The sequence below is a fragment of the Ctenopharyngodon idella genome, chromosome 19, assembly GCF_019924925.1.
Source record: "Ctenopharyngodon idella isolate HZGC_01 chromosome 19, HZGC01, whole genome shotgun sequence".
Taxonomy (NCBI): domain Eukaryota; kingdom Metazoa; phylum Chordata; class Actinopteri; order Cypriniformes; family Xenocyprididae; genus Ctenopharyngodon; species Ctenopharyngodon idella.
This window is the reverse complement of record NC_067238.1, coordinates 14583624-14868590: the sequence shown is the minus strand read 5'-3', so window position 1 is coordinate 14868590 and position 284967 is coordinate 14583624. Positions and strand designations below refer to the sequence as shown.

Below are 284967 nucleotides of genomic sequence, written 5' to 3'. Positions count from 1 at the left end.
ATGAATCCATATGACTCCAGGGGGTTAACAGAGGCCTTCTGAAGCGAATCAGTGCGTTTGTGTAAGACAACGTGTAGTACGTCATGGCATTGTGTACTACGTTGCGGATGTTAGCGCTTTTTGGACATACGTTGAATGCGTATGGCTGTTGCGCCGGAAGCTCCTTATTTTACTATATAAAGTTTTAAATAAGGATACTTGTCTTACACAAATGCATCGATTCACTTCAGAAGGCCTTTATTAACCCCCTGGAGTTGTATGGATTCATTTTTTTATGGATGGATGCATTTTTTTTGTCTTCAGAATTTGGGCTGCCATTCACAACCACCTTGGAGGACTAAGGATATTTTTAAATATATATCTGATTGTGTTCGTATGAAAGAAGATAGTCATATACACCTAGGATGGCTTGAGGGTGAGTAAATCATGGGATAATTTTCATTTTTGGGTGAACTATCCTTTTAAGACACACACACAGACATCAAGAATCAGCATATTAATCTCAAAAATTGGTGATATGCTTCTTGTCGCAATGCATGCTGGCTCACATAAGAGCGACCAATAGCAAAACTATCCAACTGTCCAATCAATTCCTGCCCTACATTTTTCTTGTCCGTTTCACTTGAATATACATCACAATAGGGAAAATCTCGCAGCTTCCATATCATTGCAACTTTTAAGTTTCTTTGAGATGCTGTCAAATAAGTGACACGAGTAACCCCAACTCAGAAATCTCCATAATGTATGTTCCCATCATCTTATCTCAAGAAGAGTGTGAACACCTGCATCCAAACAACAAGACAGAAAACAGATAAAGAGTGCAATTTACATAGCAATTAAATACAGCAGTTGGACATTATGGATGAGAGTGTATATTAACGCTGAATCAAAAAGCATGCATTTTCACTTTGCATTTACATGTGAGACAAAGACAACAGCTGTTGTTTTATGTCATCTTTGTTAAGTGAAGTCTAATATCACATTTTAAAAAAAGCCTTAGTCTAATTTATTCTCCTGTGTTTATTCCTCTAGACAACTCAAATTTTAGTTGGAGATGTCAAGCCGATACTGACTGTTTTTGCAAAACTATTGCCCACTACGGCGGTCTGTCAGTCAGAATGACAGAGAAATGACAGTAGAAAAAATATTACACAACCACCATGAATACAATACGTTTGCTTTGCATTTGCTGAGGAAAAGTTTCAGTTAAGAAAAAGTTCCAGTGAATAAGGTGAAATGCTCCACGGACTGATGCTGCTCTCTATAGACACTGAATGGTATTTTTCCACCTACACCATCCCATGAGCAAACCTCTGATGATATTAATGTTAATCATCTGTTGGCCTGAACTTCTATCGCTCGCTCAGGAACTAGATGCTGCATAAATTTAGGAGAAGCGGGGCTCAGAGTACTACATTTAATATGCAAATATAAATTCTTAAACGATGTCTTACCCAAGAAGTGCCTTACCAAGAACAGAATTTGTACTTTGACCGGTCTAAACGTTTTCGAATGAACACGCTGTGCTTTGGTGTCTTGCTGTTCTTAAAAAGGAGAACGCGGCTGCTGCCATCTAGTGGATTTACAATGGCATTGTTCTCTGTTAGATAGTACTGGGATCATCAGAGAGAGGCAGAGAAACCATTTAAAAATGATTAATCAGAAAAAGATTAATCAGAAATAAGGAACAACTTTCATATATATACACACATTACAAAAATATGATAAATAAACAAGACCAAGAAGACTATTAAGTCAAGAAGACCACATTTTTTTTGAGGAACAAATCAGCATATTAGAATGATTTAATAATGCTAAAAATTCAGCTTTGCCATCACATGAATAAATTACATTTTAAACATTAAAAAACAGTTCATTTAAATTAATATTTCACAATATTACAGATTTACTGTATTTTAATTAAAAAATTCCAGCCTTTTTAAAAATCTTGCAACCTCAACATTTTGAACAGTAGTTTGTTACATTTTGATAGCCTATAGTTTTTTTTTTTTTTTTTTTTTTAATTCAGTTCTCAATTATTTGAAAAACATTCATGAAATAATAATAAGCCTATTACTAACCAGGAAGTGTAAGAAACACCCATCTTCATTCTTAACACATTTTATAATTAGAGTGAGAAAGTACCAGCAAATCACACACTGTTGACCTGATGAAGAGCTCCTGTCGTCTCTGCTGTGATTAGGGGGCGTTCCCACAACCAGTAGGCGGGACTTTGACGGTGATATCTGCACTGTCCCAAATGGCACACTTCATAGTCTTGTGGACTTTATTGGCCATGTCCGTTAAGTCCACAAGACCGTCGGCTGTCCCATTGTCATTTTAGATTTAGAAATATGCTCGCGTGCGCCTCCTTTGCGGCCGATATATGCGCCCTCGATCGCACTTTTGTCAAACACGACCGTCAAAGCGGCACGAAAGTGTGTACACTGAGGAAGATCGCGAGGGCTTAGGGTAGCAATTGAGACGGAGCCATTATTGTCAGTGAGGAGTAACTAAAGTTGAAGTGGACATGCAGAGAGAGAAGGAGTTGAAACAAACTAAACAGACAATGATATGCCTTCAGGTTCACAGATGTACCTGCCAAGAGCATAGAAATAACATGTGTAATGCAGGTGTGTAGGCCTATTATTAGATTTATTTAAAAAAAAAAAAAAAAGGCGTTTAAACATATCTGTTCTGTAATGTTTGATAATGCACAAGCAAACATTCTGATGCATGATGGGGATTTGTGCTAAAAAATCATTCATTGTCTTATTAGTATTACATTTTGTCCTTTTTAATAAACAAATCAACAGTATATCTTAGAATTAGCATTCTCCTATTCATTGTACACATCTGTGTTGAAAATAATAAACAGATAAATGCATTCATATATTAATTATAAAAGTCTGAAGGGAGGTTTATAATTTTACTTTACAGCGCTTCCGGGTTCGACGTCAGAACGCCGACTCATTATTGGCCAGCTCCTGCATCAACGTTTGCAACTATGTATTTAAATCTAAAAAATGTGCTGCTAATTTGGGGGGGATATGTCCTATCTGCCAGACCAGATAGGGAGAGAGAGACTGGAGGCTTATACATAACTTCTTTGTGACACAACAACAGTTCTGGTGACCCTTATGACCCCTGAAGCCCCTCTGCAGGACAAAGGTTGTCGGAAACGGACACTTTCAGCATTTGGACGGCTTAGGTAATGAGTTTTCTCAATGAAACCATCAGCCCTATAGTATTCTAAAAGTAATGAAGTATTGTGATACCTTTAAGTGTGGTAATGTAGTAATTAAATTGGTCCTACTTATGATTACAATGGTGTTTGTATTGGTCCCTGCTTGGATGGGTTTTTAACATCTTATTTATCTAATTTAATTACATGTAACCATCTAAAAACTCATCAGTACTCAGTGTTATAATTTGTACAATAGTAGATCTTGCCCACCGCTGTGTAATGAATCTGTATCCATCAAATGTGGTTTTTAGAAACATCATTTCAAGTTTGACATCAAAGATGATTGAGCACATCTTAATGATATCAGCCTGATGCAACAAGCGTAAAAGTGCCATATTTAAATAGACACATATACAGTATGTAAGAGCTAGAGACACTAATTTCAGTCTTTTCCTCATACACATCTATTGCATTACTTCAGAACACTTGAGGTGCATTCCGGGTGATGCACTTAAAGGTGCAGTAAGTGATTTTTGAGAAATGCTGTTGATATTTGAAATCTCCAAAATGTACACGCCCTACCCTTAACCTTTAATAGAGCGGAGCACCGAGTTCTGACAGTTTGTCACCCGACTATATATTAATATTCCTCCTGTTACCCTATTTGGCTACTGTAACCCAGATTAACTGTGTTTATACACTTATAGTAATATTCCTATACAGCATAGAAAATAAACCAACAGCCCCTGCCCCTTTGATCGCGAAATTGAAAGTGCACCCGCGTTCCCATTTCTCCTCCCCTGGAACGCGATTTCTACCGAGGGAGACCCACAACCTTCACCCCCCATTAGGCTACCCCTAATATGGTCGTTCTTAAGACACAGTCTTAACATAATGGCTGTTTATACAACTGGCACCAGGTTAAAGATAAATCAAAGCAGATAAAGAAATGCAAATAAATTCAGGTAAATATATTTATACAGTTTATATTCACTTTCTGGCTGATGTGATTTCATTTCTGGAATCTGGATCATGTTTGATGATGTAATAAGAGATTGGCTTGTCATAGTGTTTCACAGACAGACACTAGGAGGCGCTATTTGCTTTTGCTTGAAAGTATTTTACTGTTTATAAATGTTTTAAACCTTGACTTTGTTTTATGTTCTAACAGCATGTAATTCATGAATTTTTGTTGACAATTTTATTCTTACCAAGAAATAAAACAAAATGTTCAAATGTTTTGATGGATTTCGAGTACCTAATTTATGGTGATGGGGAGGGGAAGGGCAATAAAAAGGGTGCAAGGGTTACAAAGGGTATTTTTTACTGAAGCTTTGTAGTTTTATTGTGGACAGTACTTTAATGAAAATGCATTTGTGTGCTGGTATGGGTCACTTAATCTTAAAAATAGAAATCCATTACGGGGTATTGTTAAAGTGTGTGGTAAGATTGTTGGCACCACTTTGAATGATTTGAATACTTTGTATAGCTAAAGCCAGGACTTTGAAGAAGGCAAAGTTAATTATGCAAGATCCCAGCCATCCCTTGCAGAATATTTTTAAAGGATTTGTTCACTTTCAAATGAAAATTACTCCATGCTTTACTCTCCTTCAAGCCATCCTAGGTGTATAGGACTTTCTTCTTTCTGATGAACACAATCAGAGATATATTAATGAATATCCTGACGCATCCAAGCTTTATAATGGCAGTGAGCGGGATCAAGGAGTATGAAGCTCAAGAAAGTGCATCCATCTATCCATCATAAACATACTCCACACAGCTCCCTTCTGAAGAGAAGCGATGCGTTTGTGAAAAAAAAAAAAAAGTCATATTTAACAAGTTAAAACAAGCCTTTATTAACCCCCCTGAGCCATGTGGAGTACACGCTTATGATGGATGGATGTGGATGGAAGAACTTACTTCAGCTCATACTCATTGGTCCAATTCACTGCCATTATAAAGCTCGGATGCGTCAGGATCACTCTTAGAAGAGATTGAACCTTTGCAGTTCAAAACAGAACTTTAAAGTGCAAATATGAACTTCTAACTATAATAAAGGTTCAAAGTTGAACCTATAGGTTCTATAATGATCCATTGATTATTTGGCACATGTTGTGCAGTTCATTTTAGAACCTTTGTTGTGGCAGAAGGGTTCAGATAAGATCCTGGTCTGTTGTCAAGGTTCCTTTATGAACCTTATAAGATGGACTGTAAAAATTTAACTATTTTGTTATTAGCTGGGGCCCTTGCTTTGCTTTTAGCCCCTGAACATGGACAAGAATGGAACTTTTTCATTTTTACAGATTCAAAAAATTGCCTTGAAGCACTTGAATAATTGAAGACACTCCATAATTGTTCACCTGTTAGTTTAAAAAGACGTACAATTATAAGCAAAACTACAGCCCTGAAATACCCCCTGCTTTCAGGTTGATAAATACATCTTTTTTTTTTTTTTTTATAGAGAAGTCAATAAATTATAAATCAGTAAACCTTCAAAAACTACAAACCTTATCTCTAATTAATTAGTTTTAATTTTACATTATTTTCATTTCTTTCTTTTGTTTTATGAAGATATAGGCTAGTCTATTGAAACATCAGTGTTACGTTTTACCCCTTATAACACTCTATAACAATCAGGCTATTAATTAATTCCTCTTGGATTCTTATAGTAAAAATGCCATCCAAGAAGTAGTATTATTAATAATAATAATTATATTAATTATTATTATTTTATTATGCATAGCAACAGTACTGTTCTGATTATTTGTGGAAACAAAACCAAAATGAGCCAATATTTGGCATGACATTTCAAAATGTCTCACTTTTAACATTTGATATGTTATCTATATTCTATTATGAATAAAATATAAGTTTATGAGATTTGTAAACTATTGCATTCCTTTTTTATTCACAATTTGTATGGTGTCCCAACTTTTTTGGAATCGGGTTTGTATATATATATATATATATATATATATCCTAAATAAATGTTATTGAGGATTATGTGTTCTGATTATTTGTGGAAACAAAAATACATTGTTAATAATAATAATAATAATAATAATAATAATAGGTATACACATTACTATTATTACTATGAAAAAAAAAGAAAAAGAAAAATATAACTGTATATTTCATGAGAGCTACACATTCCAAAAAAGTTGGGACAGGTAGCAATAAGAGGCCGGAAAAGTTAAATGTACATATAAGAAACAGCTGATGGACCAATTTGCAACTTATTAGGTCAATTGGCAACATGATTGGGTATAAAAAAGAGCCTCTCAGAGTGGCAGTGTCTCTCAGAAGTCAAGATGGGCAGAGGATCACCAATTCCCCCAATGCTGCGGCGAAAAATAGTGGAGCAATATCAGAAAGGAGTTTCTCAGAGAAAAATTGTCATCTACAGTGCATAATATCATCCAAAGATTCAGAGAATCTGGAAAAATCTCTGTGCGTAAGGGTCAAGGCCGGAAAACCATACTGGATGCCCGTGATCTTCGGGCCCTTAGATGGCACTGCATCACATACAGGAATGCTACTGTAATGGAAATCACAACATGGGCTCAGGAATACTTCCAGAAAACATTGTCGTTGAACACAATCCACTGTGCCATTCGCCGTTGCCGGCTAAATCTATAGGTCAAAAAAGAAGCCATATCTAAACATGATCCAGAAGCGCAGGCGTTTTCTCTGGGCCAAGGCTCATTTAAAATGGACTATGGCAAAGTGGAAAACTGTTCTGTGGTCAGACGAATCAAAATTTGAAGTTCTTTTTGGAAAACTGGGACGCCATGTCATCCGGACTAAAGTGGACAAGGACAACCCAAGTTGTTATCAGCGCTCAGTTCAGAAGCCTGCATCTCTGATGGTATGGTTTTGCATGAGTGCGTGTGGCATGGGCAGCTTACACATCTGGAAAGGCACCATCAATGCTGAAAGGTATATCCAAGTTCTAGAACAACATATGCTCTCATCCAGACGTCGTCTCTTTCAGGAAAGACCTTGCATTTTCCAACATGACAATGCCAGACCACATACTGCATCAATTACAACATCATGGCTGCGTAGAAGAAGGATCCGGGTACTGAAATGGCCAGCCTGCAGTCCAGATCTTTCACCCATAGAAAACATTTGGCACATCATAAAGAGGAAGATGCGACAAAGAAGACCTAAGACAGTTGAGCAACTAGAAGCCTGTATTAGACAAGAATGGGACAACATTCCTATTCCTAAACTTGAGCAACTTGTCTCCTCAGTCCCCAGACATTTGCAGACTGTTATAAAAAGAAGAGGGGATGCCACACAGTGGTAAACATGGCCTTGTCCCAACTTTTTTGAGATGTGTTGATGCCATGAAATTTAAAATCAACTTATTTTTCCCTTAAAATGATACATTTTCTCAGTTTAAACATTTGATATGTCATCTATGTTGTATTCTGAATAAAATATTGAAATTTGAAACTTCCACATCATTGCATTCCTTTTTTATTCACAATCTGTACAGTGTCCCAACTTTTTTGGAATCGGGTTTGTATATATATATATAAAATTTATTTTTTTAGCCACTTTAATTCTGCCAACAGGCCTACTGTCTTATTAACAATTCATTAGCAATTTTATTTCACTTAAGTGGTGTAAATGTGTAAATAATCCATATTAAATTCATGTTATTTTCATTTTGTGAATTAAATTGTGAAATTTTTATTCTGTCTACAACGTAAATAACTGAATCTTCAATGGTCTGTCTCGCGTTTAAACCGTTACTTTGTTGCGCGAGACGTCAGCAGATCGACTAGACTAGAGGATCGACGGGAATATTTTAGGTAAGACAAAATAAAATGTCAAAATAGTTATAAACCTTCTTGATATCTGTGATAATATAATGAGTGTAGTGTCATAAGGTTGGAGCTCATTGTGCGACTCTTTTTATAGGCAGTAAGATCGCAAATTTGATTGGATTCAGAACTTTTAAAAAAGGTAAGCAAATTTGTTATTTGTTATAACTTGTGTTATTTGTTATATTTGTTTGTTTGTTTTATCTCTTTTTTAATGTTAGTAACAAGATAGTAATAAGAGTGTTTATGATTCGTTGGCTATATGGATATAACTGTATGCAGGCCTAAGATACAATCTTTTTAATTATCTACATCAGTGGTTTTCAACTAAAATTCATTACTAATTCTTGCTAATTTACTTTATTCAGTTTCCTTTTAATTTTTAGTTAAAATAAAGAAATGTATAAAACCAAAAAGATTTAAAACTCCCTAGGGTTATTTTCGCGCAATTGCGCGGGGAAAACTAACCCATAGCGCCATCTAACGTCCAACCAGTAAACCAGTATAACCGCTTTGAACACAGAAAACTTAACAGCATTGACATTTATCGTGGCAAGTTTACTGACGACTTCAGAGACTGAACATTGAAATTTTTATGTTTACAAAGGTAAACATGTTAATATAAGCAGCTGTTGTTTTTATGAACGTCAAAGTAACTGAAAATATAAAAATTTGGTTAATGAGAAAGTAAAATCCTATGACTTAACACCATTCCTGAATTCTCTCAAAACAGCATTTTATACTGTGGCACATATATATATATATATATATATATATATAAATTGGTTGTATTCCTAAATGTTTTACTCTTAAAGGGATAGCTCAACCCAAAAATTAAAATTCTGTTTAAAATTGTTCCAAACCTGTATGAATTTCTTTATTCTGCTGAACACAAAGAATATTTTGAAGAAAGTTTGTAACCAAGCAGATCTGGGGCACCATTGACTTCCGTAGGAAAAAAATAATACTATGGTAGTCAATGGTGCCCCAGAGCTCTTATTAACATTCTTCAAAATATCTTTCTTTGTGTTCAGCAGAATAAAGAAATTCGTACAGGTTTGGAACAACTCGAGGTCGAGTAAATGATGACAGAATTTTCATTTTTGGGTTAACTGTCCATTTTAACCCTCATGCACTGTTCGATTTCAGGTCACAGTCTATATGGTCCGGGTCAAATTGACCCTATTTGGATTCAATACAATTCCCCAAAAATCACATGATGAAAAAAAAAAAAAAAAAAAAAAAAAAACAAGCAATACTTTTCACACGTTACAAAGAATAAATATCTGAATTTATGATTTATAAAAAAAAATTTAACTATTATTTTTAAGACTGCCCCTCCCCCCACTCATGGGACATTTACCATGATACATTTCTAACAATAATATCTTAGTCTAAACCTAAAGTAATCTTGACAAACAAGATTGAAATTAAAAAGAAAAAAAAAAAAAAGAAATTACAGCAATAGATACATAACAATAGATTCTTCATTTGTGAAGCAGTGCCAAACTTGAGTCTGTGCTCTGAAGTTGAAAAAGTCATTTTCAAGTCTATGCTCAAAAAGTGGGACAGACAGTTTTGTATTTTGGGTCTGTAGTTGCTTTTGAATGGCTGTCTGTATGGGTGAAATTGACCTACGAACAGCAAGATTGTATAAAATTTCTGTATGCACATTTCACAACACATCAGTGTGTTGAAACTTTGCATGCATGTTCATCACCCTAAATGAGAAAAGTCACAAAATTTTAAGGAAAAAAAAATATATATATATTTAATTGTATTTCAGATAGATTTAAAAAAAGAAATGATAGCTCATTTTTACCATATGTGGCTGACAAAATATTTTTCTATATTGAAATGTCACTAAATTTCAAGAAAAAAAAAAAAAAAAAAACATAGGTTAACTGATATTTCCGAAAACTCAAAAATCAAAATGGGTCAAATTGACCCACAACAGTTATAAGGGTTAAAAAATAAAATGTAAATACTATATTATAAGCTCAAAAGAGTGCACAGCTTTGAGAATTTACAGTCTCGTCACAAAAATCAGTACAAACATAATAGGCTTCCAGCACCTTCAAGTGCTTGGACCCCTAACTAAAGCTTGAGAACCACTGCTATATACCTCATTAACATTTTTTCTATCCATAGATTCTGATCATGATTAATTGTTTATCCCCATATCAAAGAAATCTTATATGATATCAACACATTGTTCTCTAAATTTTAACACTTTTCTGTATACAGACTGAAATAAAGATGGGCACAGAGGTGATTCAGTGGACAATCCAAGATGTGGCTAATTGGTTGACTGCAAACAGTTTCCAGGAATTTATCCCTACATTTCAAGGTTAATCTGACAGAAATGCCCACTCTCTTTAACTGTCCACTATGCAGCAAACAAACATTCTCCCTAATTAAACAGATTCGACATATTGGCCTTTATCATCAAAATGAACCAAAATTTGAATTCACATGTGGATTGAACGGTTGTGGCAAAGTCAACAAATCCTTTAGTTCCTATAGATCACATACTTATCGCAAACATAGAGACCTTCTTTCATTGGTCAGTGAAGAAGGGGAAGTTTGTGATGATGAGCATTGTAACTCAGCGGAATATACGGAGGACTTTCATGGTCTTGAAGAGGAGTTGCCTAACACTAATGTGGAGGACATTGCTAACTGCAGAGAGTTTAGAACAGAAGATTTACTTGCAAACCTCAAGCGCAATCTTTGTCTTTTCATTTTGAAATTAAGAGAGAAGCATTGTATTGCTGCCACAGTTCAGTTCAGCTCAGTATTGTGGAGAACCTGCGAGTCATCTTTCAGGAGTTCACCACTCATTATGCTGAGATTATAAGATTTCATCTTCAACAACAACATCAAATTGACACTGATGCTGATGACGATTTATCTGAACTACTTAATAAGCAAAATGTGTTTGATGAATGCCTTCGACAGATCAGTAGTGAATGGATGCTTGAGCACTATTGTGAAGATGAACTTGAATACATTGCACCTGTACAAATTCCGCTGGATCAAACAGAACATGGTGCACATTTCCAGTACATACCTCTCAAGGCTCTGCTAAGAAAGGTTGCTCAGAATGAGGATGTGTGGGCAATGCTTAACCAAGAGAAAACACCCAAACATCAGGATGTTATGGAGGACTACACTGATGGAGACCAGTTCAAAAGTTGTGAGCTTTCTTCCTTTCCAAACGTACGTCTACATTTCTACATCGATGAATTTGAGATTGTTAACCCTTTAGGCTCTAAAAAGGGAAAACATAAACTGACAGCTGTGTATTTTAAACTCGGAAACATTGATAAGAAATATGCAGCAAAACTTGAGAATATTTACCTTTCATCATTAATCAGACATCGGTATATTGAAGAAGATCTTACCAACTATAACAATCTGTTTCAGCCTTTGATTGAAGAAGTGATATGTCTTGAGACCGAGGGAGTGACTCTGTCATGTAATGGGGAAAGCAGAAGATTCTATGGCACAGTACTGAGTTTTAATCCCAGTATATATGCATTACTACCAATTCAAATCTTAACAATATCAAAAAAAAAAAAAAACTATTTTGGTGTTTGTAACATGCACCTCGCTGTAACATTGTCACAGATTCACCCAACACACCCTCAGCACCAGGTCCTCCAGCTCTTCCCACTCATTCCCAATCACCGAGTACTGAACTGCCACACCTGTTACACCCTCATGAAGCACCACATATAAGCACACTGTTGTGAAACATCGCAAACACATAATATTTTACAACTGAAGAAATCTCTTATTTGTACATTTAATAGCGTACCAGATAATGCTGGTTAGACTGAATAATTAAACACTTAAACGGTGGAATTCACCATACAATCTCAACGTGCTCCAATCACACAACATTGTCCGACCATACAGTCTCAATCTGAACAATATGAGCAATCTATGCCGAGGATACAGTTGGTTGACGGTAACCCACTTTGACTCAATTATTTACAATAATACGCACCACATTTCTACCTTCTTTACGTTGCCATATCAAATCTTGTGTTAGTTTCCCCAAACAAGACTTCAGAGATTGAACCACGCCTACTCGGTAGACACAACACTTGAACAGAATGCTGCACAACTATTATAATGTAATAAATCAGCTTGAACATGACCTTTTGCATACCAACGCTTTAATAAAGAACTGTTACTTTTACCTTTGTGTCTCCTCTCCTGTGTTGTGATAAACATACAAACATAACACTTCTCTGAAATCTTTTTCTGTAGGACTTCAGTTGGTATTTCACATGGCCCAATCTCAAAACAGAACAGTGTGGCCAGCAAATTATCAGCTGCCCAAATTTCCATTGGCAATACAAAAAAAAACTTGATGAGGAGAGCAGAGATTTTTTTTCTTCAACAGGACGGAACAAATGGAGATTGAAAGTAATTCAAACTCTGTTTGATCAGATGTGCACATATACATGGTAATTGTATAGCATAATTAATAGCATAAGCATAATAGCTTGATTTTAGAGCATGATTGAGGCCTATTTTTTTTTCTCTCTTTTTTTTTCCCAGGTATCCAACAAGTGAACAGTACAACAAGGTGTGTTCAGCCCTTGTTACTAAATACCAATTCTTGAGAGACAGGACAGGAAGGGGATATGTAAGAACATGACAAGACATTTTCAATTTCAGGAGTCATGGCATGAGATTCTTAAGAACAAATTTAAGAAAGAAAGATCACCCTTGGTTGACATTGAAGAGATAAACAGTATTCGCAGCAGATTTAGCAGAGTAAAGAACAATTCTCCAAGCATCCAACAGACATCTGACACCAAGAAGGCAACTAATAAAGAAGTAAGCCAAATGATATGACACCTTAATGGATATTTACAGTAATGGATGTCTTTATTTTTTATTTTTATTGTTTTTTTATTTTTAGACTGAGGATCTATCTGTAATCCAAGACATGTACCAAAAGAGACAAAGGTCTGAAGAGGTAAATAGAATAATCTTCAGGATTTAAGAATAGGTCAAAGTATACTGTTATTAAATAAGTGCATGTGTTTTTGTGGATAGAGTGAATCAGGAGAAGATGACTACAGCATAGGGATCCACTTGGAGAAAATGAGAACAGAATGCTTGAAGAAGACACCAAATGTCCGCCTTTTACAAGACTGCATGGCATGGACAAGGAATGAGAGAGCAGACTACATGAAACATCACTCCAACACTCCAAAACTTGTCAACAAGGCAACTGCAACTGTGACATGCGCAAAAGCTGAGCACGCGGTATGAACGTCGAGCTCTGACAATTTGCTACATTGTGGTGCTTAATTGAATAAATAGCGCCTTAAATGTTAGTAGACTGAATGTAAGAGATTACAAGTGGTGTTATGCCTCCTAAAAAGTCTAAAGCACAGTCTAAACAAGGCGACGAGGTGATTCAACAGGTTGGAACGAGTGACATGGCAGGTGGGGAAGACAACACGCATGAACTGCCAGCCTTGATACGCGCTGTGATAAGAGAAGAAATAAGCGTGGTGTTGGACAAACTTAACGATCTCACAGAGGACATTTCTGTGTGCACACGGAAGCTTGGAGAAGTTGATGAGACTTTGTCGAATATGGATAGTCGTATTACAAAGTTGGAGTCGGTGTGTGAGGGGCTCCGTAAAGCCAACGAGGACTTAAAGGACAAGGCTGAGCGGCTCGAGATACACAGTCGGAAATATAACCTGCGTGTATATGGCCTGACGAGTGACATCGAAAAGGGCAATCCGACCAGCTATATGTCCGCGTTGTTTAAGGAATTATTTCAGGATAAAGTGCAGTCGGAGCCAGAGGTGGAAAATGCACACAGGATTGGGCCAGCGGGGAAAACAACAGGTAGAGCGATGATTGTGCGCCTACAAAAGTTTACAACGAGAGAGCAGATACTAAGAATCTCAAAGAAAGAAGGTGTGCTACATGTTCGAGGTATGAAATTGAGGATTTTCCCGGATCTGACGACGGAGATGGCAAAAAAAACGAGCAAGCTTCCACGATATCAGGAGCAAACTGAGGAGCGCGGGGGTGAGGCATGGTATCATTCATCCAGCCACGCTAATTATAACTTTTAAAGGTGAGACAAAAAAGTTCACGGAGTGCAGTGTGGCAGAAGTGTATGTCAAAACTATGATCGAACCTGGATTGCATAACAGTGGACAGAGTTGATAAACTGTAACGACAAGCTGCAAAGGCATGATAAAACTGATAAACTGAATTCACTGGATTAGTGATCCACACCCCTACGAAATAAACTCTGAGTAAAGGTTAGGCTTTTGTTAGATTAAGTGGAAGAAAGCTACTTTAATTTAGTATACATGAATGTAATGAATGTATGTGGTATGTGTATGTGTATATGTGTATATAGGTAGGTATATATATATATATATATGTGTGTATGTGTGTGTATGTATGTATGTATATGTGTATATATATATATATATATTATATAATTTGTTTAGAATAATAACTTAGTCTTGTATAATATAAGCCCACATGATGTTTAGTTTAGAAGAATAATATGTCATGAGCAGGCGTGGCTCAGTTGACGCAGTAGCCTATGTATTTCATTACAATGTTGAAGAGGTTTGTGTGTATGAGTGTGTGGATGAATTTGTTTGGTGAGTGTTTACATGTTGTGTGTGTTCTAGTAAAAGCTCAAGGTGATATTAAAAGTATAAAAAGAGTGATGATAGGAAAGGACCAGGTGTCAGATGGTTGAAAACAATATTATGTTGGAAAAAGGTGGTTTGAAAATTGCTCATTTGAATATTTGTAGTTTATGGAATAAAGTAAGTGACATTTCAGAAATTATACAGGATTATAATTTACAGATATTAGTCATATCAGAAACACATTTAGATTCAGCAATAAATAGCACTGTGTTGAACATAGATGGATATAATATTTACAGGCAAGATAGAAATTTATATGGAGGGGTAGCTTGTTATGTTCAAAGCCAAATTCCAGTTATAGTTCAAAGGGACCTAACTAGGAGTGGAAGTAATCTGGTTACAACTACAAATTCCACACTTAAGACCGGTCCTCATTGCATGCTGTTACAGACCACCAAATGCTACAATAATGTACCTAGATCAAATATGTGAAATGTTGGATAGAGCATGTGATACAGGAAATGAAATATTTTTCTTAGGAGATTTAAATATAGACTGGAAATCTGAAAGTTGTACATTAAGGAGTAAGTTACTTTCATTTGCTAATACTTGTAATTTGTCACAGGTGGTTACTGAGTATACAAGAGTAAGTTTGAAAGCTGATGGGGCATATTCAGCAACTCTTATTGATTTGATTTTTACAAATGTAATTGAGTTGTGTTCTGCGGCTGTCTCTATTGCAGTCGGCTGCAGTGACCATCATTTAACTGTGGTTAAAAGAATAACAAAGGTACCAAAATCAGGTCAGAAATTTATTTGTAAAAGGACTTTTAAAAACTTTAAAGAAAATGATTTTATAGCAGAAGTAAGGAGTATGGATTGGACCGAGGTAACACAAGCGCAGGATCCAGATAGGGCTGTGGCCGTCTTTAACAACTTGATAGTACAGGTGATGGATAAATACGCTCCTATCAGAAAACGAACTGTGAGAAATGTCTCGGCTCCATGGCTGGATCAAGAGCTCAAGGAATATATGAAGCAAAGGAATCAAGCTAAGATAGAAGCAGTCAAATCTGATGATGTTGTACAGTGGAATACATATCGTAAATTAAGAAATTATGTCACAAAATTAAATAAATCTAAAAAACGTTTATACTATCAAAGAAAGATTAAAGATGCTAAGAGAGATAATGCAAAAGTATGGAGTACATTAAATGAACTAATGGGAAGGAAGTCTAAATTGCTTACAACATGTTTAGAGGCTGATGGGATTTGTTTAACTAAACCATATGATATTGCTAATTACTTGGGCCAATTTTTTAAAAACAAAATAAAAAAATTGAGACAGGCCATGGAGTTTGGACAAGATAGGAATATTTCATATAGACTAATAAGAAATATTATAATGAAGTCTAAAATATGTAATTTCAGATTTAAGACAGTAACAGAAGAAAACGTTATAAAATTACTACGGGCAAGTAAAGATAAACCCTCAGGTTTTGATAACCTTGAGGTTAAGTTGTTAAAGTTGGTGGCAGATTTAATTGTTTTGCCTGTTACTCATATAATCAATTAAAGTTTATTGAAATGTGTATTCCCATCACAGTGGAAGACAGCAAAAATTATACCTTTAATAAAAAATAATAAAGAACCATTTTCAGGTCAAAATAGCCGACCAATTAGTTTGTTACCTGCAATAAGTAAAATTATGGAAAAAGTAGTATATGATCAAATACAGGAGTATTTTGCAGTAAATGGGTTAAATACAATTTATCAGCATGCATATAAAATGGGTCACTCCACGACTACAGCATTGACTCAGATTACTGATCATTGGTTGCAGGAAATTGATAACAAAAATTTGGTTGGTACAGTTTTGTTGGATTTAAGTGCGACGTTTGATGTTTTAGATCATAGTATATTACTTAAAAAATTATGTTGTTATGGATTTGAACCAGCAGCTATTAAATGGATAGAGAGTTATCTCAGTAACCGAGAGTACACTGTGTATTTTAATGGCAGTTATTCTGAGGTTGAAGAGATGAGTTGCCCCAAGGTAGTTGCTTAGGGCCCCTTTTATTTTCTATCTTTATTAATGATTTTCCCCTGGTGATGGAACATGCCACCATGGCAATATATGCAGATGACATTACACTATATGCATCTGCAAGAACAGTAGATCAACTTAATAACATCTTAAATAAAGAGCTGACCTTAGTTACACAATGGATTAGTGCTAATAGATTAGTCATCAATATAAAAAAGACAAAATGTATGGCAGTTGGGTCAAAATATTTTCTAAAAATGACACCCACATTACATTTGTTATCTGGAGATATTTTGATTGAACAAGTAGAAGAAATTAAATTATTAGGTGTAATTGTTGATAGTAAGCTGTCTTGGAACAGTCAAATAAACCAAATTTTACAAAAAATGGGTAGAAGTATGGCCATTATTAGACACTACGGAAGTTCATTCCTTGTTGGACAACAAAACAACTGGTTCAGTCGTTAGTGCTTTCTCATTTGGATTATGCCTCAGTTGTTTGGTCAAATACAAGTGAAAATAATTTACACAGACTTCAGGTTGCTCAAAATAAAGCAGCCCGAATTGTTTTGGGCTGTCCATATAGAACCAGTGTGACTGCTATGCATGATAGTTTGGCTTGGTTAACTGTAAAATTTAGACTTAAGTATTTCTTAGTAACATTTATGAGAAACATTATCGTATCAAAAACTCCAGAAATAATTTATAGTGGGTTATCCTTTTTTTCAGATACACATAATTATTGCACTAGACAAACAGGTGAGATGCGATGTGTGCTGCCTTTATGCAGAACTCACCAAATACAGCGGTCAGTGTTTTATCGTGCTGTGGTGGCATGGAACTCATTACCAGGATTTTTGTTGCTGGAAAATAATAAAAAATGCTTTCAAAAGAAGTTAAAACTTTTCTTGTTCACACAGTGATTACTGATAATTGTGTATTTTGATTTTTAGGAAGATTGATGTTGAACCTAATGATTTAGTTTTGTTTGTAATTATAGAATATGTATTGTAGTGTATAATGATACCAGAAAATGAGCTGTTTTTGAGTTTTTCTTTTCTTTGACATTGAGCTGCTATGAACTCTTGTATGTCTTGTATACTGTTATGATGTGTGCAGTTGTGTGAATGGTGTAAAAAATATAAGTAAAACATGTAATGAATATTGAGGAGACCCCAGGAAGAATAGCTACTGTTGTTTCAGTGGCTAATGGGGATCTTAATAAACAAAACAAAACAAAAAACAAAAGAAATACTATCACGATATCCAGCCCTTAAAATCCCCTCAATTGTGAGTAGAATTGTATTCCAAATTATGACTTCAAAGCAATGAACATTTGAACGTTTTTTTTTTAAATATATATATATATATATATATATATATTTTTTTTTTTTTTTTTTTAATAGCTTGTATTATAGTTTGAAAGCATACTTGATGCAAACATTGAAAAAAACATCCTGAAAAATCTGGACCTGGTGGCACAGAAAGTCATTAATGAGTGCCACAGAAGAGACGTTGGGGTGGAAATTTGTGCTGAGTTGGCTGAAGCGAAAAAAACTAATGTTGATTTGGCACACAGAGGTAATGCATATGAATGAAAATGTAATTAATCTCTGTTTTTATGGATAATAAATATACAATTCACAATTAACACTAACATATAGTATAATATCCATGGATATTTTCACAATTTTACATTTAAGGTCTCTCAATGGCTGCTGCTATCCTGCTGCTTCCACTTTATTCAAGGAGAGTCCGAGATCTCTATATCTTATCAATGAGGTATAGTAAGCTTATAAAATTTGTTTTTTTATGCTCCTTCTTTTTAAATGTGTGCAGGTTTCACTATAGAGTGGTGCAGGTATGACATCAAAATCCCACACCCTGGTTCCCAAGATTTTCCTATGGGATTATTTTTTTTTATTATTATTATTTATTACTAAAATAGAGCCTGTGGTAAACATAACTTGATGACACTGACATTTTGTCACCCATACCGAAAACGTTTCTAATAAGTTACTATATGAAACAGTGTGCATGTGCAATTTACAATGTAGAACAAAACGTCAAAGTATCTTCAAGTTTGAGTCACCATGTTTAACACAGGCTTTATTTTACTCATATGTGACCCTGGACCACAAAACCAGTCATAAGGGTCCATTTTTTGAAATTGAAATTTATCTGAAAGCTGAATAAATAATCTGTCCATTGATGTATGGTTTGTTAGGATAGGACAAAATTTGGCCGAGATACAACTATTTGAAAATCTGGAATCTGAAGGTGCAAAAAAATCCAAATATTGAGAAAATCACCTTTAAAGTTGTCCAAATGAAGTCTAGCAATGTATATCCACTCACAAAAATAAATTTTTGATATATTTACAGTAGGAAATTTACAAAATATCTTCATGGAACATGATCTTTACTTAAAATCCTAATGATTTTTGGCATAAAAGAAAAATCGACAATTTTGAACCATACAATGTATTGTTGGCTATTGCTACAAACATACCCCTGTGACTTATGACTGGTTTTGTGGTCCAGGGTCACATATTTTGAAAACCCTCATTATAAAATTACTATTCTGGGTTCTGATGTCATACCTGCACCACTCTATATCAGCAGCAACAACATGGAGGGAGTAAATGATGGCAGAATTTAAATTAATGGCAAATTTCTTTATAATTTAAATTTATAATTATATTTTTCTCACTGAGATCCACTTATAATAGGATTCTTGCCACCAAAACATTCATTATTGGTTTTATGACTATATTTTGACAAAAACATCCTAACATTTGGCAAATTTTACCAGTTATGATTTTTTTTTTTAAATGTTTGGAAAAAAATGAATGGTATTTTAACTGCTATATATCATTATACCTTACATTATCTGTTAAATACATGATGTAAATACCTGGAAAATACCTGGAATGTTGTGAACATTCATTTTTTCCGAAATATTCCAAATATATATATAAATATATAACCAAAATACCACCCACTGTGATTAAAATGGCCAGTTTTTTGTTTGACTGAATGTATTGTAGGGGGAAGTGGGTAAATAACATTTTTTCCCATAAATATTGTGAATAATCAGATTTTTTTTCATGAAAGAGAATATTCTATATTAGTTTCAATAAGTCTTTATTTGTACTTTGTGTCCTGTGCTCAAATTTGTATATGCCTATATGAAATAAATAATTCATGAAGAATAATAGGTTGTGGCTGTGTTGTGAATTGGGATTAAAGTAGTAATGTATAATATTCATAATAATAATAATAATAATAAATAACTTACATACATACATGCATACCAAAAGGGTGTCTAAAAAGGTTCAAAATGGAACCAATGCTGTTCATTAATGCACCTTTAAGGGAAGGTTCCAATTAGAACCTTTTCAAACCTTTAAGGTTCCCCCACAGTTGCAATTTCCAGGAACCTCAAAAGGTTCATTTTTGAACCTTTCCTTCTTAGAGTGATTTATTAATATATTTTTGATTGTGTTCATCGGAAAGAAGAAAGTCATATACACCTAGGATGGCTTGAGGGTGAGTAAAGCTTGGGCTAATTTTTATTTGAAAGTGAACTAATCCTTTAAGACAGGAATATTATATACCTGTTTGACTTGCAAGTTTATTTAACAGTATTGTAGCAGTAATTAAATCAATTGCAACCGCTGCATTCCTGTATTGCTGCACCAAAGATCTATCCAGGGGCTCCACACCTCATTCCATTGCATGCAAAGAAAATCATCAGGAAACTTTGGCACACTATGATGAGACACTCCCACCATGTTTGTCTTGGCACAATACTACAGCATACGTGACACTTGCTGCAGTCTATTGATGATCCTCCAAAAACTCAAACAATGTGGAAAGACCTGAATGGTGAAGCCATTGACATGTTATCTTTTTTTCTTTTAAGATGTATTGTGTAACGATGAATGATGAAATTGTGCAATTTTAAATAAGGGAATAAAGTGTATGTCAACTATGTGACTAAACCATTGTCATTACACTTGTCAGTTTTTCTTCCTTAATCACACATGATCATTGTCATCAGAACGCTGGATTCTCAAGCTTTGTATAAATACGTTTTTATCTTTCTACATTTGGTCTTGAAACTCAGTATTGCTGTACTGTATGATAAATTGCTTGCACTAGTCGCTTTGGATAAAAATGCCTGCTGAAATGATTAAATGCATTTCACAAAAAAAGCTTTTTGATTCTCTTGTTCTTTAGGAAAACATATAGGCTTACTTACACTACCATTTAAAAGTTTGGAGTAAGACTTTAAATAGCGTTAAAAGAACAGCGTTTATTTGAAATAGGAATCCTCCCACTTTTGGTCAATGATTAAAAGTTTTAATTTATTTTCTGACCCCAAACCAGTGTTATTTTAGTATCTTTTTTTTTTTTTAATTAAAAGGATTTTTATATTTTATCCACTCAATATTCTACAATATAATAACCATATAAACGTAGCGTAATTATAATAATAAAACATAGTGGGATATTCAGTGATATTGGCTGTGCAATATCGACTTTTGTGATTGGCCAATACCGGCAGACTGGAGCCAATGGAAATGCTTCTCCTTCGGTGCGCGTCTTATTCAAAGAGGCATTGACAGAGAGTCAAGAAATGATGATGAGAAGAATTATTATTAATATTTCAGTAAAGTTCATTAAATCTATTCTGTTGTTAGTGTGGTCTTTAAACTTATGAACTGTGTATGGACTGACAAAGGTGGTACATGAGGAAGCAATTTGACAACAATGCAGTAAATATTTTAGGTGCATCAAAAAGCGTGCTCGTTAAGATACCAGCAGACAAGCTAATCCAGCACAAATTAGTGCATAAAAGGTCACCAAAATGAAGTATTTGAACCTCATAATTAAATACAAAAGGAGGAGAAAAACTGCAAAAAGGTCCACTTTTTGAAAAATAGTGTCATTTACACTATTATATATTTCAAAATATTACAATCAACACAAACGCAAATTGAAACCCTCTACATTTATTGACAAACCATCTCTAAAACAAATACACAAAAACCTTTTTGTTGATGCACAATAAAAACCCAAGAAACACTATACACACTCACAAACAATTACAACACTTTAACTCTCATTTAGAAAGAGTCTGGAGGACAGTGAGGCTTACACGCACTATCATTTTCTCCCTTACATACAAAGGTACCTAAACCTAAACCTACCCATCACAATACTTTCTGCATTTTTACATTTTCAGAAAAAAAATCATTCTGTATGATCTATAAGATGATAAATAAGATAACACCCATGACTTAATACAAACAAAATGTAAAGAAAAGATTCAAAACTTTGGGTAACACTTTACAATAACTTTTTATTAGTTAACTACTGTAGTTAACATGAACTATGAATGAAAAATACTTTAAAGCATTTATAAATCCTAGTTAATATTAATTTTAACATTTACTTATGCATTATTAAAATCAAAAGTTGCATATGTTAATAGATAATGCACTGTAAACTAACATGAACAATGACTATACATTTTAACTAACTTGAAAAACTATATTTTTATTACCTAATGTTAACAAAGATTAATAAATACTGTAAAAAAGTTAAGACAACATGATCTAACTATGTGCATTAATATATTAATTGATGTTAACAAATGAGACCTTATTGTAAAGTGTTACCGAACCTTGTTACTTATAAGCTCTGAAACCTTTACTATAGCACAAACATTAAACAGGACCAAAAGGTTTCTTTTAAAATCTTACTCCAGTATTACAGTGAATGTAATTTTGAAAAGAAAAAACAAAGCTATAGAGAGGAGCATTCTGATAAATATATGCACCACGTTACATATTCATTATAATTTTATTTTAAATATTTATTTTATTTATAATTCATTTATGTATTTAATGCATGTTTGAATAAATCATTTATGACAGCCACGATTTAAATGTTTATATTTCAAAAAATATTATTCTTCTTTTTCACAAGGGTCGTTTAGGGGTAAAACGAAGTTCGAAATACATGAGCAGTGATATAATGTAATCGAACATCTGACGCCGCTCACACTGCTTTTAGATGAATATGTAAATATGTGCTGTACATTTTCTTCTCAGTAACAAAATAAACACAACAAAAATGAGAAAACAGCAAGCATTTTTTATAGAAAGCATAAGAAAAGCGTCTGATCATAATAACAACATTGGTATTAGCACGAGCTCTGCAAATTAGCACTCCAGTCACGTCACGTTTATTTATATAGCACTTTATTTAATAGACTGCTTAAAAGCAAGCAGCTTTACAGTATCTAACATGAAAAACAGTGTCAGTGTCTCATTTCATCAGAAGCACAACTTCATTTTATACCATAAAGCGGCTATCCAGTGTGTTCATGTTTTCACCCGTGGAGATATTATGCTGGGTACACACTAAAAGATTTTTGAAAACTTTTAAGATTTTCAAAATGTGAGAGATCACAAACATGAGGACAAAAAAAATCCTAGATTTAACCGTTTTGCTCCTATAGTGTGTGGTGTGCCGTGATGTGACAAAGACAGCACAACACACACGAACAGATTTTCAACCAGAGTCCTGACTGTGAACAAGGAAAATCTTTCAAAATCTCTCGAAACTTCAGAGTAAACATAACGGACGATAGGCAGGAAGAAATTGTGTTGATAGTGTTCGGAATGATTTTGGTATGTTTTACAGGACACGTTGTATAAACACTCGTGCTTTTGCCACAAATCGGCAAGCTGATCCTCCATCTCTGCTGTCCAAATCCATTTAAATTTGTGCTGCGTTTGTTATGCTTCTGTCTTCTGTCAGCTCGCTTTCAACATGTTGACTATTTATGATTCACGATTGGGGCGCCTCCGACGTTCTTCCGAGCAGATTCAGTCACTTATAACACACCTCACACAACAGGAAAATCTGATAAGACAATCTGTAGAACCATCAAGATAATAGGGACATTACCTAGGAATGTCGAAAGGGGAGAAATCGGCCCACAATCAGCCGGATTACCTTGTGGTGTGTACCCAGCATTACCTCAACGAACTCAGCAGACGAAATGACAAACATTATAAGAGCACCCCAGGAAACATTATAAAACAGTAAAACAATGCAGTTCATGACCCCTTTGAGGTTGAGGTTTGGAACGACATGAGGGTGAGTAATTAATGACAGAATTTTCATTTTTGCGTGAACTAACCCTTAAATTACTCATCATTGTGTCGTTCCACATCTGTATAAGACCTTCGTTCATCTTCAGAACACAAATTAAGATCTTTTTGGTGAAATCCGAGAGGTTTCTGTCCCTCCTAACCCAGTTTTTAGCTTACTGGTGGTAGTTGCGATGGATCTCTATGGAGGGACAGAAACCTCTCAGACTTCATCAAAAATATTTTCATTTGTGTTCCGAAGATGAACGAAGGTCTTACAGATGTGGAACGACACGAGGGTGAGTAATTAATGACAGAATTTTTATTTTTTGGTGAACTAACCCTTTAAGTCTTGCACAGATGTTGTCTAACAGCTCAGCTTCAGAGTTTAACATTTCTGCATTCAGTGTCTTCAGTGTCACATGATCATTCAGAAATCATTCTAATAGGCCTTTCTTATTATTATCAATGCTGAACACAGTTGTGCTTCTTAATATTTTTGTGGGAACTGTATTTTTTTTCAGGATTATTTGATGAATAGAAAAGGAAATAGAAAATGTATGTCTTTACTGTCAATTTTGATAATTACAGAGCACCCTATTAGAAGTATTAATTTCTTTAAAAAAAAAAAAAAAAAAAAAACTAACAAAAAAAATCTTACTGAGCCAACATTTTTGAACGGTATACAATATATGTATATATGATTAAATAATCATGCAACTCAATCTCCTCATCCTTCTCACCACCCTCTGTATACACTGATCAGCTGCCTTTCCTGAAGTTCTAAGATGGTCTGGTGCTCAATCCCTCCACTGTGTTTACCAGTGCGCTTGAAAAACTTGGGAGTTTTTTCGAAATAGTGGTGCCAAGTGCCTTTACTGTTTGCGCCAAAGCCAAACACATTGACCTAAGCAGAGAAAAACACATCAGCAAAATTACCATTAGTGCACGGCACATAAACCGCAGACAGAAAGCCACACATGCTCTGTGATTGCTAAAAGCTTTACCTCATCACAGATGTGCAGGGCGAACATCAGCACAAGGAAACCCGTGGATGGATAAGAACTTCGAGACTTAATGTGCAGCCACATGGTGTGCACATAATGCATGAAGGCAGGGTGAATAACCATCACCTGGAAGAATGGAGGACAATTAGCAAAGAACAAAAAAAAAGAACTTTGATGTGAGTTTATTGCAGCTTTTATAAGCCACTTCACAATCTACAATGGGGTCCAAAGGTCTGATAAGATCTGGGACTCAAAACCTGATAATAAACAAATATTTTATGATATATGATATCCTCTGTGTGTGTGACTGCAGTCACATCGTGGCTGTTCCCTGTGTGCTTCAGCACAAAAGAACAGAGCTGAATTTCCCCCTTTCTAAAAGAGCTTCACAGACGAACTCTGCGTCTTTTTCAAGATGTCGTTCCCTGGTCCCCGCTGATGGTCACAATCGCTGTGTCACATGCCTGCGCGTTCAGCATGCTGAGGCAGCTTTTGTGGATAGTTTATGTTCTCACTGCGGGAACATGACTATCTCAGTGTTAAGGTCTAGACTCTCGTTCCTTGGTTCTCAGGGGGCGGGGGTCCCCTCCCCTATGCCCCGTACGGCCGTTTTCTCTGGCTCCGGCCAGGGGAGCGGCATGGCGGCGTGTAGGCAGGGTGACCTGAGGATCACGGTTAGGGCTTCCCCGCCGAGCTCTGCGGGCCCCTTTCCCCTCTGCAACACTGCAGCCTGTGGTGTTGCCGCAGGAGCGTGCTGGTCCCTCCACAGAGCGACCATCCGTTTCCTTCTGTGCACCTGCGGACGAGCAGATGTCGATCGCGGCATCGGAAGGTGAGCTAGAGTCCTCGGGAGATGAAGACTCGGCTGCACTGCCTCCCTCCAGGACCGTAGCGTTGCCCGAGCCTGATCCCGAGTTGACGGCTATGCTTTCCCGGGCCGCCGAGAAGGTCGGACTCCTCCACCGCATCCTGAACCTTCTCGGTTGGATGATTGGTTTCTCATGCACCTCCGGGAAGAATGGTACCGGGGCGGGGCGCTGAGGACCAGCGCGGGCCGCCCCGGTACCATTCTTCCCAGAGGTGCATGAGGAGGTGACCAGGTCTTGGAGAACGCTGTATAGCATTTGTGCCAGGCCTGGCCCGTCCTCCGCCTTCACCACCCTGGATGGCGGGGAGGCCAAGGGGTACGCTGGGATCCCCCCAATTGAGCGGTCCGTTGCGATGCAACTGTGTCCAACGGCCGCCGGCTGGCGCGGGATCCGCGCCTCCCATTCCGGGCCTGTAAATTCACATCAAGCTTGACAGAGAAAGCTTACAGAGCCTGCTGACAGGCCGCCTCCGCCCTGCATGCCATGGCCCTTTTACAGGTCTACCAGGCCAAAGCGCTCATGGACATGCCCCAGGGTGGTCTTGACCAGCAGCTTCTGGGGGAGCTGCGTGCCGCCACTGACCTCACCCTCCGGGCGACTAAGGTGACGGCGTGTTCAGTTGGTCAGGCGATGGCTACACTTGTAGTCCAGCAGCACCACCTGTGGCTGACCTTGGTGGATATGAGGGAGACCGATAAATATCGGTTCCTGGACTCCTCCGTATCTCAGGTCGGCCTATTCAGCGACGCGGTTGAGAGCTTTGCCCAGCAGTTCTCGGCCGCACAGAAGCAGGCTGAGGCTATCAAACACGTCCTGCCCCGGCGGTCCGCTGCTGCCTCCACCCCACCGCCAGCCGCACAGCCTCAGTCCGCTCGTCGTCCTCTGCCCGTCGTCCTCTGCCCCTGCTAAGTCGGCCAAGCAGCAGCCTACACCAGCTAGACAGCAGGGAGCCGGTCGCGGACGCAACACCCAGCCCGCTCAGAACCCAGCCAAGCCAGGTGGCAAGAGAACGAGGTAGCGGTCCTGAGATGGGCGACCTGAAGGAGAGGAATTCAGCTCTTCGGGAGATGATGCCCGCATCTCTCCCTCCCCCGGAGGAGGGCCGGGGGGAATTTGTGTCTTGTCTCGTCCCGCTGCTGAGTCCAGCGGTACCCACTTTCTCACAAAAAGAGCTGTTTCCCAATCCTCCAGGTCCCAAGAGCGCGCGGCTGGCAGTGTGCGAGGCCCCGCCTCACCACTCTCAGCCCCCTCTCACTTCGTCAGCAGGTCCTAGTGCGTATGTCGAGGCCGCCTCCCATGTGCCGTCTCCCATACACACTGCCACCTCGCAGAGTCCGACCCCACTTCGGGCCGCTATGCCGTCCGAGTTGGGTCCCAGCACTCTGCATCGCTGCCCCACGTTGGGTACGTCTGTGGTGCCTTTGGTCCCGCTGGCTCGGAGTCTGGGAGCATGGTTAGCGCTTCCCAGCCCGTCCCACTGGCTCATTCGTACCATCAGACTCGGCTATGTGATTCAGTTCGCCCGGCGTCCCCCGGTGTTCAGGGGTGTCCATTACACTCGCATGTCCCTGGACAATGCACCTGTTCTCCGTGCGGAGATTGCTGTCCTCCTGGCGAAGGATGCAATCGAGCCGGTCCCTCCAGCTGATATGAAGTCAGGGTTTTACAGCCCATACTTCATTGTACCCAAGAAAGGCGGTGGGTTACGGCCAATCCTGGATCTGCGTGTTCTGAATCGGTCCCTTCACAGGCTGCCGTTCAAGATGCTTACGCAGAAACGCATTTTGGAATGCATCCGTCCCCAGGATTGGTTTGCAGCGATCGACCTGAAGGACGCGTACTTTCATGTCTCGATTCTGGGGTCTACGATCCCGTCGCATGTCGCAACTCACCCGCCATCTCAGACTTTCCCTTAGCAGAGCCAGCTCTGCTGTCACCTGTCAGATGAGTCTCCCCCTATCTCTAGACTGGAGCCATCCCAGGGACTCCAAATGCGTACTGCCCACAGCCAGTCCATATGTGTATTTCACGTAAATTCCTCCCCTGCGGGTAGGTTGTGGCCTCCGCAGCGTCCCCTACGGGTTTGCTTCCCCAGTGTTGTCTAAGTCTTACTGTAGTGGGTCTTGCGGAACGGCAGTAGACTCTCTCAGTGTAAGCTCGCCCCCTTCTCCGCCCCCCAGGTGCGCTGGGTGGCTGGAGCTTACGCTGGGCGCTGGAAGGGGTCAGTAACTGTGGCGCTTTATTTGAGATCCCAATTCGTCGGTCACTACTGACGTACGTCGAACGTGACCGACTGAAAGGGAATGTCTCGGTTACGTATGTAACCCTCGTTCCCTGAAGGATGGAACGGAGACGTACGTCCCGTCGCCACAGTTCCTGTGCCCTCGCTGTAGTGCAGACTTAAGGTTGTCTCCTCAGCGAAAAACAGAGTGCGATTGCATCCGCTTTCGTATTTATACCCACCTGGCGGGGACGGTGCGCATTATGCAAATTTTTTACAGCGTATGTTTTCATCCAATGTCAAAAATTTAACCTGGAATATCGCATAAAACATTTGCGAATAAAACTTTTGTGGTGACACTAAAAGGTTCCCATGGCATGCATTGTACAATAAGTAGTCTGTCATAATAGTCTCCGCAGCTCTTATGTCTCTCAGGCAGAGTTTGTATAGAGACAAAGTGTACAACTTCCTACGGGCCAATTATGTCAATTCAAAGTTCTTTAAATGAACTCTTTTCTGTTGAATGGTTTATCGTTGGCTTATTACTAACATAAAATTAAGAAACTATATGATCTTACTTTGTCCTTGTTGGCTTGTAGCTTGTCTATAACCTTAAACCGTGTTCTGTTGAGTAATACAGAAAGAGAAAAAAGGGTCAAAACATCCCAAGAAATAACTGATGACAAAATAAATGTGCCATTTTAGATATAAAGACTCACAAAACCAATGCCCTGGTCGTATTTCACCTCCAAATCAAACGACAGACATGAAATTACATTTTGCTTATAGAAAATGAAGCTTATTTTAGGACAATAATGATTTTTTTGTGTGTGTGTGTGTGTGTGTGTGTTAAGCGTATGTTCTCAAAAAATATTATAACCATAGTACAAAAAAATTGATTGCCATACTATTGAAATTGTAAATTATTTACAAAGCATGGTATAATAGGATTTGTTGTACTGCATTGAATTATATATATATATATATATATATATATATTTATTTAAATTTATATGTATGTGTGTGTGTCTGTGTTTAAAAGTAATGCATTACAATATTGCATTACTTAGTTACTTTTTATGAAAAGTAATGTTAGGTTTGCATTACTTTTTCTCACCTGGTCTTGCTTGTTTGTTTTTTAATAACACAAAAAGTTCTATTTTTGGCAAATGTTAAGGCCCTTTCACACCAAAAGTGAAATGAATACGCCTCAGGCTGAAGGAAATGCATATTTACAGCTGCATTTACACGCCGCTTAAACAAACCATTGGTAAATAAAGTGAGATTAAATATATAAAGTATATTTGTGTAATTTAATATAGGTAATTACTACAAGTTTGTGTATATTCTGAGATTGCATTTCAGTGTTTTTATTTATTTTGAGGAATACTGAATGGATCATGCAAGTGAGATGAGTAAATGGATGTTCACATTTAGTCTAGAACTACAGTAACCATCATGTTCACACAGCGCACACAACACCTCTGCACTTTATTTCTCTCAACATGGGCACAGGAGAGCTATCAGTCAATAAATGTGAAAAAGTAACTTGCGTTACTTATTTGAAAAAGTAGCTTAGATATTTTGTTGTAAATTAAAAAAGTAATGCGTTACTTTACTAGTAACTTGAAAAAAGTAATCTGATTATGTAAATCATGTTACTTGTAATGCGTTACCCCCAACACTGCATATTACACACGTGTTCAAATAACTAGCTTCTGGCAGATGACCGTACGCATACTGCGCACGTCAATTTGGGCAGAAGAGCAACCTTTGACCTGACGCGATGACGCAATGACGAATGCAGAGACGCAGAGAAGAGAGCAAAACAAAACACTGGTCATGAATTAGAATTAGAAATTTTAAAGAGAAATGTTGGAGGATTTCGATATAAGAGAAGAGCTTGAGTTTGTTGCCCAGCCCTATTTGTTTGAACTGCGAGAGGCGTCTAAGCTTATGATACTCCTACATCCTGCGTCATACATCGTGTCAGAGGATTACTCACTTGGCACAAGTCGACTTGCGCATTCTGCGTGCGGTCGTTCGCCGGAAGCTAGTTGTTCAAATATATAAAGTTTTAAATATGGATATTTTTCTTACAAAAACATATCCCTTCGCTTCAAAAGGCCTTATTTAACCCTCTGGAGTTGTATGGATTCATTTTTTTATGGATGGATGCATTTTTTCTGTCTTCAGAATTTGGTCTACCATTCACAACCATTACAAACCTGGGAGGACTAAGGATATTTTTAAATATATCTCGGATTGTGTTCGTCTGAAAGAAGATAGTCATATATACCTAGGATGGCTTGAAGGTGAGTAAATCATGGAATAATTTTCATTTTTGGGTGAACTATCCCTTTAAACTGTGATGAAAATAATGTCAATTATTGTAGTTATTGTAATTATAGTTACAAACATAATGGTCAGCTTCATTTTCTTTATGCAAAATAATGCATTTTGCAATTAAATGTGACCTTGTTTTCATGATATTTAATCATTATCTCACCGTTTAACAGTTCCGTCAGTTAGAGCACTGGTGACCCACTGGATATCCAATATTTTGAAGGGCAACAGCACCAGGTGGGTGGTGTTGTCCAGATGGGTGGCACTTTCTGGGTACATGATGCGGTGGGTCGTCCTGGATCCCACATCTCTCTCATAACCTTCAACTGGTCCCTTATTCATTCTGAGGGAGGCAGAAATATAACATTAAAGTGTCTATCGTAATTACAAATCATTAAAGGGGACCCACTTCCTTTTTTAAAGTCTTGATTTTGTTTTTTGGGTCTACGTATGATTCCAAATTTGACGTTGTTGCACCACCTCTCTTCATAGTCTGTCAGTAACACTCTGTTTAGTTCCTGTCTTTATGAATCCCCTCCTTTCGAAAAGTGCAATGTGCACTTTTCAACACACGACTAATGAAACAATCAAGCCTCATCCCATTTTTTTTTTTTTTTTTGGCAAATGACTTGGGTGGGAATTATTTAAATGAGTGATACTGTGACGTGTAGAAAAATTCAAGACTACAATGGAGGTGTTTCAGGGAGTTCAGAAACAGTGCTGGTATAGAGAATAACTCCCTTTGGAGTGACTTTGCGTTTTGTAACTTTGCAGGCCTTTTTTATGCTCAAACAGCAACATCACACACTAAAGAAAGTTGAACATGTAAGGACCCCTTTATGATAGGACCCCTTAAAAAAAAAAGTTTACCTCATTACAAAATCATGACTGTCTATAAGAGGACCATAGAATGATCCTACAAGGTTCCCAGAGTTCCCCACCACAGCACAGGTTCGGCAGCGAGACGGACCAGCGTCTCTGTAGTGTCCCTCTCCAGGAATGACAGAGAACAGCTCCTGAATCACTTGAGAATAATTAGCTTTGCTCTTAGACTGTAGAGACTGTGGATAGATTAAAAACAAATCTAATATCACAGTGATGCAGGAAGTACACTTCTACAATCAGCATGAAAAAATAATCAAATAAAAATCCACATAAAGAAGATTGGATTTGAAAATCACCATGAACAATTTATATAACTAGCACTAATGACATTAAAAATTCTCATTAGTTAAAAGACATTAAACTGTAATATTATTTCACAATATTACTGTTTTTATTGTATTTTTTTGATTAAATTAAACACACACACATTAGATCTTATCTATATATTATATTTGAAAAAACACATTCTTCATTGATCTCCTTTAACAGTAAAGAATTTAAAGAATTGACTCCCATTCAAGTTATCAGTGTGACTATGAATAGAATTTTCCACACCCCAGAAAGTTAGATTAAAACGTCAAAAAAAGGATCATGCAAAAGAAGAATTTCTTTAGACCAACACAGCAACAAAATGAACCAGAACCGGCATTTCACGTTGTTGATTTAAACCATTTTGAAGACGTTGGAGTGCTATAACATTGTCAACTTGTCAATCAGATTCAAGCATTCAACATCCCCATAGTATAACTATATATGGTCCATGAAATAAAGGTGTCTTAAATATAATTTCAAAGCATTTGCAGTTCAATTCTGAATGGTACACAGTCCAGCTTATTGTACATTTTAATTCATGAGAGGTGTTGCCTTCACGTAAAAAAGAATCAGGACAGGACTAGGGCAGAAATCATGTTCATGGATGAGATTATTTACGTTACTGTAGTATGAAGCAGCAGAGGGCCGAGTGCTGGGGGAGCAGAAACGAGGCCGCTGGAGCGATTGCTAATGAGAGACGAGCGCGACACATGTCTCGAGAGCAGCAGAACTTTTATTATGCCACAGTCGCCGTTTCCGCTTCTTCCGGTCAAGCGGATGTGTAAAGCAGCGCTTTTTTATCATATTAGATACATTTGTGTGTTGAAAGTGCTACTCTGCGATTGCTCGACGGCTACTATGAGACACTTAATGTGGTTATGATGTCATTGATAGGCGACACACGGACACAGTCCATGTCCTGGTTAAAATTGCTTATTCCTCTGGATTTAAACATTCTTGGAAACATTTGGAATAACGTAAGTAGCTACACAAGTCAACAAAATATATAACATTGTTCTAGTGGTTTCTTACATATCTTACATATTGTGCCTTAAATAAAAGCGAATTACTTGTATTGCTAAATGGCATGCAATTGATAATAAAATGAATTGTATGGTGGAGAAAATTTATTACCGTTAGGCCTACTACAAATAAAGCTCTTTCTGGTTGTGCTATGTTAGCCACTTCACAAAATAGCATTGTCTCTGAGGCATGTTATTGCTTTAAATCAAGAAAACAAGAGATTCAAAAAAATAAGACTGTTGGTAAATAATACGTTTTCAGTTTAGTTGCTCACCTGTCTAATAAAACGCATAATATTTTAAAGCATCGTTTGTGTTTTCGTGGTTTCTACGCAAGCAAAACCGGAAATCAAGAATATATGGCGTCATTTAAAGGCGGCGCAGGAGGAGAGACGTTACATTGTTTAAAATTGCGAATTTATCTGAATTTAAACATTGGCAGAAACATCTGGGATAACGTAAGTACACAAGTCAACAAAATATGTAACGCTGTTCTAGTGGTTTGGGAATATTTTAATCCAAAATTCTTACATATTGTGCCTTTAAGTGGGCTGAAGTGTTTTGATGAGAGACACGCTTTTAACACTATAAGGACAGAACCGAATAGCATACCTGCCACCATGTATAGATGTTGTCAGGAAGCACGCTGTTATTGAGAGAGAGCAGTGGTGGGACATCTTGTCTGAAGCGTTCGGTAAACCACTCGTCGTCACTTGCAGCCAAACACCGCTCCATACAGGCACAGGGTTCTTCATGAAACAACCGCTCCGCTATGCTATTGTTCATTAAATGTTTGAACTGATCATAAGGAACTTTACGTATGGTCACAGAACTGATGACAGCACTCAAAAGAACCACGAAGACGATCTTCATGTGTTTACAAGACCGCATTTTGAATGCTGAAGGGGTTCTATTCTCTGATGTTGGGTTGGTTTAGATCGAGGTTTAGGTGATTCCTCTGGCACCCTTCTGCACTCTAACATGAGACCAGCTGCAATAAATGACAATGAAAAGAAATGATTAATGTAAACCATTAATTAGGGGAATAAAGGGTTAGAGGAACAGTAAAGGCGAAAAAACGCGTTTTTTTTTTCATTGCACTGCGCTCCTTTTCCCATTGCTTTTCAAAGTAATAATGATGTCTGATTCTACTTGTAATTGTTTGGCAGACAGTTAAAATTAAACAGTTAAAAACACCGGCCATAAGAGCAGTTCTACGAGATTTGTTAGAAAGCAGACATTCAAGCAGTAGAACTGGTTTTCGTGTTTGATATGCTGATAAAGCATCTGATTCGAACAATTGAACACAAAAAGCTTCTGTTATCTTTATGTTTTCATTAACCTAATGTTCTGCAGTTTTCTAAATTCTACTACTATAAAAAAAAAAAAATGCGTTTGTCCATGTGTGGGTCAAATATAGACAACCCCAACCGTTGGTTAAAAATAAAACATTTTAAACATATTTTACGCTAAAGGTTGGGTTTGTCCATATTTGACCCAAACATTGATTGAAACAACCCAGAATTTTTTAGAGCGATGTTTCGTTCCCTTATTTTATTTTATTTATTTAGCCTATTATTTATCTGTATAACAGTGCTCGAATATATTAGGCTATGTAACGTTGTATTATAGCCTATACAATAATATTAATACTTCTAATTCAACAAATGTAAATAATAAAGATGAATTCTTATGACATACCATTTTTAGCAGAGGCTGAATTAAGGTTTTATGTTCACTGAGGTAGGCTAACCGCTTATCTAATTACAACCCCGAACTTCGTACGCAAAAGAGGGACTAAAAATCTTTAATTACTGCATTTAAGAAATGAATAGGAAAATGTAATTAAAATAAAACATTTACTCACTTTCTTGCCTTTAAATAAAACTGTCCATCTGTGAATCCAGCGTTGTTTGCCTCTCTGTGTACCGAGATCTGATTGTCAGGATTGTGTAAGAGGGTGTACAAATGTGAACTGGTAGAGCAACGACTGGTCATCCTTGTCAAACTGACTTTTCGTGAGAACTGATAGGCCTAAGTGAGTGACACTTATCAGTTTTATCGAAAAAATAATGACATCCACGGTGTGGGACAACCTTATTTTTATTCCCATCATCATCATTACATAATTCTTATCCATGGACTGTTTTTTTTTTTTTTTTTTTTTTTTTTTTTTTTACAGTAGGCCTTTCCTAGTAGCTACTATAAATAAGTACTTTAATTTAAATTAAAACCTAATGTCACTGTCTGCAGTTTTACCAAAAAAAAAAAAAAAAAAAGCAAATGTGTGTGCAACACGTTCTCACTCCCAACAGTCACATATTGACGCTTGGCTTGCCTTTATGACATGTTGGGTGTGGGTATATAAAGAGTTAGTTGTTCCAGCATATGAAGGTATCAATATTCATAAAATCATTTCTACTTTTACAGATGCAAACAATTAAATGCGTCTTGATCTGACGTATAAGGCAAACAACTGAAAGCAATGGAGTGGTTAAAAAATGTGGGTTAAAAAGTGATTCCGAGGGTTCCTGACCAAGCGTCAATATTTGGGTTTCCATCCAGACATGAAGCGATCTTTTCAAAGTTCGCAAAAAAAAAAAGAAAAAAAAAAAAGAAAGAAAGAAAGAAATGCGAATTAGGTGCTTGTCCATCAAATTGTTCGAGAGGATGACGGTGGTATTGGAAACCTAACACCATCAGTGGAAGTCACGTGGGTTTAATGTTCGCTATGTCAAAATTTGTTAGGCAATTGCGTTTCCATCTCCCATTATTCGCATTAGCTCTTTTCTGCACAAGTCAAAAACCACCTCAAGCAAGCGTAAAAACTTTTTTTGCGAATTTAGGGATTTTTATTCGAAATTAGTAATAATAGTGGGAGTGAGACCGTGTTGGCATTAGGGCTATCAAGCGATTTAAAAGTTTTAATCTAATTGACTTACACGATGTGGCGATTAATTAAATTAATCGCACATCAAATTTGGCTGAGAAATTAATTAAAGTCATTATTGTGTTAAATGAGAAAAGCATCAAATAGACATTGCTCGTTGTTCGTGTGATGCTTATATCATATTGTATAAATATGGGACAAAAACTCACACAAGGGCATGTCAGATAGGTCTGGGGCGGGTGCGTTAAATGCTTTAATAATTTTAACGCATTGTTTGTTTTTGTTTTTATCGTAATTAATTAATTAGCCTAAATTAACGCATTAAATCAAAAGCCATAGTTTGCGTGTTTATTATCTGTGTGCAAATGGTTTCTGTTCTAGCAATTCACCTTTCGGCATACCTCCTTTTGGCACGCCCATTACCCCGACCTCCCTTCCCCCTGTTGTGTAACACTGTGCATAACTTATGCAGAAGTTTGATAACAGGAAAATTTCACCTCAAATCAGTTTCAAAGCAATTCTCGTCAGCACAGTTTCTTTGGGTTACATTTTTCAAAATGCGTTATACCAAGAAACAGAAGCATGCATTGGCTTTTTTTATTTCGGAGATCTAATACTTCTAATAGTCTTGGTAACGGTGCATTTTTGGCAGCATCAATCGGGTGTGATCAGGTAAAACCAGTCCCACTAGTTGAGGGACAAACATGAAGTCCTCATAGGTTTGGGGAGGCTTCGAGCACTCATGCTTTAAAGATTCAGATGACAAGAAATAAAACATATTTCTGAGTATATTTATACAGACTTCACTAAATATTTATAAGATATACGAGAAACCTGTCAACCTGACCTTCTTATCAATTTGGTAAGTTTCACCTTTTATACTGCGGTAATTTATTTTTGTCTTATGTACCAGTCAATTTGCAGTTAAATTCGATCAGTATAATCAAGTTAAAGTTTTTGCCTCTGAAATGTAACATTTCTAAAATATTGTGATAGTGTATTAAACAATGTCAAACAGTCCCGTATTGGACACTTCTGTTATTGAAAACACTGTTTTAAATCTTTTTTTTTTTTTTTAAATATTGTTTTATGTTTTCAATGTTTAACTGAAATGAAATCAGTGATAGGCTATCTGAAACAAATTAATTAATCAACCCTCTGATGTAGCCTATTATTAAATAATGAAGTAAAATAAAATAAAAGTCTTACTCACGTCAAAACTATATAGGCTACTCAATTTTCCCACCAAAAGACGCATTTTTAAATTAATGATGCGTTTTTTGTTGTTGTTTGTTTTTTTGTTTTTTTGTTTTTTGTTTTTTTGTTTTAGTGCAACCAAAGCGGTGTCGAAGTTACATTGCACTTTTACTATTACTTTGAATTGAATGGAATTGAATTACTAATCGAAAATCTAATTTAAGTGTGAGAATTCATGCAGAAAGGACAGAAATTACCGTGACGACAAGTTATACATGATTATGATGATGACATTTTTACAGTGCGGTGAAATTTGAACTTTAGCTACACAAAGACTAGTCATTTGAAGCTATGCTGATTTAATGTAAATCATGTATCATAAAAATGATAATGGAAACACTAACGCGTTGTTCTGTATTTTTAGTAACACAACTTTATTTGTCCAGGGAAAATACGCACGCAAAAGATGAGAGTCTTCAGCAGACTGACGTCTCGCTTCATCATGTTGCCTTTAAGTTTCATGACCATCTTTCTTCTGTATACTCAAAACGCCCCGATGGACGATGCCATTTACGCATTTGATGATTTAATCTTCGAACCTTCATGCTCCTGTAAAACTTGCATCATGGGTTTTATGGACGATGACTGGTTCGTTTATCGTTACAATCCAACCATTCCAGCCCTGCTCAACAGAAGAAACAGCTTGCTACATAGAGACGCATACAAATGGTGGAGGGTAAGACTTTAAAATATTAAAGGCGGGGTCCTATAATTCACTGTACGCCGAATAAACTAAATAAATAAATCCTATTTTCATATATATATATATATATATATATATATATATATATATATATATAACTCAAGTTAATAAGTTTTTAAAAATTAAACTTACTCGATATCTCCATGTCTTGACTATTTGTGAGTTGAAACAAAGGTTATCTTCAGTTTTTATGGCAGCAGGTTTCTAAGTTCAACCAACAGGAAATATTTTACAATGGCAGTTATCGATTTATGAGTAGTTCTTTTCATTTTACATTTTCTGTGTCAAAATAATTACTGTAGTCATGCAGCCAACTGAGGAATGTCTTTGCATGACAAGATTGTTGTCTTGATGCTAATTTGTATCTCTTAATATTTGTACAGGGTCTACAACCGTCAACGCTCAGAGTCAACTACACAGAGGTGGTGGACCAGTTGTTTTCTCTCTTTCCCGATGAAGAACACTACTCAGATGCTGGTCCAGATCGCTGCAGAACTTGTGCTGTGGTGGGAAACTCTGGGAACCTCCTGGGATCCCACTATGGTCAACTAATAGACAGCCATGACTTAGTCATTAGGTATTAGAAGAACAGATTATTACACAGAATAAATTTGATAAATGTTCTCTACAGCAGTGGATCTCAACCCTGTTTGTGGTATAGGAATAATCTTCTTTTTCTCTCAGGATAAATAAAGGCCCGACAAAAGGTTACGAGAAGGATGTTGGGTCCAAGACCACTCACCGGATTCTGTATCCCGAGAGCGCTGTGGACTTGGAGAACAACACCCATCTGGTGCTTTTTCCCTTTAAGATTCGTGACATGCAGTGGCTCATAAGCACCTTCACCACTAGACACATCACACGGTGAGAACTGTTTATTAAAACAATTAAATAATTATGAAAGCAAGCAAATGATTATCTATATCTTCAAGCCATCATTTTGTTCCTCAGCACCTACACACGAGTCAAACCTTCAATCAAGGCAAATGAGAATAAGGTATCCATGTCATTAAATCAATGTCAATGAGACTCATTGTTGATTGATTGTTAAGCCCTATAATAAGCAGATATGCATGTCTCATAAATGTTTTGGTTTCTGTCTAGGTGATGATCCTCCACCCTGCTTTTATAAAATACGTCTACGAGAAATGGCTGCAGAAAAATGGCAAATATCCTTCTACTGGCTTCATTACAGTAGTATTTGCCCTGCATATCTGTGATCAGGTAAACTGTCTTGTTCACATGATGCTTGAGTTTATGATTGCTGATGTTATCAACAGAGTTTCCGTATTTTAAAAGATAAAAAAAATAACTAGCTCATTAAATGCTATTTACACTACAAAATAGTATGCAATAATAACATAGTCAGTGAATATGTAACATAGTGAATGTTGATCCCGGAACAACATTCCAAACAACCAGTCAGATTTGAGGGATAAGTTTACAGGGTTAGGTGCTTCTGCAGCATTCTTATTCACCTATTGTTTCCCTCTGGGAGTATGGTAGAGTTAGTTTAGGGCTAGGGATAGGGTTAGAATACTACATTTTCAGAGAGGAATGTTGTTCCAGTCTGTCTTTGCAAAATCACGGTGACCCTAACACCACCCATCTTACTCTCCACACCGCTGATCCTGTTATCAGCTGGATTTCTTTCGTAATTTTCGTAAAACTGGGTGCAGTTAGTGTAAATAGCACCTACCAACAAGGCGGGCTATTATACTTGGTGTAAATAGACACTCCTTAACCTTAATGATCATTTCCTTTTTAAATAACAATATTTTGTGTTTACGTATATGCTTTTTAATCCCAACCTTCATATTCAATAATGTAAAAAGATGCGCTTTTTTTGCGTTAAGCTATTTATCTTATATATTTATCTCAAAAGATTTACCAATTTATTTAGTGGTAAAACTTTTTAGTGAGAAAAAAATACTGAATGCACCATTAAGAAATGTATGTATAATTGTACCGTTATGGAATGATATTTGAATAGCTTTTAACACAGTTTAAATCCCAGTGTCATATTGCTGCCAGCTAGAACACCCTGAAATGGCAAAACTCCTGACAGCTCTGTCTTTTACGCAGGTGGATGTCTTTGGGTTTGGAGCTAAAAGTGATGGAACCTGGCATCATTACTTTGACAAAACTCACACTAACTTTAAAGGCGGACCTCATAAAGGAGACATTGAAAATACAACAATGCATCAACTTGTACACAGAAACAAGATTTCAATATATAAAGGGTATTGATAAAGAAAACAGTTCTTACATTTAATGAAGGATTTCAAGATGGATTCAGGTCTGAGAGGAATGTAAAAATTAATAGTAAATGTTAATGTATTTAATATAAATGTTGGCGATGTTTTGAGAGCTGTAGCAAATGCTGTAGAATTTCCTATTCTTTTCTCTATTTATAATGCCTTACTGTATTGTAAACATATTGTATGTTGTTCATGTACTACTAAAATACTAATATATAAGACATCTGGAATGTTAGTTTATATGGATCACAATCTTGTATTGTAAAAATAAATAAATAAAATTAAAAGGTTGAGCGCATCAAAATGAGAAAAAAGAAAAAAAAAATTATAGGAATGTTCTTTCATTCAAAGTTCTTTCAAGAAAGCAATGTAACATGAAAATCAAGTTTTTAAAGTCGTTTATATGCCTATGTGCTTTTTTAAATATGCTTTAAGACAAACTATGTGTAAATTCATAAGTCAACGCCATTGCTGAGTATTTTCTCCTTAAAACTGCAGTGAACCAAACACAGTCTCAAAAATGCAGTTTTGAAATCGCCCTTGTTCTCTAAACATGTTGTAACCAATCTCGTCATCGTACGGGGTGGGCTTTAGGAGTCTGAGAAGCCAGTTATTCCAGTCTATTTTCTGTTGATATGAATAATCGTGTATATTTGACAATATAGCGGATGAATTAGGTGTATTAGGCTATATTACGATGTTGTGATGAACTATCGACCTTATGCGTCAGAGAAACGCGCCGCCATCTTTATAATATTGTCTCTGAACTTCCGTTTTTGCGGTTGCTCTGTACATTTCTCTGTACATCGCTGTCAAAGAATAATTAGCTGGTGCAGTGGATTTACTTGTTGTAGAGTTAATAAAAGTTATCGTGAGCATTGTAATGTTTAAAGCAGATGTCAGTAGACCGGGAAGATTTTAAAACGAGCAGTTCATTCATAAATACGTAGCCTAAGATCGCTGTGGAAATACAAACCGGAAGTCAAAAGACAACGAGCGCAGCGCTGAAAAGGGGCGGGGCTGCATAAGGCCTATGCCTTTCTCCATTGACGTCCTATGATGTTCAAAGCGTTAAAGGGTTAGTTCACCCAAAAATGAAAATAATTGTAATTTATTACTCACCCTCATGCCGTTCCACACCCGTAAGACCTTTGTTAATCTAGTAGTGCATAAGTACGCGAATTGGGACGCACCTATGGTTTGTGTAACATTAGCTGTTTGATAACAAGAAAAAGGCTAATCATATTATATGTCTGATGTCGTAGAGAGTGATAGCGCATTACCATTCTAATGCATCGACTTGTAGACGAGCCTGTATAACTCTTCCACTTCTTCTGAATCAGTTTCTGCTTTAAACATATATGGCTGATTTAAACCAGTATTTCCACTTGCCATTGTGCAGCATTTACTATAACTAGAATACAGGTGAGCGAGTGGATCAGGTATTTTGAATTTAAGCTAAACGAATTTGCATAGCCCTACCAAATAAAGGAATGGTGTAGAGTTTTTTCCACATGAAAAATATTTAAATGTAATTTTGGTGATCAAAGATGAGTTTTAAGGGATAAAGTAATTAATTATCATAAATAATTGTTGATTCTCGTTTAATTACCAGCTCTGTCCTGTTCTCTTTTTGCCAGAAGACTCTCCTCTGACAGCTTGTAAACAATAAGAAAAGCCATTCAGTGACCATAGCATGTTAGTTGGCTAGAATAAGGAGCATTTTGCATTATAGAACATATTCATTATATTTTACTCTTTAAACAGTTTACAATGTCATTAAGTGAGGAAAAGGATTAGTTAAAGGATTTAGTTCATTTCAGAATTAAAAAAAAATCCTGATAATTAACTCACTCCCATGTCATCCGAGATGTTTATGTCTTTCTTTCTTCAGTCAAAAAGAAATTAAGGTTTCTGAGGAAAACATTCCAGGATTTTTCTCCATTCACCAGGCTGAAGGTCCAAATTGCAGTTTCAGTGCGGCTTCAAAGGGCTCTACATGATCCCATATGAGAAAATTGCATTTCCCAGATAAGGATTGCCTGATAGGACAGCGAGGCAACAAGTCAGATGCCTAAAGTTTTCGGACACAGCTGTTCTTGATGTCTGATGAAGGCAGAATTAACAATGGCCGAAATGTTACTTGTTGTTAACCTTTACTTCAATTAAGACTCTTTAAAAAGTTATTATTATGACATCATGATTATAAAAACTGCCTTATATGCAATTGTATACAAATCAGTTCATTTTAATCTAATAATGATGACAGGAATTGTTCCCTGTGTAGAATTTAGTTGAGAGAGATTTTTGAGAAAAATTAACATGTATCTGATGTGCATCCAAAATTAATCCATATTGAACTGCATCATTGAATCATGAAAACTGACATTACCCAGCCTTAATAAAAACACTGTAGTCATTGTACTATGTAAACAATGTGTAACATGTCAGTAAACCTGATGTAATTCTGTTCTGATAGGCTACCAAATCTTTTGCCAATCTCAGTAGGCCCTACACTTCTTGTGATTAAGGTTTTTTTTTTTTTTTTTTTGCAAATTACCCAACCCCTACCCCTGGGGATAATTCTCACTTAATGCTGAACTCAAAAGTTGACAGCCCTGCCTTAAATAACCACAGTTATCAGGATCCACTTTTTTTGTTAAACAATAGGTTTGTCTTCAGACCTCATAAAACGTGTAAATATAGCTGGTTTATCTATGAAACAGCAATGCAAGTTAAATAACTCAGGAGCAAGGGTCAATTCAGAGGAACTAAAGGTGGGGTTCTCTCCAGACATCCTGGACTTGGGAACAGCAGATGCGACAACTCAACAGGTCTCTCCGGTCAGCAGGTATGTTCGAATCGCGTTTGTGTTTCTTTCAAACAAATAAAGCCACCGAATCGCGCCAAACGTTAATTTAACAATACAAATTTGTTCCGTTATTGTTGTGGTAAAAGCAGATGGATGAGATGAAGTTTAATCTGTCTCCACCCAACTTTGATTTAGCTACATCTGGTGCGGTACTAGGCCTACTTGACGAGCCGCCGCGTTATTTTGCACGCAACTCCTTTATGGACAAATTCTAGCCTATAACAATATCATCCCCAATATCATCCCCAATATCATCCCAGCCATAATATATTATCTCATAATACAACTATTTCAGACCCCGAAGGATGCTTTATTATCATAAACATAACAATTAACAATAACCCAGTAACAATTGCCAACATTTACGGCCCAAATTCAGATAACCCTGCCTTTTTCCACACTTTTTTTTCTTCCATTTCAAATTTTTCCAACGGCCCGGTAATTATAGGAGGCGATTTTAACACCGTAATTGACCCATCACTTGACAGATCCGCAAGTAATAAAAGACACTGGCAATCCACTGACACAATAATACAGTTCATGAGAGATTTTGGCCTTGGCGATGGTTGGAGGCTACAGCATCCAACTGACGGAGAATATACATTTTACTCGCCAGTCCATCATAGCTACTTTCACATCGACTTTTTCCTAACTAGCAATTCAATCATACCAAATATCTCTGAGCACAAAATCCACTCCATCAGCATCAGTGACCACGCTCCAGTAACACTCATATGGAATCCAGCTAATTTACATAAACACATCAGTAGATGGCGCTTTAACATATCACTCCTTAAAGACCCAGAATTTGACAGTTATCTTAAAAGAGAGTGGACATCCTTCCTAGAAATAAACGACTCACCAAAGTTATCAGCTTCATTGCTTTGGGAAACAGGCAAAGCAGTACTACGAGGTAAAATCATTTCATTCTCCGTCCATAAAAAGAAAATAGAAAAACAAGAAGAAATCAGACTAGAAAATAAAATAAAAAAGGGTTTCCTCCAGGCTGTCAGAGCTGACTGGACTCAACTTCACTCCTTTACTGAAAACATTAGAAGACGACCTTCACCGCTGGCACAACTTACCACTTTCCATCCAGGGCAGAATAGCTATAATCAAAATGACAGTACTTCCAAAAATAAACTACTTATTCTCAATGATCTCAACCCAACCTACTCTCACTTGGTTCAAATCTTTAGACTCCATCATTACCCGATTCTACTGGAAAAATAAACCACCACGGATAAAATTAAGCACTTTACAAAAACCCAAATCTTTAGGAGGATTAGAAGCCCCACATTTTTACCATTACTCACTAGCAAACCAACTTCAATACATATATAAATGGATTCACCCCACTCAGTCAGACATAATATGGCTAGACATAGAACAGTCACTCTGCGAAAACTTGCACATATCAGACATCCCATTTCTCAGTCAGTCCATTAAACATCACCCATGCTTTAAAGCATTGACAATAGCTTCTGCTCTGACAGCCTGGTGGAAATATCATCAAATCACAAACTCCAATCAGGCCCCATCTAAACTCCCCCCACTCTGGAACAACCCTGATTTCACAAGCAACAAAAAAACACTCAATTTCCATAAATGAGCAGAAAAGAGCATCACACATATTAATCAAATTTTTCAGTCCAACGACTTTGTTTCATTTTCCTACTTAGTCCAGGAGTACGGTATCGGGAACAATCAATTCTTGAAATATTTGCAACTCAAATCAGCTGTTTTATCCAAAATCAACAATAGAACTATCAACCTTCACCTTCCTTCCGCATTAGCAGATTTAATTAATATATCCTCCCCGAAAAAATTACTGTCCAAATTATACAAAATTATAACCAACTCAAATAAAACCATAACTTTGCCAACAATCATATGGGAAGAAGACCTTTCGATTGCTCCTGATACCGACTTCTGGACTCAAATTTGTAAAAATATTTATTCCATGACTAAAAACGCCAACCTTCAGCTCATACAATATAAGACTCTTCATAGAACACACTACACTGGGGAAAGGCTGTCTAAAATGGGATTCACATCAGAAACTTGCTCGCACTGCTCACAAAATTGTCCGGACACATATATCCACGCCACATGGCACTGCCCACCCATTAAACACTTTTGGAAAGACGTCACTGAATCCCTATCCCTCCTCCTGGGCTGCCGCATCCCATTATCCCCCTTACTCTGTCTACTGGGCGATCTATAAACTCTCAATCAGGAAATAACAAACAAAAGGATGCTCCTCGTAGCCTTAGCCATCGCCAAGAAAACTATCTTCTTGACCTGGAAATCCCGAAACACTATTCACATAACGCATTGGAAAAATTTGCTCACAGACTACATCTCCCTAGAATATTTTTCACCTCATTTACAACTGTATATCGGAACCACAATACTCCAGATCAGACCTCATTAAACTCTTACAAATCTGACACACTCATCCTAATTAATCATGTATTCACTTATTATTATACATATTTATACAAGGTTTTAGTAATATTATGAGTATTCTCATTATTATTATTGACAATATTGTTATTAATAATGTTATTAATATCATAGAAGCATAGAGCAGTAATAGGATAATGTTGATGGGATGATATTTTGCTTAATATAAGGACGGTAACGGTTTAATGAATATCTTTAATAATTTAAATAATTTAATATACAGTCAGGTCCATAAATATTGGGACATCGACACAATTCTAATCTTTTTGGCTCTATACACCACCACAATGTTTTGAAATGAAACAAACAAGATGTGCTTTAACTGCAGACTTTCAGCTTTAATTTGAGGGTATTTACATCCAAATCAGGTGAACAGTGTAGGAATTACAATAGTTTGTATATGTGCCTCCCACTTTTTAAGGGACCAAAAGTAATGGAACAATTGGCTGCTCAGCTGTTCCATGGCCAGGTGTGTGTTATTCCGTCATTATCCCATTTACAAGGAGCAGATAAAAGGTTCAGAGTTCATTTCAAGTGTGCTTTTTGCATTTGGAAACTGTTGCTGTCAACTCTCAATATGAGATCCAAAGAGCTGTCACTATCAGTGAAACAAGCCATCATTAGGCTGAAAAAACAAAACAAACCCATCAGAGAGATAGCAAAAACTTTAGGTGTGGCCAAATCAACTGTTTGGAACATCCTTAAAAAGAAAGAACGCACCGGCGAGCTCAGCAACACCAAAAGACCCGGAAGACCATGGAAAACAACTGTGGTGGATGACCGAAGAATTCTTTCCCTGGTGAAGAAAACACCCTTCACAACAGTTGGCCAGATCAAGAACACTCTCCAGGAGGTAGGTGTATGTGTGCTTTAACTGCAGAACTTTAAACTTTTTAATACTTGGTTGCAAATCCTTTGCAGTCAATTACAGCCTGAAGTCTGGAACGCATAGACATCACCAGACGCTGGGTTTCATCCCTGGTGATGCTCTGCCGGGCCTCTACTGCAACTGTCTTCAGTTCCTGCTTGTTCTTGGGGCATTTTCCCTTCAGTTTTGTCTTCAGCAAGTGAAATGCATGCTCAATTGGATTCAGGTCAGGTGATTGACTTGGCCATTGCATAACATTCCACTTCTTTCCCTTAAAAAACTCTCTGGTTGCTTTCGCAGTATGCTTCGGGTCATTGTCCATCTGCACTGTGAAGCGCCGTCCAATGAGTTCTGAAGCACCTTTTATACTGCGGTAATTTATTTTTGTCTTATGTACCAGTCAATTTGCAGTTAAATTCGATCAGTATAATCAAGTTAAAGTTTTTGCCTCTGAAATGTAACATTTCTAAAATATTGTGATAGTGTATTAAACAATGTCAAACAGTCCCGTATTGGACACTTCTGTTATTGAAACACTGTTTTAAATCTTTTTTTTTTTTTTTTTTTTTTTAAATATTGTTTTATGTTTTCAATGTTTAACTGAAATGAAATCAGTGATAGGCTATCTGAAACTAATTAATTAATCAACCCTCTGATGTAGCCTATTATTAAATAATGAAGTAAAATAAAATAAAAGTCTTACTCACGTCAAAACTATATAGGCTACTCAATTTTCCCACCAAAAGACGCATTTTTAAATTAATGATGCGTTTTTTGTTGTTGTTTGTTTTTTTGTTTTTTTGTTTTTTGTTTTTTTGTTTTAGTGCAACCAAAGCGGTGTCGAAGTTACATTGCACTTTTACTATTACTTTGAATTGAATGGAATTGAATTACTAATCGAAAATCTAATTTAAGTGTGAGAATTCATGCAGAAAGGACAGAAATTACCGTGACGACAAGTTATACATGATTATGATGATGACATTTTTACAGTGCGGTGAAATTTGAACTTTAGCTACACAAAGACTAGTCATTTGAAGCTATGCTGATTTAATGTAAATCATGTATCATAAAAATGATAATGGAAACACTAACGCGTTGTTCTGTATTTTTAGTAACACAACTTTATTTGTCCAGGGAAAATACGCACGCAAAAGATGAGAGTCTTCAGCAGACTGACGTCTCGCTTCATCATGTTGCCTTTAAGTTTCATGACCATCTTTCTTCTGTATACTCAAAACGCCCCGATGGACGATGCCATTTACGCATTTGATGATTTAATCTTCGAACCTTCATGCTCCTGTAAAACTTGCATCATGGGTTTTATGGACGATGACTGGTTCGTTTATCGTTACAATCCAACCATTCCAGCCCTGCTCAACAGAAGAAACAGCTTGCTACATAGAGACGCATACAAATGGTGGAGGGTAAGACTTTAAAATATTAAAGGCGGGGTCCTATGATTCACTGTACGCCGAATAAACTAAATAAATAAATCCTATTTTCATATTATATATATATATATAACTCAAGTTAATAAGTTTTTAAAAATTAAACTTACTCGATATCTCCATGTCTTGACTATTTGTGAGTTGAAACAAAGGTTATCTTCAGTTTTTATGGCAGCAGGTTTCTAAGTTCAACCAACAGGAAATATTTTACAATGGCAGTTATCGATTTATGAGTAGTTCTTTTCATTTTACATTTTCTGTGTCAAAATAATTACTGTAGTCATGCAGCCAACTGAGGAATGTCTTTGCATGACAAGATTGTTGTCTTGATGCTAATTTGTATCTCTTAATATTTGTACAGGGTCTACAACCGTCAACGCTCAGAGTCAACTACACAGAGGTGGTGGACCAGTTGTTTTCTCTCTTTCCCGATGAAGAACACTATTCAGATGCTGGTCCAGATCGCTGCAGAACTTGTGCTGTGGTGGGAAACTCTGGGAACCTCCTGGGATCCCACTATGGTCAACTAATAGACAGCCATGACTTAGTCATTAGGTATTAGAAGAACAGATTATTACACAGAATAAATTTGATAAATGTTTTCTACAGCAGTGGATCTCAACCCTGTTTGTGGTTTAGGAATAATCTTCTTTTCCTCTCAGGATAAATAAAGGCCCGACAAAAGGTTACGAGAAGGATGTGGGGTCCAAGACCACTCACCGGATTCTGTATCCCGAGAGCGCTGTGGACTTGGAGGACAACACCCATCTGGTGCTTTTTCCCTTTAAGATTCGTGACATGCAGTGGCTCATAAGCACCTTCACCACTAGACACATCACACGGTGAGCACTGTTTATTAAAACAATTAAATAATTATGAAAGCAAGCAAATGATTATCTATATCTTCAAGCCATCATTTTGTTCCTCAGCACCTACACACGAGTCAAACCTTCAATCAAGGCAAATGAGAATAAGGTATCCATGTCATTAAATCAATGTCAATGAGACTCATTATTGAGAGATTGATTGTTAAGCCCTATAATAAGCAGATATGCATGTCTCATAAATGTTTTGGTTTCTGTCTAGGTGATGATCCTCAACCCTGCTTTTATAAAATACGTCTACGAGAAATGGCTGCAGAAAAATGGCAAATATCCTTCTACTGGCTTCATTACAGTAGTATTTGCCCTGCATATCTGTGATCAGGTAAACTGTCTTGTTCACATGATGCTTGAGTTTATGATTGCTGATGTTATCAACAGAGTTTCCGTATTTTAAAAGATAAAAAAATAACTAGCTCATTAAATGCTATTTACACTACAAAATAGTATGCAATAATAACATAGTCAGTGAATATGATTATATTTATTAAAATCATAAATGGATGCTGCTTTTTTTTTTTTTTTACATTACCTGTACTTGACATTACCTCCCCTACACTTTATTTCCACTAATTAATAAATACCAGCTAGGCATCTTATTTACACTTTTCAAATATTTTCTTAATTTTTATTTAAAATAAACGCTACTCCTAGGCCTAGCTGATAGGCGATAAGAAAAGGGAGAAGAACGAGTTCAGTAAAATGCAGAGACCAACTCAAGTGCAACATGTTCCTAAAACAATATCTTTGTTGATCCCGGAACAACATTTCAAACAACCAGTCAGATTTGAGGGATAAGTTTACAGGGTTAGGTGCTTCTGCAGCATTCTTATTCACCTATTGTTTCCCTCTGGGGGTATGGTAGAGTTAGTTTAGGGCTAGGGATAGGGTTAGAATACTACATTTTCAGAGAGGAATGTTGTTCCAGTCTGTCTTTGCAAAATCACGGTGACCCTAACACCACCCATCTTACTCTCCACACCGCTGATCCTGTTATCAGCTGGATTTCTTTCGTAATTTTCGTAAAACTGGGTGCAGTTAGTGTAAATAGCACCTACCAACAAGGCGGGCTATTATACTTGGTGTAAATAGACACTCCTTAACCTTAATGATCATTTCCTTTTTAAATAACAGTATTTTGTGTTTACGTATATGCTTTTTAATCCCAACCTTCATATTCAATAATGTAAAAAGATGCGCTTTTTTTGCGTTAAGCTATTTATCTTATATATTTATCTCAAAAGATTTACCAATTTATTTAGTGGTAAAACTTTTTAGTGAGAAAAAAATACTGAATGCACCATTAAGAAATGTATGTATAATTGTACCGTTATGGAATGATATTTGAATAGCTTTTAACACAGTTTAAATCCCAGTGTCATATTGCTGCCAGCTAGAACACCCTGAAATGGCAAAACTCCTGACAGCTCTGTCTTTTACGCAGGTGGATGTCTTTGGGTTTGGAGCTAAAAGTGATGGAACCTGGCATCATTACTTTGACAAAACTCACACTAACTTTAAAGGCGGACCTCATAAAGGAGACATTGAAAATACAACAATGCATCAACTTGTACACAGAAACAAGATTTCAATATATAAAGGGTATTGATAAAGAAAACAGTTCTTACATTTAATGAAGGATTTCAAGATGGATTCAGGTCTGAGAGGAATGTAAAAATTAATAGTAAATGTTAATGTATTTAATATAAATGTTGGCGATGTTTTGAGAGCTGTAGCAAATGCTGTAGAATTTCCTATTCTTTTCTCTATTTATAATGCCTTACTGTATTGTAAACATATTGTATGTTGTTCATGTACTACTAAAATACTAATATATAAGACATCTGGAATGTTAGTTTATATGGATCACAATCTTGTATTGTAAAAATAAATAAATAAAATTAAAAGGTTGAGCGCATCAAAATGAGAAAAAAGAAAAAAAAAATTATAGGAATGTTCTTTCATTCAAAGTTCTTTCAAGAAAGCAATGTAACATGAAAATCAAGTTTTTAAAGTCGTTTATATGCCTATGTGCTTTTTTAAATATGCTTTAAGACAAACTATGTGTAAATTCATAAGTCAACGCCATTGCTGAGTATTTTCTCCTTAAAACTGCAGTGAACCAAACACAGTCTCAAAAATGCAGTTTTGAAATCGCCCTTGTTCTCTAAACATGTTGTAACCAATCTCGTCATCGTACGGGGTGGGCTTTAGGAGTCTGAGAAGCCAGTTATTCCAGTCTATTTTCTGTTGATATGAATAATCGTGTATATTTGACAATATAGCGGATGAATTAGGTGTATTAGGCTATATTACGATGTTGTGATGAACTATCGACCTTATGCGTCAGAGAAACGCGCCGCCATCTTTATAATATTGTCTCTGAACTTCCGTTTTTGCGGTTGCTCTGTACATTTCTCTGTACATCGCTGTCAAAGAATAATTAGCTGGTGCAGTGGATTTACTTGTTGTAGAGTTAATAAAAGTTATCGTGAGCATTGTAATGTTTAAAGCAGATGTCAGTAGACCGGGAAGATTTTAAAACGAGCAGTTCATTCATAAATACGTAGCCTAAGATCGCTGTGGAAATACAAACCGGAAGTCAAAAGACAACGAGCGCAGCGCTGAAAAGGGGCGGGGCTGCATAAGGCCTATGCCTTTCTCCATTGACGTCCTATGATGTTCAAAGCGTTAAAGGGTTAGTTCACCCAAAAATGAAAATAATTGTAATTTATTACTCACCCTCATGCCGTTCCACACCCGTAAGACCTTTGTTAATCTAGTAGTGCATAAGTACGCGAATTGGGACGCACCTATGGTTTGTGTAACATTAGCTGTTTGATAACAAGAAAAAGGCTAATCATATTATATGTCTGATGTCGTAGAGAGTGATAGCGCATTACCATTCTAATGCATCGACTTGTAGACGAGCCTGTATAACTCTTCCACTTCTTCTGAATCAGTTTCTGCTTTAAACATATATGGCTGATTTAAACCAGTATTTCCACTTGCCATTGTGCAGCATTTACTATAACTAGAATACAGGTGAGCGAGTGGATCAGGTATTTTGAATTTAAGCTAAACGAATTTGCATAGCCCTACCAAATAAAGGAATGGTGTAGAGTTTTTTCCACATGAAAAATATTTAAATGTAATTTTGGTGATCAAAGATGAGTTTTAAGGGATAAAGTAATTAATTATCATAAATAATTGTTGATTCTCGTTTAATTACCAGCTCTGTCCTGTTCTCTTTTTGCCAGAAGACTCTCCTCTGACAGCTTGTAAACAATAAGAAAAGCCATTCAGTGACCATAGCATGTTAGTTGGCTAGAATAAGGAGCATTTTGCATTATAGAACATATTCATTATATTTTACTCTTTAAACAGTTTACAATGTCATTAAGTGAGGAAAAGGATTAGTTAAAGGATTTAGTTCATTTCAGAATTAAAAAAAAATCCTGATAATTAACTCACTCCCATGTCATCCGAGATGTTTGTCTTTCTTTCTTCAGTCAAAAAGAAATTAAGGTTTCTGAGGAAAACATTCCAGGATTTTTCTCCATTCACCAGGCTGAAGGTCCAAATTGCAGTTTCAGTGCGGCTTCAAAGGGCTCTACATGATCCCATATGAGAAAATTGTATTTCCCAGATAAGGATTGCCTGATAGGACAGCGAGGCAACAAGTCAGATGCCTAAAGTTTTTGGACACAGCTGTTCTTGATGTCTGATGAAGGCAGAATTAACAATGGCCGAAATGTTACTTGTTGTTAACCTTTACTTCAATTAAGACTCTTTAAAAAGTTATTATTATGACATCATGATTATAAAAACTGCCTTATATGCAATTGTATACAAATCAGTTCATTTTAATCTAATAATGATGACAGGAATTGTTCCCTGTGTAGAATTTAGTTGAGAGAGATTTTTGAGAAAAATTAACATGTATCTGATGTGCATCCAAAATTAATCCATATTGAACTGCATCATTGAATCATGAAAACTGACATTACCCAGCCTTAATAAAAACACTGTAGTCATTGTACTATGTAAACAATGTGTAACATGTCAGTAAACCTGATGTAATTCTGTTCTGATAGGCTACCAAATCTTTTGCCAATCTCAGTAGGCCCTACACTTCTTGTGATTAAGGTTTTTTTTTTTTTTTTTTTTTTTTTTTTTTTGCAAATTACCCAACCCCTACCCCTGGGGATAATTCTCACTTAATGCTGAACTCAAAAGTTGACAGCCCTGCCTTAAATAACCACAGTTTTCAGGATCCACTTTTTTTGTTAAACAATAGGTTTGTCTTCAGACCTCATAAAACGTGTAAATATAGCTGGTTTATCTATGAAACAGCAATGCAAGTTAAATAACTCAGGAGCAAGGGTCAATTCAGAGGAACTAAAGGTGGGGTTCTCTCCAGACATCCTGGACTTGGGAACAGCAGATGCGACAACTCAACAGGTCTCTCCGGTCAGCAGGTATGTTCGAATCGCGTTTGTGTTTCTTTCAAACAAATAAAGCCACCGAATCGCGCCAAACGTTAATTTAACAATACAAATTTGTTCCGTTATTGTTGTGGTAAAAGCAGATGGATGAGATGAAGTTTAATCTGTCTCCACCCAACTTTGATTTAGCTACATCTGGTGCGGTACTAGGCCTACTTGACGAGCCGCCGCGTTATTTTGCACGCAACTCCTTTATGGACAAATTCTAGCCTATAATAGCGGCGTAGGGAGTACAGTTGATTTTATAAAATAGTTATAATGTTAAAATATTATATTATCACTAAACATTAATTTATTAAGCAAATGAATTGTGTCTTTGTTCCGATAGAAGATATTGTCGGGATGCATTCAGGGGCGGCGTTTACATTTGGCAGAGTATGGCAGTTGCAGCACATTTAGACAAAACAGGGTAAATAAACAGCTCATGATGCTGCTCGTTAGTTCTGTTGCTTGAGTTGGCTTTTGGCAGAAATGTCAGATTTCAAAAGCGAATTTAAACAGCCTAACACCGAGTCCTAACCAGACGCGATGCGATAAACCAGACTCGACGCCGAGACGCGACAAAATCAATCAAAAAATCACAGCCAAATTGAGCCAATCAGAAGAGCGTGTGGGCGGGCTCTCTCTGTAATGTAAGTGCACAGCATTCGCAACGAAATGGATAACATTATCAAATTCCTAAATCTTACACCACGGATTAACATGATTAAAAATACATACCGAGTGACTAAAACTGTCTCTTTTTTTTTTTTTTTTTTTATATAAACTATAGAACACACTTGTTTTTTCATCTTAAGTTGACAGTTTGAACGTTGTTGTTTCCAACTGGTTAGTACAAACAACTCTGATTAACAACTGATTAACGTGGAAAAGATACATTTTCTTGTGTGTCTCGTCGCATCTGGTTAGGACACGGTGTTAGGGCTGTTTCAGAATTTGCATTGATTTTGTATTGTTAAAGGATTAGTTCACTTTCAAATGAAAATTACCCCAAGCTTTACTCACCCTCAATCCATCCTAGGTACATATGACTTTCTTCTTTCTGATGAACACAATCGGAGATATATTAATAAATATCCTGACGCATACAAGCTTTATAATGGCAGTGGGATCAACGAGTATGAGCTGAAGAAAGTGTCTCCATCCACATCCATCCATCATAAACATACTTCACACGGCTTCAGGGGGTTAAGGGCTTCTGAAGTGAAGCGATGTGTAAATATCCATATTTAACAAGTTATGAAGTAAAATATCTAGCTTCCGCCAGACCGCCTTCCGTATTCTATGTATGAAGAAAGTGTAAAACTCTCGCAGTTCAAAAAGCTTAAACTATGTCCTACGCCTTCCCTAATTTGAATACAGAAGGTGGTCTGGCGGAAGCTAGATATTTTACTTCATAACTTGTTAAATATGGATTTTTTTTTTTAGAAGGCAGGCATTTATTAACTCCCCGGAGCTGTGTGGAGTATGTTTATGATGGATGGAAGTGGATGGAGGCACTTTCTTCAGCTCATACTCATTGATTCTGCTCACTGCCATTGTAAAGCTTGTATGCGTCAGGATATTTATTAATATATCTCCGATTGTGTTCATCAGAAAGAAGAAAGTTATATACACCTAGGATACTATAGGTGCCACACTCCTGCCATACATACAATTGCCATACTCTGCCAAATGTAAATGCTGCCCCTGAATATGCATCCCGACAATATCTTCTATCAGAACAATGACACAATTAATTTGCTTAATAAATTAATTAATACTCTAGGTTTTTGTGATAGACTGCCACTGTGAATATTCAAAGACAAAGGCATATTATCATGGTGAATCTGTACACACAGGGCTCAGCTATTTGAAGGAGTGACAACCCGCATTCCACAACTGGAATTCATGTCATCCATCTTTGATTGAGACTCACTCGTGTACAAAAACAAAAATGTTAATTTAAGGGTTCGGTCTTGGAGAAAGAAAAAAAAAAAGTTGGCTTAAGGGCACAGTAATTATTGCTATATGTTTTGTGTCTTGTTGGGCTTTTACCTTTTATCCTCGACTATGCACAGCTCGCAAAATGGGTAGTCCGACATGGTGGCGTCCTGAAATGTACCAAATAAGAGAAATAAAAGAGGAAATAAAACACGGCTATGACCACTTCACCCAACGGTATCACTACACAACACCCGTAGCAACCACTCTTAGCAACATAAACTGTTCTCAATTTATATTGTTCATTGAAGCTTACTGTATTATGTAGAAGAGTATTGTGAGAAAGAGATCGATTGAGTGAGTTTATTACCTGCATTCAGATTTAGCATTTTCCTTCAGGTCAGTCCTATGTTCATAATAAAAAATCTGTTTAAATGTCTGACATATTATCTTGTCCTTTTAACAGTTAAGGGTTTTTCCCATGACTGACAGCACTAGTCAAAGCATTTGTCAGTTGCGTCTTGTTCCGTGTTCACAACAATTCTGTCTTTTCAATATAAAAGTCTTTGCAACTGAGTGAATCACTCATAAAGACAGTCTTTGCCGCCATCTAATGGCCTAATAATGTAACTTCTGTTGCTCTTCATGGTTAGGGACAATTTTTTCTGGTGGTAGGAAGGTTTTTAGCTATTTTACTTCATGAAAGTTGCATTGATACATATTTTTTTGGCTTTATATTTGTATTGTGTGGTAACCATTTTATAAAAGCAATAAGGTACTAGAAGGTAGTGCTGTATCGTGAATAAGTCACAGCTGAAGGGGTTCACACTCCGCTTCGCGCCGTGCCTAACAACGCCTTTCAGCCGTGACTTATTCCATAAGAGTGTTTTCCAACATGATGGAAATGTTAATGTGTTTAAAGCTTAAATTTTCATCACGCACTAATTTGCATACTCTCATTAAGCTATGCAGTTGCAGGTCCACTTGTTTAATCAGCAATGGCTAGAAAGAAGATCCGAGAGAAAAAAAGAGAATTAAAAACAAAACACAAGCAAATGATAAAAGAAGGCAAAAGAGCAATACTTACAGTGGACAAATTGTACATTGATGGACAGCTATTCAAAGACAAGGACATCACCCCCTGGCTCTACTAGAACCCTTTCCTCAACAATATCATCCCAGCCATAATATATTATCTCATAATACAACTATTTCAGACCCCGAAGGATGCTTTATTATCATAAACATAACAATTAACAATAACCCAGGTAACAATTGCCAACATTTACGGCCCAAATTCAGATAGCCCTGCCTTTTTCCACACTTTTTTTTCTTCCATTTCAAATTTTTCCAACGGCCCGGTAATTATAGGAGGCGATTTTAACACCGTAATTGACCCATCACTTGACAGATCCGCAAGTAATAAAAGACACTGGCAATCCACTGACACAATAATACAGTTCATGAGAGATTTTGGCCTTGGCGATGGTTGGAGGCTACAGCATCCAACTGACGGAGAATATACATTTTACTCGCCAGTCCATCATAGCTACTTTCACATCGACTTTTTCCTAACTAGCAATTCAATCATACCAAATATCTCTGAGCACAAAATCCACTCCATCAGCATCAGTGACCACGCTCCAGTAACACTCATATGGAATCCAGCTAATTTACATAAACACATCAGTAGATGGCGCTTTAACATATCACTCCTTAAAGACCCAGAATTTGACAGTTATCTTAAAAGAGAGTGGACATCCTTCCTAGAAATAAACGACTCACCAAAGTTATCAGCTTCATTGCTTTGGGAAACAGGCAAAGCAGTACTACGAGGTAAAATCATTTCATTCTCCGTCCATAAAAAGAAAATAGAAAAACAAGAAGAAATCAGACTAGAAAATAAAATAAAAAAGGGTTTCCTCCAGGCTGTCAGAGCTGACTGGACTCAACTTCACTCCTTTACTGAAAACATTAGAAGACGACCTTCACCGCTGGCACAACTTACCACTTTCCATCCAGGGCAGAATAGCTATAATCAAAATGACAGTACTTCCAAAAATAAACTACTTATTCTCAATGATCTCAACCCAACCTACTCTCACTTGGTTCAAATCTTTAGACTCCATCATTACCCGATTCTACTGGAAAAATAAACCACCACGGATAAAATTAAGCACTTTACAAAAACCCAAATCTTTAGGAGGATTAGAAGCCCCACATTTTTACCATTACTCACTAGCAAACCAACTTCAATACATATATAAATGGATTCACCCCACTCAGTCAGACATAATATGGCTAGACATAGAACAGTCACTCTGCGAAAACTTGCACATATCAGACATCCCATTTCTCAGTCAGTCCATTAAACATCACCCATGCTTTAAAGCATTGACAATAGCTTCTGCTCTGACAGCCTGGTGGAAATATCATCAAATCACAAACTCCAATCAGGCCCCATCTAAACTCCCCCCACTCTGGAACAACCCTGATTTCACAAGCAACAAAAAAACACTCAATTTCCATAAATGAGCAGAAAAGAGCATCACACATATTAATCAAATTTTTCAGTCCAACGACTTTGTTTCATTTTCCTACTTAGTCCAGGAGTACGGTATCGGGAACAATCAATTCTTGAAATATTTGCAACTCAAATCAGCTGTTTTATCCAAAATCAACAATAGAACTATCAACCTTCACCTTCCTTCCGCATTAGCAGATTTAATTAATATATCCTCCCCGAAAAAATTACTGTCCAAATTATACAAAATTATAACCAACTCAAATAAAACCATAACTTTGCCAACAATCATATGGGAAGAAGACCTTTCGATTGCTCCTGATACCGACTTCTGGACTCAAATTTGTAAAAATATTTATTCCATGACTAAAAACGCCAACCTTCAGCTCATACAATATAAGACTCTTCATAGAACACACTACACTGGGGAAAGGCTGTCTAAAATGGGATTCACATCAGAAACTTGCTCGCACTGCTCACAAAATTGTCCGGACACATATATCCACGCCACATGGCACTGCCCACCCATTAAACACTTTTGGAAAGACGTCACTGAATCCCTATCCCTCCTCCTGGGCTGCCGCATCCCATTATCCCCCTTACTCTGTCTACTGGGCGATCTATAAACTCTCAATCAGGAAATAACAAACAAAAGGATGCTCCTCGTAGCCTTAGCCATCGCCAAGAAAACTATCTTCTTGACCTGGAAATCCCGAAACACTATTCACATAACGCATTGGAAAAATTTGCTCACAGACTACATCTCCCTAGAATATTTTTCACCTCATTTACAACTGTATATCGGAACCACAATACTCCAGATCAGACCTCATTAAACTCTTACAAATCTGACACACTCATCCTAATTAATCATGTATTCACTTATTATTATACATATTTATACAAGGTTTTAGTAATATTATGAGTATTCTCATTATTATTATTGACAATATTGTTATTAATAATGTTATTAATATCATAGAAGCATAGAGCAGTAATAGGATAATGTTGATGGGATGATATTTTGCTTAATATAAGGACGGTAACGGTTTAATGAATATCTTTAATAATTTAAATAATTTAATATACAGTCAGGTCCATAAATATTGGGACATCGACACAATTCTAATCTTTTTGGCTCTATACACCACCACAATGTTTTGAAATGAAACAAACAAGATGTGCTTTAACTGCAGACTTTCAGCTTTAATTTGAGGGTATTTACATCCAAATCAGGTGAACAGTGTAGGAATTACAATAGTTTGTATATGTGCCTCCCACTTTTTAAGGGACCAAAAGTAATGGAACAATTGGCTGCTCAGCTGTTCCATGGCCAGGTGTGTGTTATTCCGTCATTATCCCATTTACAAGGAGCAGATAAAAGGTTCAGAGTTCATTTCAAGTGTGCTTTTTGCATTTGGAAACTGTTGCTGTCAACTCTCAATATGAGATCCAAAGAGCTGTCACTATCAGTGAAACAAGCCATCATTAGGCTGAAAAAACAAAACAAACCCATCAGAGAGATAGCAAAAACTTTAGGTGTGGCCAAATCAACTGTTTGGAACATCCTTAAAAAGAAAGAACGCACCGGCGAGCTCAGCAACACCAAAAGACCCGGAAGACCATGGAAAACAACTGTGGTGGATGACCGAAGAATTCTTTCCCTGGTGAAGAAAACACCCTTCACAACAGTTGGCCAGATCAAGAACACTCTCCAGGAGGTAGGTGTATGTGTGCTTTAACTGCAGAACTTTAAACTTTTTAATACTTGGTTGCAAATCCTTTGCAGTCAATTACAGCCTGAAGTCTGGAACGCATAGACATCACCAGACGCTGGGTTTCATCCCTGGTGATGCTCTGCCGGGCCTCTACTGCAACTGTCTTCAGTTCCTGCTTGTTCTTGGGGCATTTTCCCTTCAGTTTTGTCTTCAGCAAGTGAAATGCATGCTCAATTGGATTCAGGTCAGGTGATTGACTTGGCCATTGCATAACATTCCACTTCTTTCCCTTAAAAAACTCTCTGGTTGCTTTCGCAGTATGCTTCGGGTCATTGTCCATCTGCACTGTGAAGCGCCGTCCAATGAGTTCTGAAGCATTTGGCTGAATATGAGCAGATAATATTGCCCGAAACACTTCAGAATTCATCCTGCTGCTTTTGTCAGCAGTCACATCATCAATAAATACAAGAGAACCAGTTCCATTGGCAGCCATACATGCCCACGCAATGACACTACCACCACCATGCTTCACTGATGAGGTGGTATGCTTTGGATCATGAGCAGTTCCTTTCCTTCTCCATACTCTTCTCTTCCCATCACTCTGGTACAAGTTGGTCTTGGTCTCATCTGTCCATAGGATGTTGTTCCAGAACTGTGAAGGCTTTTTTAGATGTTGTTTGGCAAACTCTAATCTGGCCTTCCTGTTTTTGAGGCTCACCAGTGGTTTACATCTTGTGGTGAACCCTCTGTATTCACTCTGGTGAAGTCTTCTCTTGATTGTTGACTTTGACACACATACACCTACCTCCTGGAGAGTGTTCTTGATCTGGCCAACTGTTATGAATGGTGTTTTCTTCACCAGGGAAAGAATTCTTTGGTCATCCACCACAGTTGTTTTCCGTGGTCTTCCGGGTCTTTTGGTGTTGCTGAGCTCGCCGGTGCGTTCTTTCTTTTTAAGGATGTTCCAAACAGTTGATTTGGCCACACCTAAAGTTTTTGCTATCTCTCTGATGGGTTTGTTTTGTTTTTTCAGCCTAATGATGGCTTGCTTCACTGATAGTGACAGCTCTTTGGATCTCATATTGAGAGTTGACAGCAACAGTTTCCAAATGCAAATAGCACACTTGAAATGAACTCTGAACCTTTTATCTGCTCCTTTAACCTTTAACCTTTATCTGTAAATGGGATAATGACGGAATAACACACACCTGGCCATGGAACAGCTGAGCAGCCAATTGTTCCATTACTTTTGGTCCCTTAAAAAGTGGGAGGCACATATACAAACTATTGTAATTCCTACACTGTTCACCTGATTTGGATGTAAATACCCTCAAATTAAAGCTGAAAGTCTGCAGTTAAAGCACATCTTGTTTCATTTCAAATCCATTGTGGTGGTGTATAGAGCCAAAAAGATTAGAATTGTGTCGATGTCCCAATATTTATGGACCTGACTGTACTTTAACAGACTCCTCCTAGAGATTTTATCAGATCAACATCACATTTGGTCAGTCTAATCTAAAGGCCTTTGAGACATTAAATTGTAAAGATCTTGAGTTTTCGTTGAAGGGCGTGTCCGTGACGGCCTGACAAAGTTCGATGTTTCGCCATGAAACAGCAAGTTGTTGTAACTCAGGCATACAATGTCCGATCTGCACCAAACTTCACGTTTTATTAGAGTCCTGACCTGAAGACACCTATATGCCAATATTCAGTTACAGTATAGCGCCACCTGCAGGCAAAAGGAAATGTCATGTTTTACACTGTGATTAACTCCTCATTGAGATTTAACCAGAACCACATCATATATATGGTCAGTCTAATCTTAAGGTCTTAGTGATATTAAAATGCGAAGATCTTGAGTTTTCACTGAAGGGCATGTCTGTGGCGGCCTGACAAAATCTGATGTTTCACCATGAAACAGGAAGCTGTTGTAACTCAGGCATACAACGTCCAACCTGCCCCAAACTTCACGTTTGATAAGAGTCCTGGCCTGAAGACATCTACATGCAAATATTCAGTAAGTCATAGCGCCACCTGTTGGCAACAGGAAATGGCATGCTTTACACTGTAATTCACTCCTTGAATCACATTTAAATATGCTACAAAGTACCAAACATGTTAGGAATGCATTAAATCATGCAACACTTGGCTAAGTGCTAACGTATGCGATTAACGCCACGAAACAGGAAGTTGTTGTAACTCAGACATCTGCCCCAAACTTCACATGTCTGAGAAGAGTCCTGCCCTGATCACATCTACATGACAATATTCAGTTATAGTAATAGCACCACCCACTGGCATCAGGAAGTGACGTGTTTAACACTGTGATGCACTACTAGCAACATACTAAAATATGCAATTGGGTGCTAAACATGCTAGAAACATTCTAAAACATGCTAGCAACACTTAGCTGAGTGCTAAAGCATGCTATTATCGTCATGAAACAGGAAGTTGTTGTAACTCAAGCATACGATGTCCAATCTGCCCCAAACTTCACACGTTTGATAAGTGCCCTGGCCTGAAGACATCTACACACCAAAATTTAGTTATAGTCATAGCGCAACCAGCTGGTAGCAGGAAGTGTGGCAAATACAAATAATTGTCGTTGTCCTCCTATATTTATATACTTAAATGCATATTTCCCACCATGCTCTGTTTTCCTAAAGCCACCAGGTGGCGTGGCATGGGTGTGAGGGCCCTTTTATCACTGCTTGCAGCTTTAATTAAAATTGTAATTTGATTATTTTATATATACGATTGTTGAAAATTGTGTTTTGAAAATGCTTTTGATTGATGTTTTCGACTCCTATCTAGTTTTCTACATTTAAAAAAAAAAAAATGCTCTTTTATTCGGGCAAGTTAAATACTGACTCTAATTCTAGCAAAATCTGAAAAGTGCCTGCCCGGAGAGCTACCAGGGATTTTGAAATTTTGCTAGCCCTGCTATGCCATGAAACTCACAAAAATGCCCCTTTTCTTCTTTTTTTTTCAGCAGGAGAGGAGCAAAGATGAAGGTGTTAATGAATTATAGAGGTTCCTATATGACAGCTGTCATCACATGTGTGATCATAATATGCATGCTTCTGGTGATCCAAACCCCCATGGATGAGTTCTCAGAAGGCATGTGTGCTTGTAAAGACTGTGTCAGAGTGCAGAGTCGCAGTGCTTGGTTCAATGAACTCTATGATCTCTCTATTCAACCACTGCTCACCAGGGAAAATTATGTGCTCAGTGGAGATATCTACAAATATTGGAAGGTACCGATCTTACATTTCTTTAAGCCTTGAGCAGTGATGAATTAAGTAACTGTATTGACTCTTTTCCAAAAAAACTAGTGAGATGCTATGGCAGCATTTTAAGACAGCACAGGTGTGCTCACAACAAAGGCTGTTCCAAACCATGGGCAGCATGATTATGTTGCCTTCTCTGGCTCACATTCTTGCATAGGATGTCCCAGAATGCATTACGATGAGCTCAATGAAAGAAATCCATCCAAGATGGTGGACTAATCTGTTTCGTTAGTCAATAAGTTTACTGTTTCACCCAATATTTGTGTGTGCTATGTATTTTTATTCTTATGAGTATCATGTCATTATCTTGGCAACATGTTCACAGCAAATTCTATTGAATTAATTTAAGTTGAGTTTCCCGTGCACTTCAGCTCACTAGGTTTTGGAATAGAAGTTCAATGCAAGTATGTCATCATTTGTTGATTACTAGTTTTCCTGTGAACCTCAAAATACTAAAACCTCTTCACTGAAGTCTCTTTTACTTTATGTTCCAGGGCCTTCAGAAAAATAAGAAGGAAAGCAACTACACAGTAGTGGTGGAGAAGATGTTTTCTCTCTTCCCAGATAAAACCCAATACTTAGATGCTAGTCCAAAACGCTGCCGGACTTGTGCTGTGGTTGGAAACTCAGGAAACCTTAAAGGATCCCGTTATGGACATCGCATAGATCTTCATGACTTTGTCATTAGGTAAAGAATGAGATAAAACAGTTTTTTTTTTTTTTTTTTTTTTTTTAAACTTGATTTCCAAGACATGATAATGACAAAAACTGTGTATTTGGTTCAGTGTCACTTTTAGCCATCGAGACTTTGTAAGCTTTACAGTCTGCTGTCATTCTTTGCCTAGCAAAGTTTCACTTCATAAGCTAAAAAACCCCACCACCATTAAAATTTGGTAGTCATTTTTGATATGATGATCTTTCACTTTCATCCTGGCTTAACAGTCATGCTTTGTTAAGCCAGGATAAATATGGGCCCAACAAAAAGTTATGAGAAGGATGTGGGTTCTAAGACCACTCACCGGTTCATCTATCCTGAGAGTGCTGTAGATGTGGAAAACTCAACTTATCTGGTGCTTTCCCCATTCAAGATTCTGGACATGGAGTGGCTCATCAGTGCCTTCACCACTAAGAACATCACACGGTGAGAAACTGATAAGAGAGCAATGTTTCTCACTCTCAAACGGTTGATCTACACTCTTGAAAATAAAGGTTCTTTGTTGGCATCTGGGGTTCCATGAAGAACTTTTAACAATGGAAACGTTCTGTTTCACAAAAGGTTCTTTATAGTGGAAAAGGGTTTATCAGATTATTAAAATGTTCTTCACACACACACACACACACACACACAAATGTAAGAACTGTTTATTGAAAGGTTCTTTTAGGATCTCAAAATAGTTCTTTTATCATTGCTGAGAAAAAAGAAAAAAAAAGAAACCTTTATTTTTAGGAGAGTAATTGAGTTCTACTTGTATTGATACCCCAAAAACATGTTCTTGGATCTACAACCTTGCTGGTCCTGGAACAACATTTCTGTCAACCAATCATATTTTACAGTTTGGCTTAGGGTTTAGTTTGGGACTTGACTAACATCAATCAGTTTCTTGCTGATGTTAGCTGTAGTTAAAAAGTGTATTTTTATTTTATTTATTTAAATTTATGCACCACCAGTGGAGTGCGTTTGGGATGGGATTACCTGTTAACTGGGATAATTGAGGTCTACAATTCATCTTTAGCATTCCCATTCATCTCTATGACAGTGGCTTGACTGGTGTGGGAACCCCTGGAATGCTAACAGATAGCTTTCTTCAGGTATTATAAACCTCTTTGATTTGAATAATGGCAGTTTTTGGACCTTGTTTGAAAACCTTGTCATTATTTTTGCAATTGTAATGCTGCTACTGATGCAGAAATTACAAATTTAGAGTTAGAGTTGGGGATAATGTTAGAACTATGTTTATTTGATATGTTGTACCAGGACAGCAAAAGACAAATTCATTATGTTTTAATCATATGGTACCTTATTATTTCATGTATGTCTTCATTTTTCCCTTTTCTTGTCTTTAGCACTTACAAAACAGTAAGGCCGAGTATAAATGCCAACAGACATAAGGTGAGTGAGGGTTTGACATTTTTAGCATGCTATTGAGAGGCTCAGATTACCGGTGTCATTTATGTGACACATTCTAAGTGTTTGCAAATAGCAGCCATGCCAATTTTCCTTGTCAGTTGGAATGTGCACTGTAGAATCTGAACTGCACTGTTTTGTCATCTAGTTAAAGGAGGCCATGCAAGGGACACAAACTTGACACAAAAACAAACAAACCTGAGTCTTATCTGTATCACATTTTTTATAAAACCGGTTTAGTTGGAACAAAATGTGCAAATGGTGAAGTTATTCAGTGATATTAAAGGGTTAGTTCACCCAAAAATGAAAATAATGTAATTTATTACTCACCCTCATGCCGTTCCACACCCGTAAAACCTTCGTTAATCTTCGGAACACAAATTAAGATATTTTTGTTTAAATCCGATGGCTCAGTGAGGCCTCCATAGCCAGCAATGACATTTCCTCTCTCAAGATCCATTAATGTACTAAAAACATATTTAAATCAGTTCATGTGAGTACAGTGGTTCAATATTAATATTATAAAGCAGCAAGAATATTTTTGGTGCCATCGGATTTTTGGAGCCATCGGATTTCAACAAAAATATCTCAATTTGCGTTCCGAAGATTAACGAAGGTCTTACGGGTGTGGAACGGCATGAGGGTGAGTAATAAATGACAGAATTTTCATTTTTGGGTGAGCTAACCCTTTACTGTTAATTATTCACCATAGAGCAGCCTCTCGCACCTTAATTTTTGCGTATGGGGACGATCTTAAAAAGTAAATCTTGTTAATGTGTTTTTAGTAATCAATTTAAAATGGAAAAGTGGATATTTGCTAGAAATATCAGCATTCAATTCTCTAAGGAACACCTTATATTGTCGTTACTTGAGCAAAAGGCTTGTAATGTTAAAATACACTGTAAAACAGTAAACCCTGTTACTTTTCTGAATGCATAATTAAATCCCAAGATACATTAAATTTGTTAATTTACCTTGAGAAGGCACTATGAAATGCGAAGAATAACACTTTAATTTATTTTGTAGGTTGTAAATGTGACCAAAATATTCACAATCAACACAAACTGGATGCTTATAAGATTGCAAACATCACTGCCACTGAATGCAAATGGGTTCGCATAAAATCAAGTATGCAATCAAGTATTCATTCTTAGATGCAAATCTTTCTTGTTAAGTGGAGGAAAACCTCATTCAATCATTATTTTAAACGGAGCACAAAAATGAACTTTGACTTTGAGTCCTGGCTTGTGTTGATGTATTAAAAATGCAGATAAACATCTGGCATAACAAAAAACATCTTGATGTCAAGCTTCCATCATTCAGGTGGGAGTGATTTGTACACCCGCTGTATCGCTTGTAGTTGAATAACCTGCACCTTAGTGCCACAAGTCATAAGACTGCCTTCCATATTCAACTTAGGAAGAAAGTGTAATGCCTCTTACAGTTCAAAAAGCTTACGCTACGTCCTACGCCTTCCGTATTCAACTTAAGAAACAAGTGTAACTGACGTAACGTCAATTATGTTTTTTTGTTGTAGTGTACGGAAGTTGAATACGGAAGATGGCGGAAGCTAGATATTTTACTATATAGCGTGTTATATATGGATATTTTTCTTACACAAACACATCGCTTCACTTCAGAAGGCCTTTATTAACCCCCTGTGGAGTATGTTTATGATGGATGGATGCCCTTTTTTTCAAGCTTCAAACTGGTGGTTTCCTTGCACTGCCATTATACAGCTTGGGAGCATCAGGGTGATTATTATTATAACTCAGATTGTATTCGTCTGAAAGAACAAAGTCATATACACGTAGGATGGCTTGAGGGTGAGTAAATCATGGGGTAATTTTAATTTTAAAATGAACTAATCCTTTAATGTGTGTTGTTCTCGTAGGTGATGATTCTACATCCTGCTTTCATTAAGTATGTCCATGAGATATGGTTGCTGAAACGCGGCAAATATCCATCGACTGGCTTCCTCGCTATTATATTTGCCCTGCACATCTGTGACCAGGTAAATCCTGCTCCCTTTCATTTTCGTTTTTGTTTACATTTTTATTATTGTGTGAGCGTTTTAGCCTTCTCTTTTGTCCAGGTTTCTACATTTGGGTTTGGTGCTGATCAGTATGGAAACTGGTACCATTACTTTGAGAAAACCTCACGTAACCTCCGTACCGGTGCTCATAGTGGCAGCTTTGAGTTCGACACCATGATGCAACTGTACTTGGAAAACAAAATTCAGGTGTTCAGAGGGAAATAACTTGAGGAAAATTTTTCCTGCTAAGCTTTTGCAAATGGCACGTAGGAAAATTGCATTATGAAAGCACATGTCTCACTGTCATACCAACCACAAATCCTCCTGCTAGGCAACCTTTGAATAAGAAAAACATACTGTTGTTGTGCCAATATACTCTATAATACTTGTTCCCACAGCATGCAGGCCCTAAGGAATTGAAACAAAACATCTTGAAACTGCTTTTGGTTGCTTCTAGTGAAATTGCGATAGCACTGATTTAAAAGATTTGAGTGTTATCATTGGTACATTATGACCTATTGAAGACCTGTTAAGAAAATGTAAATCATGCATGTCTTAATGGATCTTCATGAATGTACAGCACAACAATGTGTCGAGTTTTGATTAATATGTTAATGAAAATTGCCAAATGCCAAATTATGGTTATAGCATGTGTTTTATATATTGTATGTGAAGGAAAGTAGAGAAGTCAAGATGTTAAGAACAATACGCATTTTTAATCTTTGAAAGGAATTGTCACATTTGCCCTTTTTTTTTTTTTTTTTTTTTTTTTTTTAGAAACTTTATTGTAATTATAAATTATGCATTTACATTTGTTGTTTTTAGCAATCCAGTGATTTGAACAGAATTCTTAAGTGACAATATGCATGACTTTCCACAAATCTTAGCCTGAAAGCAGTTTGGTATGTGGTGTTTTTAGGTTTTCATAAAACAGGTTTTTTTGGGGGGTGTGGAAATCTCCAACATGAACTTGATCCTCAAACAGACAGCAGCTTTTTGAGTATAATGACCGTGAAGGAAGCATAGATATGTGCTGACATACATGTTTTATTTAAAGTCATTGTTGCATACAGAGTAAAGGTCAGAGTTTGTGTGACGAGATACTTTTGGGTAATTAGACAGATGTCTAAAGTTGTTGTTTTTTTTTTTTTTTTTTTTTTTTTTGGATACATTACATCAGGTTTTCATGGCTCATATAGTATGATATAGGAGAATATGGAGGCTTCTTTATGAGAAAAACCACCTCAACTTTATTCAGAGGCCCAAACTGAGCAAAAAATATGCAATTTGGCCAAAAAGTATGTTGAAATTCTGAAGCTTGTAATGTAAATCAATGAGTTCTTTATAACAGTATAGCAGAAAAATCCATATAAATTTCAGTTGTCACTCTATCTCCCAAAAATGTCTTAGTAAGATGATATATATTAGTTTTATGATCAAAGCTCTGTAGTTTTTCCTCAAATGTATGATGTATCTGATACTCACATTTAACAAGATTTTTCAAAAAGAAAAAAAAAAGGATAATCAAGTAAACCCAAGTTGCTTCAGTTCAGTAAATGTTATAAAAGTAAAAATAACAATTAAAAAAAAAGTATATATATATCTTTAATTATTTTTTATAGTTAATATATATATATATATATATATATATATATATATATATATATATATATATATATATATAAACTATAAAAAATAATTAAAGATTTCACAGCAAAAAGTAATTTTTATAATTATACATTATTTCTTGATTAAAAAAAAAAAAAATCAGAACTATCAGTCAGACCACAGAAGCCATGCATGTAAGATTGAGCACAATAGGTTTTCCACCAAAGTTTTAATCATGTTGATAATCTAGAGGCCTTAGAAATATGATACAGTAGGCATTACTGGATTAATGTTTATCAGTCTGTTTGATCAAGGACAAATATAACTGGCAATGGCAACAGAACAGGGCGAACACTATTTGAAAATCTATTACTGCAACATGTATGTTCTGCCCTCACACTGCACTGGAGAAAGATTGTACCCTGGAGGACCACACCAGAGATTTTTTGTATTTGGTGTGCCTAATTCACTCGCTTGTTCTTAAGGGTGCTTCGATCGCTACCGGCCAATAATAGCTTTATATAGTTTGATTAGTGGTCTCTAAAAAAAACAGAAAATTTTTCTATGCGCAGCTAAAATTGCTTTACTACATAACCGGTCTACCAGGTGTCTGGAAAAGGACAATAAATTTTCAACGTCTTTGTGGAGACATTTCTTTCCTTCACAGCGGTGCGCGTTCCTACTAGTTCAGTGATTGATGTAAAATGCTGTCTACTGTTGCTAAACTGCAGGACATGCTTGATAATAAAAAAGAGTTAACAAAACTGCATTATGCAGCAAAAGAGATACTGTTCTCCAAGCAGCTTGGAACACACAAGCAAAGTTAATTTTGAGCTTTGTGTTCGTGCCTAAATGGTCAAATACCCACAGAAATATGTCAAATGCCCAGCTTGCTGTTTCCCTTAAACACAGTAGGTTATGTGAACATAAACAGTTGGGAAATAAGTCACATGTGTAACAGTGTATTGCATGGATGGGCAACGTCGGTCCTGAAGTTCTGCTGTTCTGCAGAGTTTAGCTCCAACCCTGACTAAAAAACAAAAACTCACCTTCCTGTAGCCTTTGTAATCCTGAAGACATTGGTTAGCTTGTGGAGGTGTTTGATTAGGGTTGGAGCTAAACTCTGCAGAACAGTGACACACCAGGACTGACGTTGCCCATCCCTGGTATATTGGATCTGTGCATTAGGTCTTAAAGTGACAGCAGCCCAATAAACCTGCTGTTGTCTGTTTCAATGTTAATCAAAAAACAAAAGACAAAGATAAAAATGACACATTGCTCTTTAGTAGATTTAGTAGGATTAATCTATATGTGACCCGTGCTGGCAAAATGGGTCGCAATGAGCAAATTTTTCCCCATGATACCACAATTGTTTGATTAACATTAATGAAACAGACAGCCTATATATTAAGACCTACTGTATCGTGCGGATCTATAATGTTACACACCAGATGTTTTTCCCCAACCAAATGTTCACTTAAGACATAAGAGATAATGTATGCGTGAAGACTCATTAAGACAGATATTTTGAAATACTGTAATTCTGTGTATGTGTATATCGGGATTACGCGTTGTCTGAGGCGTCTTTGTGCATGCGCTTCGGATCTGTCAGTCAGGGTGAATAAGACTGTTTTGTTTACAACAGCATGAGTTTGAAAATCAGATTTCATTGGTTCAGGCACATGCAATTGAGAATTCGCTATGAATATTCACAAAGTTGGAATGCTGCGCTTTAAAACAATACCAAACTTGTGCTTAAAGAAGCGGCAGTAGTCGAGAAGCGAACAGAGAAAACAGCATTATTTATGGACAAAGGAAATGTACTCCTCAGAAAACGTACAAATAAAGATACTTTAGATGTTTAATTGATATTTGGAACACGGATCACTAGACAAGGGTTTAATGAACTCATCTTTGTGAAAACCTCAAATTCGATCAAAATTGACACTTGTTTTGCCTGTAGCTCACACATTCCAACTAATTTTGCCAGAATGGGTCACATATTTTATTTATGCAGTGAAGACTATGCAGTGGTTTTAAATTTGATTACTTTCTGTTGATAAAGACTGTTCTGTTTTTTTATTATTATTATTATTATTATTTATTTCACAGGAATGCTATATTTGTTAAGCTATAAGTTATTCCTAATTACCTTTAAAAAAAAGGGGGGAATGGAATATGTTATACATGTTGCTTCCCAAAAAATAAAGAGTTGTCAATTCATTATACTTTCTCATCTCTTATTTTATTTTTTTATTTTTTTTTATACTTAAAATACATTGTTGTTAAGAATAGCTAAATAACCCCAGAGGGTCTATTTGAAGCCTTCTATTTATCATGTAGTATTATTTATTTCGGTGATCAGTACCGGCCAATACTGCTTCCAGTGATCGTAATCGGTGATGGTCCCCAAAAACCTTGATCGGAGCACCCTTACTTGCGCACATTTTTTTTTTTTTTTTTGCATCATCAGCCTCAGCGAGTAGTCTACGGCACGCCTTCCAGGGAATGATCCTCGAGAGGATTTTGCCGCTTTTGTGGAGTGGGTTTTGGTGAATAATGGATTGGCTTTCACCATCTTCCCCGAGGAGGATGTCACCAGCCCTTACTCCAGACCTAGAGCCCACCGCAGATGGAGAACGAGAGCCTGCCACGATGAGTACGCCAGAAAAAAGGACTGAGCCCACCATCGCCCTGGAGCAAGAGCCACCCAGAATGTCTGACCAGGTGTGTGAGCCGGCAACATCATGTATCGCCGTGGGATTACTAGTGGAGTACGAGGGAATGGAGGAAGCTCCTGGATGAGCTGCTGCTGTCCTCTGTTTTTTATAATGACTTTGAAGACAATGTATACCCGAGTCTCCCGTCTCCGCTAGTCCCACCCAGCTTGAAGTCTCCTGCATCCCTGCTGGTTCCGTCAAGCTCAAAGTCTCCTGTGTCCCTGCTGGTTCTGTCAGCTCTAAGTCTGCTGGTTCCCTTCAGCCCCTTGGCTTCTCCTCTGATGCCACTCTACTGTGTGGAATTGCCTCTGGTCTTCCGGTTTCCAGCTCTGCCTAGTAAAGAGGATCCTCTGGCTCTGCCTCCAGCTGCCGAGCCCATCTCTCCACCTTGGCTCGTCAGCCAGTTGGCTCTATCATGATTCCTTGCCCCATCGGCTCACCTGGGACCATTGTTTTATGGCTCCACCAGGCTCCCTCAACTCTCCAGCTAAGCCTTGGTCAGACGTTACTCTGCCTGCGGCACAGAATTACGGGCCTTCAGCCATGCTTTCTCTCTCCACCCCTTTGGCTCTGTCAGGCTCCACTTTACCCCCAGCTCCGCGTTGGTCCCTAGTCACACCGGCTCCACCTCACTTCATGCGTTTTCTCTGATCAGATATCTATCTGATTGTGAAAATACCAGGTGAAAATGCCCTCTGAATTGCTTTCGAGAAGGATTTAAATCCGATCACTTAAACCACTTCAGGAGGTTGTCTGGGATGCATTCCAGATGAAACTGGACAAGTGTAAATGCATCTGGTTGTTGAAATCACATATGTAAATTTCGTTCCTCCCAAAATGTTAAAAATGAAATGTGTGAGTGTGTTATAGGCTATATGACGTGTTCTAGCCAGATATGACACCGTTACTGCAACACGCATTTCCACAGATGAGTATGAGTATCTCTTCAGAAAGCCGATGCGCAAACTAACGCAAATGAAACAAAGTCGCAGATGCTCAAAACACAAACATCTTCATTAAACGTAATGAGACTAAATGATCTTATGCCGCTCTTTCCTCAGTTTTGGTCTTTGATATTGAAATTAGCTGATGATAAATAAAATGCAGCTAAAATCTGTTGCATTTATTGACTTAAACTCTGTTAAATTTGCATATAGCGCGAGAATTGAAGATCGGATTTATATTCATGGGCCAAGAATTCTGATAAGCTGTCGGACACAGGCCAGGCTGGAGCCTGAGCATCATAATTAAATTCATAATTAAACAAACAAATCCAGCATTTTGCATACAAACACAATCTGCTTTGCAAAGGAAAACCTGACTCACAAACAAACAGAAAGTGAAGTGCAAATACAAAGGTCAGTTTGAGCGAAAACGCAGAGGAGTAACAAATATATGTGTGGGTCAATTTACGGGTCAATTTACGCTAGTCTCCTGAGAGAAGCCCCGAAACGTGTTTATAATAATAATAATATTAATAATAATAATAAACTTTATTTTATAACGCTTTTAAAAGTTGCATCTCAAAGCGCTGTACAAGAACATACAAATAAAATACAATGGAATAGGGGAAATAAAAGATGGAATCATACATCAAAACACATTTAAAGACATACATAGTTATACATAAAACAAAATAATCACACATAGAAAATACGTTTACAAGAAGTTTACAGCTGACGAAAATGAGCGGTGAACAGGTGAGTTGGGCATTTCTCAATACCAAGTAGGCTACACAAAGTTCGGTAATTCAACATTATCTGCAAAATGCAACAAAATGAACCTACTGTGCCAATGGTATTACAAAATAAACCATTTTATGATTTTATTTATCTTATAATGGTTGTACAGTTTTTATAGCATAAGAACATTTTTATGTTGTTTTCCATGTCAGTAGTCTGTTGTTCTTCCTCGTCCTCTGTGGTTTGCGTCGTTGGACTTGATCAGTCAGTTTATAATTATTTTTTTGGGTGAATTTAGATGTTTGATTGACGAACAGATAAACTAATGTGTCATGTGATGATACTAGTTCAATTCCTTCAATCCTGCCAAGTGCACCAGGTAAGTGATCTGTGGGTTTTACTATTTCCTGTTAGAGTTTCTGTACAGAGATCACTACACTCTAAAAAAATGCTGGGTTGTTTTAACCCAAATTTGGGTCAAATATGGACAAACTGAACCGTTAAAGGTGTTTTAAATATGGATACTTATTTATCTTATAATTATATTTAAAAAAAAAAAAAAAAAAAACTAGCTACAAATAATTTTAATTAATAAATATAGGAAAAACCTTTGTTTATGGATTAAAGGTGTCTAAATAGGAGAAGAGCCAAAACAATTAAATGACATTGGAGATAAATGGTATATAGGCTTGAAGTAGTAATGAACCAGTAGGGTTGAGGTGAACAGTATTGGCTTCTTATGAGATCTCATGAATTTCAGATGGCTGTGAAGTGGTTGGAAAAAGTTTGGGTCACTAGTTGGCAGAAGGATTCAATATTGGTGGTGAGAAGTGAGATCCTGCCCTGAATCTCACAAACATAAAGGAGTTATTTTTACCATTCAGCAATTCTCTGGCACCCTGGCTTCGCCTCGGTCTCCTGAGCCATTGGTGTCGTTTGGTCAGCTTTCCGTCTTCGCCTTTGGCTCCACTTCCATTGGCCTTGTCTCCATCGGTCCGTCCCCCTGGTGTTGTCAGTCTCAACCATGGCTCTTCCCTCTCTCAACTTCCCCATGGGACATCGTCCTGGCTGCCCTCTGGGTCTCCGCCTGGCTCCTCCTGCTCGTGGCTCCTCCCACCGTCATGGTCTCTCCCTCTGTCATTTCCTCCATTTCCTGCCCTTCACCTGCTCTGCGTCTTCCTCCAGAGCCCCTGCCCTCCCTCGTCAGTTGGGGTTTTTTTTACTTTTTTTTTTTTATATATATATTGATTACACTTCTGTTTGACATTAATTATGCTCCTCATGTTTTTTAAGCCCTGTATATATTGTTTTCTCCTGCATTCTCCTGAGTTATCTGTGTGGATTTAATAAAGACTTTCATCGTGCGTGTTAGTACAGCCACATCATGACAACTACATTCTACTTTGTATAGCCCATTTATCATTACATACCTGTAAATCTTTGATGACATCATTTGGAACTTAAATGTTTATCAATAGTTCTATTTGTTTAGGTGTGATTAGTCACCCTACCAACAATTAATCACAGTATTTCAATTGAATCATCTGACACACAAGCAATTACTTGAATATACACAAATGTGATTTATTTAAATATCAGTTGGCCCTTTCTGTAAATGACAAGTCACATCTATGACAGATATGGTATAATGACTTAAAGGCTTGAAAAACCAGTTTGTGGATGTATGCAGGTGTTTTTACTAAGATATTTACTCTGAAGAATTATTTCCTGGGGCATTGGGTTCTCTGCCATTTGTGGTTTCCTTGTGCTACCATATAACTATATACATTTTTTTTATCCTAAGTCATGTTTAGGGGCGTGATAATGTAATGGATATCTCCCTACAATAACAGATCGGTGTGTAAAATTCTTTATGTATTTTAAATACATACTCTTTATGTATTTTAAAGAGTCTATGCCGTGAATTTTACATACCTCACATACTTTTGAAAACCCAGCAATTAGTTTATCCTGATAAGCGCTCATTGTCATAGTTGTAAACACAATGGCTTGTTTCTTTAAGGTGGTTTGGTGTCACGGCATCTTTGTTTCCAGATGGACAGTTAAAGAACATGACACAAACATCTCCCGATGTCATCTCATCAGATGACGACTTTGAAACTCCTGATCGTTATCATTATAGTTATCCTTTTTGTAAATGGGCCTTAAGAGCATGAATGATGGTCAATAGTTCAATGGCAATGTTTCTTCTTCTAATGTGAACAATAATTCATATCTTTCAAACATTAACACCATTGTATCACATACAGGTTGCAAAATAGTGATTTTTTTTTTTTTTTTTTTTTTTTTTGATTTATATGAACCTACTTTGCCAATGGTATTACAAAAGAAACCATTTTATGATTTTATTATGTATCTTATAATGTTTGTACCGTTTTTATAGCATAAGTGAACATTTTTATGTTGTTTTCAATGCCGGTAGCCATTGTTCCTCCTCGTCCTCTGTGGTTTTTATGGTTGGTATTCTGTTGGTATATCTGTTGGTATATCTGTTGGTATACTTTTTTTTTTTGTTGGTGACTTACAGGAAGAAGTTTTGGCAAATTGACAAACTAATGTGTCATGTGATGACGTTCAGTTCCTTTATTTCTGGGTTTTATTGACACAATAAAGTCGTCAGTGGAAAAACCCTTGTCTCAATCTTTTTATTGTTTCCTATGAGTGTTTCTGTACAGAGATCACTGAAGTGTCCAATCATTATTATCTTATAAATATATATATAAAAAAAACTGCCTGCAAATAACTTTAATTAAGACATCTGGTAAAAAAAAAACCTGTACATTCGTGGATTAAAAGTGTTTAAATAGAAGAGCCAAAACAATTCAGTGAACTTGGAGATAAATGGTATGTAGGACTGAAGTAATAATAGACAGTAGGGTTGAGGTGTACAGTATTGCCTTCAATTTCAGATGGCTTGAAGTAGTTGGAACTAGTTTTGTTCACTAGGTGGCAGGGGGATTCAATATTGGAGGTGAGATGCGATATCCTGCCCTGAATCTCACAAAAATAATTTGTTTTCATATACAGCTTCCAAAACCATAATAAAGGGTCAATATTATAAATGCGTAAGTATTGTTTTATGTAAGTTTACATAAAGGCCATTAAATTACTTTACAAATACAATCACATTATAATAACATGTCTAATCATGCCTTATCAAGTTAACCTCTCACTTACCCCAGGTTGCTCCAGACAAAAAGGTGATTGAGCTATTTTCACCCTGTCATCTCTCTGCACTGGAGCCCACTGGTCATTAGCAAACAATGAATGTATATCAGCATACTAAAATATCTACTGACAGATTAACAGAAATACCTTATTTATGTTGATCACACTTTAGGATATTTTGTACTCATCTTGATTTAAATAATTCAAAAAGTAAATTTATATGACTATGGTGTATCTACTATCCAGCAGTTGTGGTCCTGGCACTGACACTGTTGTTCTCATTGAGCAGAAGATAATATTGTGATTGTAGCACATCACATCTTTTGTTCTGGAAAACTGGGGAAATAGAGTTTTCAATTTTCTATGAAAAACTGTGCTTTAAATTAGACTAATGACTTATTTACTAATTTCTGGGATCTTTTAAGCCAAGAGCTGTATAGATTCTGTTACTTTGTCTAAAACTGCAGTCCAACATGTTTTTATTAAAGTAATAAGGTACTCGAGGCTGTGCTGTATCGTGAATAAGTCACGGCTGAAGGGCGTTGCTGCAACCCCTTCAGCTGTGACTTATTCACGACACAGCACTAGCCTCGAGTACCTTATTGCTTTTATAAAATGTTTACCACACAATACAAATATTAAAGACAAAAATATGTATCAATTCAACTTTCATGAAGTGAACTTTCACTAAAAGCCTTCCTTCCACCGGAAAAAATAGTCCCTGACCGTGAACAGCAACATAAGTTATATTATTACGCCATTAGATGGCGGCAAAGACTGTCTTTATGAGTGTGTCAGTCAGTAGCGAAGACTTCTACATTGAAAAGACTGAATTTTTGTGAACACGGAACAAGACACAACTGACAAATGCTTTGACTAGCGCTGTCAGTCACGGAAAACCCCTTAACTGTTAAAAGGACAAGATAATACATCGGACATACATCGGGTTTGTAATATTCGGTTCCTGTGAAAAACTGTTCCAGTGGGTGGAGTATACGTGAATATTCATGATATTTTCCCTGTCGCGGGCGTGGCCTTGAGACAGCTTGCAGACGAATGGAACTGAAAATATTAGTGCTCAAATCGAACTCGTTTAATGGATTATTTCGAAACGGTAATGAAGATTCAATGTTAAGCATTAACTGCAACAGTTGACATTTTCAAAACTATGAATATATTGTATAATATGATAAATCGCCTGTGCTGTTGTGCCTGATTGATTACAGACATTCGGATTTCGGTAAGGACACAGCAGAGCCAACAATGAGGGAATAACCTATTCTAATCTGGGATAGTACAGTTTATTACTTGTGCCCTATTAAAATATTTATAAGCTAGCCTGCTGTGAGTCATCCTTAATTTCTTGTTTATTTCGCATATAGTCAGTGTTTCTGTTAATAAACTACATACCTGAGGAGAATGTTTTATTAATCTTGCAGTCAAACATTGCAATTTGTACTTTATTATATAATACAGTGCATAAACCTTTAAAGCATTGTTCTGATGGCCCAGTCTTTCTTATATAGGCCAGCAGTTACTTCAAGAATATTATTCTATTGTTTTTCAGAAGCTTCATTTTGCTTTTGTGATGCATATTATCATCATGTAAAGTTACTGTCTGTTTCAGACTGGATGTGAGTGCTGAAGTCACTTAGCTCTGGCAGTGTGTGATCTGGACATACATGGAGGCTGTTCTCATTGAGTGCCAAGGCCCTGTTTTAATAATCTCAGACAGCAGACATTCACTTAATTTTGCTTTGTTAGAGTTGATGAAAAACATACAACTGTAAAAACAATCCAAATAAAACACTAAAAAAGATGACATATTTAATTTGTTTACATGCACGTCACCATTAACCAACATCAGAGAACAGTGAACATGAAAGTGTGTTGTTGAATTATTGAAATATTAACTTTATTAATCTCAGGGGGACTTCAAGTAAATATTTTAGTTCAACAGAGTTTGGCCTACAAAAACATTTGGGAATCCCTGCCCTACAATTTTGAAGATCAGAAATGGTATATTTGTATACTTGTAAAATGAGAAGAAACTTTGAATAATATTTTCAAATCTTAAACACAATTAACACAACATTATGGATTATTAAATTTTGAATGATTTCACTTACCATTATAAAACACATGACATGAAAGTAGGTTGTTTTTCAGTGCAACGTATGGTGAAAGAATAGACACGATGTATGCTTTATATAAATATAAGTGTGTGTGTGTGTAAGAAATATTTAGTAATATTTATTAGTAGTAGTTATTTCTCTAAACGGTATTTTACTCTTAACTAAATATGACAAATATGATTTTTTGTATGACTTTTTTTTTTTTTCATGGGACATACTTTGAAAAACGTATTTTCCATACCATGGAAGTCAATGGGCACCAAAAGTAGTTCTACTGGTTCCCAATGTTCTTCAGAATATCTTCTTCACAGAAGAAAACATACTGGTTTCAAACAGGTGAGTAAATGATGACAAAATTTTCATTTTTGGATGGACTATAGCTACCTTTAATCTATTATAATCGATTAGTACTTGGAGACTAGTGATTCCCAAATAGGTGTGGAAAGATTTTGATGTTGCTTTGTTAAAGCTTTAAAATAAAAGAAAAATAAATAAAAAAATTGTGACGGATACAAGTAAATGTGCAATTGTGTTACTTTAATTACAATTTTACATAATATGCAGTATAATATAAGAAAACAGGAAAAATGTGTAGTTTGGTGTTGATAAAGGAAGTTTGATCCTTACTGACGTGGCTGTGGAGGCTGGGAAACACTGGCTATAAAATAAATTAAGAATTACACAAATACTCACACCAGGCTAGCTTATATACATTTTATTAGGGCACAGATGTTTATTTCAGGCATTGTTGTTAACACTCTGCTGTCACCGAATGGCCGAATGAATTTCATGATAAAATGGACAGAATTTGAAAACTGAAACTTTTATTCTTATCAGAAGTAACAAAGCACAAAGCCTTTTGCGATTATTGGACGGGAGGCGCTACAAATAATATTTGATGTAGCAAAAAATAAAAATAAAAACGCAGACCTGGCAACCCTGGCTTGAACTACAGGTGATTCATAGGGTCAAAAAGAGCCTGCTTTAGCGTCACTATTTGTTAATGCGTTAAAATTCAACACAAAAGCTGGTTTGCCAACCGCCAAGAAGAAGAATAAATTCAACACAAGAGTGATTTTCTTCACACACAGTATGAATGAGTTGCAGTCTGAACACGTTTTTCCGCACCCTTTTGATTGACAGGATACAATGTTTTAAACAATCGGCCGATGGCCGACAGTGATAATAATACCGATTGTTGGCCGATACATCGGTGCATCTCTAGTACAGAGACCGTTAAAAGTCAATCAGATCATTAATTTGGTAAGTTGAATTTGAGAACCGGATCAGTTTGATTCGGGAACGATGAACGAATCATTTTCAGAACATTTTTGTGAACAGGATCAGCGATTAATTGAAATGATTTGATTTAGAAGAACGGTTTGTCATTAAACCAGCGTGATAGCCTACTTCTCTAGCATGAACACATAAGGGCTAATGCCAAAGATTTTAGTGTATAGTGAATAATAGGATATAATTCTATCTGAAAAATAAATCAGTCTGTTTTCTCTCAAGGTGTATTTCTGTTTATCTACTTGAAGGCCTACAATCTTGGTGACAGGTGGTCAGCAGGTAAAACTTTGCAAATTTAAGTGGTGACTCAAGATAAATATTTAAAATCAGATAAAAATGTATGGTTAACATTTACAGAAGAACAAATGACATATGGGGAGGGAATGTTTCAAATATGAGATAACATCTGTGGACACATCCTAAGCATTACTTTGGACTTTATTGACCACATTTTGGTGATTAATAGGCCATAACACCATGAACTTTATAAGCCAGAAAAAAAGCCAGAGGACAGTTATAAAAGCATTTGAACAATTTTCTGGCTTTATGGGGGCTATATACTTAAGTAGTTTGCTTGAGGAGTTTCCCATGCAAGTGTCAAAATATTCTAAATTTTTAGTATGTTCATAACAGCTGCATTACTGAACGATGACACATAGGCAAACACAATAATATAGAAACGCACACAGACACAATAAAGATAATTTACTTTAGTTAGCATGGCAATTTCACCCAAGGCATGGTGTGCATCTGCTATGTCTTGTGATTTTTTATTAATTTTTTTTTTACATTTGTTTCATTTCTACATTTTCGGTTCACCAAAGCAAAATCCTGACATTTTTCTTGACCATTTTGTATTTGTCAGTCATTAAAATGAGAAACACTGTGCAATCAAAGCATATCTGTGTAGACTCACTGTTGTTATGGAGGCATTCAAAATCACTCTTGTAATGATGTACAGGGTTCAGAAAACACAATAAGAAGACAGATGTGGTAGTCACAACAATAACGAAACTCACACGTCACAAATCCTTTATGTTTGAAAGCCAGTATGACAACATAAAGAGGCTTTAGCAGCCTAACAATGGTCTGTCGCATATAGCACAAAAAGATACGTATAGTCGCTATAGACACTGATGCATATGTGGCAGTCATGGTACATAATGCACATACAATGTAATTTAATACTTACAAAGACAGTGCAAAACTAGGCAAACACAGTAAAACAAACTCTGCATGAACAGAGTTATGCCCAGTTGCCCATGGATATAGTTGTCATTGTTTTCTCTGATACCATTGTGTACACGTTTAGCATCTACAGATGGATGACAACCATAAATGTTTCTTGTATGGGACAAAAAAAAGAAAATATTTGCATAGTAATCAAAACTTTTAATTACACTAATATTACTCCAGTGTAAATAAATAACCTTTTACATATTTAACATATAAAAATACAGATTATAAGTTAGAATATTTATGACAATTTATGTGAAACTCCTCTAGCTAAGATTACAATTGATGTTTCACGTGAAATCAAAAATCGGGGAAAAAAAGTGAAAATTTAATTTAACAATAATACCTTACAGAAATGCATAACTTCACAGAATCATATTAAAGGACATAAACATAAAACCATTGTGTTTAGTAAATATACCATTCATTACTTGATATTAATATATTTATTTACCTTCTGATGCAATATATTGTATTTATTTTTAATTATCTCTATTAAGGACAATATGCTAACAAGGACAATATGCTCTTGCCAGGCTAAATGAGAATATTGTTCTTAATTGATATGCCTGCAATACAGGTAAATAAACAATAAATAAATATTCACATGAATAATTCTGTTTTGAAAATGCAGGCTTTTGAAAAGGTTTCATTAAAAGCTTTTACCAAGTACGTAACACTGAGAAAAATGTCATTACCACCCTTTATGCACAGAAATCTTGTTTATCAGCAGAAGCTCATTTATGGTTTTATTTTCAAAGCCTCCACCATGAACACCTCTGCTGAAGTGAGTCAAACTACTGTCGAAATAGTGATGCCAGTGTCCGTCACTTTTAGCTCCAAACCCAAAAACATTAACCTGTGTGAGAGATTGAAACATTAGGACATCAGTGTTTGCAATGCACTTTATCAAACTTGTGCATTGTGCATGCTTGTGCAGTAATACAGGGCTGATAAGCAAGCAAACGCTAACCACAACATCCATCCCTTAGAAATTCATTCCCTTAATTCACACTCCAGTTACCATCATCACTATATGCAAATCAAACTTTCATTTACATATAGCTAAGGTTACAAATAAACCAATAATGTTATTGGCACACATACTTTATTTATTTATTTATTTATTTATTTATTTATTTTATTTGTTTAGTTAACAGGGACATTGCACATTAATAAAACATTTCTGTAAATGCACCAGAATTAGCCTGTACGACATGCTCATGGTTTTCATTGACGGCCTGTTGGATTTTGCACGCCAAGTCTGCATCTGAATATTTGTAATATGCACTACAAGTACACAACCATTCAAAAGTTTGGAGTCAGTAAGAAATTAACACTTTTATTCAGCAAGGATGCATTGGGTCTTTGAAACATCCGAGCCCTTTATTGTGCACTGTTTACATTGCATGTAAGCATCTGCATAAAATGGATATTTATTAGCAATAAAAATTGATATACAGACAAAAATAAATATACTGCAAAACAGAACAGTTTACTGTTTGTGCCATAATGAATAGGAATAATGAATGCCATGACTTATAGACATGCCTCTAAATGGCATGTAAAACCAAAACGGTCCTTTTACATGTCAATCAGATTGTCTCTTGCAAAGTACACTAGACTTCATGCAAAGTAAATAGTCTGGCTCTGTGTACAAACGTTGGAAGAACTGAAAAAATAGACAAAACATTTACCTGATCGCAGATGTGCAGGGCAAATATTAATGTAATGAAGCCAGTAGAAGGATATTTGCCATGTTTCTCCAGCCAGCTCTCGTAGACGTATTTCATGAATGCAGGATGGATGATCATCACCTTAAAGAATAATCAAAATAATCAAACAATATACTCTTAAAAATACAGGTTCTTCATTGGCATCAATGGTTCCATGATTGCACAAAAGGTTCTTTATAGTGGAAAAGGTTTTTAAAATGATTTTCACACTAAAGGCCCATTCACACCAAGGACGACAACTATAAAGATATCAGGTCTAAAAATTGTTCTAAATGTCTAAACTCTAACGACAACGGCACAGATAAATGATATCGTTGGAATCACTTCCAGAATGATTTTTTTCTAGCAGATGAACCATAAAAACTTTGACAGCTTTGACATTTAATCATGCTTTAAAGACCTTGAGCATTTAAAGCTGCAGAAGACAAAACTGCAGAATAAGCAGAACAATATTATCCGCTGGTGTGGATGCTAGTTATCATTAGGCTATAGTTATCTTTATAGTTATCATTCTTGGTGTGTGTTTCTGTCTCTTGGAACCTTTACACTTAAGAGTGTACACTTCAGGTGATTCTGACTTAATCATGCATATTTTAATGATTTGTTCAGGAATATGATTCTTGATAGATACCTTGTCTCTGTCTGCATTTACTGTAGGTCTCACTCTAATGTAAGTGCTGAGGAACACAAAGATTCACTACATTAAGAATAATTGCCATGAAATGTGAAAGATGCGTGTCTGGAAGCTTTTTAATAATTCTGTAAGCGTGTATTTATGAAATAATTGTACCTTGTGATGTGTCTAGTGGTGAAGACACTGATGAGCCAGCGCATGTCTGTAATCTTAAAGGGCAGAAGCACCAGATGAGTGGAGTTGTCCACATCCATAGCGCTCTCAGGGTAGATTATCCGGTGAGTGGTCTTAGAACCCACATCATTCTCGAAACCTTTTGTCGGACCCTTATTTATCCTGAGGTAAGAGCATGATGATGCATTTTTAACAATCATCTTTGGTTGCATACATTGTCGAGACTTCAAAATAGAAAATAACATACCTTATGACTAAGTCATGGCTGTCTATTAGTTGACCATAGTGGGATCCCAGGAGGTTCCCAGAGTTTCCCACCACAGCACAGGTTCTGCAGCGATCTGGACCAGCGTCTGAGTAGTGTTCTTCATCGGGGAAGAGAGAAAACAATGTGTCCACCACATCTGTGTAGTTGACTTGAGAGGATTCGGATTGTAGATCCTATACGAATGTTAAAACACATGAACGGGTTTAAGAGCTTTTAGAAGAGGAATCTTTGTCTCTGGGAAGAAGACACATGATATTGATTGTTTTTTTATTGTTATAATTTTAAAGTTTTTTGCACAATAAAAAAAAAAATGTATATGCGGAAAACCATCATTTACTTAAAGGTGCAATATGTAAGAATTTTGTTCCAAACACCACTAGGCCAGTGTTATATATTTTGTTCACTTGAGTACTTACAATATCCCAAATGTTTCCAACTATTTGTAAATCGTGAGAAAACTGCAATTTTAACCAAGGCTCCGGGACGTGTGAGGAGTCACCTGTCAATTGCGTCATACCCACATTACCTTCGGTTTCCGGTTTTATTTTGTAGAAACCATGGAAACACCAAAGACATGTTTTAATAGACAAGGGAACAACTGTTTGGTTACATTTATAGACAGAAAACTAATTATAGTTATATAGCTCAACAAGTTTAGTCTTATTGTTTTCTAATTTTCTTGATTTTTTTGCGAGTACCATGCTTTTCCATGCCTCAGAGAAAAACACTATTTTGTCAAGTAGCTAACATAGTATAATAAGATGCAGCTTTATTTTTAGTAACAGTAATACAGAATTTTCTCCATCATACAATATGTTTTAAAATCAATTCCATGCCATTTATCAACACAAGCCATCCAGCTTTTAATATGATATTCTAAAATCGATCTGCTTACTGCAGTGTGCAACAGTGTCTCGCAGCAGCCGCCGAGCGAATGCACAGAGTAAGGTTATAACATCATTTTCAACACACTCAAATGTATCTAATATGATCAACAGCCCTGTGTTACCTCATACTCATGACCAGAAAAGCGGAACCGGCACCGGCGACTGCAGCATAATAAAAGTTCCGCTGCTCGTGAGGCGTGTGTTGCGCAATCGCTCCAGCGGCCTCGTTCAGCTCCCACAACACTCGGTCCTGCTCTGCTTCATACTACAGTAACGTTAATAATCGCATCCATGAACAGGATTTCTTCCCGAGTCCTATCCCGATTATTTCCACTGGCTGTGATGTGAAGACGATACGTTTTTTTTTTTTTTTTTTATTGACATATAAAAGCAAATGTTACAAGTCAAAGAATTTAACAACAATAATAGAATTATAAACAAACACAAAAACAGTAAAGAAACAAACAAACAAGAAAATAATCATTAATAAATAAACAATGGAAGAAAAAAAAAAAAACTATGAGCCAGAGGTAATATAACTTAATGTAAGTTAATATTGAAGGTCCCTTTTTTTTTTTTTTTTTTTTTTTCCCTTCCTTGTACATCATAAAAGGCATAAATGTTATACTTTGTGCACAACGAATTGGACTTTAGGGCTTTGACATTGCTGGAAGAGGACATAGTGCACAAATAACATTTCAAGTCTTGACAAAAAATAATAAAAAGAGGTTTTACAGACAAAAATTTACACTTATGTATAAAAAACTTGGCTAGAAAAATAAATAGATTTATAAGAAAATACTTGTCTTTTAGATTTTTATCCAAGTTGTATAATCCAAATAATACATCCTTAAACTCCAAAGAAAAATTTTCAAAAAGAGAAGCACGTACAAAAACAAAATTTCTTCCAAAAAATAGCTACATGAGCACACTCCCAGAAAAGGTGAGATAGACTCATCTTCCACCCCACAAAAAGAGCATAGAGAATCCAACTCAGGAAACATTTTTTTGATATAAAGATTGACAGGGTAAAAACGGTGTAACAACTTAAATGATATCTCTTTAACCTTATTAGTGATTAAATATTTGTTGGGTAAAGACCACACTTTCTTCCAAGGAATATTATTAAAACAATTACTCCAATAAGATATTACAGAAGGGACAGTAATGATATCGTTCTGAAAAAGTTGTCTGATCCTTCTATTCCTGAGGGAAGGACTGGACAAAAAACAAATCTTTCCTATTGCTGTCTTACAAGGATGAGCCCAAGAGGTAGAAAAAGGTGAAGAGTCTCCTGAGTTTTTTAAAAGAGCAATAGCTCCACTGGGGATGGCATCCATCACTATGGCAAAGTCTCGTGAGGTGAAAGGAATACAATATTTAGTTAAAAATTCAGAATAAGAAAACAAAAGACCATTTGAGTTTACAAGTTGAGAAACCAAAAGAATATTATTAGTAAACCAATCTGGAAAAAAAAAGAGTTTTATTTTTATATCGGATATCATGGTTATTCCAAATAAAATATCTGTGGGGACTAAAATTATGTTTGTAAATTAAATGCCAAGCCAAAAGCGTCTGCTTATGGAAATTTGATAGGCAATTTAGAAATATTGTAGTTACATACTAACAGAAAGGGGAGACCACCAACTTTAGAAAAAACATAGTTAGGAATAGTGTTCCATATGGATTCAGAATCAGTCAAAAACTGCCTCAACCAATTGATCTTAAACATATTGTTTTAAGAAGCAATGTCAAGAAAGTTAAAATTGAAGATGACACGTCCCAAGATTCTGCGCTCAAACTTGGCGTCATCAATACGCCTTTGTTTTGAATAGGTCTCTAGCGATCTCTAGCGGACAGAAAATATTACATATTGTACCTTTAAAGGCTTAGTTCACCCAAAAATGAAAATAATGTTATTTATTGCGATTTCAAAACACTGCTTCAGGAAGCTTCGGAGCGATATGAATCAACGTGTCAAATCATGATTCGGATCACGTGTCAAACCGCCTAACTGCTGAAATCACGTGTCTTTGGTGCTCCGAACCGCTGATTCGACATGCTGATTCATAACGCTCCGAAGCTTCCTGAAGCAGTGTTTTGAAATCGGCCATCACTATATAAGTCGCACCAAAAATATTCTCATCGCTTTATAATATTAATATTGAACCACTGTACTCACATGAACTGATTTAAATATGTTTTTAGTACATTAATGGATCTTGAGAGAGGAAATGTCATTGGCTATGCAGGCCTCACTGAGCCATAGGATTTCAACAAAAATATCTTAATTTGCGTTCCGAAGATTAACAAAGGTCTTACGGGTGTGGAACGGCATGAGGGTGAGTAATAAATTACATTATTTTTATTTTTGGGTGAACTATTCCAGGGTTTCCAGGTTTTCACAACAAAACCCACCCAATTGCTATTCAAAATTAGCCCAAACGCGTTTCAGGGGGGCCCCACGGTAAAAATTGCGCTTGGGTCGCTTCAACCCACAGACATGAAAGACAACCCGCGGTAACAGTGTAAAATGTTTTTGCCCATGTGACGTCACCGATCCTATCAAAATGGGACATTTTTGAAACTTAATTAAATAAATGCTTTGTTTATAATGAGGAGGACGTTTTAAGCTATGAAATTTGCAGGTTGATTTAATGGTAAAAAGACCTGTTATATGTTAACTGATCAAGGCTAATTAAATTTCTCATGTCAAGACCCCTTTAAAATAAAATGAAAACAATGATAATGTAAATCGCATTAAACTTTGTTTAAAGTTGGCCAACAAAGTATTCCACAACAAAATAGTTTATATAATAAAGAATACTTTAAATAATAAATAGTACTAAATTATAACTTGAGAATAACTTGAGAATTAACTTAATTCTTTTCAATTTTTATAATTTGTTCTTGACCTGATTAAAGCCCAGTAGACAGTTATTATTTAACTTATTTTATAAAGAATCAGAAATACACTTTTCAGAAAGGTGATAAATTAACTGTTCATTTTAAATACTTTCATTGATTAAAAGAAAAATACATGACTATATGTGTCTTTGTATAAAGGACACATTGTTGAAACACCCACACACACCCCACACACACACACACACACACACACACACACACACACACACACACACACAAAATAACAGAAAATTGTTGGTCTGTGCTGCCACCATGTGTTCAACAATCAGAACTTCAGCTTCTGGGAAATCCTTTCACTGGAATCTCTGAACTGATTAAAGAGTTGAGATATTTTTATTAAGAATATCTGAGAAGAATTGTCTCTTAAAATGGGTTGAAGTAAGGCCTACTTCTTAGAGATATTAAAAGGCGTGTGGGTTTCCTCAGACCACTAACAGAGCACATGTATAGGGCAGTTTTCATTATTTGTTCAAAATCGATGGACAAATGGTAAGATGCAATGGATGCTTAAAGGGATATCATTTACTCAGCCTCAAGTTGTTCCAAAACCTGTATAAATTTCTTTCTTCTGCTGAACACACAAAAAAAGATATTTTAAAGAATATGGGTAACCAAACAGTTGATGGGCCCCATTGAATTCCATAATATGGAAGGAAAAAAATACTATGGAAGTCATTAGGGCCCATCAACTGTTTGGTTACCAACATTCTTCAAAATATCTTCTTTTGTGTTCAACAGAAGAAAGAAACTCATAGAAGTTCATAAGTTAAAAAAAAAGACATTTAATGTCACAGAAGTTTTTCTACATTTTAAATTCCTGACTAAAGTTGTTGTTGCTCACTTGTGTTATTGAGTTTAGTTAAACCAAACTATACTGTTTCAGACATTATGATTTTTACTAGCCACTTTCACAAGCCTTTAAAATGATTATAACGCTTTTTAATTTATTAAAACGTCCTGTCCCAAGACTTTACTGTTGCCTGATGTCATTTAATCATCCACATATTCAAGACTGCAGATAACCAAATGTAATCTTTTCAAGAATCAGCCACTGAAAAACACATATTGGGTGAACACATTCCCCTCAATGGTGGTTATGTCCTTAATTTATGGCTACTCCATATAGCAACATCCTCACCCACACTGGAGCTGATGATTTTCATGGATGTAAATTAGCCTATTTTTAAAACATGACTAGTTCCCATCTATATCAACAAATTTTAAACTTTATTTTTTGCAAATGAATGTGACCCGATCTTTATTAACCGTGATCAAACCAACTTCAGTCCCTTGATTTTCAGACTTCCAGAAAGAAGTCACGTACCTTCCACCATCTGTAGACGTCTGTCCTCAACACACTGTTTCTCTTGTTCATCAGAGGCGGAACTGTGGGGTTGAACCGCATGAAGAACCAGTCATCATCGCTCAGATCCGTGACACATTTATCACAAGCACACAGACCTCCTTCGGAATCAACAGATGTTTTGAGTAAAGTATAGATCACCGCGTGTTGGAAGAACATAAAAAGAACGAAGATGCTAAAAGGGAAGAGCGCTGTGATGAACGAAGATCTCCGTTTAGGGAAGGGAGCCATATTTTCAGCTGGTTGAAGAGGGTTTCAAATCCTACAGCCGAGAAGATAAAAAATAGCCTACATTAGTGTGCAATTTATTATTACACTCTTAAACATGAAAATATGGCCTTTTCCGTAGGTCTGTTTATAGTTGTTTTTACCTGTTTTGAATTTTGCGCTGCGTTGTGTTATAGGCTAAGGCCAGTTTCACACCGCAAGCATCAGCGGCGCGTAAGCGCGTCGCTTTAGCAGCGCGTGAGCGTGAGCTGCAGCTGCAGAGACGCGCGAGTATTCACACTGGAATCGTATGTACAGGTGCTGGTCATATAATTAGAATATCATCAAAAAGTTTATTTATTTCACTAATTCCATTCAAAAAGTGAAACTTGTATATTATATTTATTCATTACACACAGACTGATATATTTCAAATGTTTATTTCTTTTATTTTGATCATTATAACTGACAACTAAGGAAAATCCCAAATTCAGTATCTCAGAAAATTAGAATATTGTGAAAAGGTTCAATATTGAAGACACCTGGTGCCACACTCTAATCAGCTAATTAACTCAAAACACCTGCAAAGGCCTTTAAATGGTCTCTCAGTCTAGTTCTGTAGGCTACACAATCATGGGGAAGACTGCTGACTTGACAGTTGTCCAAAAGACGACCATTGACACCTTGCGCAAGGAGGGCAAGACACAAAAGGTCATTGCAAAAGAGGCTGGCTGTTCACAGAGCTCTGTGTCCAAGCACATTAATAGAGAGGCGAAGGGAAGGAAAAGATGTGGTAGAAAAAAGTGTACAAGCAATAGGGATAACTGCACCCTGGAGAGGATTGTGAAACAAAACCCATTAAAAAAACGGTGGGGGAGATTCACAAAGAGTGGACTGCAGCTGGAGTCAGTGCTTCAAGAACCACTACGCACAGACGTATGCAAGACATGGGTTTCAGCTGTCGCATTCCTTGTGTCAAGCCACTCTTGAACAACAGACAGCGTCAGAAGAGTCTCGCCTGGGCTAAAGACAAAAAGGACTGGACTGCTGCTGAGTGGTCCAAAGTTATGTTCTCTGATGAAAGTAAATTTTGCATTTCCTTTGGAAATCAGGGTCCCAGAGTCTGGAGGAAGAGAGGAGAGGCACACAATCCACGTTGCTTGAGGTCCAGTGTGAAGTTTCCACAGTCAGTGATAGTTTGGGGTGCCATGTCATCTGCTGGTGTTGGTCCACTGTGTTTTCTGAGGTCCAAGGTCAATGCAGCCGTATACCAGGAAGTTTTAGAGCACTTCATGCTTCCTGCTGCTGACCAACTTTATGGAGATGCAGATTTCATTTTCCAACAGGACTTGGCACCTGCACACAGTGCCAAAGCTACCAGTACCTGGTTTAAGGACCATGGTATCCCTGTCCTTAATTGGCTAGCAAACCCGCCTGACCTTAACCCCATAGAAAATCTATGGGGTATTGTGAAGAGGAAGATGCGATATGCCCGACCCAACAATGAAGAAGAGCTGAAGGCCACTATCAGAGCAACCTGGGCTCTTATAACACCTGAGCAGTGTCACAGACTGATCGACTCCATGCCACGTCGCATTGCTGCAGTAATTCAGGCAAAAGGAGTCCCAACTAAGTATTGAGTGCTGTACATGCTCATACTTTTCAGTTGGCCAAGATTTCTAAAAATGCTTTCTTTGTATTGGTCTTAAGTAATATTCTAATTTTCTGAGATACTGAATTTGGGATTTTCCTTAGTTGTCAGTTATAATCATCAAAATTAAAAGAAATAAACATTTGAAATATATCAGTCTGTGTGTAATGAATGAATATAATATACAAGTTTCATTTTTTGAATGGAATTAGTGAAATAAATCAACTTTTTGATGATATTCTAATTTTATGAGCAGCACCTGTACAGCGTCACAGCAGCGGCTCCAAGCTGCATATAAAGTGAGCATTTCTTTACGAAGATAGCTGTAAATTAGTTTTTATAAGTTGATCATTTATAAACTTGATAGTCTTGAAAGTTTGTTAACATGGGGAAGTGTATAACACTCGCATATAAACGTAAAATAAATAAAAATAAATAAATAAAAGCGTTGTGTTATTCATTGCTGCACACGAATGAGGTAAGCTTTGTGTTTTACATCATTTGCCGCGTGCACATGTTTACAACACAGCAAACTCGGCGAAAAAAGTCAGCAAACTCGGGTTTGATTTGGGTATGCTAAAGCCTATGTTTGTGTAATAACTAAAATAATGTTTATGTATCATATTTTCTGGCCAGTTTATAATACACCATACTTTAACCCAAACTGAATAATTAAAAACAAGTTTAAATGAGTAAATCTTCTATAAATATTTTTTAATATTAATTTTCTTTCCTGACATAGCTACTCCAATTATTGTTAAAACACACTAGATATGCTTATTATGTAGCTGCGAGCCGCTGTTGTGACGCTGTACAAACGCTTCCAGTGTGAATACTCGCGCGTCTCTGCAGCTGCAGTTCACGCTCACGCGCTGCTAACGCGACGCTCACGCGCCGCTGACGCTTGCGGTGTGAAACGGGCGTAATTGATAATGTCCTGACAGAAAATTAGGCTACCAGTAGCCTACATTCTTTTAGTGTACATTTTTTATGTTAATAAATCATCTCATAGGATTTTTTCCCCATCTTCATTGTATTTGATTGGTCTAAAACAAATTTCAGAATCAGAATCAGAAAGAGTTTTATTGCCAGGTACGTTTACACTAGGAATTTGTTTTATTGACAGAAGCTTCACAGTGCAACAGAGTGACAGCGACAAGACAAAGATAATAAAAAGAATAAAGAATAATATACAAATATACAAAAAAAAAAAAAAAACATAATATAGACAATTTGTATGTACAGTTATGATGTGTGCAAATTTGAAATATAAATAATTATGTGTTTTAAGTAAATAATGTATAATAGTGTTGTGTGTTCCGTGTTTGTCAAGTGTCTGCACCGGAGAACAAGAAACGCCAGCGGTGGACAGAAAAAAAAGGTGTTTGTGCCCCCAAACCAAAGTTGCGTTCCTTATTATATCAACTAGGAGCGCGGTTTGTCCAGTATTTTGGACCTTCACATTATTTATTGCATTTGAATCAGCTTCACATATAAGCGTTAAAAATATGTAGTCTAAACAAAGCGCGAAAGCTGTGGAGCGAAGCTGGGCTATGCTTGCAAGCGACTGTCATTGGATGCTGATATATCAGTTAACAGGATACTCGAGAAAACCACAATGAGAGAATATTCTCCATAATGTAATCTAGTATAGGAGTACATATACACATAGGCGATATAGCTACGTTTGTATGATTATCTTTGTGAGGACATTCATTGATATAATATAGTGTTTGTTGCTGATTAGTTAAATCAGGTGTGTTTGACTAGAAAGAGTTCGAAAATGTGTAGTGTCGGTCTGCCTCCCGGAACAGGGTTGGGAAACACTGATATAATGCAATCCCTAGTCCTTTGCCCTAAACTTAACCATCAAGTGCCTATCCTTTACCTTAAACCTATCTTTAACCTTCTAACATTATCCCTAAAACAAAGTCTTAACCCTCAAACAGCCCTTTAAAGGGCTGTCAGAAAGTTTGTCATGACGCCACTCAGACTGGTCCTCACAAAGATAACCACACACAAACACACACACACACACACACAGACACGCAAGACCCAATGTATTACATTTAATATAGAGAAACTATATTAGTACTCAAACTGAAGAGTCTTTTTGCAGTATGTAACAAAGAGAGAAACTAATATTAATTAAAAAGAAATAGTAAACCTACCTGATGTTTGGAAAAAACACAAATTTTAAACAATCTGGAACAATAGCAGTAATCCTGAGGAATGGGTGTCAGATGTGTGAATCTAGTGGTAGATGATCAGATTAAATATGAGGGATGAAGCAGAGGAGGAGGGGTTTCTCTTCTACACACCTTATGATCATTACAACACTGTTTGCATTCACTTCTCTCTGATATAAAACACACCCTCAGTTTCACAGACATATCCAGCTCCGTGGAAGTTAACTTCTCACTGATGACGATCAAGAGCATCTACTACTATATGACATGTTCATGGTTTTCATTCACTAAGTCTGCATCTGAATATCTGTAATATTTAAGATACACTACCATTCAAAAGCATGGAGTCAGTAAATTCATGCTCCGCACTGAGTTTTTTTTTAAAAGATATTTGCTTTACATGCTCATTTGTAGTTACTTTAAGGGATGAATCAGAGAAGGAGGGGTTTCTCTTCTACACACCTCATGATCATTACAAGACTGTTTGCATTCACTTCTCTCTGATATAAAACACACCCCCAGTTTCACAGACAAGGCTTAAGCCAGTTCTAGACTAAAATGCACGTTTGAGCCGTTTTATCTGAAAGCAACTTGCTCTGACATATCTTAAAATATGTCAGTGCCATTGTTTTGTCTCAAGATGCACACCAGTAATGTTTCTTTTTAGGGTAGGAAGCAACTTAAATGCCTTAATTGAAGTCTTAGGCCTTTCTGGCTTAGTCTAAGCCCGGTGTTGTGTAATATTCGGTTCCGGTGAAAAACTGTTCCAGTGGGTGGAGTATACGTGAATATTCATGATATTTCCCCTGTTGTGGGCGTGGCCTTGAGACAACGCGCAGACGAATGGAACTGAAAATATTAGTGCTCAAATCGAACTCGTTTAATGGATTATTTCGATAATGAAGTAATGTTCGATGTTAAGCATTAACTGCAACAGTTGACATTTTCAAAATATATTGAATATATATAATGAATATATTGTGTAATATGATAAATCGTCTGTGCTGTTGTTCCTGATTGATTACAGACATTCGGATTTCGGTAAGGACACCGCAGAGCCAACGTGATCTCATGAGAAAACGTGTGTATTTTTACGTAAATTGTGGTTCCACCACACGCACATTTACCTACGTTTTCATACACACAAAAACGTACAACATACGTATTAACAGCAATAAAAACGTAAATCATGTAACGTAAAGTGTGAATGTATATAAATTTCCCATGTATTAATATTAAAATCGTGGCTTTAATGATTTAATGTTGTTTTTAGTCGAATTTATTGAAAGCAGTTCACTCATCTACTTAATATGAAATAACATTTCTGTTCGTGACTTGTGCTGCTCGTTTCGGAGGATTGCATAATGTTAAACAAGACTACAATTTAAAACCTTATGAATACATTTTCTGTAATTGTTTAATCATTTTGTAATATTTAGTTTGTTTGCTGTGCGACACAGAAGGCGTTTTCTCCTATGCAGCGACTGACAATACAACCATAAGATACACCAAAACACAACATAAATTCACAAATCACATCAATTTTATTTGTTCGCTGTACTCCCAATCTTTAGAATCCATATGTTTGTAAGGAACAGATCCAAATTCAGCCCTTTATCCATCGATCTTCATTTTGATTCTCAGCAACAGCGACAGTCACAGTCAAAGCTCGCGCTCGTTATGATTCAAATTTGAAAGTAGCGCCACCCTCGAGAAGTGTTACGACATGGTTTACGGCACTGTTATCGAACGCTCATTGGTTCTCACCTTCATCACAGATTACGACATGCCGTGTTTCAGTGGATTGACATTTGAAATGAGTGTCGCGCCTTCACGGAGAGAAGCTGGATTCATCATATTTTCATGGATTAATGAATTAAATTCTGCTCTGTACCCTATAAAAAACTATTACCGCCAGAGAGGACTGTGACTGGAACTCATCATCTTTTGAACTACTTTTGGTACCACTTTTGACATTTTCGCAACAAAAAAAAAAAAGATTGTGATTACGCTTGTTTGTCTGTCATTCTTTTATTTCTATTAGTAGGTAGTTTAAAGAAATGGTTATGGGTAGGTTTAGGGGTAGGTGTAGGATTAGTGGCTCAAAATATCGTTTTAATGTTATATTTTTACTAAAATTGTCATTTTCCTATACATTTCTACCCATTATGTTTTATTCTTTTAACATTCTGTATAAAATGGGTAGGTTTAGGTTCAGGATGGAGTTTAGGGATCTTACATTTATCTACAAAACGATAAAAGGGAAATTATACATATATCTTTAAGACATGATAAGATTCGTAAATATTTTACGTTTTTTCGCTGTAAAAAACGTAAGTATTTTTACGTTTTAGTGTCATAATTACGTCAATATTGTACGTTTTAGCACCTTTCTAAACGTACAAAAATGTACGTTTTGTGTCTTTGAAAGTTACGTATTAATACCTACGTATTAACAATGAGACCAGGCTGGCAGAGCAAACAATGAGCAAATAACCTATTCTAATCTGGGATAGTACAGTTTATTACTTGTGCCCTATTAAAATATTTATAAGCTAGCCTGCTGTGAGTCATCCTTCATTTCTTGTTTATTTCACATATAGCCAATGTTTCTGTTAACTACATAAATTACATACCTGAGGAGAATGTTTTATTAATCTTGCAGTCATCATAAACATTGCGATTTGTACTTTATTATATAATACAGTGCATAAACCTTTAAAGCATTGTTCTGATGGCCCAGTCTTTCTTATATAGGCCAGCAGTTACTTCAAGAATATTATTCTATTATTTTTCAGAAGCTTTGCTTTTGTGATGCATATTATCATCATGTAAAGTTACTGTCTGTTTCAGACTGGATGTGAGTGCTGAAGTCACTTAGCTCTGGCAGTGTGTGATCTGGACATACATGGAGGCTGTTCTCATTGAGTGCCAAGGCCCTGTTTTAATAATCTCAGACAGCAGACATTCACTTAATTTTGCTTTGTTAGAGTTGATGAAAAACATACAACTGTAAAAACAATCCAAATAAAACACTAAAAAAGATGACATATTTAATTTGTTTACATGCACATCACATTAACCAACATCAGAGAACAGTGAACATGAAAGTGTGTTGTTGAATTATTGAAATATTAACTTTATTAATCTCAGGGGGACTTCAAGTAAATATTTTAGTTCAACAGAGTTTGGCTGACAAAAACGTTTGGGAATCCCTGTCCTACAATGTTGAAGATCAGAAATGGTATAATTGTATGTATACTTGTAAAATGAGAAGAAATACTTTTGAATAATATTTTCAAATCTTAAACACGATTAACACAACATTATGGATTATTAAATTTTTGGATGATTTCACTTACCATTATAAAACACATGACATGAAAGTAGGTTGTTTTTCAGTGCAACGTATGGTCAAAGAATAGACACGATGCTTTATATAAATATATGTGTGTGTGTGTGTGTAAGAAATATTTAGTAATAAAATAGTTATTAGTAGTAGTTATTTCTCTAAACGTGATTTTACTCTTAACTAAATACAACCTGTTTTTGTTAATGAAAACAGGATGTGCTCTTTTGAGGGTGCATGTTAAAGGGATAGTTCATTAAAAATAAAAATTCTGATGCCCTCATCTTATTTCAAAGTTGTATGACTGATTTTTTCATGGGACATATTTTGAAAAATGTATCAGTGTATTTTTCATACAATGGAAGTCAATGGGCACCAAAAGTAGTTCTACTGGTTCCCAATGTTCTTCAGAATATCTTCTTCACAGCAGAAAAGAAAACATACTGGTTTCGAACAATATCCAGTATAATATGAGAAAACAGGGAAAATGCGTAGTTTGGTGTTGATAAAGGAAGTTTGAGCCTTACTGACATGGCTGTGGAGGCTGGGAAACACTGACAATAAAATAAATTAAGAATTACACAAATACTCACACCAGGCTAGCTTATATAGCCTACATTTTATTAGGGCACAGATGTTTATTTCAGGCATTGTTGTTAACACACTGCTGTCACCAAATGGCAAAAAGGTATAGTACAGGCTACTAAACAAAATATTCAAATTAAAACCTCACGAATGAAATAAATAAATAAAAGATAAAGACATCAAATAGTAATAAACTATAGCCTAGACGAGCATGGGTTATTCGCTGATTGTTTGCTGTGTCTGTAATCAATCAGGCAAAACAGCACAGATGATTTATCATTACACAATATATTCATTGTTTTGAAAATGTCAACTGTTGCAGTTATTGCTTAACATTGAATCTTCATTACCGTTTTGAAATAATCCATTAAACGAGTTCGATTTGAGCACTAATATTTTCAGTTCCATTCGTCTGCGAGCTGTCTCAAGGCCACGGCCACAACAGGGGAAATGTCATGAATTTTCACGTATACTCCACCCACTGGAACAGGTTTTCACAGGGACCGAATATTACACAACACCGGTCTGTGAAACTGGGCCATAATGTTTTAACAAGAACAATCAAAAGAAGTCATTGTTTCCCCCCAGGAATTTAGGTGGGTCCAGTTTGGGCATCATTGGAGATTAATATTAAAGACTAGATCATTAAGGTAGCAACTACAGAGTATTTGACATTTATTTTCCATCAAAAGCTTTTTGATTCATACAGGGTTTCCAGAGTCATGGAAAACCTTAAAACCTTTAATTATAATAGAATTTTAACACTGTGATTGGACCGCATTGACTTCCATAGTATGGAGAAGAAAAAAAATAAATAAAAAAATACTATGGAAGTCAATGGGGTCCGTCAACTGTTTGGTTACCATCGTTCTTCAAAATACTTTCTTTTGTGTTCAGCAGAAGAAAGAAATTCATACAGGTTTGGAACAACTTGAGGGGGAGTAAATGAGGACCGAATTTTCATTTTTGAACTATCCCTTTAGGAAGCAGGTTATGCTGAAACTAAAAACTTTTACTTTTATTTATTTATTTTTAGCATATCTATACAGACAAGAGTATATTTAAATTTGCTTAGAAAGACAAAGACTGCAGTTCTTACATTATTTACTGAGTAAATTAAAGTATGTGTTAAATGTGTACCGTCAGAAGTAAAAAGGAAGCTTGCAAATGTAAACAGTGCTTGCTAGAATAGTTTGACAATTTATGTGAAACTCCTCTAGCTAAGATTACATTTGATGTTTCATGTGAAAACAAAATCGGCATCAAAAATGGAAAAAAGGTAATAATTTAATTCAACAATACTACAGAAATGCATAACTTTACAGAATCGTATTAAATGATGTATATACACACATAAAACAGTTTTGTCTGAAAAATATACCATCATTTTTATTAACCTTCTGATGTGTTATATTGTACTTATTTTAAACATTTCTAATTGTTCCACTTTCTCCATTAATGAGAAAAATATGCTCTTGCCAGGCCTTTGAAAATAAGAAACTTGTTCTTAAAATAAATATTTACATAAATAATTCTGTTTTCAAAATACAGGCTTTTGAAAAGGTTTCATTAAAAGCCTTTACCAAGTACGTAACACTGAGAAAAATGTCATTACCACCCTTTATGCATAGAAATCTTGTTTATCAGCAGAAGCTCATTTATGGTTTTATTTTCAAAGCCTCCACCATGAACACCTCCGCTGAAGTGAGTCAAACTACTGTCGAAATAGTGATGCCATTGTCCGTCACTTTTAGCTCCAAACCCAAAAACATTAACCTGTGTGAGAGATTGAAACATTAGGACATCAGTGTTTGCAATGTACTTTATCAAACCAACATTTAAAAATTAAATGACCTTGTGCATTGTGCATGCTTGTGCAGTAATAGAGGGCTGATGAGCAAACAAACGCAAACCACAACATATCCAGTTCCATGGAAGTTAATTTCTCACTGATAACGATCAAGAGCAAATATGATGGAGCTCATTTTACAAATAATTTGCACATTTATTTACACATTAATACTTCCTTTAAACCATCAATGTTGACAGCACAGTCTCAGATGGCATATCCATATTAGATATTTGCTTTACATGCTTATTTGTAGTTACTTTAAGGGATCTTTTTATTATTATTTCTTTTTATTACCTTATATGTCCAAAACTAATTTTTCATGAAAAAACAAAAAACAAACAAACAAACAAAAAAAAAAAAAAAAACACTGTTGCAACATTTTACCAAAATCAAGATTGAATACATTTGGTCAAAATCTCATGTTATTAAAGATGAAGTGCTATGCAGGCTATTTAAGACAATATTGGCTAATTAGATGGCAATACTGAGCTAAACTGCAAACTGTTTGCCCTATCTCTCTTCACCGTTCCCACATCTCAGACCTCACATTAAATATTATCCTTTATTGACAGTTTTTAAAGTAAAGAGTAAAAGAAGCACTGTACAGTACTTTCTGAAACAACCAGTTAATTATTTACCCTTGTAAGTTTATAAGAACGTTTTATGTAAATCAGATCAGAGACAACATTGGAGAAATTGAAATAACAGACAAAACTTTTACCTGATCACAGATGTGCAGGGCGAATATCAATGTAATGAAGCCAGTAGAAGGATATTTGCCATGTTTCTCCAGCCAGCTGTCATAGATGTATTTCATGAATGCAGGATGGATGATCATCACCTTACAGAGCAACCAAAATAGTTATGCAATACACTCTTAAAAATACAAGTTCTTTATTGGCAACAATAGTTCCATGAAGAACCTTTTCATTGCACAAAAGGTTCTTTATAGTGGAAAAAGGTTCTGTAGATTTTTAAAATGTTTTTCACACTAAGAAATGATTCTTCTGTGGCATCGCTGTGAAAACCCCCTTTTGGAACCTTTATTCTTAAAGAGTGTACACTTCAGGTGATTCTGATTAATCATGTATATTTTAAAGACATTTGTTCAGAAAAACTATACGGATCAATATGTGAATGTTGAAAGATATATATTGATTGACAGATTTAATTCTTACCTTGTCTCTGTCTGCATTTACTGTAGGTCTCACTCTAATGTAAGTACTGAGGAACAAAGATTCACTACATTAAGAATAATTGCCATGAAATGTGAAAGATGCGTGTCTGGAAGCTTTTAAATAATCCTGTAAGCGTGTATTGATGAAATAATTGTACCTTGTGATGTGTCTAGTGGTGAAGACACTGATGAGCCAGCGCATGTCTGTAATTTTAAAGGGCAGAAGCACCAGATGGGTAGAGTTATCCACATCCACAGCACTCTCGGGATACAGAATCCGGTGAGTGGTCTTAGATCCCACATCATTCTCGAAACCCTTTGTCGGACCCTTATTTATCCTGAGTTAAGAGCATAAAGAAGCATTTTTAACAATCATCTTTGGTCATATGCATTGTCGAGACTTCAAAATAGAAAATAACATACCTTATGACAAAGTCATGGCTGTCTATTAGTTGACCATAATGGGATCCCAGGAGGTTCCCAGAGTTTCCCACCACAGCACAAGTTCTGCAGCGATCTGGACCAGCGTCTGAGTAGTGTTCTTCATCGGGGAAGAGAGAAAACAATGTGTCCACCACATCTGTGTAGTTGACTTGAGAGGATTCAGATTGTAGATCCTTTACGAATGTTAAAACACATGAACGGGTTTAAGAGCTTTCAGAAAAAGAAAGCTTTCACTGGGAAAACACATTTTAAAGAGGTCATGACATGAATTTTTTTTTTTTTTTTTTTTTTTTTTAATATTTTAACTGAGGTTCACTTCTAATATTAATAAATTATTTTGCACACACACACAAAACAAACAAACAAACAAACAAAAAAAAACCTCATATCTGGAAAAACAATTATTTTCAACCCTCATTCTGACCCTCTGTATGAAATGATCCATTTTAAGGGGCGGCTCCTTTAAGGCTGGTCAGTAAATGGCCACTGTTATGATTGGCTAACATCATTGCAGAAACAGTATCAACGCCCACTCACTGTTGGCAAGTTGTCCTAGTTAATGTCATCAATACAATTTCAGTTGGTAGCATTGATTTGTTAGTTACACAAATGTTTACTGTTTGTACACTAATCAGTAGTTGCATCACACCACCATTTTGCATGGTTAAAAAAAAAACATATTTGTTCTAAAATTAGTTAATCTAAGCTCCCAAAACTTGTTGCATGTACAAGTTTACTTTTTATTTATTTTTTTTTAGAAAATTGTTCGACAAAAACATTATGAAATGAAAACTGTTGTTAGTTTTTTTTAGATAATTGTTTGACAGACGTACTTTTCATACTTTTTTTTTTTTTTAGATAATAGTTTCACAGTTAATATGAAATGTCAATGTTTGTTTTTAAAGGTGTTTTTATACTAAACACTAATACTAAATAGCATGCTGTCAATTTTGAAATAAAATAAAATAAAATACATTACATGTTCTTAAATGTCCATTCCATTTTTATGTGGTACAGTAGAAAATAGAAACTTGAGTTGTGTGGGCAAATTACATAGTTCGGCCAGTTGAATGAACTTAACATTACTAGTGAGATTAACTATTCTTGAAAAAGTTAATTCAACAAGACCCTTAGTTTGGCCAATTTGTACTTACAAGTTTATTCAACAAAAAGCTTAGTTCAAACAACTCCACGTTTGTTGGTCTTACTAATTTTATGTTGTTTCAACTTGAATTTATGTTGGCACAACTTTCTCGTCTAGTTGGGCTTACTAAAAACTTGTTGGTTATACAAAATATAAAGTTGATTCAGCTTCACCTTTGTTACCCCAACTATTAATTCTAGGTTTAAGGAACTCCAGTATATGTGTAAACAACAAATATTTTTTAGCTTATTGAACAACATTTTAAGGCAGCCAGGTTACAAATTATTTTAAGTTGATTCAACTTTTTTTTTCTTTTTTTTTTAACAGTGTGGGTGTTTTGAAATCATGTTCCATATAAAACCATCATTTACAGACAAAGCATTATGAGATCATTTACTTAAAGGTGGAGTAAGCGATATTTCAAAAACAAACAAACCCACCCCTCTCTTCATTGCTCCGCCTTCAAAACACACCCTCCAATGTCCTTCTTCAAATCTCCCTCTTGCTCGTTCTCTCTCCTCAACTGTCATACACCCCCTAATGCTGATTGGCTACAGGTTTGTTGTCGGCGTCAGTCTGACTAACTTCCAAACAGTGTTTTTGAAATATGGCTTACCTCACCTTTAAGGTTTGTGATGGAGCAGCTGTCAGATTCAATACAGTACTGGCTGCTGCATCTTTGCGAACTCTCCATTACACTGTGCCTTGTTTACAAATCAAAATGCTCCAAACAAACATATAGGCCTTATTCGATCTGGGACGGCATTAAAATAAACCATCCACTTGTTTTTGACACTGGGAACCTTCTAAAGTCTGTACCGAGACGCAAACCAGCTGTTTAAACTGGACGCAACGAAGTGAACATTCTTTCACTCTTCCATTTGTCCTGTTGTCGGCAGACTCAAGCGCGCGGAGTGTCAGAAACTGAATATGCATCTGTATACTGTATCAGTGTAGACAGCATCAGTGATTATACAGCCTGATCTCCTTGTTAATGCGTAGATATTAATACGTAACTTTCAAAGACACAAAACTTTTTTGTACGTGTGGATAGGTGCTGAAATGTACAATACAGACATATTGGCAGCATGTAAACGGAGCATTAAGTTTTTACAATGAAAAAACTAAATACACCACGTTCCAAATTATTATGCAAGTGACATATCAGTAAGATTTCAGTACAATAAACATTCAGATGTTTGTTTTTCTAAGAAAATGTTTGTTTGTTTATTTAACCATGTCTTTTTAGATAACTGGTATCAATCTCAGACAAAATAATTTGCCAGGTCTATGGAAACCCTACTTAGAGGTTGTTCCACTTTATTAAGCAAGTCAAAAGCATGAAATGGTGCAATGTTGTGCAAAAGGCATGAAAACTAATAGTGTGTGAAAACTGAATGGAGATTATCAAATTATCATAAGATTTGTGAGTGATTTAGAGCACAGCAGAACTCGGTCAGATAAAGGCTTATTAATGAAAGTTCCTGTCAAAAATGAATTGTATTAAAAGGGCAGCTATAAAAAAAAAAAAAGCCAGTGTTGAGCAGCAAACAGGTATTTGAAGCTTCTGGTGTCTCTGGAGTCTCAAGAAGCTCTCCATGCAGGCTGGCAGTTGTGCGTAAAGATGCATTTTAGCCACCACTAACCAAACCTCACAAAGAGAAACATTTACAGTGGGTGTAGAAATACATTTTCAAATTTTCAAACAGTTTTATTGCTGTGGTGTTTTTTTTTTGTTTGTTTTTTTTTGCAGCATGGGATAGTGCATAGTGCATTGTATTTCAGAAGGTACTATCCTCCTTTTTATACCATAGCTGAAAATAGCCAGTTATGAACTGAGCAAAAGTCATTTTAATACCCTCAGAGACCCTAAAGGGACCTTCCATCTCACTTCCCAATATTCCAGCCCAAATCATCACCCGATAGCTCCTTGCTGACGTCACAGTCTTGTTGGAACGTGGTGGCCATTCACCAACCATCCAGAAATCCATCCATTTAGACCATCCATTGTAGTACGGCATTAGTCAGTGAATAAAACTATTTAAAAATGAGTCTTCATGTATTTCTAAACCCACTGTAAATGTTTCTATTTGTGAGCTTTGGTTTGGAGTGGCTGAAATGCATCTTTACGCACAACTGCCAGCCTGCATGGAGAGCTTCTTGAGATTCCAGAGACACCAGAAGCTTCAAATACCTGTTTGCTGCTCAACACTGGCTTTTTTTTATAGCTGCCCTTTTAATACAATTAATTTTTTTGACAGGAACTTTCATTAATAAGCCTTTATCTGACCGAGTTCTGCTGTGCTCTAAATCACTCACAAATCTTATGATAATTCGATAATCTCCATTCAGTTTTCACACAATATTAGTTGTCTTCATGCCTTTTGCACAACATTGCACCATTTCATGCTTTTTATCTTCAGAAAGATCTTTCTTCCTCCCAATATTGCATGAGAACTGTGACTTGCTTAATAATGTGGAACAACCTCTAAGTAGGGTTTCCATAGACCTGGCAAATTATTTTGTCTGAGATTGATACCAGTTATCTAAAAAGACATGGATAAATAAACAAACAAACATTTTCTTAGAAAAACAAAAATCTGAATGTTTATTGTACAGAAATCTTACAGATATGCCACTTGCATCATAATTTGGAACGTGGTGTATTTACAAATCTTTCATGTCATAAAGACATATGTATCATTTCCCTTTTATCATTTTATAGATAAATTTAAGATCCCTAAACCCCACCCCGAACCTAAACATACCCATTTTATACAGAATATTAAAAGAAGGTTGAATCTAGCCTAAAGTTTGTACAAGCTGTTTTTTGTTGTTGTTGTTGTTTTTTGCAAGATTTTAATTTTTGCCTGTAAACAGGCCTATGCTATGCCTGTTGCGGTTGTATGTGTTTGTTGTTAAGTAAAATGAACTCAGGAATTCTGACTGTGCATGTAACTTTTCTATTTACATAACATAACGTAGACCTATGATAATAGTTGCTTAATGTCTTTATAATAAATGCATCAAAATTATCATATTGCAGATTGTCTCAAATGACTAGCATTAAGAGCACTAATATGTCTATCATTACTCCCCACATTAGGGCAGTTCATTTACCTTCCACCATCTGTAGACGTCTGTCCTCAACACACTGTTTCTCTTGTTCATCAGAGGCGGAACTGAGGGGTTGAACCGCATGAAGAACCAGTCATCATCGCTCAGATCCGTGACACATTTATCACAAGCACACAGACCTCCTTCGGTGGATTCAACAGATGTTTTGAGTAAAGTATAGATCACCGCGTGTTGGAAGAACATAAAAAGAACGAAGATGCTAAAAGGGAAGAGCGCTGTGATGAACGAAGATCTCCGTTTAGGGAAGGGAGCCATATTTTCAGCTGGTTAAAGAGGGTTTCAAATCCTACAGCCGAGAAAAGAAAAAATAAATTAGTGTGCAATTTATTACTACACTCTTAAACATGAAAATATGGCCTTTTCCGTATGTCTGTTTATTTTTTTTACAGGTGTTTTTACCTATTTTGAATTTGTACATTGTTAATAAATCATCTCATGTAATTTCGTTTTTATTTTACTGATTATAAACAAATTAATCATGACAAACCAATTGTTAATAAATAAATGTACATTGTTAATAAATCATCTCATGTAATTTTGTTCTCGGAACGTCACAGTTGAGAAACACTACAGCAACATCCAATAACAGTCGCTCGCACGCACACATCTCCGCTTCACACACCCATCTTTCAGGTGTTCTTGGGAGGGGGGGGCGCTCACGAGTTTACACCAAAGATCCAGGCAAGACAAGATTAAACTTGTAATTACTTGCAAAATAATTGCCTACAACAATCTAAAATCTGCCAGTTTAATGCGACATGTAAGCTATGTATCGTTTCTTTTGCAACGACTCTATTATTTTTTTCAGTCATAGACCAGCGCTCAAGCGCTGACTAGAATCACGCAGTGGAGGAATGGAAAGTTGACAAGCCATTAAAAAAGTATTGACTTAAGACCACTTATATTTTAAAATATTTTTAATAAATCATGTTCCCATTCACTCCGGTGACGAATTTTAAAATTAATTAAACTAAATTCTATTTATAAGGTAAAACTTTTTTTATAAAAGTATAAAATAAATTTTTTAGGCATTAACTAATGCCAATGCCTAATGCCAAAATGTTTTCTTTGTTCACCAAGTAACTTACTGGTCAGGCATTATTGTTAACTCGCAAGACTGTAAGGAGAAAATGACAATTTGATAGATAATTTAAATATATTCTGTAATCACATTTAGGTAATTCCGCCGTCACATCTGAGCGCGAAACGCTGCTTGGATAGTTTCAATATAGTTAAAAAATAATTAATACAATAATAATTTCTAATTGTTCATATGTGTTTATTCTTGTTAGAAAATTTCGTTTTTATTTTACTGATTATAAACAAATTAATCATGACAAACCAAATTAATTTTAATTGTATTATACCATTGATGAAAACACAAGCTGATACCAAGGTATTTAGGCCTATAATTATAACATAATTTCTAATGAAAAATCATGATTTATTTATTTATTTTTCGAAAGTAAGGTTAACAGGATACTCAGAAGAAAACCAAAAGCTAGGGAGAGAATATTCTCCATAATGTAATCTACACTATACACATATAGGCTATACACATACGTTTGTATGACTATCCCTAAAACAAAGTCTTAACCCCCAAACAGCCCTTAAGGACCAGCCAATACTCACATTTTCATCACTCCACTCAGACTGGTCCTCACAAAGATAACTATACACACACAGAAAGAAATTAACTGAAGACCCATTGTATTACATTTAGTATGAGAAAACTTAATTATAGTATTATTGCATTATTAGTAGTCGTTTTGCAGTATGTAACAAAGACAGAAACTAATATTAATTAAAAAGAAATAGTGTTAATCTACCAGTTGTTTGGAAAAAACACACATTTTAAAAAGTGTGGAACAATAGCAGTAATCCTGAAGAATGGGTGTCAGATGTGTGAATCTATTCATATACAGGTTAAATATGAGGCATGAAACAGAGAAGGAGGGGTTTCTCTTCTACACACCTTATGATCATTACAACTGTTTGCAATCACATTTCTCTGATGTAAAACAATGCTTTCACAAAGAACAGTCAAAAGGAGTCATTGTTCCCCCCAAGAATTTGGGTGGATCCAGTTTGGGCATGACTGGAGATTAATATTAAAGACTAATTCATTAGGGTAACAATGACAGAGTATTTGATATTTCTATGCCACCTAAAGCTTTTTGATTCATACAGGGTTTCCAGAGTCATGTAAAACCTTAAAACCTGGAATTATAAGGGAATTTTAAAATTGTGATTTCTGAGCCTGGAAATTTCATTGACATTAATACAATCTTAAAGGGTTAGTTCACCCAAAAATGAAAATTCTGTCATTAATTACTCACCCTTGTGCCGTTTTATACCCGTAAGACCTTCGTTGATCTTCGGAACACAAATTAAGATATTTTTGTTTAAATCCGTGAGGCCTGCATAGGGAGCAATGACATTTCCTCTCTCAGGATCCATAAAGGTAATAAAAACATATTTAAATCAGTTCATGTGAGTACAGTGGTTCAATATTAATATTATAAAGCGACGAGAATATTTTTGGTGCGCCAAAAAAAACAAAATAACGACTTATTTAGTGATGGCCGATTTCAAAACACTGCTTCAGGAAGATTCGAGGCGTTATGAATCAGCGTGTCGAATCATGATTCGGATCGCGTGTCAAACTGCCAAACTGCTGAAATCACGTGACTTTGGCGCTCCGAACTGCGGATTCGCTTTATAATATTAGTACTGAACCACTGTACTCACATGAACTGATTTAAATATGTTTTTATTACCTTTATGGATCCTGAGAGAGGAAATGTCATTGCTCCCTATGTAGGCCTCACGGAGCCATCGGATTTAAACAAAAATATCTCAATTTGCGTTCTGAAGATTAACGAAGGTCTTACGGGTCTGGAACGGCATGAGTGTGAGTAATAATGACAGAATTTTCATTTTTGGGTGAACTTACCCTTTAAAGCCACTGACATTTCTATAGCAAATTAATATTTGTCTAGTAATGCTAAGCCATATATATTAATTTGTGTAAAAATTGTTCTTTGTAAGTGCAAAATCTCTCTATTTTTTTTAATGACAAACAAATCATGAACAAATAGAAAAGCCATGAAAAATCATTGGTCAAAAGGTTAGGAAACTATTACATATATGTACTAAAATTTTTCAAATTCAAAAGAAAGTTTACATTTTCAACTTCATGATTTTATTTTCTCTGTGCTATGACAATATGAACTTTACATTTGAATTGGGCAATATTTTGTCTTCGACATTGCATTCAACAGAACAAATATGAAGAACATTTCCAGACATGATTATAGATAAGGCACCACGTCACCAGTGATTCTGATCATCATTGCAACACCAACAACTGACAAAAGGAAATGATTCAATGTTTATTTTAAGCATTAGATCACTTTCTTTATACAGGGAAGTTTTTTTTTTTTTTTTTTTGTTAAGAAGCAGGTTATGCTGAAACTAAAAACAATAGAGGCAACTTTATATTTATTTGTAGCACATCTATACAGAGTATATTTATATTTGCTTTAGAAAAGACTACAGTCAGTATACATGCATAGAATGTTTAGCCTAAAAAGAGTTAACTACCAAGTACTTGTACTTTAGAAATAAAACCTATCCTGTCTACTACTATTATCCTATAAACTAAGGCAAAATGAAACGCGTATACTGTCAGAAGATTGAGAATGTAAAAACAGTATGGTTCAGTTAAAATCCCTTCAGGATAAAGAGCTGATTTTAAAATAAACACACAGAGCATGTGACAGTGATATGACATGCCAGGGTGAGTCTCAAGATGGAGTCAAAAGTGGAAATATCCAAATACCCCACTTCTGATGTCAGCAACAAAAACCTTTTGTGTTCTGCCAATTACCAATTATGCCAAAATTATCAATTAAAAAAAAACAGTATGGCCCTAAATATGTATATTATCAGTTGATATTCACAACTTTTCAACAATCTAATGTCAATTATAATTAGGGGCGGATCTAGAAAATTATTTATAGGGTGGCAAAAGGGTGTCATGAGGACTGTGAGGGATGGCAACACCAAAGCCGCCCATGCATAGTTTTTTTTATTTATGGCCTTTGTGAATTTGTGGCCTGGTTACACATTCATATTCATGAATATGTAAACAGTTCCATTAATCATATACTGTTTTTAAAAAAAAATGTCAGTATCCAGGACACCAAGTCAAGACATTGTATGTATATCAAAAACAAACAGATTCTAAATGTCTCAGAGTGAGTATCATTGCTACATAGAAAAGACAAGAAGTTACTAGGCTACTTGGATGATATAAATCACACGTTTAAACAAAAGCTTTTGAATTCGCTGACATTAGAAAGAATAGGCTTGCCTACAAAACATCAAAGCACTGATCGGTTTTGCAAACAATGATTGAGTTTATGTTATTAACAGAGGTGGAAATGCCTGTATGAATGTCATGAAAAGTTAGCCAGAACATACTAGCAAGGGGGACATTCTAAAACGCTTAAGGGCCGTTCACACCAAGAACGATATTTGCGTTCACTCCAACGAACGAGAACGGTCTTTTTAAGATCACGCGCTGCGGTTTCAAAGTGCGTACAACATGTTTTTTGCTGTTCTTGTATTTACACGGTTTTAAACTTATGTCCTCAGCATACTATGTTTTTCGAGTGAATAGCTAGTGCAATCGATCTAACATTGAATTTAGCTGACGATGTAAATATAGCGGAATAAAAACAACGCCTAGTTTTTTTTTTTTTTTTCACTGCAACTTCAAAGGAAACAAGAATGTTGTCGAAACAAGCGCTGGATCTGAGGTAATTTTATGTTTTCCATATATCCATTTTCTTTAACGTATCCTTGAAAAGGGGGTTTGACTTGTCAAACAGTGGTGGCTTTTTCTGGACCTCTGCGATTAACTTCTCCGCAATGTCGTCTGCCATTTTAAATGCGCGAGCCCTTAAATTAAAATGGATTCTGATTGGCTCTCAGTGTTTTAACGTTCAACAGCTGGAAAAATAATATTCTGAAAGTGATCCCAACAATATGAACGCAATGCAATTACGTTTTCCTCCCATAGTATAAGGAAAACGCTGCTTTTCTGTAGCTACGTAGTATGGTTTAAGGTGTTTACATCACCGTCTACAATAAGCCACATTAAGCGTTTTAATGTCCCTCCACAGGGACTCATGGAGGCCCCAACGTCCCAGATATCCTTTCCGGACGGGATTAGATCACTTAGAGGACGTGTTTGCAGGTGTTGTGCCGAATTTCGGTCCCCTGTCAGATTATTACCCCCCTAGTATTGGTAGGTTTCACTGTTGCGAACTATTTTCAAAAGAAAGTAGCTAAAGCCTGCCCAAAAAGTCGCTAAATGTCGCTAGATGACGTCATGCATCGATTAGCATATTCGTGACGTCACCACGTCGGTTGCATTCCGCCTGTCTAATGTGTTTTCTCTCCCCTAATCCGTGCTCACATACTGTATTTTAATACAATATAATATAGCCGAATGTCAAATAATGCTGTTCTCACTTCATTTTATATATATATACAGTGGGTACGGAAAGTATTCAGACCCCCTTAAATTTTTCACTCTTTGTTATATTGCATCCATTTGCTAAAATCATTTAAGTTCATTTTTTTTCCTCAATGTACACACAGCACCCCATATTGACAGAAAAACACAGAATTGTTGACATTTTTGCAGATTTATTAAAAAAGAAAAACCAAAATATCACATGGTCCTAAGTATTCAGACCCTTTGCTGTGACACTCATATATTTAACTCAGGTGCTGTCCATTTCTTCTGATCATCCTTGAGATGGTTCTACACCTTCATTTGAGTCCAGCTGTGTTTGATTATACTGATTGGACTTGATTAGGAAAGCCACACACCTGTCTATATAAGACCTTACAGCTCACAGTGCATGTCAGAGCAAATGAGAATCATGAGGTCAAAGGAACTGCCTGAAGAGCTCAGAGACAGAATTGTGGCAAGGCACAGATCTGGCCAAGGTTACAAAAAAAATTCTGCTGCACTTAAGGTTCCTAAGAGCACAGTGGCCTCCATAATCCTTAAATGGAAGACGTTTGGGACGACCAGAACCCTTCCTAGAGCTGGCCGTCCGGCCAAACTGAGCTATCGGGGGAGAAGAGCCTTGGTGAGAGAGGTAAAGAAGAACCCAAAGATCACTGTGGCTGAGCTCCAGAGGTGCAGTCGGGAGATGGGAGAAAGTTGTAGAAAGTCAACCATCACTGCAGCCCTCCACCAGTCGGGGCTTTATGGCAGAGTGGCCCGACGGAAGCCTCTCCTCAGTGCAAGACACATGAAAGCCTGCATGGAGTTGCTCAAGATGGTGAGAAATAAGATTCTCTGGTCTGATGAGACCAAGATAGAACTTTTTGGCCTTAATTCTAAGCGGTATGTGTGGAGAAAACCAGGCACTGCTCATCACCTGTCCAATACAGTCCCAACAGTGAAGCATGGTGGTGGCAGCATCATGCTGTGGGGGTGTTTTTCAGCTGCAGGGACAGGACGACTGGTTGCAATCGAGGGAAAGATGAATGCGGCCAAGTACAGGGATATCCTGGACGAAAACCTTCTCCAGAGTGCTCAGGACCTCAGACTGGGCTGAAGGTTTACCTTCCAACAAGACAATGACCCTAAGCACACAGCTAAAATAACGAAGGAGTGGCTTCACAACAACTCCGTGACTGTTCTTGAATGGCCCAGCCAGAGCCCTGACTTAAACCCAATTGAGCATCTCTGGAGAGACCTAAAAATGGCTGTCCACCAACGTTTACCATCCAACCTGACAGAACTGGAGAGGATCTGCAAGGAGGAATGGCAGAGGATCCCCAAATCCAGGTGTGAAAAACTTGTTGCATCTTTCCTAAAAAGACTCATGGCTGTATTAGATCAAAAGGGTGCTTCTACTAAATACTGAGCAAAGGGTCTGAATACTTAGGACCATGTGATATTTCAGTTTTTCTTTTTTAATAAATCTGCAAAAATGTCAACAATTCTGTGTTTTTCTGTCAATATGGGGTGCTGTGTGTACATTAATGAGGAAAAAAATGAACTTAAATGATTTTAGCAAATGGATGCAATATAACAAAGAGTGAAAAATTTAAGGGGGTCTGAATACTTTCCGTACCCACTGTATATATATGTGTGTGTGTGTGTGTGTGTGTGTGTATATATATATATTAGTCAGACAACAGTATGATATAGTGAATGACAACATTTTTATATGTATATGATATGAATTCAGAGAGTTTGGAAACTGGATGAACTAGCTCTGTGATAGTGAGTAATATAGTGATAAGCACATACACGAGAAAAATGCAAATCAAAAAGGTCAAACTAAATTCTTTAAATATAAAACAAAGGAGAATCAGAAATAGTGTTTGGTCGTGTGCTTGTGTGTAGCTCGTTCACTGACGTCTGTCAGATGCTGTGCACTCAACAGAATGTGCTGCTGCACCGCAGCCATTTTTGTGTACATATATTGCACATACATGTTCCCATATAAATGTGAATGTATTGTACACACACAATCAGTGGTTACAACAGACTTCTAGTTCCCAGCATGCTTTGCTTCTGACTGTTAAAGGAGAGTAAATGTTAAAATTAAGTCCTATTTCATGTCTTTTGCTCAATATTGATATAGGGGGAGATCTAGTGATTAAAGTTTTATTATTTTGGAATTTAAAAGGTTTTCTGGTATGTGTGAGTTATTGGGGTTACCATTGTGTTGAAGAGAGCCTGAGGTTAGGTTTATGATTGGCTGAACACCATTAAGACGATAATAACTTTATTTAAAAAGTAACAACTGTGCACGCTATAGCACAGTGATAGTGTCTTTGATAGAAACTTTAGTATATGTAGGTGTGCTTTGTTAACTAACTTGAAAATATGAAACATTCAAAATGTAAATAATTATAAAATATAAGAAATGTGTTACATAATATATGTGTGTTTATACTGCATGAGTAAATATATCTGTAATATATTATGCATGCAGCACCATATCTGAGCACATATAAATCTATATATTATGAAGTATATTACTGAAAATAAAATTACATACATTATGATATATTAGTAAATATATTATCACATATTTTTCAATAAAAGCGGCAATTCCTTATGTATTATTCAATATATTGTAATATATTTATGCAATATATTTTTCTGTATATTTTCAAATATACTGTTAAATCATGTAATATATTGATCGTTCACATATAGGGAAATATATTTTCTTTCCATAAGGGACAGGACAGTGGTGACATTTGGAAAGTTATGGATGGTTGTCCAAAAAGTCGCTAGATTTGTCGCATTTAAAATGTAATTTTATGTGACGGCAAAGCTGAATTTTCAGCATCATTACTCATTGTCACATGGTCCTTCAGAAATTATTCTAATCTGCTGATTTGCTGCTCTAAAAACATTTCTTATTATTGTGGTTGTGCTGCTTAAAAGGTTAGTTCACCCAAAAACGAAAATTCTGTCATTAATTACTTACCTTCGTGTCATTCCAAATCCATAAAGACATTCATTAATCTTCGGAACACAAATAAAGATCATTAAAAAGTCATTAAAATCATTAAAAAGATCTTCATTTGTGTTCAGAAGATGAACGAATGTCTTATGAATTTGGAACGACACGAGGGTGAGTAATTAATGACAGAATTTTTGTTTTTGGGTGAACTATCCCTTTAATATTTGAAGGTTATTTTCTGCTCCTTACATCTACGCACTTGACTTCAGTTCTTTGATAGTCCGCTCTTATTGCCCAACCAAGGACTGTTACCGTACTTCCTCACAAACTTGTTCACTACACCTTTGACAAACCAGCTTAATTAATAATTTGATAAGTGCAGTTAGAATAGTAAAATATGTGGGAGAGCCTTGCTATAGTTTGACTATATTGTTTTGCAATATAGGTGGTAGCGCATTCTGAGGGATATTTTAGCCACTCAGGATGCGCTGCCCCTGCATTAGAACTATTTTGTCAAAGCAGCAGAAAGCAGTGCAGATGTTGCTATATACTAGTGCAAGTTGTGTTCAGTTAAAACAGCTCAAACAGTCTGGGATTATAGGCTTAAAGGGAAAGTTCACCCAAAAATGACAATTTTGTCATCACTTTCTCACCCTCAAGTTGTTCCAAACCTGGATGATGAGGAGTTTCTTTCTTCTGTTGAACACAAAAGAAGATATTTTAAAGAATGTTGGTAACCAGACAGTTGACGGTAGCCATTGACTTACATAGTAGGAAAAAAAAAAAAATACTATGGAAGTCAATGGGTGCCAACATTCTTTAAAATATCTTTTGTGTTCAACAGAAGAAGAAAAAAAAAAAACTCAGGTTTGGAACAACGTGAGTAAATGGTGATAAAGTTTTAGTTTTTAGGTGAACTAACCCTTTAAGCCTTGTCTGTGAAACCGAGGGATGTTTATTAGTGCCCAATTTGTTTTTGAAGGGTCCTTAAAAGCCATAAATGTCATGAAACTGAACCAGCCGAGCAAGCGTCATTGAAATAAATGTGAATGTCAGCACAAAATAAGACATTTATGGAATTAGTTTTAGCATGGTGGAAATGATCCACGGTAGACTGACCATGTAGCTCAAGTGAATATCATCTAAGCCTAATTTACTATTTATACGCTTTACAGAAATCTTTGTGAATGTGTGCTGTTATTATGTGCTGACCTGATTCTGGATTAGTACGAGCATTTGCGTGGCTAGACATCTGATCAACCTTTAGATGTCTGGTCACATCTCACCTCTCCCTTTATACCAATCACATCAATTTAGCAATGATTACTAGCAGCTGTTAATGTGGACGTTAAGTATAAAGGCTTTGAGACATGATTTTACAAAAAACAAACACGAAAAAGATAAACAAATGAAGAAACATTTCATTTTGTGAATTATTTCTAGGTCACAAAGTAAATAGTAAGTGACTATTGTTTCTGAAGACTGAAATTCACAGTAAACAGTATGTGTCTGTGACCACTAGAGGGCAGTGTGAGCTTAGTGATACATTGAGACAGAATGTCGTTTTTCTTACTTTCTTCTAGTGACAGGCAAAGTGTCATCCTGTCCACGTTCGTTTTATGGGAAACTATTAAATATAGTACTGTAAATTATATTTACTTTACATAAATATCGCCGTCAGCTCGTCCTGCAGTTATCACCGGTTTGTTTGTTCATGTGACGTTCGGCATAAAGCCATTTATAGGCTGGATATCATTGGTTTGAAGCTACAAAAGAAAAATTCAAAGGGGTGGAGTTGATGACCAGTGACATGATTTATTTTACGTTGTGCCATGACTGAAGGACGTGTGTTTTGTATGCAGATGTGACACATTTGGGAAGTTGACAAAGAGCAGTCATGCAACGATAAGGCGTCATGTCTCAGACTAAAAGGCTTCAGTCATTGGACAAAATTACATCAGGTGTCAGGTTTCGTACAATTAGGCATCAGACGAAACTACCTCAGAATAAAAGGCTTCACACAAAAAGGCATCGGATAAAACGGACTCAGACAAAAAGGCATCAGACTAAAAGGCATCAGGTTTTTTTTTTTTGTTGTTTTTTGACTGTTTTTTGTGTAACTTTCTATTGGCTTTTATCCCATCATAATGCCATCCTTCTGTTATGTTTTTCTTTCTCCCCCCTTTTTATATTTATCTGTAACTATTCCCAAATTTATGTAAGGTGTGTGTGCGTGCATGTTAATTATGTAGAATCTATCTGTTGTTGGTATTCATGTAGGCTATTTATGTAATCCCTTAGCAATGTTCTTTATGTTATTGTTATGATTATATATATATATATATATATATATATATATATATATATATATATGGGGGGGGGGGGTGAAGGTACCATAAGCTATAGGCTACATGATGATATTTTATTCTTACAGCTTTAATTAAATATTACACTGGTTAGGTTCTATACAGAAAAGAACATGGCGATTTCCCCATTGGTCTGCAGAAAAACAGCAATTATGCTATCTGAATTAAAACGTAATCGACTCTTTGACAGTAGGTGGCGCTGGAACAGCAAAAATAAAGCCGTTTCCTTGGTAACCTCTGTACACAAAGCAGCTGTGGTTATGAGAACAAGTCTAATAGCTAGAAAGATTTGTTCCCCTTATGAAAATTAACCATGGTTTTACTACAAATAAAACAAAAAACATGGTAATTGTAGTTAACCATGGTAACCTCAAATTAACCATGGTTTTGCTACACTATAGTTTATGGTATTTGTAGTAAAACTATTGTTATACAAATAGTATCGATCTGACTACAAAAAAAAAAAAAAATAGTTACCACACTTTAAAACCATGGTTAATTTTCATAAGAGTTCACGATAGTTTGCAATGCAAGCTAGTTGCAGTGTGTTATTTAGCTAACTTTTTATACATACAAATAAAACGAGCGAATAATACTAATTTACAAAATAATTCGATATGTTTTATACAACTTAGTGTAACATTTAACAGTTACAAAACTGCGTGCATGTGACGTCACGTTGAGGCGGGGCAATTCGCTTCCTTAAGTCCGTTTCGTCTGATGCCTTTTTGTCTGAGGCCATTTTGTCCAAATCCGTTTCCTCTGATGCCTTTTTATCTGAGTCCGTTTTGTCTGATGCCTTTTAGTCTGAGGCTGTTTTGTCCAATGCCTAATTGAACAAGACCTGACACCTGACGTCGTTTTTCCTGAGACCTGAAGCCTTTCAGTCTGAGGCGTGATGCCGTTTTGTCCGATGACTGAAGCCTTTTAATCTGAGACATGATGCCTTTTCGTTGTATGACTGAGGTTTGAGAATGTCCTAAAATGTACACGTAGTAGTGTCACTCGTATTGTTTTGAATGGGAGAAAGCGCAACGTGCAATATGGCGGAATAAATCCCGCCTTCTAAATAAGAGCCAATCGCCGATTGGTAAAGTCATCACGACACTGCAGCGGCCGTTAGAAGCTCCGGTTCCTATAGAAACAGGAGACGCGCAATTAGGACTGCGCATGCGCATTAGCTTGATCTAGCCTGAAAAAAATGCCTTTTTTGTCATGATTCAAGCGTTCAGAAACAAAATTTAGGAGACAGTTGTTGTCAGATTTCATTGGTGATTTCAAATATTAAATTGAATCGAAAGCTTGGCAAACAGCTTTAGAGAATTTGATGTTTCCCCATTCAAAGAGCTACAGTTGCATGCCCGAGAGGCGTTTCAAAAATGGCCACCTAGTGAAAAGACTTGTCTTAGGGACTTTGGTATTACATTAAAGTATTTTTATTTAACTTTGAATGTGTCAAAGAAGAAAGAAAATTGAATTTTGATACAAACAATATCAACGTGTTTATATATATATATAAAAATCAACAAAATAAAATGTGACTCCTTGACAGAGCAAATATTTTTGAAACTTTAACACCCCAAAATCTTTTTTTAATATAATTCTTTTGTTTGTTAAAGAAGAAATAACATTTAATTTTGTTACTTTTTTTTTTTTTTTTTAAAGTATATGGCTGCTCTTTTTAAGACATCATTTCAATTCTATTTACTTTGCATCATTCTCTAGGATCTCCTCTCTTCTGAGTGGATCCCTGTTCATTTTCTCTCAGTCCTCTCCCTTCCACTCATTTCCCTCCCTCGATTCTTTCTGCTCAAACACAAAGCATCACATTTTATACTTATTTTCATGACACTTTATAACAGTACAAATTTTCTGCAAAACATCAGAAAAAAATTATTTAATGTAATTATTGCATTTAAGAACACTAGAAATGATCAAAAAAAGAATAAAAAGGAGTTGAACCAATCTTATTTAATTATTTAAAATGCTTCAGTAACACTTTACAATAAGGTTCATTAGGTAATATTAGTTAACTACATTAGTTAACATGAACTAATAATGAACTGCACTAATACAGCATTTATTAATCTTTGTAAATGTTAATTTCAACATTTATTAATACATTATTAAAATCTTGTTAACATTAGTTTATGCACTGTGAACTAACATGAACAAACAATGAACAACTGTATTTTCATTAACGTTAACGAAGATTAGTATATGCAGTAACAAATGTATTGCTCATGGTTAGTTCATTAATACATTAACTAATGTTTAACTAATAAACCTTATTGTAAAGCATTACCAATGCTTCTTAAAGAGACTCTGTCCTCTGGTGTGAAAGTACAGGTGTCACGCCACTGGACATTATCTTTCACACCATATGACTTTTCAGCTTTTGAGTCATTTAATGACCTTTCTATTATTCGTAGCTAACCTGTCATTAGCAGTTAGCAAGACACATTTGCATAATTTTCCATGATTACGTAGTTTAACATACATTTTTAATTAAAAAAAAAAATAATGTAGGGGTGTCACACCAAAGGACGACAAAACTTAACACTTTTATAGTGGTTTCAAACAAGTTAAATATTTGAACAATTCTGAGACAAAAACTAACCATGTGCACACATGGGCTTCACAGGGGGCTTCAGTAACATGACCTTGAATGGGGTCCTAAATAATTAAAGTTGTTGGTGGAATTGCCCGATTTAATATCAGGATATGGTGTCACACCGGAGGACATAGTTTTGACAAAATGTATCAAGATCCTATGCTTTTAGAAATATAAATATATTTACTAAAACAGACACTTGTAAAAAAAATTATGCCTGAGGTATTTATTAACATTTTTATGCTTTGCTTTTTAACTTATAAAAAAAGTTATTGAAACATGCTTGAGACAGTCACACCATAGGACCATTTTGAGATTTGGCTCAAAAAAAAAAAAAAAAATCTAATATCAAAGCAGTTTTTATAACAACAGGTCCATGTAAGACAAAGAAATGTTTAAGCATTTACTGCATTTTAAATAATGACAGTACTAATTATATTCATTTTTGTCTTGTGTGACAATGAAAATGCCATATCATATCAGCAAGCTATTTATAGACACGTCTTTAACTGGCACAGGAGTCTTATTTTGTGATTCAATCTGCTCTCTACAAAGAGTCGGCACAGTGTTGATGTTTGAGCAATCTTGAGCTCAGATTGACGTCATCATCTTTACAAAGTTTATCTGATAGCATATAATTATGGAAACATACTGGAGTGACACACACAGTCAAAGGGACTGAATGAGGACTGAAAGTTCTGCTCCCCAGGATGCCCATCTCTACGTCCAGTCTGAGTTGGTTACTTCCAGTTACTGCCAGTTTGCAGTCCCTCTTTCTGGACCCCTCCTCTGGAGGCTAGTGCTTTAGAGATTCTGTTTTGGTAACAGACAGGTTGCTGGCCAGACTACGTTTCTACTAAGTGGGACCAGGTCGGCCTCCCTGGTGGCAGTCAGGGTAGACTATGCTCCCCTGAGAAGTGACTTGCCGGGGCTCCTTTCGGCTCCCTGGCCACATTCCCTTAAAGATGCAGTGTCTCGTTTCCTGTTCTCAGGGAACCATGGTTACATGCGTAACCTGAGATGTTTTGTGTTTGTCATTGTCATTCTGTTTTCCCAATTTGTTTATCTTTGTTTTGTGTTTTGTTAATAATGCTTGCGCTTAGATCCACACTTTTGAGATTTGAGAGATTTAAAAGTTAATATTAGTGCATGAAATTATGCATAATGTACAAATGCCAATATACAAACGATCTGCTGCCTCCCTACAAATGGCTCTTTGTAAGGAGTTACAAAACCTGTTTAGTCTCTACAGTTCTCACAGATTATCTGTACCTGTGTACATGATTAATGCTCATTATTGCACAAGATATTTACATAGTTATTTCAGTTTGATAATGAGACTCTTTATAAAGTTTAACCAGTTTAATCATTGAAACGTCATGCTCAGACAATTTGGAATGTCTATAAACAATCAAACAACAAAAACTCTTCTGTTGCTTATGTGTAACAATAAACTCTACCAAGAAACAATATAGCAGCATCTGGTTAAAATCCTGTTATTATATTATTTTTCAAGTATACGTCGATACTCTCTAATGAAAGGGATTTTCTTCAGAAATATAGATACTTTTAGAAATATACTCTCTCTCTCTGTCCTGTCAAGTGTTAATTAGGCAAAGACTGTTAGATTATTAAATCAACTTCAAAACTGGTGATGAGTTGTTTTGATGGTGAATAGCATATAACAAACCAGAATAATAAAATAAAAAAAAATAAAAAAACTGGACCAATATGGAAATTCAAAGCAAAGTTTTGTGTACTTTATCTGTGAATGATTGATTTGATCTCTTAAACCACTAAAGAATGCTCTTGGAAACTAGTTTAATCATTTCATGTCATCAGATAAACCATGGATCGCGGAACGTACCGAAGGAAGCAGGGGCCCGAGGGGGAGGGGGAGGGGGGTCGGTGGTTTGCAGAACTTCGCAGATTGGATGAGAAGAGCCATGTTTTAAATAAGAAAAAAACTTTTCATAATCCTCCATTATAATGCATTTTAATTGCCCCAAATCATTGTTAATGTAGGCTATATAAAGACTTTGTCTGTATTGTACATTTTACATCCTAGTCTGTAATACTTTTTAATATTAGTGCTAATAGTGACCTACTATAAATTGGATGCCAGATATATTATATTTTCTTTTAAGCTTAATTTATGACTGGATAATCTGTATTTTTTTTTAGAGACAGAGATCACGGTTCTCCCATGATTCTGAAAACAAAACAGACAACCAAACAAAATAATGGGTTCTGACAAAATGTTCTTTTAATGTTATAAATGAGTCAATTTATAAATGTCTATAAACGTTATAAATGAGTCTATTAAAATATTTATTAATTTAATTAATTATGTAAAAGCCTTTGAAATTAATGAATGAAGACTTGTTTCATTCAGAATTTTTGAACGAATTTCATCATATAGCTAGTTATATTTCATCAATATACAATCTTTATATCAAGAGTAACATTAGTTTCCAGTAGCAGCTCCTGACTGTAAATAGGTAGGGCAATTAAACAATTTTTGCATGCTTTATATTCTAATCGCTGAACACACACAGAACACTTTTGGCAGACGTTGCGTTATTCAGCCTGAGGGTGGCGCTCTAATGTTGATTGACACACACGACACACGTTGTTTTAAAATATTACAAATTGTCAGTGTTTTATTTGTTACACAACACCGAGAACTACCCAGAAATGTTCCCACTCAAATGAGGGAAACATATTTCATTCAAATGAATACGACTTTTCCAAAAGACAAATATAAAGGCTTATCTTTTTTCGATTTTCGTTATTTGGAAAATTGTGTATTCATCAAAATAAATGGAGTGACTCTAAACCCAATTTTGCTAATTTCCAAACAGAAAAGCCCAAACAACTGTGAAAATAAGCGGGACAGTCTGAAATCTGCCCCAATGGCTCACAATTACAGCGCGCTGCAGTTCCATTTTTCACCACAGATTTACATTGGAAAATTGTGGGGCGCTGTAGAGCTAAGTAGGGCTCCGAGACCCCAACACCGACTGCCGCTTATCATAATACTTGCCTGCCGGAGACATAAGTTAAATTGTAATATTCTGCTCACTTTACGTCTTAAAATAGTCAAGAAAATCCGAAAAATATGTTGCATAATGTTGAACACATTTACAATTTATTAGGCTATTGTTTCAGCTTATATAGATGTTTGAATTAATATTTAGGTGGGGCTTTGCCCCACTTGCCCTACAGACGAGCCGTGGCTGTTGGTTTCAAAGGTAATTTACTCATTTTGATTGCGAATGCCACAATATTTGTTTATATGCTGACTATAAACTTTTAGCCCAATATTTCATATGTTTGCAATAGCAGTCAGCTAAAAACACTGTGAAGCTGTTTCAGAGATAGCTTAATGAGCGCTGCGTTCTCTGGATCAGCGGCAGCGTGAAAGCAGGTTTAAATTCATATTCCGGCATGATCGTAACTTTAAACGTTTAATAGACTGCGGAATTGTTGTCATTTAGGAATAAGATCGCGAGTGTGTTTGAATCGAGATTGCAATATTTTAATGATTAATCGTGCATGCATATGGACCTGTATCCTATGTATTTTTCTATATCATATTTGTACCAGACCTCAAAAGTTACCCGGGCCCAGGCCCGGGCGCCCCCCCTGGTTCCGCGATCCATGAGATAAACTTAATCTGCCACTTAATCACGACAATTGCGACACATGCACTCCACCAAAAATGTAAACATGAGAAACATCTGTTCATATAAATATACTGCATTTAAATAGATTTTTTAGAGGAATAGGAACTTTCTGAACACAAATTATTTGCAACTGAATGCAAATTCAAGTTGTTGTTTGTTTTTTCTAAAAGTTGTTTGTTTTCTTCCACTGGGCAACATGAAGAAAACTATTCAACCACCGGTAAGTGCAAGATTCCACTCAAAGATAAACTGAAATTTGAGATCCTGGATTCCCTTCCTTGTTTTACAATGTTTTACAACGTTCACACAAGTGACGTGACTCTTTTGAAAAGAGTTATATAATTTAATCAGAGCCTAATTCTTATGACAAAAACTAGTTTTTTGTTTGTATGTCTGTTTCAGGAAATCAGCATGAAAAAACTACAATAAACTAATTTTTCAGTTCAGTATTTTACTGGCAGCGCGAGATCTCGCGCTGCTGCTGCCACACATCACAGGGGTTGAGGCTCCTGTTTCTAAACTGATGACTGAGACTACAAATATTCTACCTATGATTGAGATTTTAATCTAACAATACCCCAGGTGAAAAAAGTATACTTCCATAATGTACTTAAAGTGCTCTATTTTCGCACACTAATTTTGTACGTAATATACAAAAAAAAAAATCTTTTTTTAGTACTTCTTAAGATAATCTTAAGAACATCATCTAAGTGTACTCAGCTGTGCTATTTTGAGACACCATGAATATGAACTAGAATGTGCTTTTAACATAATAGTATCTCTGTATTAAAAAAATGTATTTAGTTACCATTTGTACACTTGAACCAATCTTTCATACACATTAAAAAAATACTCATCAGACATAGAAAACACACTTATGAATTATTTAAAATATAATAATGATAATAATATATGATAAATATATACAAAATTATTAAATAATGTATTGCCCACATATTTTTATACATTAAATAATTCATTTCAAATGTATTGTAACAATGTTAAAGGATTAGTTCACTTTCAAATGAAAATTACTCCAAGCTTTACTCACTCTCAAGCCATCCTAGGTGTATATGACTTTCTTCTTTCTGATGAACATAATCGGAGAAATATTAAATATCCTGACGCATCCGAGCTTTATAATGGCAGTGAGCAGAATCAACGAGTATGAGCTGAAGAAAGTGTCTCCATCCACATTCATCCATCATAAACATATTCCACACAGCTCCAGGGGGTTAATAAAGGCCTTCTGAAGCAAAGCGTTTGTGTAAAAAAAAAAAAAATCCATATTTAACAAGTTATGAAGTAAAATATCTAGCTTCCGCCAGACCGCCTTCTGTATTCAAGTTATGAAGAAAGTGTAAACTGATGTCGCGTCAGTTACACTTTTTCCGTAAGTTGAATAGAGTTTTACACTTTCTTCGTAAGTAGAATACGGAAGACGGTCTGGCGGAAGCTAGATATTTTACTTCATGACTAGTTAAATATGGATTTTTTTTTTTTTTTTTTTTTTTTTACACAAACGCATCGCTTCACTTCAGAAGGCCTTTATTAACCCCCCGGAGCCGTGTGGAGTACACGTTTATGATGGATGGATGTTGATAAAAGCACTTTCTTCAGCTCATACTCGTTTGGTAACGCTTACTGCCATTATAAAGCTCGGATGCATCAGGATATTTATTAATATTTCTCAGATTGTGTTCATCAGAAAAAAGAAAGTCATATACATCTAGGATGGCTTGAGAGTGAGTAAAGTTTGGGTTAATTTTCATTTGAAAGTGAATTCATTCTTTAATATTCCCTTTATATGATATACTTAACTGCATGTTAATGATGTTTCTTAAATAGTACTGTCCCGTGAAATAAGGAGGATTAGAGCGAATGCAGCAAATATCAGATTAAGAAAAATGGCAGCAGGAAAGATAGAGGGTCAGATGTCACGGATGCAGATGGCAAAGTATTTCTTGGTAGCGCCTCAGTCCTCTGACAAGAGTCCAACAGGAAATCCAAAACTGTCTCAAAAGAGAATATCCAGAACAGGAACGAGGAACAAGAGACTCAAACACAGCCAGGACTAACACTGCACTTACACACCAACAATCTCACAACACAGGGTAAAATGCACAGACATTAAATAGGGGCCCTGACGAGCCCCAGCTGACACTGATCAGCTCATCAGCAGCAACACACACTCACAGAGAGACAGAGTGAACCAGTGAATCCGTGAACTTAGTGACAGTATATATAAAAATCTACTACAATTTTATGTGAAGCGTTCATTACACACTTTTAAGTAATGCAGTTATAAAACACTTCTGTATGTTTGGTTTACTTTATCTGACTACACTTAAAATCAGTTTAAGTATTAGTGCTAATTAGTGCATTTATATTAAGTGTACTTAAGTACCACAGTTGGGAAAATGTACTTTTAATAAAATCAATTTAATTTAAACTAAGTGTTGCTATGTAAAAGTCTAGTAAGATTGAACTAATTGTTAAAGTATTCAAAGCACACTTTTAAGAAATAAACTAATAAAACTGTATATCTTTGCAGTAGTATACTTTATTTCAATTCACAAAAAACCAATTTAACTATTAGTAGTATTTAGTATTCATTTATAAGAAATATACTTTTAATTAGTGTATTTATAGTGTGTAACTTCTACAATTTTATTTAGCACAAAAAATAAGAATGTACTACAAATGAACTTGCTTGTATTTAAGTATTTTTTTAGTGTATTCAAGTATACTTTTTTTCACCTGGGTATCTCAGTAACTAAAAGGTTTTAAGTCAAAAGTCCAATTGCACAAGTGTATTGTATTGTTCAAAAAATAAAATAATTTTTATCCCCCAAAGTAATATTTTTGCAGTAACTGTTTGGAAAACAAGTGAACACAATAGAACCACACTAATATTGTGTAAAGACAAGAGTCAAGTATGTATTAAAGGTGACAAGGGACATTTCATTAATGTGACATTTTAAAAATTATATTTTTAACACAATTTAATAATTACAATATTTAATTGTAATTAGCAGGTTCCTATGGTGACATTTAGAATATATTTGACATGAGAAGAGCCTCCAGACTAATATATGAGCTCATGCAACTTCTACAGTCACCGTGATTTTGCCAAGTAAGACATACGCAACATATTTTGCTGATCCTGGAACAACATTGTTGTCTGAAAATTTAGTCCTATTTCTACCCTTAAACCTAACCCTACCCATAACTTTTTTTTCCTAAAATCAGAGGGAGATGTAGAAGCACCTAACCCTGGATGTAAGCCAAAACTTGACATAAACTAAACTTGTCTCTCAAATTTGAGAGGTTGACTGGAAAGTTGATCTAAGATAAACAAAGTTGTTAATAAGAACAAGTTGTACATGGTGAAATCACGTTCACCCAACATCTGATAGTGTCAACAGATTCTTTAAATCACAGGTGTTCCTGGAGGGCCACAGCCCTGCAGAGTTTCAAACCTAATTAAATGCACCTGATTCAGCTAATCAAGTCCTTCGGGCCTATTAGAAAACTACTGGTATGTGTGCTTGGAGCAAGGTTGGAACTAAATTCTGCAGGGCTGGGGCCCTCCAGGAACTGAGTTTGACACCCCTGCTCTAGATGGTGATCTGGGACAATATAAATGGTTCAACAGAAACAAACCCCTAACCCTACCCCATAATGATTAAGACCTTTCTCCACTTTTTGTCATGCCCATTACTCCAACCTGCAGATACCCACACTTGGAGACTTTCGGCTTTCTGTGTTCTCACTGTTATACCAGAGATTTTCTTATTACTTAGAGATGAGGAGGTCTGTGGCTCTTACCATTGAAGAAAGCGTAACGGCTAACTTGGACACGTGAGGCACCTCAGCCTATTATATATTGGCAGTGACGTCAGTGGCCAGCATTCAGAGTTTTATGACAGTCAGTTACAGTTTACGATACACAGATTTTTATATATTTTGCGCTTATCTACATTTCTACACCAGACACTACACAACGCGACAAACCAACCGTTGCAAAGCACTTGAACTGCGTCAAAAATAGAACGGGAAATTTATGAGACAGTTGTTGTCAGATTTCATTGGTGATTTCAAATATGAAATTTAATCGAAAGCTTGGCACACAGCTTTGGAGAATTTGATGTTTCCCCATTCAAAGAGATAGGAGCTGTACTTGCATGCCCGAAAGGCGTTCCAAAGATAAAATAACTTGTCTTAAAGGGACTGTGAACACACTTAAAACCTACCCTTATGCCTGAAACACACATAAAACCTAACCTTATGCCTAAAAACAATTCAGTCGGAAACCTACATGCAACAAATCGGGTTTCCGGGGCGACACAGGGATGGGAAGTCACAAGGTTAAGTATTGGGCATGGGCGTGGCTTCTGATGTCTCACTTGGATGTGGGCGGAGTTGGATGCCCAGGAGCAGAAACAAGCGATAAAAGCATTGCTTATACATGTTAGTCTTTGGAAAAAACACGATTTTCTCAGCTTTTTGTTCAAAATGTTGTTGTTTTTTTTATTTATTAAACTTATCCAGATTCAAGTGTTGATATAAAACAGAATGCATTAATCTAGAACAAAACGTTGTTAAAAAAAATAATAATAATAATAAAAACAGAGGCTCTGTTCTTTCCTTTGATATATTGCATGTTCAGATATTCATACGACAAAATATTCGGTAACACTTTACAATAAGGTTCATTAGTTAACATTAGTTAACTACATTAGTTAACATGAACTAATAATGAACTGCACTTCTACAGCATTTAATAATATTTGTTCATGTTAATTTCAACATTTACTAATACATTATTAAAATCTTATTAACATTAGTTAATAATGCACTGTGAACTAACATGAACAAACAACTGTAGTTTCATGAACTAACATTAACAAAAATTAGTAAAACAGTAACAAATGTATTGCTCATGGTTAGTTCATGTTAGTTAATACATTAACTAATGTTTAACTAATGAACCTTATTGTAAAGTGTTACCAAATATTCCTTTGATAATTATCAAAAATGCTGGTGGTGGCTGGCCTTTCAACTGTTTTTTTTTCCTCATTGACGCCTTTAAAAATAGGCCTATCTAATCTGATGAAGCTGCTCTGATCTGGCAGTCTGACTGGCCATCACTGCAACAGTAACTCATTTCTGAGAAGGATGTTTCCTCTAGATTTTCACAAAATTGAGTCATGTCATATGCCGTAATCAAAACCCATGAGAGGAGTTGGTGGATTAACCGGTGTTACCAGGGGGATGGATTCACTCACAAGCCCCACCCTTCCAGCAAAACCTAAATAAAACACAGTTTCAATTAGGTGTACTCCACACACTCCATGGGCAGAGTCATACCATGCGCAGTAGGCTACTACATCTAATAAACCAAGATTTGACAAAGCACCACGTTGAGGAGTCTGTGGAATACATTAACAAAAAAGTAGGTAAATCAGTTTTATTCTGGGGAAAAGTTTATGAGTAAATTATGCATGAGTGAGTTTCAAATGATATTGAGGATTATATGGCGGACTTTTGCAAATATGTCCCCGGCAAGCAATTTTATGTCTAATAGACGTCAAAACATAGCCCGACCATCTAGGCTAAAACAAGGCAAAATCTGGGCTGTCAGTGAAAATCTAATAGACGTCTAACCATAACCCACGAATAGACTAGTCATCAATTAGACGACTATTAGACAACTACATATTTATGTCTAATAGACGGTGAATATGGGTCTAGGCTAAAACAAGGCTGAATTTGGGCTGTCAGTGAAAATCTAATAGACGTCTAACCATAACCCAAGAATAGACTAGTCATCAAATATACAGCTAATGAATGACTACATCTATACATGTAATAGACAACAAAATAATGGCTAAAGGATTCTTTTTACTTAAATATAACAGGTTCTCATAAATGACAATCCGTCCAAACAAATTAAATAAAAGGTTTTATTTAGAAAAAGAACTCAAGATAATACAAAATGATAAAAAAAATAATGAAAATTAGATTTTACAAATACAATACAAATAAACTTTTTTTTTTTTTTTTTAAATATGGAACATCTTACAACTTAACATAATAAAAATATAAAACATTGACAAAAAAGTTCTACATATACAAAATAAACTTGCCTTGCCATACCAAAAACTCATATTTTCATATCATAATGATCAAAAGATTAAAAGAGATATGAGGCTTCCGTAACAAATAATAATAGGGTGAACAGGTTTCATGTTTACCCCCTTGTATTTAGATAATTGGAGAGTTTTACGGCACAAGGAAACACTACAGTAGCTACATGTGCATGTAGCATGTTAATCTAACCACAACATGGCTTACTCTGAGTCTGCACCCGCTAAAATTTCACTGTTCATACACATGATAACACTGTACATAAATAATGACCGCATGTCAACATGAAAAACACAGATACTTACAAGACCAAAAGCAGGAAAGAATTTGCTTTAACATTTGCTGTTGCTTGCTCTCCAACAGTTGTAAAATGGCGGAAATGTTTATCGCGAGATCTGGCAACAGTGATCGAGAGCTAACTTTCAAGTCTCGCGTTGCCAGTGGTCATGTCTCAGTAGAGCCACAGTTTCCATCTAGCGGTTGAGAATTGTAATTGTACATTTTTATTTAACTTAAAATTAAAGACAGTCATATATGCAGGGGTGGAAATGGGGGGTAACGCGGGAGGACGGCGTCCCGGGAGTGAATTTCGAGGGGGGACGGCGTTCCAGTTCAAATTGGTTCGATTTTTTTTTTATAGAAATGAAGGGATTTCTGTATTTATTCACTCAATATCCTAAGAAAACGAAACCGATTCAGTGCAAAAACATAGCGCAATAAAATTGCATGATTAATAATAAAAAGATCGCAATGGATTCAAACACCCACGCGATCTTACTCGTTGCTCGAAGTGGGCCGGTACTCACCGGCACTTCTCTATTTTAATCTGTAGCGTACCCACGCTTTGTCTTGCGTACCGCCACTTCTCACATGTTGCCGGTACTCTAACCACCACACCTGAAACATAGAATCAGGCTGTTAATTATTTGTATAAATCGCGCGTTCGGAGCTTTCATAAGCATGAGTTGCGCGCCGCGCGCGAATCACCGCAGGCGCGTTCACCAGCGCGTTCCAAAAGTGTGATAAGATTTGCGCGAGCCGTTCCTATGATAAAATGTGAAACCCATTTGAATTCTATTGAGAATGTAGTAAAACGCTATGGTGAAAGTCAAACATGATCTAAAGACAGCCACTAAAAAGACTGATGAAAAGAGCGGAAAACATCATGATGATCTTGCAAGCTTCTCATGACATATTTTCCTAGAATTTATCACGTTCTGTTGTATTTATTGTGGTACATTTTAACTAACTTGTTGAAGAATTTATAATATATAATCTATTAAGGAAATCGATTTAAAAGAAGAGAGAAAAAAGTTAACATTGCCCTAAGCATGCAATGAGGAGCCATCAGTGGTCTAGCTTTAATTACATCCTTATTGTAACAAATGCTATGTTAAACAATTACAAGAACTACTTTTTCATAAGGCCAAGTACAAGTTAGAATCATGGATCTTCTTGAATTATTGATTAAACATTAGTTTTCCTTATGTATAAAATGTGTTCTGCTAATATGACAGATATGCCCATTAGGAAAAACCTGGCTGTATTTCAAGAATAAACATGTTCAGTAGGCTATAAGAACATTTTAAGTAAAGATAGTTTGACTTCCCATGGTACTTTGTAAACAAGTAATTGTTAACTATAGGCTGTTACTTTATTGCAGTTGTGCAGTTGTTTACCAACTTTGCATGTGTGGACCATTTTGCAAAAATAAAGCAACAAACAAATAAATAAACCTCATAAGGGAGCAAACTCCTCGCAACCGAGGGAAACAACCCGTCCCCCATCCCAAACAGAAGTGAACAAAATAAATCAAAGTAAATCACCTTTGAAAGTAACTTGATACTTCAAATAAAGATTGCATCAGAATCAGCAGTTGAAATTATTTCAGCGAATATTAGAATAGAACTGAATGTTCAGGTAGCAATGTTTTAAAAAACTATGTCTATGGTAACATCCTCAAAACAAAAAGTTTTTATAAAATGATAAACATCACATTTCAACCCTTTTAACCATTGTTTAAGAAAAAGGATAAGTGAATATTATTATGTTTTCTAGATACATTATCCAAATCATTTTGCTTTTTAGAACGCACATCAGCTTCCTTTTCCGTTAAAACTGAATTCCCCTTTAAATGTGTTTAATGATTGATTTTCAAAGTATAGTAAACTAAGAGGTAACCATCCAAAACATTCAGTTCTCTTTAACCTGAGGACAAATGTATTTAAAATGTTTGTGACCTGTTCAATTCAGTATGCACCAGATATGCAACTTCCTAGAAAATGTATCTTTAATTTGGCCAAAAATCAAACAGGTAATTTTCTCCAAGCAGAGATTCTGTTGAATGAACATGTTTGTGCCACACACAGTTGATAAATGTTGTTCATTGACCTTTCATGTGTCTGCTTGATAATTAAGAAAATATTGTTTGGAGGAAACATGAAATAGGCCTGTTTAATGCTAGCATATTATATAATTATATAATATTTTATATTTAAATACATCTGAAAAGTCATTGAAAGTAAAAAAAAAAAAAAAAAAAAAATCTTCCCATATAGAGTCCCCCCAGTGAATCTCAGCCATTTCCAGCCCTGCATATATGTGTGTGGTGTGTGTATACATATATATATATATATATATATATATATATATAGTAGACTGTGTAGGATTGTGTGGCACAATGTATACTTGCATTTGATGGTATATCATGAATCCCACAAGCTTTGTGGCCGAAAATTACTTAACACTATTTTGGTTACACTCTTTGCTGGTCTGAATCAGGTCTATAGCCAAGCCGTAAAAATTAGACTATAGATTGCCTAGATTTCGCCGGGTGGACTAAAAGCAGACTGCACATAGCCTATCCAATTCAGAGCTAAATTGTGACTACATATAGACCATGTCATGAAATGACACTTACATCTTGTAGAAATCATTGACATTGCGAACATGATGGGATATCAACCATCTCATGCAGTTCCTGACCAAAAACTACAATAAATCAGGATTGACTATAGGTGGGCTATAAATAGCCGGTCTGACTACGAGCTAAATCGTGGCTACGCACAGCCTACGCAATAGAACATGTCAAAGATATGAAACCAAACACCTTGTAATCACTGTTGACTTTGCTTACATGATGCAATATCATACATCTCGCAAGTTATTTTGGCAAAAACGACATGTAACCAAATTAAAGATTATTTTGGCTAAAAGTGGGTTACACATAGCCGGACTATATCGGGTCTATATTTAACCGAGACGGTGAAATGACCGGCTATTGCTTGCTGGGGCTGCTCTCAAAGGTAGTTTTCCAAAGATCTAGGAAAGGAAACAGACATTCTGCTTGTTTTCGTTATTTAAGTGTCTTTTGTAAATGTATGAATTATGTCTTGCTTTTACCTGTATGACCATAAATTACGGAGTACAGTTTACTGTCTTAGAAGGAAAAAAGTGGTCGCCCGGCGCCGCACGCGCGCGCACACAAATTCTTGCATTGCTTACTTGATATCGCAGACTGTTAAATAATTAAAATAAAATACAATCAACCAAACATATAAAACGTTACACTGCTCAGTTCAGTTCTGTAATACAATCTGCCGTTTACCACCCGTGACCACCGTCTGACTGTGCTGCTATGTGAAGGATGATGTCGATAATGCGAGTGAAGTACAAACCTTACATAATAAATAATAGTTTAGCATTCGTCTCGAAAATGGAAACAGTGCCGAATGAGAAAGGTAGGCTTCAAGATTCACTTTAAATTAATTCGTTTAGCATCTTATTTAATTTTATTTCTAATAAATAAACCTGTTTCTCGCCTTGAATAGCAATAGAAGCTGGAATCGCGTTAAAAAGAAAAGAGAATTATTTTTTTTTAATTCGTTTTGGCTTGACGTAGCCTGAATAGGCTGTTAACTTTAGAGGTTTTGTGGTAAAATAAAATAGGGCAGCTTTGTTCATAATTTATGTTTACAAACATTATAATTATATTATATATTATATATATGCTAGGCTATTTGTAAACATTTTATTTTATTTACCGATAAATTACATTATTTCTGAATGTAAAATGCGACGTATCCTATCTTTTTTCCTCTCAGGAATAGCCTCGGTATTTTTAACCATGCAGCAAACATTTTAAAATATCTTGAAAAAATACTTTGATAGTTTGTCCTTTTGTATAGATTTACATTTGGTCAGAATCTTGTTATAAAAGATAATTGTAGGCCTATTGGCTAAGACGGCAAATGCTCTCTTTGTTTTTTTTAATAAATAAAATGCTGTACATAATAATAATAATAATAATAATAAGTAGGCTACATGCAGACAAAAAAAAAAAAAAATTATTAACCGTTATTTTTTCTAATCAAACCGTTTTCGGAACGTTAATAATACAGAAGGAACGCTGGAACAGAAACGTTAAAATACCGATTCTGCTCGGAGTGAAACGATTGAATTTTTTTTCGTTTTTAAGCCCTGCTTTTTAAGTTACCTGATGCCTGAGAGCAATTTTCCTGGCTCTTTAGCTAAGTACATTGATTATGCACTTTTTCTGGCCGGCTCATCTTTTACTGTGGGTTTTGCGGACGAGGTGCCCCGCAATCCTACAGTAGACACAATAATGTCTTTGTCTAGTATCGTCCCTGTAACCACCATGTAAATAAACTGCACTTGGGTTCTTCAAGCTCTTCTCTAGTGGATCTTTTACACTCAGTCTTTTGATATATACTTAGTACTATACTTGAAGTGCAATAATATATAAATAGTAAACTATTACCCAGTTTCACAGACTTAAGCCTAGTCCCAGACTAAAATGCATGTTTGAGCTGTTTTAACTGAAAGCAACTTACACTAACATATTTTAAAATATGTCACTTCCATTGTTTTGTCTCAAGGTGCACACCGGTAATGTTTTTTCTAAGACACGTTTATAAAAGCTTCTTAAATAATTCTAATTGAACTAAAACCTAATCCAGGCTTAATCTAAGCCCTGTCTGTGAAACTAGGCCTATAAATATGATGTTAAATTCACAAGTATACTTGCAAGTATCTACTAAACTAGTTTACTGATTCAAAATGTACTTTCATAAACTAAAAAATGTGCTACAATTATTTAACTATCAGTAGTAAATTATCAGTATACCTATAAGCTCACTTGTAGTATAGTTGCAGTTGCAACGAAAAACGTAGTTGTAAACTAGTTGTGTACTCAAAGTTTACTACTGTTACACTTAAAGTATACTTTTATACAATTTAGTCCCAAGTAGTATTGAGATAGTACACTTACAAGTATGCTAGTACATTGATATTATTATATCATGTGATATTTAATTAAGTATACTTATTAAAATGAACTTGAAATAGGCCTATATTTATTTATTTTTTTTGTAAGGGAATTGCGAGATATAACTTCACAATTGAGAGAAAAAATATTCTGAATTGTGGGATAAAAAGTCACAATTAGGCTACTTTTTTTTCCAAAATGTTTTATTCTGTGGCAGAAACAAGCTTCCATAATAAACAGTGCCTGTTTACCTTTATTCTGTTATTTAATTTATTGCTGCAAATTATATGTAGAAACTGAAGAATACATCACATCCTTCTTGGATTCAGCAATACGGTATGAGAGGCTGTGCAATGTGAATATTTACAATATTATATTTGCTATTAGGGCTGGGCGATATGGCAAAGAAATAAAATCTCGATTTGTTTTATTTAACTGGTCAACTTAAAAACGTAACCACAATATGATTCAAGTAACATTCTCTTTAGTTACAATCTGGTTAAAAAAAAAAGTTGTATTCCAAGAGCACACACCTGAAGTGATCATCATGGTGTGCATTAAAACAAATGACTTATTTGTTAAATATCTTTGCAGAAAATATGAAGGTAAATATTGTACAAACTTATCTTAAACATACACTATATTGCCAAAAGTATTGGGACACCCCTCCAAATAATTGAATTCAGGTGTAAGGATTGGGTCAACGGAGTTAGGATCCATTTGCAGTTTTTATTGATAAGCAAACACAACAGGGCAAGGACAAGGCAGAGAGATCAGGGCAGACGGCAAACAAACAGAGTCCAGGAACAGGCAAAGGTCAGGGCAGGCAGCAGAGAATCAAACATGAGGAACAGCCCAGTCAAACACAAGAATAGCAATCCACAATAACGTTCAGAAAAGATCACCGGGGAAAATCAAGACTTCACGTGAAGGTGTGGGTGCAAGTGTCTTTTATGTGTGAGTGAGTGATTACATAATGGGTAGCAGGTGCAGGGTGATCAGTCCAGGGTATGAGGGTAGATGGGAAATGGAGTCCAAATGATGTGTGTAGTCCAGGATGGAGTGCCTTCTGGTGGCATTCTCACTGGTGATCGTGACATCAGGTGTTCCAATCACTTCCATGGCTAAAGGTGTATAAAATCAAGCACCTAGGCATGCAGACTGCTTCTACAAACATTTGTGAAAGAATGGGTCGCAGTCTCAGGAGCTCAGTGAATTCGAACGTGGCACCGTGATAGGTTGCCACCTGTGCAATAAGTCCATTCGTGAAATTTCCTCACTACTAAATATTCCACAGTCAACTGTTAGTGGTATCATAACAAAGTGGAAGCAATTGGGAACAACAGCAACTCAGCCACGAAGTGGTAGTCCACGTAAAATCACAGAGCGGGGTCAGCACATGCTGAGACACACAGTATGCAGAAGTCGCCAACTTTCTGCAGAGTCAATAGCTACAGACCTCCAAACTTTGTGTGGCCTTCAGATTAGCTCAAGAACAGTGCGTAGAGAGCTTCATGGAATAGGGTTTCCATGGCCGAGCAGCTGCATCCAAGCCTTACATCGCCAAGTGCAATGCAAAGCGTCGGATGCAGTGGTGTAAAGCACGCCAACTCTAGAGCAGTGGAGACGTGTTCTCTGGAGTGATGAATCACGCCTCCCTGTCTGGCAATCCGATGGACGAGTCTGGGTTTGGCGGTTGCCAGGAGAACAGTACTTGCCTGACTGTATTGTGCCAAGTGTAAAGTTTGGTGGAGGGGGGATTAGGTTGTTTTTCAGGGGTTGGGCTTGGCCCCTTTGTTCCAGTGAAAGGAACTCTTTTTTTTTTTTTTATTTACTTTTTATTAGATTTTCAAAAGAACACCCACATACAAAAAAAAAAAAAAAAAGAATAAATAAAAATCAATCAAAACTGAACAAAACAGAGATAAGAAACAAATTCTGCAGTGAAAGGAACTCTTAATGCTTCAGCATACCAAGACATTTTGGACAATTTCATGCTCCCAACTATGTGGGAACAGTTTGGGGATGGCGCATTCCTGTTCCAACATGACTGCGCACCAGTGCACAAAACAAGGTCCATAAAGACATGGATGAGTGAGTTTGATGTGGAGGAACTTGACTGGCCTGCACAGAGTCCTGACCTCAACCCGATAGAACACCTTTGGGATGAATTAGAGCGGAGACTGCGAGCCAGGCCTTCTCGCCAACATCACTGCCTGACCTCACAAATGCGCTTCTAGAAGAATGGTCAAAAATTCCCATAAACACACTCCTAAACCTTGTGGAGAGCCTTCCCAGAAGAGTTGAGGCTGTTATAGCTGCAAAGGGTGGGCCAACTCCATATTAAACCCTACAGGATTAAGAATGGGATATCATTAAAGTTCATGTGCACGTAAAGGCAGGCGTCCCAAAACTTTTGGCAATATAGTGTATCCTATATACTCAGAAATAATATAAAATAAGAAAAATGCTAAATATTTCTTAGCCAAAAATAGCAATAAATATCACCAGTAATAGGCTTTTATTAACAGCAAATGGATTGTAAAAACAGAAAAGAACAGCACGTTTCAGCCTGTCACCATCATGCAAACATGAAATATCAAACATACAGTAGTAGTTCTTTACAGGTTTTTTCATTCCATTGCACTATTTTCCTATTGTTATTATGTTTGGCGGATGTGTTTGGCTGTTGCACTCATTTCTTGCATCTTTTGCAGTGTCTCACCCATGAAACAGCATTCTGTAAAACACGGCGGTCAAGTTAAATAAAAGTTAAACTCACATTTAATAACTTTGTTTTTTTTCCCCTATTCCACTGCCCGCGTCTCGTTTTTTCAACACAATAACGCAATAACTACATTCATAGAGCGTCACACGAGAGCGGTTAATCAGGCGCGCCATCTTGTGGTCGGATCATTTTCTTCTCTCAACTAACGTTTGCTAATATTTTTATTCAAAATCACAATTTCTCGATTTAAAAATCTGAAAATCGACTTTGTCTCAAAATACAGTCAATAATTTCATCGATTCTCACTTGCTACATAAACCTACAAAACATTAAATATTATCGAATTAGTGCAGAATCAACTTTGCGTTGCTGTCCGCGATCGCGTCAAGGATCAGTCAAATTTCAAGCGCGGTTGTTAAAGGATTAGTTCACTTTCAAATGAAAATTTCTTGATAATTTTCTCACCCCCATGTCATTCAAGATGTTTATATCTTTCTTTCTTCAGTCGAAAAGAAATTAAGGTTTTTGAGGAAAACATTCCAGGATTATTCTCCTTATAGTGGTCAAAATTAGTTTCAGTGCAGCTTCAAAGGGCTCTACGCGATCCCAGACGAGGGATGAGGGTCTTATCTAGCGAAACAATCGTTAATTTTCTAAAAAAAAAAAAAAAATTATATACATTTTAACTAAACGCTCATCTTGAATTAGCGCTCTTCTTCTTCTTCTCTATTAGAATTCTGGCAGTGCATTACTGCCCTCCACAGGTCAAAGTTTGAACTAAATTGTCATATACAATATGCTAGTGCAAGTATTTACTTTATTTACTTCAAACTTTGACCTGTGGAGGGCAGTACACTTAGCATAGACATAAACATAAAGTCATAAACATCTTGTGTGACATGGGGGTGAGTAAATTATCAGGAAATTTTAATTTGTGAACTAATCCTTTAAGAAAAGTGCTGCTGAGGTGAATTTGTGTGCCATCTAGTGGTTTAAAGGAGAATAAAGTAAAATGCACCTTTTACGCGTAGAAAATTGTATTACACCGTCCAGTTTTTTTCTCAATCACGACAGAAAATCAAAAATACTGCCCTAACTTCACTAGCAGAAGGCAGCACGATATAAACAAACCCAGACTAGACCTTCACATCCAAAATATGTTGTGATTTTCTGTTTATACCTTTCTAAACCAGCACAGTACGGACTTTTCTCCATCTCTTCCATTCTAATTTTCACTGCTTGCCCTCCACCAGAACCATGAGATTGCAAACAACCTATAGTATCCAGCTTGTATGCGTCTCTTTTATTACTCAATATAACCCATTCTCTTTCCCTCTGTAGGTCTATTTCTGTTTGAAGTGACAAAACCTCAAACATCACTGATGACTGTGCGACTGAAACACCGCTACATCACCGCGCTCCTGGGCTCCTCGACCATCCTGTCATTCCTGTACTTTCAAAACTCAGCTATGGTTTTGATTGACAGTTCTCACGGTTTAGTCTCAGAGCGAGCTCCGTGCACATGCGGTAACTGTGTGACAGATAATAGCTGGTTCAGTGAACGTTACAAACCCTCCATTCCACTTCTGCTCAACAGCAACAACAGTGTTTTACATGCAAACGTCGCCAAGTGGTGGAAGGTAAGAATGTTTGATTCAACATAATATGCAACATCTTAGTAGTATTACCCCCCAGTGTTTGACACCAACATATAGAATCACTGCTAGAGAAAACGAGCACGTGAAACAAGCGTATGTGTAATTGGACCGGAGACACAGACCTTGTGACAACAAGCCCCGGTCTATATTCTTCATTCATAAAGCATCTTAAACACAAGGCATGCAAACCTCTTAAAATAGTACACTCTTTTACAAGTGTGAATAATATAGTTCATTCTGGTCCTAACTAATCAAATAATGTTATACAGGAGCTTCAAGATGTACCAAATGTCAGCAACTACACAGCTGTGGTGGACCAGCTGTTTTCTCTCTTCCCCGATGAAGAACACTACTCAGACGCTGGTCCAGATCGCTGCAGAACCTGTGCTGTGGTGGGAAACTCTGGGAACCTCCTGGGATCCCACTATGGGCCTCTTATAGATTTCCATGACTTTGTCATAAGGTAGTACATTAGATTATGTCAGACTGAAGGTTCTTTATTGGCATTGATGGTTCCATGAAGAGGAAAGGGTAGGAAAAGGTTCTTCAGATTATTAAAATGTTCTTCAGAAAGTTTTTTTTTTTTTTAAACTGATAATTGAAAGGTTTTTTTAAACCATTTTTTTATTATTGTGAAGGACATTTTAAAAATCTAAACAACGCTTTTCAACTATAAAGAACCTTTAGTCCAATGAAAATGTTATATGGATGTTAAAGGTTCTTCATGGAACCATAGATGGCAATTAAGAACCTTAAAGCGTTAGTTCACCCAAAAATGAAAATTCATTAATTACTCACTCTCTATATGAAGTCCAAATTTTCGGCAGAGACTCGATCACTTTATGCTTTAATTTAGGCTTTTATTCACATATAAACATTGATCAACAAAAATAAACAGAAACTCAAGCGAACCTGATTGATGCGTGAGAACAAACCTCTTGCGGAAGCTCATTGGGTCTTGCATCTGTCAAGCAAACATGCTTGAGCTTCCATTTACCACAACTTTATATGTGAAAATACGCCTAAATTCAATCTGTTCATCACATAAAGCATCTCTTCAGAAAATTTGGACTAAGCCGCTCAATTCATTTGGATTAGTTTTACGATCTTTTTATGAACGTCAAAGTTTCAGTTATGTAGCTGTTTATGGAGGGACAGAAAGCTCTCAGATTTAATCAAAAAGATCTTCATTTGTGTTCCGAAGATGAATGAAAGTCTTACGTGTTTGAAACGACATGAAGGGTGAGTAATAAATGACAGAATTTTCATTTTTGTGTGAACAGTCCCTTTAATTTTTAAGACTGTACAAAAACCCCTTTTGAAACCTTTATTGCTAAGAGTGAATAATGAAGCTTTCAACCATCATAATCGATAGAACAGATGTGCATTTAATGACAGAGGCTGTAGTCATATGTCTGAGATCAGATTAGATGAGGTGATTCCAGAGATAAATAAGATGTTATTTAAAGGTTTTTTATTAGAATATCACCTCAATCTCCTGTGTGTTTTTTTCTCAGGATAAATAAAGGCCCGACAAAAGATTATGAGAAGGATGTGGGGTCCAAGACCACTCACCGGATTATGTATCCTGAGAGTGCCATGGACTTGGACAACTCCACCCATCTGGTGCTTTTTCCCTATAAGATTCTGGATATGCAGTGGCTTTTCAGTGCTTTCACCACTAAGAACATCACAGAGTAAGAATTAAACCATAGACTTTCTTATGTTTAAGAGATACCAGGGTCTGTAACGGCCAACTTGAATCACATGGGCCTTGATAACCAATCACATTACAGCCTTGACGTCATTGAATTTCTTTCAGATCTGTGCGACAGTCACAGATTTTGTACCTTTGAAGGGCACTTCAGGAAGGCACGTACGCTCATAGCCAAAGAATGGCTTTGAAATGAACAAATCGAACCTACATTCAGAGTTGAAGGTCAGCTGAATTTGAAACCGCATACTAGTATATGCCTACTACTTGTTCTACTTTTACCATATCTTTCTATGGCAGAAATAGTAGTATGCTAGTATGCTCTTCCGAATTCAGCAAACTTTTTGGTCACGTCCGATTCGAAAAGAACCGAATGAGCCGATTCTGTCAAAGTTTTCCACGGTTATCCTCGGCTCATTCGGTTCTTTTTGATTTGTTCATTTTGAACCGGTTCTTTGGTTCGATAACACATCTGGACATGCTTATTGGCTCATTCGGTGTGTCTTGACATGTAGACCATACTAAACTGGCCTATATTTGTAGGGTGAAGAGACACCAAAATGTCAATATAGTACCACTCCTTTCCTGTTTTTGGTCTGCTCTAATTTTAATGTCATGAGACATTGCCTTTGCTCAGGACACTTTGAAATACACCCCCCCCCCCCAAAAAAAAATATATATATTTGAAGTTTTAAGAATCTTTTAGAGTTATCATGTTGTATTGAACTATCTGACCTTTTTATAAGCTAACAGTACAAATACAAACAATTCAGCAATAGTTCCTTTAATTAAAACAATGTTTTCTTTACCTAAAAAGCAATACTTAAATACATTTTGTACAGTAATTTCAGTCCTTAGCATTTATTAAATCTAACAACACTGATATTTCAGGTTTAAATGATTTTTTAAATCTGATCTAAATGTATTTGTTTACTCAGAACATACACAGAAGTTCCATCAACAATCAAAGCAAATAAGGACAAGGTGAATAACACAGACCTTCTCATGAAATCAACCAATCAATCAAATGACAAATGTTTGATTTATATGGTTTTTATTAGCATTACCTGAATGAAATCTATTGCAGATTCAAAACATCATATCATAAATGCATGTTTCATAAGTGTCCTGTTTTATTTCTGTTGTTGTTTTTAGGTGATGATCCTCCACCCTGAATTCATAAGATACGTGCATGATAACTGGACAGAGGGTCATGGCAGATATCCATCTACTGGATTCTTAACACTAATATTCGCTCTTCACATCTGTGATGAGGTAAAACTGTTTGTGGCGTGGCACCAGCGTGGCATTGCTGTTGCTTTTGAGGGAGTATCAGTTTATACAAGGGTCTAAAAGTATCAGATTAGATTACCAGGATTATAGCAAATATTTGACTGTGGATGTTCTCATGAAAAAGAGTCCAGTGCAGGCTATTCATACCAAAGCAATAAGCCATTCAGGGAAGTGTTAGCATTAAAACATGAAGCACTGAACCATAGTATAGTGGTTAGCATTGTATGTGCACCGATGGGTAATCTGTATCTGCCTGAAAGTAAAATGGTGATATCTTAAAATAAATTCACATTTTTATAATTTTGAGATTTAAAATTGCATTTTGCGATTTAAAAAGAAAAGTATGAGTAATAGAGTTGCTATTATGTGAACATTGTCACATTGTAAGATATTTAAAATTACAATTACTTTTTAAAGTAAACAATAAAACTGACTTCCATATCATTGAATTTTAAGACAATGAATTTAATATTAAAATTAGAAAAAAAGAGGGAGTTTTATTTTTACATTTTATTGACTTAAAATATTTTTTTATGAATGAAGCTTTTCTTTACATTGAAAGAGAACTATTAACACACTGATAACCATTTCTCTTACAGGTGAATGTTTTTGGGTTTGGAGCTACGAGTGACAGAAACTGGCATCATTATTTTGATGAAACATTGACTTCATTTGAAAACGGTTCTCATGATGGAGACTTTGAAAATAAAACAATTAGTCGGCTCCAACAGGAAAACAAGATTTTTATATATAGGGGTTGGACGTGAAGCAGGTTCTTTGAGAAACTCTACCGTTGTACTGCACAATATTGCATTGCAATAGCGATTATTGAATTTTGCAGATTTGTGCGGCAGAGACTTTAAGGTCATATTCATCTCAAGAGGTGCAAGAGATCAACTTTTCTGAAGCTGAGCTCCACTATCAGCATCAACTGAAACTGTGGCATTAGCGGATTCATTTTTCGGTCCCGCTTTGTATTGGGTGCCTTTACTATGTACTAACATTTAAATTAATAATGGTGTACATACATGTTTTTTCATTGTAGATATATTTAAAAAAAAATAATGCATTAATTATATTTATTTTTTATTTGTGTGTGTGTGTGTGTGTGTGTGTGTAGTAGCTAGTAGTTGAAGACACTAAATATAAAGTTACAGAATTTTCTGGGAAACTGACCCACAAATGTGTTATGTTTTTTTTCTGAATATTAACCTGAAGTAGCACGGCTCCAGACTAACATTTGAGGGCAGTAGACCCAGTGCCACTAAGTTCTACAGATGGTGGCACCAGCACCTGATTTGTTAGCACTTCTATATTATCATACTGAACTGACCGACACCTTGAGTGATTATAAAAGGAGTGTTCTTTACTTACTTTCTGTGTAATTCACTTGCAATAAGCAGAGCTACCTTAAGAGTCAGAATCTTCTCTGGGGCTAACTCTAAGGGTTCGAAAAGAGCATCTGACAACCCTTCCGATACAACTGAAAGATCCCATGAAGAAACCCGCAGTCTGTAGATAGGCTTAAGCCATCTGGCACAATGCAAGAAACAGGACACCAGGACATGTTTCCCCATTGAAGATCCCTCAATCTGGTTGTGGCAAGCTGAAATAGCAGCCATATACCTTAAGGGTAGCGGGGGTCAGTCCAGCTGAAAGACGCTCTTGAAGAGCATCAGCTGGGTTAAGATGCCGTTGCTCTCACCACAATGAGAAAATATGGCATGTAAGAGCATACAGCTTTCTAGTAGAAGGAGTCCTAGCATTGAGAATGGTAATGACAACATCGGACCAGAATCTATGAGATGGTACACCTAAGGGGCCAGACACACAGTTTCCAAATCTCCGGTTAGGAGTGAAAGACTGTCCCTGAGACTGGGATAGAAGGTCCCTCCTGGTCAGAATCTCCCAAGGAGAGCTTTCCAGGAGAGAAACCACGTCCTCAAACCACACTCAGGCCAGCCAGAATGGGGTGACTAATATTAGCCGCAACCCCTCCTGATGGACCCTTGCCAGAACTCCCGGGAGCAGAGCTATAGGGGGAAAGGCGTACAGATACAGTCTCTGCCACGTCTGTACCATGGCATCCAGCCTCAGATGAGCTGGAGGATTGAGAGAAAACCAAAGGGGACAATGGGTCGGAACTTCTGAGGCAAACAACTCCACTTCCACCCTGACGAGCTTCTTCCGTATGGACTCCGCTATTTGAGGGTAGAGTCACCAATCCCTGGGCCTCAGCCCCTGCCTCAACAGGATGTCTGCTCGTAATAAGATGTCTCAGGATGTAAATTGCCCTCAGGGACAGCAGCTTGTCATCTGCCCAGAGCAAGATCTGCTGCACCAGCCTGAACAGGGGGCCTCTTGTGCAAAAAGTCCAAAGTTATTACGCTGGCGGTCACAGCCATAAGACCCAGCAGTACCTGACATTGACAGATGGAAATTTCCTGCCCTAACCTCAGACTGCCTACCATGGTAGGAATGAAATTCACCAGAGCTATGGACAGTTGTGCCCGCATCATGGTGGAATCCCAAACTACCCCGAGAAATGTAGTTCTCTGACTTTCCATGGGCTTTCCATGACTTTGAGATCTCATTATGAAGATCTTCCAAATCCAAAGCAGGACCCTCGGAGTCTGTAGACAAAGCGAGAGAAAGGGCGGGGCCTGTCTCAAGCTCATCTAACAGCTCCAGCTACGAGCCCCATGACTTAAGTCAGCCCGCCGCCTAAGTGGATGCCGGACCCCAACCACGGGGTGCAGAAATGAAATTCCCTTTGTCATTAAAGAGGGCGAGGTGAGAGAGGAGCCTCCTCACATTGAGGGCAATCAGCTCCCTCGAGAGCTGATCAAGCGTGCTCTGCTCCGAGACAAAGAACACAAAGCTCCTGTCCATCGTCCCAAGGAATAGATCAGGGGCATGGCGAAACACATCTCCTAAACTTCTTTGACATTTTTTTATCATTCCTACTCTTAATCCTCGTGTTATGTTGCAGGTCAATTTGACCCGTTTCGATTTTTGAGTTGACTGAAATGCCGGTTCACCTATGTTTTTTTTTTTTTTTTGACATTTTTTCCCCACTTATTTCAATACTGAAAAATATTTTGTTAGCCAAAGGTGGTAAAAATTAGCTATCTTTTCTTTTTTCAAGCTATCTGAAATACTAACCTATGTTGTTTTTCTTGAAATTTTGTGACCTTTTCTCATTTAGGGTCATGAACATGCATGCAAAGTTTCAACATGCTGATGTGTTGTGAAATGTGCATACAGAAATTTTATACGATCTTGATCTTAGTGTTCGTGGGTCAATTTGACCCATATAGGCAGCTGTTCAAAAGCAACTGACAGACCCAAAATACTAAACACTTCTGTGTTGTATGTCAGAGCTCATCAACTCTAGTTCTGAAGTGCCAGTGTCTTGCTGAGTTTAACAACTTTGTATTTTCAAAGTTTGTGAAAATATAAAGTTGTTTTACCTGTTAACTGTCTCTCCCACTTTTTGAGCATAGACATGAAAATGACTTTTCCAACTTAAATTGTTAAAAATCTTGAATACTTCAGAGCACAGACTTAAGTTTGGTCACCAAATATGAAAAATAGAGTCTGAAAGCTTTCAAATGATATATAGTTTGTCAAGATTACTTTAGGTTTAGACTAAGATATTATAATTATAAATGTGTAATCGCAAATGTCCCACCGGAGGGGGGAGGGGCAGTCTTAGTGGTTAAAATAGTGGTTAAAAACATTTTTATAAATCATAAATTCAGAAATTGATTCTTTGTAATGTGTGAAAAGTATTGATATTAAAAGTTAATTATTTGTACCTGCTTGTATGCTGTTTTTCATAGTGTGATTTTGTATTGAATCTAATTAGGGTCAATTTGACCCTGGACCATATTGAGTGTACCCAGAAATCGAACAGTGCACAAGGGTTAAACAGAGAGAGACAGAAGCGGCTTCTGAAGACAAGAAGCTGGTGATGCTCTCGCGCAGGTGTTGTTACTTAGAGTTGATCACGCATGATGTTGAATCACCTGATTTCGTCCTTGGCCAATGGCTTGGCGTTTACTACATGTGACTCAGACACCAGCTCAGCTGAAGGCGTTCCCATAGCGTCAACACCATGACACAGCGTCGATGCTCCATTGAAAGGGAACTGATTAAATGCATTGCCTCAAATTAAGTCATCTCTGATGAGACTAATTTTAGGTCTAAAACATATTAAAGTTATGTGATTGTTAAGTGAGAGAATCATTATTGGTTATGTTTACAAGGCTATTCAAAAATTTTAGACATTCCCATGAGTCTCTGTGCTTTAATATTTACTGTCTAGTGAGTATTTTCTTTTTATGATTTCTTTTCACACAAATTGTTCCATCAGTATTCAATGAAAATACATATAGATTAAATCTTTCTGACCATCATACAATTTGGGGATATGAAAAAAACATATTTTGCTTAATGAAGGCCTTAATCTCTACAATAAAACAAGGCATAAAATGTGGAAAAATATTCCAGGGGACATTGTCACATACTGATGGCAAGTGTACATGCAAACAGACAAACTGTCCTTATCATAATGACTCATATCATGTGCTGCTGCCATATAACAAATGATGAAGCTGCTTTGAAACGATATGTATCGTGAAAAGCGCTATACAAATAAAATGAAGGTAGTATCATGCTTGCAAATGTTGTGATGAAATCTGTACATTTCCCTCGCCTAAAAATAAAGATTACAGTAGGAATGTCATTTAGTTTTTGAAAAGAATAATTAGCCTGGAGTGTTTTGGCTGAGAAGCCAAATGGTAGCATTTCAAGTAAAGTCACAAAAGTAATGTGATTCTTTTCACTAGAGCAAAAAAAAAAAAAAAAACAGCTTGCCTCCAGCACAACTATTTCACATACTTAGTAAGTTGTAATGCATAGATCTTCCGTATTTCTCATGCAGAGCAACATTTCTTTCTTTACCTGCTTGTCTCGTTTAGGATCAGAAAAGTATTTGACCCTTGTGTACATTAAGTTGTAATATGAGACATGTGCTTTTGTTACTGGGTTTAAAATTACAAAGAATAGAATAGGTGAACGTTTAATAGGTGAACAATGTGCTGTTCAAGGTTACTGGGTTGTGTTTTCATCCCATAAGCGTATACTATCATGGGTAAACCACATATGTAGAATAGCCAAGGAAATGCAACGGCATGCAAAACATGTAAAGTGCAAATCAATGTTGTTGTTTTGTTTTGTTTTTTGTTCAAAATGTTCCTTTTTCACGAAACTTACCAACATTCAAGTGTTGATAAAAAAAGAATGCATAAGGCTGGAATAAAACTGTTTTTGTTTGTTTGTTTAAAAGCAGTGGCTCTGTTCTTTCTTTTGATTTATACTACGGGGCTGCTGAATGCTCGAATCTGATTTGTTGACGAACGTTCTAAGGCGGTGGTTGGCAATTGGCAAAACTGGCCCGCCAGCAATAATATCTGGCCCGCGCCCGCAGCCAGATTATTTTGATAGCGGCTGGTTCTGAAATAGATCTTCGTTTCGTGGTGCGTCTGTTATCACCGTGTCTACACCAGACGCGACTTTTTTGCGGCGCAGCTGTCTACACTGAACGAGACGAACCGACCGTTGCAAAGCATACGTCAGAAACAGAACGGGGAATCCAGAGACGTTGAAAAACAGAGTTGCGACATTCCCATAGACTTCCATAGGAACTTTGGAATGCGGAAGTAACGCGTGTCGTGGAGCAGCCGATAGTTCCAAACACTGATAGTACCAGCGCTGAACCCCATTCATTTTCAGTGATTCTGAAGTTCGCTCGCTGGTAAATTGATGAAATTACTGCATTTTTGACATTTGAACACATTATCTGACCTCTCATGAATCTAGTCAATATTTTATGTAACCAGCTTTAGTTAATGTTTATTGGAAGATAATAACGTTAGTTAGACTCTAATTGCAGCTAGCTTAAGTGACCAACACTTCACTAACTTTAGCTACCATAACCTGACGTCAGTTGGGCTACATTTACCTTTACAAGTTCGTTGTCAAACAACGTTTATCTTCGGTTATGAGATTTGTTGCTAATGTTAGCAACACTTAGTTGCCAGTTCATTAAAGTACCAGAGAATAACACAGTAAGGAGGTTGTATATACTTAGTTGCCACTATATTAGGAACACCTTTACGATCTAATTCAATACAACAGCTCTGCCATGAATTCTACTTTAATGAAGTTTATAATCAGCCAGAAATGTGTAAATTCAATACTGAGGTCATAGTTAAAGGTGATGTTGCACTACATTGGGTTTCTTATTTATATACATGAGGTGGCCAGAATATTAAACACATCTGGATATAAAGCAACAAGTGCAAAAACACCCCCACAAACTATGACCTCAATGCTAAATCATCATCAAATTTACACCTCTATGACAGCATAAAAAAATAAAATTATCTTTTCCCTTATTTGCATAATTTCTTGGATAAAAAAAATAATCACCCAGCTTCTTCCATAATGTTATTGTGTGGAAGAATAAAAATTTGAATAACAATAGTGGTTTGTATATAGATATATATATTTTTTTCTCATTTAATTCAAAATCTGTACTGGAGTACAGAGCCAAAATAACAGAAATCATGACAAATGTCCAAATAGTTATGGACCTAACTGTAGGTGTGTGCTCTCACTTCTGTAATGTCAACCTCATGAAAATGTTTTGGAAACTTGTATTTAATCTGTCCTTCAATGTATTAACCTTAACACTGTTTCCTCTTTCTTTACAACTCCCAGTTCTGTCCAGCAGCAACAGGTTTGACTCGACTCAAGACCCGGTCTCCTCTGGGGCCTCTGACACAGGCCCTGTTTCCACCTGGTGTTAAGGTGCATTTTGGTCGATTGGATCAGAAGTGGACGAGGGAGACACATACACGTTTACACCTGGTGTTTTAATCCATTTCTTTTGTCCTCTTTTAACCACTTCTGTCCTGATTTCTTCGAGGGGGTGGGTAAATGTATGGGTTTTTACAGATCTTTCAATCTAATGGACAAAAAAAGCCAAAATGAGACCAGCTGAACGAGTGAGTGTGTGTTAGAAATCAGTAATGGTGAGAGAACATTGTGCTTGGTACATTTTTCATCTTCAAACCAAACTTGGGTCTTCAGCCAACAAAGTTTAAATCCTGTCTGGCTCGAGCGCTTCCCATAATGTTTACACATTAGGTCAGTAGATGGAGAGTAGATGGTCTTTAGTGGCTGTTCAAACACATTCGACCACATGAGCCTTTATACTACGGTCGAAAGCAGTCCGGTCGAATGCATTTTTGACTACTTCTGGAAGTTGTCGAAAGTAGACAAACTCAACCCCGTTTACACCTGTATTTAGTGTCGTCCACTTGTGATCCGATCAGCCAAAAACGCATCTTAATACCAGGTGGAAACAGGCCCACAGTCTGCTTCTGGCAGTGGAATGCTCTCACCCAAAAATTCAAGCATTACTTATAGTATGGATTTTGAATGCTTTTGTTATCAATGTATGTATAAGTATTTGACTGATTCTTGATTCACCACCAGGTCTCCAGATCATCCTACAGCTGCGCTGGAAGAATGTAATGGCTATTGTGAACACTTATATTCCTTTTCTGGCCTGCTTTCTGCCATCTTTCTCTCCCTGTAGGAAGTCGAATGAGTTTCTTTGAAGACAGAACATTCAAGGAAAAATGTATAGCAGCCTTCCCTCTAAAATTAAACACACACAAAAAATTAATTCAATTCAAAGGGCTTTATTTGCATGAAATATATATTTATATATTACATACATACACATATGTATGTAATGTATGTATTTGTGTGTGTTCTGATGAATGGTTTAGCCTATGTTTAGGGAAGGTCATGATGAAGGGGTACATTAGCCATACTGAAATTAATCCAGTTAACAGAAATGTTATGGATCGTATTTAGGAGCATTGTTAATTCACTCAGTAACCATCTCTCCAGTTACCTGTACATTTTAACAGACCACACTGTTAAGGATAATGCCGTCTCTCTCCCTCTCCAGATACAATACACTACTGTAAATGTAGTCAACGTAGTAATCAATTTTATTCAATATTTAATCAATATTATGCGTCAATATTTACCGATAATTGCTGCAAATAAAGCTACAGCTGTCTGTCCTGCTTAAAACCATGGTTGACAGCGCGGATTTGTTCGGAACTATTGAGAGCTAATCGAACCACGTGACAGCGTGGCGGCGAGATCAAAGAGTGTCGCAACTCATATTTAACGGCTCTGGGGGAATCCGTTTACTGTCGGGAATGTGTTGAGTCGCGTGACTCGCGTCGCAGCGCGCCACATCCAGTGTAGACAATATCACTGATTAAAATGGGTTCGTTCTATTATCTTTTGACGCGTCGCATCGCGCCGCTCGCGTCCCGTGTAGACACGGTGTTATATTCTTTGAAAACAGCGACAACTTCTTTGCAGATAAGACGCACCGGCTTTGCGTTCACAAAACTAGGTAGGATGAACGCATAGTTGTCTTTCCATTCTTCTTTGTATGCCCTGTTTTCGCTGTCAAACTTTAGACTCTTTGATAGTGCCATTTTCTCTCACCAGCTAGCTTAAATGTTAACATTACTCTGCACACGACGTAATAACGTACCTCCAGCACGCAAACAATAACAAAAATAATGCAGTTTAGTACGTGAGGATGCCAAGGAATAATTCTGAGTGTAAAAGTAGGCTATGTCAAATAATTATTACAATAAGTTAGGCTCCATTGTGTAACAAGCAAATTAAAATGAGACACATTTATTATTCACAATATGGAAAGAGGATATAAAACATAGTTTGTTAAAAGCATGACTCAAACATGCCATGGGCTTAGTCCTCTTTTATTTTTTGAGTTATTTTTTATCCGTTCCACATCTCCCACATATGTGTGTTTTAGCAAGGCGGTCTGTGTTGCAAGTTGGTGAATGAAAATACTTGCCAGGTCACTACTCCGCTTTATTAATTTATCCAGTGTAAAACCTAGACACCACCACACAAATGTGGCTTTTTGTTTATGACTATCCTACTACAGGATTTAACACAGAGTAACAGCTCAATACCAGTTACAAAAGACACTGTAACAGTTTTTCACAGACAATTCTAGTTGCATTTTTCATCAATTAATTTAAATTATTCTTTGACTATGTTCTGGCCCGCCATCTACTGGCGAAATTTTTTTTTGTCCCGATGCCAAACTTAATTGCCGACCCCTGTTCTAAGGTGTGCAATTATTTTTAGGTAAACGCAGGGCTAAAGTAGTTCTAGCAGGTCTTGACTGCATTACAGCTCCATATCATTTCACCAAATGATTTCAGTTATTTCAAAAGGTCCTTACAGCCTATAACCGCAAAAGAAACAAAACCCACAATGACACCGACCAAGCAAATAAATATAGTAAACTATAGGATGAAAACGACAAATTAGTGTCATGGTTTTTGCCACAAAATATTTTTTATTGTGTCCTGAAAGTGCATAGCCTACTGTCCCCCCCCTCTCTCTTTCAAACGTACACACGTACTGTATAGTACGGACACTCGCACAGAAACGTGTTGTCCGCGCTGCTCTGACGAATTAGTAAAATAGTTTAGCAACTTAAAAGCTACATGACATTTCTCACCAGTGAGATAATAACTGTGCGGTTCTTGAGCTAGATAAACTTACAGTTTAATATCTGTATTCTGCTATCAAGGCTCAAGCCTTCGTTACTAGTTCTGAAATGAAGTTTTTGAATTAGCAACGGAGGCTTAAGATGCATAAGAAATTAGTCCCACACACAAGAGTGTTTTAAGGACAAAAACCTGACAAATGTCTTAAATTACAACATCTGAATAATGTCTTAAGGTGTGGTAACCGTAGTATAAGCAGAATAATTGACTCTGGGCTGTTGAATTATTAGAAAATAATGCACATTACCACCTTGGGTGTGCATTATTTTCTAATAATTCAACGGCCCATCGTCAGTTATGCCTTACATATTGCATGTTTAGATATTGATACAACAAAATATTCTGGGGCCATGAAATGTTTGTGAAAATTATCAAAATGCTGGCGGTGGCTGGCAATTTAAAAAAACAAACAAAAAAACGCTGGTGTAAACAAAATATAGCTAAAGTTTGGGGGGGGCGGTACATTTTTAAAAAATGTTTTAAAAAGAAGCTTATGCTCACCAAGGCTGCATTAATTTAGAAAAATTCAAAATACAGTAATAGTAGTAATAGCCTATTGTGAAATATTATAATTTCAAATAACTGTCTATTTCAATGTATTTAAAAATATCTTCTTTTTTTTTCCTGTGATGCAAAGCTGAATTTTCAGCATCATTACTCCAGTCTTCAGTGTCACATGATCCTTCAGAAATCATTCTAATATGCTGATTTGATGCTCAAGAAATATTTACCATCATATAGGGATACAATGATGCCCAGGTTAAAAAAAAAAAATTAAAAAAAAGTACTCTTCCTTAATGTACTTAAAGTGCTCTATTTTCATGCTCTAATTTTGTACTTAATATACTAAAAATTCTTCTTTAGTACTTCTTAAGATATTCTTAAGAACATCTAAGTGTACTCAACTGTGCTATTTTGAGACACCATGAAATATGAACTAAAATGTGCACTTTAGTATAGTGAACACATATTCACCATTACTTTACAACTTTACCCTTAATAAATGCCTAATTACTGCTTATTAATAGTTAGTAAGGTAGTTGTTAAGTTTAAGTATTGGGAGGATTAAGGATGTAGAATAAGGTCATGTAGAATAAGGCATTAATATGCGCTTAATAAGTACTAATAAACAGACAATATTCTAGCATGATAATAAGCAACTAGTTAAAAGACCCTAAAATAAAGTGTTACCAAATGGGCTTTAACATACTATCTCTGTATTAAAAAATGTATTTAGTTACCACTTGTAGTACACTATGGGTTCAAGTGTAGTGGTAACTAAATAATTTTTTAAATAGAGATAGTATGTTAAAAGCACATTTTAGTTCATATTCATGGTGTCTCAAAATAGCACAGTTGAGTACACTTAGATGTTCTTAAGATTATAGAGCACTTTAAGTACATTATGGAAGTGTACTTTTTTCCCACCTGGGTGTATTTATGTCTTTTCAATCCATTATATTTCCTTATTTTTCCCTTATTGCATTTGTCATCACACACACACACACACACACACACACACACGTCAGTTTACCCATGATCTCAGTTTCATACTAGCACAAGCACTGACGCATGTCACGTCTCTCACCTACTCTCTGTTATGACTCGGGTCAAACTAGTTCACCGTCTTAACTGTATCATATAAACTCCCGTGACACCATAACATTGCTATCCTGCATGAGTCAGCACAGTTTTAATCAGTTGAAAAGAGATTTGGGATTTGTTATTGAAGTCTCTTTCAATAACAGTTTTTACTGCCCTCTTCTGGAGAAGAAAGACAGTCATCACTAGAGTAACCATTAAGATTTCCATCCATCCATACACCACCCACCTGTTGTTTGCTTGAAGGATTTGTTTACTATAGTAATTCATTTTCATAGTGGAATAATACATTAATTACTAAGTATTATCAGATATATTTGCAGTATCAATTACCAACTCTGTAGATCAAATTCAAAAACAATTTTATTGTATCTCAACCTCCACGTCACCGACAGCAGCTCACTGTTGAAAAGTTGAGGGACAAACATAAGTACAAACAATAACAAAAAAGATCACACAGCTCTTAATAATATATAGTTATATATTTATTCATACTGCCATATCCATTTATATTGGTTAATTGTATAAAAAAAAAAAATGAAGTACTGTCTCTGTGACTGTTTTTAATCCCCAAGGACCAAAATCTAACGTCCATGTCGCCCTGATCACTCATTTTACGGTCTCAAACCGTGACCCCCAGATTGTAAATGTGTCTGTGTATCCCAAGATCCAGAGCCCAAGAACTCCACAAGATATACACACTCATTGATAACAAGGTTGATTGAGAGAGAGAGTGTGTGTGTGTGTGTCTGTGTGTGTGTGTGTGTTTATGAGAGAATGACAGACAGATAGACAGAGAAACAGACAGAGGTTATTAGGTCAAATCCAACAAAACGGGAACAAGGGGCAGAATGTTTTTGAACATAACATGAAAACTGCATGTGACAGCAGAACTATTTAGGGTATTGTTGACTATAAATAAATGATGTCAACGCTTCGTGGCCTTTTCAGTATAATAAAATAGTTTCTAGTGTGTCAACTCAATGTCTGCAATACTACTATTTAAAAATGACAATACTGGTATTATGGAGTTAGATACAAGCACATCAGTTATAATGTGTCATAGTGCAGCGGTTCATGATTCATGCGAACGCCAACCTTAATAAAAGACAAATGTAAAGAAGGGGCACAGACATTAAACACAGAGACAGAATATTCCTTGTCAACATGTCTGTTTATGCGAGAAAATCTAAAAGCAGAAAAAATGTATCGTCAATATAATGGCGACAGGTTTCAGAAAAGAATAAAACAACTTAACGCAGTGCAAAACTCTGTAATAAGATCCTGTTTTAGTAATGTACTGAACAATTTAATTGGCCTGCAAGCTTCCCTAATGGCATTCCTGAAAGCAAAACATGACAACATTCATTGTGAAAGGAATATGTATGAAAAAACAGGTCACATTTCAGCCCAAAATCAAGAAATCAAGAGAACAAAATTTGTTTTGTTTTTTTTGTTGTTGTTTTTTTTTGTTTTTACAAGAAAGAAAGCCATTCTAGTACCATTTAGATATTTTGTATTGTGACATTTTTTAATGAACCAGTTAATTAAAAAATATATTCATTTTAAAATAAAGTGTAAAGTATTTATTGAATAGTTTACTTAATTTGATGTCCAAGAGTGGGCAAACATGCATTTTAGCATATATATATATATACTGTATATAAATATAAGCAATAAGGTAGGAGAGGCTGTGCTGTATCTTGAATAAGTCACGGCTGAAGGGCATCATTGCAACCCCTTTAGCTGTGACTTATTCACGATACAGCACTAGCCTCGAGTACCTTATTGCTTTTATAAAACAGTTACCACACAATACAAATATTAAAGCCAAAAAATATGTTGTAATGCAACTTTCATGAAGTAAACTTTCACCAAAAGCCTTCCTTCTGCCGGAAAAAATAGTCCCTGACCATGAACAGCAACAGAAGTTACTTTATTACGCTATTAGATGGCGGCAAAGACTGTCTTTATGAGTGTGTCATTCAGTGGCGAAGACTTTTATATTGAAAAGACAGAATAATTGTTGTGAACATGGAACAAGACGCAACTGCTTTGACTAGCACTGTCAGTCATAGGAATCAAGGACAGGATATATATATTTTAGGGATGCACCAATATGATTTTTGGGGGCCGATACAGATTTTAACAAACAATTATTGGCCGATACCGATATTTGTCACTTCCTCTCTTATATGAAATTTTGTCATCAAAATAGATAGTATTTTGATCATGTTTTACATAATCAAAGTTCAAAAACACCTGCATTATAATATACTAGCAGGTTTATTGCTGCATCATCAAATAATTTTTAATGAACATAAATTGGATCCATTTAACATTCAGCAGGCCTACATAAAGACAACAGAACAAAGATATATATGAAATAAACAGTGCTTTTTAGGTAGGTTTAAAAGTTTTCATGGACAGAAATGAAGTAAACAAATGTAAAATAGCACTGCATATTCTTCACTGTATAAATTAAATACATATTAATCCTTCTTTATTGTAACAGACTTTGTTGTGATTAATTTTCTAATTTGTTTTTGTATACATTTTAATTTTGTTTTGTAAGTTTAAATATGTATGAGATCTGCACTATTTCCTTTACTAAGGCGGGACTCTTATTTTGACGGGTGTTTTAGTCTACGGACTGACAAGGAGTGCACTTAATTCTTCAGAGTTTTTTTGCAGATTTAGAGTTTGTCCGTTTATTAAGCATCCCCCGAAAAGGCATAAGATCTGTATGTATTTATTTACTGTTAGTTGTAATAAGTGTTTTGAATAATTCGCTATATGTTGATGATAATGCAATGGAGGGAGAGAGAGTTTAATGCGCACTTCTTGTGCTCTGTAATGTTTAGCTTTTGTGATGATTTGTTAGGAGTGAAAACGGACACAATAAACTTAATAAAACATCAGTAAAGTTTTGGTCATCATTCTGATGGGGTCCCCTATACTTATGAAAGTTATTTAGTCAAGAATAGTGTGCAATCTTTTGTTATTTTATTAACTTTAAAGCGCAGACAGCAGCGCTAGGATTACGCAACAGACATTATACAGCAGTGCCTTCACACAGTTAATTTATAAACCATCGGTTTGTTATATCGGCGTTTTTCCTGCTACAGCCGATATGCAGATGGTTGTAAACTGAGCAAAAGGCGGCCAATAAATATCGGCGGCCGATACATCGGTGCATCCCTAAAATATATATTATACACACAGTCAAACCAAACATTATTCAGACATTTTTTATATTTTTGATATATTTTTACTAGTGAGTGCAGGACACTACAGTTCATTTATGTAAGTAAGGATAGCAAAAAAGTAAACTGTGACATATTATACCCAAAAATTAATCATACAGTGGACTACCAGTAAAACTGATAAAAAAAATTTGGAACCAAAAATTATTCAGACACTTTGACCTGACCATATTTTGCTTAAGTGTTCTCTGACAAAATTTAAGATCATTTTTTTCTGACACAGTTTAACTGTGAGATCTTGTCATATTTTAATTACCATTTTTTTTAAACTATAGTGAATAAACTGTATTAATGAATGAAATGTTCAAGGTGTCTGAATAAATTTTGGTTTGACTGTATATTATATATATATATATATATATATATATATATATATATATATATATATATATATATATCTTCCTTAATTATATGGAAATAAAGAAATAATGTCACAAGGCAAAAATCTTAATTGTCTTAAAATAAGCTTCATTTCTTTATAAAAACATATCTCATATAGTCAATTTATCACTGACATAATACTTTTCGCAAATGCTTCCACCTAGAATCAATGGATTTCTCCTAATTTCTCCAGGATGGCTCAGATGTAGTTTAATGTAAATACTTTCAGCTCTGCAAGTTCTAGCATGCCTGAAGAAAGCACAGGGGAATCTGTTCAGAAGCTGTATATAACAAACAACTGCCTCTGTCAATTAGTACTTGTCTCTAGAAAGATTGTTGTGATTCACATGTCAACATTGTTGTTTTGCTCTGAGAGCATCTTGTTGATCAGTGATTGTATGCTCTCAAATGATCAGACATATTGTGAACTACACTGAAAATAGTTATGATAACTTATATATGCATAAAATGTAAAGAATCTCAGGTATCACAAAAGAGATTAGGTGCCGTAAATCACAGAATGGTTAGTGACTCCCTAAAACCCAAAACACACAATGATCTCATACACGGCTGAATATGATCGTGTCAGGGTCCAAAAACACTGGACTGGACAAACATATCTCTGATTGCAAACGGAGGATTTGTTTTAAAGTTAAAAGTCGAGAACAAAAACTGGAAAATTAAACAGATTAAAAAGAAAAGGCGTGCTACATACCGGACAGAACATCACCAAAAAAAAAGACAAAGAATCTGATGACATCTATGAGTCTCATACTATCATAAAGAAAACCTACTTCAAAATACAGCTTTTTTTTTTTTTTTTTTGCATATATGATTCTGATCAGCTGAAACACTTTTCTCTAAAGAGTGTGACGGAAATAAAATGCGTTCAGTATGTTAATCCCAGCCGTGGTCCTCTCTGTCTAAAGTGTAAAAGTATGAGTACTTGAGTTTTTTTCTGGAGCAACTTAATAGAAATTAAATTAAAAGTGGCTTATTGTAATTGCAATTTTCATCAAGTAACATTAAAGTTTTTATGCCACAAAAATGGCATAAATAGGCCACCACATCGCCTCCAGCTCATCCATATTATTTCATAAAGCCCTATCAAAATATTCTACATATATAGTAACACATTTCAATCTAATGCTTGCCTACAAAAATTAGCAAAAAGAAAAACAGACACTAACATTTTCACAAGTGGCCTGACGTGACTCCAAACAGAGGCTAAACTGAAATGACCACAATCATGATGAAAACAAGTACAAACAAACAAACCATTCTAAAACAAACGCTTTTGATTGTTTTCGTAATCGGAGTACAACCGCTCAGAAATCAGTATGTTTGTGTACTTTATAAGCCAGCGGATGATTGATTGTAAAGTACATGTTGATGGTTGATTCACTTGCTCGCTTTGTTTTGAGGACACAGAACAATCAGAGGAGACGTGAAAACAAACACAGCTAAAACACATCAGGCCTCATTCATGAAACACATCAACCAATTAATCACTGTGTAAATTGTTTGTAAACCATTCCTTCAAAAATTAATCTTGGTGTTTCTTCAGCTGTGAGGACTTGTATATTTCAGTGGTAAGTTTTAAACTGTCGTGCCTTCACTATCGATTTTATTTTTTAAATGTCTTCTGTTGTTTTTCCTTTGTCCTAGACCCAGACTTTCAATCTTAAACTGTGAAAATCCATCATAAAAATATTATTACATTTTTATAAATATGATCTAAACAAACCACTTCAATATTTGTCATTCATCTGAGTGTCAATGATGATGCTTGAGACAATATATGATAATATATGATAAAATGTTAGCAAGTATATATATATAAGTATATATATTTATATTGTAGAGATGCACCGATACTGAATTTCTCCACCAATACCCATAGCCGATTATTTAGAGTGATATCTGCCGATACCGATACCGTTCTGCCCTTTATACCTTCTTTTAAATTAATGCTAATTTCATTATAATTAATAATTAATCATTATATTTTTAATTATTATATTTTGAAAGAAATGCAAATAAAAACTTTATTCTTTCCATTTCATCAACTTGATTCAGAGTAACTGGTATCAGTTATAAACAAACACATTACTCAAATTAATATTAACACAAATTAACTAAACTATTAATTCATATAATTCCTATTAATATTGAACATCAAACTGGTTTCTTATCGGCTGTTTTTGAAGTATCGGCCGATACCGATATTGCCCGATATATCGGTGCATCTCTAATATATATATATATATATACACATACACACACACACACACACACAATAAAATAAATACCAAATACATCCTTTGAGATGTGGTGGAAATGATAGTTCAACTTAAGTGTAACTGATAAAATAAACATTTATATATTAGTATTTTATCAGTTTAAAAAAAAGTAATAATTATATGTATAATTATATATATTATATATTTTATATATATTATATATATATATATATATATATATATATATACACACACACACACACACAATATATGTGTATGTATATATATGTACGCATTGTCTGAACTGTAATTTTTCTGAATCCAGATCATTTCCACCACATCTCAAAGGATGTATTTGGTATTATTTATTTTATTTATTTTTATTTGTTTAATTTTATTTAGTTTATTTAAATAAATTAATGCGAACGTGAAAAGTGCATTTATTTTCTTAAGAACCACAGGCCAAGGTGAAGTAATGGATTTATGAGAGAAATTCATTCTGCTTCTTTCATGAGTGAAGCCCACTGTCGTTCTCTCCATCATCACGAACGAAGAGATCTTCACACGCACACACTTCAGTGCTGCATGCGAGACACTCGCTCTTCAGCTGAACACAGTTCACAGTTTCCCACTTGCCTAAATCTGCCCCCGTATCTAGATTGTAACTCTGACGCCTTCCGAATAGATCTCCAGGTAAAGACAGATAAAAAACAAAAAGCAAGACTTGGAAGATAATCATGCTTTAAAAATATTCAGTCTCTGCTCTAAGTTTAACAAAGCCACTGAGAGCAACACAAACAGAGAGAAAGAGAGAATCCATTTGTATGTATATGTGAGAGATGTGTTTGAATGTGTGTCATGAGGGGCTCACAGGTTAAAGACCACCCTTACTGTGTGTTTAGGGGCAAGAAAGATGAGCTGGTTACCTTGTGATCGTCTCCTGTTTCTACCATGATCTCGAATCAAATCGAGGTGGTCCATCCAATAACAAGCGGCCAAATGTTTTTCATAAAGGCCCCATTGTTCTCTTCTCCAAATAGTTTGCAATGAACAAAGTAGCACATTCCCCCAATTTGTCCACTTTAATTACCCTATAAGAGTCTTGTATAAAGCCACTGAATGGACTGTAGTGTTGATTAAAGCTCATGACTGGGTGTGGAGTACTGTATGTCTCTCGGTCACTCCCATCCGCTCTGACCGGGGACCCACCAGCACGTGCTCTAGGTGGATCAGGGGGTGAGAGGTCAAGATGCACAGTCCGCTTTACATCATAGAAGGATACAGCAGCGACAGAATCTCTGGCGGCTCCCGCCCACCGAAGGAGGCGGAGTCACGGGTGCAAAGTAGGCGTGAACTTTAATGTTGGGCAAGTGAGTCTAAAGAGGAAGATGGAAAAAAGAAATAATGTTGGGGGAAAAAGTACATAAAGAAAGCTCATTGGCGTATGATAAAGCTTCTGCGCTATCATACTGATTACTCACAAAAACAAATTATTATAAATAAACATGTACACAACCAAAGTTTAAAGGGTTAGTTCACCCAAAAATGAAAATTCTGTCATTAATTACTCACTCATTTCGCTCCACATTCATAAGACCTTTGTTAATCTTTGGAGCACAAATTATGATATTTATGATGAAATCCGAGAGGTTTCTGACCTCCGATAGACTGTTAGTTATTACCACTTTAAGGTCTAGAAAGGTAGTAAAGACATTGTTAAAATATTCCATGTGACTACAGTGGTTCAAACTTAATGTCATGAAGCAACGAGAAGAGAATACTTTTTGTGTGCAAAAAACAAACAAAAATAATAAAAGTATGTAAAAAAGTATTATCTTCGCTTCATAACATTAAGGTTGAACCACTGTAGTCACATGGACTATTTTAATGTCTTTACTACCTTTCTGGGCATTGAAAGTGGTAATAACATTGCAGACTATCAGAGGCCAGAAAGCTCTCTGATTTTATCAAAAATATCTACATTTGTGTTCCGAAGATGAATGAAGATCTTACGGGTGTGGAACGACATGAGGGTGAGCAATTAATGACAACATTTTCATTTTTGGGTGAACTAACCCTTTAAAGCAATACATATCAGCATACATCAATCAATTTTGAGATGTGTTGTGTGAGCTCCCTCTTGTGTTCATTCCAAAGCCTTGTCAATGGATCATAAACTAAATAATGTTGTTCTGTTGTCTAATATTTTTCATTGATTTTAATACAATAACCGTATATTGTATAAAATACAACTGTATAAAATAAATGATTATTTTAAGTCATAAAATGTGTGCAATTGTTTAATCCTTCAATATAATTCTTACAATAACACAAAAACTAGTTATTTCTTTTAAATATCTATTTTCTATATCTATTGTACATATCTCCAATGTTTAGGGAAGTTTATGGACAATTTTTTGGAAAGAAATTAATACTTTTATTCAGCAAGGCTGCATTAAATTGACGAAATGTGACACTAAAGGCATTTATAATTTCAAATAATTGCTGTTTTTTTTGTTTTTTTTTGCTTTCTATTCAAAAGAATCAAAAATCAAATATTCCAAATATTAAAATCCAAAATATTAAGCAGCACAATTGTTTTTAACATTTATAATAATAATAATAATATATATATTTTTTTTTTACAATTACATTTATGCATTTGGCAGATGGTTTAAATTCTTTCATAAAGATTTTTCTTATTTAAAAAAGAAATAAATACTTTTATTCAGTAAAGACGCATTCAATTGATCAAAAGTGATAAAGACATTTATAACAAAAAAAAAAAATCTTTTGATCTTTATATTCAAAGAATCCTGTAAAATCATGGTTTCCACAAAAACAATAAGCAGCAAAAGTTTTGACTGATAATAATAAGAAATGTGACACTGAAGACTGGAGAAATGATTCTAAAAAAATTCAGCTTTGATTACAGGAATAAATTACATTTTAAAATATATTCAACTAGAAAACCATTATTTCAAATTGGAATAATATTTCACAATATAACAGTTTTTACTGTATTTGTCATCTAATAAATGCAGCCTTGGTGAGCAGAAGAGTCTTTCAAAACCACAAACCCTAATAACTTCAGATTTCGTGATGCATCACATCATCAATGAAAAATCAAATCAGAGCAACTATTTACACTTGTAATATCTTTTTAATTTAAACCATTTAAATTCAATTCATAAATTTCTGTGGACCATACTGAGGACTGCAAATCAATCCTATATCTGTATATATCCCAAAAAGGTTTTATTTTAAGTATCCATAAGATAAGAAACAATAAACCACTATGTTTTACCTCTCTGTGCGTAAGCAAAAAAGGTCTTACCCTCAAGCGTTTGATGCCGGCGCGGGTGATCTGTTGACAGTCATACAGCTCGATGCGGTCCAGGCTGTGACAGGTTTTCAGGTGCTCTAATGAAGCGTCTGTAATGAGCGGGCAGTTGTCGAGCTCGATCACCTCCAGTCGGTCATGAGCACAGGGTCCGCTGCCCAGCTGCCTGATGCCATCATCAGTGATCAGCTCACAGTGGGACAAACTCTAAAATATGAATGAGAATGAGGCTTTTCTGATCGCAATACATAAACAAGCCAGTAACACCCAAGAAATGTTGCAGAAATTATTAGTATTAATTACACATACTGATTATTAATCAAAATTAGCCGAGAAAAGCCCTCAAATGAAAATAAGACATTGGGACATTATTGTGGGAGACTTTTTTTTTTTTTTTTTTTTTTTATCTTTTTTTATTATTATTAATCACACCAAATTTACACATTATGTAAAATGTAAGTTTTTTATTGTAGATTTTGTTTTTTTAACCCTTACCAGAACCTGTAGTCGAGGGCAGTGTATAGATAGCTGGATGAGTGTTCCATCTGTAATCTATAGAGAAAGAGCTAACATTATTAAAAGGACTTTTATATTTTATGAAGTGTTTATAAAGCACTTTAGATGCATTAATAAATAAATACAATTATAAATATTCATGCTAACCACATTCATTGATAATCAACAAAACAGGAAATAACATTAGGAACTCTATTCCATTTCATTTCATTTCAGATAAGACAAATAATTGCAATCACAGTCATTGTCTATAATAAAAATATATTTTGTCAAAAAAAAAAAAAAAAAAATTATAGGGTTAGTTCACCCAAAAATGAAAATTCTGTCATTAATTACTCACCCTCATGTCACCCAAACCTGTAAGACCTTCATTCATCTTCAGAACGAAGGTCTTACAGGTCCTTCGCTCTGACTCCATAGACAGCAGTTTAATTACCACTTTCAATGCCCAGAAATGTACTAAAGACATCGTTAAAATAGTCCATGTGACTGCAGTGGTTCAACCTTGATGTTATGAAGCGACGAGAATACTTTTTGTGCACCAAAAAAAACAAAATAACGACTTTATTCAACAATATCTAATGATGGGCGATTTCAAAACACTGCTTCATGAAGCTTCGAAGCTTTACTAATCAAACTGCCAAATTCACGTGAACCATTAAAATTTTGAAACACTTATGACGTAACGAAGGCTCGTTTACTGAAATCACATGACTTTGGCAGTTTGATACACGCTCCGAACCACTGATTCGTAAAGCTTTGACGCTTAATGAAGCAGTGTTTTGAAATCATTCATCACTATATCATTGAGTAAAGTCGTTTGTTTTTTTTGTTTTTTTTTTGGTGCACAAAAGTATTCTCGTCGCTTCATAACATTAAGGTTGAACCACTGTAATCACATGAACTGTTTTAAATATACCTTTAGTACCTTTCTGGGTGTTTGAAAGTATAAATTAACTTGCTGGCAATCGAGGACTCACTGAGCCATCGGATTTTATCAAAAATATCTTAATTTGTGTTCTGAAGATGAACGAAGGTCTTAAGGATGTGGAACGACATGAGAGTGAGTAATTAATGACAGAGTTTTCATTTTTTGGTGAACTAACCCTTTAATTGTATTGAAAGGACAGCTATAAAAAGCCACTGTTGAGCATCAAACAGGTATTTGAAGCTGCAGGTGTTTCTGGAGTCTCAAGAACCTCTCCACGCAGGCTGGAAGTTGTGCTACAACTACAGTGTTTGAGGGCGGGTCAATGTCAACGTTGCTCACAGACAGCCAATGAAGACCACAGGCTTGCATTATGCAAATGTGTTACAAACCTACGTAGGTTCAAGCAGGAAGTAAGACTGGAATTACCGAATCGATTCTTTCTTTTGGGAGACAATAAATTTTGCACTTTGATCTTAAAAACTTTGAAGGCTTTTTACATTCACAAACAGCTATACTGCACACTACATGAATCCAATAAAGTATAATGGGGCACTTTAATGGCTCGTTTCCACCAAGCGGTATGTTCAGTTCAGTACAGTACAGTACGATTTGGGATGGTAAACCCTGATCCGACTTGCATTTCCACCGCCAACAGTACCCTTACTTTAAAGGCGTGGTGTATACCAGAAAGTAGCAATCGATGTCATTCTCACACGAAGAAGTGACAGTAAACAATAATGGAGGACATACAGCAGCTTTGTTTGAGCAAAGACTGAAGGCTCCAAGGAAAAACAGCCAAAAAAAAAAAAATACACATTGTGCTGTTATTCCCCTTACCCAGTATTGTGTTGTTATTCCCCTTGTAGCACGTGCAAGTGACGATTCTCTGTCAACCATTCAACATTCTGCAGTGAGTGTAGCTCCACCCTTTTGGTAGTGGTACTACTGGTACTATTGTGCTAGGTACCCCAACGGAAGGGTTCCAAAAAAGTGGTACAGTTCGGTATTTCGGTACCATTCACAACTTCTGACAATGGAAATGGAAATAATTGCATACTGTACTGTACTGAACCGTATCACTCGGTGGAAATGAGCCATAAGAGTCTCCAAATCAATTTCACAGACTTGTTTCAGAATTACTATCAGCAAAAATGATGGAAAACAAATTCACTAAAGGTTTTATCAAATGTAATGTTCTTAATGTAGTATGTAACAATATTTTCATGCGTTACTCTCTTAATGCCAACCCATTCTGACTTACCTGTACACACTCTTCTAAATCCATCTTTTCTAGTTCATGACAATTCTGTAAAACAGGAAATGATGCATTTGATTTGTGTTGTTAGAAGCTCTGGAGGTTCAGCACAGATGGAGGTTTGTGTTTGTCGGATTGTTTACTCACCCGTGCTAGTGAGGTGAAGCCTACATCTGTAAGCTGAGAGCAGCGAGCCACCTCTAATATTCTACAGAGACAAAAAGATCAATGGTTCCAAGTTTAACCCTCTGGTGCCATTCGCGTGTCGGTCAATTTTTTTTTTTTTTTTTTTTTTTTTTTTTTCAACGAAATTATTGTACTGTATTTTAGTTCGATAATGTTTTTTATTTAATATTTAGTATTTTTAGGGGATTTTATGGTTTTAAATTCTCTTTATACAGTAGTTATAATCCATCTATTCACTTTTTGAGCATAGAGCTTAATATGAAACGAAATTTAAACTGTCATATATAGAATGCTTTGGAGCACAGACTTAAGTTTGGTCTCTTTTTAAAGATGACACTGTTGAAAGCTGAAAAAAAAAAAACTTTGAAAAAAAAGTTATACAATTTCAATAAATCTAAACAAGCTGTGTTCCAAATTTGAGGTTTATATCTCAAAAAATGAGCTTTCAGTAAGATTTTGTTTGGGCGCAGTACCAAACGTTTCCATAAGATGAGATTCGTCTCCCATTCTTTTCCAATGTGGTCATTTTTGACTAGGAACAATACAAGTGTGACTATTTTTTTCAGGACCATTTAACTTTTTCAAACCATGTTCTTGATTTTTGTGTGTGTTCACACAGCAAGTGCCAAAACCTTTACCAAGTTTCTTACCATTCAGATGAAGTAAAAAAATCTAAAAAACAAAGCGTAAAATTTTTTGGTCAAAATGACCCAACAGCACCAGATGGTTAAAAGAGGAGAAAAATTGGGTAACGTCTAATTGCATGCAAATGCATTAGCGGATATGTGTGTGTGTTATGTACCTGAGACGGGGGCAGTTTTGGCCCAAGGCATTGAGAATAGCATCTGTGATGTTTGCACAGCCAGACACACACAAAGACTGCAGCCGATGGCACCCACGACAGATGGTTATAAGACCTTCATCTGTGATCTGCTGCTCGATTCACACACAGAGACATACCTAGATGAGGAACCCATCCGCTTGGACATATTTGCACCTATCCCGTGTATGAGAGAATGTGAATGTGTGTGTCTTACTGAACATGTCTGCAAATTGAGTGTGACCAGCTCTGGACAATGTGCTCCAATATGCTTAAGTGCTTCGTCTTCCAACTATAAAGAGAGAAAACATAAAAGAGAGACAGATAATGTGTTACTAAATGATTGGTTGGATTTAAAGAGACAGTACACCAAAAAATTTAACTTCTGTCCTCATTTACTCACCGTCATGTTGTTTCAAACCCATGGAATACAAAATGAGGAGATTCAGTGACAACAAATCAATGACAATGAAGAATCAATGACAACAATTACCATAGAAGTATATATATTTCAAATCTTCTAAAAATATATGATAGCATATGGACTATGTTTATCTTATTTTTTTATTTTTTTTATTTTTGTCTCTTGTTCTTTTTGAATGTTCAGGTTTCAATGTGGATAACCATGGTTAATCTAGATGTTAAAACATGAACCACATTTTCAGGTTAGGTGATGGATCATTTTTTAGTTTTTGTAAACACTGTGGCCCGTTTGCGTCAACCAATGCCATGAGATTAGGTCGGGACTATAGTATTTATTAATATTTTGAAGACTTTCATTTTAATTTTAGTCATTTTGTTATGCGCTTTTGTCATTTTTATTGGGTTTTTTTTATTATTAAATATTTCTACATTGCTTTATTTAAAGGGGATCTATTATGCCCCTTTTCACAAGATGTAATATAAGTCTCTGGTGTCCCCAGAATGTGTCTGTGAAGTTTCAGCTCAAAATACCCCACAGATCATTTATTGTAGCTTATCAAATTTGCCCATATTTGGATGTGAGCAAAAACATGCCATTTTTATGTGTGTCCCTTTAAATGAAAATGAGCTGCTCCTTCTGGCAGCTTTTCAAAAGAGGGCGGAGCTTTAAGAGATTGTGCTTCTGTTGCTCAACAACAACAAAGCTGTAGAATCTTAAGCAGCCAAAACTAATTCTTAGTTCATGTTTACTAAAGTAGTTAACTAATAAAACCTAACATTGTAAAGTGTTACCACAAAGGTGAATAAATAAAAAATTAATTTCTCATTATTAAGTCATGTTAGCTAATGCATTAACTAATGTCAGCAAAAGAGACCTTATTGTAAAGTCTCACCATTTTATTTTATTTTAGCTTTATTTCAATTCAAAAAGCTATAAGTGGGTTTAAATAACGTAGCAAAAGGGGAAGAACAGTGAAGAGGGCTGTAAGATTATGTGAAAGTTCAGAATCACCTGTGTGCAGCCCTTGAGGAACAGGCCTTTGAGTCCCGGACAACATCTCACAAGCGCTTGTATGCCGTCTTTGGTCACCTGATCACACCACGAGATGTTCAACTGCTCTAGCAAAGGACAGCCCTCGCTAAAATGACACAGAGAGAGTCATTTAGCCCTAGAGAAGCATTTTGCATAACCAGCAAGTATGTGCATCTGTGGCCTCTGACCTCAGAGCTTTGAGGGACAGGTTCGTGATTGAGGTGCAGGAGGCAAGATCCAAGTGCTTCAGTTTGGGACAAAATTTACTCAAGCTGTTACAGGTACTGCAAAAAGAAAGACAGAAGTTCAACAGAGATCAAAAACATCTCTCTCTCTCTCTCTCTCTCTCTCTCTCTCTCTCACACTCACACACACAACCCTTCACCCACCTGTCAGTGATCTTGGTGCAGCCATTGAGGCTGAGCAGCTCAATATTTCTGCAGTTCTGGGCAAATGTTCTACAAGAGACATAACAAATTTTAAAACATGATTAAACTTTAAACAATGCTTGAATTTCCCAAGTTGCAATAATGTCTTTAGTCTAAATGTAATGTCCTTTAGAATGGAAAGCATTACTAAACTCATGTACGAATATTAAAGCGGCAATCTACTTTCTTGATAGGTCTTAGAGTCAGCATAAAATGGCATGAAAGTTGCAATTCGGTTGTTAAGTCTGACGTCACGCTGCAGCGCTTCCGGGTCCAAACGCTCTATCTCATATTTGTTCAATGCCTATTTTGTTTGTACATTTGCTTATATGCTATTAAAAAAAAAAAAAAAAAAAAAAAAAAAAAAAAAAAAAGCGGCATTATAAAAGTTCTGTTGGTCGCGAAAACCCCCCCCCCCAAAAAACAGGAAGAGGTTTCTGTGCTGAAATTTCCTGTTTGATCACAGGTTGAGCTAAGGTTTGGATGAGGGGGTATCAAGTATTTAATATTTTTATTTAAATTTAACTTTTACATGATTGACAGAAAGATAAAGGTTGACACATCCTGCTATTATTTACCTCCTCAATGTTTAACAATAAATAAGAGTTGAATGCCAAAAAACAAAACAAAAAAAAAACACTCCATCTCATACCACAAGAAAACAACAAATGGTGCTAATATACACACACGATGTGGTGTAATACTTCCAAAAAATTATAATCATAACTTTTATCTCCATACCAAAATCCCAGATGGCCAGACAGTGATTCTTCTTTTATAAATCGTTAAAATATTAATTTCTGTGACGCTGTGAGCACGGAAACTGTTGTGTAGACTGTAAATATTTTAAATGTTTAACTTTAAAATGTTAAATGTTTAATATGAATAAATAGCGCTCATAAACGGCCATCGCGATGGCATTCTCAAGTGAAACAAGTAGAGGCTTGGACCCAGAAACGGCGTTCCTTACGTCACGACTTAACAAGCGGATAGTCTTTTCTTCCTTATTGCGACATATTTCTGAGTGAAACAGCTTTTCATACAAGACAACATGTAGGGTGGGACTTGATTTTGTCTTGGTATTGATTGGATGTTTGTGGTTTGCTATTGGTGGATCTCATGTGAGTGACAGGTTGTCCCGCCCTCACGCCAGTAAAAAACGTCATCAGAGAAGAGATGTCAGTGCATCATGTCAGTGCAGTGAATAATGATTACAAGGATACATTAATTAAATAAATAAATAAATAAATAATGATGTGCACGGATAAATCATTTAAAATCAATACTGCAATACTCCATCAAAAATAAGAAATTTTGATTTTGATTTCATGGTGACTTTAGACTAATTCACATAAAGAGCAAAATGACAAAGTGAACCGAAATTGGTTTTTGCTCTAAAACTATTAAAGGATTAATTTACTTCAGAATGCGTGGCGCATCGCAGAGCAGTTCAAGAAGAGCATTTGTGGTTAAAAAGTATTTAATTTTTTTTTAGAAAATTATTTTTTTTAGTAAATGACTGATCGTTTCACTAGATAAGACCCTTATTCCTCGTCTGGGATCATGTAGAGCCCTCTGAAGCAGCACTGAAACTGCAATTTGGACCTTCAACCCGCTGAACCCCAGTGAAGTCCACTATATGGAGAAAAATCCTGCAATGTTTTCCTCAAAAACCATAATTTCTTTTCGACTGAAGAAAGAAAGACATAAACATCTTGGATGACATGGGAGTGAGTAAATTATCAGGAAATTTTAATTCTGAAGTTTCGTCCTATCATCCTTTAACAAACGGTTTGCATGCATGGAAGATGGCAAATCGCACATACTTAAATGCAAAGATACTGTAAGCCATTTTAGCTGTTTTTTTATTTTGCTAAACCTTAACAGTCAAAATGATTGACAGGCAAAAAGCGTTTCTGATTGGTTGGTCTTTTCTGCTGTAAAGTTGACACAAAGACAGGTGGGATTTCTCACAAAACTATTCTCTTTTAATGATATCTGTTGAATTAATGATTCAATGACTCACTCATACATTTCACTTGTTTCATTACTGGATGAATCAGTGTTTTTCTCTTGAATAATTCAATGACAAACACATTTTTAACGGTCACTTGTCGCCACCTACTGACGTAACAATGTAATTGATACAATCTTTATTTGAAGCGTCAAGTTACTTTCAAAAGGCAATTTATTCTATTTTGATAGACATCAGTATTTACATCCAAACTATAGACTTCTGAGAACATTTCAATTATTGTAAGACAGAAATAATTATTCTGTGAGGTTGAAAAGACTGTTTATGAAGCTGTTTCATATCTATACATGACAACTGCTCCCTCTGGCTCAGCGGCAGCACCAGAACAGCATTTATTTGAAATAGAAATATTTTGTAACAAAATTAAGTGTAAAAGAATACTTGTCAGCATTTTTTGTACCCAGTTTCAAATGGATTTAATAGTTTCATCTTTTTGCTGTGAAAATGTGCTCATAAAGCATTCATCTGCTCCCTCATTCTTACCTGAGTGCACTATCTCCGACTCCGAGACATCCTCTAAGACTCAACTTCCTTAGGAAGCCTCCACACCGCTTTGAGATGTTCTCCACCACACGACCCTGTACGTGAAGAGATTTTTAAGATCTATTAGCCACCTTCATATTAAATAACACCCGAAATTCTGTGTATTTTAATAGTTAAAGCAAAATGTTGACTTCGACTGTGTTGTTTGAAAAGAAAAAAAAAAAAGTCTCAAAAATGACCTCAATGTCTCTCTGGAAGTCAAAGAGGTCTATGCGCTGCCAGTTACTGCCATCCAGGGCTAACAGGTTCCATGACTGGGAAAATGAGAGCAAGTGTGAAACAGAAAGTCAATAAGCCCCTATTGATAGATATATACTAAAAAATATTAATATATAAGATATAGTAATTTTAATATATAAGAGCTTCTTCCTGCAGAGCCCCACACATGACATACGGGCAAAAATCTACAGTAGTGGCCAAAAGTGATGTCCGGAGGAGATATTTGTTTATGACTCAACAAGTTTGATTAAACCATCAAAAAATGAGGAAAATATTTTACATTTTTATTATATTTTAAATATGATGGAAGAACAAAAAACTTAAGGTAAGGTATTTATCTGACAAAATTATTTTTCAAATATGCAAACTACAGATACAGGTTTTATTTTACTATGCAAAACAAATGCAAAAATGCTACAACATAATCAGTTATTAATATTTTGTTGGTTCTCTCTTTTTTTTGCATGTCTTCATAATTTCTTTGTATCACAGCCTGGACACAAATTATGTCGCACAATTTGGCGTGTTTCATTGTGTTTTCACGCAATTGACTCCAAGCACAACTACACAATTATATTATATATATATTATATATATATATATATATATGCATGCATATATATTAAGTATGCATTTGAATTTTAGTTCATGTAAATATATATATTTTCCCATATGTCATGTGCGGAGCTCTGTACCTTCTGTTATATGTACCTTACATATAACCATAGCCATTACAAGCAACATATAATCCACAAAATATTGTTTCTGGAGGGCTCTTAAAAGCATGAAATGAACAAATGTCAAAATAGACACTTAATGTGCCACAAAACACCAGTCTACTCTATAAAGTCCCTAGACTAAATCACACTTACTCGTGAGACTTGTGCGCAGCGGCAAAGTGTGACTACATCCAGAAATGAAAAGATTCTGTGGAGAAAAAAAAGACAACATCAAAACCATTAGCAAACATCATTAACAAATAGTGATAGAGCGTGTCATTAAAGTCAGTCATTATTTCTATGCTATAAAAATGGCAAGGATAAGGAAAGATGAAGAAGACAGAGATGATTAATACTATTAACAAGAAGAGATTATTAGCAGGAAGCAGGAAGAAAGAAGTACTGAATGGGTTTCACACCAACCGTAACAGCAGTTCCTTCGGCAGCTTCTTGTTGATAACAGCCTCATCGTTATTGGAGAACATCTGAGGAGAGAGAAAGACATTCATTTATAAAACTGTGTGTCTTGAGAGTTTAAAGGTCAATAGCGTTTACAGTGTCTTACAGCAAATCACACACTTTAAACAATAAAACAAGATGACAATACCTCGGTTCGAACCACAGAATGACAGAATAGTGGCTGATTTCTGTCTGTGTGTTTTGTTGAAAAGTGTCTTTCGTATTCTTATACGAGAAAATACAGAGGCTTTGGTTCTATAACAAAGTTTATGATTACGTCCTTGATTATGAGTTCACTTTTTTAACTTTAGTCTGTGTAATGTTGCTGCTTGAGCATAACATCTGCAAAGTCACAACGCTCAAAGTTCAATGCAAAGGGAGATATTTTCTTTTACAGAAATCGCTTTTTAAGGACTACAACAAACGGCTGATAGGGACTACAACGAGCTTCTTCCCAGGTTGGTGACATCACAAACCCCCAAATTTGCATAAGCCCTGGCCCCGGGAACACTCAACAAAGGAGGTGAGGCCATGTTGGGCTGCTTTAGAGAAGAGGAAGAGTTGTAGTAGAGTGTTGTTACCATGCCGTCATTTTACGCCAGACTGTTTCTTGTTGATTAACATGACGGCACATGCTAGTCGATGAGTTGAATCAACTCCACAGAAACTACATAAATTTATCCACTAACCATTCAGAAATGTCCATATGCATTCTAAAAGTTGTAACTTCTTCCTGAGTCTCTCCATCAGTGTCTGACTCCGGTTTGAACAATGTAAGGCTGAACACTGTTACTAACAATCGTCATTTTGGCTGCGTGAGATTCTCCAGCTTTGTTGTTGTTGAGCAACCAAAGCGTGAGCTGTTAAAGCTCCGCCCTCATTTGGAAAGTGGGCCGGGAGAAGCAGCTCATTTGCATTTAAAGGGACACACACAAAACGGTGTGTTTTTGCTCACACCCAAATAGGGGCAAATTTGTCAAGCTATAATAAATGATCTGTGGGGTATTTTGAGCTGAAACTTCACAGACACATTCTGGGGACACCAGAGACTTATATTACATCTTGTGAAAGGGGCATTATAGATCCCCTTTAAGGCATTAGGAATGAAATATTATAAATGGATCAAAACTATTTTACGGAAATAAATTTCACAAATATCATTTACTGTGTAAGGAATTACTCCTAAAACATGCCTAAGTGCCAGTGTTATTTTAGTATTATTTACATACTATTACAGTATTTATTAATATTTTTTATATATATATATATATATATATATATATATATATATATATATATATATATATATATATTCAGTTCATTTTAATTTTTAAGTCATTTTGTTTTTAGCAATTTTATGTGTTTGACATTTTTTAGGGTAACACTTTTCAATAAGATTCCATTAGTTAACAGTTAATTCATTAACTGACATGAACTAACAATGAAAAACACATCTAAAGCATTTATGAATTTTAGTTCATGTTAATTTCAACATTTACTAATACATTATTAAAAACAAAAGTTGTATCTTAACATTTAATGGCCCTGAGCACACCAAGATGCACAACAGTACTGTTTTTTTTTCTAAGACACGTTTATAAAAGTTACTTAAATGTCCTAATTGAACTAAGGCCTAATCCTGGCTTAATCTAAGCCCCGTTTGTGAAACCAGGCCAACAATTCATAACTTCATAATTTTAGTACATCACTTACATTTGAATTTATTTCAGTTAATTGCCAAGGCAACATTGGAAATTTCATTTGAGGTTTTTTCTTTCTTTTTTTTTTTTTAATTTTTAATCTATTTCAATTACTGAAAATTATTTTTAATAGTTTTAAAAGTTTTCCAAAAATCTATCACACTCTAGCCTCAAAATGGACTATATTTGACCACATTGAAGCTGCCTTATAAAGTTAGTCAAGGTTTCCTGTACTCTCTCTCTCTCTCTCTCTGACCTTTAGAATTGTAACAATCTCTTTCAAAGTTTGTTTGCGCTTCCTCAATTTCACACATTCTGTTTTCTAGCTCATGGTAACGCTAACAGCAGGAGGAATGTCTAAGACCAGTCCCGTTTATCTAGACATAATATTTTCACTGCACTCTAATAAAAGTTTGTAAAAATAGGATCCAATGTACCGTGTTAATAGGAATTTTCCATATTGATGAAAATTACCAGTACCTTTTTTTTTTTTTTTTTTTTTTTTTTATCCAGAAATTAGGCAATTCACAGCACTTGTCTTCCTTCATCCTGTCACTTAATTGGCAGTAGTGCAGAATGTATTATAACTAGATTAATCTGAAAAAGAAATTCAATCCCGAGTTCTGCTTTTTTTGCAGCTAAAATTTAGCCCTATAGGCTTGACTTTGTGTCAAACATACTACATGAAATTAACACCAAAGATCTTATCCTGGTTTCATCACACCACAAAACCTTTTTTCCCAGTGGTAACAAGAGATACAGATTGTCTTGCTGAATAATTCAGACCAGAGAAGTGTTCCTGAGAAGTAACGACCTCATATCCAAAAATAGTGGAGCGCACATAAACTGTTCTGTGCATTGGACACAAAAACACGGATTTCTTTTTGTAACCCTGTCTTGATCTAAAGAAGAATCCCAGCAGTCTGGGATCAAATTGATTCACTAATCAACAAAGAAAATTGCCAGGAAAACCAGTGTCCAATCCCATAAGAATCACCTTAGTTAATCACAGGTGATGGCAAAAATTTAATTCAAAGTTTTAGTTCACCCAAAAGTCATTATTTACTTGCCCTTTTTCTTCTAAAAGAATGTTTAAAATGTTATTCAATACAATGAAAAAGGAGTACTATTGCAAATATGACCAATAAACACAAAAGTACACAGTATGACTCGTGCATCATATTTCAACTCTTCTGAAGCCATATGATAACTCTGTGTCAGGGAAAGGACAACATTTCACTCGTTATTCTCTGAAAATCTTTGCTTTCACACCTGGCACCTCAAGACGCATTGTTTCAATGCTTCAAAATATATATAGTGCATAAGGAACCATTCACATCAAGGCTGATAACGATAACTGTAAAATTTTAATAAGCATCCTAATTCTATGAGAATAGGAAAGTCCTCACTACAGATAACAACACAGAGGAGCAATATCATTGGAATCACTATTTTTCCAGCTGAAGAACAATAAAAACATTCACAGTGTCCATCTGACATTAAAGAGATGAAGCATTTAATGTGACAGACGACGACAACTGCGTGTGCATATAATAAACAGAATGTTTATTATAAGCATATTAGTGTGAAAACCAATATAGTTATCTTTACAGTTATCGTTCTTGGTAGGAATGTGCTTGAAGTCTTTTTTTGAGTTTCACAACCCCAAAGCCTGTTTACTTTCATTATCTGTATCACTTACAGATTCTCTAAACATCTCCTATTGTGTTGCACAGAAGACAAAAAGTCATACAGGTTTGGAACGACATGTATGGAAGCTTGTTACCGGCACTGAATAAAAAATAAAAAAGGTAATTGTGACTTTTTTTCCCCACAATTGTGAGTTTACATCTCGAAATTCTTAAACTCACAATTGAGAGTTATAAAATCAGAATTGCGTGATATAAAGTCGCAATTGCGAGTTATAAAGTCAGTCTTTTTTCCTCTGAATTGGACTTTATAACTCCCAATTGCGAGTTTATGTCTCACAGTTCTGAGAAAAAGAAGTCAGAATTGCGAGTTATAAACTCACAATTGCGAGAAAAAAGTCAGAATTTTGAGTTATAAACTCACAATTGTGAGAAAAAAGTCAAAATTGCGAGATATAAACTCACAATTGCGAGAAAAAAGTCAGAATTTTGAGTTATAAACTCGCAATTGTGAGAAAAAAGTCAAAATTGCAAGATAAAAACCAAAGTCTGTTTTGAGCAAAGTCTGTTCACTCTGCGGTGATATTTGCAACACCTCCGGGCAGCTATTTCGGACATCCAAGACCAAGTCCTGTCAATTTGAATGGGGGAATCCTGGGGGGAATCTCAAAAACTGCTCAGCAAACTCACAATTAAATAACATATTTCAAATCAGCAACAAAATCTGACATGAACTGTCCCATAAATGTTGTTTCGTATGTTCAAATAGCGTTTAAAAAGCTTATTTTTCAGGGTAGACCAGCCAATGCGCATGTGCAGTCCTAAGCACGAGTCTCAAATTTCTATGGGAACCGGAGCCTCTAACGACAGCCTCAGTGACGCAATGACTTTATCGATCAGCGATATGGCGTATTCCGCCATATTGAGCGTTGCAGTTTCTCCCATTTATAACTAATAGGAGTGAACCATCTTTCTATATCTATAGTCTTTGTATAAACTCTCAATTGCGAGAAAAAAGTCAGAATCGCGAGATATAAACTCACAATTGTAAGAAAAAAAGTCTGAATTGATAAAAAGTCACAATTAACGAAACAAGCTTACATAGACATCCCTTTAAAGCACCACCTCAGCTAAGAAAGACAAACAAACAATATGTGAGATGGCTTACAGCTATTCAGTATTATGAGCTCTCCCATTTGTGTTTTCTTTTCACCCATCCATTCTCTATGGGGCAACTTTCCATTTGATTGTTTGTTTAAGAATGAGCCATGTGATGCCTGACTACAGACTGTTACAAACCAGGAATGATTGATCACTTGTTTCCAGCTCATCAGAAACACTCTATATCGCCAGATGACTTTTCTCATGACCAGTTCCCTTTTATATCTAAATGTCTCCTGTAACTGTTTTTACATGAGTGAATCTCACAAAGACCTGTAATGGTCATACTTCAATACCTAAAATAAAATAAAATAATAAAATAAAATAATTAGTTTATTACTGAGAATATTTTTCTCATTAGCCTAGAATAATAAGCATTGAGAATATATGAATTACAAACAAATTTAAGGTCTAAAGCATATGTAAATGTATAGAGAGCATATATTTTATCCCATAACCAAAAAAGAGAAAAAAAAAAAAAAAAGAAAAGAAAAAAAAAAGTTTACATATATATATATATATATATATATATATACACACACACACACACACACACACAGTGCCTTGCAAAAGTATTCATACCCACTGAACTTTTCCACATTTTGACATGTTAAAACCACAAACAAAAATGTATTTTATTGGGATTTTATGTAATAGACCAACACAAAGTGGCACATAATTGTGAAGTGGAAGGAAAATGATAAATTGTGTCCAGCATTTTTTTACAAAGAAATATCTGAAAAGTGTGGTGTGCATTTGTATTCAGCCCCCCTGAGTCAATACTTTGTAGAACCACCTTTCACTGCAATTACAGCTGCAAGTCGTTTGGGGTATGTCTCTACCAGCTTTGCACATCTAAAAAAGTTAAATTTTTGCCCATTCTTCTTTGCAAAATAGCTCAAGCTCAGTCAGATTGGATGGAGTCAGTCTGTGAACAGCAATTTTCAAGTCTCGCCACAGATTCTCGATTGGATTTAGGTCTGGACTTTGACTGGGCCATTCCAACACATGAATATGCTTTGATCTAAACCATTCCATTGTAGCTCTGGCTGTATGTTTAGGGTCGTTGTCTTGCTGGAAGGTGAACCTCCGCCCCAGTCTCAAGTCTTTTGCAGACTCTAACAGGTTTTCATCTAAGATTGCCCTGTATTTGGCTCCATCCATCTTCCCATCAACTCTGACCAGCTTCCCTGTCCCTGCTGAAGAAAAGCATCCCCACAACATGGTGCTGCCACCACGTTTCACAGTGGGGATGGTGTGTTCAGGGCGATGTGCAGTGTTAGGTTTCCACCACACATACCGTTTTGCATTTAGGCCAAAAAGTTCAATTTTGGTCTCATCTGACCAGAGCACCTTCTTCCCCCACATGGCTTGTCGCAAACTGCAAACGGGACTTCTTATGGCTTTCTTCTTGCCACTCTTCCATAAAGGCCAGATTTGTGGAGTTCATGACTAATAGTTGTCCTGTGGACAGATTCTCCCACCTGAACTGTGGATCTCTGCAGTTCCTCCAGAGTTACCATGGGCCTCTTGGCTGCTTCTCTGATTAATGCTCTCCTTGCACGGCCTGTCAGTTTAGGTGGACGGCCATGTCTTGGTAGGTTTGCAGTTGTGCCATACTCTTTCCATTTCCAGATGATGGATTGTACAGTGCACCGTGAGATGTTCAAGGCTTGGGATATTAATTTTTAACCTAACCCTGCTTTAAACTTCTCCACAACTTTATCCCTGACCTGTCTGGTGTGTTCTTTGGTCTTCATGATGCTGTTTGTTCACTAATGTTCTCTAACAAACTTCTGAGGGCTTCACAGAACAGCTGTATTTATCCTGAGATTAAATTACACACAGGTGGACTCTATTTACTATTTAGGTGACTTCTGAAGGCAGTTGGTTCCATTGGATTTTAGTTGAGGGTATCAGAGTAAAGGGGGCTGAATATTAATGCACCCCACACTTTTCAGATATTTATTTGTAAAAAATTTTGGACACCATTTATCATTTTCATTCCACTTCACAATTATGTGCCAATTTGTGTTGGTCTATCTCATAAAATCCCCATAAAATACATTTTTGATTGTGGTTTTAACGTGTCAAAATGTGGAAAAGTTCAGTGGGTATGAATACTTTTGCAAGGCACTAATATATAATATATATATATATATATATATATATATATATATTTTTTTTTTTTTTTATCTTCTCTTGTTTTTCCATGTCTTCATAATTTCTTCCTATCACAGCCTGGACAAAAATTATGTCACACAATTTGGCATGTTTCATTGCGTTATCACATATGAGACAATTGACTCCAAGCACAAAACAATATCTTACAAAATCTTTGACATTTTTTATCACTGAGTTGGTAAAGCAGCTACTCTTTATTTTGTTTCCAGGTCTAGTGACCTGTGACCTTGCAGGTTTTCTGAATATCAATATGACTTTGCACTCATTTCAATATACAGTAAACCGCTACTGACTACAGCTACTGCATGAAATTTTATCTACAAATTTTCACTGTGTAGCACAATAATGAAATTGTAACATGGCTGTGCTCTTTTTACCGTTGCAGTAGCCAAATGCAACTATATATGTGTGTATGTAAAGGCAACATGACAAAACCATACACACAAACAAAATAGGTCCACCAGCTGATGGCTATATCCCTGTTTTCTGACAATATTGTTACAATCAAGCAGCCAAGCATAATATGAGCTGTCAGTTATTTGTAAAGATAACTCTCATGCTGCTGTCTCCAAAACAATGTCTAGATAATCACTCTGATCCTAAAAAAAGCAACAGGCCTAAGCTGGCAACAATGCATTGCTTCTTAAATACTGATTACATCCGTGCCTTTGCAATAGAAATAATGAGATTAGGCCTTGTACCTTTACATAGTTATCACAGTTTCCACTTAAATGGCATGGTTACTGTTGTAAAGTCATAATGAAGTATTATGGGTCTTTCGAAACATTATAAGAAGCTATCAGAACGCATGTCATATTATGGCATTTGTTGCTAGAATACTGAGTAATGTATGCATCACAAAGGAATACTTAATGTTTATTTTATCGTTCACATAACTTTTGCTATAGAAGACAATGGCAAATGTTACAGAGATACTTGGTTCATTGCCACTTTCACATCAGCCATATTTATGTTTACAAAAATTAAAATTAAAATGTCATACAAAAAGGACATTAGTTGATAATGTCACACCTTGGATGGTTAATATGGTTTCGAAAGTTGTTCACTGTTTATAGATAGATAAGTAACAGTGGTAATGTGGTGGAAACTGGAAACCATCATAAAGTTTGGTTTGGATAGTCTTTTTATCAGAGGGTAGAGCAACATTGTGGTATTATATAACAAATTAATCTTTAGTAACTGGCCTACAATGTTTCACTCTGACAGTGCCCAGAGTGCATGTGCGTGGCAACTACAGACATAAACCCCCGATAAAAAAAACAAACAAACAAACATATACATAATGCCATGTGTCTCAACATTACGGCTGTGTTTCAAAACCTAGTGAGCTCCCTATCTAGACAGCGTCACAGGCGCCGAAAACTGCAACACGCGCCTATGAAGCCATGAAAATGCAGTCTAGCTAGTCAACTCACTAAGTTTTGAGACACACCCGATGTAAACACAGTTATAACTTGTTTAAACACGGCTGATATTGCGTCTTCAAGGGCAACAACAAACTAAATGTAGTCGTAAACCGGCCCAACTGTTTTCTATGATGATGTGTTTAGGTGCGATGTGTTTTTACGCGTAAAGGCCCGTGTATATATCCAGCTTTTGTTTTGGCCGGCTGTTTTTCCCCACTTCAGCCTGTGGGCCTAACACCATTATCCGTCTCCTATAATCTCAGCTAACCAGTTTAATTTATAAAAACAATCGAAGCGTACATCGCAACCTACTGTTGCTTCGCGTAAATAAACGAGAAATATTAAAGCACCTTTTGTGGCACACTAAGCTTTGAACAATGGTTGTGTTTATACTACAATCCGACACAAAGTAGACTTCACAAGAAAAAAATTATAGCGACTTGAAAGGGATATAATGATGGATTTGATACTGCCTTTGGTCAACATACATTAATGAATGTGTTTTATAGACTGACAAGTAATTAGAAGAGCTGAACTTATATGATTGCGGAAGCTCGGCCTCTTCTACTGCAACAACACTTATAATCCTCCATTATTTAAGCCGTTTAGGAGTAAAAACGCAAGATTATTTACATCGACATGTCAATCTGGAAATAAACTGTGTCTACTCGCCTCAAAGCGACTCCGAGAGACGCCGTTCACCTCCTTACCCATCCCGAACACTACAAAGTCGGCAAACCGGAGAGGAAACGCGCGTCCGGTTATTAAAAGGACGTAGATGTGTCGGTGCTGCTGGTTTCCGTCGAGCTCATGCCATGTTTTCACTTAATTTCATCGCGTTTATATATGGCGAAGATGCAGTAGAGCCTCAGTGGTTGAAGTATGAACAAATGAAGCTTATCTCCTGTTGTGTTGCGGATCACCCCCTCCCCTTTACCATGACTAGATCTCAGACTGTTTCCCTATCTGTAAACTACAATTAACTTATGGTCAGTGTTGTTCATAAATATTGCAGTTCTATCTGTCCATAAGAATCTGTCAGACTGAATTAATATTTAATAGCCTACTTTAAAGCTATGTGTAGCCTAATGATATGGTAGGCTAACTGTAGTAAAAGTAACAAGTAATTGTCTGTGGACAATGTTCATGGTCTTTAAGGTCGAATATAACTATTTTATGATATAATATTACCAGTTTTATAGTTGTCATGTTACCAAACTGGTAAAATATTACATTTTTTCATAAAAAAACAAAACAAAAACAAATACATGAGCTACATTTCAGATGAATTCAATGTATTATTTGTAGTTCTACACAGAAAGTTAGTTGTCATTCTGAGGAAATGAAAACATTTATGCTGATCATTGTTTGCAAACTACTTGGGAAAAGTGCAATAGTTTGTCGTAATGTTGTATGGAAAGTGTACAGACTGTAAATCATTTGTTTTCATGTATTGTTATGCTCGTTTCCGGGTTTGGTGCGTCAGCTCCTCTTTCAGCGGTCTTAGCCAATAAAAACTCAAAGATGGTCTTCGTCATTTGACGTAATCGTGGTGGTAACACGAGGCAGCGTTTTCCCAAACAGAATGGCTGAGCACTGCGGTTTACACCTATCAGCTTAAGGAAAATAGATACATATATAAAATATATATGTATTATTATTATATTCATAATTATCTTTCCCTACTCTTAACCATTTAGTTATTTTGCAGAACTGTAAACAATTAAATGGTAAAATGAACAGTTACTGCACTTCTGTTCTAGGAATAAACAATAAAGTGCTTTCATGCCATCATTTACAAAATTATCAATATACAATATTATTAATGCAGAATAAATATCAAAACTCTTTGACTATTAGATGTTCACAGTTTAAGATTTAAACCTCTTCAAGTAACAAACAAGCATTATTGTTAAACACAAACACAATAAGTCCAAGCAGCATACACTGAAAGAGAAAGACACACACTCTTTGGGTTTTATGTTATGTTTTATGGGGACTTTCCATAGATATAATGATTTTTATGTTGTAGGCCTAAGTATTTTCTTTCCCCCACCCCTAAACCTAAATCTACCCATCACAGAGAACTTTCTGCATTCTTACTTTTTCAAAAAACATAATTTCGTATGATTAATAAGCTGTTTTCCTCATGGAGACCACAAGGTCAACGATTTTATTGCCATGCTTGAATACAGTCATGCATAATAGGCAATGTATATGTAATATGTATAACAAAGTATGAAGTGATCTGTGTCACATCAGATTTTACTTTATGAATATATCAGCCTTTAAAAGACTTGTAATCACTAAATACATTTCTCAACCCAGGATGAGCTCGGTTGGAGACGTGGACGCGAACTCTGACGTCATCTACGCGCGACATCAACATTTTAAAATACAGAGCTTTTTGGAAAATATACGGATATCTACAGCAAATTAATCGACTATTACTCAACTACAAAACCGCAACTGCAAACTCGGCATACATTCGCTGTTGATGAATGCTTACGAAGGTGAAATTATACTGCACTTAATTTATTTGTTACACAAGGCTAATATAACCATAGTTGTTGCAAAATTAAATGTATTAAACAACAGATTATGTAAATAATGTAATCGCTGTGATATTATGAAAATGTAATATACTGTTGTTATCATTTAAATGACAAAAATAAAAAACATGTATCTGTATCCGTGGCGACAATTGGCATAAACATTAAAAGGCCTCCTGCTCAGCCTATGGTTGGTTCGTAAATTATTTAACAGGTTTGTTTGTAAATTATGTTTAACATGCTTGTTTACGAAGGGAGAGTCTGTAACTTTACACGCGCTACAATAAAATAATAGCGTCGGTAATGCATTAATGTTTTGTTATTTTGTCTTGTATATTATTAAATACAATTATTATTACATAATAAACTGAAAACAATTAATATACATTTAAATCAAAAGGTGAGTAAAGTCCAGCTCAAACAAGCGCGATTGAAGGCGGGATTCAGTTGCCTCTTTTCATTGGCTGTCGCCCAGTTACCAAGAAGATTGACAGCGATCTAGTTGTACATAAGCAGGTTAAACAGGCAATTTTATAAGTTAATAAACTTTCTGCCTCTAATAAACTATTTACCAACGAAATAAACTATTTGTGTGAATGTGCGTAATTAAGGACGAAATACACAATACATTTTATTCTAAATCATGTAGCCTATGGTATTTCCTTTTCCGTGGGATGGGCTTAAACCGCGCGTGCGCAGAAGAGGCTGAGCATAATTTTGGCTGTAATGGATGAAGTGAATTCTCTCTGAATTCAGGGCCGTGGAGGGTTTTATATCCACGAACATCGCCCAATTTCTAGGTCTGGTTTCTTTCCAGAACCGCTTAAGTGAACTGGAATCAATTTTAACACATAAATATGTGATCATTTGCGATGAATATGAAACTACAGAGAGTTTACACTGAACATTAAAGCGAATATGTGAACAAGAAGCAAGCGGGTCAAGTTTTATTTTCAGTTATGTGGGACAATATCCCTTCACAGCGAGCTTTACTGCTTCAAAGCTCAGAAAACGTGTGCAAGGAGAGCTAAACATCTGTTTAGGCTTTGATATCGAACAAGGATAAACAATCTAAAACAAGGACATCCTGTATTTTTCTTCTTTCTTTTTGTCTTTTCGAGGGACGCTAGCTTAGCTAAAGCTAGCCGAGAGGCGCGAGCGCAATGCGCTGCTTGAGGCGCCCTGGAAACGACCAGTGATGCCATCGTGAAAGACATATCGTTTAAAAAAATCTTTTTTTGTTGTTCTTGTTGGATTTATACTCTTGGATTGGATATATTTTGACGCGATTCAAAGACGCCACGGGACCGGGAATGAGTTGTGGATAACATATGCGCATTAAATCGCGTGCGCATCTTTGTTTTGTTTTGCTTCGCTCCGAGTCTTTCCTCTGGCAAGATTTCACACTTTTATCCAATACTGAGCGATTTCTGCTGTTCATGTGCTGTCTTGACCACATAGGTCCGCGTCTCCGGAGGACAGAGGTATGCCTGGATCAGACCGCCTGCATGGGACCAAGAGGAAGGCTGAATCGCTGTATCATCATCAGCTGCAGGCGGCCACCGGGGACGGCCAGCCTTTGCACGCGGGCTCCGGTCGGCTTCCCACAAAGACGACGAGCTCGTCCACTTCTTCCAAGCACAAACGAAACAAGTCCAAACACGAGGCCGAAACCGGCTCCGTGCGCGCTGCTGCCGCGCCTCCAGCAGTGGGCGCCATCAAGCCTCTGGTGGAGTACGACGACATCAGCTCCGACTCGGACACGTTCCTGGACTCCCCCGCCACCGGGAAACCGGTGGGGAGCGGAGACGCCGACCGCCTAGAGCTGTCGGACTACGGTGAGGCGGGGGTTGCGAAAGAGAACAGGGCTCATAAACACAAGCGCTCCCGGAAGAAGTCCAAAGACCCGAATCGGGTCAGGGAGTCTTCGGAGAGGGCAGAAAGCGGAAAGAAAAGCAGTAAGGACCGGGAGAGAACGAGCAAAGAGAGCCGAAAGAAGGCCAAGGAGAAGTCCAGCCCAGCCGCGTGCCTTGCTTCTACATCCAGACGCTCAGGTGAGTCCAGTAGTAAGAAGTCCGGCGAGTCTCTCTCATCCACCGCGGTGCAGTCAACGGTCAGTCTAGGGAGCAGCGCCTCCTCCGCATCCTCCTCCGTCAGCAAGGAAAGTGGCCGTTCATCAAAGTCTCGCAAAGACAAGCGGAGGAGCGAGGAGTATGAGGAGGACCGCAGCCATCGGAAAGCCGCCAAGAGCCACAAGTCGAGCCCTAAAGGAAAGGGCCAGTCCAGGAGAAGTGGAGCGGACAGTCCTTCCACTGCGGAACACGACAACAGCTATTCCTCCAGACGCAGGGCCGCGAGCCCGAGTCCGTATAGGGAGCCGCCCAGGCGGAGTAGACAGAGGTCTGAGAGCCCCTATGGAAGACGGAGGTCTTCAAGCGCTGAGAAGGATGGAAGTCCGTATGTAAGCAGAAAACACTCACCTGGAAGTCCCTACGGCAACCGACGCTCATCCAGCACCAGTCCAGTGTCCAGGTGAGTGACCACACTAAAACACTTATTAATTCACAGATCTGACATGATGTACAGTACACAGTGACTCAAGACATTTGTTATTGCATTGGAAATGTCAAACTGAGGTTTATTTTAAAGAAAGGATGCACCTGACTAGATTTGATGCATGTGCTAAAATGACTTGTTGAGAGAAGGTCTAGCAAAAGCTACAAAAGCAAATGTGATCCAATGTAAGAAAATTATTCACTTCATACTATTTAAACTAACAGGTGGACAGGTAAGTTAGTTGAAATTCATTAACCTGTTTACATTGTGTTGAAATATTCACACATTTTGTTATATTTTTTTACTTAAATGAATAGTTTGCCCAAAAATAAAAATTCTGTGCTGATTTAATCACCCTCAAGTTGTTCTAAACCTGTGTGAGTTTCTTCTGTTGGACACACAAGTTATTTTGAAGAATGTGGGTAAACCAAACAGTTGTTGGTCCCCTTTGACTTCCATAGTATGTAAAAACAAAAAGTCAGTGGGGACCAGAAAATGTCTGGTTACTGACATCTTCAAAATATCATCTTTTCTGTCCAACAGAAGAAAGAAACTCGTACAGGTTTAGAACATATTTATGGTGACTAAATGAGGACAGAATTTTTATTTTTGGGTCAGCTAGCCCTTTAAAGCTTATTGAGGGTATGATTATCTATGTTAGAGGGAAGTCATGGTTTCATACCCAAAAGACCTTCATTCATCTTTGGAACACAAATTAAGATATTTTTGATGAAATCTGAGAGGTTTTATATCTCTCATAGAAAAAAAATGAAACTACCAGATTCAAGGTCCAGAGAAGTAGTAAAGACATCGTTAAAATAGTCCATGTGTCTACAGTGGTTCAACCTTAATGTTATGAAGCGATGAGAATACTTTTTTGTGCACAAAAACAAAACAAAAATAAAGACCTCTACCATGTCAGTCTCCTACGCAGTGAACGCAGTTCAGTGCCTCCGTGTTTACATCCGAACGCCGGCTCAGTATTGGCCGTCGCTGTTCTTGTGAGTAGCACGACGCATGCGTGTGATGCAGACGCACGAGCCGGCCAATACAGAAGCAGCGTTCTGATGTAGAGCACGGAAACTCTGCAATGTGTCTTCAACGTAAACGGCGTAGGAGAAGGACAGGGAAGAGAAGAAATTGTTGAATAAAGTCGTTATTTTTGTTTTGTTTTTGCACACAAAATGTATTCTCGTCGCTTCATAACATTAAGGTTGAACCACTGTAGTCACGTTGACTATTTTAACGATGTAATTACTACTTTTCTGGACCTTGAATGTGGTATTACTTGCATTGATTTCTGTGGGGGGAGAAGAACCTTTCGGATTTCATCAAAAATATCTTAATTTGTGTTCCCAAGATGAATAAATGTCTTGCGGGTTTGGAACGACATGAGGATGAGTAATTAATGACAGAAATTTTATTTTTGGGTGAATTAACCCTTTAAGTCATCAGCACATTTCATTTAGTAATTATAAATTTATAGCAGCAGATCGTGTTATTACTTTGAGATCAGTTGTAAGTAGAGGGGGTTTTTAAAATTATAGCATGATATTCCGTCCTAATGGTTTTTATTTAAAAACACTTCTACATATGAAAACACCAGTGCATCATACAGTCAACTTTACGGTGTTTAAAGTTGCATAGTTGAGTACGAAAAATGCTGTTGCTCACCATTGAGATCTCGCTCTAATGTCTACATGCCATAATTCCTGTATTACAGGTCTATATTTAGCTGGGCTTCCTCTTGCAGGCTTTAATTTACTGATTACCACTATCTGTGAAGCACAGAACTGCACCTAGTCTTTGTCAGGTCAGGTTCTGTGCATTGTGCTTGGTGGAAAATATGGGGTTTTTAATTTAAAGTGTAAATAAGAGAAAAGGGGTTTTTGATGCACATTTGATTGCTCACATTTGAACAGCTAAAGCTTGTTTAGATACTCAAACATTGGTTGGTTCTTAGTGTTTTTTCTGTTACAGAATTAAAATGTTCACAGTTCGCCTTATGAGTTAGGGTTAAGTTACTGTAATTTTGCAGGTTTTATTATGGCAACTTATTGCCAGCTGCTCATGAGCAGCGCTTGCCTGCAGTTATAATGATGAGCTTATAAAGCATATTTTTCGAAAGGGCAACATTTGTAGCACCACATCAATAGCATCACAAGAAACACCAAAAGTGACAGCATATTTCATTAACTAAACGCTGTTGTTGTGCGTGGACTGTTTCTTTGTTCAAAAAGGGTGTTGTTTACTGGGGATGTTCAAAACGCTTTTGTCTGAATGGCTAGTCAATCAATATAAAAGTCAGCATGAAATGAAAATTTACCCTATTTATTTTCTAAATGTGCGTTATAGATGATATTGTGAACAATTCATCCGTGCATGTTCCATTAAAAAATCCAATCATCAAACCCATGCATAGAACCAAGTCCCCCAAGTTCTCTCTCGATAATCCATTACTAGGGATGCACAAAATTAAAATTCTGGGTTGATACTGAAAATTCAGGATGCACTTGGCCGAAACCAAAAATAAATAATACATTTATTATTAATGAATCAATCAAACATATTTAATAACAAACACTCAAATAGCTAAAACTGAGTTGTTCAAACATTTAAATTGCACAGACAGTTTTATATCAACATTTTAATAACAGAATTGTTTCTACTACAGTTTGTTGGTGAAATATAAACATTTAAACAATAAACTGTAATAACTTTTATATTTTTCATGACACATTTATTCAAACATATTTTAATAATTAAGACCTCACTAACAGGTTAACGAGGTTAGTTCACCCAAAAATGAAAACAATCTGTCATTAATTACTCACCCTTATGTCGTTCCACACAGTAAGACCTTCGTTCATCTTCAGAACACAAATTAAGATATTTTTGATGAAAACCAAGAGCTTTCTGACTCCATAGACTTCAATTTAACCACCACTTTCAAGGCCCAGAAAAGTAGTAAAGACATTGTTAAAATAGTCCACATGACTACAGTGGTTCAATCTTAATTTTATGAAGTGACGAGAATACTTTTGTGCACAAAAACGGAACAAAAATAACTTTTTTCAACAATATCTTTTCTTCTGTGTCATTCTCCTACACTTTTTACGTCTAGCACTTCCAGGCTCTATGTCCGAATGCCGGCTCAGTATTGGCAGATGCTGTTCATGTGAGCGTGCTGACACAGGAGCCGGCCAATAATGATTCCGCGTTCTGACGTAGAACCTGGAAGTGCTGGACGTAAAAAGTGTATGAGAATGACACAGAAGAGAGGATATTGTTGAATAAAGTTGTTATTTTTGTTCCGTTTTTGCGTGCAATTTTAACAATGTCTTTAGTACCTTTCTGGACCTTTAAAGTGGTGGTTAAATTGCTGTCTATTGAGGAGTGATATACCCCTCAGATTCCATCAAATGTCTTAATTTGTGTTCTGAAGATGAACGAAGGTCTTACGGGTTTGGAACGACATGAGGGTGAGTAATTAATGACAGAATTTTCATTTTTGGGTGAACTAACCCTTTAATAAAACGTCTGTTTGGGTCACTGATTTCGGCCCAACAAAAGCATTTCGGCCCGAAACCGACCCATTTTGCTGGAAATTTTTGGTAGTGGAAATTTCAATGCATCCCTATCCATTACACTTGGGTGTACATCAGAATATGGAAGAAGATCCATTGCTACTTCCATTTTAATCCTGTTCAATTAGACTGTTTCAGGGTCATGCTTTAAAAATGAATTGAGATTTTGCATTCTGACTGTGCAATATTTCATTTTTGGACAAAGTTTGCATTTATTGTCTGTCATGATGAAATTGATTTGAACGAGTTCAGATGTCTGATTTTAAAACATTTCTCTTGTTTCTCCTCCCCAGGCCTTCTCTGCGTTCCCGGAGCCGTTCTCCTCACTACTCCTCCTCACGCCGCTCCTCTTCCCATTCTCGCACTAAGAAACATTCTTTATATTCCGGAGGAGCCAGCGGAGGCTCCTCCCACAGCAATCACCCAGGCAGCCGCTCCCCTTCGTCTTCACGTTTGCCGATCACGTCCAGCCTCGGAGCCGAGCTGACGCGAAGAAAGAAAGAGCGTCAGGCGGCTGCCGCCAAGAACTCTCCCTCCCTCCGCCTGAACACGTCCAATGTGGCAAATGCACCGGTGAAAAACACTGAGCCGCCACTAGAGACGGCCCCACCCCCTGAGCCTCAAAGACCGCCTTCCCCACCTCCGAACATTGTTACGGCGGAGGAGCCTGCTGTGGTTCCTCCACCACCTCTCCCGTTATCCAGTCCTCCTCCGCTGCCTCTCTCATCTCCTCCGCCTCTCCCGGCGAACTCTCCTCCTCCTCTTCCTCTCTCATCCCCTCCGCCTCTTCCTCTAAACAGCCCTCCACTAGCTCCTCCACCTTCAGCACCTGTGACACCTGTTTCTTCTCGCTCGAAAAGCCCCACACAGAAATCTACCCAAAGTCCTGCACACCTGATGAAGACATCCACACTTCCACCTCTTCCCCTGCCGCCGGTTCTTCTGGGAGACTGCAGGGACAGGTGAGTTCTGCAAATGCTGACATATATAATTGGCCAACACATTGCAAGTGCACACAGGGTTTTTCCTGGGTCAGAATTGGTTTTCAGTGGTGGCGGACGAGGACGGTCATTCACACACAGTACAAAGTATGCACTGATATACTCGCTCATTATAATAATTTTGAACCAAAAAAAAAGTTACATAGTTAACTTATCCTATTTATTAATGAAATAAAATTAATCATTGTCAGGACATATTATTAAACAAAGTGCTTATAAATTTACAACGTGTAACATACCATAGAAAAGGTGGCAGGTCTATTATTTTGCATTTATACTTCAAGACTTAATGCACAGATCATTTGACATATATTATCAGATTGTTTTGTTCCATCCATTGCTATGGTTATTAGTGTCAATCGGATTCAGTTGCGCATTTAAATCCGGTTAAAACTCCCGTTATAATACGCCGTGCAGTGTACTTGGTTGGTTATAATGAAAGGATTTGCGAGCATGCAGAACTCGCAACATTTTGGGCGGTGTTGAGTGGATTCTGACTAACTCAAACACATCTGATTGGCCATTGCGTTCGATTGCTCAACAGATATAATGCTGCAAAAACACCTTGTAAATAAATCTATACAGGGTCGCCTGCAAGTCGAAGTATCAGAATGGTAATGTGTTTTCTGCACCAGTCTCTACACTTTCGGAAACATAACGGTAATTGATATTAGCATTTGGCTTGACCATGTTGTCAGACAGCTAATAATGTGTTGCTAATGTTACACAAACCATGTTCCCGTTCGCCATCTCAGAGTCAGACAGCTGCCTTCTAAAAATTAGCATCCTTAGAAACGCTTTGAACATCATAGAAAGTCAGTGGAGAAAAGTCCCACTCCGCACGTCGACGGGTTTGGTTGCATGTTTGTGAAGATGGGAAATGGGCAGTACACCAGTTTTAAGGGGAAAATACTCAGTGGTGTTGACTGAGGAATCTACACATGGTTTGTCTTAGGGTTGTAGCGGTATTAGGGTTGCAAAATTCCGGGAATTTTCAAATCTGGAAACTTTCCATGGGAATTAACGGGAATATATGGGAATTAATGGGAATAAACGGAATTTGCAAAATTGCAGGTTAGCCTATAACAGGGTACTTAAATGTAGTTGAAAAAAAACATCTTGCAGCATAATTTTGGTTAAAACAACCAGATTTAATGCAATTTCAGTTGAATTTTTACCCTGACATTCACACAGCACACTACTTACTGCAGGGCTATTGAGGCCACACCCCCTGCATGCACTGTGCATTCCCCCAGTCCATAACATACACATTTGATCAAAAATACAGGAAAAACAGTAATATTGTGAAATATAACCACAATTTAAAATAATGGTTTTCTATTTTAATATATATTAAAATATAATTTATTTCTGTGATGCAAAGCTGAATTTTCAGCATCATTACTCCAGTCTTCAGTGTCACATGATCCTTCAGAAATCATTCTAATATGCTGATATGATACTCAGTTATCAATGTTGGAAACAGTTGTGCTGCTTATTATTTTTTATAACCTGTAATACTTTTTTTCAGGATTCTTTGATGAATACAAATTTAAAGAACAGCATTTATTTAAAATAGAAATCTTTTGTAACAGTATACACTACCGGCCAAAATTTTGGGGTCAATAATTTTTTCCTTTTTTTTTTTTTTCTGAAAGAAATTAATACTTTTATTCAGCAAGGATGTGTGAAATTGATAAAAAGTGATATTAAAGTGATATTGTTAGAAAAGATTTTTATTTTGAATAAATGCTGTTCTTTTTAACTTTTTATTATCAATGAATCCTCTAAAAAGTATTACAGGTTCCCAAAAAAATATTAAGCAACACAACTGTTTCCAACATTGACAATAACTGAGTATCAAATCAGCATATTAGAATGATTTCTGAAGGATCATGTGACACTGAAATAAATAACACATAACAAAGAAATTTCATGTTATGACCAAACAAAATGTTTATATTTATGTTTGTATATGATACATTTTATATAAATATTATACATTTATATAAAAAAAACCCCAAAATTTCCAATTAATTCCCATAAATTCTCATAAATTCCTGTAAATTCCTGTAAATTCCCATAAATTCCTGTTAAGTTTCCAAATTGGAATATTTCCAAAATTCCCCAGGTTAAGTTCCCGTGGAAAGTTTCCGGAAATTTACCGGAAACTTTCCGCCCCTTTGCAACCCTAAGCGGTATACCTGTTTGACATTGTATCACGACATGAATGTGTATTATCATATCATGCACGTTTGCTTAACTACGCTATTGGGGAAAAAAAACAGACGGAGAATCTCACTTGCGCATACGCAACTTCTTTCCACTTGACTGCTACGCTCATGGTGTTTTCAGCATCTGCTGTCTCACTATATGAGGACATGAACATCTCCAGAGCTGCTCTAAGAGAAAGCTTAATGAGCGTTTTGTCATGTTGTTTTTTTTTTTTAATTTGAGGAAAAACCATTGTCAAATACACAAACTCAAAGGTCTGCACTACAACCCATCAAAATAAAAGTTCGGTTTAACTTTAAATTATGACAGAAATATATTACTATTGTATTTTAAAATGTACTTCTCAATATTATAGCAAGAACAATAATAGTAATAATGCAATGTATTTAAACATTATTTAAGGAATATCATTTTTTTTGTCCATGTTTTAATTTAGGAAAAACCTTTTTTCAGCTCTTTGCCAGAAAGTAAGGATAAAAGTTCTTACATTTTAATTTGATTACATTTAAAAACATTAATTAAATTGATAAAGTTTAATGCATTCATTTGATTACCACAATTTTTGATAATATATTTGTATTAAATCATAGAATATTTCTCCAATTTAATGAATTATTAATAATAAAAATAAAGTTGCTAATCAAATCGAATTGATTAGACATGCTTTTGATTATTGAAATTTGAATAAACAAATGGTTTCAAGTTTATAAAAAAAGCATTAGTTCAACCTTTTTGTTTTGATTCATTTAAGGTTCATTGTAACTGATGATAATTAAAAATTATTGATTGTTCACCAGTTGATTGATTACCGTATACCATGATATTTTCTGAGACTGTTATCATACCATGAAAATCTCATATTGTTACAACCCTAGTTTGTCTTAAAGCATATTACAAACACCACAGAGACATATAAACAACATTAAAAACTTGATTTTCACCGCAAGTGATCATTACATTGAGATAGACGGCAGCAGGTTTATTAGGCAGCTGTCACTTTAAGACTGAATGCACGGCCCTAATACACCAGGCATCCTCAAATATCGAACCACGTCTGGTTTTTGCCCAACTGTTTACGTTCATTTAAGACACAGCAGACTGTTTATGTGAATACTCCACACAATGGGTGTTTTGAATTTGAATTGTTTGTGTATTTGACCATTTAAGAGCAAAAAGCCAACTTCGATTTCGACATGTCTGAGAGAGGCAGCTTTCTCTCTGCGCGTCTTGTGTGTGTGTGTACGCTCTTTATTCATGGCTTATTGTGCTTAAAGAGTTAGTTCACCCCAAAATGAAAATTCTGTCATTAATTACTCACCCTCATGTTGTTCCAAACCTGTAAGACCTTCGTTCATCTTCAGAACACAAATGAAGATCTTTTTGATGACAGAATGCTGTCAGATTTCCTTCCATAGGCTGCCTTTGCAACTGACACCTTGACGCTTCAAAAGTTCATAAAGAGATCGGAAAACTAATCCAAATGAATCAAGCGGTTTAGTCCAAATTTTCTGAAGAGAATCGATCACTTATGATGAATAGATTTAATTTAAGCTTTTAATTTAACCTCTTCAGGAAGCTCAAATGTGCTGCGTAACCAGTGTGTGTTGGGGAAAACATTTGAGCTTCTGGAAGAGGTTTGTTCTTGTATTCAGTTTCGGATGAGCTTCTGCTTATGTTCACTGATCAGTGTTTACATGCGAGTAAAAGCCTAAATTAAATCTATTCATCACAAGAAGTGATGATTCTCTTCAGAAAATGTGGACTAAAACCCTCAATTCATATGGATTAGTTTTCTGATCTCTTTCTGAGCTTTTTGAAGCATCAAAGTGTCAGTTGCAAAGGCAGCTTCATATCAATATATATCGTGTCACCACTCAGACCTAATTTAGTATTATATTTTAAAAAATCGTAAATCATATAATTCGAAATGCAATGATGCAGAAAATCAACCTTAGCTTAGGCCTTGTTTTGATCACGTGAGGCACTGTTTTGGCCTGTTCCTCAGGTTTTACATCACTCAGAATATTAATATTACTGTCATCAGACTTGCTTTTTTTTATATGTTTTAGGCTACTTAAAGTGTGTTTGTGCTACCTTTTAAAATTAATGACATTTGCTTTGATATTTTAACTAATGCAACAACATTTATACATTTATTCACTCCCAAAATAAGTATTTGGTATAAGTATAAGTATATACGCTTTAGCTATAGTAAACTTGTTTGTTGTCTCAATTTGTACATGTATGCTCTCGGTCACATGATCAAAGCATATATTCTTGGCCATTTATATCTTTTTCCCAGATGCATGTGGGCATGTTTGGGCTGTAAAGTGTGTAAGCTGAGAACAAACTGTTATTTCCTGGCGGTGTCTGTTTACACTAAATGCAAATAGCTTTGTTGACAAAGGCTGTTGTTGGTAACTACACCCACCATTGCACAGACAATTCACTGTTAGCTTATTACTTCTATCTACACGTTGCGAATACCTTGTAGCAGAATTTGCCCTTAGTGAACAAGGTGCTACTCATTGCTATTTATATTTGCAAACTGCAAACTATATGCAAACTGTATCTACCAATAATAATATTATTATTATTATTATTATTATTATTATTATAGGAAGGACAAATGGATTTGCAACGGTTGCTTTGTCACGTCTAAATATATTGTAATTGTTTTTGTTTTCCCCCATAGAAGTGAATGGTAACTATGACCAAATAGTTATGACCAAAATGTTATATCACGATATGAGTAATTTTATTTCACGATTACGATAGTTATTTTTGCTTTAAATAATTTTTTTTAACATATTTTTTATTACCATTGAAATTTCATAATTCTTGTCACCAATTTCAGTATCACAAATTAATACTAGCCTACTTAGAAAAACTCAAGCATACTGAAGACAAGTAAACAGTTAGTGATAAAATAAGAACAAAGAAATAGACCTACCTGAAAAACTTCAAGCACTAGAAATAACAAATGCTAACCTAATTTGTATAAAGTAATCAAATGTATACAAAAACTGCATATCTTCACTGTGTAAATTAAATATACATTTATTCTAATTAAAGTGAGACTAAAGTGATTTAGTTGAGCATTGAGAGATTTTCTCTTTTTTTGTTGTTTGATTAACATTAATGACATGGATGACAGCAGGTATTTTAGGCTGCTGTCACTTTAAGACCAAATGCACGGATCCAGTATACTGTTGCACATGCGTTTAGTTTTGTCAACTATTTACGTTCACTTAAGACTGTTTACACAAGGATACTTGCAAAGAATGGCATGTATTAAGTATGTGCATTTACTACGGGTGTAACTGTACATGTATTCATTTTGAAACAAATGGTGTGGACGTCCTGGTTCGATGCATGCAGTCACATGAAAAATACAGTCAGTCACAGGTGATCCACACTCCAATCCAGAAGGGGGCACGGGCGGTAATGCGACGTTGTTTGCTACCAGTAAAAAAGCGCAGAAGAAGAGTCGATCAATCCGTATGTTTACATCTAATCTCTCAACCAGTGTTTCAACTGCGGAAAGACATCAATAAAACGGCTTGAGAATAATCTCTCACGTAGCACTACATTTACCTCAGGCAAGTCATTCAGTGTCCACAGCATGTTAGTTCACTAGAGAAATGAACTCTAGAGGGGAGCATTTTGTATATGCACTATATTATCCTATTTGTTATATTTATTTAACCTGTTAGTAATGTCTTGATTTAATGCAAGTTTAAATAAATTTGACATGTTATGACTGTAACTGTGTAAATTATATTTCAAAAATGAACTAGAGTAGAAAATCAACTTTATAATTAGATTTAGAAGTTCATGCAAAACCTGCCTTATGTGAAATTTATGGATTTTTTTTTTTTTTTGGATTTATTATATCTTAAAACAATTAGCAACTGAATTTAATAGTTTGGGCTCCGTTGTTAATTGTAACCTTTAATATTACATTACAGTAATGTGTAAGTAAGGGCTCCTTATTTAGTTTACAGCATTAGCTAATTTTTTTTTTATCCTTAAGAAAATTTTAATTATTGAATTTATTTAAACACAGAAGCACATTTGTTAATTAATTAATTGTAATAAAAGTTTGTTTTTTGTTGGGTTTTTTTGTTGTTGTTGTTGTTGTTGTTGTTGTTTTAGAAATTTTATGTATAGTTTTCCCCCTGCTGTACCAAACCCAGGGCCTAAAACTAACTTTTTGCCACACCTGCCAATGGCCAGTGACAAAATTTTAGAAACTACTGAAAATTCACAATCCTCTATCTAAAACTACGAGCTTAACTAATATCAATTTAATAGACAAATTACATTAAAGACAAGTAAACAGTCAGTAATAAAATAAGAACAGATAATCACAGTACAAGCAATAGCACCAATAAATACCATACAACAAAGACACAAATAAAATAAACATTGTTCTTCAGGCAGGTCTAATAGTTATCAGGTATCAAAATTGAATAAAGTAGGCTAATCAAATAAATAACACTGCATAGTCTTCATATCATTTTTAAAGTTCAAGAGCAGTGAGTGATTGTTTTGTTTTGTCCTTTGTTTGATTAACATTAAGAATGCAGACAGTAGCAGGATTATTAGGATGCTGTCACTTTAAGATCATGCGTTTTGTGTTTGCGTTCAATTAAGACATAACTGACCATGTTTACTAGGATACTGGCCGATATGGGCGTTTTTAATTTTGAGTGAATTGGTCCATTCGAGCACAGGAAGGCATGAAAGAGAACTCAACTTTGTGTGCTGTCCGAGAGGCGGCTTTCAGGGCGCACGCTTCAGATGTTTAAACTTCCCACACAGCGTGTGAGTAACGAATTCCCTTTTGTGTGCTCCAGCGCTTGAATATTTACATTGGAAAGGATGATACTTCAGTGGTGATGCAGCACTGACCCGTCAACTACAGATTATCATTCACATTTGTTCACATTCATGTTGTAACAAAATTGCATTGTTAGAATTCAAAAAATTATTACCGGCCAACTGGCGAGTGACAGTTTCATATGCTCACCAGCACTGATTTTTAATCGCATTTGTCGCTTGGAGAGTGTTAATTTTAGGCCTTAACCAAACCCATACCGAACCGTAACTTCAAAACAGGTACGTACTGAACCGTCATGTTGGTGTACAGTTACACCCCTAGTATTTACTTAACTGTGCTCTATGAGCAGCTGCTTCAGATGGCGCTCAGAAACCGTCTCTCTGACAGCGCCTGCATATAGCAAAATTAGTTCTCTTTTGCTGCTTACACTTGGTTTTAAACCACAATGCTTAAAAAAAAAAAAAGCATGCAAACGATAAGCTTTTGTGACCACACAGCAATGTCATGTGAGCATAACCGCGATAGAGGTGATATTTCAAAATCTCCCCTATGGTAACTGGGATTTGTTGCACCATTTGAATTTATTTGCAGCTAGTAACAACAGAGAAATGTGATTGTTTTGGCTGGCATTTTAAGTTTTCTTTTTTTTTTTTCTTCTTTTTTCTTCCAGTCCAAAGAAGAGCAGTCTTTCCCATAGGTCATCACGAAAGGACAGGGAGAGGGAGAAAGAAAAGGAAAAAGAAGTCAGGACACGCCTTCTCAGTGAGTTGCCCCTCCCTCCGGTACTTTCTGGAGGAGACCCCTCCCCTCCGCAGTCCCCTGCTCGAGTTTCCCCACCGCTTCTGCAGCCAACCTTCAAGAAGAGACCAAAGTAAGTGGCCCTGTGTTCATCATTCATTCAGGGCATTTCTGAGGAAGATTGGGTGAAATTAATATTTGGCTACTCTACTGTTCAAAAATTTGGGGTCTGATGCTTACCAAAGCAGCATTTATTTAAAGGGTTAGTTCACCCAAAAATGAAAATTGTCATTTATTACTCACCCTCATTTTGTTCTACACCCGTAAGACCTTCGTTCATCTTCGGAAAACACAAATTAAGATATTTATGATGAAATCTGATGGCTCAGTGAGGCCTCTATTGCCAGCAAGTTTACACTTTCAGTGCCCAGAAAGCTACTAAAACACATTAAAACAGTTCATGTGACTACATTTGGTTCTACCTTGATATTATAAAACGACAAAAATAGTTTTTGTGCACCAAAAAAACAAAATAACGACTTTTCAATAATATCTAGTGATGGCCGATTTCAAAACACTGCTTCAAATCTTTTGTTTCGAATCAGTGATTTGGAGCACCAAAGTCATGTGATTTCAGCAGTTTGACACGCGATCCAAACCACTGATTCGAAACAAAAGATTCAAAGCAGTGTTTTGAAATCGACCATCACTAGATATTACATTTTATTCAAATTATTTATATTGTTCGATTACCTTTACTGTAGTTTTTTGCCATGCTGTTGATTCAGTATTGGTATCGAGATATTTTAGTCCATTATCATGTCAAAGTCATAATTTTGGTATCGTGACAACACTAAATGGTAATGTGGCTGAAAAGAACCTTATAAGTTATTACTGAAGTCATGGATGCTTGAATTCTTCATTAGGTTTTTGGTAAATAGCAGAATGAGAGAAACAAATGAGGGAAGGTTTTTCTCAAGTGTCTGTCAAACGTGTGCAGGATTTGCTGTCCGAGATATGGCGAGAGGAAGCAGACTCAAACTGACTGGGGAAAGCGCTGTGTGGATAAGTTTGACATCATCGGCATCATTGGAGAAGGAACCTACGGTCAGGTGTACAAAGCAAAAGACAAAGACACAGGTGTGGTGTTTATCTGCAGGCAGCTTAATAGTTATCTTCACTGTAAATGCAGAATTATTTACTGTTATTTATTGAAGCTCTGCTTTTCTTGGCCCTCTCAGTAATTACACCAGTACATTTGCCATGGCAAAAACACAACTCTGTGGGGCTTCTTTTAAATGGCAATGCCTAAATCAACTCTCACTTCCTGTCATGGTGTTTGAAAAGAGAAGACATGCTGACAGCCTGCTGTTATGTTTTGGTCTTTAAAGGAGAGCTGGTGGCATTGAAGAAGGTGCGATTAGATAATGAAAAGGAGGGTTTCCCCATAACTGCCATTAGAGAGATCAAGATCCTGAGACAGCTGAACCATCGCAGCGTCGTCAACATGAAAGAGATTGTCACTGATAAACAAGACGCACTTGACTTCAAAAAGGACAAAGGTCTGTTTATATGCATTTGCATGTTTGCATGCAGGCTTTCAGTTTTAGTAGTGAACATGGGATGTGTTTCGTAATAAGCCATTATTCTCCTCTTACAATTTGTGGCACAAAGAGTTTTATTAGATATAAGCGATAGGAAACATCTGTTCAGACTTCCCTGAAACATCTTCATTTTCTGCCTGCATATCATTTTCTAAGCCTTTAAACCTGTATTTATTTTTGTGCATTAGGTGCGTTTTACCTGGTGTTTGAGTACATGGACCATGACCTGATGGGGCTGCTGGAATCAGGATTGGTGTCTTTCTCCCATGAGCATGTGCAGAGTTTCATGCGTCAGCTGATGGAGGGATTAGATTATTGCCACAAGAAGAACTTTCTACACCGAGACATCAAGTGTTCCAATATCCTGCTAAACAACAGGTACTAGCATGTGTTTTTAAACATGGCATGAAGATGCTCTGTGTTGTAGTGATTTAAATGTTTTTTTGTTCAGTTACACTACTGTTCAAAAGTTTGGGGTCAGTAAAATTTTCTTTTTGAAAGAAATTAATACTTTTATTTAGTCAGGATGCATTAAATTGATCAAAAGTGACAGGAACAACATTTTTAATGTCACAAAAGATTTATATTTCAAATAAATGCTGTTCTTTTGAATAATCTTGAAAAAATGGTTTCCACAAAAATATTAAGCAGCACAATTGTTTTCAACAAATATAATAGAGATGTTCCTTGAGCAGCAAATCAGCATATTAGAATGAGTTTTGAAGGATCATGTGACACTGAAGACTGGAGTAATGATGCTGATTCAGCTTTATCATCACAGGAATAAATTATATTTTAAAATGTATTAAAATAGAAAAAAAAATTCACAATATTACTGATCAAATAAATGCAACCTTGGTGAGCATGAGAGACTTTTAAAAAACAGAACAAAATCTTACTGACCCCAAAAGTTTGAACAGTAAAATGCATATGATTTTTGCATAAATTTTGCATTCTTCATTTTTTTTTTTTTTTTTTTTTTTTTTTTTTTTTTTTTTTGATCTGATAATATTTGTAATTTTCTGTTTACAAAATAAAAATGTTCTTAAAATTTATATTAGTTTTAGGGCTTTTGGAAATTGCAATCCATTCATCTTACACCTTTTTTTTTTTTTTTTTTTTTTCTCTTCTTTTTACAGTGGTCAGATCAAGCTTGCAGATTTTGGTTTGGCTCGTCTCTATAACTCTGAGGAAAGGTAAGTACATGTTAGGGTTTTCATTTCTCAGTCTTACTGCAGGTTGTGCTAAGCATCTTTAAAGGGTTAGTTCACCCAAAAATTAAAATTCTGTCATTTATTACTCACCCTCGTGTCGTTCCATATCCATGAGACCTTTGTTCATCTTCAGAACACAAATTAAGATATTTTTGATGAAGTCTGAGAGGTTTCTGTCTCTCCATAGAGATCAAACGCAACTACCACTCCAAAGTCCAGAAAGGTAAGAAAAAGACATCATTAAAGTACTCCATATGACTCCAGTGGCTTAAACTCAATTTTATGAAGAGACGTCATAATTTACCACTTTATTTACAAAAATAACGATCTGCAACATGCATTCACGAGAGCTTCAAGACGCATGCGTGCTGTGTTCAGACTCGCACGTCAACTCAACGCACATGCGCGAGTGTTCACGATTGTGTTCACGTGAGAACTGCTATTGTTGCGTGAACATGCTTTGGATAATATTATTTTGTAAATAAAGTGGTAATTTATGTGTTTTTTGCACAAAGCACTCACGTCACTTCATAAAATTGAGGTTAAACCACTGGAGTCACATGGAGTATTTTAATGATGTCTTTTTCCTACCTTTCTGGACCTTGGAGTGGTAGTTGCATTGGATCGCTGTAGAGGGACAGAAACCTCTCAGACTTAGACAAAAAAGATCTCAGTCAAAAAGATCTTAATTTGTGTTCCGGAGATGAATGTCATTCCACATCTTACAGATGTGGAACGACACGAGGGTGAGTAATTAATGACAGAATTTTTGTGTAGACTAACCCTTTAATTTCAGCTTTAAAGTTTCATGTGAGTAAACGTATAATTCCTACTGAAAATCTCTGGTGAGTAATTCTAACTTCATGGTTGTTCCTAGTCGGCCATACACTAATAAGGTGATCACTCTGTGGTACCGCCCACCTGAGCTGCTACTGGGGGAGGAGAGATACTCTCCTGCTATTGATGTCTGGAGTTGCGGGTAAGATGTTCTGTCTGTTTCCCATCTCACTACATTTACAAACCAACTGCTGTTAATGTAATAATGCTGTTTTGGTTTGTTTTTGACGTTATGTAAAGGTGTATTTTGGGAGAACTCTTCACTAAGAAACCAATTTTCCAGGCCAACCAAGAGCTTCTACAGCTTGAGCTGATCAGGTATGCTGCTCACGATTTCTGAATGTATGTGTAGTGTAGCTCGAATGCTGAAATGCTGTTACACTCCACTGTTGTCTTTGTTTTGGTCAGTCGTTTGTGTGGTAGTCCGTGTCCTGCTGCTTGGCCAGACGTAATTAAGCTGCCGTACTTCAATACCATGAGACCCAAGAAACAGTACAGACGACGCTTACGAGAGGAATTCGCCTTGTAAGTTCGACATGATTCCTAAAACACTTCCATTATTCTCTGACAGTTTTTAATGTTTTTTAAATAAGTCTCTTATGCTCACCAAGGCTGCATTTTTTTTGATCGAAAAAATACAGTAAAATTGTGAAATATTATTAGCATTTAAAAAACTTTTTTCTATTTAAATACAGTTTAAACTGTAATTTATTCCTGTGATCAAAGCTGAATTTTCAGCATCATTACTCCAGTCTTCAGTGTCACATGATCCTTCAGAAATCATTTTAATATGCTGATTTGCTGCTCAAGAAACATTTATTATTATTATTATCAATGTAGAAAACAGTTGTGCTGCTTAATAATATATATTTATTGAAATTAATTAAAAAAAATAGGATTTTTTTTGATGAATGGAAAGTTCAAAAGAACAGCATTTATTTGAAATAGTAAAAGCATTCATGTTACAAAAAAGACTTTTGATCAATTTAATGCACCTTTTTGGAATAAAAGTATTCATTTCTTTAAAAAAAAAAAAAAGTATGGACCTGAAACTTTTGAACGGTAGTATGTGTATATATGTATAAATCATTTTGATTGTGCATAATTTTTTTTATGCCATTGTTATGCTCCTGAGTACTTCTAAGTCTCTTTAGATAAACATCTGCCAAATTCATGTGTATTTATCTTTTTTAGTAACAAGTTTTACACAGTACTTCATTTATAATTCAAATCTCTCTTTATAGTCTGCCCACCTCTGCTCTTGAACTGCTGGACCACATGTTAACGCTGGACCCCTCGAGACGCTGCACGGCCGAACAGGCCCTGGCCAGCCAGTTTCTGTGTGATGTGGAGCCCAACAAGATGCCACCACCAGAGTCAGTGCACACATAAACACACATCTTATGTGATTTTAAATCTTATTATGTTAAGTTAATGACACTACATTTGTGGAGTGAGTAATAAGGTCATACAGAGTCCACCAAAAGAGCTGAGCTTTTTCTTTATTGCTACTGCAATTAAGTGTTCTTTGGCTGTTTAATATGAGTTTTAAATCAGTGTAATAATGACCAGCAGTTTCTACTTAGACATTTGTAACAATGTTTTGTAATTTTGTGGCCTTTCTTTTAGTTTGCCTCATTGGCAAGACTGTCATGAGCTTTGGAGCAAGAAGCGGCGGAGGCAGAGGCAAAGCGGAGTGTCTGAGGATTTACCTGTTGCCAAAGTTCCCCGAAAGGAACCTGCAGTAGCTTCAGGCGGGGAGAACAGCCGCCCGCCACCGAGCCCACCCCCACCACCACCCTCATCTGCCCATCCTGCACCGGCAAACATCACAGCCAGTGAGCTGGAAGGTGGGCCATGAGTTGACAGGAACCTCTGGGTTCTCTTCACCTCAAAATTACAGGCATGTAGTTAGAGGAGCTAAACTGGTTTAAACTTCAATCAGACATGGTCATACAACAAAATTAGGAGTTTTCTAAGGTGAATACGGCTTAATAGGGGAGCTTGACCTCATCTGCATGTTTCAGGGTTTTTAATCTTGGTCCTGGGGATTCACTGCTCTGCACATTTTGTATGTCTCTCTTATCTGACACAATCAGTTGAGTTCATTGAGCTCTCTCCTAATGAGCTGATGATCTGAATCAGAGCAGGGGGTCCCTAGGACCAGGATGGAAGACCACTGGCATATTTATTGTATAAAGCAGGATGAATAATGAAGCACTAATAAATGTAACTTTTCAGCTTACGGATTCAGAAACCCTACTTAGCAATTCTAAATCAGTACAATTTTCTTTCATTTCAAGTCCAACAATCAGTATTTATCATTTAAAGTTGGCATGAAATCAAAATCGACCCTATTTACTGAGCAATTCATCCGTGCAAGTTGATTCGCAAAAATTATTTTTGTAATCTTTGGTCAAAATCTGAAAATGTTTTTCCCGTCTAGAATGGCCTTCCTTCTCTGACGTCAGTTTGACGGCTTGAGCAGAACATCCCCTCATATCAGTCTGCTGCCAGCTTTGACAGTGAGCTGAATGGAATGCCCACTTTTCTAGATCCAATCAATTACTAGCAGGAAAAACAAGCCGCGCCCTCTTTTTTCTCATTCAATATTCCATTTCATTTGAAAAAATGCATCACAATACTGAAGTCGGTCGCAACTTTCAGGTCACGGTGACTTTAAATTATTTTTAATTTGAGGGCTGCTGAATATTAATACAATTTTCTTTAGTTGTTCTATTCTGTTGGACACTAAACACATTCTACACATTTTATTATTTTTTATTTTTTTAAAAAACATGATTGCTTTATTTAGGCTTTTATTCACATGAACATTCATCAATTCACACATCAGTTGTGGTAAACAGAAGCGAGAACCAATGAGGTTCATTCTCGTGTTATGCAGCACATTCGAGTTTCCGCAAGAACCAGTGAGGTTCATTCTCGTGTTACGCAGCACTTTTAGGCTTTCGCAAGAACCAGTGAGGTTCATTCTCGTGTTACGCAGCACTTTTAGGCTTTCGCAAGAACCAGTGAGGTTCATTCTCGTGTTACGCAGCACTTTTAGGCTTTCGCAAGAACCAATGAGGTTCATTCTGCAAGAGGTTTGTTCTGCACGTCAAGCAGGTTTGGTTGAGCTTCTGTTTATGTTCACTGATCAAGGTTTATATGTGAATAAAAGCATAAATTCAATATGTTCATCATATAAAGCGATCGAGTCTCTTCAGAAAATTTGGACTAAACCGCTCAATTCATATGGTTTAGTTTTACGATCTCATATACTTTTTGAAGCATCAAAGTATTAGGTGCTTAGACATTTAGATTTCATTTAAAATGTCTTCATTTGTGTTCAGAAGATGAACGAAAGCATTACAGGGTTTGTGGGTGAACTATCCCTTTATTTATTTTTTTTATAATGTTGACTTATGTCAATTAAGCTTTCTAGAACCAGAGCAGTAATGAACCATTTTACACCCTTTTACTAACCCTTTTTGTTACTTTACCATTACAATTATGCAAATAACCTCAGTAATGATTGGCTCCCAGGCAGTCCCTCGCTTCTGAAAGGTTGCAGTTTTATTATAGGTTGCAGAGTCAATATTGTCACTTCATTTTTTTTTTTTAATAAAATCCTTTTTGCAAAGCCTGCAGTAGATGGACCCTTTTCACAGACTGTGATGACTCATCTCCACAGTTATTAACATGGTAAATTTAGCAAAGGTTTTCATAATTGCATTTTTTTTTTTTTCCTCAAATTTAACATTAACATTTAACATTAAACTTTGTGTTTTATTACCTTGACATTACTGTAAACTGGTTAGCACTGCTGCATGAATATTTATAAATCAACAGCCTTTCTTTTGCTATTGGGGCAAATGGGAAAGCAAAAAATATATTTTTTTTTGTAGTTTGTCCTTCACCATTATAGAAGTTTATCCAACTATGATGACTTCTGAGAACCCCGAAGTGTGAAAAGGGTCCATTGTGATAGGTTCAATATCTTTTTCTGGTGTTTTTGGAATAATACTTGCTCTCCAGCTTCCTCATTGCTTCAGAACTGTGCAGGCCAAGTTGCTGAATACTGCGATACGTAAATGGAAAGGCGAAGATCAAATGTAACCATTTCTATGCACAGGTTTGGGAGCCGCAGCGGAGCAGTTGAACCAGACTGAGCTGGCGGTGCTGCTGAACCTGCTCCAAGGCCAAACAGACAATCTAACCATCCCGCAGATGGCGGAGTATCTCCGCAGCACCTCCTCTGAAGCCTCAACGTCAGTGCTCTCCAGCACGCCTGCCGCCCCCTCCACCCCTGAACCGGACGCCGCGCAGCAGCTCGAACTGCTCAGCCAGCTTTCCACCCTAATCCAGTCCTCTAGTGTCCCGCAGCCGTCAGAAGTCCCGCAGGAAGACCAGACCGGCCTGCTCGCGCTCCTGTTGGAGCAGCTGATAAAGGCTCCAGCGCCAGGAGCGGAGCGGGCAGACGAAAGCAACGGAGTCCGGTCGGACGAGGGTGCGGCACGAAGCAGCTCCGCTTCTGTCATGGGCGGCGATCGCGAGGGCAAGTGTTAGTTAAGTCTGTGGGGGCGGGGCCTGAGTAGTCAAATGCTGTGATTGGCCACAGCTAAAACGACGTGGCGTGGAATGTCTCAATAGCGTGCTGGTTATGTGGGACCCACCCGCATCAAAGAAACGATACGCTTTTCTTGCAGAGTTGTCTCCTTTTTTTTTGTTGTTGTTGTTGTTTTCTTCCTAAAATCTTACAAAGGGGGGAAACATTTAATTAGTTGGAAGACTGCAAGCTAACGAATAGAGAAATAAATTGTCATGTTTTTTTTGAAAATCCAGATGTTTATTTTCTGTTTTCGTGAACTTCCACTGAGTTTTTACAGTCTTGCAGTATTTAGTTTTATTTTCATAGGAACAAAATCTCCAGAGCACCGTCTGCGTGTCATTCTGCGTCGGTGCCCAGCAGACATTTTGTGTGCGAAAATATGCTCACAGACAGAATGTTGGAGCTCTTCATCTATTGGCACACACTGCAAGTCCCTGAGAGATGGTTACAGTGTTTGCGTTAAATTCTGTCACTCTTTTAAATCCAGATTAAACAGTCCTGAAATAAAGAGCCGTTTTGGACACATCTCTACTTATGTGTGTCTGTTCTAGTACACTCAGAAAACAACACCTAACTGGAGTAAGCTAAGTTTTTCGACCGCTGACTTACACGCATCATTATACCTCTCATACCGAATTGGTTTAGCACAACTGGGTGAATCTTAAAATCCTGTCAAGAACTTGCCAGTGGCATATTTCACCTTAAAATTGAACATTTATATTTTGCATAAAGAAAATACTTTAATTAGGACCATGAAGTGTTTGTTTTTGTTTTTTTTTTGCATTGTGACATTATTTTCATGACAATTAAGAGCATATCCCCTGTAATGCGAATATATAATAAAAATAATAAAATAAAACATTTAAATAGTAATAAAAATATAAATAATAAAACAAAATATACAATAAAAATTATATATATATAATTGTTATATTTTTTATATTTTATAAAAATAAAATATAAAAAATATTTTATATATTTATATAAAATAAATAAATCTCTATAAGTATTTTATAGATCACGATAGCATTTTTTGTACCACCGTAAATTTGCTAATTTAAAAAACAATTTAATTACATTTTACAGAATTAAATATTACCATTGCGAAAATTGGATATGACAAAAAGTGAAACGTCTAGATACTTTATGGTAATGAGAGGCAGAAAATATGCTTAATTGAATTTTATATAAATTTAAATTCAGTTTATTTGAATTTATGATGTCATCACATGCAATAAATCTTCATGCAAAATATAATGAATTTCTTTGTTGATTTTTGGGTAAAAATATGAAGCGAACAAATTCTTGGCACTTTTTATAAGATGAATCCATTTATTTGTGAATGAAACTGGATCTCATCTAAGAGAGATGTTGCTTTTGCCGGTGTAATCCGGCTTAATGAAGTCTAATTAAGATCGGCTGACCTTGACCTGCCAAATGAAACAATCCAGCTCATTTTTGTTCCAGCTCACACGCTTTTGTCTTCACTTTCAGTTCCTCATTGGTCGTTTTCTTTTCTCTTTGCCCTCTTCCTCTATCACATGGTCTTTGGGTTTTAATCTGTGAATACACAGGAATACACACTGTAATAAAAGCCTTATTGTGAGATGAGTGTCAAATAAATTATAGCTATACTGCATATTTTGTCCTCACCCTTATCAATCCTGTTTTCTTTTATGGAGAAAGAAAGGAGTTTATTTTTATTTTATTTTTTGTATCATCAGATCAGACCTCTCCAGCAAACTGGTACAATAGTTTGGAGACTTTCATCAATGTAGTTACTGTGTGTGATTGTGAACTTGATGCTCACTGGTGCAGATATATATAGTATAATAATATTAGACTAAAATTTAGACAAACTACAGCTGCAATATAAAATGCACAATCCGTTTTAATAAGTTACATTTAAGTATTTCTTATAGTGTAAAGGGGCATTTTGCATAATCTAATTAACTTCCACAATCCCTAAAAAAAAATCTTCTCACATAAGCATCTAGAGATTTTATAGACGGTTTCTCCTCTCACCTCGACCGAATGTATCGATTTCAGGTGGCTGGGATTTGGTTAATTCAATGTCGTGTTGGAGCACAGAAGTCTCGAGGACTGGGCATGAGCAGTTGCCTTATTTTAGGTTATGAATAAAGTTTTCTGATATTAACTACAGTCAGATTTTGTGTGTGTTTAAGTTTGGATGACACTATCAAATTGTTTTTAATAGTAATATTAATTTAATATTTTTGTCATACCCAGTGAATAGCCTTATAAAAAACATCACAAATGTATAGTGATAGCCCCTTTATCTTTTAGATTAACAATTTGGATGTTTAAAAACTAAAAAGCTTTACCGCCATCTACAGTCAGTTCTAAATACTCAAGTCAAAGAAAACTAAATTATATATAATTACACTCCAAAATGGCAAAAGCAAAGTCTAAAATTAGAATTGATTATTAGAATTAAAACTGTAAGAGACATTTGTTAGAACAATATTTTATTTAACATTTTAAATATATAGATTATAATAAGACTATGAATACAATAATAGTCAACAATGGTTTTGTAACCTAAATAATAATGAATTTTGAAAATTCATGAATAAAACATGTAGATGTCCCATAAACAAATCCACGAGGAGAAACAGAAAAATGCAGTGCTGCAAATGAAGTTTCAACAGTTCTTTACATTATCATCATCATCATCATTAGAGATGTTTAAATATGTGATAATTCTCATGATTATTTGGCAAAATTACCCAACATTTGCAGCGTATTTTCCAAAATTTGTATTAAAAAACATCTTTAGTGGCTGCAACCAGTTCATGTAGGTCATTAAGTTCATTTAAAAGCAGTGCGGAGGAGGTTTAGCCCAGACCTGCAGAACTGCCTCAATGCTGAATAACTGGTCGAGCGTCAGGCATGGATTCATTTTAGGATGACTTCTCTATTAGCTTAGAGACAGTCCAACTGCTTCAAAAGCATTTTAGGCATACAGACGTGGGTGTTTGCTCATCGTATTAGTGCATGTCTTAACTGTGATTCAGCTGGAGGTCATTGAAAGAGGACTAATTTCTGATGCAGATTTACTGCAGGAATGATAAATCATGAATACCTTGCTGACTAATAGAAACAAATTACATCCATTTATTAACTGATTTATAAACATAAATTGAGACAGACATCACTCCCCCTGTATACATGTATTAGGTTTAGAATAAATAAAACAACTGAAGCATTAGAATTATCGTCCGGTGAAGAGTCACGTTATATAAATCTAGCAATGCTGTATTCATCTTTGAATAGCAAACTAAAATGGTAGTAATTATATCATGAATTTATTGATCAATATAGTGATTTGTGTCTGACTCTTGTCTTTTTTTCTTGTCAGCAACTTGATGCATTAGCAAAGTCTAAACTAGCCATCAGTACCAAACTATTTGAGAGCATCATTTACCATTATAACAGCTAAATTATATGCTAATATTTACTATTATTATTTACTATTAATAATTATATACTATATACTCAAATAAGAACACTTTTATACTCTACAAATTTGAAGATTTAAAATGTTAAAAAAATACTTTCAAATGTTACACGTTTAACAGAATTATATAAAATGAAATGTGCTAAGAGGAAGTAAAGCTGTTATTTGCTTGAGTGAATCATAATTCCTCCATGCAGGTTCATATTTTGATACCTGTTTAATACTGCTCCAGAATTTGAATGTAAATAAGTGTCAAAATCATATATATATATATATATATTATTATTTATTTATTTATTTATTTTTATTTTTATTTTTTTAAAATAAGTACAGCCGTGACCAAAAGTATTGGCAGTGACATAAATTTTGTTTTGCAAAGTTTGTTGCTTCAGTATTTGTAGATTATTTTTTCATGTTTCTATGGTATACTGGAAAACAAAGATAAGCATTTATATCTTTTAAATTGGCCAAAACATTCAATATGTACAAAGAATCAGTATTTACAGTGTTGACCCTTCTTCTTCATAACTGCAATTCGCTCTGGCATGCTGGATATCAGCTTCTGGGCCAAATCCTGACTGATGGCGATCCATTCTTGCATTATTAGTGCTCAGAGTTGATCACAATTTGTGGACTTCTGCTTGTCCTCTGGCCTTTTGAGGACTGACTACAGGTTCTTTATGGGATTTGGGAAGTTGCCTGGCCACGGATTCAAAATTTCAATGGTGCTCCATCATGCTGGAAAATGCACACGGATCATCACCAAATTGCTTCTGGGTCGTTTCTGCTCCTGTTTTGATACCATTCTTTATTCATGGCAGTGTTTTTGGGCAGAATTGTGAGAGAGCCCACATATGGATGGTCTCAGGATGCTTCACTGTTGGGTGACACAGGACTCATGGTAGTGTTCACCTTTTCTTCATCAGAGAAAATAACTTCTAAGTCTTCAGCTGTCCAATCCTTGTACTTGCTGCAGAATTTCAGTCTGTCCTTGTTTTTCTTTGCTTCCCTTCTTGACACCAGGCCGCTGTCCAAAAGTCTTCAGATGCACTCACACCCACCTGCTGCCGATATTGTGCAGCTCTGCACTTGCAGTGATACGATTCTGTAGCTGACTCCTCAGGAAGAGACCGTTCTGGCGCTTTCTGGACACTCTTGGAAACGCTCCTGAATCTTTCTTCACTGCAGTTGAACCTCTTTCCTCGAAGTTCTTGATGATCCAGTAAATGATTCTTCAGTTTCAATATTCTTTACAGCAATTTCCTTGCATGTTCCTTGCACCATTTTGATGCAAAACGATGATCTTTCTTTGGAGGCAACCATTGCTAACACTAGAACACAATCATAGGAAGTGCTTCTTCCCTCCTTTTATAGCAATCAGTCTGCTTTTTTAATCCAAACAAAATGATAGAGTAGATTCTCCTGACTAGTACTTGTCCACACTGTCCCATGTGCTGATGATGTGATTAGTGAAATGATGTTAATGGGCCATTTTGTGCCAGGGCAAAAAAACAGTAAAATTTGGGTTGTTGTGATCAAAGTTCATTTTTTGGCCAATGACACTTTTTGCAATTATTTAAAATTACGGCTGTCAAAATTAACCTGTTAACTCATGAGATTAATTTGTTCGGTTTAATGCAAAATAATTAACGCAGCATCCGTTATTTTCCATCATCCTTTAGCTAGCTTTACATTATATAATCACACTCTTATTCGTGAAAAAGCTTTTAAACCATTCAAGCGTTACAAGACAAACTCAGTACGGTATTGGTGCGTTGTCTGTGTGACACACACGACTCGTTCGCACAGAAAGCCACTTCAGACAGTGCGTCGGCCACGTTGAGTTCTTTCACACTTTAACGGACAACAACACAAAAATTGTCAAAATTACATTTTTTTTCCTCATAAGCTCAGTCTTAAATGAATGTAAAGAGTTATGAAATGGGGTGTGTGTCAGATCCACATCATGTGCCGCAGGTCTTAAAGTGACGGCAGCCTAATAAACTCGCTGCTGTCTGTCATTAATGTTAATCAAAGAACAAAAGAGAAAATCAAATCACTCACTGCTCTTGACTGAACAACTTTTTGTAGCTTTAACCCTTAAATGCATGAATGTTTCACCAATCATTCTTACATATGTTTGAGGTCGCGAATGTGAGCCCATTCGTGATCTCGAACGTATTCTCAAAACTATAATTTTCAACATCTTCAAAATCAATATTTTGATCACTGATAGCTTCACCAGATCCATCATCAAGTGACAGTGACGCTCATATTTGATTGCAATCAGGACTTCCTCTGCAGTAAATCGCTGAGCCATTTCATGTTTTGCCTATTCTTTCGTTTTCTGTTTGAATGAAACATCACTTCATCGATGTGTATCAGACATTGCCACCTTGTGGAATAAAGGTGAATTGCGCTTATTCCGTCATCAAAGATTCAATTGTTGTGCAGAATAAAAAATACATACACTGTTACACACCTCGGGTCGTTAGCGACCCTATACAATTTTTTACAAAAATGAATAGGAAAATAGGCAATCTTTTATAATTTTATGATTTATTTTCTTGTCATATTCTTTATAATGAATTGATTGAAGAATACTAAGAAGGTTGATGTCTAACTTTGAAAAATAAATGAGGAGGAGGGTAGTGAATGACGTCCCGAGTTGATAAAGACCCGAGGTATGCATTTAACGGTTAATAAAAATTAATCTATATTTAATTTATAATTTATGCAGCGAAAACTGTGAAGTGTTCAACTATTCAATTTCTGTATATCCTGTTAGATCATACTGTCTTTGTTATTTCTACATTAATTTGGAGATTGAATGTGAAATTACAATATAAAAATATATTAAAAACATAAATATTTGGTGCGATTAATCGCGATTACAGAAAAAAATTTGTGATTTAGTTATTTTTAATCAATTGACAGCACTATTTAAAATGCATCTGATCAGTTTGCACAACAATCTAGAAACAATGTGAATCAACACCACAACAACTGAAGCAGCAAACTTTGTCAAACTAAATCTGTCGCTGTCGATACTTTTGGCCACATCAGTACATTTTATTCCTTTAAAAATTAATAGTTTAATAGTAATAATCTTTAGTTATTTATAACTTAATCAAATGTTATGTTTTGTCTTACTCAGTATTTTAAGTTAAGTGTAATAAACACTTGAGTTTAACTTAAAGCTGCAGTCCGAGCTGAAAATGATCCAAAATCAATTTTAACCAGCCAGTGTTCAAAACTATCTCCTTACCTTAGCCCGATTCACAATGGTACACTTGTAATAATGTGTTCTAATTGGAGTGGTACTGGTAGGTTTCCGTGGGAAATTTGAACATGCCACCATTCGCCTTTGCGTCATTACGTCACGTCTCTTTACGTAAAGGAGGAGTCCCAGATAGTAGGCTATATCATGTGAGGATGCTGAAGGTGACGGATCATTTATAGCCTTTTCTCACAGCAGCTGGAATAATTCAACTTATCATTTTGATGGCGAATTGTATGGTATGACAAATTAACGTTAGAGATTAACTTTAGAGTCTGTACAGAGATTGAAATCTACAGGTAATGCTAATACACACTAAATACACGTAGTCACGCAATGCTGATGTTGTTAACATTAACAATTTGAGAACAAAGTATAACAATAATTTGCACGGTTTGATGTGATCCGAGCTAAGCGATCGTTAGATTTAATCACGATTGTCAGCGTGATTTACTGTAATGCTTTTTTTCCTCAGTTGGTCAGAACATAAGTGGCAGATTTGTTACTTGTTCAGATGGCATTTTCCAGTGAAAATTCTTATTTTGGTCATACTTCCAAGAATACAATCTGTGATTCCGAAGTACAGTATCCACCGGTGCGGTGACTGACAGCCACACATTCTCCTCAAAGCGTTAGATTCATCCGCGCTGAGGAGCCGTGCCGATACACAACCCACGTAAAGATAATAATTCCACAAATAACTGCAATTGCAGGTTTCAAACAGAGATGGCGACAAAGATGCAAAACTTATGGGCTGCAGCTTTAAAAATGCAAAAAACTGATGTAATTGCTTACCTCAAATTTGAGTCATGCTAACTTATTAGGGTTTACAGTGTAGTAATATTATGTATTCCTTAATAGCAGTAATAATATTTTTTATTGCTGTAGCTTGTGTGTCTGTGCTTGAAATGCTGTGAATTCATCGATTGACCATAATAGTGTCTTGTGTCTAACTTTTTGTCCTGCGCAGATGCTGCAAAACACGCTCAAGGAGTTACTTCAGACGTAGCGGCGACCCTTCTCCAGCTCATCTCCCAGCAGGCCTCGGACAGCAGACGTCCTCCTGCAGACCTGCATCCCAGTCGGGGTCCCTCCTCTCCCCTAAACGCGACCCCACCGCCAGCTTCCTCTTACGCCCCCTCGCCCGCCGCAGGCCTGGCAACCGCTGCTACAGAAACTCAGTTCACCCAGGACCAAGACTTGCGGTACACCCTGGGAGGAGCTGCTGGCCCTTCCTAAATCGTTGCTGTGAACTTTATCTTTTGGTTGTTTTCATTTTTGCTTAATGTGCTTTACATGTTAAACTTCCGTTTACTACTCATTAATGTATTTCTTTCTTCCGTTAAAGGAAAAAGTGAATGTTAAAGGAACTGTTCATGAATGCGAATGGATGATGTTCATCCCTCCCAACGATGTACAGCATTATTTGAGGGCCGTCTTTTACTGCAACAGTCTGTGAGTTTTAGCCATGTGCAATTTCCTTTAGGGCTGCGTAAGTGTATTTAAATCAAGCTACTTTCTCTGAAAGACGTTTCTTCCTTTAGTGCTGATATGAAGCAAGGGACTCGTTCCGGCTTGAGCTACTTCGTCCTTTCTGATTCAGTACAAAGGCAGAAGGAGAACTTGAAGTAATTTGCAGTACTTGAGTGAGGCCTTCTTTTTCAACTATTCATATAAGCTTGTGCTAAAGACGCGTTTTTATTTTGATTTTTGGTGGGTGGAAAATGTGTGTCCTTATCCAAATATTATCGTCAGGACCACATGGTTGAGCAAAGTTCATTTAGTTCGAAGGCATCTTCAGAAAGACACTGAACTGAATTAAATTTTAGCAACAGAATTGCCATTTTGATTTGACACCGCCAAATGTACATGTTGTAAAATGATAATAAATGTAAAATGTGGCTGAGTAAAATGTGCCTGCTACATTTTATGTAAATGTATTATAAATATATGCATGCCAGTTTTGTTGTTCACATTCATATGCATACTTTGAACACTTGTACTATCACATACATTTCTGAAGTACATGTGAGTGGCGTTTGCTCGTGCAAAACATGCTGCCATAATACTTGCCATAAGACGTGGTTTGAAGCACAGCGAAAAGAAAATTTAAGGTACGTTTTAAGATTTGCTTCGCTTCTTTTGCAAGTTTTTGTAGTTTCTAAGTAAATCTAACAGCTATAAAGGTAAATAAAAATACTTGAATCAAAGTTAGAAGTAAAATCACCTGTTTACTGTTGAGTATTTTGTAATAAAGTAACAAATTTTACTTTGACCTAATGTATTGATGCTTTTACTAAACAAGTAAAGCCATTTATGTTACATCTAAGGAGTTTGTTTTAATCAAAAAGATTATTTCCTGTTTTTTCAGGCTGTTTCCCATGAATGCCAAATGGAGATTTAGGACACTGGCATTGAGTGCATGGCTCAAATCGGGGGATTTGGGAAGGTCGAGACGTGCACTTGTCAGATTTCATCTGTGAGCTAATGCTGCATAAATATGTGAGTGAGAAAATATGAGTGTTAAACCATCTGCAGAATGCGGCATTTAAAAAAACAAGCTCAGTCTGAGCAATCCACAGCTGCTGACATGGTCATTAGATACTGAATTTTCGGTTTTGTTCCCACTGAAATTCAGGAATTGGGGGGGGATTTTCAGCATCATTACTCCAGTCTTCAGTGTCACATGATCCTTCAGAAATCATTCTAATATGATGATTTGCTGCTCAAGATACATTTCTGATTATTATCAATGTTGAAAACAGTTTTGCTGCTTAATAGTTTTGTGTAAACCATGATAGATTTTTTTTTTTTTTTTCAGGATTTTTTGATTAATTGAAGCCCTCTGGTGCTCTTCGGTCATTTTTGACTGACAAATTTTGTTTTGTTTTTTTTGTTTGTTTTCAGTATTTTTTTTTACTTCATCTGAATGGTACGAAACTTGGTAAAGGTTTTGGCACTTGCTATGTGAATACAAAGAAGAAGAAAAATCATGGACATGATTTGAAAAGGTTAAATAGTCCTGAAAAAAAGTATTACTTGTATTCAAAAATGACCACAGTGGAAAAGAAAGGGAAACAAATCTCATCTAGTGGAAACGTTTGGTACTGCGCCCAATCAAAATCTTACTGAAAGCTATATACTTTTATATATATATATATATATATATATATATATAAAAGTATATATTTTTATATATTTTTCGTAACAACAAATGTAAAATTCTATAACTTTTTTTAAATTTTACTTTTTAAATCTTTTCACATCAGCAATAACCTGCCAAGTTTCGTCTTTAAAATGAAACCAAACTAAAATCTGTGCTTCAAAGCATTCAAGATTTATGAAAGTTTTAGTTGGAAATTTCATTTTCAGGTCTATGCTCAAAAAGTGAATAAATGGATTACAATTACTGCATAAATATAGAATTTAGTACCATATAATCCCCTAAAATATTAAATAAAAAATATAATACATTTAAAAAAAAAAACAAAAAAAAAAACATTTTGGTCATTTTTGACCATCACGTGAGGAGCACCAGAGGGTTAAAAGAACAGCATTTATTTGAAATAGAAATCTTTTGTGTTGACATAAATGTCTTTAGTGTCGCTTTTGACCAATTCAGTGCATCCTTGCTAAATATAAGAATTATTTTCTTTCTTTTTTTTTTAAATCATACTGAGCCTACAATAATACACTACCAACAGTAGTGTATTATTTATTATAAAGTATCATTGATTGCTAAGTATTTACATAATTGTATAACTATGGTATATGTTTTTACCATCAGGCCCCATCACTGCACTATAGTAACATTATTTTATAGTAACAAAATTTACAGTTTTCCAAAGTACTTCCAAGACCATGTTTTTGGTCAGTGTTTGGTGATTGGTGAAGAAGACTAAACTATGCGTGCACTGTGCCTGTTTTTATTGAGTGTTACAGTTCTCCTGCTCTCTCTGCTCTGATCTATTTATAAATATTCTAGATGTTCCAGAAGGAGGTTCTTTGCAGAAGGAGAACATTATCAATTGTGATTATATTAAACAGCTTCAAAAGGTGAATAGAAACTCTTTTAATTTATTAATTAATAAATCTTGTATATATAAATTGTAAAAAGTGTAATAGACACTTCATATCTAGTTACTGAGACTCTCTGATTAAGCCCTGACTGAAATGTAGCAGTGACTGAGTTTCACTCATATCCTTTGGTCTCAGAAAAGAGAGATTAGAAGCAGGTCTAAAGTTGCGATGACGGTTTGATTAAAGTCACTATTTTTGGTGCTCCAGGTAAATTTCAACTCTCAAATGAACAGAACCAGACGAGCAGGCAGTGAGGACAAAAAAAATCATAAAATTCACTAAAAGCTTGATTGGGGAGGGGAAGATGTGGAAAGTTTCAAATTTATTTGATCAGTGTCTGAGCACTAAATAAGGTTAGGTTTATTCGTTTATCTGGAGCAGAATTTTGGTAGGAAATACAATGATTTTTTCAGTGCAATTTACCCACATCTTTCTACATGTCAGGTGAAAGTGTTATATGCTAATGTTTTATTATTTAGTTCACCTGTAGTTGTACTCTAAAGTAAACCATATTTTTATCCACTAGGTGTCGCTAGTAAGTCTTCTGTGTGGTCTACCTGTTTATCATTGCAGTGTTGAGAGAAGATCTTCTCCAGGAGAGTTTGTGTAACTTTTGGACATATGATTTGCAAAGGGCTGTTTTGCAATTATTATTTTTAAGGACAGGTTACATAAACTGCTTAGACTAGTCTTACAAGTTAGTCATCTATTTTAATTTTTTTTTCCTCTCTCATTCTTTAAAACTGTTTATAACTTCAAGACAGTTACATAAAAATTTAGACAATACTTTTTGGTGTCAAATTTAGCTTTTTATTAAGACTGGCTAACTGCTAGTTGGTTGTACTAGTTCTTAAGACAGTCTTAAAGATGCAGTAAGCAATTACACTGTTGATATTTGAAATCAACCCAAACAAACACACCCCTCTCTTCATTGCTCCACCCCCCAAAATGCAAGAACATACAATGCAAGAGTGAATGTCTCTTTATCATAGCTGAAGCGAAGCAAAATAATGCTTTGTGAAAAAAAAGATGATGAATGAATGACAAGATCAAAAAATGAGCATACAGTACACAATAGTATAAACAAGCATGAGTTCATTTTTAGGGGCTGTTTACACAACCCCGTTTTCAACTAAAAACGGAAAACTTTTTATGCGTTTTGGTCGTTCATTTACACAACAATGGCGGTTTGGTGGCCTGAAAACGCAAACTTTTGAAAATGGGTTTCAAAGTGCACGTTTTTTAAAAACGGTCTCCGTGTAAATAACAAAAACATGAGAAAATCTGTGAAAACGATGATGTCATGCACATGCTTATTACATGTTCAGGCTGTAGTGTTTCATTGCCATCTAATGGCCTGCCAGCAGAATACAGCGTTTTTAGTCGTTTTCACGGATCCATATGAATGGGGACCTTTTTGACAATGGTGTCGTCTGTAAAACTCAAAGAAAAAACTTCTCCATTTTAAGCATGTCGTTGTTGTGTAAACGTACCCTCAGTCGTCAGCAACTCCAGACAAACAATGACACTCAAAACTGTCCTGTTACTATAACTAGCATTTCAACAACAGCATATCTTGTGAAACAGCAAAGCCAATGTTACTCATGGATGGAGCAGAAACAACGCAACCTCGGCGTCCATTTTCAGGCATTCACCCTTTGGTCTCTCCCACACTGGAAAACTTTTCTAATATTAACGCGGGTGCTAAAGCTCTTGCCTGATCATAACCCTTCTTTCTCCAGTGATATTCCTTTGAGCTTTTCTCTTTTGTAATGTCTCTCAGCCATTTCTCTTTCTACAGTCTTTTTTCAAATCTCCCTCTTGCTCACTCTCTCCTCCCCCATCATGAGTGTATATGCCCCTACTGCTGATTGGCTCTCTCTCCTCCCCCATCATGAATGGACACACCCCCTACTGCTGATTGGCTCTCTCTCCTCCCCCATCATGAGTGGACACACCCCCTACTGGTGATTGGCTACAAGTGTGTTGTGCTGCTCAGTCTGATCCATATTCAACAGCGTTTCTCAGAAATTACTTACTGCAACTTTAATGTCTGTATTTATGCAGCTGGCCCAAGGTGTGCAAATCATTCATGTCTTGCTTCAGATTCTTGATGCCCTGTGTTATTTTAGTGCTATTTATAGACTATTATAGTATTTATTTATATATTTTCAGTTAATTTAGTTTTCGCTTTTGGATTTTTTTTATTAGCTTATTTCAGTTTGTTTTTGTTTTTTCATTTTTTTTTTAGCATAAGATTTCCATCTAATATTTATATTTTATTTCAGTTAGCAATAATGAGTTTTAATTGTTTGTTTTAGTTAACAATAATAACACTGAATATACCCTGATCTTTGACTTAAAACTGCTAGTAACGTGCCATTGTATGTTTTACAATTTTACAGAAATATTTGAGAACAGGCCAAATATTATTTATATTGTTTTAGATATATTTATACATACCGTGGCCCCAAAAAGTATTTAGACACATAAGCCACTTTTAAAAAAATCTGATTGAAATCATATTAGATACAAACTATCAAACCAAGTTATCTCCTTGAAGAAAGAAATGAGGATGAGAAACGACATGAGGGTGAGTAAATAATGACAGGATTTTTATTTTGGGAGAACTATCCCTTTAAGTCAACTGTAGTTGTTGTTTTTGATGCTTTACTAAGCTTCAAATCAGTGTCACTCCTGATTATTTTTGACATCAACACCGCTATTTAGATTTGTAAAACTGAAGTATACATTGAAATTGGTTGCTGACATGAATTATTGCCCTCTCTCTATATTTCTCTTGCTCTCTATTAATCTCCTATTCACAAATAGAGGCCAAAAGAGGCTCAGCCAGCTGGATGAGATTATCTTTTTTTTCTGATTAGAAATCAACGTCAGCACACCCCCCTAAAACACGCAAGTGTACCATCCTCTCTGAGCTCCGCCTCTCTCTCCCTCCCTACAGCTGATATAAGGACACCCACACCGACTCCAAACACTGTGAGAGGGAGAAAACCAGAGGTCACACTGATAAGAGAAGGCAAAAAAGAGGCCACTGGCATATCTGAGAGGCTCAACAGAGAGACAAATCAGAGAAGACGACTAAGGAGAGAGGAGACAACACCACGGGCATTGAAGAAAGCTGGCTGGAGGGCGCCACGTGTGTGTGTGTGTGTGCATATGTATGTTGAGACAGGCATAGGTAGATTCCAGGGATATTTGTGAGACTGACAGAGGACGAAAGTAGATCATGGATCCCTCGAGTCCCTCAGAGGGCCCCGTGGAACCCAAAGAAAGAAGGAAAATCCACTTCGCCGTCCCAGCAACAGAACCGACCCAGCTGGACCCTCGGCAGGTTGAGATGGTATGACTTTAACACACACACACACACACACACACACACACGCAGATGCTGACTGGTAGCAAAGACCCTTCTGAGCTACTTTATCCTGCTGAAGCTCTTTAAAGTGACTTTTGAAGTGTTAGTTTGTGTGATGGAGACTTTTGAAAATTATTCTTGAATCTCTTGAATCTGTCATATGTCTGGTCGTATTTCAGATAAAAATAAGAAGTAGTTATGTTTTACTTGAAAAAAATTAAGCTTATTTTTAGTCTATTTTAGTTTATGCATTGTGACATTATTACTCTTGTTGAATTTACATATTTCAAGCCAAAATCGGATGAAAAATAAGTTTTTACTTTTTAAAAAATTACGCTTATTTTTAGTCTATTTAATATTTTTATGCATTGTGACATTAGTTTTATTACTCTTGTTGAATTTACATATTTCAAGCCAAAATCAGGTGAAAAAATACATTGTTTTACTTAAAAAAACAAAAAAAACAAAAAAAAAACTTATTTTTAGTCTATTTTTTTATGCATTGTGACGTATGTTTTATTACTCTCACAACTTACATATTGTAATAATTATTTAATTATCATTTTAATTAGATTGTTTTTGTAGTGTTTGTTGTACTGCTTTTTATTCATGATTTATTATAAAATGTAAAAAAAAGTGTAAACATTATATAATTTTTTTTTTTAAAACTAAATTCAAATAAATAAAAAAATCTTTGTTAAAGGAATAAAAAATTATGAGAATAATGGAAATCATAAAAAAGTAACAAATACAGAAGATGTGTAACTTGTTATTTTAATTAAAAAAGATAAAAATGTAAAAAAAAAAAAAAAAGTTAACTTTTTAAAATAAAAAAATAATTAAAATGAAAAATAAAAAAAAATGAAATAAAAAATTTAATTGAAAATGAAAAATAAATAAAAAATCTATGTTACAAGAATGAAAATCTAATGAGAATAACAGAAATGACAAAAAAATAAATAAATAAACACAAGAAGAATTCTGGAGGAAATGTGCTTATTAAAATAATGTCAAAATGCAAAACAATCTTAATGGTCCAAAAAATGGGCTTCATTTTCTTTATGTAAAATATAATTTCTCATATTTTCTTTTAATTTTGCGGTCAAATGTGACCTGGAGACATGTTTGCCCTACACACTCACTGAGCACGCTCATAAAATGTGAAGTTTTAAGGCTATAAATCTGTCCTGGAAATGGTAAACGGTGTGTGACCCGGACTGGGGTGAGTTGATGTTCTGGATACCAGGACGTGGTTTTATTGCTTCTGTATGCAGTGGGTAAATTGCACCGTGCTCATGAGCATGTTTCTAAGTCCGCTATTGATTTTAGCCCTCAGTTGTGTTGCACATACATTTTTGAGATAAAGAGGTGCACAGACGGCTGTGAGTTTGTATTTTTTTTTTTTTTTTTTGCATCTTTGAGAGTTTAGATGCAAGACTGTGTGTGTACGTGTGTCATCCTGGACCAGTTCCCCATCCTGTTGGTGTTGTAATTTTAGTCTTAACAAAGTGGGTCGTGGAGCTGTTCTGTACTGTGCTGCTGCAGAGATAGGCCAGTGATTCATCCTCAGGAGACACAAGTTAAAAAAGGTGAGACCAAGAGAAAGGCAGATGCTTCTGTGCTTCATAGCTGTTCACAAACATTTATGAACATGTTTAGATGGCAAAGTTATCGTTTCTGTCATCATTTACTCATTCTCATGTTATTCCAAACACAGACTTTGTCTTCTGTGGAACATAAAAGGAGAAGTTTTGAAAAATGTCCTGGCCACTTCAATCTCTGATCCACTTCCCTCCAAAATGTCAAAAAAGAAACAATAAAAGCATTATGAAAGTAGTAAAAACAACCGTTGTGCTATTTGTTCAGCAAAACAGATGAAGTTAAAATCATACGAATCGTTCTTTTGAGTTGAATCTTTTGAATTGTTCTTTTGAGTCTGTTGATCATCTTCACAAAATTGGCTGGAATTATTTGATAACAGTTTGAAACAGATAAGTAAATGATGACAGGCGGTTCAGACCTTTTACATTCACAAACAGCTATGTTACACACTGCATGAAAGGCAATATTCAAAAAAGCATAATGGGTCACTTTAACTGGACAAGCATGTGTTGTGCTTGTTGGTGTCAGATTGAATGGATGGGTTGCATTTGGTTCTAGTCCTGGAAGGATATAGAGCTACATGAACATAACCTGATGATCGTGTTCTCCAGCATGATTTGAAAATTATCCAAAGCACACCTTGAGCTTCAATGGAAGCAAGAACATCTGACAATTTTGTCTTCTCCTTTTTTTTTAATCATATTTTGTAGTGCATGGAAACAGTCCAGTAGCGTCTGTGGAACAGCTTGAGCTGAATGAGGTTTTTTTTTTTTTTTTCTTCTTTTAACTGAATCTTCTGGCAATGTTTCAAAATTATGCATGTAGATAAGTAGTGAATCCATGGAAGCTTGTTTCCACCACTGAATAAAAAATAAAAAAAGGTAATTGCAACTTTTTATATCACAATTCTGACTGTTTTCTCGCAATTGCGAGTTTACATCTCGCAATTCTGACTTTTTTTCTCAGAATTGCTTGATATAAACACAATTGCAAGTTATAAAGTCAGAATTGTGAGTTGTAAAGTCAGAATTGCGTGATATAAACTCACAATTCTGACTTTTTTCTCAGGATTGAGTTTATATCTCGCAATTCTGACATTATAACTCGCAATTGCGAATTTATATCTCGCAATTCCAAGAAAAAAGTCAGAATGGCTGCATTTACACCGCAGGTTTTGATGCCTAGCCAATTTGTTAACTGTCCTTTTTTTTTTTTTTTTTTTTTTTTTTGATGACCGGCTTACATTTTCTTTAACAAAAAGGTGACCCATATCCGATATCTGCATTTGCACTATACACTTGGCGAAACAACCCAAGGTAGATGTACTGACCCGGAAAACTTAGGCCAAAAAGGAAGTAAAAACTGCGCAATTTGCAATGGACACAGACAAAATGATAATACAACCTGTTGATTTCTGCACCATCTTTTAAGGTCAGCAAAACATTGGGTTGAGCTTTCGTCCTCCATTGCGCAGATGAAACGAGTCATGTGATCGTGGTCGGAGTTGACGTCATTCGCCACCATCGCCTTTCAATGACATGCAACTGTCCGCTTACATTGCAGACGCAAATGCACGTATCCGATTCATATCCGATTTATTTCCACGTATGAATGATGCCTAAAGCTGATTTAAGAATATTGGAATCCACATGCTTATTTTCCTGCTTACACATTCGTGGGTCATTTCTGATCTGTGCCACATGGGAAGAAAAACATCAGAATTGGGTCACTTGAACCATATAATGTAAATGTGGCCTATGTGGACACCACAAAGGACTTGGGCAGGGTTGCGTGCCACTTCTTAACTTCGTGTATTAACAGAAATCAGGGTTGCTACTTCTCCGTCCTAGTTTTTATAATTGCCTTCGAACCTTCGGCTACTTTTGTAATAAGGACCTTTAAAGAACAGAGATCATTGAAGACATCAGGAGGTGAACTAGTGACCCGCTTCAGTACTTTATAAACACCTGCAGTTACATTTACCTTTACCAAGATGCACACTAATGAAGTAGAACTGATGCTGATCCAGACTATGGCCTCTATATATACAGCAGCACAGTTTAACTTTAGACATCCCAAAGGGGATAAAACACCCAGGGATCTTCATCAGCCTAGATCTGAATTTCATTATGAGGCTGAGATGAACCTCTGTTGCACAAAATGAAAAACATTAGAATTAATGGAAAAATTAACACCTAGTTTAGAGTAAAATTAGTGTAAAAATGGATATTGCGTCCTAGTTTACTACCAAATCAATGATGCCATGACCACAACCCTTTTTTTTTGCGATGGGGAGACCAGTGCTAGTTGTCACATTGGAAATTGTCATAACTTACCATATATACTGTGACAACGTGCCCCGCTATTGGGTTAAACATGTTTAATTAACTACTTTTCCTAGTCAGTAATGGTGGAAATGTTCAGTTGTTTCTATATAGAAACTGACTTTCAGAAATAAAGTCATTGAGGTAAAAAGTGTGACAACTAGACCCAGTCTCCCCTATAATAAACAATGTGAAATATATATGAATAAATTAACGTTCATAAATGAGTTTAATCATGTCTCAGGTTACAGTCACCTGGGCCAAAATACACATAACACTTTATGTATGTCACGTAATAAAAAATAGGCTAGACAATGTACTTCATTATGGCAACTAGATAAGATTAGGTAAACGGGAAAAACCAGTTGGTGTAACAGACAAAACATGAAGAGTGAAGCCCTTAAGTGATTTATGTAAGAGAGCGATTTAGTGTAGATACAATCTGCATGACAAATACTGCTCTAGGCAACATCTTATACAGATAGAAGAATATATATATATAGAGAGAGAGAGAGAGAGAGAGAGAGAGATGTAAATCAATATTTTACTTTGGTCATTTAAACTACAGTATATACCATTATGTTTTAATGTTTTTAAAATAAGTCTACTCACCAAGGCTGCATTTATTTGATTAAAAATACAGTAAAATCTGTAATATTGTGAAATATTATTATAATTTAAAATAACTGTTTTCTATTTTAATATACTTCAAAATGTAATTTATTCCTGTGATCAAAGCTGAATTTTCAGCATCATTACTCCAGTCTTCAATGTCACATGATCCTTCAGAAATCATTCTAATATGCTGATTTGCTGCTCAAGAGACATTTCTTATTATCAATGTTGAAGCAGTTGTGCTGTTTCTCAGTGTTCTTATTTGGCGTTTAGAGCATTTATTCGGTATCAAGGGTACGGCCTTACAGTGGTTTAGTTCATATCTTAAAGACAGGTCTTTTTCTGTGGAGTTAGGTAAGTTTTCTTCATCTTCTGCTCCTATTATTAGTGGAGTACCTCAGGGCTCTATTTTGGGTCCGCTTCTTTTTAACTTATATATGCGACCACTGGGTGATATTAAGAAGCATAATGTTTCATTTCATTTTTATGCCGATGATACACAGCTGTACCTGCCGTTGAAATCTGGCGATTCCATTCAACCTTTGTTGGAATGTATCCGGGACATTAGTACATGGTTATCAAATAACTTTCTCCAACTTAATGAGGACAAAATGGAAATAGTTGTTTTTGGTCCCCCAAAACTAAGGAGTAGTCTCATTAGGAGCTGGGTAATCATTTCCCCTTAGTTTCGTCCCAAGTTAGGAACCTCTGTGTCATCCTGAATGCAGAATTATGTTTATCCAAACAAATTAATTCTGTTGTTAAGAATAGTTTTTATCAATTGCGGATTATTTCCAAACTTAAATCGTTTTTGTCATTCCAAGACTTGGAGAATGTTATTCATGCTTTTATTACCTCACGCTTAGATTACTGTAACTCATTGTATCTGGGTGTTCCTCAGTCTTCGCTTGCACGCCTCCAGATGGTACAAAATGCAGCTGGAAGGTTGTTGACCGGGACAAAGAAATATGATCATGTCACCCCAATTTTAGCTTCGCTTCATTGGCTCCCGATCCACTTTAGAATTCAGTTTAAAATTCTGTTGTTTGTTTTTAAAGCTCTTAATGATCAAGCTCCATTTTATCTTAAAGATCTTCTTACACCTCTGTCATCTTCTAGACTTTTAAGATCTTCAGACAGGGCTCTATTATCTATTCCTTGCTCCCGTCTATAAATTAAGGGAGATAGAGCTTTTTCCATTGCCGCCCAGTCTATGGAACCAATTGCCTCTGGACATCTGCCTTGCACCTTCCATTACCTTTTTTAAATCAAAATTGAAAACTCTACTCCCTGGCATTTTAATATTATCATACTCCTGTTTTATTGTTTTTGTTTGGTTTTATTTTATTTTATGTTTCTTCACTCTGTTCAACACTTTGGATAGCTCTGCGACGTGCTTTATAAATAAAATTTACTTACTGTTTAATATTTTTGTGGAATACCGTGATGTGATATAGTAATAATATATATATAAGCCAAGGATTCAAGCCAAAGAATGACCTCAAGATTATAGTTTTTCTTGTGTTTAATCTCTCTAAAGCTAAATGTCACTATATCACTGTGTGATAAAGACATGCTGCTCTCTAATCCTGTGCTTCAAAATAAAGAGATGTAGTGTACAGTAGACACTTGCATCATGGGATACATCTGTGTTGGATTTAGTGTGTGATACACTATTCTCATTTCCCTCAGTAGAGGGACTATAGATTGCTATTGGAGCTGTCAGACAAGATTGTGAATTGTTTTGTTCACAGGAGAAGAGTATTTATAATGACCTAATCTGATTATGTGAACATAAGGGACACTTTGGGATTTATTGATCGCTGGCTCTTTACCTATGACCTGACATCACCAGAGCCACTAGACTAGCTTATAGATTAGAAGGACACTGAGGTATTGATCGAGGAATGTTCTGGATTCAGTACAACTTAAGCGCAATTGACAGAATCTGTGACATGCTGAGCTCCATTTCGTTTTTAGACAGTTGCACGCATGTTGATGCATTTTAATTTTTTATTTATTTGAGTTTGTTGGTTGATCTCTGCAAGAACAAACCCTTGACCTCAGGTCGCTCCAGGGGGATATTATAAGTGGAATGCAAGTCGCTTTGGTTAAAAGGATCTGCAAATTGAGTAAACATCTCAGAGAAAACAGCTGGTTCCCCACAAAATACACAAGACTTGCAGATAGTTTGTAGATACTTTTTTTTTTTTTTTCAGTTTTATTTTATAATAGACTGGATGTAGATTTTATTTTATTTGATAATAGATTGAATGCAGATTTTAATTTATTTAGATTGTATAATAGTTTATAATAGATTATTCCCTTAATTTATAGTAGAATGGATGTATTTTTTAATGTAGGTTTGACAATGTAAATTTTATATTATTTTATTTTATAATAGATTGTATAATAGATTATTATCTTAATTTATAGTAGAATGAATGTAGATTTTATTTTATTCTGTTTTATAATAGAGTGGGTGTAGATTTTATTTTATTTTATAATTTATTTTGTTTTGGTTTTGTTTTTTCATAATATATTGGGTGTAGGTTTTATTTTATAATAGAATGTAGATTTTACTGGATATACTATATTTTTATACAAGTTTTTAAAGGGGTCATATAATGCCACTTTTACAATATGTAAAATAAGTCTCTGTCTCCAGAGTGTGTATGTAAAATAATTTTTTATAGCGTGTTAAATTTGCCACTTTTTGAGGGTGAGCAAAAACGCTCCGTCTTTGTGTGTGTCCCTTTAAATGCAAATGAGCTGCTGCTCTCAAGAAGAGTTTCAAGAGCTTGTGTTAGCAGCGCCGATTACCATAGCAGACTCACTGAAAACGTCAAAAACTGTTCAGCTTTTTATATTCAAACCGGAGTCAGACAATGATAGAGAGACTCAAGAAGAAGTGACAACATGTAGAATTCTGAATGGTTAGTTGATGAATTTATGTAGCTGATGTGGAGTTAACTATCCTAAAGTCATTGATTAGCGTATTCTGTCATGATAATCTATAAATCGCTCGTGTGGGAACTGTTATAAGATCCTACAGAGCCAGAGAATATATGCTGCATGAAGATAGAACAGGTATAGTTTAGTTTAATTACGGTTATGACTTATGTTGTCATCTTGCTTTTATGACATGCTATTGCATTTGTGTTATACTGTATTGAAATAACATGGCCTCACCCCCTTTGTTGCGTGTTCTCGGGGGTGGGGTTTATGTACATTTTAGGGTTAGTAATGTCACTAACCCAGGAAGAAGCTTGTTGTAGTCCCTATCAGCTGTTTGTTGTAGTCCTTAAAAAGCAATTTCTTTAAAAGAAAATATCTCGCTTTGCTTTGAACTTTGAGCATCGTAACTTTGCAGATGTTGTTTATGCTCAAACAGCAACATTACACACTAACTAAAGTTAAAAAAGTGAAATCATAATCAACCACCCCTTTAAATCACAACCATAAAATCATAATGTATACTATCAGCATAACAATATGAATGAAAAGTTGACATGAAAATACACCTTTGAATTTGAAAAATATGAATTTAAGGTTGTCTTAGCATTTGATATGTCTCATTTTGCATCAATGTCAGCAGCACTGGAGTACAAAAGGATTTGAGAATGATTGGAAGGCCATATTAGTGACCGTAAATAGTGCAGACATATTATTTATTCATTTTATAACTTCTTTTTTTCTTCCTCCAGTAACCTTCAGTTACTTTAAATGTTATTTTAAATCTCAGATTTCCAACATGGTCCCAGACCCTAAATACAGTTTGAAACTAAAAGAGAAAGGGCACATAATATATTACATAAGAAGACATGGCGACTGCTTGTATTATAAAGAGGTGATGACAGTGCCAGAGATTGAGATTATGTAATTTGAGCCGCGCGAAACTGTCATTGAGCTTTCACAATGGTCAAGCTACGCTCCAGAGCCACTGACTGGAAATCTGCTGAAGTATTCCAGAAAAATAAGGCCTTCTGGGACATGGATGTAAAATGCTGTGGAAAAAAGTTGCAAGACTCTGTATTTTACAGTTAATCCGCTATCTACACACACAGAGACTCATTGACGTCGAAAGGTGACCTTTGGTGCGGTGCATGTTTGTGGGTAAACAGAAATGAACAAAGACTGTGGTTTTTATACTCACAGTTACACACACCATCAGATTCACTGCTGAATTCATGCTAAAGTGCATCTTGGTAGATACAATTACATGTGCATGTCCAGGTTCATTCAGCAGACCCCTACAAAGACATACTTTGCTGCTATCGTAGTAATTTGCTATATATACTTCATGCCATAGTAATCAATTATTAGTAATATTTGCTTTGTTGATGAAGAGCTAAATAGGAATCCTTATGAGAGTAATTTAGTAAAACCTAGCTGCTCGGCATTATACTTTATAATTATGGTATGTTGAGCCACACATTTTTCGCAATTTACATGTATATTTGTTTAAATAAATGTGTGACTTAATTTACTGTAATCATAATGTACAGCTATGTTGTTGCTTGCTTTTGGTTTCTTAAAATGTGCCTATAAACAATCAGCGTTTCTAGTCTGCAATTCAAAAAATGCTGGAACTGTTTGTGTAAAACATAAAACACAAATATTTAACAGAACCTGAGGGAAAGAGGGACTCGTAATAACATAACAGCAAGTACATCTGGGAAACAGGACTTTCTGTTTGCGTAGAAAATGCCTCTAACCTGTCATTATCACAACTGTTTTAATAAAAATGTAATGTGTCTGCACCTCTTGTAAAAAGAGTTACCAAAAACAGGAAGGTTTTGTAGTGCTTCAGTTCTTACATGTGTACAAAGATGTGGCCGATATTGCCTTGTGACTTGCTTTTCAAGATTAAATGACTGCATCAACCCCAAAACAGCAATTGGGTTACAGACAAAACATCAACTGTCAGCCATCAAACTGCCAGACAAAACATGAGGAGTTCAAAGAATGATCTGAACTAGATGATTTTTTGATGTAAATGTGTGTGGCGTTTGCCTGTGCAAAACTTGCTGCCATGACGCTTAAAGGTGGTTGCCACTGTGTTACTATGCTGTCACTAAGGTGTTCAGAGTAGTTTTAGCATGTTGCTATGTTGTTCCTAGGATGTTCTGATTTTTATTATGTTCCTATGGTGTTCGGGATGGTTTTAGCATGTTGCAATGTGGTTGCTAGGGCATTGCTTGCTGACCTTATTCTGCTAGTAGTAGTAGTTGTATTTTTCTAAGGACACATGAAAACAGCTGATGCACAAAAATCATATCTAGTTTACTTGCTTGCTTTAAAAAAATAAAAAAAAAACTTTGGAAAATCCAGTGATTATTTCCTCCTCCAAAATGCTTGTTTTATCAACCCAGGACCTTATAAATATGACCTTGTCTCCAGGCAAACTGATACTCTCTTGGAATTTGTGTAAAGTCACCCGGCCTGATTAGAGTTTAGTCTGTAATATGCAATAGACAATCAATGAACACACAGATTGTGTCATCTGAGGCAGGAACTATTGAATAGTGAAGCAGAGACGCATGCATGCCAGTTTTGTTTCAAGAGCATAATACCGACACAGCCAATTAGGTCAAATGCTAATGCACATCCATGAGATGGAAAAGTTTGCAAATTGCACAACCTGTTTTTCAGTGCGAGATGGGAGACAATGTTTTATGTTGGTTGGCAATAGTGTTGGGGAAAGTTACTTTTAAAAGTAATGCATAACAATATTGTGTTACTTTATAAAAAAAAAAAAAGTTACTTGGTTACTTTTTTATGGAAAGTAATGCATTACGTTACTTTGGCATTGCTTTTTCTCATCTGGGCTGGGCTTGCTTGTTTGTTTGTTTTTTGATGATAAAAAAAAAAATCTATTTTTGGCAAATGTGAAGGCCCTTTCACAACAAAAGTTAATGCAAAATGCAAATTCACACCTGTACAGTTAATATTCAACCACGGCTGTTTTCTGTGACATTTCCCTCTCTAAAATAAGCATAAGCAGAGAAACAAACTTTTCAGCTGTGCCATTCTGGATCACAGAAGATGCAGGAGAAGAAAGTTCAACACACTTACTTCGTCTGTCAGCAGCAAATACATTGGTTAATAAAGTGAGATTAAATACATAAAGTATATTTGTGTAATTTTTCATATTTATTGCAGGTTTGCATAATATTTTGAGTTTGCATTTCACTGTTTTTATTTATTTTGAGGAATACTGCAAGTGAGATGAGTAAATGCATGCTTACATGTAGATGTTCACACAGCGCATACAACGCCTCTGCACTTAGTCCTGATTTATCTCAACATGCGGACAGATGTCAGTCAATAAATGGGAACACAAAGTAACTTGTTTTGCTTATTTGGAAAAGTAACTCGGATATTTTTGTGTAAAATTAAAAGTAATGCATTACTTTACTGGTCACTTGAAAAAGTAATCTGATTACATAACTCAAATTACTTGTAATGCATTACCCCCAACACTGGTTGGCAATTATATATGTACATGGGATATAGCAGGGTAAAAAAGTGCTATGATTGAAAATATTCATGAAACTTTATTTAGACTGCATACATAGTTCTGAGAAAAAAACTTTAATAAGATATTATCTGGATTTCTGCATGATTGGCTCCAAAAATGTGCTTTTAATCAAAGTTAGTTGTAGCAAACCACACAAAAGACATTTGATAGTGTTTCTTTTTCACCCTTACAGTGCCACACCTCACTGAACAAATGTTAATTTTTGCGAAGGCCGTCAAGCGTCACGTTGCAGAGTAAGATTTGCCATGGAACACTTTGTTTTCTCCAGAGCACTGTGAAATATGCTCCAGTGCTACTGAAGAACATCCAGGTGGTCTTGTGGAAAGTTCAAATGGATGGCAATTCTTTCTTGTCCTTTATTTTGAAGAGCTTGTTGGTAACATTCAAAACTTTTCTCTTCAGTTTTTTCATTATGTAGAATCATTAACATACATGTAGTGCAAAATAAGCCAGTAGAACATTGGATTTTTCTACACTCTTAAAAAATAAAGGTTCCAAATAGAACCAAGGAAAAAAATGCCAAATTCTACTGGAGAATCTTTTTAAGGTCTACAAAGAACATTTTATTCTTTAGTTCTTCAGAAGCCATTTATGTCATGCAAATTCTAAAAAATGAACGTTCCTTACTGATATTTGTGGTTCCAAGAACCTTTAACATCCATGGAACCTTTCTATTGCACAAATTCATTGTCACTTTGTAAAGAAACATTACGCACCCATAGACTGAACACGTAACAAGCATGAGCATGACGTCACGGTTTTCACAAATTCACATTTTTGTTGTTTACATGGAGATGGTAATGGTATCGTTTTCAAAAACGTGCACTTTGAAACCTGATTTCAAAAGCTTGCGTTTTCAGGCCACCAAAACACCATTGTTGTGTAAACGAACGGCCAAAACGAATGACGTGATTGATTAAAGTTGGAGCAAAACTTTAGCTGTGTCATTTCGAAGGCTGCACCCTCCGGAGGTTGCATTTGTCGGCCACATGTGTCATCAAGGATGTTTCGGTCAATTTTATAATGGTTACTTTTTTTAAATGAGACATACTTGATGAGAAATGCGACCTCCGGAGGTTGCAGCCATCGAAATGAGTGACAGCTTCTGAAGGAAAGTGCACCTTGAGGACCAGAGTTGAGACCCCTGGGTTAAAGGAAGCCCTTGTGTAATCCTTTAAAGCTTCTGTTCTCCTTTTGGAGGTTCCTCTGAAATCTAATCAGGTGTTCTTTTGTGAAAGACGTTCACGTTTGATAAGTGCTTTTCTCAAGGGTTTTGTTTGTTTGAGGTCAAACGCACTGAATCCATTTTGACTATTTAAATGGCACAATTGGTTTGTGAAATTTCATTTATCTATAGTTAAATTGAAAATTAAAGATACTTTATTGTCCATAAAGGAATTTTTTTTTTGGACTGCATTGTGATGCTCACAGAAACTACTCTCCTGTTCTCTTTTGGTTAACTCTTGCTTTTAATTTAAGTTAGGAATTGGAAGGTTTCAGTCAAGATTTTGCCATGATGTGGGTTGTTTACCTGGCAGAGTTCCTAGAAGACTAGGAGATTAGTCGAAGAAGAGTTCTTTTCTTGAGATCGTTAGTCTGTCAGTTCTTGTGTACTTTTGAGCTTTGTTGTACTGTAGAGTCACTTTTTCCATTTGTGTCATGGTGTATTTGGCAGATTTGTATGATTGTGCTTTATTCAGAGTTTTGGGTAGAGAAAATCGAAAGGGTTTGAGTGGAAGGAGGCAGCAGATGCAGTTCTCTGATTCTCATTTTTTTGTCCAAGTTGTCACATGTGCAATGACATATATTCAAAATGTCCTCATTAAAATCAACATCTAGAACAGGGTTTCCCAAATGGGGATTTTACAGGGGGTTGATGATAGATTGTGATGGAAATGAATTACAAATAAAACACAATAAATATTAATGTAACACACATTACCACACATTTGCATTACAAATTGATGCAAAAAAGGTTCATTTAATTGTAACAAGATTAGATGAATAGCAAAAAAAAAAAAATATATATATATATATATATATATATATATGTATATAAGGTAATATGAATTGATGTTGTGAAAGGAATTATAATGTTGCAGGGGGGCTGAACCTGTTATAATTACTCTTAATCACTGTGGATAAAGCTCCACTGCATGACTACTCAATCATACTTATGAGAAATATGGTGATGATTTTGTTTAATTTTCTAATTTTCTTTAACAATTTTCTGCTGCTTGTCTTTCAGATTCGCAGACGAAGACCCACGCCTGCCACGTTGTTCAGAGTAGCAGACCAAACATCTCCTGAGGATGACATCACGAGCCATCAGGTACCACAGTGCCACCTCAGTTCTGGAGGTTAAACTGCATTTATAATTCATTTGCGTGGAAAGGGCAATACATTGAATGAACAATGTTGAGTATATATAAATAATACCATTGTAAAAATATGGAGCCCCTAAAAAGACATGGTGATGGGAGGAAATAAGATATTTCAATGCTTCTGCGTTCTCTTGTGTTCCCCTGAGAAACTTTGTGTTCCCTAGCAAAACTTTTGCGGTTGCTCACAAAGGACGCGAAAGTTTTGCTAGGGAACACAAAGTTTCTTGGGGGAACGCAAACATTTTGCAATCAAACACTACATTTCTCCAGGGAATGCAAATCATTTGCGAGAGAACACGCAAGCATTGAGATGTAATTTTTTCCACCCTTATCAAATTTTTCGATTACCATGTCCCATTAGGGGCTCCGTATAAAAAACACTGTGTTATTAAGAAACAAAAGAATTGTTTAGGAGGAGATTTATTCCTGCTGTTGGTTGTACATTTACAATATTCACAATAAAAACTGAAATGTTCCTCTTCGGCTTAATAATAATTAGCAATAATTTTATTTAAATGATTATTATAGCATATATTAATTAATTATATATAATCATTTAATTATATAATATAATAACAATAATTTATGATTTTGCATATTGTTTGACCTATGTATTTTATTTAAATATATTAATACATTTCAATATTTGATTTTATATATTTTTAATTTAAGGATTTTTTTGTTTACTTTTGTATGATAAATAATTGCGTAGATTTGCCACTTTATGTGTGTGTGTGTATATATATATATATATATATATATATATATATATATATACAGTGGGTACGGAAAGTATTCAGACCCCCTTAAATTTTTCACTCTTTGTTATATTGCAGCCATTTGCTAAAATCATTTAAGTTCATTTTTTTTCCTCATTAATGTACACACAGCACCCCATATTTACAGAAAAACACAGAATTGTTGACATTTTTGCAGATTTATTAAAAAAGAAAAACTGAAATATCACATGGTCCTAAGTATTCAGACCCTTTGCTCAGTATTTAGTAGAAGCACCCTTTTGATCTAATACAGCCATGAGTCTTTTTAGGAAAGATGCAACAAGTTTTTCACACCTGGATTTGGGGATCCTCTGCCATTCCTCCTTGCAGATCTTCTCCAGTTCTGTCAGGTTGGATGGTAAACGTTGGTGGACAGCCATTTTTAGGTCTCTCCAGAGATGCTCAATTGGGTTTAAGTCAGGGCTCTGGCTGGGCCATTCAAGAACAGTCACGGAGTTGATCTGAAGCCACTCCTTCGTTATTTTAGCTGTGTGCTTAGGGTCATTGTCTTGTTGGAAGGTAAACCTTCGGCCCAGTCTGAGGTCCTGAGCACTCTGGAGAAGGTTTTCATCCAGGATATCCCTGTACTTGGCCGCATTCATCTTTCCCTCGATTTCAACCAGTCGTCCTGTCAATGCAGCTGAAAAACACCCCCACAGCATGATGCTGCCACCACCATGCTTCACTGTTGGGACTGTATTGGACAGGTGATGAGCAGTGCCTGGTTTTCTCCACACATACCGCTTAGAATTAAGGCCAAAAAGTTCTATCTTGGTCTCATCAGACCAGAGAATCTTATTTCTCACCATCTTTAGCAAACTCCATACGGGATTTCATGTGTCTTGCACTGAGGAGAGGCTTCCGTCGGGCCACTCTGCCATAAAGCCCCGACTGGTGGAGGGCTGCAGTGATGGTTGACTTTCTACAACTTTCTCCCATCTCCCGACTGCATCTCTGGAGCTCAGCCACAGTGATCTTTGGGTTCTTCTTTACCTCTCTCACCAAGGCTCTTCTCCCCCGATAGCTCAGTTTGGCCAGACGGCCAGCTCTAGGAAAGGTTCTGGTCATCCTAAACGTCTTCTATTTAAGGATTATGGAGGCCACTGTGCTCTTAGGAACCTTAAGTGCAGCAGAAAATTTTTTGTAACTTTGGCCAGATCTGTGCCTTGCCACAATTCTGTCTCTGAGCTCTTCAGGAAGTTCCTTTGACCTCATGATTCTCATTTGCTCTGACATGCACTGTGAGCTGTAAGGTCTTATATAGACAGGTGTGTGGCTTTCCTAATCAAGTCCAATCAGTATAATCAAACACAGCTGGACTCAAATGAAGGTGTAGAACCATCTCAAGGATGATCAGAAGAAATGGACAGCACCTGAGTTAAATATATGAGTGTCACAGCAAAGGGTCTGAATACTTAGGACCATGTGATATTTCAGTTTTTCTTTTTTAATAAATCTGCAAAAATGTCAACAATTCTGTGTTTTTCTGTCAATATGGGGTGCTGTGTGTACATTGAGGAAAAAAAATGAACTTAAATGATTTTAGCAAATGGCTGCAATATAACAGAGTGAAAAATTTAAGGGGGTCTGAATACTTTCCGTACCCACTGTATATACAAAGTTCTTTCGGGTTCTCGATTCTGATTGGCTGAGAGCCGTGCGATATTCTAGCGATAACAGCACTCCTACCTTTTCACTGTCATGGCGGCCGAGCAAATCCACCATATTTTTTACAAATACTACACTTGTACCACGAACTGTATTTTTAAGAGTTTTTAGGCGAGAATGTAGTCGTGTGTGTGTATGTATATATATACATATATATATATATATATATATATATATATATATATATATATATAATATACATGTGTTCTTATGTGAACATGTGTTCTTATGTATGTTGATACTGTAATTTACTGACATTGAAACTATCTTCAGTGGGTTGTAGGAGAAAATGGTGTCCTCAAGCCAAAACGAATCAACCCAAATATCTACCAGCCACCATCATTAAAAGGTAAAAGCCTGTAGTTTTGCCTGTGATATGTGATCTGTGCCTACTGTATTATGTACATTCCATTGGTATATATATATTGTTTCCGAAGACTTTCCTGCACTGTGCCGGCCCTGGGCTTAAAAACTCTCCCAAGCTGCAAGTCTGTTTTTCCCATTTTACCGTGTGTGTGTGTAAGATTAGAGATGGTGACAGCTGTGATGGGTGTGAGTCTGTGCTGCTCTGGATCATCCTGGATTACAGCAGATAGCATACAGCTGCAAACACACACACACACAGTTTTAGAGGACAGACGTCCATCAGAAACATTCGGCATCAGATCAGTGCACTACAAAGATTGTGACCCACTGAGGACAATCTCGATTACTAGATTATGTCAACATAACGGTGCTGCTGTTTTTGTCTTCGGCTTAGTTTCATTGACAGAGCAAAAATAAAATAACTGCGTATTTTGTCTAAATTGTCAGTTAGTGATATGAACTTATTGTTTACGGCAAAATCCATTTGAAATCAAAGGTGATATTAAATTTGACAGCACTCCTTCTTGTCTAATATTGCTTAATTGTCTCATTTGATCCTAGATTTATTTATGTATGGAATTCTATGAAAAACCTCAAAAGTTTCAAAATGTAACAAAACATTCTGCAAAAAAAGAAAAAAAAAAGAAAAAAGAAATCTCATGATGAAATGAGTTTGTTCTATTAATAATGTATTGTGAAGATAGCTATTACTGTAATATTGTCTCTAAATGTGCGTGTGAATCGGCTATTTGCAGAAAGACAGGCAGGTGGGTTATCCCTGTCCATACAAGTCCTGTCATTGCAGCATAAATAAATCCCATTCCTGTCGGCACAGTGCAGAAGTCTTGTTAAAATAATAAACGGACCCTTCCCTCTTTACCTGTGTGTGTTTGTGTATGTTCCTGTGTGTTCCCCTTGTGATTTGGTGATACCTGATTTGTGTGTATCCCCTGTGTGTGTGTGTGTGTGTGTGTGTGTGTGTGTGTGTGTGTGTGTGTGTGTGTGTGTGTGTGTGTGTGTGTGTGTGTGTGTGTGTTTGTGGTCGTGTGTTTATAGCCGTGCAGCAGATGGCTGAAGCTCAAATGCAGAAATTAGGTGTGTATCCTCATGTAGAGGAGGAAGGGGAGGAGCCTATTCAGAGAGGGGGGGAGGAGCTATCCTCATCCTGCACACCTGGTAATCTTAATATCACATCACAGAGGATCACATCACCCTTTAACATATATATGTGGTCTGTACTAAGGTCATTATCATCAGGAAATACAGGCCATCTTCACGGAATGGTGACATTTGTGATCAATTCAAATCATATCAGCCATTAGTAGGAGAAATTTATGTTGTCACTTTCTTTACTATTATTATATACTTGCTATTACTAATACTATAACTGGGGGAAATGTAAATGTGTGTACACACACACAGTACCAGTCAAAAGTTTGGACACATTGCTACTTTTGAAAGAAGTCTCTTATATGCTCATCAAGCCTGCATTTATTTGATCAAAAATACAGAAAAAAACTAATATTGTGAAAAATTATTACAATTTAAAATAATGGTTTTCTATTTTAATATACTTTAAAATTGTTATATATTTCTGTGATGAAATGCTGAATTTTCAGCATCATTACTCCAGTCTTCAGTATCACATGATCCTTCAGAAATCATTCTAATATGCTGATTTGATGCTCAGTTATTATCAATGTTGGAAACAGTTGTGCTGCTTATTTTTTTGGAACATGTGATTCTTTTTACAGGATTCATTGATGAATAAAAAGTTAAAAAGAACAACATTAATTCAAAATAGAAATCTTTTCTAACAATATAAGTCTGTAATATCCCTTTTTATCAATTTAGCACATCATTGCTGAATTAATGTATTAATTTCTTTTTTGAAAAAAAAAAAAAGAAAGAAAAAAATTCTGACCCCAAACTTTTGAACGGTAGTGTATATTGTTACAAAAGATTTCTATTTTAAATAAATGCTGTTCTTTTTTAACTGTTTTATTCATCAAATAATTGGATCATGTTACACTGAAGACTGGAGTAATGGCTGATGAAAATTCAGCTTTGCATCACAGAAATAAATTATATTTTAAAGTATATTAAAATAGAAAACCATTATTTTAAATTGTAATAATATTTCACAATATTGCTTTTTTTTCCTGTATTTTTGATCAAATAAATGCAGCCTTGATGAGCATGAAACTTCTTTCAAAAACAAAAAAAGTAATGTGTCCAAATTTTTGACCGGTATGTGTATATATATATATGCATATGTATATAGAATATATATATATGTATATATTGAGTTGGTGGACTTCGGGTTATTGGGTTTTTAAGAGTAAGTGCAGTACAGTTTTTCAGTGTTAATAGTCTGTCATTGTGCATGCTTTTTCCACTAAATTTCAGTGCAATTTTTATTACAAAAAAAACCCCTAAAACAATCAATCTGAGTCTTATATGTATGCAATGATTGGTCTTTGTGTCATTAAAACATCATTGTTGTTTCCTTATGTCGTACTACTCTCTCATATCACTTCTAAAATATTCCAGAAAAACATCCAGATTAGAAATTCAGCAAATATGATCACATTTGTATCTCTCCTCTATCATTCAACCAGATGATTAGCCAATCAGAGATGAGATTATCTGTTGATTGTTTTTTTTACTTTCATTTTTTAAAATAAAATCTCCTTTTTAAGATTCACAGGAGCAAAGGGACGTGGCAGAACAGCAGCCTGCCATAAGAAAGGCAGGAGCCACAGCACCTACTGATGAAGAGGAGGAGGAAGAGGAGGATGTAGAAGCAGCAGACAATATGGCAGTGGAGGAGAGTAGAAATGTGGACTGATAGAGTTTTAGAGATTTTTTCATAATGCAGAATTTTATTTGGAAATCAGAATTATTGTTTATTGATTCTCAGTGATTCCATTATTTGATAACAGCTATCTGTTTGTATTCTGAGCGAAAAAGAGACTTAAAAAACTCTGAAAGACTGAAATTTTGGAGCGGTCAAACCTCAAAAGATTCATTCACCCCGACATTGCCATGAAATAGAGATATATATATAAGGTAAAATCATTCAGCAGTCACATATTATATCATTCTTGTATAAGCGTGTCATACATTCAAACAAACAGATACAGGTATGTATGTTTAGATCTATGAGAAGAGTGGTATGAATGTAAAGTGTCAAGATATGTGTTTATTTCATATGTCATGTTTTATGGTTTGCTCATTATGTGTATGTTTTGCGATTGGTGCGTTTCTGTGGGCCTACACTGCCATCTAGTGTACAGACAATTGTTATACTGAATACCATAAAATCATTTGCCAAGAACAATAATCCTGGAGCACATTGAAAGGCTCACTAAGTATTTAGCAGCATTATTGTTTAGCGTTATTTGTTAAACCACTACCAACATCCTGGCAGTTGGTCTGCATATGCAGTAAATTTAGCAGTAACAAAACAGCCGAATATGATAGTTCGCTTCATCTCGGTATCTCCACTGCTGTGGAGAAATGAATCATGGCTGACTGTGAATAATGCATTCCTACAATGTTGTCTTGTGATTCATTTGTGGTTTGTTAATGACATTGTGATCAAAGCTGCTATAAACATATTTGCATACTGAATAGAATTTGCATCTCTTGATATGACTGTATTTGGTTACAGATAATAAAATTTCCAAATTCAGTGCCTCGGGGCGACAGCTCGTGCATCAGAAATATCAGAAACTTAAGCAAATCATTTCATTTGTTTAGTTAGTTAACAACTTGCATTAATATTAGCTGGGTAACTTAAGTTTCTTCCTTAGCAAGGTCTTTTAAGGGAAAACTGTTGAACTATTTTTAAAAATGATAATGATTTAAAACGAACCAACAGCCACATGTTGCTTTTTTAAGAAATGATACTGCTTTATATTGAATATAATCATATTTGTATGCATATATAATCCTCCAAAGCTCATGCAGGTACATGTTGTTGATTTTGATTAACTTAGTAAATCTGAGAAAATGTACCAAATAAGTAAATACATCCATAGGAACTATGGAAATGTTTTAGGTTAAAGTCTCTGTATCAATAAATATATTTGCACTGAATTAGTGTTAATCTTTTCTTTATCATATTTTGGGTTCATAACTGGCTAACTGCCATAACTGCCATTTGGACAAAATTTGACCTCTGTCAAAGTGCTGTTACTTTATATTTGGAAATAAAGTAAGATTTTTGTTTCTCTAACCAATAAAAATGTTCATCAACCAGGCATATTTTCAGTTCGACGCCTCCAAGGCGAGCAAGCATTACCAGTTTTGGCAAAAACATTCAGTTTCTGTTGTAAACAGATGGTGGCACAGTGGTTCTCTGTCTCATATCTTGAATGTCTCTGCCTCTGATGCGTTCAAAATCTGGGCCGAAACTGATCTGGCTTGGATTCCCATAAGAGGTAGTCCATATTTTAGAGGAACATTTCTGTGATTTCTCAGCTTCTGCTTTAACTATCACAACAGCACTAGGAGGATCCAGCATTAGGAAACTTGCATTAGAAACCTGTGTTTGCCATTGTGGCTAACAGGTGTGACAGCATACGAGATGTGACACTGTGACCTACTTCACACGACTGTTTTATGGTGAGTTATGGAGCATGTGGCAGATGGAGGAAATGAAACTCTTAACACTGCAATTGCTGTAGTATCACTAACAGTGGGTAATTCTAAAACTAGATCAGACCAATGGCATGTTTATGAAAAAACTACAGTTTACAGACATCACCTCGTGTTGTTGTGGTGGGAGAGAGAATTGAAACTGAAAGTACAAGTGTCATTCATTCTTATACCCAATAAAAATTCTTATTCATTATCATTTATTTAAATATGTGTGTGTGTTATATCTCCTATATTATATAATAAATGTGCATATACAAGAGACTGCTTGGCCATCTCTCTCACACTTCAACCACGAGCGCGTCAGAGTGTCGATCTATCAGCTGGCGGATGTGACGTTCTTTCACATCCGGTTATTATCGCGGAAGAACTGCAGGCTGATAATGAGAGTGATGCGCTGATTTTTGGTGAGTTTCGGCTTTACTTTGTCTCTCATCGGATGATTTTTGATTAACAGCGGTTTTGGTTTTTATAAAAAAAACTTTTAAACAAGCTTTTTCAACTGTTAACTAAACGCTGAGTTGCTGTAGAGGTTAGTAAGTGTTTAAGTTTAGAGCTACAAGCTTGTTTATGCTCCGATATACGAGCTATACACTGTAAGTGTGAATATACTCATGTATATTAATTACGTCTTTTCTGAATATCGAGTATTTGTTAACGAATGATTGTTTATCGGGAACTTTTACAGTGAAATATGTTTTAAGCTTGTTTGTTATTCCTATTGGCACACACGGTGGAACTACATTCATGTTGACAATGCAGAATCAATAACTGCATCCTTATATGATGCTTTTGCTTGCCAAATATGTTATCTGGCCTGTTTATGTCATATGATTTTATTTATTCATTCTTTAGACAAACAGGGAAGATAGTGCTATCAAGTAGTGAAAGTTAAAAGGTCTGTTTAATCACCATACCTGCTGTCATAATGTCAATTTCATAAATATGGTAGAGAGATCAGGTTAGATTTTAATGATCTATAATTATCTTTCGAGTTGCCATGCCAACATTTTCAATTACTTTACAACAAATATTTTTAGTATGTTTGAAGTAGCAATTTTATGTTAAAATGTTTAACAAAATGTGATTGAAGCAGAAATGAAAAAACTTAAGCATAAATATAGTATATTTACAGTTTAAATATGCAATCAGATACACTACAAAAGGCTACTTTAGACCAGCTCTAAAAGTTGTCAAAAGCTGCTTGATTAGATCATGTATTCCGGCATGTTGCTTTGATCACTGTGCTTTCGGTTTGTGTGTAATGGCAGTGTTGTTGTTGCATGAAAGCCAGATAAAGCATGTATCTCTGTTTGATCATCTTTTCTTCAGGTGATGCGCTCCAGCTGCATGTAGGTATGCCTAGCGGCGTAGACTACAGAGAGTTGGAGGGAAGTCTTCCAGCCATTGCTTCTTTAAACGCCTCGTATTCCCAGGCGTCCCTCTCCCTTCCCTCCCCTTACTATCCCCCGCTGCCCCCGGGAGAGAGGAAAGCCTTCTCAGACGTCCGCCGAACATTCTGCCTCTTTGTTACGTTTGACCTCCTCTTCATCACTCTGCTCTGGATCATTGAATTAAATGTAAGTTTATATTTTGTGTTTCCAAATTGTCTTCCTGCCCAGTGCTAATCGTTTTTCTCTCTCGTGCAGTTTGTACTTCCTTTTTTTGCTTTGACTATTCTAATTTGGGTTCATATTTACAGTTGATTGTACGTGCCCGTTTCACTTCCTCTGATGAAAAGAGTCATGCAAAATTTGCATATTGTAGTTTGCTTATTATTTTTAACTGTATTTTTTTGCATTGTGAGTATTTAATTTATTAAGTTATTTTTAACCATATTTATTAAGTAAATAGAAATGTGTATTCATTTTTATAAAATATATGAAAATATTTTATGAATTATATGGAAATAAACTATATATATATATATATATAACAGATATATAACAGATATATAAAATAGTACATGTATGTGCATTTTAAATTTTAATTTGAACATGGTAAGTTTGATCTGTCTTTCTCTCTATCTCTCAGATCAGTAAGAGTATATGGATCAGTCTTGAGAATGAGGTTGTTAACTACAACTTCAAGTCATCTTTTTTTGATATATTTGTAAGTATCAAAAAGCAAATGCCTTGTTACTTTGTGAACCATAATAAAAGATTATAATTTTGTAATGGCTTTAAACTTCTTTTCACTCTTGATTTGATGTGATATCTCACTCTTTCATGCTATTCATTAACACACAAATGCAGACTTGTATAAACAAACACCACTGTATAAAATGTTAATCATTAAACTGTTCCACTTTGTTTTTTTTGTTTGTTTGTTTTTTTGGTAAAGCATTAGTCTGTAAAATCTGCAAAACATTGATGGCATCCTAGAAACATGTCAAAACTCTGATTTTACTAACGTTCTTAAGGATCAGCACTGTTAAATCCTTAGTTATTACTTTATGGCCTGGTTTCACAGACAATAATATCAATAATCCCTCTCTTTTTCTCCTTTGCTTGTTCCCGCTCAGCTTTTAGCTGTGTTTAGATTTCTGTGTTTGCAGATTGGTTATGCTGCATTTCGATTGAGACACTGGTGGGTCATTGCGGTAAGAAAGACCAACCTCAGCCTATAAACATCTCAGTATTTGCATTTTGTATTTAAAAAAAAAAAAAAAAAAAAAAAAATCCCCCGAAGCACTGGCTGAGATGAAGCTGTTCTATATATATATATATTTGGATATGATCATTGTCTTTTTGTTCTTTCTCTGATCTCAGATCACTACTCTGGTAACCAGCGCCTTCCTCATCACCAAGGTCATCATATCAGATGTAAGATAGTTAATGTTTTATCTTCCTAACCAATTTCAATGTTTTAAATTATATGAGGGGAAGTCACATAGTCTTTGTTCCTCAGATGAACCAGTAACAGATATCTGAATTCTTTATATGTTTTATTACATTACTGTGATAATAGAAATGGGTGTATGAGGTCATAGTTGTCTCTTGTTTTCTCAGTTGTTTAGTCAGAATGCTTTTGGCTATGTTCTTCCCATCACCTCGTTTGTGGTGGCATGGTTGGAAACCTGGTTCCTGGATTTCAAAGTGCTCACACAGGAAGCAGAGGACGAGAGAGGTGAGAAAATCAGGGCTGTATTGAATTGACACAAATCAGTCAAAATGAAAGCCTTTGATTATTCATGTTTTATAGAAGTTCTTTATAAACAAGTTGGTCATAAAAGCATCTTTTTAAGCTGAAATATTACATATTTGTTAATGTTGGGTTTATTGAAACTTGAAAATAGCAGACAGTTGATGGCAGGTCATTTTTTCCCTGATCTTTCATTTATTTTATTTCAGGGCAAACCCCATTAAGGCCTCATAATTTGTTTTTTCATTACCATTTTCCATTTTCTCAAAGGCCATTAGAATTGAAGCTTTTTGTGTCTGTACCTTTAAAACTTGTGAATTGCATAATATTATGATTGGCTGACCTCTTCCAGATGAAATCAGTAAAAACGTCTGAGACATCTAATAATACTGAACTAGTTATGTATATGTAGATAATCATATTTTAGTTAGCTCATGGTTGTGATGACATAGACGTGATGATTTCTGAGCGAGCAGATTTGGGTTATTAGTTGTGGGTGGACTAGGGAAGTTTGCATTGTGAGAATTTGAGTGCCTACATAGTGCAAGGCCTTTCAAAAGAGGAAGAAAAAACCCTTTTCCTGTGATATGTCATTTTAATAGTCTTGTGGTCAGGTAGTCGCATTGCTTCGTCACAAATAGTCACATTACTTCAAGATTTGGGAAGGGAAGCATGCTTCTACTTTGTTCTAGAGATGCACATTAAGACTGTCACTGATGTTTGGGAAAGTCCATGTAGGAAGACCACTGCATTGATGATCTGTCATTTCCTCATCTCCTGCAGTGTATCTGGCAGCAGTTAATGCGGCATGTGAGCCGGCCCCTCTATTAGGTCCTAGAGCAGTGTCTGATGGACAGTTTTACTCTCCGCCGGAGTCCCTAGCAGGTAACGCCGTTCGCTTTCATTCTAATGCAACTCAATGTCTTTTTTTGCTTTATTTCCTGCCTAATCTTTGTGTTTGCTCTGTAGGTTCTGAGGAAGATCTTGATGAAGAGGGTATTGGCAGGAGAGCAGTAACAGAACAAGTATACACATTCTTGCTTGCTTTCTTTTCTTTATGTTTGCATTGAAGAAATATCTGAAAATGACCAAATTTCTGTCTTTCCAAAAGTAATAAGAATCACTTATTTTATAAAATTCAAAACTGAGGTGTGTTTCCCGAAAGTAACTATGGTCGCAAGTTCCGTCGTGACCAACATATTTCAACGATTCTTCTTTTTCTGAAACCATAGCTCCAACAAACATTCGAAAACAGTGTTGCAAACTTGCTTGGTTGAAACTACAGCTCTTAAGCTGTGGTTAGAAGCATAGTTTCATGTTAAATGATGTGGACTTAAACAGATCATGCTCTTGGGTGCAATAGGCAAGCTAACCTTCAGTACATTCTATATATTTAATTTTATTTAAATATATTTACATTTTAATCTATATAATTCAGCTTGTCAACAATCAGAAGCGTTTTTGAAGAGTGCACATGTGCGTAAAATGCGCAAGGGAACGTATGAGGGAACCCACAATGAATCAAACATCAAATAAAGCAAAATGACATGGAACAGAAACAGTAAATTACTCATTAGGTGCCATGTTTATTACAGCAGCATCTCGGAGATCTCGAATAGATTAATTAGCAGAAATTATTACTCCTCCATCTGCGGGTGACGTCATTAATGACAGTCTTATATTGTTGAACTAATGTGGTTACTATGGTTTTCGAAAAACAGTCGTGACTAGTTGGCTAGTTTCTCCATCATGCTATGGTAGTTAATCAGCGAGTTACATCGTTGTAGGGGTGGGCGATCTTGAAGTCGTTCACAATCTACTTTTCAAGCAAATTGTAGAGATTGTGTATTTTTATGTCCTTGTAATAATGTTAAAATACAGCAATGACTTTCTACTAGATGGCTGGGCTGACTGGCCAAATTATATCATGTGTCTCTATCATGTGTCTTTCGTGCGTGGTGACGCATTTGAAAAACAATTCAACAGCAGTTGTTTCGGTTTCAATTTGGCTTCCAACGATTATGAAAACATGATAATCAAGATAAAATGATCATTGTGCCGCATGCCGTTCCTTTCCGTTAAAGCGATGTGCTTTCGACCCCTCCTTGAAAGCCTAAACCTAACGTCCAAATCATGTAACGTGACTGTCGTAAAATACAGTCTACTGCGGGACATGTTTTATTTTAAAAAATAGTTATTAAAAGCTCATTAAACTGTGAAAGAGACTGATTCCCAAACGTTTTCAGTGTGAGCTCTGCGAGATGGGGTATACTTGGGGTTTTAGGTGCGCACCTAAATGGTCAAATATACTGAAAAATATGTCAAAATGTCCGTCTTGGTGAGTATTTACATGAAGACAGTCAGTTATGTCTTAAGTGAATAAACAGTTGGGAAAGAAATCGGATGCATGTCATTATATTAGATCCATGCATTCAGTCTTAAAGCCTAATGCAAATACCTGCTGCTGTCTTTGTCATTAATGTTAAACAAAAGACAAAATCACTGTACTCTTGACTGAATTACTTTTGTAGGTTTAATAAGAATCAATGTATATTTAATTCATACAGTGAAGACTATGCACTGTTTTAAAGTTTAAAGGATTAGTTCACTTTAAAATGAAAATTACCCAATGACTTACTCACCCTCAAGCCATCCTAGGTGTATATATGATTTTCAGATGAATACAATCAGAGTTATATTAATAATCACCCTGATTCTCCCAAGCTTTATAATGGCAGTGCACAGAAACCACCTGTTTGAAGCTCGAAAAAGTGCATCCATCCATCATAAACGTACTCCACATGGCTCTGGGGGGTTAATAAAGGCCTTTTGAAGTGAAGCGATGCGTTTTTGTAAGAAAAGTATCCATATTTAACACGTTATAAAGTAAAATAACTAGCTTCTGCCAGACTGCCTTCCGTATTCAACTAAATGCATAACTGACGCAATGTCAGTTTTTCAAAAGTTACATAAAGGCGTAAGAATATGGAAGGCGGTCTTGCGGAAGCTAGTTATTTTACTTTATAACGTGTTAAATATGGATATTTTTCTTACACAAACGCATCGCTTCGCTTCAGAATCGCTTATTAATATAACTTTATAACGATTGTATTCATCTGAAAGAAGAAAGCCAGCTAGTATGGCTTGAGGGTGAGAAAAATCATGGGGTAATTTTCATTTTTCAATTTTCAAGTGAACTAATCCTTTAACTCAGGATTTAATGACTATTTTTTTCGACAACTGATTGTTGACAACAACTGACTAATGCAATACTGTGTTTTAAATTGTGCCAATAGATAAGTCCATAGGCTTGTTCCAGTCTGGATATTCTCGATAGTACAGCTCAAAATTGGGAAGATTGCAATTCAGATCATGATTGTTTTTTATAAGATCGTGATATAAAATTTTGGAAATATCGCCCACCCCTACATCGTTGTATGGGAAGATCATTCTGTAATCGCTTGTTTTTAGGACAAGGAGTTTGTACGACAGGGACGGGAGGCCATGGCAGTGGTGGAACAGATACTCACACAAGAGGAAAACTGGAAGTTTGAGAAGACTAGTGTATGTACATGTCCATGCTTGCAGTATTTATTTGTTTATGGTTTTGGTTGGTTTAATATGAAAATATTTCATTCTTAGGAGCTGGGAGATGCAGTATATACACTTGAAATCCCATTCCATGGGAAGACGTTTATTTTAAAGGTATGTTCCCGATGTATTATGAGGCCTTCTTACTCCATGTTTCTACATATATACAGAATAAGTTACTTACCTGTGTTTTGCATGTTTTAGGCACTCTTGCAGTGTTCTGCAGAGCTGGTGTATCAGGAGGTCATTTTGCAGCCGGAGAAGATGGTGCAGTGGAACAGAACAGTGTCTGTTTGTCAGGTACACATTCTCTCACAGACATCTCTGTTAAAGACCGCTGAAACACATGTGGGTGCGAGGCGTGTGTTAATGAAAAGGGATTATAAAGACAAAAAGGCCTTAAACAAAATTTTAAGAAGCTACAAAAATAAAAAATGGAGGGATTTGAGATTACGGTTAACATTCTCTCTGTTCCCTCTTCTGATCTGCCCATAGATTTTACAGAGAGTGGATGACAACACAATGGTGTCATATGATGTATCTGCAGGAGCTGCTGGAGGTGTTGTGTCTCCCAGGTGAGAGGACGCTTACGACGTTTTTGTGCTTCTCAATGTGTGTCGAATTGAAGCTTAGGCCTGTTTTACATGGAAACAGTGTATATTTATATTGCTCTCCATATTAATAGGCTGCAGTATTCACAATGCAATGTAGAGTTTCCTTTTAGAACGTATATATTTTCTATACGTAGTTATGTGATAATTTAAACTAGTTATGGAGAATTCACAGTCTCTTTCTCGTTTTTGACCTTCAGGGACTTTGTGAATGTTCGTCGGGTGGAGCGCAGGCGAGACTGCTACATTTCTGCAGGAATGGCGACCAACTACATCAGCAAACCCCCTCATAATCGCTACGTCAGGTCTGTCGCATCCTCAGCCAATCAAAATGCAGAACATATTTAAGCTGTAAACTAAACTCTCTCTCTCTTTCTTTCTCAGAGGGGAAAATGGTCCTGGTGGATTTGTGGTGTTGAAATCCAACAGTAATCCTTCAGTTTGCACCTTCATCTGGGTTCTCAATACAGACCTAAAGGTAAGAGCTTCATTTGCCACCAGTTTGTACATTTAAGCCATTTAAACGTATTCAAATACGTTTATAAAATATAGTATTTAATGTCATCCTGCACCATGCAACTTGTTGAGATGTGCACTATAACATTTTGAAGCATTCAGATTTATCACAGATTTTAAAATGGATGGGAAAAAAAATCCAACAGACAAATCAAGCAATATGCAAAAAAAAAAAAAAATTCTGAATACTTTAGCAACCATAGAGCGGTGAGCTGTGCACAGGCAAACACCGCTCATTTATTTTTATTTATTTATAAAATAAGTCTCATTTTACAATTAAATATAATACATTTATTATTAATAATAGTATTAAATGTATTGTTTTATATAAAATATGTGCTGTCAAATTGATTAATCGCATCTAACATAAGTTTATAAATACATTATGTGTGTGTGTGTGTGTATATGTATGTATATATATATATATATATATATATATATATATATATATATATATATATATATATATATATATACACACACACACAAATACTTACAAACATTTGTTAGATTAATCGATTTGACAGCACTAAAAATATAAATATTTTATATTACATCATATAACATCAAATCCATTTATTCGCATCTAACGTAAGTTTATAAATATATAATATCTGTTTGTGTGTGTGTGTATGTATATGTGTGTGTGTGTGTGTGTGTATATATATATATATATATATACACACACACACACCCTATCACTAGGGTGCTACCTATTTTAGATAGCACTAAAAATATAATATGTAATACATTTATTATAAATGTATTTTCTTCTTACAGGGTCGCCTCCCACGTTACCTCATTCACCAGTCACTGGCCGCCACCATGTTTGAGTTCATGTCTCATCTCAGGCAGCATATAAATGAAGTCCACGTCCCCTACCGGTGATCTCTGGCTTTGACTCTTTATCCAGCCACAGTTTACATCGTGGTAACTTCAAATTACACTGCGCCATATTCATTCTCCTCTAAACTACAGTTGTCATGAGGAGATACAGCACTGCTTTTGACTGGCAGGAGGTTGTTACAGGCTGTCTCAGTGTTTGGCTGCACTTTATACTGAAGTTAAAGCTGATATAGATGTACTACTGCAGCACATGGACATAAGGTCAGAAATCATTCTGTCAAATCACACAAGAGCTGGAAACATGCACAGGAAGTTATCAGAGAGCAGCTTGTGGTGTGTAGGGGGAAATGGATATTATTCAGCTGTGCCTAAACCACTGTTGTCCCCCTAGTGAACATGACTGAAGGCTAGGATGATTTCTGTACAATATTCTGAGCCAAATCCACTGCGGTTTCTCATTCTGCTTTACTTGTGCCTTAATCGAACATGCATACACATTCATAATAATATTAATTATCGTTTGAGTTCTTATTATGGTTTGTAATTGGCTCTTGTGGCCAAACTTTGCTGCATTAGATTATGTATTCATCTGTAGTGTATAGATCAGTGTTCAGCTATGTATGATAATTTTGTCTAATAATAATGCATACGGTTAAGAGTTTGATTATGCAGTTGTCTTAAATCAACATAATCGGTTAACTAGTACCAAAATACTTGTAGCATGTGTAAAACATGCTGCAGCAACAACAACAAAATACTGAAGCAAACATTTGCGCTTGGTTTTAATCAATCTGACGAGAATATAATGGGCCTTTTATTGAAATGTGCATTTATTACACTTATTTCTGTATTGCATGTCAGTTTGTTTTCACACAGAGCATTACTGTCAGCCTTTTATTGGGTATACACTCATGTTTACCACATTTATATTGGGCATAGCATTTTATATATAAAAAAAAAAAATGAAACAGGAAACTAAGGCATGGTCACCAGTCGTTTGATTATTATTGCCACTATTAGAAATGCCACTAGTAAAATGTGAATGTATCCTTCATGAAGAGTTGCCTTGAAGCAAGCAAAATACTTTTGCTTTTAATGCAGAGAAGACATTCTTACAGGGTTTTTTTTTAAGGGATGGCACGTTTAAGTTGGTTGATCAGTGATGATGTGAATGATGTTGATCTTTTTAAACAGTCTTGTTCTTGTTTGTTGGTTTGTACTTGTGTGCCTTTGTTACAGTTTTCCTCACTGAAATCACAGATTCAGGATTGCTTACGTTATTTCGATTTATTTTTTATCTGTACACTTTTTTTTTGGCCTCTACAGACTGTAACCACATTTCTTTGTGCAGAGCCTTTTGAAGTTCACTTGAATTCACTTCTGATTCAGGTTCTGTGTGAATTATTATTTTTATACTGATTTACAGTAATAGTATACAGAATTTTGTCACGTCATTCAAAAATCTGAATTTCTGCTGAATGCAAGAATCATTTAATAAAACTAACAAACAGTTTATACACAATGTCTTTTGTTTGTTTCAGAGTTTTAGTATATTAAATCTCAAAATTGTATGAATGTTTAACACTTTAAAAAGTCAATGTCATTGAATTAGATAATACAGGGCTTATGTAAGGATTTTTGTTTGTTTGTTTGTTTGTGTTGGATTTTGTTTTTTGTTTTTGATGCCCCAGTTTGGAAAGTTGTTCAGGTTTCCACTAATTATATTTTCCCTTCTCTTTCTTTAAAACCACCCTAACATAATCACAAGGATGATTATTTGTATTATGTCTCTTCAGTTAACAGCCTCTGGCAGAGTAAGTTGTGCTCTGTCCACCATGTGATAGGACAGCCTATGAGCCTCTCACATGAGCATCACACATCAAACACTTCTCTATTTCCCTCTTCCTCTCATAAATTGAGGTTTGGAATTTTGTTGGTGCATGTGATCCTTGTAAACATTTGCAGGTTTGTGTCACTTTTTATTTGACAAAAATACGCATTTGTATATTTAATATTTAATGCAATTAACACAGCATCCATTTTTTTCTGTCATCCTTTATCTGCGCTACAGTAGGCCTATATGATCACGCTATCATTCATTTAAGTGCTATTAAAGGAGTGGTTGATTATGATTTCACTTTTTTTAACTTTAGTTAGTGTAAAATGTTGGTTGCAAGGTTGCGACGCTCAAAGTTCAATGCAAAACGAGATATTTTCTTTTAAAGAATTCTGTTTAAGGACTACAAAAACGGCTGGTAGGGACTACAACGAGCTTCTTCCCGGATTAGTGACATCACAAACCCTAGAATATAAACCCTGCCCCCGAGAACACGCAACAAAGGGGGTGAGGCCATGTTATTGCAATACAGTACGTAACACAAATGCAACAGCATGTCATAAAAGCTATAAAAGTTATAACCATAATTAAACTAAACTATACCTGTTCTATCTTCATGCAGCATATATTCTCTGGCTCTGTAGGCATTTTACAACAGTTCCCACACAAGCGATTTATAGATTATCATGACAGAATATGCTAATCAAATACTTTAAGATAGTTAACTCCACATCAGCTACATAAATTAATCAAGTAACCATTCAGAATTCTACATGTTGTCACTTCTTCTTGAGTCTCTCCATCATTGTCCGACTCCGGTTTGAATATAAAAGGCTGAACAGTTTCTGACATTTTCAGTGAGTGTGAGGTAATCAGCGCTGCTAACAGGAGCTCTTGAAACTCCGCCCTCTTCTTGGGAGCAGCAGCTTTATTTGCATTTAAAGGGACACACACCAAAACAGAGCGTTTTTGCTCACCCTCATTAAGTGACAAATTTAACGTTTTAAAAAATGATCTGTGGGGTATTTTGAGCTAAAACTTCACATACACACTCTGGAGACATCAGAGACTTATATCTTGTAAAAGTGACCCCTTTAAACCATTCAAGCACAATAAGACACAAAAAAGAACTCAAATCTGTACTGGCATGCTGTCTGTGAAGCGGCTCTCTGTGAACAAACACCCGCACAGAATGCCGCTTCAGACAGCATGCCAGTGCCGCATTGGTTTTCTTTCGCACTTGAATGGACAAAACACAAAATTATGTCAAAATTCCAGTTTTGGCAAGTATCCTCAAAAACACAGTCTTAAATGAGTTAAAAAGTGTTAAATGAACAGAAAGAGTTGTGAAAATATAGGATGTGTGTCAGATCCGCGTCGTGTGCGTCAGATCTTAAAGTGACAGCAGCCTAATAAACTTGCTGCTGTCTGCGTCATTAATGTTAATCAAAGAACAAAAGACAAAGAGGAAATCACTCACTGCTCTTGACTGAATGACTTTTGTAGCTTTAATAAGGATTGATCTATATTCAATTTATTATTTATGCAACAAAAACTGTGCAGTGTTTTGTTATTCAATTTCTGTATATTTACCAGTTAGACCTACCTGAACATCTTAAAACATTGTTTACAAGGTTACATGGGTCAAAAACAACAAAAACAATCTTTTTTTTGTGCATTTTAGCAGGGTAAGAAAAAATATAAACCGGCCCTTCTGGGCCAGTAGAAAAAACCCTTAGCGTTGATCCCTGATATATTAAAGGCACAGCTAAATGTGACATTTATTACAATGGGTTTATGTGAAACCTATTATATGTTAAAATTGATAGCTTTCAATAATGTTGAATGGCTATAATTAATAGCTTAAATTGAGAAAAACAAATCTATGTAATAGAGACATCAGTATCAGTGCTGGTATCAGTGATACTGGCTTTCATTCATAGTGCTTTGTAAAAAGATGCCATTAAACAATTTAAAATATTATTATTTATTTAAAATATACTGTCTTTATGTTGTTTCTACATTATCTTGGAGATTCAATCATTCAATGTGAAAAGCTTTTATTATATATATATATATTCAAAATAGTAATAAAACTGTAATAATTTATAAAATAACACTGACCTGCTTTTATGTGCTTCTCAAGTCTGGTATTTACTGGTTTGATTATTTTGCCATGAGCACATGAGTTTTTCCATGAAATGTGAGCAGGAGGTTTAGGATTATTGGTTTTCATAATAATATGGAGCAACTGTGTTATGTAATCACTATTATTCTTTCAAACCTGCTTCATTTTTACTAAAAATCTTATAAAGTGCTGGATATGCAATCCCAAAATGAACTGTTGAAAACGTTCCCAGAGGTAAAAGCACATTTGTGTTTTGGGGCTGTAGGATGAGTGGCTTTATTTAGAGGTCTGTGATGGCCTCAGGTTACACGGCTCAGACTCATGACTAAACTGTGATGCTATTCATTCTAGAGAGACGCTGAAATGTTTTAGTTGCTCTCTGGGCCCCAAAAGATGCTTCGCTTCTGAATAAGAGAAAACTGCATTTACACTTGAATTGATGGATTCAGCATTTTGCCAGCAGTTTCTTGGGTAAGTTCCATCAAAACAATACATTACACAGTTTTCATCTGAAATTACTCGACAAATGATACTCTGAGGGACGAGGTTCACCCTGAAGAACCCGGAGAACTACAAATGATGCTGACAGCTTGAAAAAAGGCAAAAACACTTATGTTTTTATATTCGTCTTCTTCAGAAAACTCACCTTTATTCTCTCGGAGGGGCAGACGCTGCTTTACATCTCTTGAACTTGAACTTTTTCTTCCACCATCTTCTAGTTTTGTATTTTGAGGATGGGTGCCGCCTTCAAGAGGTTCTGTGTGCGATTCTGCTGTTGCTGCTGCTGTGAGGATGATGATGAGGAAGAAAAGAGACCTTTACTTAGGTATTCAGGGGATGTGGTGTCGGTTTGTTTTTAAATCATGCCTGTCTGACCATTGATAGTTTGAGTTCAGAAAATCTTTCTGTCAAAAAATGTTTATTTTTATTATTAAAAAAAAAAAAATAACAATTAGGCTACTACTACTACTAGGCTACTAATTATTTTTTTAACAGAAGTATCTTTGCAAATTACTTTGGTTCAAACTGTGCTATAAGTATAAACATATGTACAAGTTTTCTCATTAAAATTAAAACAGCTACTAACTCTTCAACTTTATAACATGTGGAAATAACGTTAGTTTTTCATAAATGTTTAATTCATAACTCACGGTCCAACGTTCTTCTGCTTTTCCTTTGTTCCGACCAATAGTTGCCTGACAGAATGAATAACCGGTTTCATTGCTAATTACAATATAATATCAAACACACTAATATTCACACTAAAATGTCTTCATATAGTGAAAGTATTTGTACATTTTGTTTATGTGTGTGTTTGTGTTAGTCACGACACATTAGAATATTTCGACCGTGAGGCAAAAAGAAGGCGGGACCAAGAGACGAACCTGTGGAGTGAACCAGGAGACCCCTCCCACTCTGAGAGAGATGACGACCGCACGCTCTACAACCTGCTGCAGACCAGAGCCCAAACCCAACGAGGCTCTCATGTATGGCGTTCAAAATTAATTTGCATTTAAATATTTAAATTACGCCATGTCGTAATTACCGTTAATAAAGCTCCGTAATGCTTTCGAATCTCTCTCGCGGTACTTTGTTGTCATACACCGATCGCTCTGCACAGTGCAGCTTCAAGTCGAACACACCTTAAAGGGATAGTTCACCCCATAATGAAAATCATTAATTGTCATTAATGTCATTAATTACTCATCCTCATGTCGTTCCGTGTTTGACACTTCAAAAAGTTCATAAAGAGATCAGAAAACGAATCCATATGAATCAAGCGGTTTAGTCCAAATTTTTTGAAGAGACTCAATTTATTTTAATAATGAACACATTTAATTTAGGCTTTTACTTGCATATAAACCTTGATCAGCAAACATAAACAAATGGTCAAACAAACTTAAATGACGCACAAGAACAAACAAACGAGAATGAACTTCATTGGTTATGCAGCACGTTTTTTAATGCAAAGGTAATATAATCAGGGTTGCCAGGTTTTCACAACAAAACCCTACTCAAAATTTGCTATTCAAAACTAGCCCAAAACTAGCTCAATCGCGTTTCGGGGGGCTCACCCCATAATAATCGTGTGCCAGAGAGTAAAATCCGTATTTTTGGCGGGGTTCCCGTGGTAAAATTTGCATTCCAGGGGCTAAATATCATGAAAAATAACCCGCGGCAACTGTGTTAAAGCAGCCCAATTCCGCGGGAAAAGACTTGGCAACACTGAATACAAAGTATAGTACTAATACAAAGTATAGTGCTATAAATATAAATAATTTTTTTTAAATGAAAATATATAAAAAAACAGAATTTACTATGCTGATGACCGTTAAACGCGTCATCACAGTCTGTGAAAAGGGTCCATTACGACATGGCGTGAACGCATCTTAAACATAGTCTTTTTAAGTGTATATGTCTCGCCACATGCTTTAATTACACATTATGATTAACAAGCTAAATTATATAACACTTGTAGAGAAGACGTCTGAAATGACCGTATATATCATTTTAAAATATACAGTCAGAAAAAAAAGCCCATTATTTGGCCAGTTTTAGAAACATCAAGGTTTTTTTTTTTTTTTTTAAATATTAAAATATTTTCTTCTATCCCAACTTAGTATGTAGGGTAAAACATTTGTAGGTGTCATTCTTGAGGCTTGATGGTTGAGTTCAGTCCTGTCATGTCTTCTGTCCTGTAGGGTTACCGGCGTTTGAGCATCGACATCGAGGCCATGAGAGACATGAGAAGAGAGGTGCGAGATAAATGGAAGATGATCTTAGAGAATCTGGGTAAGAGATTGTGTGAGAAATTCTGTTCAAATGTTTTGCTATCAGGGACAGTCTGTCAGTGAGATGTTTGGTTTATTCTCTCAGGGTTCATGGCCGAAGCAGAGTCTCTGTTGACTGTGTCTGCCACCGCATCATATGACCGCATGAGAAACGCAGCGACCGCCCGCACCCTTCTACACACCCTCCACACCGAAACATCCATATTCTACAGCAAAGAGCCTCCACCCGAGAGATACCTCTTCATCCTGGTGAGCATGTCACTGAAACTCACCTCAAGTATGAACAATCAATTGCACAAATTTTAAAAATTTTAAATTACATTGCTGGTAATTGTCTTAGGGTCCTTTGAAAAATCATTACTCTTTCATAGGGCATTTTATGTTAAAATGGGGCTTGAACTATTGTAATTTACATGCACAAAATGTTTTAATCTTTTTTTTTTTTTTTTTTTTTTTTTTGTAATATAAATTACCCTTCCAATAAAGGTTCTGACATTTATCTGTTCAATAAAATACCTTACTCACCTGTAGAGTAATGAAAACACCATCTCTACGTCACCTTTGCAACTTTTCAAATCCCTCAGTTCTCGCCATCTCTGAAAAACCAAGCTAATGTTGATTCTTGTTTTATTACGAGCTTTGTCGCATTTCTCTTTTTGCCAGCAAACTCTACTCTGTTATGCGTTTTTTTTTTTTTTTTTAGTTTTTTTAGTTTTTATTTAGCGTGCTCCATGTTAAACTTTCTCCTTCTTTGTGATAACTAACCTATGCCACTCCCACACCATACACATGTTAAAGTAGCCGGAGCAACCTTTCTCTATTTACGGATATGACGAGACGCACACTAGTGAGTCACATATTTACAAAATTTCCCACGAAAACCATCCCGACAGGTCTAAAATATAAACACTTATAACAGGCTTACCATAGTCAATCAGGGTAAGGCAAAAACATGTTTTGGAAGAAGGATTGAAAATATATTGGCTTATTGTTTAAATTTTGTTAATTTTGAACAAAAAAGTTACCCAAAAATGCTGTCTAGTTAGTCAGCGTATCACTAGGTTTTGAGACAGCCATGAACATCTATCAAATGAACATGTTGAGATAGACGACCCTCTTCTTCCTCACTTATATATTCACGTTTCACTCAGGACCGGCTCATTTATCTGGACGCTGCTGAGGATTTTGTGGCCAAGGCTCGTCGCTTCTACCCTCCTAAAGACGATGATGATGAAGAAGAGGACACCCTTGCAATAAATCTGCCTCTGTTGCTGTCCCGTATGAATCAGAACATCTCTGGAGGAGAGGATGAGGATGATGATGAGGGCGAGGCCACTGGACCAGAGGACTGAAACGGAGATGATTTCATAATCAGTTAGAGGGGTTTTGGAGGTATAACCCCATTTCCAGAAAAGTTGGGACAATTGTGTAAAATGCAAAAAAAAAAAAAAAAAAAAAATCTTTAAAGAAAACTTAAATAAAAATAATTTAACTGACAAAAGAAAAGATTTCCAATGTTTTCACTGACCAACTTTTTTTTTTTTTTTGGATGGCTGCAAAACACTCCAAAAAAGTTGGGACAAAGGCAAATGTGAAAAGATTATAGAATATCCAAGTTAAACAGTTTTGAAACAGTCCACAGTTAGCAGGTGAATCGGTAATAGGTGAGGGTATCGTGATGGGTATAAAAGGAGCATCCACCAAAGACTCAGTCTTTGCAAGCAAACATGGGTCATGGCTCACCACTTTGTGCCAAATTTCATGAGAGAATTGTCAAACAATTCAAAAATCACATTTCTTAATGCCATATTTGAAAGTATTTAGGTCTTTCAGCATCTAGCATTCATAATGTGAAAAGATTAAGGGAATCTAGAGAAATCTCAGTCTGTGTAGGGCAAGGCAGGAAACCATCATGCAGCTGTTAAATATAGCCACATTGGTACTTTGGAAAACCGTTGTCACTCAACACAGTCTGCCACTGCATCAAAAAATGCAACTTGAATCTCTGTTACTCAAGGAGAAAACTATACATCTGTTCTCTGGCCCCGAGCTCATCTCAGATGGTCCAGAAGACAGTGGAAATGTGTGCTGTGGTCAGATGAGTCCACCTTTTAGCTTGTTTTTGGGACCATCCAGATTTTCATCAGTGACGGGTGCAAAAGCAAACATCTGTCATTGTATGAAGGTGCATCAGTGCAAACGGCATGGGGGACTTGCAAATGTGTGAAGGTACCATTGACGTGGAGATGTATACTGAGATTGTACAGAGACATACACGGGGAAGTTCATGGTTATTAGGGCAAGACAATGCCAGGTCTCATGCAGTCCAGAGCTATCTCTTATTAATAATGTATGGCCCATCATGAAAAGGAGAATCAGACAACCACGACCATGGATTTTTGAGCTGCTGTCTTGTATCAGGCGAGATTTGGCAAAAATTCCACTTGCAAAAATGCAGCAGTTAGTATCCTCAATTCCAATTAAAAGGTAATGTGGCACAGAGGTAAACATGTCTCTGCGTCCCAGCTTTTTTGGAGTGTTGCAGCCATCAAATATATTTACAAAATACAAGTTGGTCAGTGGAAACTTTGGAAATCCTTTCTTTGTACTTTCGTCAGTTAAATAAAGGTTAAAGTGAATTAACGAATCACAGATTCTTGATTTTATTGCTTTTTACAAAAATGTCCCAACTTTTCTGGAAATGGAGTTGTAAATGGAGTTGTAAATGGATTTGGATCAGCTCAGGTCAAGGTGGATGGGAATGTAGAAGATTAAATGGCACAGGTTAAATCATTAGGCAAATTAGACAACTGCTTTTGTGAGAAAGGGGAGACTATTTTCAGAATCATCAAAATAGCTGAAATTATAAGACCAGTAGGAGATTCAGGATTACTGAGGCATGTTTATATTGTAAGTGTATGATGGTAAAGTGAATTTGAATAAATAGAAAAGAAACTTTTTCTCTTGAAATGTGTGTCTGTGTTTTTTACATTAAATGCAGATGTATGATTTGAGTCCATAAAACTCTTGATAAGAGTATTATAGTAATTCAACTAAATCCTTCATCAACTCTCATATGCAACACTTAAAGGGCTAGTTCACCCAAAAATGAAAATTCAGTCATTTATTTCTCACCCTCATGTTGCTCCACACCCATAAGACCTTAGTTTATCTTCAGATCACAAATTAAGATCTTTTTGATAAAATCCGATGGCTCATTTCCTTTTTTAATGCCCAGAAAGCTACTAAAGACATATTTAAAACAGTTCATGTGACTACAGCGGTTAAACCTTAATGTTATGAAATGACGAGAATACTTTTTGTGCGCCAAAAAAACAAAATAATGACTTTATTCAACAATATCTAGTAATGGGCGATTTCAAAACACTGCTTCATGAAGCTTCGAAGCTTTACGAATCTTTTTTTTTTTTTCGAATCAGTGGTTCAGAGCGCCAAAATCACATGATTTCAGTAAAAGAGGCTTTGTTACGTTATAAGTGTTTCGAAATTTCAATAGTTCACTTGACTTTGGCAGTTTGATATGCGCTCTGAACCAGTGATTCGAAACAAAAGATTCGTAAAGCTTTGAAGCTTCATGAAGCAGTCTTTTGAAATCGCCCATCACTAGATATTGAATAAAGTCGCTATTTTGTTTTGTTTTTTTGGCACACAAAAAGTATTCTCGTCGCTTTATAATATTAAGGTTGAACCACTGTAGTCACATGGACTGTTTTAAATATGTTTTTAGTAGCTTTCTGGGCATTAAAAAAGGAAGTGATCTTTCTGGCAATGGAGGCCTCACTGAGCCATCGGATTTTGTCAAAAATATCTTAATTTGTGTTCCGAAGATGAACGAAGGTCTTACTGGTGTGGAACGACATGAGGGTGAGTAATTAATGACAGAATTTTCATTTTTGGGTGAACTAACCCTTTAATGTAGAAAAAAAGGAATGCTGTTACTGAACATAAAATGTTGTTTCCAAATTCAGTCTTTAAACTGAACATTTTTACATGGCTGGTGTAAATAGTCACATGACCAAAACAGTTAAATTTCCTCCGAAAAATCTTTCAGAGTGCCATAAAAAAAGCATCAAAAACCTATTAAAATACATAAGATACATCTGTTCATTTATTAATATTGCGCTGCCTCATAAATCTTGCTCACAGGACGTATGTAGTGAACAGCACATTCCAGGGCCCAGCTTTATGGCGTGGCCTTCTCTGACTGCAACAGTGGAGAATGTTTTGCTACATTTCGATCGGATCTTAGTGGACTAGCACAAATATCCCACACCATCAGATAAGGATGCTAGGCTGCCTCTTAGAGGCCAGAAGACTTCTCATTGGTCCACATGCGGTTTCTGCCTTTCACCTATCTTGAGACTAATCCCTGGCCATAAAAATTCCTTAGAACCTTTTTGTGGTGTGTGTATATATATATATATATAGCAGTGGTGGCTGAAACGAGAGGCCACAAGAATCCATCCAAGCCCATTCATACCCGTTTTGAAACCTTAAAACTGATGTAAACTACAACACATCTATTTCATACTTAGAGAAATAAGTATTCTCAGTGACAGCTATTTGTAGTGCAACATCTTACACAAACTCAGATGTTAATGTATAAATGAATGCATGCATTCCATGTGTGTAGAACAACCAAATATATTCTGATGGTGGTTTGGAAAGTGAGAAATGCATTAGAAAAACTTTAAAGACAGCTTTCTAACTGTGTGCTTTAGATTATGCAAACGAGTTCAACAAGGGGAAAGAAGGGTGGGCCACACTGCCAGCAGCCAATCACAGCAATGGACAATAGCTGATACATTGTTCTGAGTCTCGGGTCTGTCCAGAGAGAGTGTAAACGATACAAACAACTTCTGACATTAACAGATACAATGTTCTCTGGCCTGTGAAGGAAAAGACATCAGATTCCACACGATCCACACGACTCCAGGGGGTTAATAAAGGCCTTCTGAAGCAAAGCTTTGGGGTTTTTCAATGAAAAATATTCATATTTAAAACTTTATAAACTATAACAACTGGCCATTGCGAGTCAAGTTCCTGCGGAAGAGTGACCTGTAGATTTAACGACTGCCTTAATTTGATTGATCCATCATGACACCCTGCTGCTTTAGTGGCTGGCAAAGCAGAAAAATACACAACTACAAAATGATTAAAAGAAACAAAAATCTTTTTTATTGAACATTTTTATTGAGGTCCCAAAAACCATCATCAACAATATTATGTAAACAATATTAATTAGGAAAATAATAAAAAAACAACAGCTCAAATATCCACAGCCCCCAGGGTTGAGCGGACAGTACGAGGGTGTGGATTCAAGCTAAGACGAGATATCATGTGCAATCAGGAATGTAGACATGGTGTGCGGAGCTCTGAGGACCGGAGTCTGCTGAGGGCTACTGCTGGACCTGCCAACAACACCACAGAGAAATCAGTTAACAAGAGCACAGATAAACCACACGACTGAAAGGAAAACAACAACGTCTGCAGCTCTGCATGTTGTCTATTTAAATGCACAGGCTTTTGATGACTAAAATTCAAGTGCCTAAAATATTGATGTGAAAGTCATTTTGTCCTGGAGCTGGTATATTTTTTCTGTACTTTGTCTATCATTTATGTATAAGGTAGATGTGGCACAGTGACACTGAGCTAGATTTAGACATAGCACAATATGTCAATGGCTTAATGGAAAAAAGACTAAGCTCCTGTGGTTTCACAGTGGATAAAAGGCATGACCTCTTGTTTTACTTTGAAAACACAACCTAATTCACAAAATGTCAAGTTTGTTTTTCCATGGTCAATTTAGAAAGTGAATAATTTCTTGGAAAACCTTAGAGGTTTCTCTTTTGCAGACTTAATATGTAACCCAGTGTATGGCTAACTGAATAGGGTAATAACAGCCTTGTATGGATCTATATTGGATTTACCATTTTATTAAGTTATTTTTCTAACTAACTTTATTTGTTTTATATATATATATAATACACACTTCCCAAATGCTTAAGAATCTATGAATGGATCATTATTACAGTGATTATTATGTTTCTAGCATGTTATGTTTGGCAACAGTTCTTCTAACACTAATTGATGGAGTGTGTAGCTTTTCATTTCTTAAACAACCATGTAGAACGACACATCATGGCCATATTCCAGGATGACAAAGCCAAGATTCATAAGGCTCAAACTGTGAAAGAATGGTTGGGAGGGAGAATGAAGAATCATTTTCACACATGAATTGGCACCTCTGAGTCAAAATACTACTGTACACTACAACAATATTCAGCATAACTCATACCAGTACAGGTATGCATTCACATACCTGCTGAGACTGTGTGTCTGGTCCTCTGCTTGCCAAACGGCTGAGAATGTTTCTTTCAGACATTTGCAGCCTCACGGCGACAGGTGGTATCCTGGCGATGGTCGCCGGGAGACGGGTGACATCTGCTTTCATGTCACTTAGCAACTCCTCTAGCTGTTTCAGTACTGTCAGAAACAAACACAAAAAGGTAGTGAGTGTCGTCTTCTGTAACGTATCACACGATGGAATTAAAAATGAAAATAACATGAGCTCATTATGTACCTTTATGTAGGACGGCATTGGCAGGTTTGTTTCCAGACATGGATTCCTTGCTCAGGTGCTGGTGGGATTCGGCCAGACACTCCACTTCACTGAAGCGTGTGTTGAGAGCCATGGAGGGGTGAGAGGGGTCTTCAGTCATGTTCAGATACGCAGCTCTGCGCAGCTGTTCTTCAATCACCAGAGCCTGCTCAAGCAACTACAGGACACATTGAAAAACTGTTACTAAACTGTAATTATGAGATTCCGATTGTAAAAAGCGTTCACATCCTCGTAGAACTCTTAATTACACCTTGTAAATTTGGAATTTTCGGACAGTTCTGACTTGTACCATGTGACAGCTGCAGATTCATTTAGGTGCTGATAGTGTTGCCATAGAAACGCATAATTCCGAGCCCGAGGATGTGAACAGAGTTGTCAGCTCGTAATTACAACGTGATGTGAACGCAGCATCTCTCATATATCTTGACTTGTATGCAACAAAAATAATTATTGAATCCTTTCATAATACCTTGAATCTCCTGGCCAAGAACTTGTTCTTGATCTCAAGGAAGTTTCCTCTGTTGATCTCTCCCTTAAAGGGTTCGTTAAGAATGGCGAATCTGACGTCATTCTGAATATCTTGCCAACGAGCATATCCATGTCTGAGACGGTGAGTCAAGGTAGATTTCATTTTCAGTGTTTCATTGAACACACCTAAATCACACTGACACGTGTACACGTCCACTGAAAGCAGCATTTTTTTTTTAAAGGATACTGTATTATGCCAGCAAGTAGCCAGTAGTCATGGCGACGATGCCAGATCTCATTGGTCTTCTTGGTGACAGTAGCGGCTCGCTCCTCATTCTGCCATAGGGAGTGCAATTCTGTGAGAGAGGAAAAAAAAAAAAAAAAAAAAGAATTTAGTACAAATGCACAAATTTATTTTTATTTACTTTATTTATTTATTTTATATATAATATACACTTCCTGGCCAAAGAAAAAAAGAAAAGAAAAGAAAAGAAAAAAAAAAGTCGATTTGGATTTAAATAGGCAAATGCTTAAGAGTCTATGACTGGATCATTATTGCTGTGATTATTTTTCTAGCATGTTATATGTTTGGCAACAGTCAACACAAAATTAGGATATTTTAGCAAAAAACGAAAAATTATGACCAATTTAATTCTGCATTTTTAGCAATTTATATTATATGTGTATATGTGTGTATATTATATATATTGTGTGTGTGTGTGTGTGTGTGTGTGTGTGTGTGTGTGTGTGTGTGTGTGTTATGCTTCAAGAAACAAAGCAACAAAAAAAATGTATAAAAATGTATTAATTAAAAAAAAAAAATTATATATATATATATATATATTTTGTAGATACTGGAATTCAGATCAAACAGTGCATTTCTGTAACAACAAAAGCGCTGATATTGTCCATTATTATCCATCTTTAAAATAATATACACAAATAAAAATATAAATATAAATAAAGCATAATTGTTAATAGTGAATGACTAGTAAAAATAAAATAAATGTTAAAGAGTAAAAATAAACATTTTCCATTGCATCTTCCAATATTCTCCATTACAGACATATTACGCATCTTGAAAATGATTTTAAAACAAATATTAAAAAAAAAATGAATATTAGTAGTGAATAGTAAAATTAAAATAAATAAGTTAATAAATAAATAAATAGGAGTTAAAATAAACCATATTTAAAATAAACAGATTAAAAATCTATAGCACTAAAAAAAAAAGAAAAAAAAAAGCAGCAACTCAAAAGTGCTGGTCACAGCAAAACAACACTAAAAGATGATAAAAGCATAAAGGTATTTTAAAAAGAATTGAAAATGAAGGAGAAAAATAATGGCTTAAAATGTATTACCCCAAAACAAACTTAATTCTTCAGAGCTTGTCCAGGTTCCACATTTTTTGGGTCATTGATGGCTTATTGTTTAAAGTCAGTACAAAACCTGAGCAGAATTTCTGAAATAAACACTCTTAACAGGAGATCTTACCAGTAAACCCTCCATCTGCAATGTTGAACATGAACCGTGTTTTGGCTTTCTTCCTCTCTTCAGCTAGTGCTGCCGCTGCGCTGTCTTTGGCACTTTCTCCGTTCGGCAGTTTTCCCGCTTCCTCCGTCTTACCAGATTCCTTCTCATCCTTCTGACCTGGAGCGAAACGAACGACACAAGTTAGTAAAGTGGGAGGGTGAGATCCAGAAACTACGTAATCATGTCACGTCCAGTCAGGTGGTACAGACCTTTCTTCTCATCTGTAACAGGTGTAGTGTCCATCTTCTCAGGTTCGTCGTCCTTCTTTTCACCTGAAAGGATGTATGAACAGAAATTAGCCACTGTATGGTTTTGTACAAAGTCGATTTTTGATCCAGTTCAACCTTAAAGTTTAATGGTTTGTAAATGCCATTTGTGTTCACCTTTGTTGTCTGAAGTTTCCTTCTCAGCCTCAGATCCTTTGGGCTTTGTGTCTTCGGTCTTATCATCAGCATCTCCAGACTTCCCTTTCTCCTCTTCTTTCTCAACTTGATTCCCATCAGTCTTATCTGCCTCTGAAGAGGATTCAGACGTCTTGTCCTTGTCCTTCTCCTCTTTGTCTTTTCCTTTCTCTTCAGAAGCAGAGGAAGCTTCATCATCTTCATCCGGAATAGCAATAACCTTTAGATGAAAAAAATAGAGATACCTCATTAATAATCACAATCATCTAGATCCAGACAGTTTGTTGTATAAGCGGAGACTCACTTCATTTTCTTTTTCACTGGCCTCCTTCTCTCCCTCTCCATTTTTCACCTTTTCTTTATCAGCATCTTTTCCACCATCTTCTGCTTTGGAAACACCATCTGTAGAACAAATATGTAAAAAGATTTATTATTTGGACTGCAATATTAGCAGCAATCAATTCACAAAAAAAGAAGATAGGAGAAATTTTAATGCCATGTCAGCAGCTGAGGCTATGGCAAGAGCTGTTGTACATTTTCTACCAGTTACCTAGTAGATGTATAAATACAATACAATAATATAAAACCAAACAATAAAAAAATAGAAAAATACAATAAATTAAATTTACACAAGATGTTTTACGTAGGATAAAAACCCTACAAGTCCTTAAAGTCAGCTTAAAACAGAAGTGTGCATGGATAAATCATTTATGTTAAATACTGTAATATTTCATTAAAAATAAGAATTGTCAATTTTTATTTCATTGTGGCTCTAAGAGATGAATAAAGAAGATGCATTAAGTTAGAACTTCACCTTTCAGCAGAGAAGCACATGCATCAGTCTAATCTAGAATGTCCTAAACAACATCTGGTGGACACCACTTCATCAAATCTTGTTTTGAAAGGGAAGGATAGATTTCTCATAAACGGGAAATAGATGTGTGAGCTCAGGAATGTAGTACCTGGAGCAGGAGTGTTCGGCTGAGTGTCCGCTGGAGTGCCAGTAGAGGGCGTTTTGCTGGGGGAGTCGGGCTGGCTGCCGGCAGTGGACGCGGTTTTATTCTCATTCAGCTCCATCATCCAGGGCATGGACCACTGACCGTTTACATGCTCAAACTCTTGCACCTGAAAACAGAAGTTATCCGGATTCCCACAATTACACAACTGCAAAAAATAGATTTTATCATTCACTTGGAATATTTCACATAATCTGTTTATGTAAACTCATTGGCTTTTGTGTTACAATTTAACTACTATAACGCATTACTAATTACCTTCTTTCGGATTAACGACATCACACCAATACGAGTAAGGACGTGTTGCCGTGACAGTCCCTCCCGAGGAACGCCATCAGCAAAGCTTTCAGCACCATCCGCACCAGGCTCACACAAATGCCGCATAAAGAGAGAGACGTAAGCCCTGAGAGACAGCAGAAACAGAGATTATATCCAGTTTATAGATCCTAACACACCAAAAAGGTATGAAAAGTTCATGGTTCGCTTACAGATAAATGTTTCAAAAGTCGCACAAATATAAAGTTCCTGTGATGTCTGTAAATACATAACCTAAAATACATAATTTTACGTAATACATGACCTAAAATACATAATTTTCTCCATTCATTAAATTTAAATGTAATAATTTAGCAAATATATATTCATATACACTATCGTTCAAAAGTTTGGGGTCAGAAAGATTAATAAAAAAAATTAAATGTTTTCTCTTCTGCATTTATTTGATCAAAAATACTGGAAAAACAGTAATAATGTAAATTAAAATAACTTTTCTATTTTAATATCCTGTGATGCACAGCTGAATTTTCAGCATCATTACTTCTTGCATTATTTGTAGCCAAAAATTCATATTAAATTTTTTGTCTGATAAATATTTGCAATACCTGGTTGCAACCTAAAAATACTTAGAGAACACCTAAAATTATTAAAAGTTACACCCATAACTTAAACTGATGACAAGGATGCATAGATTTTAACTTAAAAAAAACAAACAAAAAAAACAAACAGAAACACAAAAATCTGGTTTTTTCCCCGATTATTAAAATATTTGTAACCCAGATATTAATTTACTCACTTGAACTCCTTCTCTGATTTGCCTCGCAAGTCTCTGACCAGCCACTGGGTTGTGAAGGCGTCCTGAGGCGGCATCCCATAACGCATCACTGCGTTCAGGAAGGCCTTCCTCTGACGAGCATTGAAACCCAACACCTGTCAAATCAAAACAGTGTTTTAGTAAGTTCAACTCAAAAAACATGCGTTTAAGAAAACAAAAATTCCAGTTCATCCTGCACTCACCTCAATGTTGCCGCTCACTCTGGCCAGCAGGGGGGGCAGGGGTTTGTCTTTGTCGTTTCTGAGGCCTTTCCTGTTGGGTCGCCGTGAATTGGCTGCAAGCAGATTGCGAAATTGTGCTCAGAAAAAAAGGTGTAAAACATTTTACGCATTTCTAAATTCCCATCTTTGATTTTCTTCATGCTCATCTCACCTTCTGTTCGTTCGTCAAAGTCCTCGTCTCCTTCCTCTGAAGCAACGGAATAATCTGATTGGCCATCGGATTGATCATCCTGCCAGTCTGTAACAAAGCAAGAAATTTCATCAAAATGCCTCAAGTATGGTTTATAGTTTAGTTTTGATAAAGAAGAGTAGTAGTTTTGCCAAGCCTTACGTCGCTTACCTCGGTCCTCCTGAGAGCCGTCATTGTAGTTGACCTGTTTGCGGATTCGTTTGCCCTTGCCCAGATTACGAGCCAAATCCTCCTGCTGCTGCTCGTAATGGTGTCGGAGCAGCTTCTCCCAGTAATCTGGATCCACACTTTCCTCCTGCTTAATGATCTCCCTCTGAACTTCCTCTTCCTGAGGGAGAAGACAGGAAGCAGAGTGAATAAGAGCAAGATATGGCAAAAGTGAGATACATAAACATATTACTGAGGATATGCCAATGAGTCCGTATGGGACACGACTAAACCACAGCTTGATGTGTCATATCACTTGTGTCAACAAGGGCTGAATGATTCGGTGAAAAGATAAAATTGAACCTTTTCTGGTAAAAATTGTGAATGCCAGTTAAAATGTGATTAAAACAATAATTTTAATTATTATTATTACTTATAAAAAAATAAAAAATAAAAAATTATTACTATTGTAATACCTAACTAGTTACTATTATAATCTTACCTTTAAAATAAGGTATTAATATTGTAATATTTTAAATATTGTAATATGTAATCGAGAATTTAAGAAAAATATTTTTTACAGTATAACTAAAATTTCAAAACTAATTTAAGGCTGTTTTTAAACATTAAACCAAGTTATATTACTATTGTAATATTTCACTGTAATAATGTAAATATTTATTGTGTGTAAATACAATATGTAAATGTAAATATCACTAAATAATAGAGTATTTAAAATATAACAACAACTATTACTACTACTACTACTACTACTAAATAAAAATAAAGTATTACTATTACTATGTAATACCTTACTAATGTAATAATATTTTTTACCTTTAAAATAAAGGCATTAATATTGTAATTTTTTAATATTGTAAAAATAAAATAAGTATTTAAGAATTTTTTTACAGAATTAACTTGGTTTTATAAAAAGTACAAAACTAATATTTATGGCTGTTTTCATAAGTAAAATCAAGTTATTTTACTACTGTAATATTAAACTGTATAATAAAAAGAGTATTTAAAATATAATAATAATTTTACGAATGTGAGACCTTTAGCTTCTCTTTTGTTGATGGACTGTTTATAATCGTTTTTCATCAAGTTTGCAACTGTAAAGTCCTAGTGTCAACTGCTAGCCCACAGGTCCAACAACCCACAGTGCTCTTTATCGGCACTCACCGCTTCCTCCTCATCTTTGACCACATACTGAGCCACTTTGAAGGAGCTGAGATACTCGTTCATGCTCTGGATCTCTGTGTCATCTGTGGCGTCCTGGTTCCGATCCAGCAGCCGATCGATGGCTTTGTCATCATAGTGAATCACGCTGCTATCTTCTTCTTTGTTCTCTCCTTAAACAAACAACCAGTTTCACACATCTCAGTTTCTTAGGTGAGAAGCTGTACAAGTAAAGAGGTTTGTAATTCCAGCCACACCTTCTCCATCGTCCTTGAAGAGCTCCTCTGTACCAAATTTGAGAATGTCATCCAGCTCCTGTTTGGACATCGAACCGGTCTTTGAGCCCAATCCAGGACGCACAACCAAGTGAGTCAACATCATCTTCTTCTTGGCCACCTTGAGATTAAAAACAAAAAGACCAATCAGTTTAGATTCAAAAGAGAGTGTTGGCCAAAAAAAAAAAAATGAATTTCCCAGAAAGATAGGGTATACCTGAGTAATTCTCTCTTCTACAGAGGCTTTGGTCACAAAGCGGTAGATCATCACCTTCTTGTTTTGACCAATCCGGTGAGCTCTGCTAAAGGCCTACAAAAGAGAAAACAACAAGATTGTTGAAATTTAGTGGAAAAAAAGAAAACAAAAAGAAAAAAAAGAAAATGAGGATAACAAACCCAACAAAATCTAAATAAAACACACTCAAGTTTCAGATAGAGTCTGTTGCGGATACATGGTCTCACCTGAATGTCATTGTGAGGGTTCCAGTCCGAGTCGTAGATGATGACAGTGTCTGCAGTCGCCAGGTTGATACCCAGACCACCGGCTCTGGTCGACAGCAGGAAAGCAAACTGAGGAGCACCAGGAGCTAGAGTGAAAAAACAATTCATTATGACACTTGTGAATTAATTTCAGAAATGGAGTTGATACAGAGAACAAATGTATGGACCATATTAGTTACACATCAAGCAGCTGGTCTTACCATTAAAGCGATCAATGGCTTCCTGTCTCATGCCTCCTGTGATGCTTCCATCAATACGCTCATATTTGTAGCCCTCATTCTCCAGGAAGTCTTCCAGCAGGTCCAACATTTTGGTCATCTAGAGAAGAGGGACAAAACATCTCAAACTTCTGCTGTTTATCATGTGTTTTTGTCATTTTACAATTTTTTGTTTACATATTTATACCGTTCAAAAGTTGGGTCGGTATGATTTTTTAAAAATGTTTTTGCAAGAAGTTTCTTATGCTCACTAAGGCTTAATTTATTTGATCAAAAAATACAGTAAAAAACAGTAATATTGTGAAGTATTATTACATTTTAAAATACCTGTTTTCTATTAGAATATATTTTAAAATGAAATTTATACAATTATTAAATAAATACATAAATTGCTTGTTTACCTGAGAGAAGATGAGCACTCTGTGTCCACCATCCTTGAGTTTCCGCAGCATCTTCTGCAGTAGCAGCAGTTTGCCAGCAGCTTTAGTCAGGGCACTGCCCTCGTACATGCCATTGGGCAACTTGGCAGCTTCCTGTTTCACACAGCCAATCAGAGAACAGTGTCTTTTCAATTTACTTGCTTGTATCCTCAACTATCACATAATAGAACATATGTTATCGGTCTATATTAAAGGTATAGAAAGAGCAAAAAGTGAAGCGTACCATAGCAGCAACAGGGAAGAGATAAGGATGATTACAGCACTTCTTGAGGTCCATGACGACATTTAGCAGAGAAACCTGGTTTCCTCCGCCACGAGTGTTTAGAGCCTCAAAATTGCGGGTCAGGATGAACTTGTAATATTTCCTGGATTAACACATAAGGTTTAAAAAAACTCAGTCTCTACTAATCCTGTAACCTAGTTCTCAGTCCATACCTCATCACATACTCACTTTTGCATGGGGCTGAGCTCAACTCGGACGATGAGCTCTGTTTTGGAAGGCATGTGCTTGAACACATCTGCTTTGAGTCTCCTGAGCATGTGCGGTCCCAGCATGTCGTGAAGCTTTTTGATCTGGTCCTCCTTGGCGATATCAGCAAACTCCTCCAAGAAACCCTCAAGATTACTGCAAAATGGGAGATAAAGAGGGTCATTTATGTATTCAGATGCTCAGGGGACCACCAGAGGGAGCTAAAGGGGTTCATTTAAAAATGCACAAGAAAGCTTTTTTTTTTTCAAAAACAACTATATGGAGATTTTTAAGCATTCAATTATACTTCTTTACATCATGTCCTAAATCAGGTGAGTTGCGATAAGATTCCAGCGACTAGGACTATCTGTCCACACCAAACGCAAAGCGGCGTGACTACGAGATGCGACAAAATCAATCAAAAACCACAGCCAATCAGAAAAGCGTGTTGACGGGATCTCACGGCAAGTTCACGGCACCAAAGATTGAGCTTGATGGCACTCGGAAGGAAATTGATAAGTACATAATATTTACATGGTGTAATATTTTTTAATTTGATTATTAAAAATACATACCGAGTTACTGTCATAGAATACACTTGTTAGTCCACAGTTTGAACGTTCTTGTTTCGGTTTGTTTAATTTTTAAGATCTGAGGTGAATTATCCATTGTTGCTTTTAGTACAGCTACAAAGCTGGGAGCACTAAATGATATTCAAAGTTACGTTACATGCTTTTAACATTGTTTAACATTGTTGTTTCAGCCGTGATGTCGCAGAAAAATAGAAATTGTTTCTAAAATAGAATCGTTGCATGTCACCGTCGCGGCCAGTTAGGAAATCAAATAAACATACCTGAATCTCTCAGGTGTGAGGAAGTTGAGCAGATGGAAAAGCTCTTCTAAGTTGTTCTGTAGTGGAGTTCCGGTCAACAACAACTTATGCTGTAGTGGGTAATTGTTCAGCACCCTGAAAAACTGTACAACAAATACCACAGCTCAACATCAAAACATCATTAACCACATAATTTTAGTCAAATTAATGCCTAAAAATAAATATCCATGTTGGTCTCACCTTTGACTGGTTATTCTTCAGTCTGTGGGCCTCGTCAACAACCAAACAAGCCCAGTCGATGGAGCCCAGAACAGCCGTGTCAATAGTGATCAACTCATAGGAGGTCAACAGTACATGGAACTTTACGGAGGCTTCTTTCTGCACAATCATGAGGAAACAATTATTGATATATATATGAATTCAAGTGTCTTAAGATTCTTTAATGAAAAGCAGAGTTCTCCAGTCACTAACCTTCATCTTAGAGGGTTTCTTGCCACCACGGATGGCGTTGTTCTCAAACGAGAACTCGTTTTCTCTGATGACAGCCCTGCTGTCCTTGTCACCAACGTATGTGACAACATACATGTCCGGGGCCCACATCTCAAACTCTCGCTCCCAGTTAATGATGGTGGACAGAGGGGCACTCACCAGGAATGGACCCTTAGAATGACCCTGGAGAACGAGCACACTGGCGTTTAGGAAAGAGGATACGCTGTACAAAGGTAGTAACATTCAATGCTTCAGTGACCTTGCATTTTTCTATGCTTACAAAACATAAAATATACTACTTGGCAAGCAGTATATACTTTGCAGCCTTAGTGAACATGAGTGACTTTTTTCATTAAAGTAAACAAGAAAAAAAAAAAAATCATACCCACCCCAAAACTTTTAAAATAGTAGCGTGTATCTCTTCTTGGATTACAAGATTAACAAAGCATAATGCATTGAAATTCTTTGTTCAACTTTCTGGAAAGTTTTTTAAAAAACAGGACACCTCTTTATACAGTGAATAGAGGAAAACAGCAGTCTGCACGGTCTTTCCCAGACCCATCTCGTCTGCCAGGATGGTGTCGGTTCCCTGAGCCCATGAGAAGCGGAGCCAGTTGAGCCCCTCTAGCTGGTATGGATGCAACGTTCCGCCCGTAGAGTCCAGATACTCAGGCTGACGATCAAACTTAATAGTGGGCTACAGGAGAGTATTAAAAAAAAAAAGGGGTTTTAGCCATCAATAAATGGTAGACCTGGGTCTAATAGGTGCTGCCATTAGTGTGTTGGACCAACACAATGAAGCTCACTTACATCCACGACAGGGTTCTCTGGAGGCCGGTCCAGTTTTCGCACCTTCCCTTTGACCTTCAACTTCTTTCCTGGTTTACCTTCATCACCCATCATCAGCTCCCTTTAGGAAAGAAAAACGATGAATATGATGAACATGTGCAGTATTCTTGCACTTTCGGGTCTATGAACCTGCAGATTTATACTTAAATATCCTAAAATCAAAATTTGGTCACACTTTAGTTTAGGGTCCAATTCTCACTATTAACTACGACGTTTCTTATTAATAGTTAGTAAGGTAGTTATTAAGTTTAGGTATTGGGTAGAATATGATCATGCAGAATAAGGCAATAATATATGCTTTATAAGTACTAATAAACAGCTAATATCCTAGTAATATGTAAGCTAATAAGCAACTGGTTAATAGTGAGAATTGGACCCTAAACTAAAAATGTATTTCTTTATAAATTACACTGCCTTTAAATCACTTTTCATTCATACTGATGTAACCAAGACAAGGAACCAGTGTCATTGTTTAAAAATATTTCTGTTACTTAAAATCTTTGTATTTAAAACCTGAAATAAAATAAAATACAAATTTACAAACTTAAACTTATTTCAGTTACCTGTCATTTTCAATATGTTTAGTTTAAGTTGAAGCACTAAAATTAACTAGAAATAAATAAAAGCTAAAACTGAAAAAAAAAAAAAAAAAAAAAAAAAAAACACATTAATAAAAAGTATGTGTATAAATAATACTAAAAATATTAATCAACAATATCATAAACATCGTGACCTTGATGAATATTCTTGCCTATGTTTTTTCACATTATTGTGGAAGTTAAATGCCTTGCTGTTCCCTTTGGTCATTAACAGTAGTGTCCGTTCACATGTATACCTGTGGTTCCAGTACTGCAGTTTGTAGGCGTCAAACTCTGGTATATCCATATCCTCTGACTCCCAGGTAGACTGATCATACGTTACATCCCTCCACTTGATAAGGTAGTGACAGTTATTCTTCTTATCCACACTACAAGCAATAAAACAACAGGTACGGCATGAGCCATGAAATTGATCCAAAGTGATTCAATCTAAAGTTCTTGAGCTCATCTCACCTATGGTTCAGGATACGGTGAATCATCATCCACTCCATCTTGATGCCGAATCGGTAGTATTTCTCCTCCATCTGAGCGTAGGTGGGGTCTTTCTTCTTTCTCTTTTCACTTTTTTCCTCTTCTCCCTCAACGCCGAAGTCTATGGGCGGGGGCTCGTCCATGTCGTTCTTGCGCTGGTAGTTTCTAAACATCACCTGACAGTGCATCTCCAGCTAGAGAGAGCAAGAGATGTTGCGAGCCAAAGTTAGGGCCAAGCAAACTAATCAAGTGTGAATTCAGCCTAAATCTGGATTCAAAATGACACATTATGATAATACATACATCACCGGTGGTAGTGTGGCATATTATATATATATATTATATATATATATATATATATATATACACACACACACACGTGTGGCACATATCTCAGAGGTCGCGTTAACCGAATTTTTTTTTTTTTTTAGCAGTGATGGAAAAAATCTGAAGCCCGTCCGTCATTTTGACAGAATACTGAGGCTGATGTAGCTTGTAAATGTAATTCCCACCCGTCCAGTTGGTGGTGAGTGCGCTCCAGTGTGTCTGCAGAGTGCGAGTTCAGTCTCCAGAATAAAATGATGTGTTTGATTACACACAGGTGAGCACCCAGTTTAAGTCCATTTTATAATAATAAAGTTATAATACTTATACTTACATAATTAAGTTTCTAATCCAGTTTGTTTTGTTTTAAATAGTCCGTTTTGTTATTTTCTTGCTGACTATCAAGTTTATGGTCAACGAATGGCTTTTCTGAGGTATAATGTTACATGACATTGTTTGCAACACTGACTGAACTGACGATTTCGGTAAGCTACTGTGTCTTTCAACACTTTTTCTGATTTTCATTCATTTCATTCTGTAAAGAGGAAAGGATGATCGTGTTCACTCACGATCCGTGACAAGTGTTCAAGATGAAAACTGGAAAGTGACGCAGTCTTTGTTCAACTTTCTTTTCATAGTATAAATAAATGCATAGCCTAGGCCTATTTACTTATCCTGTAAATTCGTGAATAAAAATGAAAATGTGGACGAAATCAGAAGCTATTAAATGTCTTATCTTTAAAATATAGAAATTAAAATGACGGGTAATAATTGATTATGATGGATTTTTTACTGTCCGTCAAAAGTGCGAAAGTCTAACACAACCTCTGATAGAGAGATTATATATATATATATATATATATATAAAAAACCAACCAACCCCCCCTCCCCCGGACCCCACCACCGGCGGTTGTTGGTGATTTCCCACGCGGTAGTAAAAAATTGCCACCGTCACAGCCCTAGCAAATTCAAATAAATAATGTGCTCTAAATTGTGGATTTTGCTCTTAAATGATACATAAAATATTTATAACATTTTTTTTAAATATTAAGATGACACTGTAAAGCCATTTTATGCACTTTAAGACCAAAATAAGACCAAGTAGCTCATACCTGTAGCTCGGAAACCCAGGAGCAGTGCCAGTAAGACATATTCTGCCATTTAACAAAGAACTCCCTCTCAGGGCGACCAGCCAATGGTGTGGGGTCAGGTGCATCGGCTGGGAGGTCAGTAGGCCGGGCCACAGGAGTCGGGGGAGGAGGTTCACTCCAACGCCAGGTCAGAATCTTCTGCACCTTACCTTTCATAGTAGGACACTGGAGAGAAAAAAAAAGGCATAAAATATTTAATTATACAAGTAGGCTATTTGTATGTTATCCGAGTCCCCAACATGCATTTTTTGTCACATTCATGATAAATCAACTAATTGATCAGCTGATTAAGATATTTCCAGGTGTGACCCCTGACCTTTAAGCCCATTTATAAATTCTAACGCGCTTGACTCACAGTGCAGCGAGGACAGATCCATTCTCCGTTGGGAATCTCGGGCAGGGGTGGGTTAAGGCAGTGGATGTGGTACGATGAGGGGCAGGAGTCACAGCACAGCAGCTCTCCGCCATCCTTACACACTCTGCAGAACTCCATGTGATGGTCATCCTCTTCCGCCTCGCCTCCCACCTCGTTATCGTCCTCGCCGTCTGACGCATCCTCACGAGCCTCCCACTGGATGCCCATCTTCTCCTGAAAGAAGAAGAGATGGTTTAATTAAACAGAGCGCAAGGGCTTGACAATGCTCTTTGGACATCTTACAGGGGGCAGACGCTGCAGTTTTAGATTGAACTCATGTGGAGATGTAAAGTTGGTTCACTCACACAATGTGGGCAGCTCCAGGTGCCCTCCGGTGCCTTCTCCATATCAGGGTCCAAGCAGACCATGTGATAGGCTCGTGGACAGGTGTCACAGAGAATGATCTCTCCTCCCTGCTGACAGACCTCACAGTAATCCTGATGATCCGTCTCATAGCCATCACCATCATCATCTCCTAGCAGAGAAAGAGAGAGAATGGATGAACGACTGATAGTATAGCCCTATGATTATGAAAAAAAGGAACACAATCATGGAATCCAGTTATAAAAATGAAATTTACAGTATAATGTGTAATGGCACAGAATTTGGGATGAATAAATCAAAAGTAGGGCTGTTCACTTAATCAAATCGTGATACGAACTAGTGTCTGTGAACATTAAAGGGTAAAAAGACTGTTATTTAAATATCAAGTCTGCAGGTTCTGCATTTCTCTATGTGAATGAGCAGTGCAGTTTAACCATTAAAATTGAATTGAATTGAAAAAAAAAAAAAAGATTTCATAGGGCCAAAGATAGCATTTTCATATTTAGGGGAGGATCTCATGCTAATTTCACTCTGGGCTTATCCAAATATTCCTGATGGTTTTAACATATACAAAAGACATTTTCCAAATCGGTTGTCTCACAAATGCAGCAAAAACAAGAAAATCTCTGGTTCCTTAAGTTGTTCTCAAAAGGAAAATGTGTTTTCAGAGAAAATGTGTTTTAATGGGCCTGATTAAGCCTAAAAGTTTGCCTAAATGTTCACAAGCACCAAGACAGAGAATAAGACCCTCACCCTTTTTCGTCTTCTTTTTGGGCTTCTTCTTCGCACTGCTGCGACTACTGCGGCTATTTGATCCATTTGAAACGGACACACTGTTCATACTGCCATCGTCAAAGTCACTATCCACGTCAACATCATCCTCTTCACTCTATATAAAAAAATAAATAAAAAAAAGAGGTTGAAATGTAAAGAAATAGAAGCAGAGAAAAATATTCTGTTCTTCAGTTCATAAGTGACCAGACAATTACTTAGATGTCATTAGCGAGGCGCTACGTCTAAAATTAGAGCCAGGAAGAAAAAGAAAAAAAAAAGAAAAAAAAAAGCGTTGCTTATGAAAAGAGGTTAAAGGATGCTAAAGAAATGAGAACAAAAAAGTAGAACTGAGGGTCTTACAGATGAGCGTTTCCTCTTGCTGTTGAAGCCTCCTAGTTTGATCTTCAGAGGAGCAACCTTTTTGGTCTTCACCTTCTTCTCCTGAGGTTTGGGAGCAGGTTTGGACTTCTTGCGTGCATTGGGACCTAAAATGCGCAGGAATTAGCATAATTTTTCCATGATGCAAGCGAAACATTAGCAGCTAGGAACTCATAAATCACAAATAAACCCTAATAGCATGTGGAAATCATCTGAAATGCATCTTGTTTAATTAGAAGCGCTATAATTGTGTTTAAGCAGTAGTGTTGTCAAAAATATTGATATTTCGAAATGTATCGATACTGAAATATCTGAAACAATTCCAATACTAGTGCCAAAATTAGCTCTCTTTCGCAGCTTATTATGGATCCCGGCGTGCGTCAGGTTTTAAAGGGACAGCAGCCTAATAAACGTGTCGCTCTCTTCTTTTTCAAGGTATCGTATCGAAGTAAGAAATTCAAGTATCGTGACAACAATAATAAGCAAGCAGCATTCAATATACACTACTTTTTAAAAGTTTGGGGTCAGTAAGAATTTATGGAAATTAGTAGACTTAAAATGTAATGAATTTAATTGATCAAACGTGATAGAAATCTTTTGTTACATTGTAGAAGTCTTAACTATTTCAAGCAAATGCCATTCTTTTGAACTTTATATTCATCAAAAATCCTGATGTAAAGAAAAAAAAAAAAATAAAAAAATGTATCATGGTTTCCATAAAAATATTAAGCAGCCTAACTGTTTTCAACATTGATAAGCAGAAATGTTTCTTGAGCAGCAAATCAGCATATTAGAATGATTTCTGAAGTATCATGTGACACTGAAGACTGGAGAATGCATTTTTCCTGTATTTCTGATCAAATAAATGCAACCTTGGTAAGCATAAAGAGACTTATTTAAAAACATGAAAACAAATATTACTGACCCCAAAATTTTGAACATCTTAAATTTGCATTCACATATATTCAAATTTATTTCATACATTTATCTTTTTATTTTTTCCCTGAAGTTCAGGTTTTCTGCACCAAAGGCAATACACAGCTCATGTTTGACCCCTTTTGCAAGTGAAATGAGCAACAGCGTTTTGCTGTCGGGTCGAATAAGTTTTAACTGCCCCATTCTTCAATAACAGCTTCTCAGAAACCATTAAAATGTGATGATCACAATTTAAAAACAATCTACGGTGAAACAAGCTTCATAGAACAATGAACTTAATGGAAAAATCAAGGAAGCCATTATTCCTCAACACCGCAAAAAAACAGCTGCTGAATGTTTATAGTAATAACACTGTCCAGATGAAAATGCACTAATCAAATAAACATCTCAGCTGGGACAAACAGCTGTTGTAGCAGGCAGTCACTCACATGGTAGAAGAACAATTATAATTACACAAACAACAAAAAAAGAAACAACCTTGCACTCACCCTTGCCCTCTTTTGTCTTGGCCTTGCGTAAGGGAGCTGCTGGTGTGGACTCTGCACTGACTTGGGCTGCAGGTGCAGCGGCTGGAGTTTCTGCCGCTGTTTCAACAGATGCTGCGGCACTAGCGGCCGCCAGGGCCGTGGTGGCAGCAGCTGAGCCCCGGAGAGGATTGTTAGTGCTGAACTCCCGCCACTTTGCTCCCAGAACCATCATCATCTTGGAAACGGCGATTTTGGGGTTCTTTGCAGCAATCAGAGGCCTGTGAGATTGCAAAATTGGAGGAAATCTCTTTACATACTGATGATTTTGCTGCCGTCATTACAAACAACATGTTCCCGACCTGCAGCTATTAACATCATGCAGTGCTCCAAACAATTAAGCTGCAGTCACATTTACCGTTGTTCAGCAAATTTTCGAAGGCAAAATCCAGTAATTTCAATAGGAATCCACAAAATCTGCAATTTCTAGTGAGGATGAAAGATTTTGACATAGATTTTGCATTGTGTTCAAGTTGGTCAAGCAAATTCATCACACTGACCAACAGTTGTTGACCAAAGCTGCTTGGTTTGAAAGAGACTTGCGATCTGTGCTTCATTCATTGCTACACTAGTAATGGATGATGGACCTTTTTTGCTGTCCGACATTTCGATAATGTGACCGCAACTTTTTTTCAGAGTAGATGCCATGTTTATTATGATGATCATATGTTTTAAGTCAGGACATAACTCTTCTAATTTGTTAGCAAATTAAAAAGCAGCAGTTAAAGTCAGCATGAAACGAGTAGCGATTGTCTTTTCTTCCCTATTATTACATATTTCTGATTGAAACGGCTTCTCAAATGTGAAAAAAAAAAATGTAGGGTGGGACTAATTCCCCCATTGGGAAGAATTTTCCATTTTGATTTCACTTTAAAGTCACCATGAAATCAAATTTGACAATTTTTTTTTTTTTTTTATGGAATATGACTATTTATTATAAATGATTTGTCTGAGCAAAATCACTTTTTTTAAATTCATGTGGCTCATAATCAAAAGAATTTCCCCTCCCTCTTGCAGTGACCTCTCTCCTCTTCCATGATGACATGTTTATTTGCGTGAGGGCAGGACAACCCGTCGCTCACATGTAGGGAAACTCCAATCAGAAGCAGACTACTCTCCTTAATCATCATGAGAAAAAACAGCCTATAATGGTAAAAATCTACTCTCTCATTTTTTTTGTAATTCCCATAAATCAAAAGCAGTCTCTTCAAATGAGCTGATTCAGATTCACCCCTACAATGACATTGTAGGGAGAAGCCCTGCCCACAGCTGAGTCACTGAGGACATTGTGGTTAAGCTTTATTTTCGAAGGAAATATCCCAAAGTATTATACGTACAGTACGGTAAAGTATTATACATTTGCGCCAGCCTGTTTCACCTACGAGGGTCTTTTCAACTCAAAAATGTTGATTCTGAAAGATGGGTCAATACCAACGCTTCGTGCGCAAACTTCAGATCCAGACAAAGTAAGCATCACACGTCACATGAGTCCTTCCAAATTGTCTTTCTGAAAGAGTATGTCTAATGTTGCTGAAGCTACCATTGTCTGTTTTCACTGATGCTGCACTCACATGCTTTCAGAATTATCGTAAATACGAGTTTCCTAGTTAAACATAACTAATGCTGAATACCACTACTGACAGTTCCTACATTTTCAGACAGTGCGTGAGATTGTATTATTTTGTTGTTGCCGGTATGCCGGAGAATGAACTGTGCACTCCTATTCTATGATGCAAGGTAAATCAAGACCTGAGTGACCAATCCAATACAAGCCCGCTCCAGCTGTAAAACAGTGTCCGATTGGTCTTGACACATCATCCCTACCCACCATACCAGAGATCCAGTTTTCATTGGTTGAATTTTTAAATGACGTTGGAATGGTGACGCGACCAAATCCCGGAAGCCCTATAGCTTTAGCCAAGCAGCATGTCATGTCACTCCATGAGGATTTTCTCAAGATCTATACATCATGGTTATGTTGTGTGTTGGCTCGTTTGAATCGAGACAAACTGCTCTACATAAAGATGTGTGATTTACTATGGTTTACTAATGTTTCTCGAAGTTACAAAGCAGAACATGGCAAAAAAAAAAAAAACTCAACTGTTTACTATTCACATCAGCGGCCACTTTTTACCTCATCAAATTGCGATCGGTTCATGAGATTGGCCAAATTCAGTGACTCCCGATCGAATCGTAGAATGTGATTATCGGCGATCGATCTGAGCATCCTTACTCACATGACATCACGGCAATAGCAAACCAAAACAACCCAACAATCCAAATAGTTCCTGATGGACAAAATCAAACCCTCCCCTAGATTTTTTCTTGTTTGAGAAGCCATTTCACTGGGATATAAGTCACAAGAAAAGACTATTGTAACTTCCGTTTCATGCCAACTTTAAGATAAAGATTCACGTACAATTTCTCTTATTTGTATTCTGGTTAATGCACTCATACCTGACAAACTGGCTGAAGGCTTTGTAGTTGGTCAGAGTTCTATAGTCTTCCTCAGAGAAGACATGATCAATGTCCTCCATACCCCAGGTATCCAAAAGCTGAGAGGAACTTTTTGGCTCCTTAAAATCAGTTTAAAACTTATGAGCGATTTGATTTATATTTACTTTATCATAGTTAATTTAGCTGTCAAATCTCATATGAACTCACAGAATCATCATCATCCTCATCTTCCTCTTCCTCAGGTTCCCTCCGTTTGGAGGCTGCTGAGTTTCTGTCAGCACCAGAGCTGCTTCTTTTCTTGTCCTTTGCGGTGCTGGCTCTTTTCTTCTTTTTCCTGCCTGGTGTGTAGTCACTACCCTCGCTTTCTGAGCGGTCTTCTTCACCATCATCCAGATCTGGCCCTTCCCCTGGCTCCGGAGAACTGATGCCGATATCCTGGAGGACATAAAGGACATATTTTAATCACTTCTGGAGGCTGGTAAAATGATCTATAGTAGTTAATTTATCAAAACAAGATTTTAGGATACATTTTATTTGAATGTTCAAAGGTTTGGGGCCAGTGAAACATTTAATTGATCAAATGAAGACAATGATAATGAAGACATATAACTTACAAAAGTTTCTATTTTAAATAAAAGCTGTTCTTTTCAAAGAATCCTGAAAAATAAATGTATCATGGTTTCTGAAGGATCATGTGACACTGAAGACTGGAGTAATGATGCTGAAAATTCAGATTTGCATCACAGGAATAAATTACATTTTACAATATATTCAAATAGAAAACAGTTGTTTCAAATTGTAATAATATTTCACAATATTGCTGTTTTTACTGTATTTTTGATCGAATAAACACGTTCTGCTTTGTAACTTCACGAAACATTAGTAAACCATAGTAAATCGCACATCCTTATTTAGGGCAGGTTGTCGCGATTTAAATGAGCCCACACAGAACACGGAGTGACATGACATGCTGCTTGGCTAAAGATATGGGGCTTCCGGGATACGATTGTGTCGTTTGAAAGTTCAACTAATGGAAACTAGATCTCGGGTATGGTGTGTCGAGATCAAATGGACACTGTTTTACAGCTGGAGCTGGTTTGGTCAGCTTGGCCTGGATTGGTTTGATGGCTCAGATTGACAGGTCTTGACTTACCGTGCGTTTTTTATCAAAAGTTTTTGGACTTGATAAAAAGCCTATCTGGTTTTGTTCCCGAATGCCATAACTTTTGATTGCTTTGAGATATTAACACAAAATTTGGCCCAGATGCAGTTGACATGACTGTAAACAAGCCCAAACTCGATTTTATGACCCGTCATTTATACTGTCTAACAGTCATCATGTCAAGCATTACTTTTTCTGGGGTTTTCTCAGTAGTGTTGCAACATAAGAACTTCCAAAAATGATCATAAATGAGCCATGTACTTGATGATATTTATTTTTTTTGTAGCGTCACTAAAATTAAACCATTACTTTTAAGTATGCCACTTGAAATCACATGAAATCATTAAAAATGTCTTCAGAGTGTTAAGGGGTTAAGTGACCATCAACAGAAAGCTTACATATCGCTTACATAAAGCTTGAATGATCGGGATCGGCTGCTGAAAAAACTGATCGGAGCATCCCTACTTCCCAGTTCTCATGCAAACAAAGGTATCATCCAAGTCGTGCATGAGCTCGCTTTTATTTATAGTTCTTTTAACAATCAATTACGACGCTGCAGAAATCGGTTTGCGATCTTTAAATTTAATGACTCAGCTTGTCTTACAAGATAAATCCAGTTACTTTATATTGTGTTCAGTATTTTAAACAAAATAAAAAGAACACTTGAGCAGTTAGACTAGAATCAGATTTTGCAGCACAAATTACATTTTGTCAATTGGATGTTAGACTACATGGCTGTGTTCCTACAGAAAGTCTTTTGAACACAACAGGTGTAGTTATCATTAATGAAGCAGTTGGATCGGGATTCGGTAGCTAAAAAAAAAAAAATGGAATTATGTACCTTTGATATTACCAGTCATTAGGACATGTTATCCCATTTACAATGGCAGCTAAATTGCTCTGTTTCTCATTAAGACACTGTGGGGGAGGTTTCTAATCCATAACATAAGGAAAGTGAATACTGCATTCTCCAAGGATATTGCACACAAACAATATCCACACACACTCACAAAAAAGGCCATTACCTCTCTGCGGGAGCGATTTCTCTTGCTGCCTTTGCTCTCACGGCTACTTTTTTTGGCTTTTTTCTTCTTTTTAACCTTTGGGGCATCATTCTCTGACAACTCCTCATCCAGGTCATCGTCGTCTGTGGAACAAGCACACATCAAATCAACTTGCTATTTTTAATAAATGAATCTCCATGATTTTTTTCCTTGACTTTTTATAGAGATTGCACCGAGTGCAATATCTACTCAATTTAATATTTTGGACATAAATATTTAGTTGAAAATTTAGTCTGTATATTTAATATGTATATTCACTTTAAAAATTTCCACAACTTTCTGATTTTCCTCATTTTCAGGCCTAGAAAAATTTTTAAAAATAAAATCCATGAGACTGAGAATCCTGCAGTCGAAGAGATGCTCAGGTCTATTCAATCATCAATGCTGTTCGTTGACATTTACATTTAATATAATAATAGGACAGCAATAGATCAGTCATCTACAAATCTATTTTAAGTCATTTGATCTGGGCTGGTTGAAAATCATCTGGGGCACTATATGTTGAGACGCTGTCGATTAAAGCTCATTACAGTTTCAATAACACTGCGATACAGGAAGTATTAAATGACAGAAAAATCACTGATATAAGTGAGCTGAACATTTAATCAGATACAATATATAGGTTATTTTTGGTAACAATTGCAAATACTGAATCTGAGGAAATGTAATTTCTCTGTTTAGGGAAGTCACACAACACTGTTGCTATTATTATTCTGTCAGTCCTTGCCTAAGTTTTTCCATGGATGGCAGTAATATAAGATATTAATGGACTTGCCTCATATTTCATTATGAAAAACAATATACTTGCTTTTCTCCAGATACCACAGTATATTAATATAAGTCTCTTTGACTAAGAGCACGAAACATACTAAATTATGCACACACAAAACATTTGAAATTATAATTCCCTTCCTGAAATGGTCAAATTAATCTTAGAATCTGTATTATATGGTTAATAAGGGGAAAAAAAAAAAAATACACCGAGCATTTTTCTCCATTCAAAACATTGAACGCCCGGGCAAAGCCCCCCTTCAACCATTTCCCTGAAAAACTAGCGTCACATCCGATTCCTGCACACGCTGATGTGCAAAATCAAAATACTAAACTGAAAATCGATGTTTATAGTTATTTCACAAGCAGAAAAAGCACATTTTTGAACTTGAACACTACAGGCCGACGGCGCGCGAACAGTGAGAGCGCGAGGACACTGAAAATCCTCACGCGTCAAACTCGCACGCGACTGTTACCGGTAGGCCTCGAAGCACCGATGCCGGTACAGTAACAACATAACACATAAAATATTACTATAAGCCCATCACTACTGCTCAATAAGCACTCCAAGATGCTCAAATGAACGTAATGTGCCATGTTTGACTAATATGAAGACATATTATTTGAGTGTGAAGACAAAAATAACAGGTAAGTCGACGGCTAGCCGCGTAAAAAAACCGGCAACACAAAGCGCTGACTAAAAAAACTGCAAGGGGGTGATAAAATGCAATGGTATACAACTACATAAGGTGATTTACCCATTAAAATGATATTTATAGTTTCATGGTTTATAAGAAATGAAATATCTACAGTCAGTTCCCGCTAGTAGTTTCGTTAGCCAACTAGCCGCTGGTTCATCGAATAAATGAAGTTTCACACCAATAAACTCCAACTGAGAACATAAAATACGTCACAAATAATCCGTTTAAACATTTAATGCATCTACCTTTCATCCACATATGCAATAAACAAAACCAACTGCGACCACACCGAAGTTGACCCGCATCAGTAAATGTACATATTTTACCTTGCATCATAGACCGAGGTTCAAAATCGTCTCTATCGTCTTCACTGCCGGACATATTGTTGACTACACCAGCTAGAGAGGATTGTGAACACTTGTATGCCGATTTTCGCCTCCTCTGGTGCCTTCCTGAAGCCGGGGGAGGCAGAAAATAAAAGAACAATACAAACGGAAGTTAATACTCACGGTAGCATGGTGATCATAGTGGTCACTCCATGCCTAAAAAATCAGAAAAGCATGCAAATATATATAATAATGGTGGACAAATACCCTTTTGGTTTTATGCAAGTGAAAAAAAGCGTCAATAAACTTTTAAAATACGCGGTTAAAACAAGTTTTGGATATTTAATAGGCAAATGGGGCATGATGTGAGTGAGGCATTAGCTAAGCAGGCTAGGGATGCTAACCTGCAAAGTCTCCATAACTTTTAAGGTTCCTTTAATTTTACATGCATTAAAATATGTCAAAATTAGTATGATTTATAAAAACCCATTATTAGAATTAATCTAATGCAATTTTAGAAAGTATACTCACAAAACTTGATCTATTTCCTTTTTCAAACAAACAGCTAATGCAATTTAAGATGTCCCCACGTTGTATTGGCTCCTTTTCATCAACACTTAAATACAATTTGTAATATCCCTAATGATTAAGTAGTGAAAGTGTATCCAGATTATCTTTTTTCTCAGCTGTAGGATGCACACAACGTCGCAGTTTCTCCTTCTGCCACTTACACCCTTTGCATAGACACAAAGAGATCAGGGGCCAGACATCCCATAATAATCTCCCTCCCCATATTCACACATACACATACATACAGACATTCACCCTTCCCCCCACCGCATAGTTACCTTGCAACATACAGACCATAATAACCCCCCCCCCCCCCCCAACAACTAAAGACAGACCCTCTCTTCCCCATTCCACCGTGCCCTTAGCAACAGTTACCATGGAAACAGCCACCCCTCCCACCCCAGTTAACATCCCATAATAATAAACATAGTCAC

The 284967-nt window shown here is 36.2% G+C and overlaps 11 protein-coding genes and 1 long non-coding RNA gene across 39 annotated transcripts; 8 read left to right on the top strand and 4 right to left on the bottom strand.

The window, feature by feature from the left end:
• The first annotated feature begins 12056 nt into the window (after positions 1-12056).
• Positions 12057-13084, top strand: LOC127501018 (uncharacterized). The gene is made up of 3 exons (XR_007926491.1): positions 12057-12503; positions 12598-12685; positions 12718-13084. It is a non-coding gene; the product is annotated as an uncharacterized LOC127501018 (long non-coding RNA).
• A 9903-nt stretch (positions 13085-22987) lies between these two features.
• On the bottom strand, positions 22988-35382 carry LOC127501013 (CMP-N-acetylneuraminate-beta-galactosamide-alpha-2,3-sialyltransferase 2). Its single transcript, XM_051872713.1, has 7 exons — positions 34431-35382; positions 33176-33554; positions 31215-31405; positions 30508-30687; positions 28577-28622; positions 24909-25034; positions 22988-24808 (listed from the first exon to the last, which is right to left on the bottom strand). Exons 2-7 carry the CDS (start codon positions 33452-33454, stop codon positions 24641-24643), a joined length of 990 nt encoding a protein of 329 aa, XP_051728673.1. The 5' UTR covers positions 33455-33554; positions 34431-35382; the 3' UTR covers positions 22988-24640.
• On the top strand, positions 32709-50375 carry LOC127501016 (CMP-N-acetylneuraminate-beta-galactosamide-alpha-2,3-sialyltransferase 1-like). 7 transcript variants are annotated; one of them, XM_051872730.1, is made up of 7 exons: positions 32709-33021; positions 47021-47310; positions 47696-47889; positions 47997-48176; positions 48264-48309; positions 48421-48540; positions 49660-50375. In XM_051872730.1, the coding sequence occupies exons 2-7, from the start codon at positions 47041-47043 to the stop codon at positions 49822-49824; spliced, it is 975 nt and encodes a 324-aa protein (XP_051728690.1). In that variant the 5' UTR covers positions 32709-33021; positions 47021-47040; the 3' UTR covers positions 49825-50375. The 7 variants fall into 7 exon arrangements, with proteins under 7 accessions (XP_051728690.1, XP_051728685.1, XP_051728688.1 ...); XM_051872725.1 differs by lacking the exons at positions 47021-47310; positions 47696-47889; positions 47997-48176; ... (1 more) ...; positions 48421-48540; positions 49660-50375 and adding exons at positions 37097-37386; positions 37797-37990; positions 38098-38277; ... (1 more) ...; positions 38518-38637; positions 39499-40214 and having other exon boundaries at positions 32715-33021; XM_051872728.1 differs by lacking the exon at positions 32709-33021 and adding an exon at positions 35598-36315.
• Positions 42215-67866, top strand: LOC127501011 (CMP-N-acetylneuraminate-beta-galactosamide-alpha-2,3-sialyltransferase 1-like). 4 transcript variants are annotated; one of them, XM_051872710.1, is made up of 7 exons: positions 42215-42525; positions 61884-62145; positions 62673-62866; positions 63140-63319; positions 64243-64288; positions 66198-66317; positions 66399-67866. In XM_051872710.1, the coding sequence occupies exons 1-7, from the start codon at positions 42392-42394 to the stop codon at positions 66561-66563; spliced, it is 1101 nt and encodes a 366-aa protein (XP_051728670.1). In that variant the 5' UTR covers positions 42215-42391; the 3' UTR covers positions 66564-67866. The 4 variants fall into 4 exon arrangements, with proteins under 4 accessions (XP_051728670.1, XP_051728668.1, XP_051728669.1 ...); XM_051872708.1 differs by having other exon boundaries at positions 61881-62145; XM_051872709.1 differs by lacking the exon at positions 42215-42525 and adding an exon at positions 51988-52696.
• Positions 67867-79653: 11787 nt separating this feature from the next.
• LOC127501015 (CMP-N-acetylneuraminate-beta-galactosamide-alpha-2,3-sialyltransferase 1-like) lies at positions 79654-128160 on the bottom strand. Of its 8 annotated transcripts, XM_051872717.1 has the most exons (8): positions 127574-128160; positions 103910-104213; positions 99625-99818; positions 99360-99539; positions 99203-99248; positions 98746-98865; positions 97867-97948; positions 79654-80978 (listed from the first exon to the last, which is right to left on the bottom strand). In XM_051872717.1, exons 2-8 carry the CDS (start codon positions 104180-104182, stop codon positions 80896-80898), a joined length of 978 nt encoding a protein of 325 aa, XP_051728677.1. In that variant the 5' UTR covers positions 104183-104213; positions 127574-128160; the 3' UTR covers positions 79654-80895. The 8 variants fall into 8 exon arrangements, with proteins under 8 accessions (XP_051728677.1, XP_051728679.1, XP_051728682.1 ...); XM_051872719.1 differs by lacking the exons at positions 97867-97948; positions 98746-98865; positions 99203-99248; ... (1 more) ...; positions 99625-99818; positions 103910-104213 and adding exons at positions 81899-82018; positions 82569-82614; positions 82728-82907; positions 82993-83186; positions 88153-88453 and having other exon boundaries at positions 79654-81060; positions 127574-128159; XM_051872722.1 differs by lacking the exons at positions 97867-97948; positions 98746-98865; positions 99203-99248; ... (2 more) ...; positions 103910-104213; positions 127574-128160 and adding exons at positions 81899-82018; positions 82569-82614; positions 82728-82907; ... (1 more) ...; positions 88153-88453; positions 113659-113701 and having other exon boundaries at positions 79654-81060.
• Positions 126464-141123, top strand: st3gal1l (ST3 beta-galactoside alpha-2,3-sialyltransferase 1, like). Its single transcript, XM_051872732.1, has 7 exons — positions 126464-126573; positions 136625-136923; positions 137211-137404; positions 138459-138638; positions 139594-139639; positions 139811-139930; positions 140548-141123. The coding sequence occupies exons 2-7, from the start codon at positions 136666-136668 to the stop codon at positions 140713-140715; spliced, it is 966 nt and encodes a 321-aa protein (XP_051728692.1). The 5' UTR covers positions 126464-126573; positions 136625-136665; the 3' UTR covers positions 140716-141123.
• Positions 141124-151611: 10488 nt separating this feature from the next.
• On the bottom strand, positions 151612-179149 carry fbxl20 (F-box and leucine-rich repeat protein 20). 2 transcript variants are annotated; one of them, XR_007926577.1, is made up of 16 exons: positions 178860-179149; positions 170031-170092; positions 169761-169815; positions 168849-168923; positions 168610-168704; positions 166053-166121; positions 165852-165947; positions 165643-165769; positions 164425-164499; positions 164190-164320; positions 163349-163409; positions 163208-163252; positions 160995-161051; positions 160494-160706; positions 158083-158532; positions 151612-151668 (listed from the first exon to the last, which is right to left on the bottom strand). XR_007926577.1 is itself a non-coding variant. In XM_051873210.1 (15 exons), the coding sequence occupies exons 1-15, from the start codon at positions 178899-178901 to the stop codon at positions 158425-158427; spliced, it is 1311 nt and encodes a 436-aa protein (XP_051729170.1). In that variant the 5' UTR covers positions 178902-179149; the 3' UTR covers positions 151730-158424. The 2 variants fall into 2 exon arrangements, 1 of the variants encoding a protein (XP_051729170.1); XM_051873210.1 differs by lacking the exon at positions 151612-151668 and having other exon boundaries at positions 151730-158532.
• Positions 179150-181403: 2254 nt separating this feature from the next.
• Positions 181404-212690, top strand: cdk12 (cyclin-dependent kinase 12). Of its 6 annotated transcripts, XR_007926576.1 has the most exons (16): positions 181409-183271; positions 187176-187844; positions 195635-195835; positions 196703-196842; positions 197094-197264; positions 197495-197684; positions 198446-198502; positions 199398-199499; positions 199598-199675; positions 199766-199882; positions 200602-200733; positions 200987-201207; positions 203493-203915; positions 211701-211935; positions 212079-212185; positions 212275-212690. XR_007926576.1 is itself a non-coding variant. In XM_051873204.1 (15 exons), the coding sequence occupies exons 1-15, from the start codon at positions 182226-182228 to the stop codon at positions 212086-212088; spliced, it is 3792 nt and encodes a 1263-aa protein (XP_051729164.1). In that variant the 5' UTR covers positions 181409-182225; the 3' UTR covers positions 212089-212690. The 6 variants fall into 6 exon arrangements, 4 of the variants coding, with proteins under 4 accessions (XP_051729165.1, XP_051729164.1, XP_051729163.1 ...); XR_007926575.1 differs by having other exon boundaries at positions 211701-212185; XM_051873204.1 differs by having other exon boundaries at positions 212079-212690.
• A 2-nt stretch (positions 212691-212692) lies between these two features.
• Positions 212693-238575, top strand: ppp1r1b (protein phosphatase 1, regulatory (inhibitor) subunit 1B). 2 transcript variants are annotated; one of them, XM_051873214.1, is made up of 8 exons: positions 212693-212844; positions 213102-213232; positions 214716-214786; positions 217776-218174; positions 231523-231606; positions 234379-234454; positions 235528-235566; positions 237174-238575. In XM_051873214.1, exons 4-8 carry the CDS (start codon positions 218061-218063, stop codon positions 237320-237322), a joined length of 462 nt encoding a protein of 153 aa, XP_051729174.1. In that variant the 5' UTR covers positions 212693-212844; positions 213102-213232; positions 214716-214786; positions 217776-218060; the 3' UTR covers positions 237323-238575. The 2 variants fall into 2 exon arrangements, with proteins under 2 accessions (XP_051729174.1, XP_051729173.1); XM_051873213.1 differs by having other exon boundaries at positions 235528-235647.
• An 813-nt stretch (positions 238576-239388) lies between these two features.
• Positions 239389-249366, top strand: stard3 (StAR-related lipid transfer (START) domain containing 3). 3 transcript variants are annotated; one of them, XM_051873207.1, is made up of 15 exons: positions 239389-239543; positions 240469-240716; positions 241171-241248; positions 241661-241738; positions 241908-241961; positions 242148-242265; positions 243064-243165; positions 243250-243305; positions 245752-245844; positions 245923-245985; positions 246076-246171; positions 246367-246446; positions 246683-246787; positions 246867-246960; positions 247779-249366. In XM_051873207.1, exons 2-15 carry the CDS (start codon positions 240495-240497, stop codon positions 247884-247886), a joined length of 1347 nt encoding a protein of 448 aa, XP_051729167.1. In that variant the 5' UTR covers positions 239389-239543; positions 240469-240494; the 3' UTR covers positions 247887-249366. The 3 variants fall into 3 exon arrangements, with proteins under 3 accessions (XP_051729167.1, XP_051729168.1, XP_051729169.1); XM_051873208.1 differs by having other exon boundaries at positions 239529-239668; XM_051873209.1 differs by lacking the exon at positions 239389-239543 and adding an exon at positions 239571-239732.
• A 2774-nt stretch (positions 249367-252140) lies between these two features.
• Positions 252141-257571, top strand: mreg (melanoregulin). Of its 2 annotated transcripts, none has more exons than XM_051873212.1 (6): positions 252141-252280; positions 252529-252635; positions 253134-253296; positions 254512-254602; positions 254687-254850; positions 255753-257571. In XM_051873212.1, the coding sequence occupies exons 2-6, from the start codon at positions 252544-252546 to the stop codon at positions 255951-255953; spliced, it is 711 nt and encodes a 236-aa protein (XP_051729172.1). In that variant the 5' UTR covers positions 252141-252280; positions 252529-252543; the 3' UTR covers positions 255954-257571. The 2 variants fall into 2 exon arrangements, with proteins under 2 accessions (XP_051729172.1, XP_051729171.1); XM_051873211.1 differs by having other exon boundaries at positions 252148-252280; positions 252447-252635.
• A 2206-nt stretch (positions 257572-259777) lies between these two features.
• chd4a (chromodomain helicase DNA binding protein 4a) lies at positions 259778-284735 on the bottom strand. 2 transcript variants are annotated; one of them, XM_051873201.1, is made up of 41 exons: positions 284495-284735; positions 283964-284089; positions 282127-282248; positions 280147-280374; positions 279940-280058; positions 277447-277703; positions 276005-276129; positions 275624-275759; positions 274852-275021; positions 274487-274720; positions 274093-274296; positions 272639-272850; positions 272422-272553; positions 271548-271647; positions 271243-271434; positions 270720-270920; positions 270489-270626; positions 270270-270391; positions 269399-269572; positions 269171-269312; positions 268909-269040; positions 268490-268607; positions 268251-268375; positions 268006-268098; positions 267771-267909; positions 267517-267686; positions 266326-266512; positions 266146-266232; positions 265956-266047; positions 265735-265868; positions 264921-265065; positions 264609-264771; positions 263951-264048; positions 263629-263866; positions 263455-263517; positions 263207-263362; positions 261960-262068; positions 261714-261846; positions 261206-261401; positions 260945-261108; positions 259778-260033 (listed from the first exon to the last, which is right to left on the bottom strand). In XM_051873201.1, exons 2-41 carry the CDS (start codon positions 284016-284018, stop codon positions 260022-260024), a joined length of 5817 nt encoding a protein of 1938 aa, XP_051729161.1. In that variant the 5' UTR covers positions 284019-284089; positions 284495-284735; the 3' UTR covers positions 259778-260021. The 2 variants fall into 2 exon arrangements, with proteins under 2 accessions (XP_051729161.1, XP_051729162.1); XM_051873202.1 differs by having other exon boundaries at positions 266335-266512.
• Between the last annotated feature and the right edge of the window lie 232 nt (positions 284736-284967).

What these genes read in the sequence shown, in the direction of transcription:
- mreg (XM_051873212.1), top strand. Translation starts at nt 252,544, where the DNA reads ATGGGTGCCGCCTTCAAGAGGTTCTGTGTGCGATTCTGCTGTTGCTGC. An exon ending in GAAAAGAGACCTTTACTTAG is followed by an intron (nt 252,636 to 253,133) that starts GTATTCAGGGGA and finishes TGTTTGTGTTAG; the next exon opens with TCACGACACATTAGAATATT. An exon ending in GATGATCTTAGAGAATCTGG is followed by an intron (nt 254,603 to 254,686) that starts GTAAGAGATTGT and finishes TTATTCTCTCAG; the next exon opens with GGTTCATGGCCGAAGCAGAG.
- stard3 (XM_051873207.1), top strand. Translation starts at nt 240,495, where the DNA reads ATGCCTAGCGGCGTAGACTACAGAGAGTTGGAGGGAAGTCTTCCAGCC. An exon ending in CCAAGGTCATCATATCAGAT is followed by an intron (nt 241,962 to 242,147) that starts GTAAGATAGTTA and finishes TTGTTTTCTCAG; the next exon opens with TTGTTTAGTCAGAATGCTTT. An exon ending in GGAAGACGTTTATTTTAAAG is followed by an intron (nt 245,986 to 246,075) that starts GTATGTTCCCGA and finishes TGCATGTTTTAG; the next exon opens with GCACTCTTGCAGTGTTCTGC.
- LOC127501011 (XM_051872708.1), top strand. Translation starts at nt 42,392, where the DNA reads ATGAAACAGCAATGCAAGTTAAATAACTCAGGAGCAAGGGTCAATTCA. An exon ending in ATATCTACAAATATTGGAAG is followed by an intron (nt 62,146 to 62,672) that starts GTACCGATCTTA and finishes TTTATGTTCCAG; the next exon opens with GGCCTTCAGAAAAATAAGAA. An exon ending in ACCACTAAGAACATCACACG is followed by an intron (nt 63,320 to 64,242) that starts GTGAGAAACTGA and finishes TCTTGTCTTTAG; the next exon opens with CACTTACAAAACAGTAAGGC.
- LOC127501015 (XM_051872717.1), bottom strand. Translation starts at nt 104,182, where the DNA reads ATGGCTCCCTTCCCTAAACGGAGATCTTCGTTCATCACAGCGCTCTTC. An exon ending in ACCACTAGACACATCACAAG is followed by an intron (nt 99,249 to 99,359) that starts GTACAATTATTT and finishes TTTGTTCCTCAG; the next exon opens with TACTTACATTAGAGTGAGAC. An exon ending in TAAATGCAGACAGAGACAAG is followed by an intron (nt 98,866 to 99,202) that starts GTAAGAATTAAA and finishes TTGCTCTGTAAG; the next exon opens with GTGATGATCATCCATCCTGC.
- chd4a (XM_051873201.1), bottom strand. Translation starts at nt 284,018, where the DNA reads ATGTCCGGCAGTGAAGACGATAGAGACGATTTTGAACCTCGGTCTATG. An exon ending in CAAAAAGAAGACGAAAAAGG is followed by an intron (nt 275,022 to 275,623) that starts GTGAGGGTCTTA and finishes TTTCTCTGCTAG; the next exon opens with GAGATGATGATGGTGATGGC. An exon ending in TGAAGAATAACCAGTCAAAG is followed by an intron (nt 270,392 to 270,488) that starts GTGAGACCAACA and finishes TTTGTTGTACAG; the next exon opens with TTTTTCAGGGTGCTGAACAA.
- fbxl20 (XM_051873210.1), bottom strand. Translation starts at nt 178,901, where the DNA reads ATGGGTAAGGAGGTGAACGGCGTCTCTCGGAGTCGCTTTGAG. An exon ending in CAAAACTGCCCCCGTCTCAG is followed by an intron (nt 163,410 to 164,189) that starts GTACATAACACA and finishes TTGTCTCTGTAG; the next exon opens with AATATTAGAGGTGGCTCGCT. An exon ending in CCGGCATCAAACGCTTGAGG is followed by an intron (nt 158,533 to 160,493) that starts GTAAGACCTTTT and finishes CTTCCTCTTTAG; the next exon opens with ACTCACTTGCCCAACATTAA.
- LOC127501016 (XM_051872730.1), top strand. Translation starts at nt 47,041, where the DNA reads ATGAGAGTCTTCAGCAGACTGACGTCTCGCTTCATCATGTTGCCTTTA. An exon ending in AGCCATGACTTAGTCATTAG is followed by an intron (nt 47,890 to 47,996) that starts GTATTAGAAGAA and finishes TTTTCCTCTCAG; the next exon opens with GATAAATAAAGGCCCGACAA. An exon ending in CCCTGCATATCTGTGATCAG is followed by an intron (nt 48,541 to 49,659) that starts GTAAACTGTCTT and finishes TCTTTTACGCAG; the next exon opens with GTGGATGTCTTTGGGTTTGG.
- st3gal1l (XM_051872732.1), top strand. Translation starts at nt 136,666, where the DNA reads ATGACTGTGCGACTGAAACACCGCTACATCACCGCGCTCCTGGGCTCC. An exon ending in ACGTCGCCAAGTGGTGGAAG is followed by an intron (nt 136,924 to 137,210) that starts GTAAGAATGTTT and finishes AATGTTATACAG; the next exon opens with GAGCTTCAAGATGTACCAAA. An exon ending in TCAAAGCAAATAAGGACAAG is followed by an intron (nt 139,640 to 139,810) that starts GTGAATAACACA and finishes TGTTGTTTTTAG; the next exon opens with GTGATGATCCTCCACCCTGA.
- cdk12 (XM_051873203.1), top strand. Translation starts at nt 182,226, where the DNA reads ATGCCTGGATCAGACCGCCTGCATGGGACCAAGAGGAAGGCTGAATCG. An exon ending in CTCTATAACTCTGAGGAAAG is followed by an intron (nt 198,503 to 199,397) that starts GTAAGTACATGT and finishes GGTTGTTCCTAG; the next exon opens with TCGGCCATACACTAATAAGG. An exon ending in CACAGCCAGTGAGCTGGAAG is followed by an intron (nt 201,208 to 203,492) that starts GTGGGCCATGAG and finishes TTCTATGCACAG; the next exon opens with GTTTGGGAGCCGCAGCGGAG.
- ppp1r1b (XM_051873213.1), top strand. Translation starts at nt 218,061, where the DNA reads ATGGATCCCTCGAGTCCCTCAGAGGGCCCCGTGGAACCCAAAGAAAGA. An exon ending in ATGACATCACGAGCCATCAG is followed by an intron (nt 231,607 to 234,378) that starts GTACCACAGTGC and finishes AACTATCTTCAG; the next exon opens with TGGGTTGTAGGAGAAAATGG. An exon ending in ATCCTCATCCTGCACACCTG is followed by an intron (nt 235,648 to 237,173) that starts GTAATCTTAATA and finishes CTCCTTTTTAAG; the next exon opens with ATTCACAGGAGCAAAGGGAC.
- LOC127501013 (XM_051872713.1), bottom strand. Translation starts at nt 33,454, where the DNA reads ATGCGGTCTTGTAAACACATGAAGATCGTCTTCGTGGTTCTTTTGAGT. An exon ending in AGTCATGATTTTGTAATGAG is followed by an intron (nt 30,688 to 31,214) that starts GTAAACTTTTTT and finishes TGCCTCCCTCAG; the next exon opens with AATGAATAAGGGACCAGTTG. An exon ending in ACTGACGGAACTGTTAAACG is followed by an intron (nt 28,623 to 30,507) that starts GTGAGATAATGA and finishes ATTACTCAACAG; the next exon opens with AACACGGTTTAAGGTTATAG.